This window comes from Salvelinus alpinus, chromosome 10, assembly GCF_045679555.1.
Source record: "Salvelinus alpinus chromosome 10, SLU_Salpinus.1, whole genome shotgun sequence".
Lineage (NCBI taxonomy): Eukaryota > Metazoa > Chordata > Actinopteri > Salmoniformes > Salmonidae > Salvelinus > Salvelinus alpinus.
In genome coordinates, this window is record NC_092095.1 from 41,836,102 (window position 1) to 42,124,459 (window position 288,358).

Here is a 288,358-nt window from a genome sequence, read left to right on the forward strand (position 1 = left end):
TCTGGTTAGACTGTAAACTCTCCTTCCAGACTCACATCAAACATCTCCAATCCAAAGTTAAATCTAGAATTGGCTTCCTATTCCGCAACAAAGCATCCTTCACTCATGCTGCCAAACATACCCTTGTAAAACTGACCATCCTACCAATCCTCGACTTCGGTAATGTCATTTACAAAATAGCCTCCAATACCCTACTCAACTAATTGGATGCAGTCTATCACAGTGCCATCCGTTTTGTCACCAAAGCCCCATATACTACCCACCACTGCGACCCTGTACACTCTTGTTGGCTGGCCCTCGCTTCATACTCGTCGCCAAACCCACTGGCTCCAGGTCATCTACAAGACCCTGCTAGGTAAAGTCCCCCCTTATCTCAGCTCGCTGGTCAACATAGCAGCACCCACCTGTAGCACGCGCTCCAGCAGGTATATCTCTCTGGTCACCCCCAAAACCAATTCTTCCTTTGGCCGCCTCTCCTTCCAGTTCTCTGCTGCCAATGACTGGAACGAACTACAAAAATCTCTGAAACTGGAAACACTTATCTCCCTCATTAGCTTTAAGCACCAGCTGTCAGAGCAGCTCATAGATTACTACACCTGTACATAGCCCATCTATAATTTAGCCCAAACAACTACCTCTTTCCCAACTGTATTTATTTATTTATTTTGCTCCTTTGCACCCCATTATTTCTATCTCTACTTTGCACATTCTTCCACTGCAAATCAACCATTCCAGTGTTTACTTGCTATATTGTATTTACTTCGCCACCATGGCCTTTGTTTTGCCTTCTCCTCCCTTATCTCACCCCACTTGCTCACATTGTATATAGACTTATTTTTCTACTGTATTATTGACTGTATGTTTGTTTTACTCCATGTGTAACTCTGTGTTGTTGTATGTGTCAAACTGCTTTGCTTTATCTTGGCCAGGTCGCAATTGTAAATGAGAACGTGTTCTCAACTTGCCTACCTGGTTAAATAAAGGTGAAATAAATAAATAAATAAATATCTGGATCTAGTTCTCGATACTGTTCACAGACTATTTTTGTAAGACAAGATCCGCTCAAAAAATGTATCCTTCAGTTTTTTTTCTCATATTTGAGATACAGATAGTTATTTCATCATATTTTGTCTTGTTCCGTGACACATACTGTTGTCGCTGAGATTTACTCATTATGTATCTGAGTGTATGTGATAATCACTGAGACAGGAAGGTGCTGGCTGCAAAGTTCCATTTCGCATACACACAGACGATCTGCTGATGTACGCACACACACGCACGCACGCACACGCACACAGCCCAGCTTCCATCCATCTGTTTCTGCTTGTGAAAAAGAGCGATTGAAAACACATTTCTGTAATTTGGCGTGTTCTTTCAAATGGAAATAATCTGCAGTCCTGTTTTTCTTTCCAAAGGGAGGCACCCACCTCTATCGCCGGGCGGCTTTCAAGGTAAGATTAAGAGTACGTTTTTATTGCTCAGGTTTAGTTCTTTTCCTGAGGTAATTTTTCTTCCCCTCTTAACTTGATTTCGAAATGTTCGGGGCACAATGCATTTATAAACAGCACTTCTGGCTACTTAAGGAACATCCATCACACAAAGCAGAGAGGGAAAAGAGAAAGAGGAAGAAGGAAGTTGCAAAACACTTTCCTTTAACATCCAAATAACAACAGGATTACAATAGGGAGTGAGGAGCGAATCATGCAACAAAGAATGCATTTCTCTACTCCTCGTCATCCCTCCCTCCCTCCATCCTTCTCTCTGTTTAGCAGCCCTTCCCTTCTCCTCTTCTTCTCCTCTATAAATGTAGAGGACATTGTGTTCTAACCCCTGCTGTGTGGGGTTAATTAGAGGGAGAGAGAGAGATAGAGGGCAGATTGGCGCTCAGATACTTACTGGCCAACCACACACAGAGTGACTTACAGTTAAGTGTATTAATCTAAAGATAGCTAGGTGGGACAACCACATTTCTTAGTCATAGTAACTTAATTTCCCCTCAATAATGTAGCTATCAACAAAGTCAGTGCTAGTCGTGGGTGGGGGGCACCGTGGAGTTGTCAACCTTCTTGGAAAGGTCTTGGAGCGGGCAGGGCTTCCCTGGGAGGAAGAGCAGCTCCATCATGTCGAGGTTGAGGTGGTGTGACAGCATCCAAACTGAGATATCTGCCAGGCACGCAGAGATGCGTGTCACCACCTGGGTGTCAGAAGGGGGGAAGGAGAAAAGTAGTTGAGTGTCATCCGCATAGCAATGATAGGAGAGACTATGTGAGGGTATGATGGCGCAGAGTGACTTGGTGTATAGAGAGAAGAGGAGAGGGCTTTGAACCAAGCCCTGGGACACACCAGTAGTGAGAGTAGTGAGAGTACGTGCGGCCTGCCAGGTAGAATGCAATCCAAGAGTGTGCAGAGACGCCCAGACCTGAGAGGGTGGAGAGGAGGATCTGATGGTTTACAGTGTTGAAGGCAGCCAATAGATCTAGGAGGATGAGAAAAAGAAGAGAGAGCGTCAGCTTTGGCAGTCTGGAGAAGAACAGCCTCGGTTGATTGACCCGTCTTGAAGCCTGACTGGTTAGGGTCAAGAAGATTATTCTGAGAGAGATAGAGAAAGTTGGTCAGGGACAGAACGCTCAAGTGTTTTGGAAAGAAAAGAAAGAAGGGATACCGGTCTGTAGTTTTTGACGTCAGAGGAGTCGAGTGTTGGTTTCTTGAGAAAGGGAGCGACTATGGCCATTTTTGATGAGGGAAGTGAGTTGATGAGGGAAGTGAGAAGGTCTCCAGAGATGGTCTGGAGAGGAGGGGATGGGGTCGAGTGGGCAGGTTGTCGGGCATGGTCTCTGCATTTTCTGACCCATGTCACTGACAAATTGCAGAGGTGAGGTTTTCCCAGATGAGAACAAATTGATGTTACTGTTTCATGCGGTCTCTCCTCATTCAAAACTAAACATCTCTACTGAGCAAGGACACGGACGCCTTTTTCTCTAAATGTTTTGAAATGCAAGACATCTCATGCCACTATCTGCTCAGGCAGACGGCAGACCCAAAGACACAGACGGCCGAGGGAAAATATCAATGCCTTATATCCTCTATCACAACTGCAACACACACACACACACACACACACACACTGAACACATCATCATAAAAACACACAGCTCAGACTGTAGGTTCTGGCAGAACCGTCCAAACTCACACTAAAGTAGAGTTCCACTGAGGTCTGACTGGCAAGAGAGAGAAAACCCAGACTCCAGCCGGATCTAATCATGGTGGAACCAATGTGAAACAGATCTTAAAACCATGTTGCTTCTGCTCCATTCTCCATTCTCTCTCACCTAGGTGAGATGTGATGTCCACATCACACCGCCCTTCACGCTGACAAGTGTAAATCTTCCCATGTGTGTGTGTGTGGTTGTGCGTGTGTGTGAAGGCACTCCTGACACTTTTTGGGGATAGGTAGATAGATCTGACTGTGCTATCCCTGCCGGTTAGCTGGTTGTCTGAAGCCATCCCCCTCCTCTAAAGGGTAGATAGAAGATGGCAGCTTCAGTCGTGTGAGAGCAGAAGAGGAGAGAGGGGAGCGTGGCGTTTTTACAGCCACAGGGTTTTTCATTTGCAACCAGGGAAGACTGGGACAGAAATTGTCAAAAATAGTGCACTACATAGGAGATAGGTTGCCCCTGTTGTTAGCCTGGCGGCTAGTCAGCCACACAAATGGCCGACACAGCAGAATTATCATTCTCGTCTCTTCACATCATTTAGCCTGTAGCGCTGTCCGTGTCAGCTACCTGGGTTTTACAGCAAAACCCCTCATTTCTCCTGTTCTCTCTGAGGCTAAAGAAAGAGAGCATGTGTGTGTGTGTGTGGGGTGGATGTCAAATCAAATCACATTTCTTTGTTACATGCTTCGTAAACAACAGGTGTAGACTAACAGTGAAACGCTTACTTTCAGGCCCTTCCCAACAAACGCAGAGAGAAAAAAAGAAAAATAATTAAGAAAATAGCACAGGGAATAAATACACAATGTGTAACAATAACTTTGCTATACACGGGGTACCAGTACCGAGTCGATGTGCAGGGGTACGAGGTAATTGAGGTAGATATGTACATATAGTTAGGGATAACGTGACTAGGCAACAGGATAGACAATAAACAGTTACAGCAGTGCATGTGATGAGTCAAAAGAGTTAGTGTGTGTTTGTGTGCATGCCTGCAGTGTGTGTGTTCTTTGTGACACTAAAGAGGACAGGCGGAGTCTCCTGTGTTGTGCTGCTCTGTCGTCCCAGCATGCCAGCTAAGCACAGGTCACCCTGGCTGTGTGAGAGCGACTGTTTACTAGATACTGCAGGGCTCAGGCCCAGCACTGCCCTGTTGTGAGCACAGACGGGCCAACACTCTCTCTCATCACTCTCTTCTGCCTAGTGTGCGAGCGTGTGTGCCATGTGAGAACGAGAGAGAGAGAGGCAGAGCGGGAGAGAAGAGGGAGAGAAGAGAGGCAGAGCGGGAGAGAGAGAGCGGCAGAGAAAGAGAGAGAGGCAGAGAAGGAAAGGTAGAAAGCAAGAGAGAGATGGCTTGTTAGGGCTAGCTGGCGGCACCCGAGTTTCTGTACCATGACACCGGCAGCTTAAAAAAACAAAATTGGTAAGGAAATGGGAAACAACTGACACACCAGGTAACGTCCTGACTCACCTGAGATCTCTTACAGGGCAGTGCATGGAAGGAGTTTGTTTTCTTTGAGGTGTACCTAAATAGAGATGACATGCCGTAGTCCTGCACAGCACAAGAAAACGTTATACTACTCACTCCACTGCACCGGAGGCCCTCACCTAAAAAAAAGCTGAAGTATTTGTTTTCTTTCTTTTTTCTTTTCGCTAAAGATTCCTCGGCACACTATTTTCTATGCCAGAGAAAACTGAATCATTGTTGGTTTTAAAAGGTTATTCCATTCCATATGCCTGTTTTGATCTCCAAAATTGACAAAAAAATACTGCTAAAAAAGCGAGACATTTTCCCTAACATTTTTCACCGCTCAGTTTTGATAGAAATGGACATATTGTGGAAATGAATTCCCTTGACTAAATATTTTAATAGCATGATGCATGTACAGTACGTTGACTTATTCCACATTTTGTTGTTACAGCCTGAATTCAAAATTGATTCAATTGATGTTTTACACACAAAACCCCATAATGACGAAGTGAAAACAAGTTTAGAAATGTTTGCAAACTTATTGAAAATTAAATACATAAATGTCTAATTTCCATAAGTATTCATACCCCTTTGCTTTGACACACAAAATTGAGTTCAGCTGCATCCAATTTCCTTTGCTCATCCTTGAGATGTCACTACAACTTGGAGTCCACCTGTGGCCAATTCAATTGTTTGGACATGATTTAGAAAGAACCACACCGGTCTATATAAGGTCCCACAGTTGACAGTGCATGTTAGAGCAGAAGGAACTGTGTGTAGATCTCCGAGATGGAGGCATATATCTGAGGAAGGGTATAAAATAGAGTGTTGAACATTTCCAAGAGCACAGTTGTTTCCATCATTGGGAAATGGAAAAAAATATGGAACTACCCAGACTCCAACCAAACTGAGCAACCGGTTAAGGCAAATTATTCTGTGGTCTGATGAGATAAACATTTGACTCTTTGGCCTGAATGCAAAGCACTATGTCTGGAGAAAACCAGGCACAGCTCATCACCCATTTAAGACCATCCCTACTGTGAAGCACGGAGGTGGCAGCATAATGCTATGGGGATGCTTTTCAGTGGCAGGAACTGGATATGGGAACAATGAATGGAGCCAAATACAGGGAAATCGTTGATAAGTGCAAACAACCTTTGACTGGGGGGGCGAAGATTGACGTTCCAACAGGACAAACACCCCAAGCATACAGCCAAAGCAACGCCGGAATGGCTTCAGAACAAGAATGTGAAAGTCCTTGAGTGGCCCAGCCAAAGCCCAGACTTGAATACCATAAATAATCTGTGGAACGACTTGAAGATTCCCAATTTAATTTAAGAGAGTTTGAGAAATTCTGCAAAGAAGAGTGGGACAAAATCCCCAAATCCAGACGTGCAAAGCTGATACGGACATACCCAAGACAACTCAAAGCTGTAATCGCCGCCAAAGGTGCTTCTATAAAGTATAAAAAGGTGCTTCTATAAACTATAAAGACTCATGGGTGTGAATATTTACGTAAATGAGATATTTGTATTTAATTTTCTATACATTTGCAAACATGATGGGGTATTGTGTGTAGAGGGGGGTAATGATTTTTTTTTTATTTTATCCATTTTGAATTCAGGCTGTAAAACAACAAAATGTGGAATAAGTCAAGGGTTATGAATACTTTCTGAAAGCACTGTATTTGTAGTAAATATCACCCAAGAGTTTTCTCTTGGGTCAGGCATGATATATCTTTATAACATGTGTAATACATGGTGGCATTTTTTGATAACGGTCGCATTATAGCCTGAATAAACCATATTAAAGATATCTATTATTACGGGTGTTTTGAATTTCAAATGTCTGAGTGATATTAAAATAAGTTGACTGAGGACTGAAGACAATGTGCTCCACGTTACAATAATCTTGTATATCTTGTATCATCTTGGCAAGAGGTGAACAGCAAAAGCACATCTGAGCCCGCACCCTCCCCATTAACCATTCAGAACGCCCCCACCCCATTTTCCATCATGGTTTTAATTTCCTGAAACTCAGAAGAAAAGAGTCTGAAGGATCCATAGAACATCACGTGTTTTTGGTTTACACAGAAATCATATGCAGTTGTGGGGAGGGCACTGATTTAGCAACAACAGGTACTTTAATCATTTTTATGGGTAGTAGGAGTTTGCAGCCTTTCTATACACGTATACTCTCTGACCAGTTTTGTTGAGGATAAATCATATTGCTATCAGGCTGGAGGGAAAAGGTCGGAGAGAGCAGAGGGAAGGCGTAGAGGAGAGGGGAGAGGAGAGAGGCACAAGAAGAGAGGAGAGAGGGAAGATGGGAGAGGAGAGAGGGGAGAGGGCAGAAGAGTGGGAAGAGGTTCTGACAAAACAGAGGAAAGCCAGACTGCATAAGCACAATAAGGGTAGGTTACACAGTTGAGATACTGTTGGTAAAGTTTACTATTATCTTCAAATATTGACATTGAACGTTTTTCTCTCAGGTACAGGCGAATTATATTAGGAGGGGACAAGAATAGGTCATCATGATTTCCAATATGATCACGCTGCTAGGCCTCCCTCATCTTCTTCCTGGCAAATTTCATTGAAGCAACATGACCAGGCTGTTTTGAAAGAACATCCTAGTTACTCACCTTATTAGAGACTAATTAGGCATCAGACAGAGACCAGCTGTTTAGCACGCCACCATTTGTGTGTGTGTGTGTGTTGGACGGGAAAACAAGGCTTTTGTCACCTGCAGTGAACTAGGTCATAACAGAGATGTTAAATGTTGAGGGCTTTGCGCACCTGGATTGTAAGATATTTGCACATTATTATTTTAAAGAATATTCAAGCTCTGTCCAGTTGGTAGTTGATCATTGCTTAGACAGCCATTTTCAAGTCTTGCCATAGATTTTCAAGCTGATTTAAGTAAAAACTGCATTTTTATGTATTTAACCAGGTAAGTTGACTGAGAAAACATTCTCACAGAGAGGAGAGGGGATGAATAAGCCAATTGGAAGCTGGGGATGATTAGGTGCCCATGATTGTTTGAGGGTCAGATTGGGAATTTAGCCAGGAAACCCAGGTTAACACCCCTACTCTTATGATAAGTGCCATGAGATCTTTAGTGACCACAGAGAGTCAGGACACCCGTTTAATGTCCCATCTGAAAGACGGAACCCTATACGTTGGGATCTTTTTTTAACACCAGAGGAAATAGTGTCTCCTACTGGCCCTACAACACTTCCAGCAGCATCTGGTCTCCCATCCAGGGACCAACCCTGTTCATCTTCAGAGGCAAGCCAGTAGTGGGATGCAGGGTGTCAAAACTGTAACTAGGCCACTCAGGAACATTCAATGTCCAGTGTATATTTGTCCTTGTGTTTTTGGTTATTGTCCTGCCGAAAGGTGCATTTGTCTCCCAGTGTCTGTTGGACAGCAGACTGAACCAGGTTTTCCTCTAGGATTTCACCTGTACTTAGCTCTATTCCATTTATTTTTAATATTTAACACTTTGTATTCAAGAATTAAAGTTAATTTCTTTTCCACAGTTTTACTTTAGTACCTTATTGCACACAGGATGCATGCTTTGGAATATTTGTATTCTGTACAGGCTTCCTTGTTTTCACTCTGTCATTTAGATTAGTATTGTAGAGTAACTACAACGTCGTTAATCCATCCTCAGTTTTCTCCTATAACAGCCATTAAAATCTGTAACGGTTTTAAAGTCACCATTGGTGAATTACTTGAGCGGTTTCCTTCCTCTTCGGCAACTGAGTTAGGAAGGACGCTTGTATCTTTGTAGTGACCATCCAAAGTGTAATTAATAATTTCACCATGCTCAAAGGGATATTCAATGTCTGATTTTTTAAATTTTTTACCCTTCTACCACTAGGTGCCCTTCTTTGCGAGGCATTGGAAAACCTCTGTGGTCTTTGTGGTTGAATCTGTGTTTGAAATTCACTGCTCGACTAAGGGACAGATATTGTATGTGTGGGGTACAGAGATGAGGTAGTCATTCAAAATAATGTTAAACACTATTATTGCACACAGAATGAGTCCAAGCAATTTGTTAAGGGACTTGTTAGGCACATTTTTACTACTGACCTTTAGGCTTGCCATAACAAAGGGGTTGAATATTTATTGACTCAAGACATTTCACTTTGAAATGATGGGGTATTGTGTCTAGGCCAGTGACATAAAATCTCAATTTAATCCATTTTAAATTCAGGCTGTAACAACCAAATGTGGAAAAAGTCAAGGGGTGTGAATACTTTCTGAAGGCACTGTATTTTCTGTAGGAATGTACAGTAGTAGAGTAAAAGTAAAAGTTGTCCAAAATACAAATAGTTAAATAAATTGACAGATACCCCAAAACCGACTTATGTAGTACTTTAAAGTAGTTTTACTTAAGTACTTTACACCACTGCTGCCAATGAAACAGGATACCGGGCATCAGTTTGGACCTCAGGTTTTAAAATAAACAACAGCGGTCGGTCAGACCTTGGGATCTAAAGTTGGGATAATGTTTTTGTTTCCTTGGATCTGGGCTGTGAAAGAGAGGAGGGACAGTATGAGAGATAGAGAATGAGTGAGAGGAGGAGAGGGAAAGAGAGAGAGAGAGAGCGGGTGAGAGAAAGAAAGACTTTGGCTGAGTCACTCTCTCCATGGTAACACATCTTTGTGATTTAGTTTTTCTCCATGTGAGTCCCAAACCGCACCTGACTCCCTCTCTCCTTTCCTAAAAATACTCACCAAAAAATGTATATTGTCAAGTTAATGTATGTTGTCCACACTGGTGAAATTATAGAGATGTTATTTAAAAAGGATGGAGGGGTGGAGGAGAGGAGGATGGAGGTAGGACTCAGGAGGGAGGGACAGAGAGCAGAGAAGGTGGAAGGCAAGGAGGGAGGGGGGTGGAGGAGAGGAGGATGGAGGTAGGACTCAGGAGGGAGGGACGGAGAGCAGAGAAGGTGGAAGCCAAGGAGGGAGGAGGGATGGAGGAGAGGGGGGGTGGAGGGATGGAGGAGGAGGAGGATGGAGGTAGGACTCATGAGGGAGGGATGGAGAGCAGAGAAGGTGGAAGGCAAGGAGGGAGGAGGGATGGAGGAGAGGGGGATGGAGGAGAGGAAACGAGAGGAGAGGGGGTTGGAGGAGGAGTTCTGTTTGTTCTTGTTGATTAGAGAAGCAGGATCTGTAATGATGCCAGGTGGCAGTGGGAGGGCAAGCTCTTGCATCAGGTCCAACTACTGGGTTCGCATCTCTGTGTGGCACACGCACATATATGGGCACGCACGCACACACACACACAGTGATGGAAAGAGGTGATTGGGTAAATTATTAGATGGAGAGCACTGTTTGAGTTCTCCTTGTGCCTGAGATCTATGTTGACTGACCTGCTGTCACAATGTATTCCTGCTAATTAACAGTATTATTAAACAAAATGGCGGAGGTTGAGCTGAACTGGAAGACAAGGATGTTGTCCCAAAAACAGGGCCCGGGGTAAAAAAAAAAGTTGTTGACTACATAGGGGATAGGGTGTGCACTGTTAGTTACAAAATCTACAACAGGCAGGAGGCTATAGTCCACAATCAGACTCCATCCATGCAACATAGCTAAATCCAGTCAGGTTTAAATCTGGGGTAATAAGTACAGATCAACACAAGGACTGACTGAGAGGACTAAGCTTGGGCAGGAGTGAAAGGAAAGAAAACATTTATTTCCCATAAATAATTTCACTTGTTCAGCTCAGGGTCGTTCAGATGTGGCTTTCCCTAGGCTATGTCCCAAATAGCACCCCATTGCACTACTTTTAGTGCACTATATAGGGAATAGGGTGCCATTTGAGACAGTCGTATTCTTTGGATAGTAAACTCTCTGGCTCCAGGGGGCTTTTCCTTTCCAACCATAAAATGAGGGAACGAGTTGGAGGAAGAGAGGAGAGAACGCAGGAGGAGAGAAGGAGTAGAGACAAGCAAGAAACATAGCTCTTTTGTGATGCATGGAGGATCTCTGTGATGCTCCCAACATAAATAGAAACTCAAACAACAAAACCAAAACAGAAGCAATGAAGAATACCTGCTCAACCTTATTACGCCTGTCATTGTTATGGGCTTGTGATCTTCTATGGATTCTGGAAAGAGGGGTGAGATGAAGCGAGGGAGGAGAGGCGAGGATTGTTAGAGGGAAGAGAGGAAGAAGAGTGGGATTAGAGATGGAGGAGAGCGGCACCAGGCCAAATGCAAATATTGTGAAAAAAAGGTGCTAAAACTCAACTGTGCCACTTCGCACCTCAAGCCAGCGTGTTGAATTAACACTTATCATAAACATTATGTTCTCGTGGAAAGGGCCTAAGTAACGACAGATGGTTAAGAGTATTATGGAGATAGCTGCCAAACGCTGTGTCCCAAATGGCACCCTATTCCCTTTATAGTACACTACTTTTACATTTACATTACATTTAAGTCATTTAGCAGACGCTCTTATAACCAGGGCCTGTAGGCCCATAGTGCATTATATAGCGAATAGGGTTCCATTTGCTTCCCCCTACATTTAGTCTATTAGTAGTGTATAGATGAGCTAGGCTAAATATTTACTGATATGTTAATTATACTTTGCATAAACTAATAATTCATCACAAACAGTGCTGGAGATTTTTTTTAAAGTGGTGGAATTCCCCTTTAAGAGAGTAGGCAAAATAGAGGAATCATGTCTATTTGATAAGAAACTTGAGGTAATGATAATGTGCGTGGCTGGCAGTTGCTTGGATTTGTTCCATTCTACTGTTGGATAATTTACTCTAATGCTGTTAACCCGGAGACAGGCTCTTAACCGGAGACAGGCTCTTAACCGGAGACAGGCTCTTACCCTGAGCAGCTTGACATGATGTGAATGTGATGCCAAGACGGACTCCTGGCTGTGATACAGAGTCACTCATGCATAGGAGTAACACACAAACACATAAGAGACCTGCTTTAAGACGGACTGGATGTGCAACAATTCTACCCACACCTGGGACTACCTACAGTTCTTTTATGTGTGTCTCTTTCTGCACGGTATTATGGATTATGGATGGTACACAGAAGAGAGGGGGAGGGAGGAGGGTTGCAAGAGAGGGATGAAGAGTGAGGAGGGAGAGAGCGAGAGTTGAAGAGGGAGAGAGAGAAACAGAGGAAGAGAAAGGAGAGAGAGGGAGAGTCAGAGCATCTTCCAGTGAGTGGGTGGTAGAGTGGGAGGAATCACATGTCGCGTATCAAAGCCCTCAGAGGGTAGACTGGGACGAGCTCAGAAGAGACTTCACAAACAGACTGGAAGTTTGGAGCTGCTGCAGTGCATCAGGAAATGTGGCACGCTAGTACACGCACAAATAAACACACAGTAGATCTGACATTGTTGTGTTCAGCACTGCGTGTGTGTTTGTGTTGGTGCGTGTGTGAAGAGACAGAAAACTGTGCCATCCTGCGCGCAGGGAGGAGACGTTAGTTTCAAAGTGTGCGCTGCCTGTCAGACAGAGACCCTGTGAACTTTGTGTAATGTTGAAGCAAACAAACGCCCTGCCCTTCCAATGAATACAACAGAACAGTGATGGATCCACAATGAGCAGAACAGAGACAGCTACAGTAACAGGTTGTGGTGTATACTGTATTGTTCTGTGATTTGCACCAAACTTGATCAAATTGGCCCTCATTCCTCTTTCGTCACAATCTCAAAGACATGCACGCGCTCAGACACGATCATGAATACGACATGAAAGCTCAGATCTTGACATTTCTCACCCCCCCCCCCCCACCTAAAAATACAAAAATAAGATCTGTAATATTATCATCTTCCACTTTACGAACTTCTACTGCATTGCAACATTTACCTGGAGCCAACTCCGCAAATAGCACTGCTGGGTGACCTGAAAAGCCATAGTCAATCGATCAATAATATAATACTCTTAGCAAAAAAAGTTCATCTTTAATTTACAAATCTGTAGAAACTATGAGAATAGAACGGTTCAGAACTTTTGCGAAACATCACAGCACAGTTGAAAAATATGGCGATTAGAAATGAAAACCGGATGGTTTTCAGAGACAGATGGGAGGGGTTGAAGGTAGCTGAATGGTGGGACTAAAAACAACAACAAAAAAGATAACTAATGTAAAACATCCTGTGTCCGTAAAATGTATGTAGTATGTATAAGCTGGAAGTAGAAACCCAAGTATTGTTGTCCATTAGTTTAGTCCAATTACGGGAGGGGTGGTAGGGTTTGGGGAAAATAAAGGAAAATATATTATAAAAAAAGATATATTCACAAAAAGAATATATGGGGGATTGGAAATTATGCAGACAATACAGTATATGTGCAATATTAAACCTGATCTACCCCCTCTCAAAAAAATATTTGGGGCTGATAATGAAAAAAAGTCTATGTGATGACATTCTAAAGCACGGTCTAGTCTGGTCTGTATGCCCGACACTGAGCTACAGAGACCACCAGTCAATGCCAAATTTCAGATGTCCATTTTACATGAGACAATCATGATGTATGTAGTCTGGAATAACAACATTTAATACAGGACCTCAAACTACAAATTGTGGGTGTACTATTCAATCAGACTGCACTTTACGCAGTGACACCATTAGTTATGTTGGCAAGCAAACAAGCCTGCAATTTACAGCAACCTGACTTGACTCAAGCAACACCCTGAAATGACCCCTATGACTCAACAGCAACCAAGAGGAGAATCTCAATTGAATTTTCTTCATTCACTGAGTGTTCGTGCCTCCTTCTCAAAACCCATCCAACGTGATTTGAGAAGCTGAGGAAAGGAAATGGAATTGAGATTCTCCCATAGTATCTATCTGTGTTTAAGCATCATCCTCTCCACTGTAGAGGTGACAAGAACATACTTTATAAGCAGTCTTTCAGCGCACTCTGTTGGAGAAACTGTGCAACAACATACCCTTGGAACAAAATACTTAAGCTACATACTAAATACAAAATCAATTGACACATATGCATAAACCTCTGTTTTTAATCTGAGAGAACATACCAGACTTACCAGTTTTCTGTGTCATTGAGGGTTTAGGCATTATATGGAAACTGAAAGCCTAGGGATTAAAGAAACAATGCGTATGTCCCAAATGGTACCCTATTCCCTATATAGTAAACTACTTTTGACCATGGCCCATAGGGTTCTGTTCAAAAGCTGTGCATTATGAAGGGAATAGGTTGCCATTTGTGACATATCCATTTAGATCATTTCAGGTGATAAAGATGTAAAACAACATCCTTGGATTTCATTTCAATGTTTATTTCTCTAATATCCTTTATATCACAAAGAGAGTCTTTAAAACACAGACTAATATTGTTCTGTATATAAACTGTACATAAAAGCAAGGCACTATACAATGTTGAATTTATAAGATTCTGTAAATTCATGCCTGTAAAATACAACAATTCTCTTCAATCTGAGCACCTGAATGATGCAGGACAGCCTAGCAATGACAAGACACTTCAGAACGTGGTAGATACATGATTTGTTCAATAAAATGGCAACATGCACAGTCTCTTGGGAAAGGAGCATTATTGTCCAACTACTTATCAACATATGACAACCTCAACATGAATATCAATACAATGTATTTCATTTCTTATCTCACAGACAATACTCAAAAGGCTTTTTATTCCTAATATGGAGTAAATATAAATAATTTATTCTAATGCACAAATGCACAAAGAACAGCTTGCAGAGAGTCTGTTTAGGGTGTGTCAAACAGAGTGGTTCTCCTGCTCCCAGACAAACTGACAGACTGCTGTCGATACTGTAAAAGCATGGTCACACCCACACACACACACACACACACACACACACACACACACACACACACACACACACACACACACACACACACACACACACACACACACACACACACACAGACATACGAGCACGCAAGCACACACACACACACAAACAGACATACGAGCACGCAAGCACACACACACACAAACAGACATACGAGCACGCAAGCACACACACACACACACAAACAGACATACGAGCATGCAAGCACACACACACACACCGTGTGGATTTTAAAAAAACGGGTGCCGACACATTACGTAAACATCCACTCAACATTCACTCACACGCACCTCTGAACTACCTACATTGAGAATTACAAAACAAAACTGGTAACACATACAAATAAAATAAAGAAAAGAAGAAAACTATACACGAGGCTGGCACAAATCTGTTGATCCTCACTCCTTCCACCACTGCATCTCTCCTCCTCTTCCCTCCCTCCAACCAGGGTAGGGTTCTCAGAAGTGTGTGTGTGTCCCAAGCCCTCTCCAGTCCGGAGATGAAGGGGTATAATGTTCAATTAAAAAGTTCTCAGTGGCGGGTTCCTGTTACAACTGAACCACGATGCACTGACCGTCGCTTGCTGATGATGTCATCCGCTGGTCAAGCCTTCTGTCCAAAGTACTAAAACAATCCTTTGGCTTTCTTCACGTTCACCTGCTTCCAACCTGGCAACACCTCATACTCATCCCTCGACATCTCCAGAGCGTTCTACAGGGGGGCCAAATACACATTGTTACCACACAATAAACACAAAATCTGTCAACCGCTATGTCAACTCTTGTGAAATTACTTTAACGCATGAACTGCAAAAAACAATATCCATAAGTAAATTCAAGGTCACAACATGGTCAGTGGTCCAGCTCATCACTCCAGGAGCATCTAGTACAGAAAATTCACACAGCTATTACTTAGTGAGTGGAAACAGACCAAACCATGCAAGAGAGGTTTCAGAGTGAGAGTGTGTTGATCCAGACACAGAGTGAGGAGGGTGGTGAGACAGAAAGCAACACACACCGGATTATGGGTGATGTAGTTAATCAGTCAAAGTGAGGATGCTGTGTACATATCTGGGGCCACCTGTGCTCTCAATTTAAAGAACTCACCTTCCCATAAGCCCCTACACCCTGGCAGAGTTAAACACATGATGAGTCATAGAGAGAAAATGAGGACAGAAGGGGATGAAGGGATGGAGAACATATTATTTACATAAAAACACAGACAACAAAAAGTTCAAGGAGACTGAAGGACACGTCAGTGTGACTACTGTATGGATTTTAGAAAGAAGGACTGTTTTAGACTCGTTTGCCTTGACTACCAGTGTACAATGTTCCAGTATGATCCCTGGTCACACCACTGGAGAGAGTCTCATTATTGTAGGCAAACATAGCTCAACCACAGACTGAGTAGACATACCTGTAATAATATGGTTTGAGCCAAGGCAAACCTAGACAAAAAAGTCATAATTCACCAGGGAGCTGATGGTACCGTAGGTGTGGGCGTGGCCTCACCTCAAAGTCATCATTGTCTAGGTAGATCTCCAGGCGTAGGGGGTCGACTCCGTCGGGTAGGGGCCGTGCCAGCAGGTCTGCCAGGGGGTAGGTGGTCTTACACAGCCGTGCCAACACATCCTCTACCAGAATTATCTGGTTACAAACCTCTGCCTCCTGGGACACACAAGGATATAAATACAACGTCATGGTCAGTACACACACTTTCAAAATCAATCCCATCCCTATCCTCAGTACCCTGAGGGTTGCCAATTCGAAACCTCGGGCTGGCCAGGAGGAAATCAGTCTGGAATAAGTCGGCAACAGGAGGAGTTGGTTACAATATAGATCTAATGGATATTTAGGTGGATGATAGGGATGTGTTTGGTGTAATGGGTATGGGATGGGAAACAGCTGATGGATAGGTGACCCACCCTCTCAGTGATCTCAGCTATGTCCTCTCTGTGTTCCCAGCATGGAAACATGTTGGTGAAGGTTAGAGGTTCAAGTCCCGCATGGATCAGATACGCCTTGGGTGGCTTCTTCTCATTCTTTTCTGTGGGGGGGGGGCAACATTTTTTATGTTTAGTATAAATCAAACAGTTCCACATTGCCTCTCTCTTTTGATGATATACCTAGAACAAGGTATACCATCCTTGGCATGGTGTATGGCCATTACTGACTGGTACGCCACTGATGAGGTGGAGAGCGTTCATGTGAAGGTGGTGACGTTCAACTCCTGCATTCAAACTGCACTTGAACGCATGCATGCCAATCATAAATAAGAAAAACAACAACACTGGAGAAGCTCTGGATGACCGAACAAATAAAAGGCTACCATCAGGAAAAGACAGAAAACGTTCAACAGATGGGGAAAACCATGAAATGGAGAAAATACAGAAACACAGTGCAAATGCTTATCAAGGAAACAAACGAAAATTACTACAAAACTGAAATCCAGGACCAAAAGAAGAAAAATCCCAAGGAATGGTGGGACTTCATTAACAAAAGGACTGGGACCAAAGAAAACATCAGGAGAGAGCATACAGGTCGAGGGAGTTGAAGACGACGTGGCTGATGTTTTAAATGGCATCTTTGCTGAGGCATGGACAAGCACCACACCTCTCGCCACCATCCCCCTGCCCATGCCTACCAGGCAGGTTGAGCTGTGCAGCAATGGCCAGATAAAGCAAGCTCTGATCAGACTCAGCCCAAGGAATGCATGTGGGCCTGATGCCATTCCAGCCTGGCTACTAAAAGAGCATGCCCTTGTCATCACACACATTGTTAACACCTCCTACCGATAGGGGACTGTTCCTGCTGCCTGGAAGACTGCCAATGTGTGTCTCATACCTAAAGTGTCAAACCCATGTACAATGAGATGAGTGTCTGGAGGCCCATCTCTAACTTCATGCCTTGGAAAAATCCAGAAGAGCTTCATCATGAAAAAACTCATGCCAACAGTCCTCTCTGAGTCCACGAACCAGTATGCCTACCTCCCAAAGCCAAGCATTACTATCCCTTGTGAAAGCCAAACACTCCTGGCTGACATCTTCAGACTCCAGAAAACCAAACAATGGTGAGGGTGTTACTTTTTGTCCAAAGCCTTTGATAGAGTAGATTACGCAAAGCTCCTGACATTGAACTGTCCAGGTTACTAGTCTGGCTCCACAGCTACACCACCGGAAGAAGGCAGAGGGTGATGGCGAATGGCACATTCAGCCCTTGATCAGAGGTGGCCTCTGGTGTGCCACAAGGGGGCATGGTCTCACCATATCGGTTTCTCCTTCACATGTCCACCCGAAAAGCTGTCTTCAGTGACACTCTGGACACTGGGTATGCAGATAATGTAGGGTTGTCCCGAGCCATACCACTAAACAGCATCCAGGAGGACACATCCATGGGCTTGGAGGCAAACCAGCTAGAAGTGTGGGACACATCCAACAACATGCTCTTGAATGGGGAAAAAGTCTGGAAATCCAGATATGATTTTTAAGAGACCCTCCACAACCTTCACCACTCGTCCTAGGGGGACAGGAAGTACCAGTGACAACAACGTCCAAGTATCTTGGTTTTCATCTAGACTCTAACCTCAGTGGTGAGACACATGTGGAGCAGTCAGTGAGGAAGGACTCAAAATGCCTGCACTTTTTTGACTGTTCTTGCCAGAAATGGCCTACCCACTGAAGATCTGGCCACATAATACACAACACTGGTCAGGCCTTGTCTGGAATACGGTGGAGTGTTAGTTGGATGCAACAAAAAGCAGCAGGCCCAACTTGACAGGGTGCAGAGGAGGGCCCTGTGGATCATCTCCAGAGGTGAAGCAGTCTAACCACAGCTCCCGTCACTGCAGAGCAGGCTGCAGTGCACCTGGTGAAGGAAATGTACACTCTTGAACACCCTCTGCATGACCTGCTCCCTCCAAAAAGAGGCAACTACACTACCAGGCTCCTGAAAATAATCACAAACTGTCCTGTGTAAGTGCACTTACGAACCGCCTGAAAAACTCTAACCACTGTTGTCAGACTGTACAACAACTCTAGCTCATAAATGTTTTCCCTAAAATTATATTTTTAACTATCACATTTCAACATTTGTTTCCACCATGAAAACATTTCCTGTGATGTTTTAAGTGTCTAGTATTCTATCTATGCCGTGTAATATGTATTTGAAGTGATTGCTTAGCAATTTTTTTATTATGTAAATTCTGCATTTCTTCAGTTTTATCTGTGAGCAAGATTCATTAAACTCAAACTCAACTAAGTCAATAGTAACACTTAATATCTTATAAGGGTTTATTTTGTTTGGTTTTGTTTCTCTTTTTTGACATTTTCAGTGGTATTGTTAACAAACACGCCCCCATAAAGAAAATGAGAATTAAAAAAACAGGTTCAGCCCCTGGTTCGACCGTGATCTTGCTGAGTTAGTCCACCTCAACAATTGCATTTGGCGAAAGGCTCGGCACACGCATACTCAGGGTGACTGGCTCTCGTTCAGGCAAATGAGAAATAAGTTCACTCAGGTTATCCAGAAGGCCAAAGTTAGTTACTTTAAGGGGGACGGCAGCCAAAGTTAGTTACTTTAAGGAGCAGATCTCTCTCTGTGGGTCTAACGGCAAGAAGTTATAGAAAACGGTTACTAAAGGAGAATAAAGGTCCTAAATGATGTCACCATTGCCCTCGATTCTCAGCAATGTTGTGCTGCTATTTTTATTTTCTTGGCCAAAACTTTTGATACGGTAGACCATTCCATTCTTGTGGGCTGGCTAAGGAGTATTGGTGTCTCTGAGGAGTCTTTGGCCTGGTAAGCTAACTACCTCTCTCAAAGAGTGCAGTGTATAAAGTCAGAACATCTGCTGTCTTAGCCACTGCCTGTCACCAAGGGAGTACCCCAAGGCTCGATCCTAGGTCCCACACTCTTCTCCATTTACATCAACAACATAGCTCAGGCAGTAGGAAGCTCTCTCATCCATTTATATGCAGATGAGAGAGTCATGCTCAGCTGGCCCCTCCCCGGATTTTGTGTTAATCGCTCTACACCAAAGCTTTCTTAGTGCCCAACAAGCTTTCTCTACCCTTGACCTTGTTCCGAACACCTCCAAAACAAAGGTCATGTGGTTTGGTAAGAAGAATGCCCCTCTCCCCACAGGTGTGATTACTACCTCTAAGAGTTTAGGTACAAGTACTTGAGGTACAAGTAGTACAAGTAGTATGGCTAGATGGTACACTGTCCTTCTCTCAGCACATATCAAAGCTGCAGGCTAAAGTTAAATCTAGACTTGGTTCCTCTATCGTAATCGCTCCTCTTTCACCCCAACTGACAAACTAACCCTGATTCAGATGACCATCCTACCCATGCTAGATTATGGAAATATCAGTTATAGATCGGCAGGAAAGGGTGCTCTCGAGCGGCTAGATGTGCTTTACCATTCGGCCATCAGATTTGCCACCAATGCTCCTTATAGGACACATCACTGCACTCTATAGTCCTCTGTAATCTGGTCATCTCTGTATACCTGTCGCAAGACCCACTGGTTGGTGCTTATTTATAAAACCCACTCCCCCCTATCTGAGATATCTACTACATCCCTCATCCTCCACATAAAAAACCCATTCTGCCAGTCACATTGTGTTAAAGGTCCCCAAAGCACACACATCCCTGGGTCGCTCGTCTTTTCAGTTCGCTGCAGCTAGCGACTGGAACGAGCTGCAACAAAACACTCAAACTGGACAGTTTAATCTCTTCATTCAAAGACTCAGTCATGGACACTCTTACTGACAGTTGTTGCTGCTTTACGTGATATATTGTTGTCTCTACCTTCTTGCCCTTTGTGCTGTTGTCTGTGCCCAATAAAGTTTGTACCATGTTTTGTGCTGCTACGTTGTTGTCATGTTGTGTTGCTATCATGCTGTGTTATGTGTTGTTGCCTTGCTATGTTGTTGTCTTAGGTCTCTCTTTATGTAGTGTTGTCTCTTGTCGTGATGTGTGTTATGTCCTATATTTAGATATATTTTTTGTAAATAAGAAATTGTTCTTAACTGACTTGCCTAGTTAAATAAAGGTTAAATATAAAAATAAAATAGTGTTCAAGTACCTGTGCAGTACTGCAGCACCGTCTCCATGGCACACTTCCTGTCTGCGTCCCAGCGGATACGGGCAGAGCCGGGGCTCTCGCTGTCCTGGGGCCACCAGCCTTGCCACAGGTAGACCTCGTGGTGGTTGTCGATCAGGAAGAGGGCTACAGGAAGTAATGTCATGATAGACATACACAATGAGAGCTCCAATCTATGTGACATGTTGTAGTGTAGTCTTTAGCCATGTTGTAAGATTTTCTGGTGTATGTGTATTAGGGTTGGGCAGTATCCCGATTTTCATACCGTCATACCGTGTCTGTACTACACTGGGGTATACGGTATTACTGAATGTGCACACAAGGGGCGCTACTTAAAAAATGTAATAATAATAAATACATAAAAAAATTAGGCCGGTTGGACTGCCAAATTCTCTAAAACGACATTCGAGGCTGCTTGGTGTAGAAAACATTATATTAAATTCTCTGGCAACAGCTCTGGTGGACATTCCTGCAGTCAGCATGCCAATTGCACCCTCCCTCAAAACATCTGTGGTATTGTGTTGTGTGACAAAACTGTACATTTTAAAGTTGGCTTTTATTATCCCCAGCACAAGGTTAATCTGTGAAATGATCATGCTGTTTAATCAGTTTCTTGATATGTCACACATGTCAGGTGTATGGATTATCTTGGCAAAGGAGAAATGCTAACTAAGAGGAATATTAACACACTTGGGCACAAAATTTGAGCATAATAAGCTTTCTGTGCGAATGGAACATTACTGTTATTTTTTTATTTCAGCTCATGAAACCAACACTTTACATGTTGCGTTTACATTTATGTTCAGTGTAGGTTTTCTCCATTTGCTGCAAATCAACCTGCAATAGCCACGGTAGCTAGTGTATCTCTATGGAGTTATATTATTGGGGTCATCGCTATAGGACTAGCTTTCTGTTAAGATTAGGTCTCCATGAAATATACTGTCATTTCTAGAACTAGCTATATCTCTGAAATATACAGAATAATTTCCATTAACTGCAGTTTTGCAGAAAAGCACACAGCAATTGCAAGCTGTACGTACGTACATTCATACATCCGTACGTACGTACGTACATGCATACATACAGTTGAAGTCGGAAGTTTACATACACCTTAGCCAAATACATTTAAACTCAGTTTTTCACACTTCCTGACATTCAATCCTAGTAAAAATTCATTGTCATAGGTCAGTTAGGATCACCACTTTATTTAAAGAATGTGAAATGTCAGAATAATAGTAGAGAGAATTATTTATTTTAGCTTTTATTTCTTTCATCACATTCCCAGTGGATCAGAAGTTTACATACACTCAATTAGTATTTGGTAGCATTGCCTTTGAACTGTTTAACTTGGGTCAAACGTTTCGGGTAGCCTTCCATGGGCATCCCACAATAAGTTGGGTGAATTTTGACCCATTCCTCCTGACAGAGCTGGTGTAACGGAGTCAGGTTTGTAGGCCTACTTGCTCGCACACAACTTTTCAGTTCTGGCCACATATTTTCTATAGGCTTTGTGATGACCACTCCAATACCTTGACTTTGTTGTCCTTCAGCCATTTTGCCACAACTTTGGAAGTATGCTTGGGGTCATTGTCCATTTGGAAGACCCATTTGCGACCAAGCTTTAACTTCCTGACTGAATGTTGCTTCAATATATCTACGTAATTTTCATTCCTCATGAAGCCATCTTTTTTTGTGAAGTGCACCAGTCCCTCCAGCAGCAAAGCACCCCCAAAACATGATGCTGCCACCCCCGTGCTTCACGGTTGGGATGGTGTTCTTCGGCTTGCAAGCCTACACCTTTTTCCTCCAAACATAACGATGGTCATTATGGACAAACAGTTATTTTTTTGTTTCATCAGACCAGAGGACATTTCTCCAAAAAGTACGATCTTTGTCCCCATGTGCAGTTGCAAACCGTAGTCTGGCTTTTTTATGGCGGTTTTGGAGCAGTGGCTTCTTCCTTGCTGAGCGGCCTTTCAGGTTATGTCAATATAGGACTCGTTTTATGTCAATATAGGACTCGTTTAGATACTTTTGTACCAGTTTCCTCCAGCATCTTCACAAGGTCCTTTGCTGTTGTTCTGGGATTGATTTGCACTTTTCACACCAAAATACGTTCATCTCTAGGAGACAGAATGCGTCTCCTTCCTGAGCGGTATGATGGCTGAGCGGTCCCATGGTGCTTATACTTGCATACTATTGTTTGTACAGATGAACGTGGTACCTTCAGGCATTTGGAAATTGCTTCCAAGCATGAACCAGACTAGTGGAGGTCTACAAATATTTTTCTGAGGTCTTGGCTGATTTCCTTTGATTTTCCCATGATGTCAAGCAAAGAGGCACTGAGTTTGAAGGTAGGCCTTGAAATGCATCCACAGGTACACCACCAATTGATTCAAATGATGTCAATTAGCCTATCAGAAGCTTCTAAAGCCATGAAACCATTTTCTGGAATTTTCCAAGCTGTTTAAAGGCACAGTCAACTTAGTGTATGTAAACTTCTGACCCACTGGAATTGTGATACAGTAAATTATAAGTGAAATAATCTGTCTGTAAACAATTGTTGGAAAAATTACTTGTGTCATGCACAAAGTAGATGTCCCAACCGACTTGCCAAAACTATAGTTTGTTAACAAGAAATTTGTGGAGAGGTTGAAAAACAAGATTTAATGACTCCAACCTATATGTATGTAATCTTCTGACTTTAACTGTGCATACATACATCCGTACACACACACACACACACACACACACACACACACACACACACACACACACACACACACACACACACACACACACACACACACACACACACACACACACACACACACACACACACACACACACACACACACACACACACACACACACACACACACACACACACACAACCGTTCAAAAGTTTGGGGTCACTTAGAAATGTCCTTGTTTTATAAACAAAAGCACATTTTTTCTCCATTAAATAACATCAAATTGATCAGAAATACAGTTTAGACATTCTTAATGTTGTAACTGACTACTGTAGCTGGAAATGGCAGATTTTTTATGGAATATCTACATAGGCGTATAGAGGCCCATTATCAGCAACCATCATTCCTGTGTTCCAATGGCACATTGTGTTAGCTAATCCAAGTTTCAGACGCCTCACAAGTCCTCAACTGGCAGCTTCATTAAATAGTACCCGCAAAGCATCAGTCTCAACGTCAACAGTGAAGAGGCGACTCCGGGATGCTGGCCTTCTAGGCAGAGTTCCGCAGTCCAGTGTCTGTGTTCTTTTGCCCATCTTAATCTTTTCTTTTTATTGGCCGGCCAGCATCCCGGAGCTGCCTCTTCACTGTTGACGTTGAGACTGGTGTTTTGCGGGTAGTATTTAATATATTTTAGATTAATCAAAGTAGCCACCCTTTGCCTTGATGACAACTTTGCATATATATATTCTTTTTTTTTTGGGGGGGGGGGGGGGGGGTTGAGTATAAGCAACTGCTTAAAATGTAATTAGAAGTATGACTATAAGAAATCCAAGATGTGTCAAATTATATCCAGCTCAGGGCTCAAGCGATGCATTTGGTTTGCTAACTTGCTAGCTAAGTGGCTAGATGTCAAGCTTCCTGGTTACAGAAGAGACAATCAATCCCTCTTGGATAATAATCCCTTTTTTTTGTTGCACAAAACAATTTAGGCAACAGGGATCTTGATCCAAGAAGGGATTGAATGTCTCTGCTGTAACCAAGAAGCTTGGTTGGTTAGCAAGTTAGCAAACCAAATGCATAGCTGAAGCACTGAGCTGGATATAATTACAGTTGACATCTTAGATCTAAAAAACATTTATGGTATTGAAAATTATACCATCTGTATTTCGAAATACACCATTATATCATACACCAGGGTATCGCCCAAGCCTAGGTTGTATGTGTGTGTGTGTGTGTGTGTGTGTGTGTATATCCTGTACAGTACCTGGTTGAGAGGCAGTGTAGAGGTCCTCCTGTAGGAAGGGCAGTGAGTTGACCTCCTCCGTTATTCTGGCTGGGTAGAAGAACTCCATTGCAATAAACTCTCCAGACGTACTGCTCAGCTGGTAGAGACGAGGGGTGAAGTTGAACTTCCCTGGATCTGTGGATCAAAGGTTGAAGGTCATCACATCAACCAACCAGGAGGATCATGGACTACCAGAAATCGACCCTTAATTAAAGAAAAGGACTCGAACCTTGGAGCATGCAGTCGTAGGCCTTCCTATCTCTCCTTCCCAGAGCTTCCCAGAATCCCGTAGGCTCCGCCCCCTCGTCACACTCATGGATGGTCACCTTACTGCTGCTGTGGAGCCCCGCCTCCAACGGACACCTGCATAAAAACAACTGGATAAACACCTGTGGAACGGAACCATCGACTACACCAACTGTGACATCAATCCCGTTGACTTTGGCGCGTTCAACTAACTCATACCCAGGTACTGTATGGCTCACACACTCATAAAGTACTTATGCCTGACCCAGGCTTATTGAACACAGTTATACTAATGAGATCAATTTATTCAATTGGATTGGAGACATTAACATTATTTAGACTTCAAACAAGTCATATCAGAGAGTGCTCAACATCAGTCTTCATGATGAGCCCTTTGACCTCTCACAGTGGCACGGTAGGCCACTACCCAAACCCCAACTGGACAATAACACGTCAGGGAGATTAAATGTGCCGTCTTCTGCCTGCCATGTCAGAATACTAGGAAAGAAATCGTTGTAAAGTGTTGTGAATGTTGGTACTCACTGTTCTTTGATCTTGTCGGCGGCAGTGCGCCCCACCACGCGGGTGTGGAGCTGGGCCTTGCAGCCGTGCCACACGTACATGGTTGCTTTAGAGACGCTGAGAAGCACCATAGAGGTCCGGGAGCGCAGACTGCTGCAGTGGCATGCTAACTCCAGCAGGTGGCCCTCCACCGGGACCTCCCCCCGCACACAGTACAACCGCCAGTCATCTGATTGGGAGAGAGGAGTTAGAGGTCAGAAAGATGAAGCCCTGGGATTGTAATAACCTATATAACAATGTAATTACATAGCAGTTTCTATGTAACGAAACATTGTTACTACAGTTAATACTATGCAGTTACTATGCAGTTACGTGCAAATATAACAAACACGAACATACACACAACGTACAGACACCCCCACCGATGACAGGTGAAAGACCATACATAAATCACACCTGTGGAGAAAAATATATTTTTTAATGGGTTTCCATTGGAGTTCTACACCCCTATCCAGTTTCAAACATGTCATATCTAATAGACAAGAGCGGAAAGATAAGGCAAGCGTATCATCCATCTCTCTCTGACACACACTCACAGAAAGAAAGAGAAAAAACAGTGGGCTGATCGCAGGAGAAAAGAGGATAGTAATAATGAGAGGGAAAGGTGTGGATGGTAACTTACTCTGTGAGTTCTCCTCCTCCTCTTCTCTCTTCCCTGCATGGACCACCATCCCTCCGTTGAAACACTGAAGGAAACATGGAGGCTCCTTCCCCTGCTGCACCTGGACCTGTAAGAGCAGAGGAGAGAGTGGTTACATACACACACAGACAAGGAGGCACGCGCACGCACACACACCGATGACTGTATATATGAATGGACAAAGCCATCGATGACATGACACCATTCATTCCTATGTGAAGACTCAACAGCGCATTGAAGGCAAATGGTTGTTAAGATGGCGTGCGTCTCATGGAGACATAACATGAAAAGTTTGAGCTACTCCAGGAAGTGACATTGTAGGCTAAATCAGTGCCGCTGATTTATTGAGTAATTATTGAGTAACTTATTGAGTAATTCAAGTTGAAGGCCGACCGGGGTACTGCAGGCTGCAATTAGTAACTAAATTATCCATATAACTTATTCTGAATGCATTTTTAAATGTTTTTTATAAATCGGTTCAATGACATACATCTGGGGTAATAGAAGCAATTATTGGTACCATGATTGTCTTAAAGAAAATATTGACATTTTTACATTAACTATAATGGGGATCCTGTTTTCTGCTAACAATGCCTGCAGTACAGCCTTTAACTTCAATGAGAGGGGGCAGTCATTTTCCCCTGGCGCGTGCATGAAATGCACACACACACACACACACACTACCTGTGCTCCTCTCTCCTCGTCCAGTTCAACAGTCATTAGCGCTGACGTTCCCTTCTCACTGACGGTAGAATTCCGGCCCTGCCAGAAGAAATAGGAACACTTCTCCTTCCCAGCTCCTGCGCTCCTCACCGCGTCCGGATTCTGCCTCTTCCCAACTAGGATCAACAGACAGAGACATGGACTCACAAACAACTCGAATGAGCAACTATAAATAGTTGTGACACACTGTTATGAGACTCGAAATTGAGCTCAGGTGCATCCTGTTTCCATTGACCATCCTTGAGATGTTTCTACAACTTGATTGTAGTCCACCTGTGGTAAAGTCAATTGATTGGACATGATTTAGAAAGGCACACACCTGTCTATACAGTGGGGCAAAAAAGTATTTACTCAGCCACCAATTGTGCAAGTTCTCCCACTTAAAAAGATGAGAGAGGCCTGTAATTTTCGTCATAGGTACACTTCAACTATGACAGACAAAATGAGAAAAAGAAATCCAGAGAATCACATTGTAGGATTTTTTATGAATTTATTTGCAAATTATGGTGGAAAATAAGTATTTGGTCACCTACAAACAAACAAGATTTCTGGCTCTCACAGACCTGTAAGACCTTCTTTAAGAGGATCCTCTGTCCTCCACTCGTTACCTGTATTAATGGCACCTGTTTGAACTTGTTATCAGTATAAAAGACACCTGTCCACAACCTCAAACAGTCACACTCCAAACTCCACTATGGCCAAGACCAAAGAGCTGTCAAAGGACACCAGAAACAAAATTGTAGACCTGCACCAGTCTGGGAAGACTGAATCTGCAATAGGTAAGCAGCTTGGTTTGAAGAAATCAACTGTGTGAGCAATTATTAGGAAATGGAAGACATACAAGACCACTGATAATCTCCCTCGATCTGGGGCTCCACGCAAGATCTCACCCTGTGGGGTCAAAATGATCACAAGAATGGTGAGCAAAAATCCCAGAACCACACGGGGGGACCTAGTGAATGACCTGCAGAGAGCTGGGACCAAAGTAACAAAGCCTACCATCAGCAAGGGCATTGAAGATGAAACGTGGCTGGGTCTTTCAGCATGACAATGATCCCAAACACACCGCCCGGGCAACGAAGGAGTGGCTTCGTAAGAAGCATTTCAAGGTCCTGGAGTGGCCTAGCCAGTCTCCAGATCTCAACCCCATAGAAAATCTTTGGAGGGAGTTGAAAGTCTGTGTTGCCCAGCAACAGCCCCAAACATCACTGCTCTAGAGGAGATCTGCATGGAGGAATGGGCCAAAATACCAGCAACAGTGTGTGAAAACCTTGTGAAGACTTACAGAAAACATTTGACCTCTGTCATTGCCAACAAAGGGTATATAACAAAGTATTGAGATAAACTTTTGTTATTGACCAAATACTTATTTTCCACCATAATTTGCAAATAAATTCATTAAAAATCCTACAATGTGATTTTCTGGATTTTTTTTTCTCATTTTGTCTTTCATAGTTGAAGTGTACCTATGATGAAAATTACAGGCCTCTCTCATCTTTTTAAGTGGGAGAACTTGCACAATTGGTGGCTGACTAAATACCTTTTTGCCCCACTGTATTCCCACAGTTGACAGTGCATGTCAGAACAAAAACCAAGCCATGAGGTCGAAGGAATTGTCCATAGAGCTCCAAGTCTGGAGGAAACCTGGCACCATCCTTACGGTGAAACATAACCAAGAAAAATCTAGGCTGTAATCACTGCTTCAACAAAGTACTGAGTAAAGGGTCAAAATACTTATGTAAAAGTCATATTTCCATTTTTAATACATTTGCAAAAATGTCTCCAGGTGACTGTCACAGGGAAGGAAGACCCAGAGTTACCTCTGCTGCAGAGGATTGGTTCATTAGAGTTACCAGCCTCAGAAATTGCAGCCCAAATAAATGCTTCACAGAGTTCAAGTAACAGACATCAACTGTTCAGTGGAGACTGCGTGAATCAGGCCTTCATGGTCAAATTGCTGCAATAAAACCACTACTAAAGGACACCAATAAGAAGAAGAGATTTGCTTGGGCTAAGAAACACGAGCAATGGACATTAGACTGTTGGACATCTGTCCTTTGGTCTGATGAGTCCAAATTGGAGATTTTTGGTTCCAACCTCTGTGTCTTTGTGAGACGCAGAGTAGGTGAACAGATGATCTCCGCATGTATGGTTCCCACCGTGAAGCATGGAAGAGGAGGTGTGATGGTGCTATGCTGTGACACTGTCTGTGATTTATTTAGAATTCAAGGCACACTTAACCAGTAAGGCTACCACAGCATTCTGCAGCGATACGCCATCCCATTTGTTTTGCGCTTAGTGGACTATAATTTGTTTTTCAACAGGATAATGACCCAACACACCTCCAGGCTGTGTAAGGGCTATTTGACTAAGAAGGAGAGTGATGGAGTGCTGCATCAGATGACCTGGCCTCCACAATCACCCGACCTCAACCCAATTGAGACAGTTTGGGATGAGTTGGAAAAGCATTCCAAGTGAAACTGGTTGAGAGAATGCCAAGAGTGTGCCACGCTGTCATCAAGGAAAAGGCTGGCTACCTTGAAGAACCTAAAATATTTTTTGATTTGTTTAACACTTTTTTGGTTACTACATGATTCCATATGTGTTATTTCATAGTTTTAATGTCTTCACTATTATTCTACAATGTAGAAAATAGTAAAAATAAAGAAAAACCCTGGAATGAGTAGGTGTGTCCAAACTTTTGACTGGAACTGTATATATTTTTTTATTATTATTATTTTTCTTTTTTGAATAGCACCCCTTGTGTGCACATTCGGTGTATCTGTGAAATCATGTGCACGACAATGGTACATCAGTGTGCCTGTATCTGTGTACTATGTAAGATAGATGAAACATAATACTCTATTACTGTAATCGGCTGGCATGTTTAGCAGCCCATACATTGACAGGTCCTATGGTCTCTCTCTCTCTCTGTGCGGAAGAGAACTAGCCGTACTACTGCTAACCACTAAAACTAATCACAGCCACTTCCCAGCGCCCCTTTCGAACTCTCTTCCCACTAGTAGTGATATGAATTACTGTTTGGTTGCACTGGGCTGGCCCTGCCATGACAAATTATAGAACATGGATTCCTACAGGGAGCTAGGCTTTTGAACAGCACGGTCGGTATCCATGAGTTTATGTGATGGTTAATTATTACCCTAACATAGCGAGGGAGAGGAGGGGGGAGGGTGACAGGGGGCAATCTTTATATGGTCTTTACATGGAGAAGAAAAGTGTATAAATCAAGGAGGATATGTTCAAGCTTACTCAAAGGTCAGTTGCGCTCAGTCTAAGAGAGGAAACACAGGGTGTCTTTCCGTTAAATAACCAAGGTAAAAATCCAGATTTCAAACACCTGCACTGGTTTAGGGTGTGTCATCAGCGACAGTAGCAAAAGAGACAAAAAATAAATAAATAAAATAAAAAGAGAGCGCGAGAGAGAACGAGAAAGAGAGATAACTTTGTGGTGTGTGATGGTGTAGAGATGTGGGCAACGGTGGGTCGATACTAACCTGCTGTGCTCACCATGTACTTCCATTTCACCACATAGGTGTCTCCCTCATGGAACTGTCCGATGCTCTGCCTGGGCAGCCGGCTGTAGGATATGAGATATACTCTGTCAATTGTCCTTTAACCCAACCGCACAGCGTCACACACATAGTACGCATCCCAAATGGCACCCTATTCCTTATACAGTGCCCTATGGGCCCTGCTCAGAACTTACATGTAGAGCATTATGTAGGGAATATGGTGCCATTTGCTACACAGCCATACACACCCACCTGTAGTCAAACTCTAGTATGTGCCAGATGTCCACGGCGGTGGTGCTGATCTCAAAGTGCCTGCGGTCATCCCCCGCCACCGGGCCATAGCCCCGGCCCAGGTCCACCCCATCCAACACCGTACGAACCGGGGTCTGGAGCAGCGGCAGCATCAGGGAGGCATCATAGGCCCGCATCATGTTCTGTTCTGGGCTCTGCTGCTCCTGGGGGGAGGGGAAAGCAACAAAAAGGGTTTAGAAAGAGAAGGGTGAGTAGGGAGGTTAAGATGCGTGTGATGGTTGTTGTGAGGGAGGAGAGGTGGAAATGGGCGATAGGTTGTTGGAACAGAATTAGGTTTTGTTGTCTTGTCTAATCTTGTATGATTTGGCCAGTATTATGGCTTACATTCTAATAAGGAATGTTTGAGAAGCTACAGGACAATTGGTTGTAAGGAGGTGAACGAAATAAAATATGTTAAAAACTATTTGGAGCTGTACCTTGTTGTTTTCGTTGAGGTGCTCATGGCCGTTCTTGATGGTACCTTTCTTCTTGGAGTCTGTCCAGTCCAGGAACTTCTCCTTGAACAGGGTGGTCTCGTTGTGTTGCGTCAACCTTCCAAACATAGCCCAGTCTGGACGGCCCTGGCCTTTCCTGCACTCGACAGAGGGAGATAGAGGACAGATGGAAAGGTACCAGTTGAAATGGGAGAGGAGGGGTAGAGAGGTAAAAGAGTTTATAATGGGAGAGGTAGAGGTGGAGAGGACAGAGGCTATTTGTAGCTTATAATTTGATATTTTATTTAAAGGCCCAATGCAGAAGTTTTATATCAATAACATGTCTGTAAAAGATATCCATTTAAATGGCTAACTTTTTTTACGCAAAACACTATTTCTCAAGCAATAATTTTGCTAGAACTTTCAGAGTGGTCTGAGTGGGGAGGGGAAAACTAGCTGTTATTGGCAGAAAGGAACTCTCTTTCTTATTGGTCTATTAACCAATTTACCGCATGATGATGTCACTACAGAGAGCCAAAACACCTGCACATTCAAACCTGCTGATTAGAAGGTCCTGTGTAGATTGTATTTTTAACCAGCAACTATCAGGAAATAACACTGACAAAATGTTTTCATAGTTTTACAGTGTTAGTTTTCACAGCTGTTGTACAATATGATATAAAACACAGGAAAAAAATATTTTAACCTTTATTTTTCCAGGAAAATAAGTTCAGAACTATTTAATATTTCCAATGACAACCTGGCAAGTGGGATTAAAGAAGCCTACCAACTTGTCCATGGGCATAATTTTGCAGACGTGTTGCTGTGCGTTTTGTTGCTGTGCGTTTTGTTGCCAACTTTACTTTGCTAGCTTTGCTTTGCTAGCTGACAACTTTACGTTTTTTTTTTCTTTTTAATTACCGTTTATATTTTTAGTTTTTCCATCACAACTTTTTTCCCTCATTCAACTTTTTCACTCCGGACGCTTTATCTGGACATGGTTCGTCAGCACCTTCAACAGCCGAAGCTAAGTAGTAACATTAACATGATGTGTTCTAATTGCATTCGCTGTATTCATAATATACAGGAGAATGATCGCCTTACGGCGAGGATAGCTGTGCTGCAAGCCCAGCTTCAGACGCAATCGTTAGGCAAGGGTAATTTCAGTGTAGGAAAGGGTGAAACAGCGTCTGTGCCACCAGTAAGTACAGATAGTAACGTTAGTATAAATCCCCCCGCACTGTCCCCGCAGCCGGACAATTTTCTCATGGCTTCTAGAGGGAAATGCTGTTGGAATGCTCAACCGGTGTCGCTCATTCAGCCGACAGAAACTTTCAACCGGTTTTCCCCATTGAGTAGCGAGTCGGAGTCTGAGGCCGAGTCTTCTCTTGTCTCTACTCCTCCCGTTACGGGGTCTGAGACGCCGAAGGCTCCCACCATTAGCTCTGACAAATTGAAAACCCTAGTCATTGGCGACTCCATTACCCGCAGTATTAGACTTAAAACGAATCACCCAGCGATCATACACTGTTTACCAGGGGGCAGGGCTACCGACGTTAAGGCTAATCTGAAGATGGTGCTGGCTAAAGCTAAAACTGGTGAGTGTAGAGAGTATAGAGATATTGTTATCCACGTCGGCACCAACTATGTTAGGATGAAACAGTCAGAGGTCACCAAGCACAACATAGCTTCAGCCTGTAAATCAGCTAGAAAGATGTGTTGGCATCGAGTAATTGTCTCTGGCCCCCTTCCAGTTAGGGGGAGTGATGAGCTCTACAGCAGTCTCACAACTCAATCGCTGGTTGAAAACTGTTTTCTGCCCCTCCCAAAAGATAGAATTTGTAGATAATTGGCCCTCTTTCTGGAACTCACCCACAAACAGGACCAAGCCTGACCTGCTGAGGAGTGACGGACTCCATCCTAGCTGGAGGGGTGCTCTCATCTTATCTACTAACATAGATAGGGCTCTAACTCCTCTAGCTCCACAATGAAATAGGGTGCAGGCCAGGCAGCAGGCTGTTAGCCAACCTGCCAGCTTAGTGGAGTCTGCCAATAGCACAGTCAGTGTAGTCAGCTCAGCCATACCCATTGAGACTGTGTCTGTGCCTCGACCTAGGTTGGGCAAAACTAAACATGGCGGTGTTCGCCTTAGCAATCTCACTAGGATAAAGACCTCCTCCATTCCTGCCATTATTGAAAGAGATCGTGATACCTCACATCTCAAAATAGGGTTACTTAATGTTAGATCCCTCACTTCAAAGGCAGTTATAGTCAATGAACTATTCACTGATCATAATCTTGATGTGATTGGCCTGACTGAAACATGGCTTAAGCCTGATGAATTTACTGTGTTAAATGAGGCCTCACCTCCTGGTTACACTAGTGACCATATCCCCCGTGCATCCCGCAAAGGCGGAGGTGTTGCTAACATTTACGATAGCAAACTTCAATTTACAAAAAAAAAAATGACGTTTTCGTCTTTTGAGCTTCTAGTCATGAAATCTATGCAGCCTACTCAATCACTTTTTATAGCTACTGTTTATAGGCCTCCTGGGCCATATACAGCGTTCCTCTCTGAGTTCCCTGAATTCCTGATTTTAATATTCATATGGAGAAGTCCACAGACCCACTCCAAAAGTCTTTCGGAGCCATCATCGACTCAGTGGGTTTTGTCCAACATGTCTCTGGACCTACTCACTGCCACAGTCATACTCTGGACCTTGTTTTGTCCCATGGAATAAATGTTGTAGATCTTAATGTTTTTCCTCATAATCCTGGACTGTCGGACCACCATTTTATTACGTTTGCAATCGCAACAAATAATCTGCTCAGACCCCAACCAAGGAGCATCAAAAGTCGTGCTATAAATTCTCAGACAACACAAAAATTCCTTGACGCCCTTCCAGACTCCTTCTGCCTACCCAAGGACGTCAGAGGACAAAAATCAGTTAACCACCTAACTGAGGAACTCAATTTAACCTTGCGCAATACCCTAGATGCAGTTGCACCCCTAAAAACGAAAAACATTTGTCATAAGAAACTAGCTCCCTGGTATACAGAAAATACCCGAGCTTTGAAGCAAGCTTCCAGAAAATTGGAACGGAAATGGCGCCACACCAAACTGGGAGTCTTCCGACTAGCTTGGAAAGACAGTACCGTGCAGTACCGAAGAGCCCTCACTGCTGCTCGATCATCCTATTTTTCAAACTTAATTGAGGAAAATAAGAACAATCCAAAATTTCTTTTTGATACTGTTGCAAAGCTAACTAAAAAGCAGCATTCCCCAAGAGAGGATGGCTTTCACTTCAGCAGTAATAAATTCATGAACTTCTTTGAGGAAAAAATCATGATCATTAGAAAGCAAATTACGGACTCCTCTTTAAATCTGCATATTCCTCCAGGGCTTAGCTGTCCTGGATCTGCACAGCTCTGCCAGGGCCTGGGATCGGGAGAGACACTTAAGTGTTTTAGTACTATACCTCTTGACACAATGATGAAAATAATCATGGCCTCTAAACCTTCAAGCTGCATACTGGATCCTATTCCTACTAAACTACTGAAAGAGCTGCTTCCTATGCTTGGCCCTCCTATGTTGAACATAATAAACGGCTCTCTATCCACCGGATGTGTACCAAACTCACTAAAAGTGGCAGTAATAAAGCCTCTCTTGAAAAAGCCAAACCTTGACCCGGAAAATATAAAAAACTATCGGCCTATATTGAATCTTCCATTCCTCTCAAAAATTTTAGAAAAAGCTGTTGCGCAGCAACTCACTGCCTTCCTGAAGACAAACAATGTATACGAAATGCTTCAGTCTGGTTTTAGACACCATCATAGCACTGAGACTGCACTTGTGAAGGTGGTAAATGACCTTTTAATGGCGTCAGACCGAGGCTCTGCATCTGTCCTCGTGCTACTAGACCTTAGTGCTGCCTTTGACACCATCGATCACCACATTCTTTTGGAGAGACTGGAAACCCAAATTGGTCTACACGGACAAGTTCTGGCCTGGTTTAGATCTTACCTGTCGGAAAGATATCAGTTTGTCTCTGTGAATGGTTTGTCCTCTGACAAATCAACTGTACATTTCGGTGTTCCACAAGGTTCCGTTTTAGGACCACTATTGTTTTCACTATATATTTTACCTCTTGGGGATGTTATTCGAAAACATAATGTTAACTTTCACTGCTATGCGGATGACACACAGCTGTACATTTCAATGAAACATGGTGAAGCCCCAAAATTGCCCTCGCTAGAAGCCTGTGTTTCAGACATAAGGAAGTGGATGGCTGCAAACTTTCTACTTTTAAACTCGGACAAAACAGAGATGTTTGTTCTAGGTCCCAAGAAACAAAGAGATCTTCTGTTAAATCTGACAATTAATCTTGATGGTTGTAAAGTCGTCTCAAATAAAACTGTGAAGGACCTCGGCGTTACTCTTGACCCTGATCTCTCTTTTGACGAACATATCAAGACTGTTTCAAGGACAGCTTTTTTCCATCTACGTAACATTGCAAAAATCAGAAATGTTCTGTCCAAAAATGATGCAGAAAAATTAATCCATGCATTTGTTACTTCTAGGTTAGACTACTGCAATGCTCTACTTTCCGGCTACCCGGATAAAGCACTAAATAAACTTCAGTTAGTGCTAAATACGGCTGCTAGAATCCTGACTAGAACCAGGAAATTTGATCATATTACTCCAGTGCTAGCTTCCCTACACTGTCTTCCTGTTAAGGCAAGGGCTGATTTCAAGGTTTTACTGTTAACCTATAAAGCGTTACATGGGCTTGCTCCTACCTATCTTTCCGAGTTGGTCCTGCCGTACATACCTATACGTACGCTACGGTCACAAGACGCAGGCCTCCTAATTGTCCCTAGAATTTCTAAGCAAACAGCGGGAGGCAGGGCTTTCTCCTATAGATCTCCATTTTTATGGAATGGTCTGCCTACCCATGTGAGAGATGCAGACTCGGTCTCAACCTTTAAGTCTTTACTGAAGACTTATCTCTTCAGTAGGTCATATGATTGAGTGTAGTCTGGCCCAGGAGTGTGAAGGTGAACGGAAAGGCTCTGGAGCAACGAACCGCCCTTGCTGTCTCTGCCTGGCCGGTTCCCCTCTCTCTACTGGGATTCTCTGCCTCTAACCCTATTACAGGGGCTGAGTCACTGGCTTACTGGTGCTCTTTCATGCCGTCCCTGGGAGGGGTGCGTCACTTGAGTGGGTTGAGTTACTGACGTGATCTTCCTGTCTGGGTTGGCGCCCCCCCTTGGTTTGTGCTGTGGTGGAGATCTTTGTTGGCTATACTCGGTCTCAGGATTGTAAGTTGGTGGTTGAAGATATCCCTCTAGTGGTGTGGGGGCTGTGCTTTGGCAAAGTGGGTGGGGTTATATCCTTCCTGTTTGGCCCTGTCCGGGGGCTTCTTCTGATGGGGCCACAGTGTCTCCTGACCCCTCCTGTCTCAGCCTCCAGTATTTATGCTGCAGTAGTTTATGTGTCGGCGGGCTAGGGTCAGTTGGTTATACCTGGAGTACTTCTCCTATCTTATCCAGTGTCCTGTGTGAATTTAAGTATGCTCTCTCTAATTCTCTCGTTCTCTCTTTCTTTCTCTCTCTCGGAGGACCTGAGCCCTAGGACCATACGTCACGGCAAACCGGGCATGATGACTCCTTGCTGTCCCCAGTCCGCCTGGCCTTGCTGCTATTCCAGTTTCAGCTGTTCTGCCTGCGGTTATGGAACCCCTACCTGTCCCAGACCTGCTGTTTTCAACTCTTAATGATCGGCTATGAAAAGCCAACTGATATTTATTCCTGATTATTATTTGACCATGCTTGTCATTTATGAACATTTTGAACATCTTGGCATAGTTCTGTTATAATCTCCACCCGGCACAGCCAGAAGAGGACTGGCCACCCCTCATAGCCTGGTTCCTCTCTAGGTTTCTTCCTAGGTTTTGGCCTTTCTAGGGAGTTTTTCCTAGCCACCGTGCTTCTACACCTGCATTGCTTGCTGTTTGGGGTTTTAGGCTGGGTTTCTGTACAGCACTTCGAGATATTAGCTGATGTACGAAGGGCTATATAAAATAAACTTGATTTGATTTGATTTGATAGAGGCAGAGACAGGTTGTTTTGTGCAGAGCGGAGCGATGACACTCCTGCCCATTTATAGGAGTCTCCCCTAGCCTCTTAGCTGTTTACACATAGTGGAATACTTGGCTAGGGTACCTATTGGAGGGGGGCATGTTTAAAAAAAAAAATTGTTGTTGTAATTTTACCCCCTTTTTCTCCCCAATTTCGTGGTATCCAACTGTTAGTAATTACTATCTGGTCTCATCGCTACAACTCCCGTATGGGCTCGGGAGAGACGAAGGTCGAAAGCCATGCGTCCTCCGAAACACAACCCAACCAAGCCACACTGCTTCTTATGTCGGAGGAAACACCGTGCACCTGGCGACCTTGGCTAGCGCGCACTGCGCCCGGCCCGCCATAGGAGTCGCTGGTGCGTGATGAGACAAGGATATCCCTACCGGCCAAACCCTCCCTAACCCGGACGACGCTAGGCCAATTGTGCGTCGCCCCACAGAGGGGGGCATGTTGTACAACCTGTACTCACCTGGGTGGTTTTAAGAAGGCAGCTCAAAGTTATTTGTAAACGCAAATTAACTGAAAGTGGTGGACTTTAATGAGAAATGTTTTCATGGTAATTATTATACTTGTGTGTTGCGTGTTTGTGTGGGAGACAGAATATGAGTGGATATATAGCTGGGTATGAGTGTCTGAAACATACCTGAGTATAAGTGTCTGTGAGCCATACCTGGGTATGAGTGAGTTGCACTCTCCAGGGTCCAGGGGGTTAATGTCACAGTTTGTGTAGTCGAAGGTTCCGTTCCACAGGTGTTTAGCCAGCTGGAAGGCAACTTTTCTCTGGGCCAGAGTCACCTCCTTACCGTGCCACACATACACCTCACTGCCAAAGTCAAACACCAACACCTATAGGAGAGCAGAGCAGAGAGGCAGCAATCAGTACCAGTACAATGCTATTATGCACTTCAGCTCAAAATGGTCATTTGGAAGTGAGGAACTGTAGCAGGTCAGGTCAGAGTAGTGTACCTGTCAGTGTCTAACAATCTCTATTAAGGAGTTACAGCAGTGTCTGATCAGCCAGGATCCAGTCAGAATGGAAATCTAAATCCAGCCCAAACAATGTTAGTAGAAGTAATGTCTGACCTGTTTGGGGCTGAGCAGCGTGCATCGGGGAACCTTCCCCCAGAAGTCATCATCGGGGACCAGTTTGTCGTCCACTAGGCGGTAGATGCAATTGGTTTCTACGACGGCGCTCTCATACAGCTCATCCTCGTCTGGTGTCCCCGCGGCTACAGGAAGAACACAGGAAGTTAGAAACTGTCACGAAATTTCATAAAACTATCATCAATGTCAGAAACTGACGATACCGGGAAAACAGGGAAGCCTTTCTGGGTACCACTTCAGTTGGAAGGGTACCTACATAAGGACTTCAGAACACATTCATAACCCCTACATATCACATTCATAAGAAGTTTCTACTAATTTGGGATTGCTCCTACATAGCAAAGACAAAAGATGGGGCGTCCCCCAAACTGATTAAAATATGAACAGACAGTTAGCCTTACACTGGTAGCTGGTCTGTCCGCCCAGAATCTTCCAGAACTCCTTAGCAGCGTAGCTGTGTGTGTTGATACCCTCCTCGATCAGCTCTACATAGTTGGCACGGCAGCCCAGATCTCTCTTGGTCTGGATGAACTGGGCCAGCTCAGCAGCCTGAGAAAGAAAGACACAGACAATAAGAAAACAGTTCATTCGAGGACTAAAATAAGTAATTCACCACTGATGTTTTGATGTCTCATTGTTCCACAGTTAGATATTTAGCTATTGGTAAATAGATATGTTCTTAAGAAGCATATCCTGAGATGGGCCTCCTATGCAAGAGTTTTGAACAAACCCCCAGGGGTTTTTGCAGGTTGACAAAGTGTAGTCAACTTTGTTCTAAGGGCTGAAAGAATCTGTTTGGTTTAGGGCAGATCAAATCTGATTGGTTTCTAAAAGGTCAATGGGCGTCTAGCAGAAGCACAACTTTTAAAAACATGGTAAAGGTTTTAATTGAGAATCTTGTAAATAAAACTAGTTGTAACATTTGTAATGCTACTTGCTCCTAACAATGCAGTAAATAAAACATTTTAATAAAAAAAATACAACAAATCAAGAAATCTCGAAATCCAACTTCTTGTCAATAGGGGGGGCCATTTCGACTTTGTAAAAAATTTGTTCCCAAATTAAACTGCCTCGTACTCAATTCTTGCTCGTACAATATGCATATTATTATTACTATTGGATAGAAAACACTCTAGTTTCTAAAACCGTTTGAATTATATCTGTGAGTAAAACAGAACTCGAGTTGGAGCAATCTTCCTGTCAGGAAGTGAGAAATCTGAACTCTGTTCCTGGGTCAGTTAAATAATTTGCAATTATTCTATTGGTCGACAAGCACTGCATGCGATTTCCCCTAGATGTCAGCAAGCGTTGAGAATTGGAATGGTGTTGCTAGGTAGATCTGAGGCAGTATAAATAGGCTTGGCACGAGGGGTGCACCCTTTTCAACGTTCGTCATGGCGCAAAGCAGACCTCAGGATGGCATTCTGAGAAGCTCATGTTATCGGCGTTAGATATATCCGGCTCTGATTTTATTCGATATAGGTGTTAGAAACATCATAACGTAGTTATTTTAAACCGAGTTATATCAGTTTATATGAGTATATTGCGATTTTCGGAATTTTCTTTGTCCTGCGTTTTGAAGAGTTGGGCATGTCTGGGCCACATAGCTAATGTTTTCTGCTAATTACACGGTTGAAGACAACATTCTACAGCCGAGCAACGATTATTATGGACAAAGGACAACTTGCCCAAGATTCTGATGGAAGCTCATCAAAAAGTAAGAACTATTTATGATGTTAATTCGTTGTTCTGTTGAAAAATGTAAAACTACTATTCCGCCATTAATTTCGGTGCGGTCTCGCTTTAACGCAAGCTGTATGTCGTAGTAACGTTAATTTTAAAAATCTAACACAGCGGTTGCATTAAGAACTAATGTATCTTTCATTTGCTGTCCAACCTGTATTTTGTAGTCAAGTTTATGATTAGTTATTGATTAGATTAGGTGCCTCTCCAAGATGGCGCCGGACAGATTGCTTGAAGTTTGGCTACTAATCACATTGTATAACGACGATTTGTGCCGCTACATATGCACATTTTCGAACAAACCCTATATGCATTGTGTAATATGATGTTACAGGACTGTCATCTGATGAAGTTTATGAAGGTTAGTCAAAAATTATATATCTTTTGCTGGTTTGTTACGATCCCTAACCTTTGCTGCTGGTAAATGGCTTGTGTTTCTGGCTATTGTGGTAAGCTAATATAATGCTATATTGTGTTTTCGCTGTAAAACACTTAAAAAATTGGAAATATTCACAAGATCTTTGTCTTTCATTTGCTGTACACCATATATTTTTCAGAAATGTTTTATGATGAGTATTTAGGTATTTGACGTTGGTCTCTGTAATTATTCTGGCTGCTTCGGCGCTATTTCAGATTGCAGCTGCAATGTAGAACTGTGATTTGTACCTGAAATATGCAAATCTTTCAGACTGTCATCTGATGAAGTTGTTTCTTGGTTAGTGACTATTTATATCTTTATTTGGTCGAATTTGTGATAGCTACCTATATGCAGGAAAAGAATGGTGGAGAAAAAAAGTTGTGTCTTTTGCTATGGTGGTTAGCTAATAGAAATACATAGTGTCTTCCCTGTAAGACATTTTAAAAATCAGAAATGATGGCTGGATTCACAAGATGTGTATCTTTCATTTGGTGTCTTGGACTTGTGATTTCATGAACATTTTATTATATGATATCCCTGTGGCTTTAGGCTAGGCTATGCTAGTCAGCTTTTTTGATGGGGGGGGATCCCGGATCCGGGTTTGTGACTCGTTAACAACCCAAATAGCACTAACAGTAATCCAAATTCAATCTATTGTGGAAGGACCACCAGAGGGCAGGCTGGGCTCACAGATGGTAGCCCAACAAGGCATGGGAGACAAGGTAACCAGAGGCAATTAAGCACAGCTGACACTACTAATGAGATATTCTCCTTCCCCTATAAGAGAGAGTATGGAACCAGCAGAGAAGGGGGAAGAACTAGCTCTGGAAGATGGCCACCGAGAGAGAGGAGCTATCTATGAAGAACCATTAAGACGGTGACAATCCGGTGACTTTTGTTGTAGTTTAAAGACAATCGTATTGTGTTCCTGTTTGATCTGGAGAAGAAGATTTTCATTGATTATGTTGGAGTGTTTGTGTTGACCAAATGCCCTCAATATAGAACTGTGTTCAATCAAGAAACCTACTCCTGACTCGTTTGTTCCACCTTCCCACTTTAGAGTGACGCCCAACACTGGACGAATTTACACAACATGAATGATATGTACAGCAGTAGATATTAGAGTGGGCTATGTCAAGAATCCAGTATATAAATACATATACGGTGTATATAAACAGTAACTAAAATGCAATGTACAGTAGTAGAAATATTAGTGAGCCATGTCGAGAATACAGTATTTACTGTAAATACACAGTACACAACCCCATGGCAAAATGGATAGAATTGCAGGAAATTAGCTTCCTAACCCGAGTCAAGAATATAAATACGCTACATGAGTCATGACCAAAAGTATGCGGACACCTGCTCGTCGAACATCTCCTTCCAAATCCATGGGCATTAATATGGAGTTGGTCCCCCTTTGCTGCTATAACATCCTCCACTGGAAGGCTTTCCACTAGATGTTAGAACATTGCTGAGGGGACTTCCTTCCATTCAGCCACAAGAGCATTAGTGAGGTCGGGCACAGATGTAGGGCGATTAGGCCAGACTCCCCGTCGGCGTTCCAATTCATCCCAATGGTGTTCGATGGGCTGAGGTCAGGGCTCTGTCAAGTTCTTCCACACCGATCTCGACAAACCATTTCTGTATGGACCTCGCTTTGTGCATGGTGGCATTGTCATGCTGAAACCGGAAAGGGCGTTTCCCCAAACTGTTGCCACAAAGTTGGAAGCACAGAATCGTCTATGGGGTATGTTACTGAGTATGTTACAGTCCCTTATGTCTCTCTGAAAGGAGATCCTCGCCCTGAGCTAGTCTACTTTATTGTCCAGGGACTGAACGTCAGCAAGAAATATACTCAGAAGCGAGGGATGGTTTGCTCGCCGCCTGAGCCTGACAAACACCCCTCCATCTTCTCCAGCATCAAAGTTTTGGTGTAGCACCCGGGATGAATGGGGCTGCCTCAGGAAGTCTAGACAAAGAAGCCAGGTCAGGAAAGTCGAATTTCTGGTGAGTGACCGCAATCTAACATCCCAAAAGTTATTTTCAAAAAGTAGGTAATAATACTAAAAACATTCACAAAAATAATGTAAGAAATAACACAGACACAAATTTTTGCAAAGTTAGCTAGTAGCTAAAAACAGGGTGACCATGTTTGTCAGCACCATCATTTCTAAAGAGCATAAGAGTCAAATGTAGCACGCTAGCAGCAACCAATCGAATTTGTTCTGCCCTAAACCAATCAAATTATTTCTGCAATTAGAACAAAGTGGTCTACACTTTATGTCAATCTGCTTGGGGTTTTATAGTCTGAATTATAGTTTTTTTTTATAGAATTTTAGAATGAAGTCTGTGTTCCTCCTGGCCATACAGAGTTTAGAGTTCAGTTGAGCAGAGTATGTCTAAAACAATGGCTCTAGGTCTGGGTTGATGTGTCACTGTGTGGCTTCCTGTTACTGCAGCTCCCCACACACATGTGTTGCTAGCTCCCACTACAATGCAGTACATTAATCAAAAATAACAAGCAAAATAGTATTTACTTCCTACACGTGATGTAGCACACGCCTAATAATAACAAAGTCCCTTTAAACCTCACTGACAGATGGTTACTCGCGTTCATCTATGGAGTATAGAAACATACCTAATGTAACTACACTGAACAAAAATATAAACGCAACATGTTTATGTTTCATTAGCTGAAATAAAAGATCGCAGAAATTTTCCATATGCATAAAAGGCGTATTTCTCTAAAATGTTGTGCTCAAATTTGTTTGCATTCCACAGGCCACAACCAACAGCCTGATCAACTCTATGCGAAGGATTTGTGTCGCTGCATGAGGCAAATATTGGTCACACCAGATACCGACTGGTTTTCTGATCCTCGTCCCTACCTTTTTAAAAAGTTATTTGTGACCAACAGATGCATATCTGTATTCCCAGACATGTGCAATCCATAGATTAGGGCCTAATGAATTTATTTAAATTGAGCTACTTCCTTATATAACTCAGTAAAATCTTTGAAATTGTTGCGTTTATATTTTTGTTCAGTATAAATAAGACAACACTGAGCAGCAATCCTTACAATATATGTATGACAACATTGGTGCATGTGTTTTGATCAGTGTGTCTGATAAGCCTGTACTTTTATCATGTTACCCCTGCTCATGAACCGAATTTCCCTCTAGGGACAATAAGTTACATATAACACCAAGAGCAAGAAGACTGAATGAAAATTAACATGGCAGACTCACCTTGGCCTTCTCGATGACGTTGGCAAACTCTCCGGTCCAGACATAGCAGTGATGGGGAGTGATGAGCAGAAAGCAATCCCCGCTGTTTAGAGAGGACGCTCTGGGCTCCACTAGTCTGGTCTGGACGTGCCGTCGGCCTGGTTATTATAAACCAGACAGAAACAAACAAAGACAGACAGACACAGATAGGCATATATTATCAAATGTTTTGATCTTGATCTTAACGGCATTTAAGAAGAAATCATTAAGAGTCATTAACAGGGCTCGGGTCAAAATAGTGCACTATATACAGTGAGGGAAAAAAGTATTTGATCCCCTGCTGATTTTTTTCGTTTGCCCACTGACAATGAAATGATCAGTCTGTAATTTTAATGGTAGGTTTATTTGAACAGTGAGAGACAGAATATCAACAAAAAAATCCAGAAAAACGCATGTCAAAAATGTTATAAATTGATTTGCATTTTAATGAGGGAAATAAGTATTTGACCCCTCTGCAAAACATGACTTAGTACTTGGTGGCAAAACCCTTGTTGGCAATCACAGAGGTCAGATGTTTCTTGTAGTTGGCCACCAGGTTTGCACACATCTCAGGAGGGATTTTGTCCCACTCCTCTTTGCAGATCTTCTTCAAGTCATTAAGGTTTCGAGGCTGACGTTTGGCAACTCGAACCTTCAGCTCCCTCCACAGATTTTCTATGGGATTAAGGTCTGGAGACTGGCTAGGCCACTCCAGGACCTTAATGTGCTTTTTCTTGAGCCACTCCTTTGTTGCCTTGGCCGTGTGTTTTGGGTCATTGTCATGCTGGAATACCCATCCACGACCCATTTTCAATACCCTGGCTGAGGGAAGGAGGTTTTCACCCAAGATTTGACGGTACATGGCCCCGTCCATCGTCCCTTTGATGCTGTGAAGTTGTCCTGTCCCCTTAGCAGAAAAACACCCCCAAAGCATAATGTTTCCACCTCCATGTTTGACGGTGGGGATGGTTTCTTGGGGTCATAGGCAGCATTCCTCCTCCTCCAAACACGGCAAGTTGAGTTGATGCCAAAGAACTCCATTTTGGTCTCATCTGACCACAACACGTTCACCCAGTTGTCCTCTGAATCATTCAGATGTTCATTGGCAAACTTCAGACGGGCATGTATATGTGCTTTCTTGAGCAGGGGGACCTTGCGGGCGCTGCAGGATTTCAGTCCTTCACGGCGTAGTGTGTTACCAATTGTTTTCTTGGTGACTATGGTCCCAGCTGCCTTGAGATCATTGACAAGATGCTCCTGTGTAGTTCTGGGCTGATTCCTCACCATTCTCATGATCATTGCAACTCCACGAGGTGAGATCTTACATGGAGCCCCAGGCCAAGGGAGTTTGACAGTTCTTTTGTGTTTCTTCCAATTGCGAATAATCGCACCAACTGTTGTCACCTACTCACCAAACTGCTTGGCAATGGTCTTGTAGCCCATTCCAGCCTTGTGTAGATCTACAATCTTGTCCCTGACATCCTTGGAGAGCTCTTTGGTCTTGGCCATGGTGGAGAGTTTGGAATCTGATTGATTGATTGCTTCTGTGGATAGGTGTCTTTTATACAGGTAAGAAACTGAGATTAGGAGCACTCCCTTTAAGAGTGTGCTCCTAATCTCAGCTCGTTACCTGTATGAAAGACACCTGGGAGCCAGAAATCTTTCTGATTGAGAGGGGGTCAAATACTTATTTCCCTCATTAAAATGCAAATCAATTTATAACATTTTTGACATGCGTTTTTCTGGATATTTTTGTTGTTATTCTGTCTCTCACTGTTCAAATAAACCTACCATTAAAATTATAGACTGATCATTTCTTTGTCAGTGGGCAAACGTACAAAATCAGCAGGGGATCAAATACTTTTTTCCCTCACTGTATGGAATATGGGTGCCATTTTGGACATACCCTAAGGGTGTTTTTAAGATTAGAATAGGTCTGGTTGGTTTAGGTCTGGTTGGTTTTATTGGATTTGGGCTGGATTAGGGAGGGGGGGGATTGGCAGGACAGGCTAGCCCAGGGTAGAGTGAGGTGACCTGGGTAACATGATTAAGCACCACAGCTGCATGGAAGAGGTGTAGAGAAGGAACCAAAACAACCACAAAAAAACACAAAAACATCCTCTGGAAAAGAAAGGACACCCTTCAAGAGCATCCTTCGTTGCTTTGGGTAAAAATGGCCAATTAGGCCATTTTTCTCTGTGGACCCAAGCACAGCAGCACTAGGAAATGGGTTACTACTGTGACAGATGTGGCTGCAATAAGCAGTGCAAACAGGCACAACTTACACGATCCTTTCTTATTTCCCCAAACTAAAAGACAACAAGGGCAAAACAATAATATAATTCAGCCAATTAGCATGCAGCAGCAGACAGCCATCTGCATCCCAAATGGCACCCCATTCCCTTTATTCCCAAAGGGCTCTGGTCAAAAATAGTGCGCTATATAGGGAATAGGGTGCCATTGAGGATGTAGCCAACGTTTTGCTGCTCACTGTTCTGGATGGTTTGCCTTAGCATGCTTGTTATAGGCTACAGTCTCCTTGATACATGGAAGAGGAAGATGTGCTTCCTGCCCTCAATATCTGTCTAATCTAGGCGAATGACCTCTCTGATGACTGAGGCTGCATCCCAAATCCCCTACATAGTGCACTACATAATGAATAGGGAGCCATTTGAGACACAGCCTGAGATATTTTTCTCCTCAATGTGATGCGACAGTCAAAGAAAACACTGCCTTCCTTCTTTGTGAGGATGAAACCATTATCAGAATACTACACATAAAGTATTACTCCAGTCCCTTTCTTGTCATTGTAAGATGATATACTATGAGACTGTCTGTTACTTTGTGTGAAATGTGTTTGGGATTCCAGCTCAGATTTATCCTCTAAACTGTTGCGTTTACTGTAGCATTGTTGACCTGCATGTCTCTCCAAAGAACTACGAGCATATGTCAATGGAGAGAGCGCGTTGTTGATTTCAAGGCCGTTTCTTTATTTAACCTTGACTTTGATAGGGAGTCATGCTGAGACCAAGGATTATTTTACAGATGAGCCATGTAATTACAGAAATACAAATTAATAAATATAAAAAGCAAAACAGATACAAAGCAATCATAGAAAACAAATACTCTTTATTCAAAATATCCTCAACAAGAAAAATTCTCTAGAGCAGTGGTTCCCAAACTTTTTATAGTCCCGTACCCCTTCAAAGATTCAACCTCCAGCTGAGTACCCCCTCTAGCACCAGGGTCAGAACACTCTCAAATGTTGTTTTTTGCCATCATTGTAAGCCTGCCACACACAATACAGTTATTAAACATAAGAATGAGTGTGAGTTTGTCACAACCCGGCTTGTGGGAAGTGACAAAGACCTCTTATAGAACCAGGGCACAAATAATAATATAATAATAATAAATAATTTTGCTCTTTATTTAACCATCTTACATATAAAACCTTACTTGTTCATCAAAAATTGTGAATAACTCACCACAAGTTAATGAGAAGGATGTGCTTGAAAGGATGCACATAAATCTGCAATGGATTGTATTGGAGAGTCTCAGTCTTAAATCATTTTCCACATGCAGTCTGTGCCTGTATTTAGATTTCATACCAGTGATGGCCGGGAATCCACCCTCACATTGGTACTTGGTTGCAAAGGACATGGCGATTTGCCAAGGCAGGATACTCTGAGCGCAGCCCAATCCAGAAATTTGTCAGTGGCTTCTGATTAAATAAAATTTTCACAGAACCGATTGTTGCAATTTCAATGAGTCTCTCTTGTTCAGATATCGGTAATTGGACTGGGAGCAGGGCATGAAAAGGATAACGAATCGAGTTGTTTGTGTCATCCGTTTCAAGAAAGTGCCTGCGTAATTGCTCCCCCAACTCACTCAGGTGCTTCGCTATATCACATTTGACATTGTCCGTAAGCTTGAGTTCATTTGCACACAACAAAATCATACAATATTGGAAAGACCTGTGTGTTGTCTTTGTTAATGCAGACAGAAGAGCTCCAACTTCTTAATCATAGCCTCAATTTTGTCCCGCACATTGAATATAGTTACGGAGAGTCCCTGTAATCCTAGATTCAGATCATTCAGGTGAGAAAAAACATCACCCAGATAGGCCAGTCATGTGAGAAACTCGTCATCAGACAACTGGAAATTATGGTCAGTAATGAAAACTTTAAGCTCATCTCTCAATTAAAAAAAACGTGTCAATACTTTGCCCCTTGACAACATACAATTCTGTATGTTGTAAAAGCGTTACATGGTCGCTGCCCATGCAAGATGGCGCTGACAGAGATGGTCGCCTCGCTTCGAGTCCTAAGGAAACTATGCAGTATTTTTTTTTAAATGTATTATTTCTTACATTGTTACCCCAGGAAATCTTAAGTCGTATTACATACAGCTGGGAAGAACTATTGGATATAAGAGTGACGTCAACCAATATTACGACCAGGAATACGACTTTCCCGAAGTGGATCCTCGGGGGTAATACACTTGATCACTACTACTCTAACTTCCGTGATGCATACAAATCCCTCCCCCGCCCTATCTCCATTGACTAGAACCATTCAACGCTGGTCTGACCAATTGGAATCCACGCTTCAATGTTGGTTTGACTCGGTGAGTGAGTTTATAAAGAAGTACATTGGAGATGTACCCACTGTGACTATTAAAACCTACCCTAACCAGAAACCGTGGACGGATGGCAGCATTTGCGCAAAACTGAAAGTGCAAACCACCGCATTTAACCATGGAAAGAGGTCTGGGAATATGCCTGAATATAAACAGTTTAGTTATTCCCTCTGCAAGGCAATCAAACAGGAGAAATGCCGGAACAGGGACAAAGTGGAGTCACAATTCAACAGCTCAGCCACGAGACCTATGTGGCAGGGTATACAGGAAATCACGGACTACAAAAAGAAAACCAACCACGTCACGAACACCAACGTCACGCTTCCAGACAAACTAAACACCTTCTTTGTCCGCTTTGAGGATAATACAGTGCCACCGTTGCGGCCTGCTAACAAGGACTGCCCCCCCCCCCCCCCTCTCCTTCTCCGTGGCCGATGTGAGTGAAACATTTAAACGTGTTAACCCTCGCAAGGCTGCTGGCCCAGACGGCATCCCAAGCCACGTCCTCAGAGCATGTGCAGACCAGCTGGCTGGTGTGTTTACAGACATATTAAATCGCTACCTATCCCAGTCTGCTGTCCCCACATGCTTCAAGATGGCCACCATTGTTCCTGTACCCAAGGCAAAGATAACTGAATGAAATGACTACCGCCCCGTACCACTCACTTCTGTCATCATTAAGTGCTTTGAGAGACCAGTCCAGAATCTTATCACCTCCATGTTACCCGGCCACCCTAGACCCACTTCAGTTTGCATATCACCCCAACAGGTCCACAGACGATGCAATCGCCATCACACTGCCCTATTTTAATTATTATTTTTTGTTTAACCTTCATTTAACTAGGCAAGTCAGTTAAGAACAAATTATTATTTACAATGATGGCCTAGGAACGGTGGGTTAAATGCCTTGTTCGGGGAAGAATTACAGATTTTACCCTGTCAACTCGGGGATTCATCCAACCAACCTTTCGGTTACTGGTCCAATGCTCTAACCACTAGGCTACCTGCCGCCCCGATCCCATCTGGACAAGATGAATACCTATGTAAGAATGATATTCATTGACTACAGCTCAGCATTCAACAGCATAGTACCCTCCAAGCTCATCATCAAGCTGGAGGCCCTGGGTCTCAACGCCACCCTATGCAATTGGGTCCTGGACCTTCTGAAGGGCCGCCACCAGGTGGTAAAGGCAGGAAGCAACATCTCCACCCCGCTGACCCTCAACACTAGGGCCCCACAAGGGTGCGTGCTCAGCCCCATCCTGTACTCCCTGTTCACCCACGAACGCATGGCTATGCACGCCTCCAACTCAATCATCAAGTTTGCAGATGACACAACAATAGTGGGCTTGATTACCAACAACGACGAGACAGCCTAAAGGGAGGAGGTGAGGGCACTAGGACTGTGGTGTCAGGAAAACATCCTCTCACTCAACGTCAATAAAACAAAGGAGATGATCGTGGACTTCAGGAAACAGCAGAGGGAGCACCCCCCTATCCACATCGAAGTGACAGCAGTGGAGAGGGTGGAAAGATTAAATCCCTCGGCGTACACATCACAGAAACTGAAATGGTCCACCCACACAGCTAGTGTGGTGAAGAATGTTCAACAGCGCCTCTTCAACCTCAGGAGTCTGAAGAAATGTGGCTTATCACCCAAAACCCTCACAAACTTACAGATGCACAATCGAGAGCATCCTGTCGGGCTGTATCACAGCCTGGTACGGCAACTGCACCACCCTCAACCACAAGGCCCACGAGAGCCACTGCCTGTTCACACCGCTACCATCCAGAAGGCGAGGTCAGTGCAGGTGCATCAAAGCTGGGACCTAGAGACAGAAAAACAGCTTCTATCTCGAAGCCATTGGACTGCTAAACAGCAATAACTAACTCATAGAGGCTGCTGCCTACATTGAGACCCAATCACTGGTCACTTTAATAAATTGATCACTAGTCACTTTAAACAATGCCACTTTAATAATGTTCACATTACTCATATTATTACATTACTCATATCATAAACTCAGCAAAAAAAGAAATGCCCCATTCAAAGATAATTCGTAAAAATACAAATAACTTCACAGATCTTCATTGTAAAGGGTTTAAACACTGTTTCTTAACGGTTGTTAAGACACTAACAGCTTACAGACGGTAGGCAATTAAGGTCACAGTTATGAAAAGCTAGGACACTAAAGAGGCCTTTCTACTGACTCTGAAAAACACCAAAAGAAAGATGCCCAGGGTCCCTGCTCATCTGTGTGAACGTGCCTTAGGCATGCTGCAAGGAGGCATGAGGACTGCAGATTTTCTTTCTACCTCTGTTTCCACTCCTTTCCTCTTTTGACCTTACCCTTCCCAGTCACCTCCCACCCACAAGGTAAGCAATACACTTGACCTCATCTTCACTATAGGCTGTTCTCACCTACTAACCTCACTGCAACCCCATCCATGTCTCTAATCACTACTTTGTTTCTTTTTCTCACCATATTTACTCCAACCGTACCCACTCAGCCTCGACCCAGATGGTCATGTGCCGCCGCAATCTTTGCTCTTGCTCTCCCACTACTCTCTCCTCTTCTATCCTTTTGCCTCTTTTGCTAAATTCTTCTCCCTCCTGTCTCCTTAATATGCCTCTTCATCCTACTCTCCTCCCTTTCCGCATCCTTTGTCTCACTGTCCCCTTTCCTCTCCTCCCTTTCCTCCTAGCTGATTTTATTGATTTATTTGGATCCCCATTAGCCGACCCCAATGGCGACAGCTAGTCTTACTGGGTGCTGACACATAACGAAAAAGACATTACAGACAAAATACTTTATAATTTACATACCTTTAAAAATGTTAACATTTAGTGTGTGTGTGCATCTATCAGTTACACATACGTCAGCACATACAATGAGTAGGTCACATGGGGGAGAGGCGCTGTGCCGCCAAAAATGTATTGTATGCTGCTGCTTAAATTATGTAATATGCCAGGAAAGTAATACTAAGTGTATGTTGTGTATGTTGTGTAGTAAGCTGTTAATAGCCCAATAGCCCACCCTAATAATTGTCTCATTTCCCCCTCTTTCGCCTTCCTGTTCTGACTTGGTGGTGCACTTGTAGCCTACAGCCTGTTTTAGAGAAATGTGATCTTTGAATATTGTAAGAGCTTTCATTGCCTGCTTATATGCCCCCTTATCCTACGGTTCTGACTTGGTGTACAGGGAGAACACTGTCAAAACGGTCCATGTTCTGAATTCTGTCACTGTACATTTCAAAAGTGCTGAACAAATAGTTATATTGACTACGTCTGACCTAGCTTGCTCATTAATGTCTTAATCGAAATCATGGATATCCACTCGTCGTCCCCTTTTGCCATTGTTTGTACATCTCAATTGTCAGTAGAAACCACATTTGTTTAAGCAAGTCAACCATTTGTGCGCGTGTCAGTGTTGTGTGTAAATTGACTATGCAAACAATTTGGAATTTCCAACACATTAATGTTTCTTATAAAAACAAGAAGTGACGCAGTCAGTCTTTCCTTAACTCTTAGCCAAGAGAGACTTGCATGCATAGTATTAATATTAGCCCTCTGATTACAATGAAGAGCAAGACTTGCGGCTCTGTTCTGGGCCAGGTGCAGTTTAACTAAGTCTTTCTTTGCAGCCTTGACCATATGACTGGACAATAATCCCCGTAAGATAAAACTAGATCCAGCAGGACTTGAATATATATGTTTTGACCACGACAATTTACAATCTAAGGTAACACCAAGTAATCTCCTAAACGTGTTCAACAGTCACACCATTCATTACTAGATTCAGCTGAGGACTTGAACTTAGGGAATGATTTGTACCAAATACAATGCTCTTAGCTTTAGATATGTTCAGGACCAGTTTTTTACTGGCCACCCATTCCAAAACAGACTGCAACTCTTTGGTAAGGGCAGTGACTCCATTAGCTGTGGTTGCTGATGTGTATATGGTTGAATCATCAGCATACATGGACAAACATGCTTTGTTTAATGCCAGTGGTAGGTCACTGGTAAAAGAGTAGAGGGCCTAGAGAGCTGCCCTGTGGTACACCACACTTTACGTGTTTTACATTAGAGAAGCTTCCATTAAAGAAAACCCTCTGAGATATATAAGATAGACAGGTCTGAATCCATGATATGACAGAGGTTGAAAAGCCATAACACATACGTTTTCTCAACAACAGGTTATGGTCAATCATATTAAAGGCTGCACTGAAACCTAAAAGTACAGATCCCACAATTTTCTTATTATCAATTTCTTTCAGCCAACCATCAGTCATTTGTGTCAGTGCAGTACAAGTTGAGTGCCCTTCTCTATAAGCATGCGGAAAGTATGTTGTTAATTTGTTTACAGAGTAATAGCATTGTATTTGGTCAAACAGGCTAATGCTAAGATCTGGCAGCAAGCTGATAGGTCTGCTGTTAGAACCAGTAAAGGCCGCTTTACCACTTTTGCGTAGCGGAAGTCTTTGGGCTCCCACCAGGCTTGAGGACAAAGACTTTCCTCTAGGCTCAGATTAAAGATATGGCAGATAGGAGTCAGCTACCATCCTCAGTAGTTTTCCATCTAAGTTGTCAAAAAATAAATATATATTTTACCTTCATTTAACTAGGCAAGTCAGTTAAGAACAAATTGTTATTTACATTGACGGCCTACCATGGAACAGTGGGTTAACTGCCTTGTTCAGGGGCAGAACAACAGATTTTTACCTTGTCAGCTCGGGGATTCAATCCAGCAACCTTTCGGTTACTGGCCCAATGCTCTAACCACTAGGCTACCTGCCGCCCTGTTAATGCCAGGAGGTTTATCATTATTAACAAATAACAATAATTTGTTTTTTGTTGTTCCGTTCTGGGGCTGAGTGATTCACTGCGTGCTAACAGAACAGGGCTGCGGACCGCTGAGCGGAATACGAAACTTCCGGAGGACTTATCATCCTCCCACTCCCTCCTCTCTACCTTCCTTTCCTCTGTATCGCCTATTTCTGTCACTCTACATTCAAGCTTCTGCCTCCAACCCTGAGAAACTTCTCCAAACTTCTCTTAATCCTCCACCTCCTCTCCTCCCCTCCCTCTAAGCGGACCACTGAAAAAAAGTTGACGACATCCGCTCCTCATTCACTCAGCCTACTGAGCCCACTCACACAGAACTACCTTTCCCTTATTCTCCCTTCTCTCTCCAGATGAAATCCTGCAACTAGTGATGTCCGGCCGCACAACAACCTGCCCACTTAACCCCGTCCCCTCCTGTCTTCTCCAGACCATCTCTGGAGACCTTATCCCATTCCGCACTTCCCTCATCAACTCATCCCTGACTACTGGCTGCATCCTCTCTGACATTAAGATGGCCAGAATCTCTCCCCTCCTCAAGAAACCAACACTCGACCACTCTAATGTCAAAAACAAGAGACTGGTATCCCTTATTTAATTTCTTTCTGAAACACTTGAGTGCATGGTCTCTGACCAACGCTCTCATTATCTCTCTCAGAATGATCTTCTTGACCCTAACCAGTCAGGCTTCAAGGCGGCTCACTAAGACCACTGTCCTTTGTGTCACAAATGCTCTCCGCTCTGCCAAAGCTGACTCGCTCCTCTGTCCCTCTCAGGGTTGGGCGTCTCAGGCTCTCCCCCAACCTGGCAGGTCACTCCTACCAGGTGGTGTGGAGAGTATCTGTGTCTGTATCACGTGCCCTCACTACATGTGTCCCCCAAGCTCGGTTCTAGGCCCTCTCCTCTTTACACCAAGTCACTCGGCTCCGTCATATCCTCACATGGTCTCTCCTATTATTGCTGTACGGATGACACTCAACCACTTTTCTCCTTCCCCCCCTTCCGACACCCAGTTGGCGACAGGCCTCTCTGTGTGCCTGGCAGACATCTCAGCTCGACAAAACAGAGCTCCTCTTCTCTAAAATGCTAATTAAAAGCGTCACTGATAGAAATAAATCTCAGTAGTCTGACAACTTGCTTAAGCAGGGAAGGAGAGGAATTTCCACGCTTCAGTGCATTAACTGTTTTCCAGCATTTTGACAGAGCACAAGCAGAGTCGGATAAAAAAAAGTAACTTGATTTGGCTTTCTTAATTGCGGAGGTGCATCTATTTCGCAGCTGCCTGAAAAGCTGCCAATCAGCTACAGAGTTTCTAGCTTTAGCACAGGCCTGATTTCTCATAATAAACAGATCTGTAAATTCTACAGAGAACCAAGGATTTGTTCTATTTTTGACTCCAAGGCATTTAAAAAAGGGGGCGTGTGTCTGCTAAAAATATAAAAATAGATGAAAAAAATGCAGGGTCAGGCATAGAGAGTAATACATATCATAAAGAAACCTTTGGGCAGAAAATATGTTATATCCCCATGAAAGGTGAGAGTAACATACCTGTCAGTATCTAAACATTTCTGCTTAGAGGGTTGTGTGTGTGGGGCTAACATGTAACGATGTACGCTGAGAGTCGGGAAGCAAGTTCAGGGAGTGAATCATTTAATAAATAAATTAAAACATAACACAAAACAAGAAACAAACAACGCGCAGACATGAAACAGAAACAATGACGACTGGGGAAGAAACCAAAAGGGAGTGACATATAAAGGGCAGGTAACGAAGGAGGTGATGGAGTCCAGGTGAGTGTCATAATGTGTTGTTGCGCGTAACGGTGGTGACAGGTGTGCGGCATAATGAGCGGACTGGTGACCTAGAGGCCGGAGAGGGAGCACACGTGACATAACCACATTCTTTCCCTGTTTTTGTTTTTATCTGGGCATGACTGACTGATGACCTTGTACCTTTTGGGGGGGGGGGGGGGGGGGTTGAGTGGTCATCTGTCCATCTCACCTTTGACTTGCAAGAGCATGAGTTTCTTGTAGGGCACGGCGCTGTTGTTGGACATCTGGTCGGAGATGTTGACACTACGCAGGTTGACACTGCTGAAGTTCTCCTTACTGGCCAAACCCGCCAGAGCCACCTCAGAGAATCCACTATTTTTATTCACTGGAACAAAGAGATGGAGCCATAAGTTAGAGGAGTTATAAAGAAACACAATATACCATATAATTAGGAATCGGAACACTTGAATGGAAATTAACCTTCTTACGATGGCATAGATGTGGTAAGGGAGTCAATGGAACGCAGACGTTCTTAACTGTAAACACAGTTGATTTGTAACGATGACATGAACATATGTTGGGTTTGACATCCATACAAGCATCATACGCAGATTTTTTACCTCAAAACAATATGAAATACACATTAAAACAATAGCCTAAATGTATACATTTTGCTGGGGGGCAATGAGGTGACTCGGGATCTTTCCCCCACGTGTTTCCATGGCAATTCCACTGTTTTGGTTGATTTCGATTGACCTCTTTACCGCATCTATAAAATGTCAGCCATTATGGTATGGGAGTTGGTCAACCATGGTTTGCTGGTGCAATGAATTTGAAGAATGTTTGTTAACTATCCAGAGAGTTTTAGTGGAACGATTCCATTGTTTTCTAATTAACTGCCAATATGCCAACATTTCATTCAAACAATGCAGTCAATCCACAGCCAGATACTGGCTGAAATCAGTTGACTTACAGACAAGTTGTATAAATGCAACAAGTACTGATATTGTAGTGTAATAACACACAGCTTTCCAAGACAACAAGAATTGAGACATTTATGGCCTGTTTTCATCAAGGCCATTTATCAAGGCCATTTATACAGAAAATTGGTTTTGGCATGAAAAGAGTGTTTCGCAACACAGCCCACAGCACGTTACCCAACCAATAATAGTAGAAAAACAACAGTGAACATTTGAATGATTGCTCTGCACAATACCAGGAAATTAAGGCAAGGTTGTATCCATAATGCGCTCTAATTCCCTATGAAGTGCACTACTTTTGACCAGAGCCCCATGGGCCCTGGTTAAAAGTAGTGAACTACATACGGGAATACTGTGCCAGTTTGGGACTCAGACAAGGCATTTAAATGTAGGTCACTTTTACAGCGTTTACGTCTGCTATCCCAGAATGCAATGTGTGAATGTATTTATAGAATAGAACTACAGTACAAGGCCTGAGTACCAGCTCCTCCTTGACCTACTGAAGCTGCCAACCGCACTCAAACTCACCCATTCAGCCTGATTTCAATCAGTTAAAGTACTGTAGTGTAGGGAGGAAGAGAGTTATTAATATACGATTGAAAGTGTGCTCTGGAAAGTTTTCTGTCGTGGGAAGTGTTAGAGAATATTTTCTCATAGAGCTGTTGTGGTTCTGTTAATGTGTGTGTCTCAACCACAGTCTCACATACTGTAAAGCAAGCAATTTAAAGCACAGCACACAGCATCCACCTCTGCCTAGACTGACAATGCATTTACAACTGAATACAAGCACAATCAGATCAAAAGCTTATTGCCCCCATATTCCTAGTCATCTAAACTCCCCCAACCACAAGCACTTTTGTAGATCTGAAGGGATGGATAGGTATAAGTTAAGCAATATGGCAAAAACATATTGTGGACTAACCATAACCCTTCTAAGCCTTCATCCTCTTGCTCTAGATCAGGCCTATGTTGAGTCTCTGCTCTATGTACTCCCTCTCGTGTACTCACTCTTCTCTTGCTTCATCCTCTTGCTCTCCAGCAGGCCGATGTTGAGTCTCTGCTCTGTGTACTCGTGTCGGATGTCCTCTCTGGCCGCCAGCATCTTCAGAGGGTTCCTGGACGACTGGACGTTGCGCACTGGACGCACCGACCGCTTGTGCTCCACCATGGCTGAGGTCAGCCTAGGTCAGAAGTTAGGGTTCAACAGAAAGCAGGTGACGGATTTTTACAGTGTTGACTCACCCCTGACCTGTGCACTGTGTATGTGTGTGTGTGAGTGTATGTGTGCGCACATGCTTACTTGGGCATCTGGGTACCGCCGAAGATGTCGTCAAAGTCGTCATTGATGTCCACCTTGCTGTTCATGTTGAGGGGCATCTCGGCCATGTGGCGGTAAAACTTGTCGAACATCTCATCATCCAGATTCATGACATCTTTGACCGTCTTCTTCGTCACTGTGATGGTGGATTCCTGCAGGCCGCCCACTGATGGGAGAAGCATGGAAGACAAGATGAGTCTTGACATGACCCAGTCACTAAGGCCTCAATAGACAGAGACCGTCGGTCACAATTCGCTCCCAACCCCTCCCCCTTGGCTTTAAATCTTCAATTTTTGCAGATCTGTAGGTTCTGGACAGGAATAAGCAGTGTAGTGGTGGAGCTTCCACCCTATTCCTTCCACCTTACAGATCTGCAAACATCCCAGAGTTAGTGCCAAAGCGGAGGGGTTGGGAGTGAATTGGGAAAGACGGAGACAGTGTACTAGAACAAGACACTTACCTTTACTGTTCAACCTGCCCAGGAAAGACTCCAGCTTATCGAGTTTCCTGTCCGACTCCAGGTTCATGTCCGGTTTGGCCTCGATCTCTGCAAAGCAACACACAAGAGTTACTCTATGAATGGAGAGAGACTGACATCTACACTTAGTCAGCACGGGAATAGGGTGCCATTTGGGACTCACTTTTCAATGAAATCAGAAGACATGTCAATCACAATAGCAATGAAGGTGACATCTGTCTCATGCATCAACACAGCGTTTAAGTTTGAGGGCAACCAAACACTATCCCGGGGATCATATTCTATCAGACATTGGTTGCCAGATAACAATGACCACAATGATTAATGTCACAGGGATTACACATGACAAGTACAGGCGATATGATGCACACAATACAACAGCAAAAGGAATTTTAAAACACCTTCAGTATCAGATAAATCCTCCATTTCTTAAAGAATAAAAACAAAGACAATTGATTATAACCAAATGTTAGCATTGGCAAAATAAGTATTGCACTGTAGTTTGATCGTGAGTCAAACCGCACAGAGGCTACAATAGCTACGCAGTGATTGGATTACGTTGAGGTGATTCTTGACATATCAGTGTTAGTGTATTTTATATTGAATGGCTATTGATACACACATTTTATGATGAAGATGAGTAATATAACATTATTCACAAGAACTCCTCAGTAGCGTTTACATTTGGGTCAGCATGCGTCTAATGACAGTAAAGGACATAACCCAGTCACAACCTTTTACCCCAAACAACATAATGCAGTCACAACCAGGGGTTGGAACTGAAATAATTTCCCAATCGTTCTGAACAGAACAGCGCATTAATTTACTCGACACATTAGCATGGATAGAGAAGCTTGCTAGTTATTTACGTACATGTTTGATTGGTCAGATAAATGCATGCGTGAGATGCGACTGAAATCTCACCAGAGAGGAGAGATCGACGTCAGGAAGCCTAGTTGTTAAGAGCACTGGGCCAGTAACTGAAAGGTCTCGTTTGAATCCCAGAGCGGACTAGGTGAAAAATCTGTCAACATGCCCTTGAGCAAGGCACTTAAGTGTAATTGCCCCTTTAAGTTGCTCTAGATAGGAGCGTCTGCTAAATGACTAAAATGTAAAATGAGGGGTGGACAAGGAGGGGGCTCGGCTTGAACATCATGACATGACGTGAACTGGAATGTGTTATAACGTTACAGAATTATATACTAGACATTAGGCATATTTTTGGAACAAAAAAATTACATTAACCGGTTCTCAAGATCTTAAAATAACAGTTCTATTCTGGAACACTAGAGATCACTTTCGTGCCAGGTTCTGTTTCTGTTCCTAAAATGTTTGTGTTCTTTTTCAGTTATGTTCCCTGAACCGGTTCCAACCCCTGGTCAAAACTATTTACTGTAAATAATATTAAAGGAAAATTCCACCAAAAACAATCTTTTGGTATTTGTTTCAATAATCCATTGTTGACATAGTCCCAAACTGTTTTGCTTGCCAGCAATCAAGTTTTCAAGATATGTAACTTTCAAAATAGAGAAATTATCCCCTTATGATACATTTTGCATCATATGATGCTGCGTTTTGTATCATATGATGCAAAATACATCATACAGAGATGATTCCTGTATTTTGAAAGATAGTTTTTGGGTAGAGTTTCCCTTTAAGGTGACTCATAGACCAGAGAGGAGAGAGAGGTTGTTGTCCAATTATGATTTGTCCCTTTCTCACAAAAACGAGAACTCGTTCAATCCCACTCAAAAGTTTAAAGCTTTGGATTGGTATAATAAACATGGTAGACAATCTGTCCAATGCTTTTGAATCCTTGAGGGTGAGGGAGAAAGGGGAAAAACTGAATTGGGACTACTGACCTTCCAGGGGCTTGGAGATGGCAGGAGTGGTGTTCTTGGGTTTGGAAGGGAGAGACGTCACAGGGTTCAAGAGAGCAGAAGGAGAAGCCAGACCTGAAACACACACAGACAGACATTAACAATATAATTGGATGTTCCACCACATGGAACAACAGAAGAGACCTGAAAAGTTAGGGCATAATGTAAATGAACTACTGTAATGTAGATCATGCTGCAGCTCCTTCTATTTTACAGACTTATATATATATATAGTGTTTGAGCTACTGTAGCGATACGCTAGCCACCCACCTAGCAGCAACAGTAGTACTGTAACAGTATGTCAGTGTTTGTGTTCTCCCCCCCTCCATTTCTTACAGTAATGCACCGTGCTTCACTCAATCTCACTTGGCAGTAAACCTGACTGAACCAGGAACCGACAAGACCCTCTGTAGTACTGCTAACTGGACAATAGGAGACCAACTATATAGTTTTCGGCCCGAGTGAAATACACACTGACTGCTGCTACTCTATGGGAGCTGGGAAGGCTGTAGGGAGAATTGTAGTCACTGGCTGCCAAAACAAACTGCAGGGTTATATGGAATGAGTGTAACTGAATTGCGAATTGACACTGAAGACCACTATCCACTGACTGACACAAACCCTAGCTCCGTGTGCGCTCAGATGCGTGTGCAAATACATGTGTTTTTGTGCAAGTGTGCCCATGCATGTGTCTGTGCATTAGATGACCCGACCTTTCTTGACCATGCGTGCGGCCACAGTGAACTGTGTGGAGTCGTTAGCGGCCCCGTGGCCCTTGGACTTCCAGGCCTCTTCTCGGGCCACGATCAGCTGCTTCCTCTCATGGATAGACATCTCTATACGCTGGTTCTGGTTTTCCGTACTCTCCTCTCCCCCTCCCATCCTCTGCTTGGAGAACACAGAGACATGGGGATAGGGAGACTCTGGGTGTATTCAGTGATGTGAAATATTGTCTGTTTCCCAAATGGCAGCCTATTACCTACAGTGTATTCGGGAAAGTATTCAGACCCCTTGACTTTTTCCACATTTTGTTACATTACAGCCTTGTTCTAAAATTGATTAAATACATTTTTTTCTCCATCAATCTACACACAATACCCCACAATGGCAAAGCGAAAACAGGTTAATAATTTTTAGCAAATGTATTAAATTAAAAACAGTAATACCTTATTTACTTAAGTATTCAGACCATTTACTATGAGACTCGAAATTGAGCTCAGGTGCATCCTCTTTCCATTGATCATCCTTGACATGTTCCTACAACTTGGAGTCCACCTGTGGTAAATTCAATTGATTGGACATGATTTATAAAGGCACACACCTGCCTATATAAGGTCCTACAGTTGACAGTGCACGTCTGAGCAAAACCAAGCCATGAGGTCGAAAGAATTGTCCGTAGAGCTCCAAGACACGAATGTGTCGAGGCACAGATCTGGGGAAGGGTACCAAAAAATGTCTGCAGCATTGAAGGTCCCCAAGAACACAGTAGCCTCCATCATTCTTAAATGGACGAAGTTTGGAACCACCAAGACTCTTCCTAGAGCTGGCCACCAGGCCAAATTGAGCAATAGGGGGAGAAGGGCCTTGGTCAGGGAGGTGACCAAGAACCCGATGGTCACTGACACAGCTCCAGAGTTCCTCTGTGGAGATGGGAGAATCTTCCAGAAGGACAACCATCAAAACCAGCAGTCCATCAATCAGGCCTTTATGGTAGAGAGGCCAGACGGAAGCCACTCCTCAGTAAAAGCACATGACAGCCCGCTTTGAGTATGCCAAAAGGCACCTAAAGACTCTCAGACCATGACAAACAAAATTCTCTGGTCTGATGAAACCAAGATTGAGTTTCACGTCTGGAGGAAACCTGGCACCATCCCTACAGTGTTGCATGGTGGTGCCAGAATCATGCTGTGGGGAAGTTTTTCAGCGGCAGGGACTGGGAGACTAGTCAGGATAGAGGGAAAGATGAATGGAGCTAAGTACAGAGAGATCCTTGATCCTGCTCCAGAGCGCTAAGGACCTCAGACTGGGGCAAAGGTTCTTATTCCAATAGGACAACGACCCTAAGCACACAGCCAAGACAATGCAGCAGTGGCATCAGAACAAGTCTCTGAATGTCCTTGAGTGTCACAGCCAAAGTCTGAACTTGAACCCGATCAAACATTTCTGGAGAGACCTGAAAATAACTGTGCAGCAACACTCCCCAGCAAACCTGACAAAGCTTGAGAGGATCTGCAGAGAAGAAGGAAAGAAACGCCCCAAATACAGCTGTGCCAAGCCGGTAGCGTCATACCCGAGAAGAATCGAGGCTGTAATTGCTTCCAAAGGTGTTTCAACAAAGTACTGAGGATCCAAGGGTCCAAATACTTATGTAACTGTAATATAACTTTTTTTATACACTGCTCAAAAAAATAAAGGGAACACTTAAACACAATGTAACTCCAAGTCAATCACACTTCTATGAAATCAAACTGTCCACTTAGGATGCAACACTGATTGACAATAAATTTCACATGCTGTTGTGCAAATGGAATAGACAAAAGGTGGAAATTATAGGCAATTAGCAAGACACCCCCAAAAAAGGAGTGATTCTGCAGGTGGTGACCACAGACCACTTCTCAGTTCCTATGCTTCCTGGCTGATGTTTTGGTCACTTTTGAATGCTGGCGGTGCTCTCACTCTAGTGGTAGCATGAGACGGAGTCTACAACCCACACAAGTGGCTCAGGTAGTGCAGTTCATCCAGGATGGCACATCAATGCGAGCTGTGGCAAAAAGGTTTGCTGTGTCTGTCAGCGTAGTGTCCAGAGCATGGAGGCGCTACCAGGAGACAGGCCAGTACATCAGGAGACGTGGAGGAGGCCGTAGGAGGGCAACAACCCAGCAGCAGGACCGCTACCTCCGCCTTTGTGCCAGGAGGTGCACTGCCAGAGCCCTGCAAAATGACCTCCAGCAGGCCACAAATGTGCATGTGTCTGCTCAAACGGTCAGAAACAGACTCTATGAGGGTGGTATGAGGGCCCGACGTCCACAGGTGGGGGTTGTGCTTACAGCCCAACACCGTGCAGGACGTTTGGCATTTGCCAGAGAACACCAAGATTGGCAAATTCGCCACTGGCGCCCTGTGCTCTTCACAGATGAAAGCAGGTTCACACTGAGCACATGTGACAGATGTGACAGAGTCTGGAGACGCCGTGGAGAACGTTCTGCTGCCTGCAACATCCTCCAGCATGACCGGTTTGGCGGTGGGTCAGTCATGGTGTGGGGTGGCATTTCTTTGGGGGGGGCCGCACAGCCCTCCATGTGCTCGCCAGAGGTAGCCTGACTGCCATTAGGTACCGAGATGAGATCCTCAGACCCTTTGTCAGACCATATGCTGGTGCGGTTGGCCCTGGGTTCCTCCTAATGCAAGACAATGCTAGACCTCATGTGGCTGGAGTGTGTCAGCAGTTCCTGCAAGAGGAAGGCATTGATGCTATGGACTGGCCTGCCCGTTCCCCAGACCTGAATCCAATTGAGCACATCTGGGACATCATGTCTCGCTCCATCCACCAACGCCACGTTGCACCACAGACTGTCCAGGAGTTAGCGGATGCTTTAGTCCAGGTCTGGGAGGAGATCCCTCAGGAGACCATCCGCCACCTCATCAGGAGCATGCCCAGGCGTTGTAGGGAGGTCATACAGGCACGTGGAGGCCACACACACACTACTGAGCCTCATTTTGACTTGTTTTAAGTACATTACATCAAAGTTGGATCAGCCTGTAGTGTGGTTTTCCACTTTAATTTTGAGTGTGACTCCAAATCCAGACCTCCATAGGTTGATAAATTTGATTTCCATTGATAATTTTTGTGTGATTTTGTTGTCAGCACATTCAACTATGTAAAGAAAAAACTATTTAATAAGAATATTTCATTCATTCAGATCTAGGATGTGTTATTTTAGTGTTCCCTTTATTTTTTTGAGCAGTGTATATATAAAAATCTGCAAAAATGTATAAAAACCTCTTTTTGCTTTGTCATTATGGGGTATTGTGTGTAGATTGGATTTTTAAAAATCCATTTTAGAATAAGGCTGTAACGTTACAAAACATGGAAAAAGTCAAGGGGTCTGAATACTTTCCGAATGCAATGTATAGTGCACTACTTTTGATGGACCCTGGTCAAAAGTAGTACACCACATATGGAATAGGCTGCAATATGGGACACACCCCTTAGGTGTATTCAGTGCAAGAAGAGGGGCGGGGGTGTATGCCTTATGATTAACGAGACGTGGTGTGATCATAACAACATACAGGAACTCAAGTCATTCTGTTCACCTGATCTAGAACTCCTCACAATCAAATGTCGACCGCATTATCTACCAAGGGAATTCTCTTCGATTATAATCACAGCCGTATATATTCCCCCCCAAGCAGACACATCGATGGCCCTGAACGAACTTATTCTGACTCTTTGTAAACTGGAAACCACACACCCTGAGGCTGCATTCATCGTAGCTGGGGATTTTAACAAGGCTAATCTAAAAACAAAACTCCCTAAATTCTATCAGCATATCGATTGTGCTACCAGGGCTGGTAAAACCTTGGATCATTGTTATACTAACTTCCGCGACGCATATACGGCCCTCCCCCGCCCTCCTTTCGGAAAAGCTGACCACGACTCTATTTTGTTGCTTCCAGCCTACAAACAGAAACTAAAACAACAAGCTCCCGCGCTCAGGTCTGTTCAACGCTGGTCCGACCAATCTGATTCCACGCTTTAAGACTGCTTCGATCACGCGGATTGGAATATGTTCCGCATTGCGTCCAACAACAACATTGACGAATATGCTGATTCGGTGAGCGAGTTCATTAGAAAGTGCATTGACGATGTCGTACCCACAGCAACGATTAAAACATTCCCAAACCAGAAACCGTGGATTGACGGCAGCATTCGCGTGAAACTGAAAGCGCGAACCACTGCTTTTAACCAGGGCAAGGTGACCGGAAACATGACCGAATACAAACAGTGTAGCTATTCTCTCCGCAAGGCAATCAAACAAGCTAAGTCCCAGTACAGAGACAAAATAGAGTCGCAATTCAACAGCTCAGACACAAGAGGTATGTGGCAGGGTCTACAGTCAATCACGGATTACAAAAAGAAAACCAGCCCCGTCGCGGACCAGGATGTCTTGCTCCCAGACAGGCTAAATCACTTTTTTGCTCGCTTTGAGGACAATACAGTGCCACTGACACGGCCCGCTACCAAAACCTGCGGGCTCTCCTTCACTGCAGCCGAGGTGAGTAAAACATTTAAACGTGTTAACCCTCGCAAGGCTGCAGGCCCAGACAGCATTCCCAGCCGTGTCCTCAGAGCATGCGCAGACCAGCTGGCTGGTGTGTTTACGGACATATTCAATCAATCCTTATCCCATTCTGTTGTTCCCACATGCTTCAAGAGGGCCACCATTGTTCCTGTTACCAAGAAAGCTAAGGTAACTGAGCTAAACGACTACCGCCCCGTAGCACTCACTTCCGTCATCATGAAGTGCTTTGAGAGACTAGTCAAGGACCATATCACCTCCACCCTACCGGACACCCTAGACCCACTCCAATTTGCTTACCGACCCAATAGGTCCACAGACGACGCAATCGCAACCACACTGCACACTGCCCTAACCCATCTGGACAAGAGGAATAACTATGTAAGAATGCTGTTCATCGATTACAGCTCAGCATTTAACACCATAGTACCCTCCAAACTCGTCATCAAGCTCGAGACCCTGGGTCTCGACCCCGCCCTGTGCAACTGGGTCCTGGACTTCCTGACGGGCCGCCCCCAGGTGGTGGGGGTAGGTAACAACATCTCCACCCCGCTGATCCTCAACACTGGGGCCCCACAAGGGTACGTTCTGAGCCCTCTCCTGTACTCCCTGTTCACCCACGACTGCGTGGCCATGCACGCCTCCAACTCAATCATCAAGTTTGCAGATGACACTACAGTGGTAGGCTTGATTACCAACAACAACGAGACGGCCTACAGGGAGGAGGTGAGGGCCCTCGGAGTGTGGTGTCAGGAAAATAACCTCACATTCAACGTCAACAAAACAAAGGAAATGATTGTGGACTTCAGGAAACAGCAGAGGGAGCACCCCCCCTATCCACATCGACGGGACAGTAGTGGAGAAGGTGGAAAGTTTTAAGTTCCTCGGTGTACACATCACGGACAAACTGAATTGGTCCACCCACACAGACAGCGTTGTGAAGAAGGCGCAGCAGCGCCTCTTCAACCTCAGGAAGCTGAAGAAATTCGGCTTGTCACCAAAAGCACTCACAAACTTCTACAGATGCACAATTGAGAGCATCCTGTCGGGCTGTATCACCGCCTGGTACGGCAACTGCTCCGCCCACAACCGTAAGGCTCTCCAGAGGGTAGTGAGGTCTGCAGAACGCATCACCGGGGGCAAACTACCTGCCCTCCAGGACACCTACACCACCCGATGTCACAGGAAGGCCATAAAGATCATCAAGGACAACTACCACCCGAGCCACTGATCATCCAGAAGGCAAGGTCAGTACAGGTGCATCAAAGCAGGGACCGAGAGACTGAAAAACAGCTTCTATCTCAAGGCCATCAGACTGTTAAACAGCCACCACTAACATTTAGCGGCCGCTGCCAACATACTGACTCAACTCCAGCCACTTTAATAATGGGAATTGATGGAAATTGTGTAAAAATGTACCACTAGCCACTTTAAACAATGCCACTGAATATAATGTTTACATACCCTACATTACCCATCTCATATGTATATACTGTACTCTATATCATCTACTGCATCTTGCCATCTTTATGTAATACATGTATCACTAGCCACTTTAAACTATGCCACTATGTTTACATACCCTACATTACTCATCTCATATGTATATACTGTACTCTATACCATCTACTGCATCTTGCCTATGCCGTTCTGTACCATCACTCATTCATATATCTTTATGTACATATTCTTTATCCCTTTACACTTGTGTGTATAAGGTAGTAGTTGTGGAATTGTTAGGTTAGATTACTTGTTGGTTATTACTGCATTGTCGGAACTAGAAGCACAAGCATTTCGCTACACTCGCATTAACATCTGCTAACCATGTGTATGTGACAAATAAAAATTTGATTTGATTTGTGAGGTGAAACGTTCAGAACATTGAAGGTGGAAATATTTGTGCGGTTGTGGTGTGGTACTAACTATAATCACCATTCACTTAATGTAGCACTCCATTGAACAACATTAAAATCATACCCGACATGCCCTTAGATTTCCCTATTACAAAAATGCCTTGTGTCTACTATAGCATATCTACAGACTACCCTTTACAAAAGTGCCTTCAATTCATATGAATTGACTGGTTCGACAGAGAGAAGTGAAAAAATGTACAGTGTATGGGATGAAATGGCATGAATGCACAATATTCGTTTACAGTTCATTTAATGAGAGAGAACCCAATCACATGACAGAATGAAGCAGAGCATGGGAGTTGGACGACCATGTCAGGACGAGCACAATACGAAAGCAACCACACAAATATAAACATCGAGAACAAGTTAATTCACATGAGTACACACACAGACACACTCGAATTCTGTAGCCAACATCAAAGCTGTACCGTCTGCACCTTAAGCCCATGATTAGCGCTGAAGTAGGCCTATATATCTGTGAGTGAGTGACTGTTGGACTATTGGAGCGGATGAATGGTTCACCTTCCTTCTCCAAGGGTGCCTCTCATCGCTAACAATAGAGGGACTGGTCACTCTGGACAAGTGGGGGCTGAAGATTCCAGACAAGTGGGGGCTGTTGACTCTGGACATAAAGGGACTGGTAGCTTTCACATGACCGGGAAGATGTGTAATGGGCGGAGAAAGGAAAGAAGAGAGAGGGTGAAATGAGAGGAATGACTGAAGGACAGGAGGGGAGGATGCAGCCTAGCTAGAAGCCTAGCCAGAAGATGTGACATTTCATCTCACCATCACCATAGAGTGTCAAAGCTATGTAGCGTCACATCTATTTACCATCATGGGCTACAGTACCAGTCAAAAGTTTGGACACACCTACTCATTCAAGGGTTTTTATTTATTAGAATAATAGTTTAGACATCAAAACTGGAATCATGTAGTAGCCAAAAAATAGTTAAACAAATCTAAACATATTTTAGATTCTTCAAAGTAGCCACCCTTTGACTTGATGCCAGCTTGGCACACTCTTGGCATTTCTCAACCAGCTTCATGAGGAATGCTTTTCCAAAAGTCTTGAAGGAGTTCCCACATATGCTGAGCACTTGTTGGCTGCTTTTCCTTCAATGCGGTCTAACTCATCCCAAACCATCTCAATTGTGTTTAGGTCAGGTGATTTTGGAGGCCAGGTCATCTGATGCAGCACTCCATCACTCTCCTTCTTGGTCAAATAGCCCTTACACAGCATGGAGGTGTGTTTTGGGTCATTGTCTTGTTGAAAAACAAATGATAGCCCCACTAAGCGCAAACCGTATAGGATGGTGTATCGCTGCAGAATGCTGTAGTAGCCATGCTGGGTAAGTGTGCCTTGAATTCTAAATAAATCACTGACAGTGTGACTACCACAGCACCCCCACACCATCACACCTCCTCCATGCTTTACGGTGGGAACCACACATGCGGAGATTATCCGTTCACCTACTCTGCGTCTCACAAAGACACGCCGGTTGGAACCAAAAATCAAAAATTTTGACTCATCAGACCATTTCCACCGGGCTAATGTCCATTGCTCATGTTTCTTGCCCCAAGTAAGGCTCTCCTTCGTATTGGTGTCCTTTAGTAGTAGTTTCTTTGCAGAAATTCTGTAGCAATAGAAGTAATGGTGCATGAGGAGATGTCTGCCGTTTTACAATCTCCTAACCAATTGTGCTAATGTGTGTTTTTTTGCGTTACTTGTAACTTATTTTGTACATAATGTTTCTGCCACCGTGTCTTATGCCCGAAAAGTCCTTCTAGATCTCAGGACAGCGATTACTCACCCAATACTGGAGAAATACTTTTTCTTTAACAAGTCGGACGGGAAGGATTTACTTCAGACGCCCGACAAGGCCCTCATCCCCGTCATTCGCAGAAGAAAGAGACGCAGATATCGGAGATGAAGGTCTGGGTGCCTTGTAAGGATCCGACGTCGAGCGGGTAATCTCCCCTTACCATCGATCCTATTAGCCAACGTACAATCAATGGAAAATTAACAGACAAACTACGATCACGTATATCCTACCAACGGAACATTAAAAACTGTAATATATTATGTTTCACCGAGTCGTGGCTGAATGACGACATAAGACACAGCTTGGCGGGTTTTAAGCTTTTTCGGCTGGATAGGAGCACCGCCACCCCTTGGTAAGTCTATGTATATTTGTAAACAACAGCTGGTGCACGAAATCTAAGGAAGTCTCGAGGCTTTGCTCGCCTGAGGTAGAGTATCTCATGATAAGCTGTATACCAAACTATTTACCAAGAGAGTTTATCTATATTCTTCGTAGCTGTCAATTTACCACCACAAACCGATGCTGGCACTAAGACCGCACTCTGTATACGGCCATAAGCAAACAAGAAAACGCTCATCCAGAGGCAGTGCTCCTAGCGGCCAGGGACTTTAATACAGGGAAACTTAAATCCGTTTAACCTAATTTCTACCAGCATGTTAAATGTGCAACCAGAGGGAAAAAACTCTAGACAAGCTTTACGCCACACACAGAGATGCGTACAAAGTTCTCCCTCGCCCTCCATTTGGCAAATCTGACCGTAATTCTATCCTCCTGCTTTCAAGCAAAAACTAAAGCAGGATGCACCAGTGACTCAGTCAATAAGAAAGTGGTCAGATGAAGCAGATGCTAAGCTACAGGACTGTTTTGCTAGCACAGACTGGAATATGTTCTGGGATTCTTCCAATGGCATTGAGGAGTACACCACATCAGTCACTGACTTCATCAATAAGTGCATCAATGACATCATCCCCACAGTGACACTACGTACATACCCCAACCAGAAGCCAGGAATTATAGGCAACATCCACATTGAGCTAAAGGGTAGAGCTGCCGCTTTCAAAGAACGGGACTCTAACCCGGAAGCTTATAAGTAATCCTGCTATGCTCTCCAACAAACCATCAAACAGGCAAAGCATCAATACAGGACTAAGATTGAGTTGTATTTTTTTTTAAATTTAACCTTTATTTACCTAGGCAAGTCAGTTAACTTCTCTAGGATAGGGGGCAGCATTTTCACTTTGGATGAATAGCGTGCCCAGAGTGAACTGCCTCCTACTCTGTCCCAGATGCTAATATATGCATATTATTATTACTATTGGATATAAAACACTCTGAAGTTTCTAAAACTGTTTGAATGATGTCTGAGTATAACAGAACTCATATGGCAGGCAAAAACCGGAGAAAAAATCCAAACAGGAAGTGAGAATTCTGAGGCTGGTTGATTTTCAACTCATCGCCTATTCAAATCCCAGTAAAATATGGATCTGCTTGCACTTCCTACGCCTTCCACTAGATGTCAACAGTCTGTAGAACGTTGAATGAAGCCTCTACTGGGATGTAGGGCCGGATGGGAGCTGTTTCAGTCAGTGGTCTGGCAGATTGCCAGTTCCTGGTCATGCGCATTCCACATGATATTGCCTTGCGTTCCATTACTTCTGTAGACACAAAGGAATTCTCCGGTTGGAATGTTATTGAATATTTATGATAACAACATCCTGAAGATTGATTCTCTACTTAGTTTGACAAGTTTATTCGACCTGTAATATAACTTTTTGAAGTTTTCGTCCAACGTTCGCCTGGACCTGCGCGAGCGTTTGGACATGTGTACTAAACGTGCTAGCAAAAGTAGCTACTTGGACATAATTAATGGACATTATCGAACAAAACAACAATTTATTGTGGAACTAGGATTCCTGGGAGTGCATTCTGATGAAGATAATCAAAGGTAAGGGAATATTTATGATGTAATTTCATATTTCTGTTGACTCCAACATGGCGGAGAAATGTTGTTCATATCTGAGCGCCGTCTCAGATTATTGCATGGTTTGCTTTTTCCATAAAGTTTTTTTGAAATCTGACACAGCGGTTGCATTAAGAACAAGTGTATCTTTAATTACATGTAAAACATGTATCTTTCATCAAAGTTTACGATGAGTATTTCTGTTATTTGATGTGGCTCTCTGCAATTTCTCCGGATATTTTGGAGGCATTTCTGAACATGGCGCCAATGTAAACTGAGATTTGTGGATATAAATATGCACATTATCGAACAAAACATACATGTATTGTGTAACGATGTCCTATGAGTGTCATCTGATGAGGATGCCATGTACAGTATTATAGTCTCTAAAAGGAAAAAATATTACCACCGTCTCTTGCGCATGTTGTTTTCCTTTCATAATGCATCCTTATTTACAAAGCTATTATTATTATTAGATATTCTCACAGCACATATTTGTAAATCCCAAACTCTACCTACATGTACATATTACCTCGACTAACCGGTGCCCCCGCACATTGACTCTGTACCGGTACCCCCTGTATATAGCCTCACTATTGTTGTTTTACTGCTGCTGTTTAATTATTTATAACTTTAATTAAAAAAAATACTTATCTATTTTTAACTTAACACGTATTTTTCTTAACTTCTTAAATCATTGTTGGTTAAGGGCTTGTAAGTAAGCATTTCACTGTAAGGTGAAATGTCCCCTGTTGTGACAAATACAATTTGATTTGATTTCGACCATGAAGGCCTGAATCACTCAGTCTCCTCTGAACAGTTGATGTTGAGATGGGTCTGTTACTTGAACTCAGTGTAACAATTATTTGGGCTGCAATTTCTGAGGCTGGTAACTTATCCTGAACTTATCCTCTGCAGCAGAGGTAACTCTTGCTCTTCCTTTCCTGTGGCGGTCTTCATGAGAGCCAGTTTCATCATAGCGCTTGATGGTTTTTGCGACCGCACTTGAAGAAACTTTAAAACTTCTTGACATTTTCCAGATTGACTGATATTCATGTCTTAAAGTAATAACGGACTGTCATTTCTCTTTTCTTATTTGAGGTGTTCTTGCCATAATATGGACTTGGTCATTTACCAAATAGGGCTATCTTCTGTATACCTCCCATACCATGTCACAACAAAACTGATTGGCCCAAACGCATTAAGAAGGAAAGAAATTCCACAAATTAACAAGGCACACCTGTTGATTGAAATGCATTCCAGGTGACCACCTCATGAAGCTGGTTGAGAGAATGCCAAGAGTGTGCAAAGCTGTCATCAAGGCAAAGGGTAGCTACTTTGAAGAATCTAAAATATATTTAGATTTGTTTAACACTTTTTTTGGTTACTACATGATTCCAAATGTGTTATTTCATAGTTTTGATGTCTTCACTATTATTCTACAATGTAGAAAATAGTAAAAATAAAAACCCTGGAATGACCAAAATGGTACTGTATGTAGCGTCACAGCTATCACGCAACAAAGCTATGTACCGTCAAAGCTACAGATGCATAGAACCAAAGCTCTAGAAGCACTGACCGTCAAATCTATAGTAGCTTATAAATAACCATGCTCTTCATTGGCAGAACTAGGCGTTTGGAAGAGTAGGCATGTTTTTAAATAGGCCATGAAAAAAAGTTGCCTCAGAATTGTGCTGTGGCGGTAGGACAGGGAGAGCAGCAGCCGAGTAACATCATTACAATGACTGCAGACATATGGATAGCACTTTAGGAGTAAGGACAACTATAGAGACCTTATAGAACTGCAGGGTAGCGGATTTAACACACAAGCTCACAGCAAAAAAACAGGCCTGGGCTTTTTTTTGAGAGAGTATACAGTAATGGATATAGTGAATAATATGCATCCATATAGATGAGCTTGCCATGCAAAGCCTACAGATGCATGCATGATCTTTGGTGTAGATACTAAGCACAGTATTACTCAATAACACTAACTGCATAAAGCAGGTAGGTAAGCTATGCAGGCTGGCTATAGTATGCAGGTCATCAAACTGGATGCATGATCTCACCTGGCGGTACTGATCAAGACACTGACTAATATCATTGTCAGGGTGATCAGGAGGAGAGAAAGTGACGGTAAAGACGGGCTCCTACGGAGGGAGGGCCATGGAAGACAGACAGAAAGGTCAAATGGAAAGAATCAATGACAGAGGGGAATAAACATTAGATGGGATACCGTCAACCAAATATTTTATAGAGCTGCATATGCAACTGTACTTTGACAGAGGTTTGTAAATGTGGATTGTTGTCATTGCCTCCCGCACAACTTCATCCAACACAAACAATGTCATGCAGTTTATGAGTCTGGATTTAAATGGCTGTATAGACAGGGACTACGAGCTGGTGAATTGGTTGGTCTGAAACCAAGGCTGCCACCCAAATGGCACCCTATTCTCTACATAGTGCACTACCTTTGTAATAAATTAAAACATTGATAGGGTCGCACATTTCTGGACACTTCACCCAAATTCCCAGGTTTTTCAAGAAATCCAAGTTGGAAGATTCCCAAAATCAGGTGGGAATAAGCAGGAAATACAGGAATCAGGAATCCTCCAAACAGGATTTCTGGAAAAGTTACCGGAATTTTGCGACCCTATGTAAAACAGAGACCACACCCCTGTCATTAGTGCCTTATACCCTCAAGCATCAATACTACTGTGTATAAAACACCATACCACCAACACACCAGGGTATGTGTTGGGTTCCCCGCTAACACACTGGTCTTACCCAGAGCTGATCAGACACAGCCAACTCATTAAATCAGCATACCTTCTTCCTAAAGAAGCACAACCAGGAGAAAAAAGACAAGTGTTGTCTGTAGACTAAGTTGTCATCCGATTGGCTGAGGCTAAGCTAAAACATCAACCTCTACCTCAGCACCCTATAAAACTCAACTGACTATTGAGATGTTGACTTTGAAATACAAGCTATATTCTTGTCAGGTGTCATTTAAACCAGAGGTTCCCAACCCCCCCCCCCCCCCCCATGTCCCCCTTCCCTCCCCCTATATTAAATACAAACACCAGCTTTATTTTTGTTTAATTTAAGGGACCTAGGAAAATTAAGCTAATTTCCTGCAATTTTACGTGGTTTAACAAGTTTAATTACATCTTTTAGGTACGAAGACAAAGAAAATAAAGTCTAGAGCTGGTTTCCCCAAATGTTATTACACTACCAAATGTTTTATGATCACTTATATGAACACTTAATTAAATTACACATACTCTTTTAGAGAAAGTGATTAGATCAATTGATAGTGACAGAGTCACACATTCTCAATCTATCAAATCAAGACGCATACACATACACCATATGGGGGGCGATGCCCCTTAGGTTGGGAACCCCTGATTTAAACAACGTTTTTTGGATCACCACACAACTTTTCTTCACTTTCGGTTGAGTCCCTGAAGTTGCTGTGAGCTGTACCTTTAACATTTTAAGCAATGATTCAGTGCAGTTCAAGCTCTTAATAAGCACGGACAATGACATCCTAGAAAATAATCTCATAAAGGGGTTTCCTGATTTCTAATTGCTACTGTACTGTAGGCTACAGTATATCTCCTTTGACGTCAGAAGGACATGGTTTTGATTGAGCTTCCTGGCCAGGCTGAATGGGAGGTAAAAAAAAAGAGACTGAAAACAAAAACATCGATCCTCGACCTCATTTGAAGCCCCTAAGACTGGCTTATTTCAGTTGATTCACTGCTCTTCTCTTTTATGCTTTGATCCTAACTTTATACATTTTGTTTCCTCACCGTTCTTATCTTACTCTACAGAGTTAAAAGATCAGGGCCCATATTCATAAAGCGTCTCAGAGATGGAACGTCGACCTAGGATCAGACCCACCCCTGTGTAATCTTATTCATTATGATTTAAAGGAAAAACGTACTCTAAAAGAGCACTCCTACTCTAAGACGCATGATGAATACAGACGACTCAGGCCTGACAACAGCCTCCTTTTGGTTTCGTGAGGGGGAAAGAAAATCAAGTTTATCGCAAAATCTTCAGAGGCTATCATAACTTGACAAATGGCAGCTGTCATCGCATGTGTAATCTATCATAAAACGAATTCCCCTATATACTGGTCTTGACGAGAACATTTTTTACTGTCGGGGGAAGTTCTCTTCTGTACTGTTCCACCAATCCGGTAAATGTGGAGGAGGAGTTAAGATGGAGTGTCGCCGAGAGCGGAAGTCGAGTCACAGGCTCTCTTTTCATTTCCCCTGAAACCGGAACGTCCAGTTGTTGGAGACTCGGCAGAGGTTACCATGTGGAACACAGGAATGTTTTCATTCAGTTAGGTCAATTACAGCCGTACTGTAAAAAAATAAAAACTGACAAAGCAACGAAAAAAATAGGATTGGTGAGCCAAAACAAAACATGGTATTTCTGCTTCGGTGGAAGGGCAGAGAATAGGCGAGGTTGTGAATAGTTCTAAACAGAGAGGTAAGTGTAAAAATCTCCCCACTCCACTTAAAAAACCTCACGCAACATAACTACAGTGCGCATGCAGAGATTGAAATACAGTTTTATTTTGAATGAAAAAATACATGCAAATCGAAGGAAGACAAATAGATGGAATAGGAGAAATTACATAGAACATCCATTGGTTATTGTAGGCTAAAGACAAGATACAGAAATGACAACAAACATGCATTAGATTCATATCCTACACTTCATGTTTGCCAAATAAATGTGCACACATTTATCAATTAATACAATTCCTGATACTGCTCAGGAAGTTATCTTGACCAGAATACCGGATTTAAGGAAATGATGCCAACCTTAATCTGGTCTTCTTAGTATTACATTTACTTGGAAACTACTGTACAATGTCTTCAGAATAGACACATGGTGAGATAGCCATTTAGACAACGAACTTAGGTTTACAGAGTATGGTAAAACAGTGTAAATACAGTACTACTGATATAGGCCTACTACTCGTTTCCAAAATCAAAACAACCACCAATGACTATCATATTTGAGAGTAAGTGCAGTTTACTCTCAAATAAACTGCACTCAATAAGCTTATAAGCATGATAAGAAGCATGCTATATAAGTGATTCTAACATGACTGAGATGAAAAGGAAAAGACATACAGACACACACACACACAATATCGATGACAATACACAACCCCTCTGTTTAGAGATATCCACAACTGTGTATTGATATGAATTTACAACGAGTTCATATTAAACCAACAATTTGACTTTATTCATGGTTCAGTGATACAAGTTAAAGGTGTCTAAAGGCGATAACTGAATGAAGCGACAACATCAGCACATGGCAAAAGCATGAATTAATTTAGGCAAGTGTTCTTACAATTTCCCCCTTTGGGATTACTTGATTAGAAAAGTAGGAAGCAAATGAAGGTGTTTGTGACTTCCCCCAAAATATGCCTTAAAAACGGCCTGATTGACTTTTTCATCACATAAAAGTGTCAGTCAAAATACTTTAACCATGTGCTTGTGAAGAGTCTTTAGTAGGGGTATAGTTTTCTGTTGATAAAGGAGCGTACCGTAGAGTATATACAGTAGTGAGTCAGGTTACCTTCTTGAAGCTCTGCTCCACCTCCCATAGCTGAGCGTGACGTTCTGACACGGCCACCTTCACCACATCCTGCTTCCTATTAATCCTGTTCCTCCAGTCCTCCTCTCCACTCTTCTTCAACAGGGCCAGCCTGGGGGGGGGGGGGGGGAGAGAGATGTCAGTCTCGGTTCTGCCAAGGGGCCATGATTGTATAACACAAAGACACACGTAATACAGCACGCACAGTGGATTGTTTGCGCCACCTGTCCAATAAAGGTCAATTGGATCAATGACAACAAGCTGTGAGAGAGCTGGAGAGATGGATGATAAAGCGTTCCCCCTATGGTCTCAGCTCAGTCATAAAGTCAGAACCTAGACTCTACAAGCTACGTCCCTTATTTAGAATTTGGAATCTTGCTCCTATTCTACAAGGAGCCAATCAGAGCGCCGGGATAGTCTGGATGCTTAAAACGACTCCGGGTTTAGTGCGTATCCTCCAAAAGTGTGAAATGGCAACCCATTCCCTGTATAGTGAACTACTTTGACCAGTAACACAATCAAAAGTAGAGCGCTATATATGGAATAGAGTGCCATTTGGGACACAGGCGCACAGAACAGAGCTGAGAATAAACAGAGCAGACTAGAGCAGGTCAGCCATGGATCTGGACCATAGCTACACACTGATGGTGACGGTCAGTCGTGATGAAACCCGAGTTGAGAGTCTGCTGCCAATGTTTGATTTAGCTTCATTTCAAATCTCTACCAGAGGAAGAGCTGTAGGAGTTTGTTCTTATACTCATCATCAAAATAGTAAATTGTACCATTGGCAATGGAGATATTAAATAGACTTCATACACTACATGGCCAAAAGTATATAGACAAACCTTCAAATTAGTGGATTCGGCTATTTCAGCCACGCCCGTTGCTGACAGGTGTATAACATCGAGCACACAGCCATGTAATTTCCATAGACAAACATTGGCAGTGGAATGGGCCTTACTGAAGAGCTTAGTGACTTCCAATGTGGCACCGTCATAGGATGCCACCTATCCAACAAGTCAGTTTGTCAAATGTCTGCCCTGTTAGAGCTGCCCTGGTCAACTTCAAGTGCTGTTATTGTGAAGTGGAAGCGTCTAAGCGGAAAAGTGGAAGGCCACACGAGCTCACAGAATGGGACTGCAGAGTGCTGTCATGGGTTGCAACACTCTACCGAGTTCCAAACTGCCTCTGGAAGCAACATCAGCACAGGGACTGTTCGTCGGGAGCTTCATGAAATGGGTTTCCACGGCCAAGCAGTTGCGCACAAGCCTAAGATCACCATGTGCAATGCCAAGCGTTGGCTGGAGTTGTGTAAAGCTCGCCGCCATTGGACTCAAACAGTGATAAATCACGCTTTGCCATCTTGGTAGTCCGACGGCTGAATCTGGGTTTGGCGGATGCCACCTTTGGGATGAATTGGAATGCCACCTGGGAGACAGACCTAATCGCCCAACATCAGTGCCCGACCTCACGAATGCTCTTGCCTAAATGGAAGCAAGTCCCCGCAGCAATGTTCTAACATCTAGTGGAAAGCCTTCCCAGTGGAGGATGTTATAGCAGCAAAGGAGGGACCAACTCCATATTAATGCCCATGATTTTGGAATGAGATGAGCAGGTGTTCACATACATTTGGCCATGCAGTGTAGGTAGAAATACTGTATTCAGCAAATTCAATCAAGCCACAAATAGGCAGATACTGTAACTTTTAAATATACTACAGAGTGCTGACAAGTAAAAGCAAAGATACAATCCCCTAAGACTGTTAAATGGATAACTCATACTGTTCACCCTCACACCTACGCTGCTACTAAAATTATTATTGATTTTTACCACTACGATTTTGTTCATTGACTGCCATTATCATTAGTATCTATTTATCCTGGTACTGCTCACTATTAATCCTGTTCACATGTATAAATCGACACCTCAGTACCCCATAATGATAAAGTGAAAACGTGTTGAATATGAAATACAGAAATATCTCATTTACATAAGTATTCACACCCCTGAATCAATACTTTTTAGAAGCACCTTTGGCAGCGATAACAGCCGTGAGTATTTCTGGGTAAGTCTCCAAGTGCTTTCCAGATATTATTTTTTTAATTCTTCAAGCACTGTCAAATTGATCATTGCTAGACAACCATTTTCAGGTCTTGCCACAGATTTTCAAGTAGATTTAAGTCAAAACGGTAACTCGGCCACTCAGGAACATTCACTGTTTTCTTTGTAAGCAACTCCAGTGTAGATTCGGCCTTTTGTTAAAGGTTATTGTCCAGCTGAAAGGTGAATTCATCTCCCAGTGTCTGGTGGAAAGTAAACTGAGCCAGGTTTTCCTCTAGGATTTTGCCTGTGCTTAGCTACATTCCGTACATTTTTTATCCTGAAAAACTCCCCAGTCCTTAACGATTACAAGCATACCCATAGCATGATGCTGCCACCACTGTGCATGAAAATATGGAGAGTGGTACTCAGTAATGGGTTGTATTGGATTTGCCCCAAACATTAAACTTTGTAATCAGGACAAAAAGTGAATTGCTTTGCCACATTACTTTAGTGCCTTGTTGCAAACAGGATGCATGTTTTGGAATATTTTTATGCTGTTCAAGCTTCCTTCTTTTCACTCTGTCAATTAGGTTAGTACTGTGGAGTAACTACAATGTTGTTGATCCATCCTCAGCTTTCTCCTATCACAGCCATTAAACTCTAACTGTTTTAAAGTCACCATTGGCCTCATGGTGAAATCCCTGAGCAGTTTCCTTCCTCTCCAGCAACTTAGGAAGGACGCCTGTATCTTTTGGGTGTGTTGATACACCATCCAAAGTGTAATTAATAACTTCAACATGCTTTTTTTTTTAAACTTTTTTTTTTTTAACTAGTGAACTTTTTTAGCCTTGCCATAAACAAAGGGGTTGAATACTTATTGAGCCAAGACATTTCAGCTTTTCATTTTTAATTACATTGTAAAAATTTCAAAAAGCATAATTCCACTTTGACATTATGGGGTATTGTGTGTAAGCCAGTGACAGAATCTCAATGTAATCCATTTGTTATTCAGGCTGTATCACAACAAAATGTGGAGAAAGACAAGTGGTGTGTATACTTTCTGAAGGCACTGTATATATTATAATTCTTTATATACTCCTTTTACCAGTCACTTTTCAGCCCTGTGTACATGTATATCCGCCTGTCACGCCTACACTGGCACTCTGCACACACACTAACACCCTCACACACCAACCCACCACTTATGCTGTTGCCATACTGTTTACTATTATTTTTTATCCTGCTACCAGTCACTTTCTCCTAATCGCCCGCCTAAATACTGTATATAGCTTCCCGTCTTATTTCTCATGTTTTCTGTATTATATATTTATGTAAATTATTTATTATACTATATTAATATTGATTACTGCACTGTTACAAGTTAAGCATTTCACTGTATTTGTGCATGTGTAACAGGGTTATATTGGTGATTCCCCTTGCCACTTTATTGTTAAGCCAATGGGTTTTTGGTTTTAGTTTTGTCTTGCCTTCACCTACTCAACATGGCATCTTATTGGCTGGTTTGCGTAGCTTGCTTACGAGGGGGGATGTTTCAGTTAGAATCGTCCCAGTGAACAAGCACCAAACCAGCGGTAAGTTGTTGGTTGCAAAGCACTGTACGTCAAAAGTGATTTTTATACTCTCAAGTGATGATTTAAATGTACAATTTATATCAATTTGTTTGTAAATGTTATTCGAACATCACACATAAGATGCAGTGTTTTTTGGAGAATATTTGTTGTGCATTTTGTTGTAAAGAATTCCCGCCAGTACTAGCTAGCAACTTACTGTGTCTGGTGGGGGGGTTCGAATATTTTGTACAGTGCGTGAGTGCAGAGTTGGATGGTGAGCCGTGCATTGCATGACGTGCAATTTTGTGCTGTTCCTATCAGGTACATTGTTAAAGATATTATATTGTATATTGTAATTGTATTATTTTGGTAACTATGTTTTATTTTTTTATTTATTTAACCAGGTAGGCTAGTTGAGAACAAGTTCTCATTTGCAACTGCGACCTGGCCAAGATAAAGCATAGCAGTGTGAACAGACAACAACAGAGTTACACATGGAGTAAACAATAAACAAGTCAATAACATGGTAGAAAAAAAGAAAAAAAGAGAATCTATATACAATGTGTGCAAAAGGCATGAGGAGGTAGGCAATAAATCAGATAATTACAATTTAGCAGATTAACACTGGAGTGGTAAATCATCAGATGATCATGTGCAAGTAGAGATACTGGTGTGCAAAAAAAGCAGAAAAGGAAATAAAAGCAGTATGGGGAGGGTGAGGTAGGTAAATTGGGTGGGCTATATACCGATGGACTATGTACAGCTGCAGCAATCGGTTAGCTGCTCGGATAGCAGATGTTTAAAGTTGTTGAGGGAGATAAAAGTCTCCAATTTCAGAGATGTGCCCAGTGAACAAGCACCAAACCTGCGTGCGTGAGTGCAGAGTTGGATGGTGAGCCGTGCATTCCATGACGTGCAATTTTGTGCTGTTCCTATCAGAATAAATCTCCATGACTGGTGCTACACGTTGGAGTTCGTATCGATGATTGATTGTACACAACGCAAGCAGAGTACTGTTACACGTGTGACCAAACTTTAACTTGAAGGCAGACATTCTACTGTAAGCAGAATCACATAAATCCAGATCATAGTCAAAGTCACAATGGGACGGTTTCACGGACACAGATTAAGCCTGGCCCATAGGGCTCTGGTCAAAATGTGTCCACTATATAGGGGATGGGGTGCCATTTGGGACACATCCCTAGTAGGAGACAGGACATAGTGGTCATAAAGCCTGGGCCAGTGGTGCCCTCTGCTCCTCTCAAAAACACCCCTATGTCCCAAATGAGTGGGCGTCCAATGATGGATGCATCATGCACTTCATGGATGATTCAAGAGGACAAACTAAATTTTGCACACACACACAGACAGAGTTTTGAAAGGACGAGGTGGATCTACACTCAGACACACACAGCTTTTGCTAGTCGTTGGAAGCAAATGTTGTTCCATTATGTCATCAATCAATTTAAAAGCCAATCAATGGCCAGCTTGTTGACATGGAGAACTGATAGGAACATGCTTATGTAATTGATTGGATGTGTGCGAAACCATCACCGGTCTGCAATACTGATGGATCGGAAACATTCCCATTCCTTGAACTAGATTTAAAAATCACAACTCCACATATTCTGCATTCCCCATTTGCTACAGAACAACACGGACTACAATTGACAGCTAGTTACAGTAGTTCATAGAGACTAGCTACAGTTGAAGTCAGAAGTTTACACAGATTTAGGTTGGAGTCATTAAAACTCGTTTTTCAACCACTCCACAAATGTCTTGTTAACAAACTATAGTTTTGGCAAGTCGGTTATGACATCTACTTTGTGCATGACACAAGTCATTCTTCCAACAATTGTTTACAGGCAGATTATTTCACTGTATCACAATTCCAGTTGGTCAGAAGTTTACAAACACTGTGCCTTTAAACAGCTTGGAAAATCCCAGAAAATTATGTCATGGCTTTAGAAGCTTCTGATAGGCTAATTGATATCATTTGAGTCAATTGGAGGTGTACCTGGGGATGTATTTCAAGGCCTACCTTCAAACTCAGTGCCTCTTTGCTTGACATCATGGGAAAATCAAAAGAAATCAGCCAAGACCTCAGAAATGTCCTCTGATCTGATGAAACAAAAATAGAGCTGTTTGGCCATAAAGACCATCGTTATGTTTGGAGGAAAACGGGGAGGCTTGCAAGTCGAAGAACACCATCCCAACCGTGAAGCACGGGCAGCATCATGTTGTGGGGGTGCTTTGCTGCAGGAGGACCTGGTGCACTTCACAAAATAGTTGCCATCATGAGGGGGGACAATTATGTGGATATTGAAGCAACATCTCAAGACATCAGTCAGGAAGTTAAAGCTTGGTCGCAAATGGGTCTTCCAAATGGAAAATGACCCCAAGCATACTTCCAAAGTTGTGGCAAAATGGCTTAAGGACAACAAAGTCAAGGTATTGGAGTGGCCATCACAAAGCCCTGACCTCAATCCTAAAGAACATTTGTGGGCAGAACTGAAAAAGCATGTGCGAGCAAGGAGGCCTACAAATCTGACTCCGTTACACCAGCTCTGTCAGGAAGAATTGGCCAAAATTCACCCAACTTATTGTGGGAAGCTTGTGGAAGGCTACCCGAACCATTTGACCCAAGTTAAACAATTTAAAGGCAATGGTACCAAATACTAATTGAGTGTATTCTGTCCCACTTCTGTCCCACTGGGAATGTGATGAAAGAAATAAAAGCTGAAATATATCATTCTCTCAACTATTATTCTGACATTTCACATTCTTAAAATAAAGTGTTGATCCAAACTGACCTAAGACAGGGAATTCTTACTCGGATTAAAATGTCAGGAACTCCAAAGTTCCTCTATGGAAATGGGAGAAACTTCCAGAAGGACAACCATCTCTGCAGCACTCAACCAGTTAGGCCTTCATGATAGAGTGGCCAGATGGAAGCCACTCCTCGGTAAAAGGCACAACAGCCGCTTGGAATTTTCCAAAAGGCACCTAAAGACTCTCAGACCATGAGGAACATGATTCTTTGGTCTGATGAAACCAAGATTGAACTTTTTGGCCTGAATGCCAAGCATCACGTCTGGAGGAAACCTGGCACCATCCTTACGGTGAAGCATGGTGGTGGTGGCAGCATCATGCTGTGGGGAGAGTTTTCAGCGGCAGGGACTGGGAGGGCAGTCACGATAGAGGCAAAGATGAATGGAATAAAGTACAGAGAGATCCTTGATGAAAACCTGCTCCAGAGCGTTCAGGACCTCAGACTGAGGTGACGGTTCACCTTCCAACAGGACAATAACCCTAAAAACACAGCAAAGACAACACAGGAGTGGCATCGGGACAAGTGTCTGAATGTTCTTGAGATGCCCAGGCAGAGCCCGGACTTGAACCCGATCGAACATCTCTGGAGAGACCTGGAAATAGCTGTGCAGCAATGCTCCCCATCCAACCTGACAGAGCTTAAGATGATCTGCAGAGACGAATGGGAAGAAATCCCTAAATACAGGTGTGCCAAGCTTGTAGAGTCATACCCAAGAAGACTTGATGCTGTAATCGCTGCCAAAGGTGCTTCAACAAAGTACTGAGTAAAGGGTCTGAATACTTATGTAACATTTTTTTATTTGTTTATAAATTCGCAAACATTTCTAAAAACCTATTTTTGCTTTGTCATTACGGGGTATTGTGTTAGCTTTCTGAGAGAAAAACAATAATTTAATACATTTTAGAATAAGGCTGTAACCTAACAAAATGTGGAAAAAGTCAAGGGGTCTGAATTCTTTCCGAAGGCATTGTACTTAAAATATATGAAATGTAACAATATATAAAACAAACGTCCTTTTTCAGGCCCCTGTCTTTCAAAAGATAATTTGTAAAAATCCATATAACTTCACAGATCTTCATTGTAAAGGGTTTAAACACTGTTTCCCATGCTTATTCAATGAACCATAAACAATTAATGAACATGCACCTGTGGAACGGTCGTTAAGACACTAACAGCTTACAGATGGTAGGCGATTAAGGTCACAGTTATGAAAACTTAGGACACTAAAGAGGCATTCTACTGACTCTGAAAAACACCAAAAGAAAGATGCTTAGGGTCCCTCAACTGCGTGAACGTGCCTTAGGCATGCTGCAAGGAGGCATGAGGACTGCAGATGTTGCCAGGGCAATAAATTGCAATGTCCGTACTGTGAGACACCTAAGACAGTGCTACAGGGAGACAGGACGGATAGCTGATCGTCCTCGCAGTGGCAGACCACGTGTAACAACACCTGCACAGGATCGGTACATCTAAACATCACAACTGCGGGACAGGTACAGGATGGCAACAACAACTGCCCGAGTTACACCAGGAAGGCACAATCCCTCCATCAGTGCTCAGACTGTCTGCAATAGGCTGAGAGAGGCTGGACTGAGGGCTTGTAGGCCTGTTGTAAGGCAGGTCCTTACCAGACGTCACCGGCAACAACGTCGCCTATGGGTACAAACCCACCGTCGCTGGACCAGACAAGACTGGCAAAAAGTTATCTTCACTGACTAGTCGCGGTTTTGTCTCATCTGGGCTGAATGTCAGATTCGCGTTAATCGTCGAAGGAATGAGCGTTACACCGAGGCCCTTAGTCTGGAGCTGGATCGATTTGGAGGTGAAGGGTCCGTCATGGTCTGGAGCAGTGTGTCACAGCATCATCGGACTGAGCTTGTTGTCATTGCAGGCAATCTCAATGCTGTGCGTTACAGGGAATACATCCTCCTCCATCATGAGGTACTCTTCCTGCAGGCTCATCCTGACATGACCCTCCAGCATGACAATGCCACCAGCCATACTGCTCGTTCTGTGCGTGATTTCCTGAAAGACAGTGTCAGTGTTCTGCCATGGCCAGCGAAGAGCCCGGATCTCAATCCCATTGAGCACCCCTGGGACCTGTTGGATCGGAGGGTGAGGGCTAGGGCCATTCCCCCCAGAAATGTCCGGGAACTTGCAGGTGCCTTGGTGGAAGAGTGGGGTAACAACTCACAGCAAGAACTGCAGTACTTAGTATCTTTTGTGGCCACCAGCTGCATTGACTTACTTTTGATTTTGACCCCCCCTTTGTTCAGGGAAACATTATTCAATTTCTGTTAGTCACATGTCTGTGGAACTTGTTCAGTTTAAGTCTCAGTTGTTGAATCTTGATATGTTCATACAAATATTTACACATGTTAAGTTTGCTTTAAAAAAATTAAGTTGACAGTGAGAGGACGTTGCTTTTTTTTCTTAGTTTATATACATTACACTGCCGTTCAAAAGTTTGGGTTCACTTAGAAATGTCCTTGTTTTTTAAAGAAAAACACATTTTCTGTCCATTAAAATAACATCAAATTTATAAGAAATACAGTGTAGACATTGCTAATGTTGTATATTTTTATGGAATATCTACATAGGCGTACAGAGGCCCATTATCAGCAACCATCACTCCTGTGTTCCAATGGAACGTTGTGTTAGCTAATCCAAGTTTATAATTTAAAAGGCTAATTCATCATTAGAAAACCCTTTTGCAATTATGTTAGCACAGCTGAAAACTGTGGTGCTGATTAAAGAAGCAATACAACTGGCCTTCTTTAGACTAGTTGAGTATCTGGAGCATCAGCATTTGTGTGTTCGATTACAGGCTCAAAATGTCCAGAAACAAAGAACTTGCTTCTGAAACTCATCAGTCTATTCTGATGAAGGCTATTCCATGCGAGAAATTGCCAAGAAACTGAAGATCTCATTCAACTCGGTGTACAACTTCCTTCACAGAACGGCGCAAACTGGCTCTAACCAGAGTAGAAAGAGTGGGAGGCTCTGGTGCACAACTGAGCAAGAGGACAAGTACATTACAGTGTCTAGTTTGAGAAACAGACGTCTCACAAGTCCTCAACTGGCAGCTTCATTAAATAGTACCCGCAAAATACCAGTCTCAACGTGAACAATGAAGAGGCGACTCCGGGATGCTGGCCTTCTAGGCTGAGTTCCTCTGTCCAGTGTCTGTGTTCTTTTGCCCATCTTAATCTTTTATTTTTATTGGCCAGTCTGAGATATTGCTTTTTCTTTGCAACTCTGCCTAGAAGGCCAGCATCCCGGAGTCGCCTGTTCACTGTTGACGTTGAGGCTGGTGTTTCGCGAGTACTATTTAATGAAGCTGCCAGTTGAGGACTTGTGAGGTGTCTGTTTCTCAGACTAGACACTAATGTACTTGTCCTCTTGCTCAGTTGTGCACTGGGGCCTCCCACTCCGCTTTCTATGGAATAGCATTCATTTCTCAGAACAAGAATAGACTGACGAGTTTCCGAAGAAGGTTATTTGTTTCTGGCCACTTCAAGCCTGTAATCGAACCCATAAATGCTGATGCTCCAGATACTCAACTAGTCTAAATTAGTCCAGTTGTATTGCTTCTTTAATCAACACAACAGTTTTCAGCTGTGCTAACATAATTGCAAAAGGGTTTTCTAACAACATTAACAATGTCTAAACTGTATTTCTGATGAATTTGATGTTATTTTAAATGGACAAGAAATGTGCTTTTCTTTAAAAAGAACAAGGACATTTCTAAGTGACCCTAAACCTTTGAACGGTAGTGTATATATATATATATATATATATGGGGGATTGGAAATGATGCAGACAATTACAATCTATTTTCAATATTAAATATTAAAGCGGATCTATCCCCGCCCCCCAAAAAAGCAATAATAATAAAGTGTCCCAGTTCTTCCATGGTCTGCATACTCAGACATGTCACACATTGAGCATGTTTGGAATGCTCTGGATCGACATGTACGACAGCATGTTCCATTTCCCACCCGTGTACGACAGCATGTTCCAGTTCCCGCTAATATCCAGCAACATTGCACAGACATTGAAGAGAAGTGGGACAACATTCCACAATCCACAATCAACAACCTGATCAACTCTGTGCGAAAGAGGTGTCGCGCTGCATGAGGCAAATGTTGGTTACTCCAGATACTGACTGTCTTTCTGATGCACGCTCCTACCTTTTTGTTTTAAAGACATCTGTGGCCAATAGATCTAGGTCTGTTTTCCAATTCATGTGAAATTCGTAGATTAGGTCCTAATGTATTTATTTCAGTTGACTGATTTCCTAATATGAACTGCAACTCAGTAAAATCTAGGAATGTATTGCATGTTGCGTTTAGATTTTTGTTCAGTATAATTTCCTCCTTATCAGAGAGATGAGGAATGGGGTTAGAGCTGAGCAGCTCTCTCTCCCTCTCGCTCTTCTGCCGACCATCACTGCTGTCTTCCTCCTTGGGTGCTCACAGCTCTAACCAACCAACCTACCTACCGCCCAAAACAAATCCCTTTAACTCACGTCAAAACGCACCCAGTGCTACCTCGCTTTCTCTCTCGCTTTCTCTCTCGCTCTTTCCTTCCATCTCTCTTGCAACCTACATTCCACAATGAGAGTCAAGGTGAGTCTAACTCTCTCCCATCTCTCTCGAACATACTAACATAAGAACAAGAAAATAAAACACTACATCTTATCATTTTGACCTCATACAGATCAAAAAGTCCACAAGCATAAACATACTGACCGAGTCAGTGTCAATATCCAACAACAATTAAAATAATGCATGTGTCTGTTGCTGTCCTGTCTGACAGACTGAAACAAACAGGACTACACTGCATTCAAACACACAGCCCAATCAGACAATGATTCGGAGAATGTCATATGCTCACACACATACTGTACAAAGAATGACCAAAACTGCCTTGCCAAAAATTATTAATTACACTTAGGATCATGTATCAATACACCCAGTCACTACAAAGATACAGGCGCCCTTCCTAACTTAGTTGCCGGAGAGGAAGGAAACCGCTCAGGGATTTCACAATGAGGCCAATGGTGACTTTAAAGCAGAGTTTAATGCCTGTGAAATGGGAAACCGGGGGATGGTGAGCAAAAACAAGCTGTCTAGAGACAAAAGGCTTTCCCTAATCAACCAGGGTTTCTTTGAGAAAAAGAAAAGGAACTCACCTGTCTTTGATGGACATCTGTCTCGCCGACATGGCTTCTGAGAGCTCTATGTCCTCTTGCTCCGACTGGACGAGGCTGTGTGTGTGTCCCAGACCACTGCTGCCGTCCGTGTGTGTGTCCGCACCGCCCAGCTCCCGAGCCTGAGGCAGCAGTGTGTGTGGAGAGAGAGATGCACTCCTTAGCTGCTCTGCTGCTCTCGATGATGACACACTAGTGTCTGGCAGCTCTGCACACACACAGGAAGGCGTTAGGAGAGCTCCCCTAGCACAATCATGTTTGCAAACACACTTATCAAAAATCTCTAAAACAGCTGTAGAAAAGCGTAACACTCTCAATGTTAAAACCCTCCGCCCTGTTGCTCCTCTAGATGTGTACAGCGAACCTCCCTCTACAGAAGCCACACCATAAAGGAGTCTCTCGCTCTCGACTGGTCCGTGCCCTAACAGGCTGCGGGAAAAGCCAAACGCTGATACAGAGTGACAAGACAAAACAGGGGAGAGCTTGCTAGAGTCTGCACCCACAGTGAATTGTCAAATAAGGGAAAGCTTGAAAACCACAGACACTGCGTGTAAACATAATTCATAGACACACAACACAGGCAGTTTTTTTTGTTGATGAGATACAGCATCTCACTTAAGTGTTACAGCTTAACACTTAAGTTTACGCCGTGTCGTAGCATTGGCTATGTTGATGTTTTTTTGCGAGTAGTCTACATGGATTTACTTTACAACAGGAGCCATAGTGGGTGTACCAAGGGGGAAATAAATGAATTTGATTGAGCTAATGTGATCTGTCAGATGGTCGGCATAGGAAATAACTTCATAACTCTCTCCCACAAACACACAGCCAAGCGATGATCAGAATTATTGGCACCATTAATAAAGAGGAGCAAAAAAGACTGTATAAAATAAATAAACACAAATACTGAGGTAAATTGTATGCTGAAAAAAATTGAAATTATACTAATACAATTGCTCAGAGAAATAGATTGTTTAAGTAATAAAAACGAATCTAAAAAACTTTGGGGTTAAAATGATTGACACCGCTGTTTTCAATACTCTATCACCCTCCCGTTACGAGGATAAAGACACCGAGCCTCTTTCACAATATAATGAGATTGGAGAGACGTCAGACCATTACTCTATACAGAATCTTTCCAGATCCTTGATATCCTTCGTTTGTGCTTATGGATTGCCCTCTTCAATTCAAACCACAGGTTTTCAATGGGGTTTAAGTCCAGAGACAGAAACAACCCTTCCTCCCACACTCTTTGACCTTTTGAAGTTTTGTTGTGTTACAGTCTGAATTTAAAACAGATTACATTTAGATTTTGTAGCTGGCCTATACACAATACCCCATAATGTCAAAGTGGAATTAATATTATGATTTATTTTTTTTTACAAATGAAGGTAAAATGTATTGAGTCAATAAGTATTCAACCCCTGTGTTATGGGAAGCCTAACTATGTTAAGGAGTAAACATTTGCTTAACAAGTCACAAAATAAGTTGAATGGACTCTGTGTGCAATAATAGTGTTTAACATGATTTCTTTTATGACTACCTCATCTCTGTACCACACAAATTATCTGTAAGGTCCCTAAATCGAGCAGTGAATTTCAAACACAGATTCAACCACAAAGACCAGGGAGGTTTTCGCAAAGGGCACCTATTGGTAAATGGGTTAAAATAAAATAAAAAGCAGACATAGAATATCCCTTTGAGCATGGTGAAGTTAGATTTTACACATCAATACACCCAGTCACTACACAGATACAGGCGCTCTTTCCTAACTCGGAGAGGAAGGAAACCGCTCAGGGATTTCACCAAGAGGTCAATGGTGACTTTAACAGTTAGAGTTTTAATGGCTGTGATAAGAGAAAAGCTGAGGATGCATCATCAACATTGTAGTTACTCCACAATACTAACCTAATTGACAGAGTGAAAAGGAAGCCTGTACAGATAAACAATATTCCAAAACATACATCCTGTTGCAACAAGGCACTCGAGTAATACTGCAAAAATAATGTGGCAAAGGAATTCACTTTTTGTCCGGAATACAAAGTGTTATTGGATTTGCCCCAAACATACAACACATTACCGAGTACCACTCTTCATATTTTCAAGAATAGTGGCGGCTGCATCATGTTATGGGTACGCTTGTAATAGTTAAGGACTGGGAGTTTTTTCTGATAAAAAATAAAGAGTGGAGGTAAACACAGGCTGGACAATAACTTAAAACAAAAAGGCAGAATCTACACAGGAGTTGCTTACAAAGACAGTGAATGTTCCCGAGTGCCCGTGTTACAGTTTTAACTTAGATCTGCTTGACAAATTAAATCTATGGCAAGACCTAAAAATGGTTGTCTAGCAATGATCAACAACCAACTTGACAGATTTGCAGAATTTTTTCAATAATAAAAATGGGCAAATGTTGCAGAATCCAGGTATGGAAAGCTCTTGAAAGGGACTTACCCAGAAAGCCTCACAGCTGTAATCACTGCCAAAGATGATTCAAACATGTATTCTCAGGGCGTTGAATACTTTTTTAATCAAGATATATTTGTTTACAAATGTTATAATTATTCTTCCACTTTGATCATTTAATACCACGTTTTAATACAACAAAATGGAAAAAGTTAAAGGGTTTAAATACTTTCTGAAGGCACTGTATGTATGCATGTACAGTTGAAGTCGGAAGTTTACATACACTTAGGTTGGAGTCATTAAAACTCATTTTTCAACCACTCCACAAATGTCTTGTTAACAAACTGTAGTTTTGGCAAGTCGGTTAGGACATCTACTTTGTGCATGACAGAAGTAATTCCTCCAACAATTGTTTACAGAAAAATGATTTCACTTATAATTCACTGTATCACAATTCCAGTGGGTCAGAAGTTTACATGCACTAAGTTGCCTGAGCCTTTAAACAGCTTGGAAAATTCCAGAAAATTATGTAATGGCTTTAGAAGCTTCTGATAAATGATGTCAATTAGCCTGAGTCAATTGGAGGTGTACCTGTGGATGTATTTCTAGGCCTACCTTCAAACTCAGTGCCGCTTTGCGTGACATCATGGGAAAATCAAAAGAAATCAGCCAAGACCTCAGAAAAAACAATTGTAGACCTCCACTAGTCTGGTTCATCCTTGGAAACAATTTCCAAATACCTGAAGGTACCACGTTCATCTGTACAAACAATAGTACGCAAGTATAAACACCATGGGACCACGCAGCCGTCATACCGCTCAGGAAGGAGACACGTTCTGTCTCCTAGAGATGAGTGTACTTTGGTGCGAAAAGTGCAAATCAATCCCAGAACAACAGCAAAAGGACCTTGTGAAGATGCTGGAAACCAGGTACAAAAGTATCGATATCCACAGTAAAACGAGTCCTATATTGACATAACCTGAAATGCTGCTCAGCAAGGAAGAAGCCACTGCTCCAAAACCGCCATAAAAAAGCCAGACTACGGTTTGCAACTGAACATGGGGACAAAGATAGTACTTTTTGGACAAATGTCCTCTGGTCTGATGAAACAAAAATATAACTGTTTGGCCATAATGACCATTGTTATGTTTGGAGGAAAAAGGGGGAGGCTTGCAAGCCGAAGAACCCCATCCCAACCGTGAAGCACGGGGGTGGCAGCACCATGTTGTGGGGGTGCTTTGCTGCAGGAGGGACTGGTGCACTTCACAAAATAGATGGCATCGTGAGGAAGGAGAATTATGTGGATATATTGAAGCAACATCTCAAGACATCAGTCAGGAAGTTAAAGCTTGGTCGCAAATGGGTCTTCCAAATGGACAATGACCCCAAGCAGACTTCCAAAGTTGTGGCAAAATGGCTTAAGGACAACAAAGTCAAGGTATTGGAGTGGCCATCACAAAGCCCTGACCTCAATCCCATAGAAAATTTGTGGGCAGAACTGAAAAAGCGTGTGCGAGCAAGGAGGCCTACAAATCTGACTCCGTTACACCAGCTAGCTCTGTCAGGAGGAATGGGCCAAAATTCACCCAACTTATTGTGGGAAGCTTGTGGAAGGCTACCCGAACCATTTGACCCAAGTTAAACAATTTAAAGGCAATGCTACCAAATACTAATTGAGTGTATGTAAACTTCTGACCAACTGGGAATGTGATGAAAGAAATAAAAGCTGAAATATATCATTCTCTCTACTATTACTCTGACATTTCACATTCTTATAATAAAGTGGTGATCCTAACTGACCTAAAACAGGGAATTTTGACTCTGATTAAATGTCAGGAATTGTGAAAAACTGAGTTGAAATGTATTTGGCTAAGGTCTATGTAAACGTCCGACTTCAACTGTATGTGTGTGTGTGAGCAAGCGTGAGAGAGAGAGTGGAGATTTTCTGAGAATTTTATGTGGATTTTTTAAAGCATGAGCGAAAGAGAGGTAGAGTGAGAGAAAGTGAAAGACTAACAGAAAAGACAACCCTTCCTCCCTCTTTCCCCCTGTCAGACCACAGCCCCTGGAAGCTTGTCTTACCAGCATTGCTGGGGAGTAGTGAACTATATGTCATTTAACTACATTTTTGTTGGTAGTTGAACTTAAATCTTGTTAGTGTTTTCAGTAGTTAATTACTTTTTTGCTATGTAGCGATGTAGCCAACTACTGGAACTACACACACAAACGATAATATGGGTGTGCAAGACTTTCCTTTCTTTGTCGGCACCAGACCTACCAGAATTCTCACTTGAAACATTGTTTTTTTTCTGTTAACATCTGACTGCAGAGTGATCTGTACTTGCAATTTGTACTCCATGACATTTCGATATGATAATTGATCACTATATTTTTCTTAAGGGTAGCTTCAGTGTAGCTTACTTATTCCAGTGTGAAGTAATTGGTAGCTTGGTAAACTATATTTTCAGAATAGCTTCTGCTTACCAGTGCTGATGACCTTTGACCTGTGTCTGTCTGGGTCCTGGAGGTCTAATGATGACTCAGATATCTGATGTCTCAGATAGCCCCTCTGCTCCTGGTGCTGCCTGTGGTCCTGGTGGAGACCACCACCACCACTCTCTGACCCCTTCAACACACGCTGGGGCTCCACACCCTCACCCATCCTGGCCAAATGCTGATCCTCCTCCCACTCCCTCCCACCATACCGGGCCTGAGGCTGGGGCATGGGGGCCTTTCTGACACCTCCCTCCGGAGAGGGCAGCTCTCTCTTCCCTCCGCACAGATCGCCCTCTTCTCCCTGGGGGAGGATGGTGATTGTGTCAGCCTGGTGCGCCTGGAGATCCAGAGAGGCTTGGTGGTGGGGGCCAGGCACAGACCTCCAGACGGCATTGGAGGGTTCTGTGATCTGGGTGGGAGGGCTAGGGTGGTGGGGGATGGACCTTTCGTAGTACCCAGGGTTGGGTGCCTCGGCTGGGCTACCCCCGCCCCCAGTGGCTAAGTGGATGTCCCCTGCGTGGTCTGTGGAGACCGTGGCCCCAGGTCTGAGGGCAGATGAGGATAGCTGGCCCAACTTGGCCCCGTTATGGATCTGGGTCGAGGGAAAAGAGGGAGAGTGAGAGAGAGAGAGAAGAGAGAGACAAGAGAGCGGGATGAGAGAGGAGAGAGAAAACAAAGTCAGCTAGAGTGGACAAGAAGCTCCCTCAGCAGATGAGTGCGTCTGCCCAGCAATAGTGAGGCAGCAGGCTAACCAACAGACAATGGAACTCTAGATAAAGCTGACTAATCACAGGCTGACCCACTGCACTTCCTGTGAGGATCAAAAGGACTGCAGTTTGCCTAGCCAATCACGGCCCACGTCACAAAGCCATGCCCAACCAATCATGTCCACCCACCCCCTGACAACCACAGAGCACAATGAGTCCAGGGTCATATTCACTGGGCACCAAACATAAGCAAAGGTAGTGACGTTTATGTTTTTGGTTACAAAACGTTTTGCTACGATGTGCACTTATGAATGCGATGCAGCTGCAGCAACAGTCTGTGAAGCAAAGGATGAGTTCAGCCACACAAACACACACTCTCCCTCCCGCTCTATTCACAGAATCATGCTCTAATAATAACACTGAATCAGTAGACATCGACACAATCGTCCATTCATTTAGGATTGACCCTCAAACGTCAATTTTCAACGGAGAAAAAAACGACAATTTCTCTGATGTTTATCAAGAACGCTAACATCTAAAGTCATTCACTTTTATGAATCATCTCGTCTTTGTTGTTACATCATTTCCATATCCTGTTGTGGTATAAACAGAATTCCTCATCGTCTAAGTCGAAGGACAAACCTAGAAATCACTTTTACATGACACATAACAGAAAACTAACTAATGTATTTCCTCTGAGGTAATCTGCTCAGATTACAACAATGTACTGTACATTTACAGTGTTGTACTCTTTATGAGAGGAAAGTAGGCAGACCTCAATGCTGTCTGAACAAGCTGTTCTCAAACTTTGATACCATTTAGGAGTGAATAATGTTAAGACTCTACTGTCTGTGTCAACCCTACACTGTATGGCTCACTAACGACAGTCTCAAGAAGCCCATTCCTTTATTCGTCCCTCTTTTTCAGTCACAACAAGCTTGTTTCTAACAGTGACTGGTGAGAGATCAACATCGGCTGATAAACTGCATTCAGTCCATCCCTCCATTCAGAGAATGAACAAGGGGGCAGCTTTTTATTCTCTTCCCTTTTCCTCTCCCACAGAGGGTCTGTTTATGCCTCAGTGAAATAGCATCTGCACCCCAAATGGCACCCTATTCCCCATTTAGTGCACTACTTTGGACAGGGCCCAAAAGTAGTGCAACAGTGGAGGCTGCTGAGGAGAGGACGGCTCAAAAATGATGGAATGGCATCAAATACATGTAAACTATAAATGTGATGCCATTCCACTAATTCCGCTCCAGCCATTACCACCAGCCCGTCCTCCCCAATTAAGGTGCCACCATCCTCCTAGTGTAGTGCACTATATTGGGAATAGAGTGCCATTTGGGAGAAACCATGCCCAGCCTTCGTCCGCGCATCATCACACAACAATCTCTTAATTGACATCTGTTAGGTGAAAATTATCTGTTAATTGAATGATAAGAATATTCCGCCCTGAAACATATAATTGTATGGAATTGATTGGAATGTATAAAATCATAATCAATAAATGTGTAGTCCTAGTCAGAATTAGGGTAAAGACAATATGTCTTTATGGTATTTTAAACACAGACTGTCTGAGCTTGGTGCCGACCTGACTAGAGATTTGGGAGAGAACGGGGAGTACGGCTCAAGGACAAGGTCACTAATCTCTGTCGGCTGGGTAGCAGGACATGTGTGTGCGTATGGTTGTGTGTGTGTGTATGTGTGTGCGTATGGTTGTGTGTGTGTGTGTGTATGTGTGTGCGTATGGTTGTGTGTGTGTGTGTATGTGTGTGTGTGTGTGCGTATGGTTGTGTGTGTGTGTGTATGTGTGTGCGTATGGTTGTGTGTGTGTGTGTATGTGTGTGCGTATGGTTGTGTGAATGTGTGGGCGTGAGAAGTCAGTATAAAATGTATTGTTTTGTATTCTTGACTTTAGAACGTTCCCGTGAATAAACCTTTGACTATTTTAGCTGGGCCTCCGTCTGTTTCATTCGACCAGGATCTTACAAATTCTGGTTTTCAGACTGAGGAATATAATTCAATTGGGTTAAATACCTTGAGAACTAAATTATCTTATCAACATCACAGGCCAATCAGGGAGATAGCACTTGTGTCTTGTGCTCTAATTAAAATCGTGCTTTCGTCAAAAGCTGCTACGGCATGCGATGATACTGCATTTCACTTTCAAATGAAGCAGCCTCAGATTCATTAGAAGAGCATCAGCAAATGATCCATAGATTTTCTAAGTAATTGTATGCTATTGCTATTTTATTCACAGAACTAACAAAAGCAAAAAAATAATGTTTACTAATGAATCTGATCTTTTAATTTTGGTCACGCACATAACGGACAAAGCTGGTGTTGCCAAGAGCCAAGCATAGCTCCAGTTGCATCAGCCTCCACTCCCTGGCCACCATGCCGTGGGTTGAGCCTTACTTGTGTGATGTCACACTGGCCCCCGTCACCTAGCTCCTGCTCATCACAGGGGTCAGTGTCTGAGTGCTCCTGGACCAGAGAATACACACACAGTCTCACACACTTAGGAAAACGGTGTGTGTTTGTTTTTTCTATTAAATGGTATTAAACACACAATGGGTGATGTTGAGAGTCAATAAGGGGATAAGAGGCTTGAATCAATGTTGAAATAGATAAGGGACAACACTATGTAAGAAGGGTTATAGAAGTATATGATTACAGCAACAATCACTACGACCACGTCACACACCGAATACAGCCAGAACCCCTCCTATAATATCTGCTCCATTGTCTCCCTACCTGCTCCAGGTCTCCGAGGGTGATGGGCTGGGTCTGGTAACGGGCGTTGGCCCTGCGCCCCCTGCTATCAGGCCTGGTGCGGATCACCCTGGTGGCTGGCTGGGCCAGTCTGTTGAACAGAGCCATCTTCTCTGCCAAGCTTAAGGTGGACAGATCCGGCTCTGCGTCCCCCTGGCCCTGCTGGGTTTTTGGATTTGATTTACTTGACACATGTCGATACAATGCATTTAAAACCATCGAAGAGAAAACACAAACTTTTAAAAATGTATGTTCTGGCTGGAAGGCAGGAGAGGGTGGCATACTGATGATGATACATACACCAGATTATAAATATATTAAAACAATATACATCATTCATGAATACATACATGATTCTGGGCCTGGGGCTGGTTCTCCTCAGGAGAAGAAGTCTGGAGGAGCTTGGAGGAGGTCCGCTGCGCCTCCCTCTGGACCTCTAGGGCATTATGGGCCTGCCTGGCCTGCTCCCTGGCTGCAGCACTCTCCTGTGAGGACGCATGCAGGCTGGGAGGAGGAATTACACACAGATAGGGAGATATGGGGGGGGGGGGGGGAGAAAATGAACAGGAAGGCAGGCTAGTTCACGCAGGCCAGGGCCATGCTACACAGATAGAAAGGGGGTACAGTCCAGTACATAGCCTACAGTGTGGACAAATACAGTATCATTGTATTGGCCGGTTGACAAAGCACAATTTCTATGCTCCATCTTTTGAGAGGTTGCAGGAGATTCTGGATACCAAATTGAGTAATATATGCAACAGACTTTACATGCAAGTTGTTCCCTCAAAATACACAAGGGGGTGCCAAACATCCAAACACCCCTCCTGACCTTGTGAGAACAGATTGATGGTTGAAATTTCCGCAAAGGTTAATATAATTACACACAGACAAATACTCTGTTCGGACCAAATGCTAGTCAGCTTCCATGAACAATATCTCCGTCATGATGATGGAGCCAGCAAACAACCAACGATACATTCAACCAGTGTACTGTAGCTGTTGTGGTTAGGTTATAGCCTAGGTACCAGATCCGTTTGTGCCGTCTTGCCAACTATGACCACAGGAGTTAGCAAGACAGCACATACAGATTTGGGAGCAGGCTAATTAGGTTCGTTCCTGGGTTAGGATAACCCCTGAACTCCCATAGGCTGCTAATGCCACACGGGTGTGCTCACTTCCATGCCTGTGTACCTGTATGGTGTCAGTTTGCTGCTGGACTAGAGTGGGGCTAGGGATGAGTGCTCCCACCGTATACACTTTACAGTGACAGTCGAGAGAGTCGCAGAGACATAGGGTGACACAGAGGGGACAGAGACCGAGTCGTACAGAGACAGAGGTGACAGCGGGAAGAGAGATGGGAGACGGAGGAGAAGAGGAGGTCCAGATGATTCTTTTGAATGGAATTCCCTTTTAAAGCGGAGATCTGTGAAAGGCGAAACAGAGCCACTGGGCGACTCAGGCGCATTTGTTTTTGTTTAGTTTTTGAAACAGAGAATTTTAGCATTCAGCATTGATATTAGAATCTAGCATCCAAAGTGTAGTACATACTCTGTTCTATTGCGCGTGCAATGATGAGCAAATGATGTCAGATGGGGTAAAAAAAAAAAAAAAAAAGAGTTGTTTGAAGAAACGTAATTGTTGTTGTAATATCGCAAATGGCTGTGAAAGTTTGACCGCTAAGGATTACAGCTTTACATTAAGGTAGTTCATTTCACAATAGAATAGTGAGTATAATGTAAACAGAGTGTTAATAAGCTCCTATAAACTGTTTATACTGTGTTAAGTGTTTATCAGCTTCAGTGGATCCTTACTATGTTTCAGTGTCAAGCCCTTGGAGAGTCAAACCTGTGTGACCGTTTTAGGGCAACGTGACGCAAGTTAGAAAGGTAACAGCCGCTTTCTCCACCCTCTTTGTATTAATCAACTGACCGGAACCCGCAGGCAAATCACAGAGCATGTTCTAAATCAAAACACATGACCCTGCCTTACTGGAGTGGGAATTACGGACTGTGGCTTTCAATCAACAAAACAACAGTTGTTTCACAAATGGGGGGCGGTGAGGGGAGCATGGAGAGGCAGGTATAGTTGGGACTTACGTGGCAGCAATGACCACCTCCTCAGTAGTGACTGGCTGGGTATGGGAGCGGTCCTGGGTGCGTCTCAGTCGCCTCTCCATGGCCACGTTCCGTGATGGGGGTTTTGGGGAGCCCCCATCCGTGTTCCTCTCCAACTCCTAGGGAGGCCATGCATGGAGACCAGAGTCATCTTCCGTGTTTTCAAACCAATTCAAAGCTCAAACTCTGTTTTAAGGGAATAGATTGATACTTCAATAGAAAAGAGAAAGAGAATAGAGAAATCCGTTGGTTTTAGATAATCCAATAGAAGATAAATTAATTCAAATATAATTCAAATACATCGACTAGAGAAATATGTTCAGTTAACCAGAGACTCTGGAGTTACCCAAGTACCCAACCAAAATAGGGTAAGAAATGGCTGTTGCAAGGTTTGATATTGTAAACCTTAACAAAGAGGCATTTGCATAGAGAGTGGACTTTGTCTTACGATATGAGGAAAGAGTTAATCACGATGTAGCACAAGACGTTAGCATGAGACAGATTGATACAAGAAAGCACATGATCGCCGTGCTTGACCTAGCCTGAGTGGCAGTCTGTTTCCGCTCTCTTGCCAACTCCTAATGGAATTATCATGCCAATGACAGCAATGGAGTTATTACTTGAAATGCTATGTCATTACTATGACTGCATTAGCTAATACCTTGACAGTATATTCCACATGCGAGTTGGCCAATAGAAGATTCTGTATGGAAAATCAGTCTCAATGCTTAAGTAAATCATTAGAATATTTCTCTCTGTCTGTCTGTGTCATGCCCAACACCAGCTTAGAGTCAGCTCACATCAATGTGTGGAGTAACTGAGTCAGAGGAGGAATGCTGCGTGTATTTGTGTGCATGCGTACGGGCATGCGTGCGTACGTTGCTGCTTGTGTGTACATGCGCGTGTGTGCATGTGCATACATCTAAAAGGCCATGTCCACTCATTGCTACCTCCAAGGAAGGTAAACACAGGTGAGAGAAAACACCAAAGCAACATCGTGTCCTTTCGTACCCTGAAGAGAGAACGCTTGGCTGCAACACTCAGCTTGGCTCGCTCATCCAATTTCTCTTCATCGGCTAGAGAGAGAGACAAAATAAGGGAGAAAGAGGGGAAGGAAGAGAGAGAGAGAGAGCGAGATAAATATCACAAGGAAAATTCCAAGTGTCTCAAATAGAGCAAGAGTCTGAGAATCTTGAAAACCAATTCCCATAATAAAACAGCATGCTTGAATCCTTTAAAACCTACTTAGTGTGTTCCACCGGTAGTGAAGTAAGTACTAAATGCCAGTCCAATGGCTGCAAATTGAGTTAGATCTCACAGCTTGTGCTGTGAAGTACTACAAGCCAAAGGTTTATAATCATCATGATGGTCACCATCTGTAATGTCTATAGAACAAAGACAAGCGAGACTTCCATGTGGTGTGAGTGACTGCAGTGTGTCTGGGAGACAGAGCCAGACATACAGTGTTTCCGCTATATTAATTTAGCAGCAGTTGCCCACCTTTTTTTTTTTTTTTTTTTTTTTTTTATAAATATAAAGTGCCTTCAGAAAGTATTCACACCCCTTGACTTTTTTCACATTTTGTTGTGTTACATCCTGAATTTAAAGTTGATTACATAGATTTTTTGTGAATACTTTCTGAAGGCACTATATATATATATATATATATATTTCTGCAGAGACACACTTTTAAATGGATAGTTGTTGGCTCAATAACTGGAAGTATGAGAACAACTAGCACCACCAGACCCCGCCCCCCCCAGCCCCACCGCTACCCCTGCCGAAAACATTCCTAGGGGAAACACTGCATACAGGTGTGATCTGAGAGGGTTACGGGGAATGGCACCCTATTCCCTGTGTAGTGCACTACTTTTGACCAGGGCCAACAGGGCTTTGGTCAAAAGTAGTGCACTACAAAAGGGAATAGGGTGCAATTTTGGACACAAAAGAGAAACACCACAGAACATCACTTTGAAAGCATCCCCTTTGGCTGACGCTGCGCTACACTGCTGACTGACTGAGGGTGGGTATTAAACCATGTGTGTGAGTGTGTGTGTGTGTGTGTGTGTAATTATAGGAACCAGATGGATGTATAGTGCTCTGCTCTGTAGAACCGTAGCTGTGTTATGTACAGTTGAGAATGACACAAATATACATTTTCACAAAGTCTGCTGCCTCAATTTGTATGATGGCAATTTGCATATACTCCAGAATGTTATGAAGAGTGATCAGATTAATTGCAATTAATTTCAAAGTCCCCCTCTGCCATGCAAATGAACTGAATCCTCAAAAAACATTTCCACTGCATTTCAGCCCTGCCACAAAAGGACCAGCTGTCATCATGTCAGTGATTCTCCTGTTAACTTCTTGTGGATAGGGGGCAGCATTTTCACATTTGGATGAAAAGCGTGCCCAGAGTAAACTGCCTCCTACTCAGTCCCAGATGCTAATTTATGCATATTAATATTGGTATTGGATAGAAAACACTCAGAAGTTTATAAAACTGTTTGAATCATGTCTGTGACTATAACAGAACTTATTTGGCAGGCAAAACCTGCAGATTTTCAGTTTTTTTTTTTTTGGTCACTTTCTATTCATTGATTTTCATTGGGAATCGAGATTTCTAAGGGACCTTCCTGCAGTTCCTATCGCTTCCACTGGATGTCAACAGTTGAGGTTTTTCCTTTGAGAAATGAAGAAGTAGCCATGTTCAGACTGAGGCTCCAGTGAAGTGTACTGTTTGTTAGAGGTGCGTGACCAGAAAGCATGCTACACATTGTTTTCCTCCGGTATTGAACACAGATCATCCCGTCTTCAATTTTATCGATTATTTACGTTAAAAAATACCTACAGTTGTATTACAAAAGTAGTTTGAAATGTTTGGACAAAGCTTACAGGAAACTTTTGAGATATTTTGTAGTCACGTTATGCAAGTTGGAACTGGTGTTTTTCTGGATCAAACGCGCCAAATAAATGGACATTTTGGATATATATCGACGGAATTAATCGAACAAAAGGACCATTTGTGATGTTTATGGGAATTATTGGAGTGCCAACAGAAGAAGCTCGTCAAAGGTAAGGCATGAATTATATCTTTATTTCTGCATTTTGTGTCGCGCCGGGAGGGTTGAAATATGATGGTCTGTGATTGTTTGCTTGGTTGCTATCCTCAGATAATAGCATTGTTTGCTTTCGTCATAAAGCATTTTTTAAATCTGACACGTTAGCTGGATTCACAACAAGTGTAGCTTTAATTTGGTATATTGAATGTGTGATTTCATGAAAGTGTATTTTTTATAGTAATTTATTTGAATTTGGCGCTCTGCATTTTCACTGGATGTTACCATCCCACATATCCCAGAGAGGTTAACACAGGTGTGAGTGTTGACGAGGACAAGGCTGGAGATCACTCTGTCATGCTGATTGAGTTCGAATAACAGACTGGAAGCGTCAAAAGGAGGGTGGTGCTTGGAATCATTGTTCTTCCTCTGTCAACCATGGTTACCTACAAAGGGAACACGTGCCGTCATCATTGCTTTGCACAAAAAGGGCTTCACAGGCAAGGATATTGCTGCCAGTAAGAATGCACCTAAATCAACCATTTATCGGATCATCAAGAACTTCAAGGAGAACGGTTCAAATGTTGTGAAGAAGGCTTCAGGGCGCCCAAGAAAGTCCAGCAAGCGCCAGGACCGTCCCCTAAAGTTGATTCAGCTGCGGGATCGGGGCACCACCAGTACAGAGCTTGCTCGGGAATGGCAGCAGGCAAAAACAAAACATCGATATTTTGGGTCCATGGCCAGGAAACTCCCTAGACCTTAATCCCATTGAGAACTTGTGGTCAATCCTCAAGAGGCCGGTGGACAAACAAAAACCCACAAATTCTGACAAACTCCAAGCATTTATTATGCAAGAATGGGCTGCCATCAGTCAGGATGTGGCCCAGAAGTTAATTGACAGCATGCCAGGGCGGATTGCAGAGGTCTTGAAAAAGAAGGGTCAACACTGCAAATATTGACTCTGCATCAACTTCATGTAATTGTCAATAAAAGCCTTTGACACTTATGAAATGCTTGTAACTATACTTCAGTATTCCATAGTAACATCTGACAAAAATATCTAAAAAGACACTGAAGCAGCAAACTTTGTGGAAATTAATATTTGTGTCATTCTCAAAACTTTTGGCCACGACTGTACTGTGAGCACCAATAATAACTAAAATGTTTTTCTTTCTCCTTTATGAATCATACACTATATACACAAAAGTATGTGGACACACCTTCAAATTAGTGGATTCTGCTATTTCCGCCACACCAGTTGCTGACCAGTGTATAACGTCAAGCACACAGCCATGCAATCTCCATAGACAAACATTGGCAGTAGAATGGCCCGAACTGAAGATCTCAGTGACTTCAACGTGGCATTGTCATAGGATGCCACGTTTCCAACAAGTCAAATTTCTGCCCTGCTAGAGCTGCCCCGGTCAACTAAGTGTTGTTATTGTGAAGTGAAAATGTCTAAGAGCAACAACGTCTCAGCCGCGAAGCGGTAGGCCACACAAGCTCACAGAATGGGACCACCGAGTACTGAAGTGCGTAAAAATCCTCTTCCTCAGTTGCAACTCACTACCGAGTTCCAAACTGCCTTGTTAAGCAACATCAGCACAACAACTGTTTGTCAGGTGCTTAATGAAATGGGTTTCCAATGCCAAACAGCCTAAGATCACCATGCACAATGCCAAGCGTCAGCTGGAGTGGTATAAAGCTTGCCGCCATTGCACTCTGGAGCAGTTGAAACGCATTCTCTGGAGTGATGAATCTCACTATCACCACCTGGCAGTTTTACAGACGTCAGGAGAATGCTACCTTCCTGAATGCATAGCGCCAACTTTAAAGTTTGGTGGAGGAGTAATAATGGTCTGGGACTGTTTTTCATGGTTCGGGCTAGGCCCCTTAGTTTCAGAAGGGAAATCTTAATGCTACAGCATACAATGACATTCTAGATGATTCTGTGCTTCCAACTTTGTGGCAAGTTTGGGGAAGAACCTTTCCTGTTTCAGCTTGACAATAACCCCGTGCACAAAGTGAGGTCCATACAGAATTGGTTTGTCGAGATTGGTGTTGAACTTGACTGGCCTACACAGAGACCTGACCTCAAACACATCTAATTGCACAATATCAGTGTCCGCCCTCACCAACGCTTGTGGCTAAATTAAACCAAGTCCCTGCAGCAATGTTCCAACATCTAGTGGAAAGCCTTCAAAGAGTAGAGGCTGTTATATTAGGAAAAGGGGGAACAACTCCATATTAATTCCCATGATTTTGGAATGAAATTTTCGATGAGCACATTTCCACATACTTCTGGTCATGTAGTTTAAGTTTAATGATAAGCCTTGCATCATTAAGCTTATATGATTAATGGGAATCATTAAAACAAAAATGACAGACATGTTCTTTAGCGGAACGCAAACATATTACATTTATTCGATGGCATGTACCTGTTCAAAGTTATCTACAAATGATCTACAAATCTACAAAAAGTTCAAAAATAACTTACCTTCAGTGCTTGGTAGATCTGGGCTCAAACAAGACCTTCAGGAGAAAAGGCAAGAAGAAAGAAAAAAAAAAAACATTATTAATAGACAATCAAATCAAGTTGTTGGAAATCGATGGCAAATGACTGCTACTGTGAGTATAGCTACCCAGAGATGAGAGATTGAGAGCAGAAAGAAAGCAGTAGATTTTCCCAGCAGTAGAAACAGAGGTAACGTGATAGGTGGTGTTTAGGATATTAGGATATTAAACAGAATGTGTCCCTAACGGCACCCTATTCCCTACTTATGTACAACTTTTGACCAAGGAACAAATAGCTCAATTCAAATATAGTGCACTACATAGGGAATCGGGTGCCAGGTGCCATAACCACAGAAATCAGAGTTTCTAACAGAGAGAGTTGCCCAATCTAAGGCATTAAAGACTGTTAGACCGTACGAGTAAACAACAACAATAGGAGTGATTCATTCGCCCTGGCGAGCGTAGAGAGGCGAGCGCTGGTCACATGGAGTGTCCACTGCTAGGATACACTCAGCAACCACAAAGTAGACCTTTGGGTTCTAATCTCCTGTCACGCTCTGCTGCCCGGCCAGAGAGCTTTAGAGTCTGTGCTTAGGCCATCAGAGATTGGAGGACTAGAAGGGAGGGAGGGTGAATCGATAGGTTTCTGGATGAGCCTGTGTGCGTGTTACAGTTGAATTCGGAAGTTTACATACACTTACGTTAGGGTCATTAAAGCTAGTTTTTCAACCACTCCACAAATTTCTTGTTAACAAACTGTAGTTTTGGCAAGTCAGTTAGGACATCTACTTTGTGCATGACACAAGTCATTTTTCCAACAATTGTTTACAGACAGATTATTTCACTTAAAATTCACTGTATCACAATTCCAGTTGGTCAGAAGTTTCCCACTGAGTTGATTGTGCCTTTAAACAGCTTGGAAAATTCCAGAAAATGATGTCATGGCTTTAGAAGCTTCTGAAAGGCTCATTGACATCATTTGAGTCAATTGGAGGTGTACCTGTGGATGTATTTCAAGGCCTACCTTCAAACTCAGTGCCTCTTCGCTTGACATCATGGGAAAATCTAAAGAAATCAGCCAAGACCTCAGAAAAAAAGTTGTAGACCACCACAAGTCTGGTTCAGCCTTGGGAGCAATTTCCAAACGCCTGACGATACCACGTTCATCTGTACGAACAATAGTACGCAAGTACAAACACTATGGGACCACGCAGCCGTCATACCGTTCTGTCTCCTAGAGATGAACGTACTTTGGTGCGAAAACTGCAAATCAATCCCAGAACAACAGCAAAGGTCCTTGTGAAGATGCTGGAGGAAACAGGTACAAACGTATCTATATCCACAGTAAAAACAAGTCCTATATCGACATAACCTGAAAGGCTGCTCAGCAAGGAAGAAGCCACTGCTCAAAACGGCCATAAAAAAGCCAGACTTCTGTTTGTAACTGCACATGGGGACAAAGATTGTACTTTTTGGACAAATGTCCTCTGATCTGATGAAACAAAAATAGAACTGTTTGGCCATAATGACCATCTTTATGTTTGGAGGAAAAAGGGGGAGGCTTGCAAGCCAAAGAACACCATCCCAACCGTGAAGCACGGGGGTGGCAGCATCATGTTGTGGGGGTGCTTTGCTGCAGGAGGGACTGGTGCACTTCACAAAATAGATGGCATCGTGAGGAAGGAGAATTATGTGGATATATTGAAGCAACATCTCAAGACATCAGTCAGGAAGTTAAAGCTTGGTCGCAAATGGGTCTTCCAAATGGAAAATGACCCCAAGCAGACTTCCAAAGTTGTGGCAAAATGGCTTAAGGACAACAAAGTCAAGGTATTGGAGTGGCCATCACAAAGCCCTGACCTCAATCCCATAGAAAATTTGTGGGCAGAACTGAAAAAGCGTGTGCGAGCAAGGAGGCCTACAAACCTGACTCAGTTACACCAGCTCTGTCAGGAGGAACGGGCCAAAATTCAAAATTATTCTGGGAAGCTTGTGGAAGGCTACCCGAAACATTTGACCCAAATTAAACAATTTAAAAGGCAATGCTACCAAATACTAATTGAGTGTATGTAAACTTCTGACCCACTGGGAATGTGATGAAAGAAATAAAAGCTGAAATAAATCATTCTCTCTACTATTACTCTAACATTTCACAGTCTTAAATATAAAGTGGTCATCCTAACTGACCTAAGACAGGGAATTTTTACTAGGATTAAATGTCAGGAATATTGAAAAACTGAATTTGAATGTATTTGGCTAAGGTGTATGTAAACTTCCAACTGTATTTGAACACATGCTGTTGATTTAGAAGAACTCACGTCAGCCTAAACGAACACTTCCTGCACGCTAAACCCAATATGATCTATATACTGTAGTCTTTTCCCATGGGGAGTGATGAGGGAGGACACTTCATTCTGCATACTTTCCTTTGCTGGCCAGGCAATGAGTCGAGCGAGAGGGATTTACTCCAGACACCCGAACAGGCCTTCATCCCCGTCATTCGCAGTAGAAAGAGACGGAGGATTCGCGGAAGGAGATCGGGGTGCCATGTGAGAATCTGGCGACGAGTGGCTAATCTGCCTTTGCCATCGGTACTATTGGCCAACGTAAAATCATTGGATAATAAAGTGGACGAACTACAAGCACGTATATCCTACCAACGGGCATTAAAATCTGTAATATCTTATGTTTCGTCGAGTCGTGACTGAACGACAAAGTGAATAACATACAGCTGGTGGGTTGTACACTGTATCGGCAGGATAGAACAGCAACCTCAGAGTATCTCATGATAAGCTGTAGGCCACACTATCTACCTAGAGAGTTTATCTATATTCTAATTACCACCACAAACCGATGCTGGCACTAAGACCGCACACAATGAGCTGTATATGGCCATAAGCAAACAGCTCATCCAGAGGTGGTGCTCCTCGTACCCGGAGACTTTAAATCCGTTTTACCAGATTTCTACCAGCATGTTAAATGTGCAACCAGAGAGAAAAAAAACTCTATACCACCTTTACTCCACACACAGAGACGTATACAAAGCTATCCCTCGCCCCCCATTTGGCAAATCTGACCATAATTATATCCTCCTGATTCCTGCTTACAAGCCAACATTAAAGCAGGAAGCACCAGTGACTCGGTCTATAAAAAAAGTGGTCAGATGAAGCAGAGGCTAAACTACAGGACTGTTTTGCTAGCACAGACTGGAATATGTTCTGGGATTCTTCCGATAGCATTGAGGAGTACACCACATCAGTCACTGGCTTCATCAATAAGTGCATTGAGGACGTCATCCCCACATAGACTGTACGTACATACCCCAACCAGAAGCCATGGATTACAGGCAACATCCATAGTGAGCTAAAGGGTAGAGCTTCCGCTTTCAAGGAGCGGGACTCTAACACGGAAGCTTTTAAGAAATCCCACTATGCCCTCCGACAAAACTTCAAACAGGCAAAGGGCCAATACAGGACTAAGATCGAATAGTACTACACCGGCTCCGATGCTCGTCGGATGTGGCAGGGCTTGCAAACTATTACAGACTACAAAAGGGAAGCACAGCCAAGAGCTACCCAGTGACACAAGCCTACCAGACGAGCTAAATTACTTCTATGTTCATTTCTAGGCAAGTAACACTGAAACATGCATGAGAACATCAGCTGTTCCGGATGACTGTGTGATCATGCTCTCTGCAGCCGATGTGAGTAAGACCTTTAAACAGGTCAACATTCACAAGGACGCAGGGCCAGACGGATTACCAGGACATGTATTCCGAGCAGTCTTCACTGACATTTTCAACATCTCCCTGTCTGAGTCTGTAATACCAACATGTTTCAAGCAGACCACCATAGTATAGTCCCTGTGCCCAAGAAAACTAAGGTAACCTGCCTAAACAACTACAGACTCATAGCACTCACGCCTGTAGCCATGAAGTGCTTTGAAAGGCTGGTCATGGCTCGCATCAACACCATTATCCCAGAAACCCTAGACCCACTCCAATTTGCATATTGCCCCCGCAGATCCACAGATGACGCAATCTCTATTGCACTCCACACTGCCCTTTCACGCCTGGACAAAAGGAACACCTATGTAAGAATGCTATTCGTTGACTACAGCTTAGCGTTCAACACCATAGTGCCCTCAAAGCTCATCACTAAGCTAAGGACCCTGGGACTAAACACATACCTCTGCAACTGGATCCTGGACTTCCTGATGGGCAGTCCCCAGGTGGTGAGGGTAGGTAACAACACATCTGCCACGCTGATCCTCAACACGCCCCTCAGGGGTGCGTGCTCAGTCCCCTGCTGTACTCCCTGTTCGCTCATGACTGCACGGCCAGGCACGACTCCAACACCATCATTAAGTTTGCCGATGACACAACAGTGGTAAGCATGATGACCGACAACAACGAGAGCCTAAACGGAGGAGGTCAGAGACCTGACCTTGTGGTGCCAGGACAACAACTTCTCCCTCAACGTGATCAAGACAAAGGAGATGATAGTGGACTACAGGAAAAGGAGGACCGAGCACGCCCCCATTCTCATTGACGGGGCTGTAGTAGAGCAGGTTGAGAGCTTCAAGTTCCTTGGTGTCCACATCATCAACAACCTAACATGGTCCAAGCACACCAAGACAGTCGTGAAGAAGGCACGACAAAACCTATTCCCCCTCAGGAGACTGAAAAGATTTGGCATGGGTCCTCAGATCTACAAAATGTTCTACAGCTGCACCATCGAGAGCATCCTGACTGGTTGCATCACTGCCTGGTATGGCAACTGTTTGGCCTCTGACCGCAAGGCACTACAGAGGGTAGTGCGAATTGCCCAGTACATCGCTGGGGCCAAGCTTCCTGCCATCCAGGACCTCTATACCAGGCAGTGTCAGAGAAAGGCCTTAAAATTGTCACTCCAGCCACCCTATTCATCGACTGTTCTCTCTGTCAAATGGCTACCCAGACTATTTGCATTGCCCCCCCCCCCCCCCCTATTTTACACCGCTGCTACTCTCAGTTATTATCTATGCATAGTCACTTTAATAACTCTACCTACATGTACATATTACCTCAACTAACCGGTGCCCCCGCAGATTGTATCGGTACCCCCTGTATATAGCCTCGCTATTGTTATTTTACTGCTGCTCTGTAATTATTTGTTACTTTTTTAGGTATTTTTCTTAAAACTGCATTGTTGTTTAAGGGCTTGTAAGTAAGCATTTCACTGTAAGTTCTACACCTGTTGTATTCGCTGCATGTGACAAATACAATTTGATTTGAATAAAAAGGCAACACATCTTACTGTACTTCAGGAACAGTACATGCGGCCGGAGAGAGAAAGCATAGGTTTCTGGATGAGCCTGTGTGAATGTGTGTGTGTATGTTCCTTCAGAGCAGACTAGACCCTCTATACGTCTTTACCCCTGGCCATGCATTAGCCACAGCACACACAACCCACAGTACCTATCAGACCGGTGTCTCTCAGCGGTGGTGATAGGCTGGGTCCTAAACCTCTTTGAGGTCTTTCTACTCTCTCCAGGCGAGATGTAGAGTCTGGGCCTGCGCCCCGTCCCCCCCTCCATGGGACCACTGTATTGTCCCGCACCCCTCTCCAAGGGACCTCCGTCCCCCCCCTGGGTACACCCACTTTATTTCCTCCTCTCTTTGGAGCACAACAAAGAGATGGAGAAGGGTCGGGGCGATGAAGAAAGGAAAGTGAGAGGACAAAAGTAAGAGCAGGAAAATAGTAATTTAAGAATTGAAGCATAGTGTTGTTTGTTTCACCACACAGAATCCCAACCCCTGGTTGGAGGAGCATGAAGGCCACACTCATGCAGAAGTTTGATTGATTGGCCACTACGTTGTGTTAGACACACACACAATACTGTCCATCAGGTAAGCCCCAAGAGAAAGCAACAAGTCAAACCTCCTGCTGCGAAACACACTACTGCTAGCGTTAGTGATTGGATGAGAGTTTCTATAAGTAGAAGAAACAGTTAAGAATAATCAAAAGGATTATTTCAGTCAGTCAGGAGGTTGGTGTTAGCTAGGTAGTGCATGGCAGTGAGTGAGTTCTAGATAGAAGCCAGCAGCAGTTCCCAGCAGTATGCATTGAAGAAACTATACTGTATCAGCTTTTAGATGAGTGTTTCTACATGTTAAAAACAGTGAAAACAATCACACTGATTATCATTGTGTTAGGCAGCGGATGACTGAGTTCCGAACAGAGAAGCCAGCCGCAGCTCTTAGCAGAACGCATTGTAGAGCAGCACTGTATTAGAGAACTACCTACAGCTCAGGTTTCCTGACGACTGGGGCAGTAGCAGTCGTAGCACTTTCCAGGTAGGAGTGACGAAGCTTGGCCACAGAGATACGAGCGTCCCTGGTCTCTAGTGGGCTCTGGTCTCTATTTCTGATCCCATCTTCGATGGCTTCCCTCCGCAGGCCTGCTGCCTCTTTGACCGACCATGGCTCCTGGTCTCTGGGGATGGAGCCTCTAGGGGCCCCATGGGGCCCAGTGTCGGATGAGGAGCGGATGGAGGAGATGAAGGCGTCAGTGGTCATGGTGGTGGTGGTTGGGCCTCCTCCCCTGTTCTGGATGTGGGTAGAGGCGGGGACAACGCCTCTCTGGATGTAGATGGCGTTATCACTCCACGGTTGTTGGCCCTTCTCCCTGGAGGCTCTGAGCTCTGCTCTGACCTCGGCGGCCTGCAGGCGGGTCATGGGTTGTTCCGTAGGTCTGATTGGTTCGGGGTCTGTGTCCGACTCCCCCCATCTCATCCTGGTTCTCTCTCCCCCTCTTCCCATGTACCCTCCTCTGGGCTCAGCCTCCCTCCCCTGTCCCACTCCCTGGACTCCTCTGATCTCTGACGGCAGCACAGCTTTCCTGCTCTTCAGTAGTCCCTCAGTCTTCACCTCCTGTCTGCCCTCCCTAGGGGCTCCCCTCTTCTCCTCTTCTTCCACTTCTCCCTCCATCTCCTCTTCCTCCTCTGGCGGAGCCTGTTGGGGCTGCTGTGCCCCGGAACCGGGGCCAGTAGTCATGGACAGATAGCTGGGGTCATCACTCTGCCCAGAACGGGTGAGCTGAGGCTGGTGGTGAGAGTAGGACTTGGGGCCTGGAGGGTCAGTGGTGGTATACGGCGGAGCCTGGGGGTCATGGTGGTAAGCTGTGGAGTGGGTGTTGATCTGGGGGTGTCTCCTGTACAGGGGGGCCTCGGAGACATGGTGGCCCAGCTCTGGACTCCTCTTTCGAACTCCCTCATCCCTGGCCAGTCTTTCCCTAACTCTGATTCTTTAGGGAGAGACAGAGGGTTTACAACACGCTCCAGTTTATACTGAAACTCAGAGTGCAGAGAGATAAATTATGGTAAATGCCCAACACATCCCCTTCCCTCAGCCACAAACATACCCTTGCCCCCATCCCTCCCTCGCCTCCTCCCTTCCTCGCCTCCTTCCCCTCTTATTCAAGCGTGGCTCCATTTAGAGAAAACGGTCAAAATGTCATCAACGATATAACCCAGAAATATGAATGTAATACCATCTGACCAGTGAGATACTAATGAGAAACACATGATGAACACCAAGTCACCAAACTTACACAAACAGGGAATCAATTGGATGCAGAGCGTAGACAGATCACATGCTGGATGATGGTGGGGGTCGGTTGGTTGACAACACGCTAGGCTACAGCTGTTGTCAGGTGGTGGCTAATGCTTTTTCAACAGTAGTTAAATATAAAACAGTAGCTCTTTCCCATAAGACTTGATTTTGTGGTTCTGGGAGAGTTAAAGCCAGCAATATTGTACAGGTTAATCTCTCTGGAAGGCGGCTAGCATATGGCATAAAAACACTCAGCTCTTGAGCATATTCCTATAGTACATCTAAGATGTTCATGGAACAGTTGACAGAGTGCCCTCTCCTTATTTCCCTTTCTTTCGTCACTGGCCTCTACTACTCAAGGTCCGGGAAGACTCTTCCACAGCAGTCTTCCACAGCTGAGCAGGCCTGGGCCTGGATTCACATAGCATATCTTCAGAAGAAATCTCTTCTTAACTGCCATTGTTCCCTTAAAAGGCCCAGTGCAGTCAGCAACGTGATTTTCCTGTGTTTTATATATATATTTCCACACTATCAAGTTGGAATAATACTGTGAAATTGTGAAAATTATGATAATGCCTTTAGTGTAAGACTTGTTTGAAAAGAATGCCTGAAATTTCAGCCTGTGTTGGTAGGGTGGGAGCTTTGGCCTGCCTGGGGACATCACCAGCAGTAAATTAGTTTGACCAATAAGAGAGTTCCAAACCGCTCTGCCAATAACAGCTAGTTTTCAGTTTTCTCCTCCCCACTCATACAATCCTAACAAATATCTTGCTTGAGAAATTTCACTTTGCTAAGAAGCTATTTTGTTTCTTTTTTACCATTTCAATCGAAAACAATCACAGTAAGGTACTTAAATGTTACCCAGAAATTATTTGATATCGAGATGAAAACGGCTGCATTGGACCTTTAAACTATAGACTTATGAGGAAAGTTAAGCAAAGTTACTATTCCTCGTTTTGTGAATATGGTGGGCTGTGAATAAGGCCTGGCTGTGGAAGGTTAGCTCAGTCTGCTTTTCTCCTCATCTCTGAACGACACATTCCTTTATGACTAAATCCAGTAATCAGGTTTAGTGGGTCAGAAATGGTCTACTATGATGTCAATGTCTTGAATATGGAAATTTAGTCAGCGTAACTCTACTGGACTCCATTGTCTGTCTGTAATCACAAGGTTACTACTGCTGTGAGCCCAGATCCAATGATCTGATTGTTGAAATCTAGAAAAAGGAAATGAAGAGGAGCTAACGGCGCTAACAGCAATACCTTTCCCAGCTCTAATTTCACATTTTCTCTGACTGTGTGTGTGGGCCTGAGGGAGAGAGGATACATTACTGGATATATCTGCTGAGTCAAGACAGAGAGGAGTGGGGGATGAGTCGTGACTAAAATGTTTTTCCCCCCACTGTCTGACTCCCAGCATCATCCTCCCCTCTCCCTCAGTCTGGCCTAGTCAGCAGAGAAACAGGGAGAAACAGAGAGAGTACCTCAATAGAGCACTTACTGTAAGTAACTCTACAAATCTATAAGTAAGTCATTGAGATAGAAACATCTGCAGTCATTGGACAACCTGAATGGAGGTGGGGAGGGGGAAAATTTGGTCAATGAAATGAAACCACAGCAACACCCATTAATGTTGATGGGGGGTGAGGTCAGATGCGACAATGCCATGATGTGATAGGTTAAGAGATGGGAATGTGGAGGGGAGGGAGGGAAGGTCAGACACACCCTGTACCTGGAGGGCCAGTTGATAAGGGACTGGGTGTTGCCTGCCGAATCAGTCTGGAGGAACCAATCACTGGGTGGTTTCACTTCCGGGCTGTACCAATGGGACGGGAGATGCAGTGAGTCAGCGACACACTTGGGCTATGTCCAAAATGGCACCCTATTATTCCCATGTAGTGCATTACATTTGACCAGAGCCCTGTGGAGCTCTGGTCAAAATTTTTGGACGCACCCTGGGTGAGTGAGTGGTTAAAGGCTAGACTGCCCAGTGTCTCACTTGTAGCACACACAATTGACTTCGTATTGAACTTGACCAAAAAAGACCATCCATCTGCCTGGTACTTCAATGGATATCCCATTCTCTAGTAGTCTAGTGCAAGCTGTTATGATACTGGTATTTGGAGAAATGTCAACAAAATGAAATATGAAACAAATCCTCTCCAGGAACGTTAATCAAAATGAAAAAACTGTACATCAATTGGGGCTTATGAAAAATAATAGGACCATACAGACCAGTGGAGGCTGCTGAGGGGAGAACGGCTCATAATAATGGCTGGAACGGAGCCAATGGAATGGCATCAAACCATGTGCTTGATGTATTGGATACCATTCCACCGATTCCTCTCCAGCCATTACCATGAGCCCGTCCTCCCCAATTAATTTCCCACCAACCTCCTGTAATACAGACATAACACAAAACAGCAGCATGTATTGCAATGCACACAGTGTACTGTACATGTTCAGTGCCTTCATAATAAGTTACATGGACTCACTGTGTGAAATAATATTGGTTAACATGATTTTTGAATAACTACCCCTCAGTCAGGTAGTGAATTTCAAGCACATATTCAACCAGTCCAGGAAGGTTTTCCAATGCCTCGCAAAGACGGGCACCACTTGGAAGATATATGTATATATAAAAAAAAAGAAGAATGAATATCCCTTTGAGCATGGTGAAGTTATTAATAAGGCTTTGGATGGTGTATTTATACACTGAGGCACTACAAAGATAGAGGCGTCCTTCCCAACTCAGTTGCCGTAGAGTAAGGAAACTGCTTAATGGCATTAATGCAACAAAACGAGGAACAAGTAAAGGGGGTTGAATACTTTATAAAAAGGCAATGTATATGGGAAAGAATAGGTATACAGTCAACTGATGTAGCCTATTGTAAACACTGCACGTGCATGATTTGGTCCTAAAAAAGGAAGGCAAAAATCCCAGTGTAGTCCTGTCCCATGTGGCTACATAGTATATGTCCTTCCTTATCTGTCTTACCGATATCCAGAGCCATAACTTCCTAGTATAGAGGGCTGTACTGGATTGAGAATAGGCATTTGACTTATATCTATTCTATGCACAAAGGAGAGATATTTAAATAAATAGTCATGGGTCTTTCTGTAGAGGAGAATAAAAGGAAGGAAGCAGGGTGTCGTGGGACGATATGTGACCGACCGGCTTGAAATTTGATTTTTTATTTTTTTTTACATTGGATAAAAGTAGAGACTCAGAGCTAGAAAATTGTATATCATCGCAGTGCTAGCTGTGTTACTAAAGATCCTGGTTTGATACCGGGCTGTGTTGCAGCCGGCCACGACCGGGAGACCCATGAGGCGACGCACAATTGGCCCAGCGTCGTCCGGGTTAGGGGAGGGTTTGGCCGGCCGGGATGTCCTTGTCCCATCGCACTCTAGCGACTCCTGTGGTGGGCCGAGTGCATGCATGCTGACACGGTTGCCAGGTGTATGGTGTTTCCTCCGACACATTGGTGCGGATGGCTTCCGGGTTAAGCGTGCATTGTGCCAAGAAGCAGTGCAGCTTGGTAGGGTTGTGTTTCGGAGGATGCACGGCTCTCAACCTTGGCCTCTCCCAAGTCCATACGGGAGTTGCAGCGATGCGACAAGACTGTAACTACCAATTGGATATGACGAAATTGGGGAGAATTTAAAAAAACATTTTTTTTTTAAAGAAAAGAAATGACAGAGCGAAAGAGAGAGGATGAGAAAAAAGAGAGCTAGTGAGTGATAGACAGCTATCCCTCTGCTCCCATGACCTAAACCCTAAACTCTTTCTCGAAGCAGGCGGTTTGGCATAGTGTTGCTGGCCTTCATCAGTCCCAGCTGTGTCTCTGTATGCTGTCATAGTTCTGACCGAGGAGTCACACAGTGCGCCCCGTAACCCAACACCCTTCTGATGGTTAACGCAACACAGCTGCTGCTAAGATTTGAAACCCGAGAGTGAGAGACAGAGACAGCGAGAGAAAGTGAGAGAGAGCGACAGACACAGAGAGAGACAGAGGAGGGAAAGAGTAATGCCTGGTGGGATGTGGAATATAAATGTCCCCCTTAGTGAGTCAACATTTGCTACCAGCAGGGTACAGCTAGGACAAGAGCTGGCTGTTAAAATAAGACTGATGGACTGAGGGGAGGAGTATGAAGAGCACTGGAAAAAACATTGGAAAATGCAATGTCTCCAGACACCGAACTGCATTGGCCAGGACTGTGAATGCCAAATTAAGAATTCCTTAACTATTTGGTGAGGATATCTAACATTGACAGTGCCATTTTTTAGAACATGACACCATTAGTTTCACATCCTGAAATAAAGGGCTTTGGGTGACTGGCTCAGTCACAAGCTGTGTTCTAAAACCCATACTAACATACTGTATACTATATACTTAATGAGTATATACTGCATACTATTGGTTCATTTTAGTATACTGTAAACGAACAGTATCCTTTCAGTTGAGCGTACTAGCTCTTCGCTGTCTACCGGAACTTGATGCTGTTGCTATGCAACCTTTTGCTAGCTTGTTAGCATGACAAATTACTAGTTAGACATTTAACGACTTCAGGTGTGTTATTAAACACAATCTGGAGTGCCAGAGTGCGCGTGTTGTCAGATTGTAAATTCTGAGCATCTCGCTCTGGGAGCTCACACTGGACCCTCGGGCTGAGGAGTAGGGTTGATTTGAGCATTCTGACCATACAACTGCAGTCAAGCACCTTGGCTAGCTAGCTAGTTACTTCCAGACACAAATGAGACCACTCTGATCATTTTACTCGCCCTAGCAGAGCCGGTTAGGCATTCATGTGCTGCTGGCAACAATTTAATAACTTTTTTTAGCCGACATTTACAGACACCGGCCATATTCAACGGGTGTTGAGCGCTAGTAAATTAATTGCGCTCTGGTACACTCAGAGGAGAGTGCTCTGAAATAGATTAGATAGCCAGAGCGAATTTACGAAAGCACCCGAATGTCCATTGAGAACGCACAATGACGATACCATTTAGCTAAGAACGACAAGAATAATCAAGTCAATAAACATGGATAGTTAGCAATTAGACAGCCTATAGTTAATATATACTGGCAAGCTTGATGCATTATTAGCCAGCTAACGTTAGGTAGCTAGCTAACATACCGGTACATACTGCTGTAATGATATGCTATGTGGTTCGTAAGGACAGCGTAGCTAACAAATTGTCAGCAAACATAACATGTAAGGTAACTTATTTGAAAAGTCATTACTTAATTACATTGTTCAACATTTTCTTAACATTTGTTATAATTAGTTAAAGCAATGATTTTGTATCTGCTCTCGTCGTACTTGGCTGCATATTTTCCGCCATTTTCTTCAAATCTGAAAACGATATGAAGAGCCACGCCCATTTCCTGAAGAATTGCATTATGGGCCCTAAAGTACCGAAATAGTGTTCTCTGCGTGTATACTTCATATTTTGGCAAATTTAGTACGACATCCGGGAACTTTTGGCATACTAACTATATCCATGCTATGACCAATAAGCATACTACATACTTAATTCACGTCACAAATAGTATGGTTACTGCGGTTAGTATGAGGATTCGAACACAGCTCTAGTCTGATAACTGAGCAATTATAGTAGATTCTTAATATCATTTTGACTTCAACTATATCCCCAAAGCAACTCCTTTTATCTAGTCAACTTATCATCTTAACAGTACAGGTTGTTGTTAAACATGAAAGACATGCAGCAGCAACATCAATGCCTGATCTGAGGTCAGTTCAGATTTAAGTTCTCTCAGTCCCAGCTGCGTGTCTGTTTGAACCCTTTTGGACTGACTGAGCCTGCCTGCGCTGCACTTTAATTCCACTCCAGACAACTGCTCTGGGTTCAGATTGCTGTTTGAAATAATGTGTGCGTCCCAGTAGTAGTGCACTATATAGGGAATAGGGTGCCATTTGGGACACAGTCAATGTTCCTGCCAAGAGCACGACTTTGTGAGGGGGCGAGCGATGAGTGTGCTGCAAGCCTAATGGATGATGTGTCATCTTCCAGTCCCAAACGCAGCCCACCCATCCTTCCATAGGAGTACATTATGTGTGTGTGTGTGAGGGAGATACAGAGACTCTCGAGGCAGATCTAGACATAGTGTAGGAGGTAGGGACACTCACCCCTGTCTGCTGAGGATGTTGTGGGCCTGTTGCTCTATGAACAGGTCCCCAGGTGGCACCTCCTGTTTGGGGGAGGGCAGCAAGGACTTCGTCTTGGGTGAGCTGGGGGGCAACCCCATGATGATGTTGTGCTTAGCAACGGGCACTTTGGCAGAGGTCAACGACGTCACATCCATGTAGGTGGAGGAAGATGGCGGCTGCGGCTCGGGGGCTTTGATGTTCCTCTCCTGCTGAGCTGCCCTGCGCTGGTTCTCCAGGTTCTCCACCCTCTCCCTCTCTGTGAACGAGTCGACCCTGGGTCGCCCCTGGCCAGGCTTGCCGTAGCCCTGTGGTGGGGGGGCCACTCTACCCACCCTGGATCTAATGGATGTGTAGGAGTGTTCGTCCCCCACAGACTCTGCCCTGCAGCGTGTTTCTGGGTGTGTGTAGCCCTGTTGCCTCTCAGAGGAAGAAGCCAACTCCTTGCGTCCACAGGAGGCACCGTATCGGGAAGAGAAGTGGTCGGTGACAGTGGTGTCTGGCTCTTGGTCCAGCGAGATACCATAGCGCTCGGCCAACTGGCGACGCCTTTCTGCCTTGTAGCGGGCGATCCGCTCCACCTTGGAGTCCAGGTCGGTACCAGCGAGGTCTGTGGGTTCAGTGAGGACGGTCTGGGTCTGTTCCTCGGGTCTGCACCGGGCTCTGGACTGCCTCTCTGGAGCAGTGACCTGCTGATGGGTCATCATCTCTGGACTCTCCATGTCCTCCTTACTGTAACGTTGTACTGTGACTGGGGATAGAGGGAGAGACCATTACTGCTTCAGACTATTACATTATGTATGGACTAAAACACTACGCAAGTAGTATATAATGCATGATGTCAATGTATATCTTGCAAATGATTTAATACTGTAAGCAAATATTGATCAAATTCATAATAAAAAGCATTGGTCAGGTCTCTTTATTGATATGCTATATGGAGCTCTAACTATGCTCTAGGTCTGTCATTCTGTGGGTTGCGTAAGTAGCTGATGCAGCCATGTAGAAACTCCAGGTACAAGTTTAGTGAGTAGGTGACTGTATTCTGGTGTGCCTAGGTGTCCCTGTCCTCACTGACACAGGGTACTCTGTGTAGTATGTGTGTGTGTGTCCTCACCGACACAGGGGTCACAGGTGTCCGAGGCGCGTGTGTAACGGGGCGTGTCTTCCTCTACCAGCCGATTGGTCACCAGGCCTGGGCAGCTGGGTAATATGGCGGGATGCACCTCGCTCTCTATGCCCTCCAACCGCCGGGCAATCCTCTCCTTCCTACACAATCAGACACAGAGTCAAATACGCACACAGTGACACACGCACACACAGTGACACGCGCACGTTCTCATCCATCACGAATGTCTCGGTTGTACCTGTTCATTTTCCAGTCACAGCTAGTGCTTGGGCTGATACCTTCAAAACGCTTCCTCAATTCTGAAACTGGACAGATGAAAAGACAGGTAGGTTAAACAGGATAAAACTGGAAAGTAGAGAATAAAGTTTATTCAATTCAGTAGTCATTATAAGAGAGAGACACACTTCACAGCAGATGAGGATGGACAGTTTAAGCTCACATTAGCCAACAGAGTTTACTGTAAATTCAAACCGATCTGGTACAGGCTACTGTCACATCTAGAGCAAGAATAGATCTCGGTTTGTTTGTGGGTCTTGTTATAAGGAGGTGACGATTCCTCCAGTAGCAGACTCTGTTCTCTACGACACAGTGACAAATCGCTGAGAGACACATTCACAAGGAACTGACAAAATCTGCATCCCGCTTCGATAATAGAAAGAGTCCAATCTGCTACTGACTAATTGACTTAGCGAAAGAAGTGGTTACACTCTGAATCTTTCATGTGATTGATCGAGCCCTACATAGAGACCGAGAGATCACACAAACCCATAGGCTGTGTTTACACAGGCAACCCAATTCTAATCTTTTGGGCAAATATTAGCGAAAGATCTAATCCGGTTGTTCAAAATACTAATTACAGGCAAAAAGAACAGAATTGGTCTGCCTGTGTAAACACAGCCAGAGCAGGGCAGTCAGGTAATGGCCTATTGGGTTGGACTGAACCAGACTGCCCCTCTAGGAGGACAGACAGAGTCCTAACCATGAGCTAGTAGGAAAGGAGCTGCACTGTAGTCAGGATAAACAGAACAGTACAGTCTAGAGCTTGTTATGCGTGTTACTGCTGGACACCACATGTAATAAAGCAACTTTTCAATCTTTTCTACAACAGCCGAAGATGTAACATGTGTTTCCCACAACATCACACGGAGAGAATAGTCGCTAAGTGCATCGTTGGAGCATGTGTCGATACTGATAGGATCGAAAGAAAGGGAGAGCTGCTCTTGGATCAGCTTTCTTCATTCAAATCTTTCCTTAACATTACAATTATTTCACAATACCGACAACATAGAGCCAACATAGAAATATTACGACCTACAGCTGCAAATATTAAGGCAGCTTATTCTATACTCACCCAATAAATTGCACTAAAATCACAGATTTGGCACATCATTGTGCACATGTCAGGCTACTCAAGAAATATATTGAGACAAATTACAGACACGAGCCTACAATTATCAAAATATAACAATTGATGGAACATTAAATGTATTTCAATATGATTGAAATAGGCCTAAAGCCTACTGATTATATTTTAATGCACTCATCTCAGTTTTCATTTGAAACATATTTTTATTCATTGCTTCTTTGTAACACTTGCAAAGAGAACTTTGTATTTGTAGTCAACTTTGTTCTGAAGTTAATCAGATGCGTAACCTTTATTTAACTAGGCAAGTCAGTTAAGAATAAATTCTTATTTACAATGACGGCCTATACCGGCCAAACCCAGATGACGCCGGGCCAATTGTGCACCGCCCTATGGGACTTCCAATCACAGCCGGTTGTGATACAGATTCGAACCAGGGTGTCTGTAGTGACGCCTCTAGCACTGAGATGCAGTGCCTTAGACCGCTGCGACACTCGGGAGCCTGAGAGATGGATAATCCATGTGATTCTACGTTTAGCGGAGAGCAAAAAGCATCTAACGACGCACTTAGCTGTTCTACGAGTGGTCTGGTAATCGTCTTCCTCTGAGGATTGCCATTATACAGTCAAACAATAGACACCACTTCCCTCAACCCCATAACTCTGGGAAAGTATCCTTTGTCCGAGAATATGTTCCAAATGGCACACTATTCCCTATATAGTGCACAACTTTAGACCGGAGCTAAAAGGGCTCTGGTCAAAAGTAGTGCACTATATAGAGAATAGGGTGCTATTTGAGATGCAAGCATTGTCAGATAGAGTCATGTGTTTCATGCAGCACAGCATGCTGAAACAGAAAGCCCTAAGTCACCTTTAGGGAGGCTTGCCAAGAGATGTACATCTATATCCTTGGTGTTCTTGGCCAGGTTGTTTTTCTCTTCGGACAAGAACACTTTCCGGAAGCTGCAGAGGGGCACAAATAAAAACAGAACAGCTCAGTCAGTCATAACCAATTATGTATATAAACACTAGATTGCTGATGCTATGTAGAGTCGTGGCCAAAAGTTTTGAGAATGACACAAATATTCATTTCTCACAAAGTTTGCAGCTTCAGTGTCTTTAGATATTTTTGTCAGATGTTACTATGGAATACTGAAGTATAATTACAAGCATTTCATAAGTGTCAAAGGCTTCTATTGAAAATTACATGAAGTTGATGCAAAGAGTCAATATTTGCAGTGTTGACCCTTCTTTTTCAAGACCTCTGCAATCTGCCTGGGGAGGCTGTCAATTAACTTCTGGGCCACATCCTGACTGATGGCAGCCCATTCTTGCATAATCAATGCTTGGAGTTTGTCAGAATTTGTGGGTTTTTGTTTGTCCACCCGCCTCTTGAGGATTGACCACAAGTTCTCAATGGGATTAAGGTCGGGGGAGTTTCCTGGCCATGGACCCAAAATATCGATGTTTTGTTCCCCGAGCCACTTAGTTATCACTTTTTCCTTATGACAAGGTGCTCCATCATGCTGGAAAAGGCATTGTTCGACACCAAACTGTTGCTGGATGGTTAGGAGAAGTTGCTCTCGGAGGATGTGTTGGCACCCTTCTTTATTCATGGCTGTGTTCTTAGACAAAATTGTGAGTTAGCCCACTCCCTTGGCTGAGAAGCAACCCCACACATGAATGGTCTCCGGATGCTTTACTGTTGGCGTAACACAGGACTGACCTTGTCTTCTCCAGACAAGCTTTTTGCCGGTAAAACTAAAATAAGTCATTATCAAAACTATTTGCAAGTATTTTCAGTAATAGGCTTTTTTCGTAGATCCTGTTGATCTATTCACACTGACTCAAATCTACGGCACTAACATACTGTAAGACCTGTTATGTCTATTGGTGTTACTTCTATCCATTACCATTGTCTAGCCATTGTCTACATGTTACGTCTATCCATTACGATGGGAAGAGAATACCGTTGAAAAATATCCAGAGGGCCGTTGGCAATAGAGTGGGTTGGACTTCAATGCAAAACAGTTGTGGCGTGAAATATACAACGAGACTATCTGAGGGAAGGGGCCTTCGAAAAGAGGAAATCATCCTTTTGGGTTTTAGCAGATGAACATTACATTGCAAAGAACACGACACACCCATTTTGTTGAAGTATTTCATCATTTGCGTAAAGGATGACAAAGATCATGGACAAACAATAACTCAAACGGATACTGTAAACGTAAAGAACTGGTTGGATACTAGATGTGCAATATGTGTATGCGGAGCTGTGGAGTCATGGGTGGCAGAAGGGTGGAATATTTGACACTAGGACAAAACGTTGACACGATGCAATCACACCAATGTTGCAGTGGCGTTCGCTCTACAGTGACCTTACCCTTCACTTTCTCACTTCGCTTGGACACTTTCCCATTGGGAATGCTGTATAATGTACACACAGACAACCACGGGCAGCATACACAGGCTGAAGAGAGACTATTAGATGTGCAATGATACTGTATACAGAACCGAAACAATACACAAATATTGATATTATCCATGAAAATAGCATCTTACCTAAGAGCCCTCTTCTGTAAAAGTCTTGCCTTCCCAAGTTTGACGGGGGTCTCACTCCCAAGTTCTAGAGAGGAGAGAGAAAACATCCTTTAGACTTTAAGACCATACTCAGTTCTTCATCACTTGAGTGAGAGGAGACAGGGCCATTGTGAATAGTCCAACTTTACACTTTTTACTGACCAAACATTAAAACGAGTGTATTAAAGGCATCTTAAGCTCATTCGACAACATTTCTCGATGCATGACATTAGTCAAGTGGACTTGCAGCACTGCAGAGGAATTAAACACATTAGAAAACTAAAACATATTTTATTGAATCATGTTGAACAATAAGAGATGTGTGCAGCCTTCGGGTTGTAATAATGAGAACAATGTCACTGTGAACGCATCCAAAATTGCACCTATTCCCTATATACTGCAGTACTATTCAACAGAGCCGCAGACCATTGTTCATTTGGAAATGAAACCAGGTGAGACTTGAGACAGCTAACTCACAAAGACACACGCAGGCACACAGTAAATTGCGGTACAGCTCTTTCTAAAGTGGCTTGTCTCTATGATGTCACGGCTCAAGGCGTTAGAGGTTTGATTGCTTTTCATTGAGACGGATTGGATTCTTTAAAGTCTGATCACATGTAGGGCTGGCACAATTACGTATAACCATGTAACCAACGGTCACGGCCGGATGTGATGTAGCCTGGATTCGAATCAGGTACTGCAGTGACGCCTGTTGTACTGAGATGCAGTGTCTTAGACCACTGTATCACTCGGGAGCCCTTTGTGCGGTTAAGTCCGTTTCTGTGGAAACATGGATTCTTTACAAAGTGAAACTGCTGAAACAAGCAAGGTGCTGTAGCAAAAAAGTATTCAGTTGCCTAGGGAACGCATCCCAGATTGCCTGCACCGGCACACAGAAATAGAATGAATAAAACTGTCTTGGAACCTCTAACCCTGGCACTTTGACTGAGTACATGTGTACACTCGCAATGGCTGCCGGGTATTGTGATGCAATCATTTCCATGGTAATGTAGAATGTTCATTCAAGTGATGTTAACTGATGTGGCTCATGCAATGGAAGGTTATTTTTTCAATGTCAGTTGAGTTGAATCAACAAATCACAGCACATATTGATGGGGACACTTCCTGATTTTCTCCTATGGGTATATTCGCAATGGCCGCCAGTCCACCCATTAATTATGCCATCGTGGACTTAAATGGGGACGGCCGTTATATTCATTCAATAACTATTCAACACCTTTGTTATGGCAAGCCTAAATACACTACATGACCAAAATTAAGTACACCTGCTCGTCAAATATATAATTCCAAAATCATGAGCATTAATAGGGAGTTGGTCCCCCCTTTTCTGCTATAACTTTCTGCTATAACTTTCTGCTATAACAGCCTCCACTCTTCTAGGAAGGATTTCCACTAGATGTTGGAACATTGCTGCGGGTACTTGCTTTCATTCTGCAACAAGAGCATTAGTGGGGGTCAGGCACTGATGTTGGTCAAATAGGCCTGGATCACAGTCGGCGTTACAATTCATCCCAAAAGCTGTTCGCTGAGGTTGAAGTCAGTGCTCTGTGGAGGCCATTCAAGTTCTTCCACACCCATCTCGACAAAACATTTCTGTATGGATGTCGCTTTGTGCACGGGGGCATTGTCATGATAAAACAGGAAAGGGCCTTCCCCAAACTGTTGCCACAAAGTTGGAAGCACGGAATCGTCTAGAATATCATTGTACGCTGTACATTTTCCTTTGCTGGAACCAAGGGGCCTAGCCCTAAACATGAAAAACAGCCCCAGACCATTATTCTTCATCCACCAAACTTTACAGTTTGCACTATGCAATCGGGCAGGTAGCGTTCTCCTGGAATCTGCCAAACCCAGATTCGTCCGTCAGACTGCCAGATGAAGCGTGATTCATCACTCAAGAGAACGCATTTCCACTGCTCCAGAGTCCAATACCGGCGAGCTTCACACCACTCCAGCAAATGCTTGGCATTACTGATAGTGATCTTACGCTTCTGTGCGGCTGCTCGGCCATGGAAGCCCATTTCATGAGGCTACCGACGAACACTTCTTGTGTTGATGTTGCTTCCAGAGGCAGTTTGGAACTTTGTAGTGAGTTTTGCAACCGATGACAGACGATTTTTATGCGTTATGCACTTCAGAACTCGGCGGCACGGTCTTTGAGCCGGTGTGGCTTACAACTTCATGGCTGAGCCGTTGTTGGTCATAGACGTTTCCACTTCACAATAACAGCACATAGTTAACCCGGGCAGCTCTAGCAGGGCATAAATTTGACAAACTGACTTGTTGGAAAGGTTAGAAGGGATGTCCACATACTTTTGTGTGTGTGTATATATATATATATATATATATATATATATATGTCAAAAATTGCATAAAAAGTCGCAAAATAAGTTGCATGGATTCACTGTGTGCAATAATAATGTTTAACATGATTTTAGAACGACTACCTCATCTCTGTACCACACACATACAATTATCTGTAAGGTCCCTCAGTACAGCATTGACACAGATTCAACCACAAAGACCAGGGAGGTTTTCCAATGCCTCGCAAAGGGCACTTATTGGTAGATCATATAAAAAAAGCAAACATTGAATACAGTGACGATTTTAGCATGTAAATCTTGGTGGGGCAAACTCAAACTGCCAGCAAAGCCACAACACAACACTAAACAATACATTAATTGCACTATAAAGGTGACAAACGGTGCTCACAAACTGTTAGGGCCTACATAAAGCTGTCCCAACAGCAGAGCTTTCTTTTCAGCACCGTGGAGTGAATCATTACAACTGCTACACCTGGATATCAGCGGAGCCTTGTCTGGCAGCGAAACACTTATTTCAGTCAATATGGCTGACTTGCTTAAACAAATGTGGTTTCTACTGACAATTGAGATATACAAACTATGGCATAAGGGGACGACGAACGGAAAAAAGACAAACCGTAATTTCAATTAAGACAAACTATTTGTTCAGCACTTTTGAAATGTACAGCGACAGTATTATCCCTGTACACCAAGTCAGAACTGTAGGATTAATAAAGAGGACATATAAGCAGACAATGAAAGCTCTTACAATATTTGATGGCATTTCTCTAAAACAGGCTATAAACTACATGTGCATCACCAAATCAGAGAAGTAGGCTAAGTTATTAGGGTGAGGCACACGGGCTACAAACAGCTTACTACACAACATACACTTAGTATTACTTTCTTAGCTACAGTATACATGTCTCCCTGGCATATTACATCATTTATGCAACAGTATACAATACATTTTTGGACTCACCTTGTTGTGATGTGCTCACTTGAAAAGGAAGTTGGCGCAGCAGTCCTTGCGGGCAAATTTTGTCATCAAACTTTGTCAAAGTCTTTCATTCTCTGGAGATTAAAGTGCTTTCAAAACAACAGGGAACTAAGGAGGAAAAACAAGGTCGAATCATGACGTCAGTGATCTTCAGGTCGAAGCTCTAGAAAGAGGCCTGAGTTCCCGACTTGGAATTCCGAATTGGATGACTGTTCAAACATCAGTGCAAACCGTAGTCTGGCTTTTTTATGGCGGTTTTGGAGCAGTGGCTTCTTCCTTGCTGAGTGGCCTTTCAGGTTATGTCGATATAGGACTTGTTTTACTGTGGATATAGATAAGTTTGTACCTGTTTCCTCCAGCATCTTCACAGTGTCCTTTGCTGTTATTCTGGGATTGATTTGCACTCTTCGCACCAAAGTACGTTCATCTCTAGGAGACAGAACGCGTCTCCTTCCTGAGCGGTATGACGGCTGCGTGATCCCATGGTGTTTATACTTGCGTATTATTGTTTGTACAGATGAATGTGGTACCTTCAGGCGTTTGGAAATTGCTCCCAAGGATGATCCAGACTTGTGGAGGACTACAATAGTTTTTCTGAGGTCTTGGCTTTTGATTTTCCCATGATGTCAAGCAAAGAGGCACTGAGTTTGAAGGTAGGCCTAGAAATACATCCACAGGCACACCTCCAATTGACTCAAATTATGTCAATTAGCCTATCAGAAGCTTCTAAAGCCATGACAATTTTCTGGAATTTTCCAAGCTGTTTAAAGGCACAGTCAACTTAGTCTATTTAAACTTCTGACCCACTGGAATTGTGATAGTGAATTATAAGTGAAATAATCAGACTGTAAACAATTGTTGGAAAAATTACTTGTGTCGTGCACAAAATAGATGTGTAGGTGTTCCTTTTGTCCAGGTGGGAAAGTGCAGTGTGGAGTGAAATATAGATTGCATCATCTGTGGATCTGTTTGGGCAGTACGTAAATTGGAGTGGGTCTAGGGTTTCTGGGATAATGGTGTTGATGTGAGCCATTATCAGCCTTTCAAAGCACTTCATGGCTACGGACGTGAGTGCTACGGGTCTGTAGTCATTTAGGCAGGTTTCCTTAGTGTTTTTGGGCACACCATAGTCTGTTTTAAACATGTTGGTATTGTTGGTATTACGACTCAATCAGGGAAATGTTGAAAATGTCAGTGAAGACACCTGCCAATTGTTCAGCACATGCCTGGAGCACACGTCCTGGTAATCCGTCCGGCCTTGTGAATGTTTATCACGTCAGCTATGGAGAGCGTGATCACACAGTTGTCCGGAACAGCTGATGCCCTCATGCATGCCTCAGTGTTGCTTGCCTTGAAGCGAGCATGGAAGTGATTTGGCTCGTTTGGTAGGCTTGTGTCACTGGGTAGCTCGCGGCTGTGCTTCCCTTTGTAGTCTGTAATAGTTAGCAAGCCCTGCCACATAAGACGAGCATCGGAGCCGGTGTAGTATGATTCAATCCTAGCCCTGTATTGGCACTTTGCCTGTTTGATGGTTCGTCGGAGGGCATAGAAGGATTTCTTATAAGCTTCCGGGTTAGAGTCCCGCACCTTAAAAGCGGCAGCTCTATCCTTTAGCTCAGTGCGAATGTTGCCTGTAATCCATGGCTTCTGGTTGGGGTATGTACTAGAGGTCGACCGATTAATCGGCGCCGATTTCAAGTTTTCGTAACAATCGGAAATCTTTTTTGGGCGCCGATTTGCCGAGATATATATATATTTTTTTTTTACACCTTTATTTAAATCTTTATTTAACTAGGCAAGTCAGTTAAGAGCACATTTTTATTTTCAAAGACGGCCTAGGAACGTTCAGGGGCAGAACGACAGATGTTTAACATTGTCAGCTCGGGGGTCCAATCTTGCAACCTTACAGTTAACTAGTCCAATGCTCTAACACCTGATTACATTGCACTCCACGAGGAGCCTGCCTAAATCTCACTAGGATAAGGTAACGTTTGTCAACATATTTTCATAAATCCACTCTACAATTTTTTTTTTTATCTTCGCTTATATTTAGCCGATATTGATCAGAGTTACCTTGTCCTATGGATATCTACACAGTTATAAAATTGGCACGGTGATGTAAGCCTACACAAAACACAGACCTTATTTTAAGTGAATCTAAAAATATTCTATGGAATAAATGAAGGAACCGCTTTTCAGATTTTGCTAAAAGGTGTCATGGGAATTATGACTCGCACTTTGGTTGTCAATTCTTACCATGCCCATTATTAAAATAGGATTTCCTGCATATAGAAATTAAAGTTTTTGTTTTCAACATTCATCACAGGTTACTTAAACTCTATTTTTATTCAAACAGTTGAGAGTATTTGTCTCCTAAGCAGACTCTTCAGTATCATTGTCACTTCAGAGCTGTGTGCGTGTGTGTATTTATGCATTATATTAAGTTCAAATAAAAGTGTTCATTGTTCATTCAGTATTGTTGCAATTGTCATTATTACAAAAATGTGTGTGTGTGTATGATATATATATATATATATTATTATTTTTTTTATTTTTTTTATAAAATCGGCCGATTAATCGGTATCGGCTTTTTTTGTCTTCCAATAATCGGTATCGGCATTGAAAAATCATAATCAGTCGACCTCGACTGATTATGATGACGACCTCGATTCACTTATTGATAAAGCCAGTAACTGATGTGGTGTACTCCTCAATGCCATCGGAAGAATCCCGGAACATGTTCCAGTCTGTGATAGAAAAACAGTCCTGTAGTTTAGCATCTGCTTCATCTGACCACTTTTTTTATAGTCCGAGTCACTATAGCTTGTAAGCAGGAATCAGGAGGATAGAATTGTGGTCAGATTTACAAAATAGAGGGCGAGCTTTGTATGCGTCTCTGTGTGTTGAGTACAGGTGATCTAGAATTTTTTTTCCCCCTCTGGTTGCGCATATAACATGTTGATAGAATTTAGGTAAAACTGATTTAAGTTTACCTGCATTAAAGTCTCTGGCCACTAGGAGCGCCGGCCTCTGGGTGAGCAGTTTCCTGTTTTCTTATTTCCTTTTACAGCTGACTGAGTGCAGTCAGTGCCAGCGTTCATCTATGGTGGTAAATAAACAGCCATGAAAAGTATAGATGAAAACTATTGGCAAATAGTGTGGTCTACAGTTTATCATAAGATAATCTACTTTAGTCAAGCAAAATCTAGAGACTTCCTTAGATTTTGTGCACCAGCTGTTTACAAATATGCACAGACCGCCCCCCCCCCCTCGTGCTGTTCTATCTAGCCGGTGCAGCGTATATCCTGATAGCTGAATATCCATGACATCATTCAGCCACGATTCCGTGAAACTTAAGATGTTACAGTTTTTTATGTCCCGTTGGTAGGATATTCGCGATCGTACCTCGTCTAATTTATTGTCCAATGATTGTACGTTGGCAAGTAATATTGACGGTAACGGCAGCTTTCCCACTCGCCTTCTCTGGATCCTTACGAGGCACCCCGCTCTGTGTGCTCTGTACCTGCTTCTATTTCTCTTGCCAATAACGGGGATGTCGGCCTTGTCGGGTGTTCGCAGTATATCCTGTGCTTCCTGCTGGTTGAAGAAAAAATATTTGTCTAATCCGAGGTGAGTGATCGCTGTCCTGATATCCAGAAGCTCTTTTTGCCGTAAGATATGGTGGCAGAAACATTATGTACCAATTAAGTTTCAATTAATGCGAAAAACCCCACATAATAGCGCAATTGGTTAGGCGCCCATAAAACTGCTGCCATTTCTTCCAGGGCCATTTTAATCAATAAAAAAAAACACTTGTTTTCTTTCTCCAGGTACTAGGGCTGGACAAGGTAGTTAACCCACTGTTCCTCGGTAGGCCTTCATTGTAAATAAGAATTTGTTCTTAACTGACTTGTCTAGTTAAATAAAGGTTAAATAAAAATACACATACATATATGAACGTTCCCACAACATTGTGTCGTAGGTCTTATTCATTGGGTACCAAACGGTAGAAAACAGATTGAAACAAGGAAGGACTACCTGAACTTACTCAATACTTGTTTTCCTTTTCCGGGTACTAGGGCTGGACTAACTGACCGAGTCTCTCAGGGAAACAGAGAGACAAAACATGTTTCCACTTTGCCCCCCCGCCTTTGAGTTCAGCCCTATCAAAACCCCCAAATCCCCTTAAACCCCCCGAAACCATCCATTCCAGATCTGTTAGTCCATATTAAGGATGTTTGAATTGATGTTTCAAATCCCCCTACTTTGGGAAAACATCATTTGAGATCAAAGAAAAGAACAGAAAGAGGGGGATTATTTAGAACAGTCCCTATGCCAGGATGTGTTTTGGTATGAGATGTTAGTATTATTTCAACTAGGGAAAGTTTTCGGTAAAAACATACTAGGTCAGGCCTTAAACATCCCCCTCATTATGTAGCCTACAGGTAATTTTACTAGCCGATAAAGTGACAGGGATAGATTAATATCAGAGAACGAAAACAACAATGTATTAATGTACACTTCTATTAATCTTCTCCATCAGTTGCTAGGTTTCCATTCAAATAGCGTCAGATTTTTATGCAAGTATTCTAGAATCCACGTATCCATAAGCCAAAATATGCGCAATTTCCACCAAACAGACTTGTTGCATATAAAAATCAGTGTGTGATGACAGTGCACACAAAATGTATTTTTTGCTTAAGTTTTCATGAATCAAATAAAAATTGAAAGTTGAATGTGTTTCCATTGCATTTTCAACTCTACTGATAGTTTTGTCACACAAACTGTGATGTTAAATAGCAAATGTGCCTGCTCTGGTTTTGGCACATGCGCTCCAGCCAACTGCTTGCAGATAGCCTACTGTAGTCTAGTCTACATGAAATTATTACTGAAAACAGCGAGAATATATTTATTTGTCAAACAGCAGTCAAGCAACGATCATCATGTCGCCAGAATAAGACAGACAATATTTATTGGAAAGGAGCATCAAGATCCCCATGCACTTTCACCACCCTGTGAAGTTCATCGTAACTTATTTAATCTGTAGCCTAATAAACTGCAAGGACCACACACACACACCATATTGTCACGTGACTTCAAGTTTACTTCGATGTAATGGTTATTATATAAATTTTTGCACATAAAGACATTTCCACCACCATTTCTAGCGTAATTAATTTTACAGACACAAAAATATCCTACCATGTCGAACGAACAAATTACCTGTCGGCATTTAAAAAAATATTACGAAACTTCCCGTTTCCATTATAGCTGTCATTATTATTTTTCATACGGTATGACTTTACGCACATAAAAACTGGATGGAAACACGGTTAATTATGTAGGCAAAACATTTTAACTTAATGGGACTGTATACTCCATTTTAAGAATATACAGTACTTATTGGTTCTTTACTGCACACCAGATCCACTGATGACGCAATCGCAATTGCACTCCACACTGCCCTTTCCCACCTGGACAAAAGGAACACCTATGTGAGAATACTGTTTGTTTACTACAGCTCAGCGTTCAACACCATATTTCCCACAAAGCTCATCACTAAGCTAAGAACCCCGGGACTAAACACCTCCCTCTGCAACTGGATCCTAGACTTCCTGTTGGACCACCTGGGGGCGGCAAGGGTAGGCAGCAATACATCTGCCACGCTGATCCTCAACATGGGGGCCTGCTTAGTCCCCTCTTGTACTCCCTGTTCACCCATGACTGTGTGGCCAAGCACGACTCCAACACCATCATTAAGTTTGCTGACGACAACGGTGGTAGGCTTGATCACAGACAACGATGAGAAAGCCTATAGTGAGGTGGTCAGAGACAACAACCTCTCCCTCAACGTGAGCAAGACACAGAAGCTGATTGTGGACTTCAGGAAAACGAAGGCCTAACCCCCCCCCCCCCATATTCACATAAACAGGCTGTAGTGGAGCGGGTCGAGCCCTTTAAATTCCTTGGTGTCCACATCAACAACAAAAATATCATGGTCCAAATGCACCAAGATGTGAAGAGGGCACAACAATGCCTATTCCCCCTCAGGAGACTGAAAAGATTTGTCATGGGTCCCCAGATCCTCAAAAACGTCTACAGCTGCACTGTCGAGAGCATCCTGACCAGTTGCATCACCGCCTGGTATGGCAACTGCTCGGCATCCGACTATGGCGCAACAGAGGGTAATGCATACGGCCCAGTACATCACTGGGGCCAAGCTCCTGCCATCCAAGACCTCTATACTAGGCGGTATGAGAGGAAGGCCACAGAAATTGACAGACTCCAGCCACCCAAGTCATAGACTGTTCTCTCTGCTACTGCAGGGCAAGCGGTGCCAGAGTGCACAGTCTAGGTCCACCCCCCGTTTTTTAACACTGCTGCTACTCGGTGTTTATTATCTATGCATAAATACTAATACTAAATAAACATTTTCTTCAAACTGCATTGTTGATTAAGGGCTTGTAAGTAAGCATTTCATGGTAAGGTCTACACCCGTTGTGCTCGGCGCATGTGACAAATTACATTTGATTTGACCACAGTTAACCTGGTCACTAATCTGCTTGTGCTGAAGCCAACTCCTATGGTCATTATCATGGCATGATAACGACCATAGGAATTGGCAAGACAGCGCACACAGGCTATAACACACTATCACTGCAGTGTAAAACCACATTTAGCTGTTGACATCCTAGTGTTAATATGGTGCTGGATGAGTCAACATGTTGTAGCCTACAGGGGGCATAGAAGGCCATCAGATACATGCCTGTGTTACTTTAAACAGCCTCAATGACAGCATGCAGGTTTAGAGCAGAGGAAACTTTAGCGAAATAATAGGAGGGTGCTTCAATACACTACACATTCCATACACACAGGCATAAAACCACTAAGATGATCACAGACGTCCCAAACCCTTTGATGTTAAAGATGTAATCTACAGGCCACTAGGGATGCTATACTGTTAAAAGAACACTATATGCACGTAGACAGAGCTATTAAAGTTGCCCTGCACTAGTAAAACATGGGGACGAACTGATTTCATGATTCAATGGAGTCTCATTGGCATACGCGCCCCCCCCCCCCCAGGTCTAAGCTGAGATATCAAAAGATCATAGCATAGACTTCTCATACCACTTTATGGGGCGGCAGGTAGCTTAGGGGTTAGAGCGTTAGGCCAGTAACCGAAAGGTTGCTGGATCGAATCCCTGAGCTGACAAGGTACAAATCTGTCGTTCTGCCCTTGAACAAGGCAGTTAACCCACTGTTCCCCGGTAGGCTGTCATTGTAAATAAGAATTTGTTCTTAACTGACTTGACTAGTTAAATATAAGGTTCAATTAAAAAAAATTTTTTTTTTTAATCAAATGTATGTGCTCAACTTCAATAGGTACAGTGCCTTCAGAAACTATTCACACCCCTTTACTTTCTCCACATTTTGTTGTCGTACAACCTGAAAATAAAATGTATTAAATTGAGATTATTTGGTCAAATGGTCTGTCTACACACACACCCTATAATGTCAAAGTGGAATTACATGTTTTATGAAATTTTTGCAAAGTCATAAAAAATGAAAAGCTGAAATGTCTCGAGGCAATAAGTATTCAACACGTTGTTATTGCAAGCCTAAATGAGTTCAGGAATACAAATCATTGTAAGGTCCATAAATCAAGCAGTACATTTCAAAAACAGATGCAATCACAAAGACCAGGGAGGTTTTCCAATGCCTCTCGAAGAAGGGCATCTATTGGATATAAAAATTAGACATTAATATCCCTTTGAGCATGGTGAAGTTATTAATTACACTTTGGGTGGTGTATCAATACACAGTCACTACAAAGACACAGGTGTCCTTCCTAACTCAGTTGCTGGAGAGGAATGAAACTGCTCATTGATTTAGCCATATTTCATTTTCAAAAAATTTGCTAAACATTTCTAAATACATGCTTCACTTTGTCATTATGGGGCAGTGTTTGTAGATGGGTAAAAACATTTTAATAAATGTTGAATTCAGGTTGCAATAAAATGTGGAATAAGTCAAGAGGTTTGAATACTTTCTGAAGGCACAGTAGATCTGATCCTGAATGCCGATTGGTTGAAACCGCATTAGACGTCATTTATTTCATGATAAACCTACTGTGTTTGACGGCGAAATGCCCGTTTACTGTTCTATAAGTAAGTTCTTTCTTGCTACAGGCTCTATACACTAATGCTAATACTTGAAGGCAATAATCCCACATTGGGCTTATTAAGTAAGTGTGTGCAGAAAATACTCACTCCATTCAAGAGCATATGTCCCTGCTGAGATGGGATTACCCTGAGCAGAACAGCCCGCGATTAGAGAGCGCCCAAAAGGAAATGTCACTAAAATAACAGCAGGATCACTTACATTACAACTCCGACTACCCCCCCTTCTACCACAGTTTGTGTGTTGAAAATGCCTAACCACTTGTATAATCTCTCGCATGCACTTCAAACATGCACACATACCCCACCAGACACGCCACTATGGGTTTCATCACGGAACCCAACACAAAAACTGATTCAATGCATCGCTCAGTTATGTATAGAGCCATGTCATCGTGAAATGCTCTGCCACAAGAGGTTACTCAGATAAAAAGCAAGTCTAGCTTAAATTTTTTTTTTTTTTTTTAAACATTGCATCAGTGCCTCTCCTCCTAAAGATCTAATTTAACTGTACTGTATATAATAATATGAATATATATCTATGAATTGTGTGTAAACAGTATTGTTGTTGTCTCTTGGTGTCTTTCCAATATACATTACCAATCAAAATTTCAAGGGTTTTTCTTTATTTTTACTATTTTCTAAAGTGTAGAATAATAGTGAAGACATCAAAACTATGGAATCATGTACTAACCAAAACAAAGTGTTAAACAAATCAAAATATATTTTATATTTGAGATTCTTCAAAGTAGTCACCCTTTGCCTCAATGACAGCTTTGCACACTCTTAGCATTCTCTTAACCAGCTTCATGAGGTAGTCACTTGGAAAGCATTTCAATTAACAGGTGTGCCTTGTTAAAAGATCACTTGTGGAATTTTGTTCCTTCTTAATGCATTTCAGCCAATCAGCTGTGTTGAGACAAGGTAGGGTTGGTCTACAGAAGATAGCCCTATTTGGCAAAAGACAAAGTCCATATTATGGCAAAAACATGCCAATTAAGGAAAGAGAAACGAGAATCCATCATTACTTTAAGATATGAATGTCAGTCAATACGGAAAATGTCAAGAACTTTGAAAGTTTCTTTAAGTGCAGTCGTAAAAACCTCCACAGGAAAGGAAGACCCAGAGTTACCTCTGCTGCAGAGGACAAGTTTATTAGAGTTAACTGTACCTCAGATTGCAGCCCAAATAAATGCTTCAGAGTTCAAGTAAATGACACATCTCAACATCAACTGTTCAGACGAGACTGTGCGAATCAGGACTTCATGGTTGAATTGCTGCAAAGGAACCACTTCTAAAAAGATACCAAAAATAAGAAGAGACCTGTTTGGGCCAAGAAACACAAGCAATGGACATTAGACTGGTGGAAATCTGTCCTTTGGTCTGATGAATCCAAATGTGAGATTTTTGGTTCCAACCGCCATGTTTTTGAGACGCAGTGTAGTGGAACGGATGATCTCCGCAAGTGTGGTTCCCACTGTGAAGTATGGAGGAGGTGGTGTGATGGTGTGTGGGTGTGTGGGTGCTTTGCTGGTGACACTGTCGGTGATTTATTTACAATTCAAGGCACACTTAACCAGCATCGCTACCATAGATCGCTACCATACATTCTTTATTACCCCTTTCCTCCCCAATTTTGTGGTATCCAATTTGGTAGTTAAAGTGTTGTCTCATCGCTGCAACTCCCGTACGGACTCGGGAGAGGCGAAGGTCAAGAGACAAAACACACATCCAGGCTGTGTAAGGGCTATTTGACCAAGGAGATTGATGGAGTGCTGCATTAGACGACCTGGCCTCCACAAATCACCCGACCTCAACCCAATTGAGATGGTTTGGGATGAGTTGGACCGCAGAGCGAAGGAAAAGCAGCCAGCAAGTGCCCAGCATATGTGGGAACTCCTTCATGAACGTTGGAAAAGCATTCTAGGTGAAGCTGGTTGAGAGAATGCCAAGCATGTGCAAAGCAGGACATTCATAAAGTATTCAGAACCCTGGCTTTTTCCACATTTTCTTATGTTACAGCCCTGTTCTAAAATGGATTGGGGAAGAAAAAAAATTCCCTCAATCTACACACAATACCCCATAATGTCAACGCAAAAACAGGTTAAGAATTTTTTGCACATTTCTTAAAAACAGAAAACTGAAATATTACATTTACATTCAGACCCTTTACATCACTACTTTGTTTTAGCACCTTTTGGCAGTGACTACAGCCTCGAGTCTTCTTGGATATGACACTACGAGCTTGGCACACCTATATATGGGGAGTTTGTCCCATTCTTCTATGCAGATCCTCTCAAGCTATGTCAGGTTGGATGGGGTGCGTGGCTGCACAGCTATTTTCAGGTCTCTCCAGAGATGTTCGATCGGGTTCAAGTCCGGGCTCTGGCTGGGCCACTCAAGGACATTCAGAGACTTGTCTCGAAGTCACCCCTGCGTTGTCTTGGCTGTGTGCATAGGGTCCTTGTCCTGTTGGAATGTGAACCCTCATCCCAGTCTGAGGTCCTGAGCGCTCTGGAGCAGGTTTTTACTTATGTAAATAAGGTCTATGTTTTTATTTGTATAAATTTGCTACATTTTCTAAAAACCTGTTTTGCTTTGTCATTATGGGGTATTGTATGTAGACTGATGAGGGGGAGAATTATTTACAAAAGTTAAAATAAAGACATGAGTAGGTATCCAAACTTTTGACTGGTACTGTAGAACATTTATTTAGAATTTAATGTAATATCTTATATTGCTCGTCTACTAATGTTCTGTACATTGTCATGTATTTGTACGTTATTTGTGGACTCGAGGAAGAGTATCTGTTGCATGTGCAGTAGCTCATGGGGTTCCTAATAAAATAAAAACCCACACCCAAACCCACAGGCACCCACCTGCCCTGACCTCCCTCAGGTTCTGCTACAAGAGACAAGGTAGTCAAAGGAGGATGTGACATGAGACTTATAGAGTAAAGAGATAAAATGAGGGAGAGGTTTAGTTTATTCAGAAAACCAAGGAGGGGTAAGTCAGGTGAGACTGAGCCAACTAAAGACTTAAACCCCTCCCTACAAACAGAGGACTACTATAAGCCAATAATAGACAATCAATCAAGACAACGAACAGCTAACAAAGCCTAGTCTTATTCCATTAGCAAGAGCATTGCATGTGTAGCCATTGTGGAATCGTTAGTTGTGTGCCAGTAGTAAACGGCTGATCAAATGACTGATGGCTAAGTACATGGAGTGTACTGGAGACTCTGGGCACAGTTATGTGTGGTCAATGTGCTGTAACAACCTGAACCACAAACACAAAATCACCCACCAGACCAAAATGGCATGCTATTTCCTACATAGTGTATTAATTTTGACCAGAGTCCTATGGGCCGGGTCAAAAGTAGTGCACTAGGTAAGGAAAAAAGTGTGCCATTTGGGATGCAACCCCTCCTACTGGGTTTGAATGGCTGGGAACCCATCCTGGGATACCACCAGGAACATATGTTGTGAATTCTCAGCCAGTTAACCAAGCAGAACCCCCATTCAACACTCTGGAAGCATTATTGAGAGGGTGAGAATGGTATACAGCTATGAGAATGAGAAACGTCGGCTACACAAGCACACACACACAAACAGTGTCTGTCACACACACACATAATATGCCTTAACATAACTCTCCAAAATAAACCTCAGACAAAGTAGAGCCCAGAAATAGCTCTCCCTCCTCCTGCAATCGGTGAGTCCCTCATCTCGGCTGCTACGTCCTTGGAGGCTACAGCTGCAGACAGCGCAAGGAAAGCTGGAAACTAGGGCAGTTAAAAGAGCCAGTGTTGCCTCACTATCCTCAGCCCCAGCCCACAATCCCAACCCTATCTTCAGCCCTATCCTCAGTCCCAGCCTCTCTCTTACCTTGGCCGCAGAACTTGACATGGCTCAGGTAGTTTGAGATCCATGGGTTTGCGCTCCGATACATTTTTGCAAGACCAGGTAGGTACAGCGGACAGATTGAAATAAAAAGAGAGCTGGAGAGAAAAAGTGAGAAGTGCTGAGGTCCAACCCACAGGCAGGCAACTGACTGCAAGGTGATGCAGAGAAACAAACGCAGGCAGTAAGTGCCCCGGGACGAGCAGAGAGAGAGAGAGAGAAGGGAGGGAGTCAGGTAGCATACGAGAGAGGGACAGAAAGACAGGAGAGGGAGGGAGATGAGCAGGAGTAGTAGTACGTAGTAGCGTCGGCAGTGTAGCGTTTGAGTGGAGCTTTGAGGCTGTGGCTACGACGCTAGGCTGAGTCTCTTGACAGCTCCCCTCTAGTCTCCTCCAGCACTAACGCTAATAGCTAACTGGCTAACTAGACAGGTTGCAGGCATGCAGGGAGACAGGGGCTAACTAAAGCTGCTCAGTGCCTGCTAATCTGATTACAGCCAAGAAATTAGCTAGTCTAGGCCCCATCGCTACACTACAGATTGGACCTGAGAGGCTGGACATCCCTCTCCTACAGAAACTCAGAGATAGAGGTGAAAATATAGGGAGAGAGGAAGGAGAGCGAGAGAGAGAAAGGTGTAGTCAGGAAGTACGAAGAGTGTGCTGCTGTGTTCCCTTGGCCTAGTGACAAGACAGCAGTGGGATGCTACAGAGCGAGAGAAGAGAGAGAAAGAGAACGGGAAATGAGCTGCGATGGAGCTCAGATCATGTGATTGTCTGTCTGACTAATCGTATCATTATGGTAAATACTCTAGCAATCCATCCCCAGAGCAGGCAAAAGAGGAGCAGTGTGGGAGGGAAAATGTTGATTTCTAGTCTGACAGCTTCTCACACACACACACACTCACATAGGGAGACCACATAAAGTGAATGAGATTGAGAAGGGTACATGTTCAGACGTGCAGAATCACACAATAACTGATAGTGTACACACACAGAGAGACAAAAACAATTACTTTGATTTCTCAGCCAAGAAATTAATGTGATGTGTCCAAACACATCCTACTTGAACCCAGGTGTGATGTGGAGTGTTCTTAAGGAGAGGATGAAAGACATTTAATCAGTTTATTAGAGGTGGCAGGTTTGCTAACTGCCTGCTACTCAGCACACTGTCCCTCTAATCACTCTGACATCAATGCAAATGTATTCGAAAATCTAATCAAATACTTCATGAGAGCCCATGAGCTCATGTTGCGCAACATTTCAATAGGCTGTGCAATTGCGCGAGAAAAACAGTGATGGCATCTACTGAAAAGAGGAAGATCAGCTTTCTCTATAGGCTAGGCCTACTATATAACATTTTTTACTTTCCTAATATTAAGCACATTGCTTATATTTACAACAGGAGTATAGCCTACCTGGCTGGCGTGAAAATAAACCAAGGGAAAAAGCGTCCTCCATTCGCTATTTAAGAGCAAACTGTTGATGACATTTTCCCAGCTGCCCCTGTTGTTTCGATACAGGTGCATAATAATGGTCTTTTTTAAATCGAAACAAATTTCACACATATATTATTTAGTATATGGAAAGACAAGATGAAATCAACAATATTATGATGGGTGGCAATATTAGCCTGTCACTTGTGAATGATGCCCGGCATAAGAAACAACGCCTTTTTTGTTAACTTTTTTGAATCATAGTCGCACACCTCATGTAGCCTAGCCCATATGCCTATAGTGGCCAAATAATGTCTTAAAATGAAGCACATGAATCCGCTTTACAAGGGGTGTAGAGCCTAACTGGCATACATAAGCAGCGTGTGAGTTAAGTTTGGGGAAGATCATTTTTCACCATAAAAAAAGCACCTTTATAATAAAAGCATTACATGCATATTTGCATTTGCAGTCACTTTTGATAAATGGTGTTTTCCGCTAATGGAGCCTACTACCATGGGCGCATTGCTGTGTTTATAATGTGAAGAAATAGCCTAATAGTTTAACAACATTTTAACTTAAAACGTTCTGATCTGTTGCATCAGCCACATTGCGTAAAACGTTTTTTTGATGCTAGTGGTTGTATTAATTTGGGATCTATCGCATCCCACAACTGTCCCAGATTATGTTTGGAATTTTTATTTCTCGCACAGAATAGGTCGACCTTTGTACTATGGGGGATAGTAAATTGACATAGGCTAGTGCTTTTGCTGTTCGTTAGGCCTACTCATCTTGTTGGCTGACGAAAAGTAAATATGGACAGTTACGATATCTTCAATGTGCACCTCGGAATTGGATAAGGACGTACGCAGTTGCGTCCCCCGATGTGTCTCTCTTCACTTGTAGCCTGTGAGAAAGACCCAATCAGGTGATGGAGCGCGCAGCACTCAGCGAGAAGGGCACACCGGCCATTGGCCGCAAAAGGCATGGATTTTTTAGGGTGCATTACGGCCACACAAAGGGGATGCCGGCTTGAAATTCTAGGCATTGTCAAGTGCTTGTCAAATTGTGAATGAGAGACTGATGTGTACACCCTGCGCAAAAAAACAAAGCAAATTTCACGCCTTTCAAGCGACTTTTTTCAAATCATCATTAGTTGCATCATGCAGCCTTTCAATGTATTAAAAATCAAAAAACATATAGCCCAACAGTAATAACTCTAAAGTAAACATATAGGAATACCTATTTCTTTGTTAACCGCTCAAAACAGAATAGCCGTATGTGCAAATCTTGTCTGCTAAATGAACTAGTGTAACCCACAGTCATATGGCATAGCCAGATGAGGACCTAACATAAGGACAACTCAGAGTATGCTATTCTGTTCTTCTGAAATATACTACATTTTCTTCTTATCATGCTTCTTTAGCCTAAAATAAATAATGGATTTATTGTGAAGATGAAGGCTATATTACATGGACTTAGACTTCTTAAAATGTAGACGTACCAAAGGCCAGCATCAGTGGAAGCCAGGAGATGCTAAATGTGTTTATGCTAATTAACAGTCAATTACCGTGAGACCGACAGTTATTTGCTTGACAATCACCGGCTGATGAAATGTTGTGATCGCCACAGCCCTAGGCCGCATGCACACCAGACACACTTCAGACCTCGCAAGTCACACCGTGGGTGAGACAGACAGCTATACGTTTGTCTGTAGTCTACATGCTAGGCTAGTAACCATATCAACCTCAGTAAAAGTTGCCAGCTGACCCGACCTGCTTAACTTGTACTGTAAACCCATTTATTTTCAAGTATGTAGCTAGGTGAATTGCATACCAATGAGACATGGAAATGGCTAAAGAGAAACATCTACTGTAGCCTACACCATACCAAAGCAGAGAGAAACTACACATTTTCTTGAAAAGGGAAACATTTCAGCTCTACTGTCTCTAGTGGCAGCAGGACGCCGCAGCAGCTCAGCCATAAAATAACCATAAGCACCCCAGGCCGAAACAGCAGTGTTCTCACTGACACTTAACATTCATCCCATATAGACTGACGAGGAGTTGAAGAGGACTGGGGTCTGTCACTGGAGAAATGCAGTATGGAGTCTGTGGAGAGGCCTGGGAAGAAACAGACATTGGCCATGCTCTGGTGTTCATGCCTCTACTGCTGGCTCCAGACCTGGGTTCTAATAGTACTGTTTATTTTCCGATATTTGAGTGTTTGATTGAGCCGGTCTAGTGTCCCAAATGGGGCCGGGTTTGTACTTCTGAAACTATTCCATCGGTCCCATTCTCCCAGATAACCTCATTCAAGTGCAGCCAAATCATTTTAACGAAAACAAAATACTACTTGAACCCAGGTGTGGTTGGGTCACACAGAGGGACTTGGTGGGGCTAACAGCCTAACAGAGAACAGGAGAACAGAGCCTTCTGAACCACCTTTATCGTGGAAAACTATCACCATCTGACGCATACCAGACCTGCAGACTAACGTCCTTATTATTATCATCAGTCCCAGCTTCCACCCCCCATCCCCAGCCCCATCTGCTCGATGGGCACAGTCAAAGCCTTGGGAAAAAAATGCATCTGTACATGATTTACTCACCTCGTTTTAGGATGACATCAGGACTTGAAATGACTTGGTGGTGAAGCCCATCATTAAATATGACGACCCTACCGTGCCAAAGGATGGGCAGGTAGATTCAGGCTCTGCTAGAACACATGCTAGAACACAAAGTCTGAGCCCTGTTCATGTACTGTAGCTAGCTCTGTGATTACCAATGTAGTTCAGAATCACAGAGAGAGTTAACTAGCCCAGTCCCAGATCTGTTTGTGCTGTGTAGCCAACATAACAATGACTGACCATACGAATTGGCAAGACAGCACAAAACAGATCAAGCTTATAAGTTCAAAATGCGGACACGCGCATGTTCATGTGTAATTACACGCCTTACAGTCAAACCTTGATGCTCCGCATTAGGAGGGATTACAGGTCATTCAAGCCAAAAGGTTACCCAATATGGCAACCGCATCCCAAAACAAATCTTCAAGGTAAACCACTAGAACACAATGTTAGTCTATGTAGGCCTAACTTCAGTACCTGTACTGACAAAGATCAAAATGCCATGTTTTAAAAAATATATGATTGACTCGATTCCAGTACTAAGAGTATGCTGCTCTGTTCCCTTGGCCCAGTGACAAGGCAGCAGTGGGATGCTACACACACACACAGAGAGAGAGATAGAGATTGTAATACTAAACAAATGTCAGTAATTTGACATGTACACAGAAGTTCGCTCTTAGGCAATCCAAGCAAATCGCTTTTTGTGGGGGATCTTGAAGAGAAACAGGCCATCGATGAGACATCAGCGCCCCGTATCCACAAAGCATCTCAGAAAAGGTCATAGGAATCCTGTTCTAACCTGTTTTAAGACAACAACAAAATCCCAGATCAGAGTAGGTTTTAGGATGATGTTACGACACTGACCAGACAAAGTCTGAGCCAGGAGTAAAATCAACTGAAAAAAAGTGGACCTATGCGAGTAATCACAACGGTTGGAGGTACCGCAAAGGAAAGCGATGGCGCTCATTGACATGGTTGAAAATGGGGAATAATCCAACCGCAAGCTGTGCACGCTTCAGAGAACCACAATGAATGTAACTGTACATCAAATGTTGCAATGGTAAACCGTTTTATAATCATTTTCACCTGGAAATCACTTTGCCTACTCTTAACTCTTGGCTAATATGATGGCATGCATTACCTTTTTTTTTTACCAATTCGGATGGTTGTTAAAAGTGGAATTGGTACAATTAAAAGGATACAATACAAAAGGGATAACTTGAAATAACACGTAGGTTAACTAAATAACCGAAAGGAAAAATGTGATTATTTACCAGCCTGTGGTTATAAGTATTTAGGCATATCTATTTATGGATTGATCATATAGAAACATTCCTGCAACAATTCCAAAGCAATTGTATGTGGCGCAGCGACCACCGACTCACTGCCTTTTTTTCTATTATCAAGACACCTGCTGGTAAACTCCTAACTGGTTAGAACAGCTCATGAGTTGTCTTACATATCTGTCAACAAGGTGGGACTCACGACTAAAGAGAGTAAGCGTAAAATGTCTATTCTCAGCACTTTTTCTACAATTTTCTACTCTGAGATGTTTTATGGATACAGACCCAGGTCATCATAACAGCACATGTACGCCTGTCCACGCCTCCCCGCCAACCATGCACAATACTGATGACTCGGTATCACATTAATTCAACATAGAAGACTTGTATTATTGCATACGGTGAAACCGGTGATTTGTATACAAACACTTCAAAAGAGATCCAGCGACAGTGTGCCACTTTAAATGACCCCTGCCGTTTCAAGCCCGGTGATGAAGTGTGTGCATGCTTGGGTGTGTGTGAAATCCTGGAAGTTTACACGGTTCGTTAAATCATTTGTAGTGTAGAAGGAAAACTTTAGCAGGTTTGTCTCAAACTCTGGACCCAGGCCTCTCAGAAATAGTCCAGCTATACTGGTTTCTCCCACAGGAAAAATATCCCTCTCTTCTGGCAAGTTAGCAAATGGAGGGGACCAGCACGTGTGGCCCTACAGACCGATAGCAGGGCTCAGGCCTTAAATTAATACAGGGGGTAGAAAATGAAAGGTAAAGATATTCAGATAATCACACTCATGCTTGTACAGAACTGGGATGGAGGGAGGCCATTGTTTTATAGAGGACATACGGTAGAGATAAGGTACAAGGCAACACTGATGACTTCAAAGTACACCTTCAACCCGACAGTTGAGACTGTGTCCCAAATGGCACCCTATTCCCCATGTACAGTAGGTAACTACTTTTGAGCAGGACCCATATGTCTCTGTTCAAAATCTATGCACTACATGGGGAATAGAGCGCCATTTGGGACACACACACAATGGGGAAGTATTTGGGACTGATACATTTCCTCAGACAGCTCTGAAAGGACCACGGGTCCACGTTTACTTTATCGTTTTCCTGTTATAAACGGTCCTTTGACAGTTAGAGAGTTGCACAAGGTCAGACATGCTCCCTTCATAATACACACTCAGACGCATGCATGCTGACACAGCGTGGATGGTAGGTTGACCTTGTTTGTAGCCTGCTCACTGTTCTATCTACACTAATAAGGCGAGGTGTTGCCCAAGTGGCTGGGCATGTACCTTCACTGTTTACTGGCTGGTACCCAGGCGTGGTCTGGCCTTACCCAGACCATCTCTATAGGGTCCATGGCCAGTCACAATACCCAGGTATCAGTCCAAAAGACCAGACCATGGCAATGTCCAAGACAGTGCACGCGAACGTAAACATTTCCAAAAAGACCACGGCCTCTACTTACTGTACCCAAGCCTGGTCTTCAACATAACTGACACAAATAGGAGGACCAAGATAACGTCGTCCCAACACCATCATTGGAACACACACAGCTAGCCATGCCCTGTTGCCTCCCCCCTGACAGGCTAACTCAAAATAAACCAGATAAAAGTGTGCCTAATGGGCTCAATGGCTCAAGGCGGAACGCTCTCTGAAGAGCACCATCGACTACTACCCCCACAGTGGTGGTCAATAGCATGCAGCTTGAGAGTTGAAACCTGACATGAGATTTTAATTTGCTGTACACCCTGAGAGAAATGTGCACACAGGTACACAGACATTTCCACAGAGAAAAACACAGAACACACAAACAGAAGTCCACTTGTGATATTGGCAGCTCTATCAAGTGAGATACAACAGTCAGTACCAGAATACTTCACTGATCCAATTTGCCAAAGTATTCCATGTGTTATTCCCATTATGTTCCATTCTCACCACACCATCTTCCCGGGAACTGTCATCCCGTTGTTTAGTGTATTGGAAGAGCTGGGACTAGGAGAGATGTCGATACTGGAAACACTTAGTATCTCTTTTCCATCCACTGAAGGGCCAGAACAGTCAACAGAACACAAGGTAAGCCAGCGGGTAGGAGACTGTTCCCTTGGCATACCAAACCAACTGTAGCACCAGAAGATGCTGCTGTTAAAGATAGAACACCTATTCCCAGAGACTGGAAACTCAATTAACAAAAAGGAGTGGACCAAGGGTGGATGCCAAAGGTAAACAGTAATACAGTCTTGCTACCAGTAACTGACCACGTTTAATGAACCTTTGACAGGTTATTTTGGCACTATTTACTCAGCTCTCTTCCTACACGGGGAAAAGGACATGGCCATAACCAGCCTAATTCAATAGGAGGTATGGCACAAACAGTCAAGACCAGTTTAAATGGAACACTCAAATGAAAAATGTTCCCAAATTCCAGTCCCCTTGTGTCCTGACCATTGTCTTCATGTACCACTGTGAATCTGACCTGTCAACAGGTTCCATACCCAACACCTGGCAGATAGGCCTTATTGCTTAACTATCAGCTGAGGGGGTGTGGTATATGGCCAATATACCATAGCTAAGGTCTGGTCTTTTAGCACGACGCAACGCGGAGTGCTTGGATACAGCCCTTAGCAGTGGTATATTGGTCATATACCACAAACCCCAGAGGTGCTTATTGCTATTATAAACAGTTTACCAACTAAATAAGAGCAGTAAAAATACATGTTTTGTCATACCTGTGGTATATTGTCTGATATGCCACAGCTGTCAGCCAATCAGCATTGAGGGCTCGAACCATCCAGTTTCTAATCTACAATATACCCAGCTTTCTGCCGAACAGCCCACCAAGACCAATAGTCCTGGCCCCGGTTTCTCGATAGCGATGGAACGTAGGCTTACGAGTGTTTTAACGATGCATCTTTACTACAACGGCTGAAGATGTAACATGTGTTTCTCAAAACAACACAGAGAGAACGTTTGCTAAGTGCGTCGTTGAGGCACGTGTCGATACTGATAGGATCGAAAGAAAAGCGGCGCTGCTCTCGGATCAGCGTTCTCGCTTTCAAAAATGACCCTTAACGTTAGAATTATACCACAATACTGACAACAGATCAGCTCCTAGAGAGATTAAATCGCACATGCTTACAAATATTGAGATGGCTTATAATACTTACCCTATAATAAATGTACTAAATTAAGATTTGGCACATCATTGCACCCATTACACATTGTGAAATATATTGAGGCAAAAATTAGACCAGCGTACAGCTAAATAAAACTCAATTGAATAAACATGAAATTGATTTCAAATCATTGAAATATAGGTCTATGTAGCATGCACTCTATTTTTCTTTTAATAGTCATCTCTGTTTTCATATGAAGCATCTTTACATCCTTCACTTGTTCGTAACAATTGCAGACATTGGCAACTTTGTATTTGTAGTCACATTCTTTCTGAAGTTATAGGCGGTCACAGAAAGACCGATAAAGATCTTGAATTTGTGTTTAGCGGAGATCTTCTGTGTATTAACATGTGACGGAAGGGCAAAAAAGCATCTAACATGCGTTTTCTAGTACAACTTTAATAACAACGGTTTTGGGAAACAGCTCGTTGATTTAACGATGCTACTATGAAGGTTCTAACGATGAACCTTAAGATGCTTTGGGAAACTGGGCCCTGGACCTCTCCCTCCTCATCCTCTCCAGAATGAATCCTTTCCCAAACCTGAGCAGCTGGTGGAACTAAGAAAAAAAACTCAAGTTGAGACAAACCTACTCATTCAAGGGTTTTTCTTTGTTTTTACTATTTTCTACATTGTAGAATAATAGTGAAGACATCAAAACTGTGAAATAACACATATTGAATAATGTAGTAACCAAAAGTGTTAAACAAATCAAAATATATTTATAATTTGAGATTCTTCAAAGTCGTCGCCCTTTGCCTTGATGACAGCTTTGCACACACTTGGCATTCTCGCAAGAATGGTCAACCACCGAAAGGACATCCAGCCAACTTGACAACCGTGGGAAGCATTGGAGTCAAAATTGACCAGCATCCCTGTGGAACGCTTTCTACACCTCGTAGAGTCCATTCCCTGACAAATAGAGACTATTCCGCAAAAGGGGGTGCAACTCAATATTAGGAAGGTGTTCCTAATGTTTTGTCCACTCAATGTACATACACATACAGGTTCTTGGAGGCGCGCCACCCTGGGCGCCCGGGGAGCTGTTGTTGTAGGGGGCTAAGGTGCCTTGCTCAAGGGCACAACGGCAGGCAATGGAATCTAGGATTTGACATCAGCAACCCTACGGTTGCCAGCTCACCTCCCGCCAGATGTTTCCTGTCGGACCCGGGATTGGAACTGGTAAACCTCCGGTTGCTGGCTCGCATCTCTAAACTCTAGGCTCTCTATTGGAATGTGTGATGACAAAGATATCCCCAAGCTAAAATGAAAAGATGGTCAACAACATGAGACATGTGAAGTTGAAGTACTTCTGTCTACAGCGTGGTGATAAAGCTTGTTTATCCTGCATTATCAGATTGTATGGACTCCTTAATATGGGAGAGGTATGTGTTTCTCTGGGTAGCATTGAGATGTTATGGAGAGTGTCATGTCAGCACTTACTGCAGTGAAAGAAGGGCTTTATTGCAATCTTGCTAGCAAAACATATCACACACACATAAATACACACACACATACACACACACATATATATAAATACAGACACACACATACAGTTGAAGTCGGAAGTTTACATACACTTAGGTTGGAGTCATTAAAACTCGTTTTTCAACCACTCCACAAATTTCTTGTTAACAAACTATAGTTTTGGCAAATCTACTTTGTGAATGACACATTTTTACAACAATCGTTTACAGACAGATTATTTCACTTAATCACAATTCCAGTGGGTCAGAAGTTTACATACACTAAGTTGACTGTGCCTTTAAACAGCTTGGAAAATTCCAGAAAATTATGTCATGGCTTTAAGAGCTTCTGATAGGCTAATTGACATCATTTGAGTCAATTGGAGGTGTACCTGTACCTTAAGGACAACAAAGTCAAGGTATTGGAGTGACCATCACAAAGCCCTGACCTCAATCCTAAAGAAAATGTGTGGACAGAACTGAAAAAGCGTGTGCGAGCAAGGAGGCCTACAAACCTGACTCAGTTACACCAGCACTGTCAGGAGGAATGGGCCAAAATTCACCCAACTTATTGTGGGAAGCTTGTGGAAGGCTACCCGAAACATTTTATCCAAGTTCAACAATTTAAAGGCAATGATACCAAATACTAATTGAGTGTATGTAAACTTCTGACTTGCTGGGAATGTGATGAAAGAAATAAAAGCTCAAATAAATCAGTCTCTCTACTATTATTCTAAAATAAAGTGGTGATCCTACCTGACCTAAGAAAGGGAATATCAGGAATTGTGAAAAACTGAGTTTACATGTATTTGGCTAAGGTGTATGTAAACTTCCGACTTCAACTGTATGTATGTATGTAGTCGTGGCCAAAAGTTTTGAGAATGACACAAATATTAATTTCCGCAAAGTTTGCTGCTTCAGTGTCTTTATATATTTTTGTCAGATGTTACTATGGAATACTGAAGTATAATTACAAGCATTTCATAAGTGTAAAAAGCTTTTATTGACAATTACATGAAGTTGATGCAAAGAGTCAATATTTGCAGTGTTGACCCTTCTTTTTCAAGACCTCTGCAATCCGCCCTGGCATGCTGTCAATTAACTTCTGGGCCACATCCTGACTGATGGCAGCCCATTCTTGCATAATCAATGCTTGGAGTGTCAGAATTTGTGGGTTTTTGTTTGTCCACCCGCCTCTTGAGGATTGACCACAAGTTCTCAATGGGATTAAGGTCTGGGGAGTTTCCTGGCCATGGACCCAAAATATCGATGTTTTGTTCCCCGAGCCACTTAGTTATACGCTACCGTCCCACCTGCCCATAAGAAGTTAATGAAGCTGCCAGTTGAGGACTTGTGAGGCATCGGTTTCTCAAATTAGACACTAATGTACTTGTCCTCTTGCTCAGTTGTGCACCGGGGCCTCCCACTCTTTCTATTCTAGTTAGAGCCAGTGTGCGCTGTTCTGTGAAGAGAGTACTACACAGAGTTGTAAGAAATTTTTAGTTTCTTGGCAATTTCTCGCATGAAATAGCCTTCATTTCTCAGAACAAGAGAAGACTGACGAGTTTCAGAATAAAGTCCTTTGTTTCTGGCCATTTTGAGCCTGTAATCGAACCCACAAATGCTGATGCTCCAAATACTCAACTTGTCTAAAGAAGGACAGTTTTATTACTTCTTTAAATCAGGACAACAGTTTTCAGCTGTGCTAACATAATTGCAAAAGGGTTTTCTAATGATCAATTAGCCTTTTAAAATTATAAACTTGAATTAGCTAACAACGTGCCATTGGAATACAGGAGTGATGGTTGCTGATAATGTACGCCCATGTAGATATTCCTTTAAAAAATCTGCCCTTTCCAGCTACAATAGTCATTTACAAATTTAATAATGTCTACACTATTTCTGATCAATTTGATGTCACTTTAATGGGCAATGTTTTTTGCTTCTCTTTCAAAAACAAGGACATCTAAGTGACCCCAAAAATTTTAACAGTAGTGTATATATATACACACAGTGGCTTGCAAAAGTATTCACCCCCTTGGCATTTTTCCTATTTTCTTGCCTTACAACCTGGAATTAAAATAGATTTTTGGGGGGTTTGTATCATTTGATTTACACAACATGCCTACCACTTTGAAGATGCAAAATATTTTTTTATTGTGACACAAACAAGAAATAGGACAAAAAAAAACAGAAAACTTGAGCGTACATAACTATACACCCCCCCCCCCCCCCTCAAAGTCAATACTTTGTAGAGCCACCTTTTGCATCAATTACAGCTGCAATTCTAGCAGCTTCGCACATCTAGCCACTGGGATTTTTGCCCATTCTTCAAGTTGGATGGGTTCCGCTAGTGTACAGCAATCTTTAAGTCATACCATAGATTCTGGGCTTTGACTAGGCCATTCCAAGAGATTTAAATGTTTCCCCTTAAACCACTTGAGTGTTGCTTTAGCAGTATTCTTAGGGCCATTGTCCTGCTGGAAGGTGAACCTCTGTCCCAGTCTCAAATCTCTGGAAGACTGAAACAGGTTTCCCCTCAAGAATTTCCCTGTATTTAGTACCATCCAACATTACTTCAATTCTGACCAGTTTCCCAGTCCCTGCCGACGAAAAACAACCCCACAGCATGATGCTGCCACCACCATGATGCCAACACCACCATACACACCATGGTGTTCTCGGGTGATGAGAGGTGTTGTGTTTGCTCCAGACATAGCGTTTTCCTTGATGCCCAAATAGCTAAATTTTAATCTCATCTGACCAGAGTACCTTCTTCCATATGTTTGGGGAGTCTCCCACATGCCTTTAGGCGAACACCAAACGTATTTGCAAATTTTTTTCTTTAAGCAATGGCTTTTTCTGGCCACTCTTCTGTAAAGCCCAGCTCTGTGGCTTAAAGTGGTCCTATGAACAGATATTCCAATCTCCACTATGGAGCTTTGCAGCTTCTTCAGGGTCAACTTTGGTCTCTTTGTTGCCTCTATGATTAATGCTCTCCTTGCCTGGTCCGTGAGTTTTGGAGGGCGGCCCTCTCTTGGCAGGTTTGTTGTGGTGCAATAATCTTTCCATTTTTTAATAATAGATTTAATGGTGCTCCGTGGGATGTTCAAAGTTACGGATATGTTTTTTATAACCCAACCCAGATCTGTACTTCTCCACAACTTTGTCCCCGGCCTGTTTGGAGAGATCCTTGGTCTTCATGGTGCCGTTTGCTTAGTGGTGTTGCAGACTCTGGGGCCTTTCAGAACAAGTGTGTGTATATACATTTAGTGGCTTCATAGCAAAGGGGATGAATACATATGCATGCACCACTTTTCCATTAAATGTTTTTTTAAACAATTTTTTTTTTTTTCATTTCACTTCACCAATTTGGACAATTTTATGTATGTCCAATTTAAATTACAGGTTGTAATGCAACAAAATAGGAAAAATGCCAAGGGGGATGAATACTTTTGCAAGGCGCTGTACACACAGTATCAGTCAAAAGTTTGGACACACCTACTCATTCAAGGGTTTTTCTTTATTTTTACTATTTTCTACATTGTAGAATAATAGTGAAGACATCAAAACTATGAAATAACACATGGAATAATGTAGTAACCCCGATTTTAAATGAAATATTTAATATTTGAGATTCTTCAAAGTAGCCACCCTTTGCCTTGACAGCTTTGCACACTCTTGGCATTCTCTCAATCAGCTTCATGAGGTAGTCATCTGGAATGCATTTCAATTAACAGGTGTGTTGTCTTAAAAGTTAATTTGTGGAATTTCTTTCCTTCTTAATGCGTTTGAGCCAGTCAGTCAGTTGTGTTGTGACAAGGTAGGGGTGGTATACAGAAGATGGTCTTTTGCCAAATAAGGCTGAGTCCATATTATGGCAAGAACAGCTCAAATAAGCAGATAAACGACAGTCCATCATTACTTTAAGACATTAAGGTCAGTCAATACTTTTCAAGTTTCTTCAAGTGCAGTCGCAAAAACCATCAAGCGCTATGATGAAACTGGCTCTTATGAGGACCGCCACAGGAAAGGAAGACCCAGAGTTGCCTCTGCTGCAGAGGATATCAGGGCGCTTTGCTGGTGACACTATCAGGGATTTATTTAGAATTCAAGGCACACTTAACCAGCATGGCTACCATAGCATTCGGAAGCAATACGGCATCCCATCTGGCTTGTGCTTAGTGGGACTATCAATAGTTTTTCAACAGGACAATGACTCAAAACACACCTTCAGACTGTGTAAGGGCTATTTCACTAAGAAAGAGAGTGATGAGTGCTTCACATTCCAGCTTCACCTGGAATGCTTTTCCAACAGTCTTGAAAGAGTTCCCACATATGCGAAGCACTTGTTGGCTGCTTTTCCTTCACTCTTCGGTCCGACTCGTCCCAAACAATCTCAATTTGATTGAGGTCGGGGGATTGTGGAGGCCAGGTCATCTGATGCAGCACTCCATCACTGTCCTTCTTGATAAAATAGCCCTTACACAGCCTGGAGGTGTGTTGGGTTATTGTCCTGTTGAAAAACCAATGATAGTGGGACTAAGCCCAAACCAAATGGGATGGCGTATCACTACAGAATGCTGTGGTAGCCATGATTCCATATGTGTTATTTCATAGTTTTGAGGTCTTCACTATTATTCTACAATGTAGAAAATCGTCAAATAAAGAAAAACCCTGAGGTGTTCTAAAACTTTTGACCGGTAGTTTATATATAAAATACTGTATAAATAAAGAGCTATACTGGTCAACAGAAAGTGCACAACTTTCCTTTTAAATCAGACAATAGAGTTTTCCCAATTCAAAGCTCAACTATATCTGTGCATATCATCTATTACTAAGAGGTGCTCAGACTGTCACAGAGGAATCAAGGTCCTGGGCTGGGTTAGGTTAGTTGCTGATCAGCTCCAAGTCAAACAGGCAGGTTCTGGTAGGGAATTGGGAATGTTCAGCATGAACCGGAATGGGTACTATAAACCAGTTCACTTCCAATAGATAAAGATTGGGCCTGCTAGCGATCAAATTGATAAGAGCTATCCAGCCAACTATCAACTCAATTCACCTGTGTACTCTAAACACTGCATTCTTTTTGACTTTGGGCAAAGGGTAAAGTCCACAAAATGCAGTCCACTGTTTGCCGCAGATTATAGTTTTGGAAACAGAAAACTGTATGGAGATCAAATGTTTAATAGATGAGATTATTAGCAGAATTACAGCCAAAATCCATGTCTTTCCATCTTCTCCCACTGACGGCCACTGGGCTTGCTCTCATTTCCATACTTGTTAGTGAATGGAAACACCAACCGGATGCTTCACATTTATACATCCGATTAAATATCTGGCTCATTGTTCTGTGTCCATGCCTTGCGCATGACGTTCACATTACAGTACATCAAGAGCAGCCAAACACCTTGTCACCTCACTAACAGAGGAGAAGAGGCGTAAAATGATCATCCCACTGTCATCGTGTCTATATTTACTCTATGAGAACTAAGTGTGAGTGGACGGTTCAAACAAAGAATGGGATGAAACTGACCGAGAGCAACTGACCACGACTAAAACTCAATGAGGACGGCTGTTCTGTCTTCTCTGGACTCACGCTAGGACAATACACCCATTAAATGAATGTTGACCGTTATAGGTTCAAATCCCTGGAAAAGTACTCAATAAGTCAGCAAGCAACACAGAGCCTAAATAGTCACCAGGACACACAAAGCTGAACTGACCCCATCACCTGCCACTCAGACGTTCTCATCAAACAGTACCCTCTGGTGTTCACCGACAGGTACTGACTGAGAATCCCCCTTTATTTAGCCAACGGCTGGCTCAACAATAAAATGAATTAACTGTATTTCAAAAAAAAATATGTTTTTATTGATTTGTTTATCTTTGTGCTACAAACGTAAACCCTGAAGCTGATTTATGTTCTGTCAGTTGGTTGGGAAATGGGGTCCTGGGCATGAGGCCAGAGCTTTGAGGTTGTTCAGCACAGAGGCAAGACGCATCGCTTTGTGCTTTCTCTCAGTGGGTTAGCAACGGTTAGCTTAGAAGACAGAGGAGACTTACTCACAGGCTAATTAGCTGAGGGGAAACATTAGCACTTTCGTAGCCAACCAAAACGTATGCCCGGTGTACACTACACGACTTTCAAAATCGTAACGTCGCTGAGCGCCTCACATTAAACTAACACTCTTTCCTGTGGTTATTTTTGACAACGTAAATGGTGCGCACACTAAACGTTCTGGCACAGGCAGGGTGTCACTAGGGTTGAATAATTTGGTCACTTTCCCCCCCCATAACTTAGCCTACTGTTCTGACTTGTTGGTGCACGTGTAGCCTATAGCCTGTTTTAGAGAAATGTAATTGAATATTGTAAGAGCTTTCATTGACTGCTTATATAACCCCTTTATTTATCCTATGCTTCTAACTTGGTGTACAGGGAGAATACTGTAAGAACGGCCCATGTTCTGAATTCTGTCAATGTACATTTCAAAAGTGTTGAACAAGTAGTTATATTGACTACGTCCGTCCTACAGTAGCTCGCTCATTAAGGTCTTAATTGAAATAACGGATTGCCTCTTTGCGCTTGTAGTTCCCTTATGCCATAGTTTGTACATCTCAGTTGTCAGTAGAAACCATATTTGCCTAAGCAAGTCAGCCATATCAGCTATGTTACTTTAAATAAAGCAGTACATGAGGCTGAGAACTGTTTTGCTGCCAGACAAGGCTCCGCTGATAGCCATGTGTAGCGATGGTAAGAATTCACTCATGGTGCTGAAAAGACAGCTCTGCTGTAGGGACAGCTTTATGTAGGCCCTAACAGTATGTGGGCACCGTTATAGTGCAATTAATGTATTTTTTAGTGGTATTGCCGGCAAGTATCTAAAAAGTAGATTTTTTTTGCCCCACCAAGATTTACATGCTAAAATCACCACTGTGGGTCTGAATAGGTCTGCCTGCCCGCTCTCTTGGCTGCTGTATTTAACATTAGGCAAACAAGAACTTGCATCCCTCTTGGAATAGTCTATTGGTATAAGAAATGCAAGAGCCAAAAATGTCTACCTAACTACTCTAGTCTAGCTTTGCATGCATGGGACTCCAATAGCTAAGGAGCATGTTTTAAGGAGAGGCCAGCAGACCACAGGTGCATGCGTACTGTGCAAGAGACAGAGTCTATCAATTATAAGCTTATTATGAATAACCCATCATTCATTAGCTAAATATAAGGCTAATACTGCATTGATTGTATTACCCGAAAGAGGTAGGCTAGGATACATAGAGATGTATATACACTGAACAAAAATAAAACGCAACACGGAACAATTTAAACGATTTTACTGAGGTACAGTTCATAAGGAAATCATTCAAATTAAGTATTCATTAGGCCCTAATCTATGGATTTCACATGACTGGACAGGGGCGCAGCCATGGGTTGGCATAGGCCCACCCAATGAGAATGAGTTTATCCCCACAAAAGGGCTTTATTACAGACAGAAATACTCCTCAGTTTCATCATCACCTGTCCGGGTGGCTGGTCTTTGGAGATTCACGCAGGTGAAGAAGCCGGCTGTGGAGGTCCTGCGCTGGCGTGGTTACACGTGGTCTGCTTGTGTAAGGCCGATTGGACGTACTGCCAAATTCTCTAAAATGACGGCGGTGGCTTATGGTAGAGAAATTAACATTCAATTATCTGGCAACAGCTCTGGTGGACATTCCTGCCATCAGCATGCCAATTGCAGGCTCCCTCAAAAGATGAAACATCTGTGGCATTGTGTTGTGTGACAAAACTGCCTATTTTAGAGAGGCCTTTTATTGTCCCCATGACAAGGTGAACCTGTGTAATGATCATGCTGTTTAATCAGCTTCTTGATATGCCACACCTGTTATGTGGACAGATGATCTTGGCAAAGGAGAAATGCTCACTAACAGGCATGTAAACAAATGAGCACAAAATCAGATAAGCTTTTTGTGCACATGGAACATTTCTGGGTCTTTTATTTCAGCTCATGAAACCAACACTTTACATGTTACGTTTATATTTTTGTTCTATATACAGTACCTGTCAAAAGTTTGGACAAACCTACTCATTCATGGGTTTTTCTTTATTTTGACCATGTTCTACATTGTAGAATAATATTGAAGACATCAAAACTATGAAATAACACATATGGAATCATGTAGTAACCAAAGTGTTAAATCAAAATACATTTTATATTTGAGATTCTTCAAAGTAGCTACCCTTTGCCTTGATGACAGCTTTGCACACCCTTGGCATTTATTGAAGCAGCTTCATGAGGCAGTCACCTAGAATGCATTTCAATTAACAGGTGTGCCTTGTTAAAAGTTAATTTGTGGAATTTATTTCCTTCTTAATGCATTTGATCCAATCAGTTGTGTTGTGACAAGGTAGGGGTGGTATACAGAAGATAGCCCTATTTGGTAAAAGACCAAGTCCATATTATGGCAAGAAAAGCTCAAATACGCAAAGAGAAACAAGAGCCCATCATTACTTTAAGACATGAAGGTCAGTCAATCTGGAAAATTAAGAACTTAAAGTTTCTCCAAGTGCAGTCGCAAAAACCATCAAGCGCTATGATCAAACTGGCTCTCATGAGGACCGCCACAGGAAAGGATGACCCAGAGTTGCCTCTGCTGCAGAGGATAAGTTCATGAGAGTTAACTGCACCTCAGATTGCAGCCCAAATAAAAGCTTCAGAGGTCAAGTAACAGACACATCAACATCAACTGTTCAGAGGAGACTGCGTGAAATCAGGCCTTCATGGTCAAATTGCTGCAAAGAAACCACTACTAAAAGGACACCAATAAGAAGAAGAGACTTGCTTGGACGGAGAAACACGAGCAATAGACATTAGACCGGTGGAAAAAATTCCTTTGATCTGATGAGTCAAAATTTGAGACTTTTGGTTCAAACCTCCGTGTCTTTGTGAAACAGAGTAGGTGAACGGATGATCTCCGCATGTGTTGTTCCCACGTGAAGCATGGAAGAGTAGGTGTGGTGGTTCTTTGCTGGTGACACTGTCTGATTTATGTAGAATTCAAGACACACTTTTCCAGCATGGTTACCACAGCATTCTGCAGCGATACACCATCCTATCTGGTTTGTGCTTAGTGGGACCATCATTTGTTTTTGTTCAACAAGACAATGACACAAAACACCTCCAGGGTGGGTAAGGGCTATTTGACCAAGAAAGAGAGTGATGGAGTGCTGCATCAGATGACCTGACCTCCACAATCACTTGACCTCAACCCAATTGAGATGATTTTGGATGAGTTGGTCCACAGAGTGAAGGAAAAACAACCAACAAGTGCTCAGCATATATGGGTACTCCGTAATATATGGGTACTCGGTCACCTAATAATCCCCAGTTTACAATTGGCTCATTCATCCCCCTCTCCCCTGTAACTATTCCCCAGGTCGTTGCTGTAAATGAGAACGTGTTCTCAGTCAACTTACCTGGTAAAATAACGGATAAATAAATAAATAAAAAAAGACTGTTGTAAAAGCATTGCTCATAAAGCTGGTTGAGAGAATGGCAAGAATGTGCAAATCTGTCATCAAGGCAAAGGGTGGCTACTTTGAGGAATATCAAATATATTTTTATTGGTTTACTACTTGTTTGGTTACTACATGATTCCATATGTGTTATTTCATAGTTTTGATGTCTTCACTATTATTCTACAATGTAGAAAATAGTAAAAATATAGAAAAACCCTTGAATGAGTAGGTGTCCAAACTTTTGACTGGTACTGTATCTATCTATCTATCTATCTATATCAATCTTCCACAGGATTATCTATTTTGGATGCAATTTGAACGGAATTGCTGTAGAAAAAGACTGCGTGAAAGTGCTCGCACGTGCACTGATTTCAATTAATGATATTCGAGTGATAAGCTGTTTTAAAACTCTGCACCTACAATTTAAAAAATATAGTCTTTACAATAAAATAAAAAATAAGGTGACCTCCGAAAGCCAGATGGAGATGTGTAAATTCGACGTGCATTCGGTCCTTATATTACTGTAGAATAGGCTATGCTGCAGCAAATGTAGGCCTACCTGTCACAAGAAAAAAAGTTAGCATGATGAGATGATAAGCCTACATGCATACCGAGATGGGCTGTCTGTCTCCACCCTGAGCGTTGATGATTGATCATGCGGAGAGCAGAGAGAAGGCACATTTAGACATTGCATAGAATTTAACAGTTCCATTTCACATCACGCTGTTTATATAAATCATTTATTTATAATTTCCTGGTTTCCTCGCAGTTATTTATCCCGGGAAAGGGGAGTGGTTTTGGGCAGTAAATCTCGGTAACCGGGTTCCCGCCATTCAACCCTAGGTATCACGCACTACAAGATTTTTCACTCGGTCGTGAAGATTCTCGATACCACTACGCTGTCTCGTGAAAACGATGTGATGATGTGGATAGATTGTTAACATACGTAGAACGAGTTGTAGCTCAAAGCAGCCTAATAAACGTTTTCAGTCAGACATTAATGCTTGCCAGACTAAAAAAAATCGAACCAATTGAATAACATTTCTTGTGAACTTCAGAGCTGTAATGATTTGACACTTTGGCTTTGGTTAAAGGCAAGTACAAACGCATTGGCCTACAAGTAGTAGCCTGGTCATCGATCCTGCTCGAGAGTACACATTCTGGGTGATGCGAAACATCGTCTCACTGGCTTCTTCTCTGGCGAGCTCTCATTAGCTGCTGCTGATCACCGCTCTCAAAACCTTGGTTTGATTTTATCAGAACATGTTTGAAAATATCGGTACATCTGGCATCGCTCAAAGACGGGATCAGTAGACACAGTGGAGAGAGTTGCGAATGAGATTTCAATTTAGCTTTGTTGTGTTGTGAGGCAGGGCAGAATGCTAATTACAAAAATGCCCAGAGTTGATCACATGGGAACAGTCAGCACAACAGAGACTGAGACAAATTGTCCAGTCACAGGAAATAGCTAGCCAACTACCCTTCTGTTTTTCCATAACACCAGCAAATGTACCACAACAATGCCCGAGACGATGGTGACAAAGTGGAAATATTTGCACTTATAAAACTAGCACTCCTCTGCTGTGTGATACACACACTACTCTAAAGACAACCATGTCAGAGTGTACTCAAAAGCAATTGTGTGGAATACAAAGTCTATAGCATTTAGCACAACAAAAACTCCTGCAAAGAGGAATGTTTTAAATTGAGAACCTTCTTCAGACCATCGTCCCTGGACTCTTCGAGCACAGGGCCAAGCAGACTGGATCCTCTCTCCTCTCCTCCCCCTCTGTCGGCACAACCAGGTTCCCCATTCACACAGCGCACTGAGCATGAGCACCAGGGCCCCATTGAAGTGAGACACAATGAGAACACGGTTTAATTTGTGTCCTCAAAACAAAGACGAAAACAGATAAACACGGCACGTCCTCATGCCAAATATCAATTCAACTTTAGGGATGGGTTGGACAATACCAAGCCTTGCACAGTTTCTTTTCAAAGTGTACTTTAAGTGGCAATTACACAGACCACATCTTGGCTCTGGCCAAAATGAAATCGCAGCAGCTCCTTTCAGATTTCAAATAGGCTCTTTCTCGCACTCCCCCCACGATTATTATGACACATCAACATTTCCACCATGACCCAGAAGCGCACTTAGACACTGCTTACTCAGCAACCAGGGGAGCCAAAGCACTCTGATAAAGAAAAGAGTATCCCTTTACAAATACTATCCAGATATACTCCCATCTCAACCCCAGTAACCCACCACGCTTCAGACAGACTGCCTGGGTGTATGTGTGTGTAAGTTCACCAGTTACTGCACAAGACGCTGTGGATTGCACAATTCCAACAAAATACAGCAACCCCAAATGGAAGCAGACACAGAGAGACAAAGCTGCAGAAGACATAAGCCTTCAAAGAACTGGTGCATAGAGGGAGAGAGAAAAGGAGATGTTTTTGGGAGCCATGTGTGTCAGAGCCTCTTATCTGAGCAGGCTTTCAGTGCCGACAGGAGGCTCTCCCTGCTCTCATATCATTTTTCTCTCCCCCCTCCCCAAAAACACCCACCCCTCTCTGACCTAAATGCTTACTCAACAGACACCAAATCAGTTACACAAACCAGACCCCTTCCTATCCCACCACAGCCTGCCACTTTGCTCGGCAGCCCCAGGCCCGCCACAGCAAATAAATTACATTTAACAATGCATTAACAAGCAGAGATATGTCAGCTCAAAATATGGATGAACAGTAGTAACACAAGACACAGAGACAAGGAGAGAATGAGAGGAGGAGGCCCAAAAAGGCTGCTGCGTCTGGTAACCCTAAAGAGCCATGGAAGCCTACCTTTCATGATGCCCTTGTCTCAGTGAACGCTGTAGATCTATCCTCTGACAAACAGCCTCCGATGCCAGATTGGTCCAGAGTGGGAAGAGAAAGAAAGAGAGAGAGGGAGGCAGGGCAGGACTAAGTCACATGACAACCAGACTGGGGGAGAAACTAACTGGCGGTTCCCAGTTCCTGTGTGCGTCCCAAATGTCCCCTTATTCCCTATATACTGCACTACTTTTGACCAGAGCATTATGAGCCCTGGTCAAAAGTAGAGCACTATAAACAGAATAGGGGGCCATTTGGAACACACACATCTATGCCAGCCAGGCCAGGGCTCCCCACCAGTAACCACAGCCAACACGACCCACAAAGCCACGGGGCGGTGACAGGGTTTGGCGGTGACAGGAAAAGGTTGGCCTGCTGTCACCTGTCTATTCGGACGGCCATTAGACAGCTAGTCTGCATCCGAAATGGCACCCTATTCCCTATATATTGCACTACTTTTGACCAAAACTCTGTAAGAAATAGGGTGCTATTGGGACACACCCTTAAGTCTGCTTTGTGTTTCTCTCTGGCCCTATAGGATTCTGCCCAGAGAAGAGTTAACCAATCAACAGGCTGAACTGTCGTTGGCGCAACGGAACTCGTTATCGTTGAGAGAAAAGGAGAGCAAAAGGAGTCATTGGCTAGAACAATCTCCATGGAAGGAGGGATGGATGTGGGTCAACTGTAAGAGATGATGAGCCAAACAGAGGGACAGTAAAAAGAGAAGGAAAAAACTATAACAAAAGAGAAAACAACTTTCCCACATGGATGGATGCCAACACACAAACAGTCTACGCTCACTGTCCTGCAGTAGACTGTTCCTGTCAGATGTGAACAAAGCTTCTCATCCAGGTCGAAGGTCAAAGGTTAAGTGGGGTCTATGTCGCCCAGGTTACTGATATTAATGTGCCGACACACAGATAGGCATTCAAACCAGAGTTTTTTTTTTCTTATAAGATAATTCACCATTTGCAGAAGGGGTCAGGTTTGCAAACAGTCAATTGTGTAGAAAACTAAAATGTCAGCAAGGCAGTTTGTTGAATATGACAATCAGCCTAAAGCTCACAAAAAAAATTAAAAGATCTGGCAGCACTGAAGATAAGGACGGAGTAAGAGGTTCTGAAGGGGCCTACTACTGGAATGGTCTTTAGATAAGGGAGCGGAGCAGAGACTGAAGGACAGGCAGGCAGGCTCTCTATCAGCTTTACAGTGTAAAAATACCAGCTCTCTCCGTTTCACAAGCTGTCGTTGTCCTAAAGGGCATCCTTTTCCCTTTAACGTGCACTACTTTTAACCAGAGTCAAATGGGCCCTGGTCAAAAGTAGAGCACTAAATAGGGAATCGGGTGCTATTTGGGATATCTGCTTGGGGCAATGTAGAAATACCAGTGCTCCCTCTGTCTCTCTGCAGTAACAGTGTGGATAAGCAAGCAAGGCGACTGCATAAGCAACTAACACTTCACAAGACTTAGCCTTCTTCGGGCAACAGTTTGTCAATGACAAAGTCTAAGTTGGAAGAAACAGTTTACCAAAACATACCATTGTTTCTATGTTTGGTTCTGTAAAAATTGGTGAAAAACAACAGAAGTTTGGATGTGTTATGGTAATGACCATTGGATAGGACTGTCCTACAGCAACTTTTCATTCCCAAATGAACAGGAGGAATGTATCATAAACATCTGGTATCCTGAGTATTCGGTCTGTGCGAACACAAGGAGTGAGAGATGGGTGCTAAAGCACGAATTCGGGGATGTGTGATAGACAGCCTAGCCTTTGCAAGTCTAATCTGCAATTATTTGTTATTATAATGTCTATACTTGTCACATTAAATGTACAGAACTTATGCTCAATAACATTTCAAAAAGTTATTGAGCATAAGCTCTGTACATTAAGGAAATAGACGCTTGGTTCAAATAGAATCCCGTCTCTAATAAGCGGCGGTTGTGTTCAGTGATTGAAAATAAACACCCAAGCTATTAATTGAAGTTTTACGATAGTCATGCATTGATGTCAATGGGAGACTAAGTGAAAATTAAACTTAAGTGGAAGTTAGGATTTGCCCCTAAACTCTCAGATCAGTGGGATTGACGGAAACTAGATAAGGAGGACTGGATCCATTTAATATCCCCCACACATTAACGGCTAAAACAAAACAAAAAGACACATCCAGGTCTTCGTCAGGAAGCACTGCAACTCCTATTATCTTCAAATCAAAATTGTATTTGTCACATACATGTGATTATTTGAAAATTGTGCACCCAACATAGGCAGCTACTGCCACTTTCAGACCTAGAATGAATTTGGTCACATGTTGTGTTTCTCACCAAATATGTTGTTCTTACACTATTCAAACACCATAATCAAATAAACAGCGTATGAAGCACTTAAGTCTATAGATCACATATTTCAAACAAATAAATAGTAACTACATAAGAAGTCCACACATTTTGGAATTTCTCTGCATCCTTGACAATCGCTAAACAATATCCAAAAACGGTACACGTTTTTTCCCACAAATCTGCACATCATCATCTTCTCTCTTTTGTGGCACCAATGTGAGTGGTCATTTCGGGGGAAACAGCGTTGCAGTATAGTGTGTGGTGAGGGAATTGCGAACTTAGGGAGCTTTGTGTTCACATTGCCCTAAAAAAAGGGAAACAGACCCTGGAATTCAAGCGAAACGAACTCAGACCACCTCTCGAAATGTTCTCCGTTCATTACGGGGGCACTTTTGAGGGGTCTTATTTCCTTTGGAGTGTTCACAATGCACAAAAAAATTAAGCGAACCACAATGAGTTCACAAAACTAGGGTGAAAGAGACCAAATGTGAAAACACCCTTAGTGTCTTTGCTTATGTCCTGTACACTAATATCTCCCAGTCTCTTCATCTCACACTGACAGACACAATTAGGCTAGTAACAGATGCCAGAGTATCTGTGTGCACGAAGTACAAACTAGTGCGTTCAGGACTACAATAGAACAAATACAGCATATTTCCATATGGTTTTGTGCTATGAGATTATGCACAACGGATTCAGAATAGGGACAGTTTGGGAATGATGACAAGGCAATGTGACATAACATGTCAACCAGTGGAGGGTCCTCAGAGGTAGAAGGGAAGGAACATCCTCCTCAGTAAATGTCATAAAAATAGTGAAACATGAAAAAGTTACACTTTTTAGATAAAACTATACTAAATATTTTCACATAACCAAATAATTGATTAAAACACACTGTTATGCAATGTAGGTTTACAGTAGCCTCAACAGCACTCTGTATGGTAGCACAATGGTGTAGCCGGAGGACAGCTAGTTTCCGTCCTCCTACAGTGGTTCTTCCTTTAAAAGTTACGAGCTTATGCCGCAACTGTTAGTGGTAGATTCTGTGATTGCACCACACTATCAAAAGGGGGAGTTAGAACGCTGACCTATCAGTAGTGTAAAATGCGGCACAAATGTACTATCTTTTCGCAAATTAATGGAGTTATCAGTCTGAGAGTCTCTTTTCTCTGGCACTAGAGTCCTGCATCAGGCAACAACAACAAAAAACTGTCGGTGGTCCTGGAGTTAAGAGAGAACTTGGGTAAATACAAAATGGGGGAATTACACTTTTCTCTCCCTCTAAAAACAGAAATAAATCGTCAAATAACAAACGGGCTTTACTTACAAATTAGTAAGAATGTCTTACCCCATGTTCAAGAATGGGCTTTATCCAGATTACAACCGCTCACTTTGAAAATGAAATGTCCAAAATATCGTTATTTTTTTTAAACAAAACATAGAAAGTTGGTTGCAATTTCAGTTTAATGCACCAGAAAATACAGAACAAATAATACAAATATTGTGTTTAAACTCAAATATACTAATTGATTTAAAAAAAAAAAAGGTTATCAATTGGAAGGGGGGGAAAGTAAGGAACTTGTCTGTCAGCCCTGCATTAAAGACCAACATTTGTTCAAGAAAATTGTGATAAATAAAAATATATACCAATGTCTTGACTCTCCTGTGAGGATCTGAAGGATTAGGTTACAGTGGGTGCACTCTACTTCGCCCTCTCTCTCCCATAGAGGGGGAGAGGGGTGAAGTAGGCCGTTTTATGACAGTCGTAAATACCTGCAGGCACTCTCTCTCCCACTCTGCAGAAATTGAAGTTAAAATCCCTTTGTAGTACTGCGACATCCAAGATAAGAAAATGAAACAATATTTCTGAAATCCAAACATTTGGAATGGTGCATGGGTATTTAAAGAGCAATCCTGTCAAATTCATTATGATTTGGTGATATCATTAAAGACGGTAGAACAACATAACTGTATCTCTGAAAGTGTACATTTCCCAGTTGTCAGGTTTACATCTAAATGGTGTGGAACTTATGATTAAATATGAAAGTATTTGTGAGAAGATGAAATGTGATGTTAGCCTTCTAAATGAGAATTGTTTTTCATATTAAAGTTTTATCCAGTCTGTAACCACACAGACATTATGCCAAATGTAATGGAACCGCCCTTTTGCCGCCCTTTATAAATAGGACTCGTGACGACTTACAGAAAACGTTTGACCTCTGTCATTGCCAACAAAGGGTCTATAACAAAATATTGAGATAAACTTTTGTTATTGACCAAATACTTATTTTCCACCATAATTTGCAAATAAATTCATTGAAAATCCTACAATGTGATTTTCTGGATTTTTTTTCTCTCATTTTGTCTGTCATAGTTGAAGTGTACCTATGATGAACATTACAGGCCTCTCTCATCTTTTTAAGAGGGAGAACTTGCACAATTGGTGGCTGACTAAATACTTTTTTGCCCCACTGTATATCTTTAGAGTTTAGTCGGGAGATAGTAACTCGTTAAATAACTTTTCCCGTGGTGCCCCAGATTACTATTTAATTAATTGTTATATGATTAATTTAATTGCGTTATAATTGAACGTAGTATGTAATTATTTTATAAAATATCAGTCAAACACATTAATGATAGTCACAACAACTGTTTCATTTAAGGACAAAAAAAATTGACAGCTGTATAGATTGCAAAACAGTTTGAAAATCTCTTCCCATACCGATTCCATGGCACACGGTTTATGAATTGACACGCAATTTTCCGTTGTTCCTGAAGGCCCTAATCTGCTCACTTAATAAATGAATAGAGATCCTGGTCATGGTGCTACAGTATGTTGTTACATCATAATCAAAGTGAGGACAATCACCGATCTGCTGTATACTTATGACCTATTATAAACTGGAGTCACACCTTTCCAGTACTCCTCACCCCGCCCCAAATGATATTGTGACCAAAGAGAACAGACAAAATGGACATAATTTTCATCAAGCCAGCTTGTTTCTATGGTGCTACCCATTCCAGGGACTGTAACCACCAGAGGACTTGAAAACAATGTTTCCATAACCTACTGCAGGCCTAAAACCTAAGGGTTTAATTTTTTGAATGAACTTCTCTAGGGTAGGAGGCAGCATTCAGAATTTTGGATGAAATGCATGCCCAAATTAAACTGCCTGCTTCTCGGGCCCAGAAGATATGATATGCATATAACTGGTAGATTTGGATAGAAAACACAAAGGTTTCCAAAACTGTTAAAATAGTGTCTGGGAGTATAACAGAACTGATTTGGCAGGCGAAAACCTGAGAAAAATCCATTCAGGAAGTAGTTTATTTTTTGGTTTTGTAGTTTTCTATTCAATGCCATTACAGTATCCATTGACCTAGGACTCAAATTGCAGTTTCTATGCCTTCCACTAGATGTCAACAGTCTTTAGAAATTGTTTCAGGCTTGTATCCTGAAAAATGAGGAAGTAAGAGCAGTCTGAATGAGTGGACCCTAAAGTGTCACAGAGCTTTTTCATGCGCGCAACCGAGAGAGTGCCTTTCTTGTTTACCTTTTAAATTGACGACGCTATTGTCCGGTTGAAATATTATCGATTATTTAGGCTAAAAACAACCTGAGGATTGAATATAAACATCGTTTGACATGTTTCTATGAACTTTACGGATACAATTTGGATTTTTTTGTCTTCCTGTTTTGACTGCGTTCTGAGCCTGTGGATTACTGAAGAAAACGCGCAAACAAAACAGAGGTTTTTGGATATAAAGAGACTTTATCGAACAAAAGGAACATTTATTGAGTAAATGAATGTCTGCTGAGTGCTACCATATGAAGATCATTAAAGGGATTAATTTTCTCTCTATTTCTGACATGTGTAACTGTTCTACTTGGCTGGTTACTGTTTGTAATGATTTGTCTAGTGGGCTATGTTCTCAAATAATCGTAAGGTATGCTTTCGCCATAAAGCATTTTTTTTTTTATCTGACACCGTGGTTGGATTCACAAGAAGTTAATCTTTAAACCTATGTAAAATATGTTTTGTTTTCTGAATTTTTATAATGAGTATTTCTGTATTTGAATTTGGCACCCAGCAGTTTCACTGGCTGTTGAAGAGGTGGGACGCTAACGTCTCACATACCCAAGAGAGATTAATGATTATATTGAAGATATTAAGAAGTGGCTTCTTAATGAGTTCCGAGAGCCGATTTGTTATCCAATGATAATAATAATAATAATAATTATTATTATTATTATTATCCCTGCATTATAATTATGAAAAGCCACTTGGATATTAGATATGTTTTCAAACACGTATTTTTCACAAGGGCTATTAGCAGAACAACAGACACGATGTGGTCCCAAAAACACCTTTCTGACATAGGGTCCAGCATCTCTCTTGATGATGTCACTGAATGTCTCGCCAGCTTTGATTCATGCCTGGGCCTGCAGCACGCAAAGGTCTTTGTTTGTCAAACGAATCATTGGGTAGAAACTATAGAACAGTACAAAACAAGAGAACACACATGGTTAATGTTCTGGAGAAAAAAACAAAACAAAAAAAACAAAAGTTTGGGGTCAATAAGAAATTACCTTGTTTTTGAACGAAAAGCATTTTTTTGGTCCATTAAAATAACATCAAATTGATCAGAAAAACAGTGTAGACATTGTTAATGTTGTAAATGACTATTGTAGCTGGAAACGGCAGATTTTTTATTGAATATCAACATAGGCGTACAGAGGCCCATTATCAGCAACCATCACTCCTGTGTTCCAATGGCACGTTGTGCTAGCTAATCCAAGTTAATCGTTTTAAAAAGGCTAATTGATCATTAGAAAACCCTTTTGCAATTATGTTAGCACAGCTGAAAACTGTTGTCCTGATTAAAGAAGCAATAAAACTGGCCTTCTTTAGACTTGTTGAGTATCTGGAGCGTCAGCATTTGTGGGTTCGATTACAGGCTCAAAATGGCCAGAAACAAAGGACTTTCTTCTGAAACTCGTCAGTCTATTCTTGTTCTGAGAAATTAAGGCTATTCCATGCGAGAAATTGCCAAGAAACTGAAGAACTCGTACAAAAACACCAGTCTCAACCTCAACAGTGAAGAGGCAACTCCGGGATGCTGGCCTTCATTTCTCAGAACAAGAATAGACTGACGAGTTTCAGAAGAAAGTCCTTTGTTTCTGGCCATTTGTTTCTGTGCCCTGTTAGTGGTAGATGGTAGCATAACCAGTGCCTGTAACCTGGTTCAGGTTATCAGTCAATCTACCAGGGTAGTTACAAACAGCACAGGAATGAAATCATCAACATGTATTGATCACATCTTTACTAATGCTGCAGAAATTTGCTTGAAAGCAGTATCCAGATCCATCACATGTAGTGATCACAATATAGTAGCCATATCTAGGAAATCCAAAGCTACAAAGGCTGGGCCTAATATAGAGTATACGTTTTATAGTGATTACTATGACGTCAAGAATATCTGGTTGGTCCGTGGTGTGTAATGAGGAGCAAACAGACACTGCACTTGACACATTTATGAAATTGCTTGTTCCAGTTGCTAATAAACATGCACCCATTAAGAAAATGACTAAAAACGGTTAAATCCTTTTGATGAGGAATTTAAAAATTGTATGGTTGAGAGGGATGAGGCAAAAGGAATGGCAAATAATTCTGGCTGCACAAACATATTGCAAATTGAGAAATCATGTGACTAAACTGAATAAAAAGAAGAAACTACACTATAAAACCAAGATAAATGAAATAAAGAATGATAGTAAAAGCACCTTATATTAAATTCTGGGAAAAAAGGCAAACTCAGCACCATCATTCATTGAAACAGATGGCTCATTCGTCACAAAACTCACTGATATTGCCAACTACTTTAATTATTTTTTAAATTGGCAAGATTAGCAAACTTAGGCAAAACATGCCAGCAACAAATGCTGACACTACACATCCAAGTATATCTGACCAAATTATGGAAGACTAACATTGTAATTTTAAATCCCATAAAGTTAGTGTGGAAGAGGTGAAAAAAATCTTGTTGTCTATGAACAATCACAAGCCACCGGGGTCTGACAACTTGGATGGAAAATTACTGAGGATAATAGCGGAAGATATTGCCATTCCCATTTGCCACATCTTCAATTTAAGCCAACTAGAAAGTGTGTGCCCTCAGCCTTGGAGGGAAGCTAAAGTCATTCCGCTACCTAAGAACAGTAAAGCCCCTTTTACTGGCTCACATTGCCGACCAATGAGCCTGTTACCAACCCTTAGTAAACTTTTGTAAAAAATGTGTTTGACCAGATACAATGCTATTTTACAGTAAACAAATTGGACAACAAACTTTCAGCATGCTTATAGAGAATGATATTCAACGAGCACAGCACTTACACAAATGACTGATGATTGGCTGAGAGAAATTGATGATAAAAAGATTGTGGGGGCTGTTTTGTTAGACTTCAGTGCAGCTTTTGACATTATCGATCATAGTCTGCTGCTGGCAAAACGTATGTGTTATGGCTTTACACCCCCTGCTATATTGTGGATAAAGAGTTACCTTTCTAGCAGAACACAGAGTGTGTTCTTTAATGGAAGCCTTTCCAACAAAATCCAGGTAGAATCAGGAATTCCCTAGGGCAGCTGTCTAGGCCCATAACTTTTTTCAATCTTTACTAATGAATTGTATGTGGATGACTCACTGTACATGTCAGCTATTACAGCGACTGAAATGGACTGCAACACTTGGTTTCATAGTGGGTGGCAAGGAATAAGTTAGTCCTAAATATTTCTAAAACTAAAAGCATTACAATTTGGGACAAATCATTCACTAAACCCTAAATCTCAACTACGTCTCGTAATGAATAATGTGGAAATTGAACAAGTTGAGATGACTAAACTGCTTGGAGTAACACTAGATTGTAAACTGTCATGGTCAAAACATATTGATACAACAGTAGCTAAGATTGGGATAAGTCTGTCCATAATGAAGCGCTGCTCTACCTTCTTGCCAGCACTGTCAACAAGGCAGGTCCTACAGGCCCTAGTTTTGTCGCACCTGGACTACTGTTCAGTTGTGTGATCAGGTGCCACAAAAAAAGGACTTAGGAAAATTGCATTTGGTTCATAACAGGGCAGCACGGCTGGCCCTTGGATGTACACAAAGAGCTAATATTAATAATATGCATGTCAATCTCTCCTGGCTCAAAGTGGAGGAGAGATTGACTTCATAATTACTTGTATTTATGAGAGGCATTGACATGTTGAACGCACTGAGCTGTCCGTTTAAACTACTGGCACACAGCTCAGACACCCATGCATACCCCACAAGACATGCCACAAGAGGTCTCTTCACAGTTCCCAAGTCCAGAACAGACTACGGAAGGTGCACAGTACTAAATAGAGCCATGACTACATGGAACTCCATTCCACATCAAGTAACTCATACAAGCAGTAAAATTTGATTTAAAAAAATAATAATCACCTTATGGAACAGCGGGGACTGTGAAGCAACACAAACATAGGCACAGACACATGCATACACACACGTACATATGGTTTTGTACTGTATCTACACTGCTCAAAAAAATAAAGGGAACACTTAAACAACACAATGTAACTCCAAGTCAATCACACTTCTGTGAAATCAAACTGTCCACTTAGGAAGCAACACTGATTGACAATAAATTTCACATGCTGTTGTGCAAATGGAATAGACAAAAGGTGGAAATTATAGGCAATTAGCAAGACACCCCCAATAAAGGAGTGGTTCTGCAGGTGGTGACCACAGACCACTTCTCAGTTCCTATGCTTCCTGGCTGATGTTTTGGTCACTTTTGAATGCTGGCGGTGCTTTCACTCTAGTGGTAGCATGAGACGGAGTCTACAACCCACACAAGTGGCTCAGGTAGCGCAGCTCATCCAGGATGGCACATCAATGCGAGCTGTGGCAAGAAGGTTTGCTGTGTCTGTCAGCGTAGTGTCCAGCATTTCACAGAAGTGTGATTTTTTTGAGCAGTGTATGTGGTAGTGGTGGTGTAGGGGCCTGAGGGCACACAGTCTGAACATATTGTAAATTTGTAAAATTGCATAAACTGCCTTAATTCTGTTGGACCCCAGGAAGAGTAGCTGCTGGCAGCAGCTTAATATAAATACACACAGTTAAATGGTGAGCTGGGTGGGGTGGGGGGTAAAGAGAGAACAAGAGAGGAGACAGTCTAGGGGAAGGAGGGAGAATGATTAAGGACGGACCGATTGAAGTAGCTGAGGACAGAGTAGGAATGAGTGCATAGGTTACCTGCAAAAGCAAATTTAACCCCGTTCCTAAGAGAGAATGTAGAAAACAAGAACATGGACAGAGAGAAAACAGGGAATTCCCTAAACTCCCTCCCCTCCTTGTTCCTAAATCAGATTAGGATGTGTCCAGAATGCCACTACGCCCTATATAAAGGCTGACCAAACTGACAACGTTTGGTTTGGCCCGCCAGGACCACTAGGGGGCCCCCAACCAAAATAAAGTCAGTCAGTCGGGGTCTTAACTCACTGTTTAAAGATAGCATAGTAGAATAAACAACCTGCAATTTCTACATTTGATCAGTTTTCCTCTTGTAATGTCAGTCACTGAAAATCAATTAGCCCATGACAGCTAACATTGTATAGATTGCTAGGTAAGTTAGCTGGCTACTAGACTATCTAAACCACGTAGTATTCATGTGGCCAAATTACTGACTGGGCAACAATGACTGTGTGGCCGTGCATGACTCCAACCCCATCATTAAGTTTGCTGACGACACAAGGGTGGTAGACCTGATCACCGACGATGAGACAGCCTATAGGGAGGAGGTAAGTGACCTGACAGTGTGGTGCCAGGACAACCACCTTTCCCTCAAGGTTAGCAAAACAAAGGTAGTGCGTACGGCCCAGTACATCACATCACTGGGGCCCGAGCTCCCTGCTATCCAGGACCTCTATACCAGGCGGTGTCAGAGGAAGGCCCCAAAAAATTGTCAGACTCCAACCACCCATGTTATAGACTGTTCCTCTCTGCTACCGCACGGCAAGTAGTATCGATGCATCAAGTCTGCAACCAACAGGATCCTGAACAGCTTCTACTCCCAAGCCATATTACTGCTAAATAGTTCAAATATCTACCCGGACTATCTGCATTGAGCCCCCTTTGCACTAAATATTTTGACTCATGACATATGCTGCTGCTACTGCTTATAATCTATACTGTTGCCTAGTCACTTTACCCCTACCAAAATGCACATACCTACCTCAATGACTTTGTACCCCTGCACATCGACTCTGTACTGGTACCCCGTGTATGATACAAAGTTATCGTTAATCTTGTGTATTTATTTGACGTGGTATCTTTCTATTTTTCTTTGTATTGTTGGGAAAGGCTCATAAGTAAGCATTTTAATGTTAGTTTACCAAACTTGAAACAAATAAAATGTTATTTGAAGTCACTCACTCAGACATCATATGAACATGGCATTTCATAGCAAACTGTGTAGAACTACAGGGAATTACCATTAAAAACGGCAACATTTTCTCCATCCAATGGCTAAATGAGTATAATCACATTACATTTGTTTTAAAACTGCTAAATTTGATCCAGCCACATGGTAAAACATGTAGAATTGCAGGACTTGAACTTTAAAGCAGAAAATGGGGGGGGGGGGGTCACTAAAATGTTTTGCCTGCGAGGTGGATATTTTATGGTACAATGGTAATACTGGTAATCAGAATGTGTTGCTTGGTGTCAAGTAATATGGCCACGAATTGATTGTTTGTGTAATTTTATGCTAACTTTTGTAAAAATTATTGTTTCAAGACCCTAAAAATTACACTGAACTAAAATATAAATGTAACATGTAAAGTGTTGGTCTCATGTTTCATGAGCTGAAATAAAAGATCGCATACACACAAAAAGCGTATTTCGCTCAACTTCTGTGCACAAATTTGTTTACATCCCTGTTAGTGAGCATTTCTCTTTTGCCAAGATAATCCATCCACCTGACAGGTGGGGCATATCAAGAAGCTGATTAAATGGCATGATCATTACACAGGTGCACCTTGTGCTGGGGACGATAAAAGAACACTAAAATGTGCAGTTGTCACAGCACAATGCCACAGATGTCTCAAGTTGAGGGAGCGTGCAATTGGAATGCTGACGGCAGGAATGTCCACCAGAGCTGTTGCCAGATAATTTATCTACCATAAGCCACCTCCAACGTCGTTTTAGAGAATTTGCAGCATGTCCAACCGGCCTCACAACTGCAGACCACGTGTAACAACGCCAGCCCAGGACCTCCACATCCGGCTTCTTCACCTGCGGGATTGTCAGAGACCAGTCAACCCGGAAAGCTGATGAAACTGTGGGTTTGCACAACCAAAGATCAAAAATCGTCTCAGGGAAGCTCATTTGCATCCTCACCAGGGTCTTGACTTGACAGCAGTTCGTCATCGTAACCGACCTCGATGGCCACTGGCACGCTGGAGAAGTTCTCTTCACGGATGAATCCCGGTTTCAACTGTATGGCAGTTGTGTGAGCAAGCGGTTTGCTTGTCAATGTTGTGAACAGAGTGCCCCATGGTGGGGGTGAGGTTATGGTATGGGCAGACATAAGCTACAGACAATGAACACAATTGCAATTTGAATGCACAGAGATACCGTGACGAGATCCTGAGGCCCAATGTCGTGCCATTCATCCGCCGCCATCACCTCCTGTTTTGGCATGATAATGCACGGCCCCATGTCGCAAGGATCTGTACACAATTCCTGGAAGCTAAACATTTCCCAATTTGTCCATGGCCTGCATACTCAGACATGTCACCCATTGAGCATGTTTGGGATGCTCTGGATCGACGTGTAAGACAGCGTGTTCCAGTTCCCGCCAATATCCAGCAACTTCGCACAGCCATTAGAGGTGTGGGACAAAATTCCACAGGCACAATCAACAGCCTGATCAACTCTATGTGAAGGAGATGTGTCGTGCTGCATGAGGCAAATGGTGGTCACACCAGATACAGACTGGTTTTCTGATCCATGCATTCATGTGAACTACTGTATATAGATTAGGCCCTAATTAATTAATTTCAATTGACAGATTTCCTTGTATGAACTGTAACTCTGTTAAAATGTGTTGCATGTTTGCTGTATTTATATTTTTGTTCAGTGTAAGAAGCTATTGTTCACCTTTTATTTTTCTATATAAATTATGTCGATTTGTTCTGCTAGCTGCCCACCACTCTGAATATATTTTGTCCCCTCCAAGCACCCCTGATTTATAAAGTGCACTACATTTGACCAGAGCCTACAGTTGTGGTGGGTCTAACATTTGAAGTTCATATACCTGTCATGACGTTGGGGTACCTGGGGGTTTATGACAGTCATAAATACCTATTTTCCTCTACTGCAGTCCAGTAGATAAACTCAGCAAAAAAAGAAACTTTCCTTTTTCAGGACCCTGTCTCTCAAAGATATTTTGTAAAAATCCAAATAACTTCACAGATCTCCATTGTAAAGGGTTTAAACACTGTTTCCCATGCTTGTTCAATGAACAATTAATGAACATGCACCTGTGAAACAGCTTACAGACGGTAGGCAATTAAGGACACTAAAGAGGCCGTTCTACTAAATCTAAAAAACACCAAAAGAAAGATGCCCATGGTCCCTGCTCATCTGCGTGAACGTGCCTTATGCCTTCTTGCAGCATGCTCGAGGACTGCAGATGTGGCCAGGGAAATAAAATGCAATGTCCATACTGTGAGACACCTAAGACAGCGCTACAGGGAGACAGGACGGACAGCTGTTCGTCCACGCAGTGGCAGAACACGTGTAACAACACCTGCAGACGATCGGTACAGCCGAACATCACACCTGCGGAACAGGTACAGGATGGCAACAACAACTGCCCAAGTTACACCAGGAATGCACAATCGCTCCATCAGTGCTCAGACTGTCCGCAATAGGATGAGAGAGGCTGGACTGAGGGCTTGTAGGCCTGTTGTAAGGCAGGTCCTCACCAGACGTCACCGGCAACAACGTTGCCTATAGGCACAAACCCACCGTCGCTGGACCAGACAGGACTGCCAAAAAGTGCTCTTCACTGACGAGTCGCGGTTTTGTCTCACCAGGGGTGATGGTCGGATTTGCCTTAATCGTCGAAGTTACTGAATGTTACTTTTAATTTTGACCCCCCCTTTGTTCAGGGACACATTATTTAATTTCTGTTAGCCACATGTCTGTGGAACTTGTTCAGTTTATGTCTCAGTTGTTGAATCTTATGTTCATACAAATATTTACACATGTTAAGTTTGCTGAAAATAAACACAGTTGACAGTGAGAGGACTTTTCTTTTTTTGCTGAGTTTAGGTCTGACATGCTCATCTGACTATAGGATATGGGTTCAAACGGAGTCCAGAACTATTTTAGTAAAGATTTAACATAATATCTCCACCGCATCCCCATACATACATGACCAGTTCCAGTTAGAACTGCTGGGGGAAAAAGGATACATTAAAAAGGGGGCTAGTGAGTTACGTCTTTGTTTGTGGATAGTGGGGGTGTTTGGTCATGGCCCAAAAAGACCGTCAGACTTGGGAGGACACGGTAATTGAAAAATCATGTGGAGATTCTATGCTGCATGGGCTGGGCTGAGGCTCGTACACACACACAGCTCGGATAACCCTTCTGAACAAACAGAGAACCCCCTCACATCCCTCCCCCCACCCTTGACATCCAGCAGCAGTGGTTGCCATGGTGCCAGGGTAATGTTTAGAACCCCTACTCCACATGGCTGAGGTCTGTTGTTGATCCACCAACTGCATCACCGTGGAGACATGCCACGAATGATGTCATTGACAAATGTAGCGATTGACTGACATACCTGAAACAGCGAAAGAGAGCTACATAGAGAAAGGCTTTCTAGAGTTGAAGACAGCCATGACCCCAGCAACATGATTTAGCCAACTTCCTACTGTGAGAACTAGAGCCAACACGCTATACAGTCAACCTCAGTGAAGCATATAGGCCTAGTACTCCACCCTGGCAAGAGGTGCTTTCTTAGCAGGTGGTGATTTTCTGACTTAGTCCTATGTCATCCCAGGTTCAGAGCATAGGGGAAAGCTGACATAACAAACCTACTATGAACACCGGAGCCTGCTATTACAGTCCCTCTTTCAGTGTTTTGATGCTTTAGTCTAATCTAAGATCTCAATGTGATTTATGGCAGAGGCAGACACTAGCAACCGTTTATGCAGTGATCATTAGTCATTACAACCCAAACATCTGAGTGCCTGCCAGCCTGAAACCCAGGAACTGTTTAATTGCCTTTGTCCCTCGCATTAGTGAACACTTAAAGTAGACAATGTGTGTGCAAACACCAGATTGTTTGGGCTTGGGGTAGGGAGGGAAATAATATGGCTTGCAAATAGCATTTAGTCCCATAAATGTGAATACCACACAAATGGGCCTGGAATTATGGCACTCAGGATTTTCCTGGATTTATGAATGTCTCCAATGAGATACACCGTTTTCATTATCTTTTACAAAAAGTTTGGTTACCGTGCACTAATGAACATGACCCTGCTGTTTTCCCAGGACTGGTCAAGCACCAGGCCCTCTACTGCACTTCCCCTGCAATGCTGCTGTTGTTCAGTAGTTTCAAAGCAGATCAGGAATGCCCATCTTACCTCTTGGACAAGTCATCTACTCTAGCTAACTCCATCCAGTTCCTCAATGTACTCACAGCAAACCAATTGGGTTCATTTGGTTGGTTTTATGTGATAACTTGGGTGGAACTGAGAATAATTATTTCTGTACATAGTTGTAAATTGCTTGGGGAGATTTCAGGATTAACAGCCGACCTGCTGTAGCATTATTCATACATTGTATTTTGGATATCGTTGGACTTGGAGAACACACAGAGAGGTGCTGTTGTTTGAGGGATTTTATACAACGGGTGGGTCTAATCCTGAACGCTGATTGGTTAAAAGCGCATTCCAGCTGGTGTCTATTCCACAAGTTACCACCAGCTAAATCTACGAAGGCAAAATACCCATTTACTCCGTTCCAGCTGATCCACTGTCTCAACAGCCCAGCCAGGCAATTTAGAAACTTGCTCTCCACTCATAAAAAGCATCTAGACATTCTCACATTTCTTTTTAACTACCATTTAGTTTATAACAGTGGAGATTTGTATAAACCTTGCTGTCTGTCTCTCCGACATTTGCAACATTGTTTCAATATTCAAATTAGATCTCCAGCTGTCCCATAGTAATGAACGTGTCGGGAGTCAGGATGAGACAGGCAGGCAGCTGGCAGGCAGCTTTTCTCAGCCAGTCGAAATAATGAATCAGTAGCATTTTTATGTATGTATATATATATATATATATATATATATACACACACACAAAGACCTATCAATAGAAGACAGGTAGAACAAAACGAAGTGCAACTAGTTTGCAGTCTTTCCAGCTTCAGTTTGAAGTAATTGTGTTAAATGTGTTGTTGGCTAGTTCCTCTGAACAACAGTGTCCTGATGAGAGCACATTTTCTATGCCAGGCAAAATCGCGCCTCATTAGCTCATTGTTATGGATGTATCCAAATATATGTCACTAGAAAACAGCTTAAACAAACACAAATGCAGCTCCTTTGATGTTATTCTGGCTGCATTACTTTGACATGACTAAGTTAGCCATAGTTGGCTAGATAGCAAGCAAGGGATAAGTGGCTGGCAATGGAACATTTAGAACGAACGACTGGGTCGCGTCAATACAGTAGATGCAGAACAAAACACTGAACTGGGTCACATCTCTGACAACTAAATGACCAGCCGGCTTGGGTAGGACCTCTAGGTTTGTGTCAGGACTATATCTTGTGGAAGGATGAAATGGTATGAATAAATTCATCAAAATAATGTTTAATGAAAATGTGTAAATCATTATTTGAATATGTTGGGAACCCATTGTATCAAAGTGATAATGCCCTCGAAGCCGGTGTTTGGAGGATATATTGGCACTTGACTTTGTCTCGGGCCTAACACATCCTCCAAATACCAGCTTGTCAGGCATTATCACTTAAACATTCTGTACGTATCAATCAACATTAACGTCCAACATCAGGGCACTCAATGTGCTTCCAATCCCACCAACGAGAGGGTCTGTGTTAGAGGAGGAGAGGAGGCTGAGGGCCTGTGAACCCCAACAGACTATGTAACCACGGCTACAGCAGAGCAGTTCCTCACTGACACAGAGGTTGAAACTCTGGATAGACATACTGGGCTGACAGGCAAACACAAAGGGTGCATCCCAAATGGCACCCTCTTCCCTATACAGTGCACTAGTTATGACCAGAGCCCTATGGGCCCTTATCAAAAGTAGTGCACTATATAGGGAAAAGGCTGCCATTTGGGACAGCCATTAGGCTCTCCTGTTTCTACCACCGCACCACAGACAATTAGGGAGTCATCCAAAACAGTGCTCACCATGCAGTCATACTATGGCCTAGCTCCAGTCATCACTTTCATCTGACGCCATATTACTAATCCTCTGTTAGTCTTCAGTTCAACAGACAGCGCTAAAGATGTCGGGGCGGCAGGTAGGCTATCGGTTAAGAGAGTTGAGCCAGTAACCGAAAGGTCGCTGGTTCGAATCCCTGAGCTGACTAAGCACGTTATTCCAATTGCTTCTGTAAGTCGCTCTGGATAAGAGTGTTTGCGAGACGTCAGCAATCTTGGACTACAGGAAATGGAGGGCCGAGCACGTCCCCATTCACAATCAACGTGGCTGTATTGGAGCATGTCGAGAGCTTCAAGTTCCTTGGTGTCCACATCACTAAGGATCTATCATGGTCCAAACACAACACTGGGGCTGTCCTTGACTTACACTCCTCTTCCCCTCATGCCAAAAGGTTTGGTATGGGCCCGCAGAACCTCAAAAAGTTATACAGCTGCACCGTGGAGAGCATCTTAACTGGCTGCATCACCGCTTGGTATAGAAACTGCTTGGCATCGGACCTCAAGGCGCAACACAGGGTAGTGCATAAGGCCCAGTATATCACTGGGCCGAGCTCCCTGCCACCCATACCAGCCAGTGTCAGAGGAAGGCCCTAAAAATGTTCAAAGACTCCAGCCACCCAAGTCATAGACTGTTCTCTCTGCTACCACACAGCAAGTGATACAGATGCCACAACCAACAGGACCCTGAACAGCTTCTACCCCAAAACTAAATGAGACTGCCAAATAGTTGTTATCCAAATAGCTATCTGCATTGACCCTTTTTGCACTAACTTTGACTCATCACTTACGCTGCTGCTACTTTTTATTATCTATCCTGTCGCATAGTCACTTTATTCCTAGTTATATGTAAACATGTACATATATATCTACCTCAATTACCTTGTAGCCCTGCACATCTACTCAGTACTGGTACCCCATGTATATATCCAAAGTTATCATAACTTGTGTATTTATTATTACTTTTCTATTTTCTTTCTCTGCATTGTTGGGAAGTGCCCGTAAATAAGCATTTCACGGTTAGTCGACACCTGTTGTAATTGTATTTGAAATGACTAAAATGTAAGTCAAGGACAGCCCCAGTGGCTGATTTCAGTGGTGAAATATGGTGCCAATGAACTTGTATGGAGTAGAGAGGAAGATAAAGGAATAACAGTTCAAATGTTAATGGAAGAACATCTCTGGGAAAAACATGTGAATCATCCTCAACTGACTCATCCTGTTTTATTCAAGTTATTATCCTGATAACTTTACATTCATCTTTGAGAGAGAAAAAAAGTTATATCTAGCAATCATTTATTCCATACGGTTGTCAGATCAATTCTGACAGTAAACAAACCAAGGATACATTTTGTAATAGTCCAGAAAATAAAAAGCAAATAATTTGCAGACATCATAACATGGATATTCAGCGAGACAGATTGACATCACTTCTTGACTGTTAAAGAGCAAAAAATATATAAATATATATATTTACTGCTACTTCACTGCATGCGTGTGGTGCTTTCCTAACCTGACAGTACAGTTGCTTGGGGTACAAACATAGAAATACAATCTCATTCTAGTTCAGTGGTAGAATCATCATCGTTATCAGCATCATATTGTTTGCAAAACTGCACCATAGGATGGTGCCCTGGTCAAAATGTATGCACTATATAGAGAATAGGGTGCCATTTGGGACGTAGCCACAATTTTCTCCAGTTACGATGGAGAGTCAAGGCTGGGTAAGTAGTGACTGCACCACCCATTCCTTAGTAATAAGATCATATCACAAAGGAAGGTAAATACTAGTAATAATATGGCCCTCATCACCCCAGCCCAGCCATCCATCCCATTCCCCTATACTGATCAAGAATGATGTTCTCATCTCTGACTGAGGTCGAGCTACTGACACACACGAGAGGAAAGTATTAGCCTTCAAGACCACTTCCAAGTGTGAAGTAGTACAACATAAATCTCAAATATAATAGGAGGGAGTCTTTGTAATTAGGCTACGGAGTAGTTCTTTATTTTGGCAGGTACTGTTATACCTACACTACAGTACCTGCCAAATAAGGAGGAATAACATAGCACTCTAGTTTATTGGTCTTGGTATTCTATCTTGAACTTGGGCCGACAACAACGGCGTCTGAAATTAGTTTGTGAAAACAGGCCTAATGAGCATTGAGTCCTACATATGCAGCAGTCAGTCAGTCAGCAACATGCTCAAGAGCAAGACAGGAAGAGGACATGAGATCAGAGAGACTTACAGTAGAATGGAGTAGCGTCCCAAATGGCAGTATTGCCTACAGTGCCTTCAGAAAGTATTCACACCCTTTGACTTATTCCACATGTTGTTGTGTTACAGCCGGAATCCTCACCCATCTACACACAACACCAAAGTGAAAACATGCTTTTCAAAATGTTTGCAAATTTATTGAAAATTAAATACAGAAAAGTATGTACACACACCTGAGTCAATACTTTGTTGAAATACCTTGGCAGCAATTACAGCTGTGAGTCTTTCTGGGTAAGTCTAAGAGCTTTCCACACCTGGATTGTGAAAAACTTGCCCATTAAGCTCTCAAATTGGTTGTTGATCATTGCTAGACAACCATTTTCAGGTCTTGCCATAGATTTTCAAGTAGATTTGTGTGAAAACTAACTCATCCACTCAGGAAAATTCACTGTCTTCTTGGTATGCAACTCCATTGTAGATTTGGCCTTGTGTTTTAGGTTATTGTCCTGCTGAAAGGTGAATCCATCTCCCAGTGTCTGGTGGAAAGCAGACTGAATCAGGTTTTCCTTTGGGATTTTGCCTGTGCTTAACTCCATTCAGTTTCTTTTTTATCCTGAAAAACTCCCCAGTCCTTAACGATTACAAGCATACCAATAACATGAGGCAGCCACCATCCTGAACATATTTAGGCTTGCAATAACTAAGGTTATTGAATACGGTTGAATAAGGTTGTTGAAAACTTATTGAATCAAGACATTTCAACTTTTAATTTTGCATTAATTTGTAAACAACTTCAAAAAACATAATTCCACTTTGACATTATGGGGTATATTTTGTATAGGCCAGTGACAAATCTCAATTGAATCCATTTTAAGTTCAGGCTGTAACAACAAATTTACTCTGGTAACTGATGGGCATTAAACCTAGGTAAACCCCATCCATAGGCCTATATACACAAAAATATGTGGACAACACTTCAAATTAGTGCATTCAGCTACTCCAGCCCACACCCGTTGCTGACAGGTGTAGAAAACCTAGCAAACAGCCATGCAATCTCCATAGACAAACATTGGCAGTAGAATGGCCCGTACCGAAGAGCTCAGTGACTTTCAACATGGCACCGTCATAGGATGCCACCTTTCCAACAAGTCAGTTCGTCAAATTTATGCTGTGCTAGAGCTGCCCTGGCGAACTGTATGTGCTGTTATTGTGTGTTCATGTTTTTATCACAAAGCCTCAAAAGAAGAGGCTGCTAAGTACAGAATGAGGTCCTGCTTGTGTGTATGCCTTTAGGTGTAGACCATAGCAAAGAACATCAACGTATAACATGCAGTCTTTTCTCCCAAGAGATATAGGCTACCCACCTATTGTTAGGCCCATTCCCTTGGACTCCAGTCCTGGATGCTGAGGTATTAGGTGACATGTTGTTCGGGTCATGTTCAAAAATGTTCTACAAACAAAATTTCACTTTCATTATGGGGTATTGTGTGTATAGCAGTGACACAAAATCTCATTATAAATCAATGTTAAATTTCAGCTGTAACAACAAGATTTGGAAAAAGTAAAGGGGGTGTATATTTTTATGGAAAAGAGATGTATGTTTCTGGACGATGCAGCATCCTGCCTTGTTGACAACATGACCCGAACAGCGCAGATTACAGTTCGATTCAAATTTGCCGATTCACTTGCCATAGATCCGTGCATCGCGGCTCAGGTTAATTGAACAATCAGCGCATGGTCCAAATGTGACGTGTTTAGACAGCGTACAGAGCGCAATCAAAGGGGAGCGCTGCATGTTTTTGTTGCAATGTTAATTGATTAGTTGATTGATTGCACTTATGAACAAAACTAAACAGCCCAACAATGAATGCGTTGAAACATTAACATTTTCAAATATTTAAATTAGTCATTTGGTGAGAGGAAAAACAAGCCGTTAAATGAACTTACCATGCCACTTTGTTGAATTTTAAACGATATGACAGGTTATGGCTGATGTCCCCAAATATTCTGATGTGAAAGTTATTTGTCCACTGCTATTTCTAACAAACGCTAATGTTTGCGAGAGAAATCTCATCAGGCGTTACTATACATTTGAACATCAATTTCCCAAAGTATTTAGAATGTCAACTCTCCACACGCTCTAATTTATTATTCAAAGTCATCTTCAATCACCTAAGATCGCCTACTGTTTCTTTTAGAAAAATAAATACGAACGCTGTCCCGAGAGAAACTGACGATGCCGAGTAGTCTTGCTCAATCGCAAACTCTCGCAAGTACGACTGTAATTTACTTTCGCCTGCTTCGCAGACTTCTCCACTGTTGCCTTGTGCTCGTAGCTTCCGGGCAACATTAACCATTTCTTAAAGGAGCAGACCTATCAGGACATGGTTCAAAGCTGTGGCGCCTTTGCAAAGCCACTCAAAGTCACCTGTATAGAGTAGACACACCTCTTGAACCAACGAACATAATCATTCAGATTAGCCAGGTTGAAAAGGAAACTCACACACACACACACACACACACACACACACACACACACACACACACACACACACACACACACACACACACACACACACACACACACACACACACACACACACACACACACACACACACACACACACACACACACACACAGACCAGCAGGGGAGAGGCAAAGTGCCTTGGCCTGAAATGACTGATGGGGTCAATATGATTGCAATGGACAATCAATGGTCAGTCTTAGTTAATGTAATGCAGTAGATCAGACCAGAGGTCCTCTTTCCATTACAACGTCCATAAATAAACCAGAACAATCACACTGCGGTATACTCAGACACTGCCAGTCTGTCACACACTTTATGTTGCTGTCTCTGTGGTATGTACTGTATTATTGGCCTGGGAAACATTGACACATTAGGACATACAGCAACACCTTCCAACATAATGACTGTGTATGGAAACAAATAAACAACAATCAATATATTTGACTTTACTCATGCCTTTACTATTTGTCTATATTTTCCCATCAGTGGGATTTGAATCCCTGTCCATCCCTGTCCACTCCACTCCACTGGGCAGAGAGTCTCATCTTGGCCAGGGACAGGTCAACAGGGGAGGGGGGTGTTGCTAGGAGCAACCGGCTGGTTGCAAACAAATGGAGTCTTCAGTCATGTCTTTGGACGGGGCCCTTGTTAGTCAGAGGGTAACACTTTACATTAAGGTATACACTTTAAAGGGATTTCTAAGTACATATATATGGTGAATAAACAGAATATACAGACTAATAAATATAATATAGAAGAATTTACACATAATCTACATACAGTATAATACAGCTATCATGGCTGTACACTACTTTAAATATTATTGTTATTTGTACCTTTATTTAACTAGGCAAGTCAGTTAAGAACAAATTCTTATTTACAATGACGGCCTACCAAAAGGCAATAGGCCTCCTGCGGGGACGGGGGCTGGGATAAAAAAATACAACAACAAAAAAAATCTGACAAAACACACATCACGACAAGAGAGATACCACAACACTACATACAGAGAGACCCAAGGCAACAACATAGCATGGCAGTAACACACGAAAACACAGCATGGTAGCAACACAACATGACAACAACATGGTAGCAACACAACATGGTAGCTGGACAAAACATGGTGCAAGCATTATTGGGCACAGACAACAGCACAAAGGACAAGAAGGTAGAGACAACAATACATTATGCAAAGCAGCCACAACTATCAGTAAGAGTGTCCATGATGGAGTCTTTGAATGAAGAGATGGAGATAAAGTAGTTTTTATCTCAATATCAAATCATTTCTGGGTAACAATGAATTACCTTACTGGGATTACTTTCAATTAAAATGGTCAAAAATAAACAAAAATAGCTTCTTAGCTAAAAGCAATTTCTCAAGTAAGTGTCACGACTCCCACCGAAGGTGGCTCCTCTGCCTGTTCGGGCGGTGCTCGGCGGTCGTCGTCGCCGGTCTACTAGCCGCCACCGATCCCTTTTTCCTTTTCGGTTCGTTTGGTCTTATTAGTTGCACCTGTTCCTTATTGTGTTTCTTGATTTTTGTCTATTTAAGCCTGTTAGGCCCGCCTAGGTTTGTGCGGGATTGTTGTTCTGTTAGTTTGTGGATGTTCGATTGTATTTAATTTTTCCGGACATTTTGGGTCCTGTGTATGGGCCGGTCAGTTGATGCGCCTTGTGTTTGTGGCGTGACCGTTTTTCACGGTAATAAAATATACATTCCCTATGCTCTCTGCGCCTGACTCCAACCCACTGTTCTTAAAGGACTCTGACAGTAAGAATTTTGCTAGGACTGTCTGGGAGTGGTCTGAGTGAGGGACATAATTGTAGCAGCCTAATGGAAGGGATATGTGACCTGAAAACTAGCTGTTATTGGCAGAGATGTTTGAAACTCTCTTTGTTATTGGTCTATTAACTTTTTTTTTTTTTTTTATAATATGTTTATTATTTTCCAATAAAAATAAAGTAAAAAAGACAGCAATACAAACAATGACATTCATTGTACTGTTGAATGGGATGGCCAGTTTAGAGGACAAAACAAAAGTTAACTCACACATACACAAAATAAAACAAAATCCTATTAGGTGGTACATGTATAAGAAGACAGCATATAGTCATTACAAGCAGTGTAGTTCAGCCAAAAATAAATATTGAGTGGAGTACAGCACAGAGTAGCAGCAGATCATCAGCCCAGTTATGAAGCGGGGCTAGACCATTTATCCAGTATCGGCTGCCATATTTTGTAAAACAATGGACTTCTATTGGAGGTGTTGTATCGAATCTTTTCCATATGTATTACATTCCCTAAATCCCGTAACCACATTTCAAAGGTAGGTACAGTCTCCAATTTCCAAAATTGCAATATGAGCCTTTTGGCTAATAGAGTACACAGAGAGACAGCTTTCCCTTCCTGGTTATTCCCATCAACTGTACCAAACAGAGCGATCAATGGGTCTGGGGCTAGAACTCTATCAAAGGCCTTAGATAAGTAATCAAAAATGAGAGCCCAGTAAGCATGTAATTTAGGGCATGTCCAGAATAAGTGGGTCAACGTCCCCTCATCCTGCTTGCACCTCTCACACAGTGGTGAGGTGTCCGGGAATATTTTATGCAGTTTTACTTTTGAGTAGTGTAACCTGTGTATCACCTTAAACTGTACAAGGTTGTGTCTGGCATTCACTGAACTGTGGTTTATATTCCTGAGAGCTTCTATCCAGTCCTCATTTGAGATTTCTGAACCAAGTTCTTGTTCCCAAGCCCTTTTAATGGTGTCTGTGGATACCTCTATGTGGGCCTGTAGCACATCATACAGTCTAGAGACCGACCCTTTTGAATGGGGTTTGACAAGTATCAAGCTATCTAATGTAGGACTATTGGGCTTAATGCCATACTGTGGGATATGTGTCCTTAAGAAATTCCTGATTTGGAGGTATCTGAAAAAATGTGTTGTTGGCATGTTGAACTTTGCCTGTAATTGTTGAAATGAAGCTAACTGACCATCTATGTATAAATTACCAATTGTTGTGAGCCCCTTCTCCCTCCACTGTGAAAACACCACATCATCCAATGCAGGGTGGAAAGCATGATTCAGGCTAATCGGGCTGTCTATGTAAACAGTGGGTATGTTAAGAAAATCCCTAATCTGTTTCCAGATCCTAAGCGTATGACAAATGACTGGATTGGAGTCATAAGTGGGTTTTTTCACATATGATGGGCTATTAACAAGTGCAGGGAGTGAGGAACATTGACAGGAGGCCTGCTCGATCAAAAGCCATGAAGGCATATCCTTCTGTCTCATCGCAGGTAAACTTTCCCTCCAGAAAGACACAATGTTCAGATTAGCAGCCCAATAATACAGTTTGAAGTGAGGAAGGCCAAAGCCCCCCTCTATCTTGTACTTGCATAAATGCTTCTTTGAAATTCTGGCTGCCTTGTTATCCCATAAAAATGGAGTTACTATTGAATCCAGTTTCTTAAAATAGCTTTGTGGTATGAAATTGGGTAGACATTGGAAGAGGTAAAGAAACCTGGGTAGGACAACCATTTTAATAGCGTTTATACGACCAACCAAGGAAATAGGCAGAGTTTTCCAGAAATCTATATTTTGTTTAAGCTGATATATTTTCATGTCCCAATTCACTTTCAATAGCTGGTCAAGGTCTCTTGTCACTACAATGCCAAGGCTTGTGAACTTGTCCCTCACTGTTCTAAACGGGGTAGATTGCAGAAATTGCATATCCACAGGCCGTGATATTGGCATCAACTCACTTTTTTGCCAGTTTATCTTGTAGCCAGAGAAGGAGCCGAATGTGTTTATCAAGTTAAGTAATGGTGGAATAGAAGTTTTAGGCTTAGACAAAAACAAAAGAACATCGTCTGCATATAGGGAAATTTTGTGCTGTGTGTCTTTTATTTTAACAGAAGCTATATCGGCACATGCCCGAATGCGAGTAGCAAGGGGTTCCATGGCTATAGCGAAGAGAGCAGGCGAAATAGGGCACCCCTGTCGGCACCCCTTGAACAGGCGGAATGACTGCGACATTTCCTGATTGGTCACAACGGACGCCATTGGGTGTGCATAAATAATTCTTATCCAATTAATAAATTCCTTTCCAAATCCGAAATGCTCCAGAACCGACATCATATACTTCCACTCAATCTGATCAAACGCCTTCTCTGCATCAAGAGCTATTACCACTGCCTCAACTTTATGATCATGATACATTACGTTGAAAAGGCGTCTCAAATTGTAGTATATATGTCGGCCCGGGATAAAACCTGTCTGGTCAGGGTGTATGATGTCGGAAATATATTTTTTCAATCGGTTTGCCAATATCTTTGTCAACACCTTGTTTTCTATGGGGAGTAACGACACGGGGCGATACGACGACATCTCCATGGAATCTCTATCTTTTTTCAAGATCAGGGCTATTGTAGCCTCATACAGTGTTTGCGGGAGTTTGGTATTTTCTTTGGATTGTTGAAACATTCGCAGCATAAGTGGAGATAGACTAGCGCAGTACTTCTTATAGAATTCTATTACATATCCATCGGGCCCAGGGGCCTTGCTGTTTGGAAATTGTGCTATCGCTGTGTTAATTTCATCTAAGGTTATCCCTGCATCGAGTGCGGCAGCTGCCCCCCTGTCTAGTTTAGGAAGTTCACATTCAGCGAGAAAGCGTTCCATAGTTTGTGGATCAGTAGCATCGCATTTTGATTGGTATAGCTCTGAGTAAAACTGCGCAAAGCATTTATTAATGTCCTGCGGATCTGTTACTATTTTACCCTTCTTGTCTTTTATTTTGTGAATAGCTCTAGATGCTTGTACATGCCTTAGCTGTCTTGCTAATAATTTATGTGGTTTGTCCCCCAGTTCAAAATAACTTTGTTGCGTTCTAGCAAGTAAAGAGCCCACCCGTTTCGAAAGGATGGTATTGTATTCATACTTTAACTTTGTGATCTTCTCAAGGACTGTATACGAGGAATTTGTCCTAAAAACGTTCTCCTGTTCCCCTAACTCTCTTTCAATTTCTCTCAGCCTAGTATTGGCACGTTTCTTCCTCTCTGATGTATAAGAAATAATGTAACCTCTAATCACAGCCTTTAGAGATTCCCAAAGGGTGGAGTCGTCAACATCCCCCGTGTCGTTAGTACTGAGGAAAAAGGCAATCTGCTCCTTCAAATACTGACAAAAAGCCTCATCTTTCAACAGGTATGCGTCTAAGCGCCACGGTCGCCGACCTGTCGACATATTGTCGAGTTTCAGCACCATGGACAGAGGAGAGTGGTCCGTAATTAGAATGGGGTGATAGGTAACCGACTCAGCTGCTGAAATTAGTTTGGAGTCCAACAAAAAATAGTCAATTCTGGAATATGATTTATGAACTGATGAAAAGAAAGAATAATCCCTGTCTGTTGGGTGCGTCAGTCTCCAAATATCGACAATGTTAAGGTTTGTCATTAATGTATTTAGACAGACACTGGCATTTGATTGTTGAAGTGACCTTGATAGCTGTTTATCTAAAAGAGGATCTAACGTACAGTTAAAGTCACCTCCAACAATAACACTTGTATCCGAGATATTTGGTATGGCCTTAAATACCCTTTGAAAAAATAATGGATCATCGAAGTTGGGTCCATATAAATTGACCAAGGTTATTGGTTTTGAATTCAGTGTACCAGCCACAATAATATACCGACCATTAGGATCTGAAATCGAGGTTGAGTAAACAAAAGGAATGTTTTTCCTTATCAGGATTGCTACCCCTCTCGCTTTTGCATCAAAGTTAGACTGGTATATCTGACCGATCCAGCCGACTCGTAGCTTGGCCTGCGCGGAGCGTTTAATATGAGTTTCTTGAAGAAGCACTATGTCAGCACCCAGTGATTTAAGATGAGAAAAAACCTTAGCTCGTTTCACGACATGCCCTAATCCATTACAGTTCCAGCTGACTATCTTTATTCCACCTGGTCTACTCTGTGCTCGGTCACTATGTGGCATTTCTTATTTTAAAGCAAATTGCTGCTGTCAAACAAAACCCTGAAGAAAAACGTCCCGCCGTGCGGGAGCTTGTCATGCCACCTGTACTAATAAACGTGAACATAAAACACAGACCCCATCCCCCCTCCCGTCCCTCCACCCGTCCCTTTACTGAGTGACTTCCCCAAACGAAGCGCTCCTTGACTAACACACAAACCTTAGGGTGTCTAGACATAAAGCTTGAACTAACTCGTCGTCTATAGATGCTCCGCATATAAACTAATATTAAATAACACTTAACTTAACTCTCACGTTAGGGGGTGAGTGGCGTTAAAACATGACATGCCAAACAATGCTATATTAGCCACAACATCTCACCTATCATATAAGTCCCAATTTCTGATCTTCTGATCGAAAAGACATAGGCCGGAAATTCAATTCACACACATTCCTGGCCTGTATTTGGCCATTTAGCCTGCTGGCACAGCCGTTCTGTATCCTCAGCCGGGGAGCTTGCTTGTCAAGAACAGATCGGCCTCTTTTGCGTTGTCAAACGTACGTGTTGATCCCTCGACTGTCACCTTAAACCGGGCTGGGAAGAGGAATCCATATCGGATGTTGGCCGCCCTGCATTTGTTGCGTACCTCATCATACTCTTTCCGTTGGTTCCTCACCTCCAAGGTAAGATCTGGGTAGAAAGACACCCTGGCTCCGTTGTAGTTAAGGGGGAACTTTTGACTAGCCAGCTTGAGGATGAGATCCCTGGTGTGGGGATAGTGCAGCCTTACAATGAATGGCCTTGGTGGCCCGCCCTTGGCCGGCTTCGTTGCCTGTGCTCTGTGTGCGCGGTCGATCAGGATGGCCGTTTTGAAGTGTTCACTCCCCAGCAATGCCGGTATCAGCTCCGAGACAAATTCAGTGGGTTTCCCTTTCTCAGTGTCCTCCTGGATCCCACATATTCGGATGTTCTGGCGTCTTGAATGCGACTCGAGCATTTCCAGTCGGGCCTTCAGGGTTTTGTTGTCATTTTTGAACGTTGCGCACTGTTTCTCTATGTCCTGTAGCCTGGCCTCGTGATCGATTGTCGTCTGCTCAACCTCGTGCACCCTTCCCTTAGTTGCCTTCACAGTTTCGGCCAAAGTCCCAATACTCTTTGAGATATCAGCCAACCTTGTGTCCACCTTCTTGCTTAGTGCGTTTATGGCAGCCAGTATGTCACTTTGAGTAGGATCTGTGGGGAACTCTTGGAAGCTAGCCTCTTCAGCTAGCTCCTCGTGGGTCGGCGACGTTGAAATTGGTTCGTTGTCTATCTCATTCCAATTATCTTGTTTAGCGCCCCCTTTTTTGTTGCCTTTTCCTTTTGTCATATTTGTTTGAAGTTATAGGTTGTGAGAGGTTAAGATAAATATTAATTTGTTTCAAAATTGAGCGGAGCTCTAGCAATGCACGTCTACTCCATAGCACGCTCTCTAGCGCCCCCCTTGGTCTATTAACTTAAAGCAACTGTCCAGTGTTTCCAGATTTCTACGAAATATGACCTATAATTAATTACAATATGAGTTCAAATGTGTAACTAAGTATGTTAAACAGCTTTTCTTTGTTGGAATGGTGTGGGCGTACCCCAACAACAGAACGGTGTAGGCGTATATACCAGTCATTAAATTTTTTTATGTAAGTAGACCTTTGATTGGCCAGCTCATCTTCCTCAGGAGAATGAAATACTCTTCTTTGAAGAAATGGCAAGCATTTTTAAAAAGGTCTGTTTGAGGTTGTGTTTTTGAGGTGTTTTTATGCTTTGGCCACAAATATGAGTATAGGATGAGTTAACAACATTATTTGGGTATGAGTTAACAGAATATGAACTTTTACTTTAAACTGCCTGGTGATGACACCAGGCAGGCCAAAACTCCACCCATTCAAAACAAGCTGAATTTTCAGGCGGTCTTTTCAAACAGCTCTTACACTAAAAGGTCATTATTGTAATTTTCACAACTTCACAGGATTATTCCAACCTCATAGTGTGAAAATATCATATAAAACCCAGGAAAATCACATTTCTGACTGTGCAGGACCTTTAAGAATGATTGTATAAGTCCTTATACCAAAGGATATCAAAGTGTATCCTTATATCAAAGTGTTACCAGTAGGGGTACTTAACAAAAGTATTCAGTTAATCCATATACTGTAGTTGGGGAAATTATATTACAAAGTTATGCATTGCTGTGGTTTTGATGTTATTACTCATTCTGGGAATTACATTATGCAGATGACATGGTGGCATAGATAGAGGACCCTTTGTTTGCAGGGAATTATAATTCCTAAGAAAATGGGTATTTGTGTTACATAGCGAGCGCTATCAAAATGGCATGACAATAAACAATAACAAGAGATCACAGGGAAGTTATACATAATAGAGTCAAGGCATGGAATAAATACATATGAAAGATTACAAGTTACAGTAAATCTGAGACCGACGTGTCTCAGCTATCAAAGGATGGAGAGACAGACAGACGTTGTAATTTCCTTCATGTCACTGTGACTTTCTTATGTTGCAGTGCTGATATCAAAGAATTCTTGGAGCCTGACGGTGTGTGTGTGTGTGTGTGTGTGTGTGTGTGTATGTGTGTGTGTGTGTGTGTGTGTGTGTGTGTGTGTGTGTGTGTGTGTGTGTGTGTGTGTGTGTGTGTGTGTGTGTGTGTGTGTGTGTGTGTGTGTGTGTGTGTGTGTGTGTGTGTGTGTGTGTGTGTGTGTGTGTGCGTGTGTGTGAATGCGTCCCAAATGGCATCCTATTCCTTAAAAAATGTACTACTTTTGACCACAGCCCTATGAGCCCTGTTTAAAAGTTGTGCACTATAAAGGGAACAGGGTGCCATTTTGGACTCATCCTGTGTTTCTAAATCCACCCTAAATCTAAAAGAAATATAGCCAGTTAGATGCCGTAAATAATGTCCGCCTTCAAAGCTATGGCTCTCATGCGGATAAGGAGCAGTTTGACAACAATTCCATTTGGCATTTAATACATAAGAAACATGCCACAAGCAAAGGATTTGAAGTTTTCAGCTGTGTAGGATGACATTGCACGGATGGATTTTGCATCAGTACCCAAGGTGCCTGAGCCTGAAGAGCAAAGGGAACCAGAACAGTTGAGACACTACAAGTTGCTGTGAATGTTGGATGTATGGCCAATAACATTTGAAGTGGTTCAATGGCACATGAAAGCAGCTGTCACGAATATCACCGAAGGTGGCTCCCCTTCCCGTTCGGGTGGCGCTCAGCGGTGTCGTCGCCGGTCTACTAGCTGCTACCGATCACTTTTTCCCTTTTCGTTTTGTTGGGTCTAATTGGTTTCACCTGTTCCTTGTTTGGGGTTTTGGGTTGGGGTTATTTAGTTCAGTTAGCCCACCTGTGTTCGTGCGGGATTGTTTTGCTGTTTTTGGTCAAGGAGTGTTCCTGTTTTTTTGGATTGTACGCTGTACAGCGTATGTGCCTGTGTAGTACATTATTGGAGTGTTGTACGCCTGTGTTCGCCGTCACCCTCTTTGTGCGCGGTGATTGTACAGAAATAAAGGGTTTTTTCCGAATCCTCTGCTCTCTGCGCCTGACTCCACACCCATCACTCTACGCACCATTACAGCAGCTGAATTATTAGTCAAAACTGGTATAAATAATTTCAACATGGGTCCTTAGTTCCCCTCTCCATGCCTGTATAAGGTGAAAAGATGATCATGATGACATGATGTACCCAGCTTGGGTTGGAATCTCTCTGTCTCTCTATCTGAGTCACAGACACATGCTGTATCTCAATGACAAAGAACAACACATATCCCAACATATATTACTAGTCTGACTGTCTGTCACCCTGACGCTTGTCTGATAACCTGTGTGTGTGTGTGTGTGTGTGTGTGTGTGTGTGTGTGTGTGTGTGTGTGTGTGTGTGTGTGTGTGTGTGTGCGTGTGCGTGTGCGTGTGCGTGTGCGCGTGCGTGTGTGTGCGTGTGTGACTTATTAAAGACAAGACTGGAATAGCCCGGAGCCTGAGATTCACACTCCCAGACAGACAACAGCAGACGTCATGTACTGCAAATTACGTCTGCCAGGCTCCTTGGAACGCGACGTGTAGGTGTGTGTGTGTGTGTTAAATATGCCAGACTCCTTTGAAGCGATGACTGTTTTCAGCATGTAGAAACCACTTCGGGGGTAACACAACAGACACATTACAGTATGACTGTGTCCTTGTAAAGGTTTCAAAAAATTATATCTGAACAAGTCAACAATGCAGCTTTTAAAAATATTGAGTATGCTGTCTTTGAAGAGGTCTTGTTGAATCCCTTGCTATATTATAGTGTCTTGACCAAAATATCTGACCCCTAGCAATAGTTCATATTCAACTTTTCTTGCCCTCCCTCTTTTGTGTAAACTCGTCATCACACATTTTTACCATATCGTGTAAGATTTGGTAGAACTGTGTCATTTTAACTTGCCCTAGTTAAATAAAGGTTAAATTAAATAAAAAATTAAGGAACCACAGAGTTTCAGAGAATTCCGGCCCTTTCTCTCTCTCTCTCTCTCTCTTTGTCTCTGTCTCTGTCTTGGTCTCTGTCTCTGGGTCTGTGTACATGCATGTGTGCGTGCTCTCCCTCCCCATTCTGTTTCTCTCCGACTGACTGGTAAGCTCCAGTAATGAGGTCAAGCTAGCAGTAGTGGCTACACTACAAGACCTCTTTCATTACAGCATTTCTACTACAGTATGTCATGCAGTGGGCACTGTTATTATGTACCTCATATGACAGTCTCTTACATGAATAGTACAAATCTTATTTAGAGTCCTAAATAGAGATATATCGCTCTGATCTTTTGTTATCTCATCAAAAATTTGAAAGAAGAAGCCAACAAAGAGCACCCTATTCCCCATTTAGTGCACTACTTTTGACTAGGATCAACAGTATAGCAGTATAGGGAATAGGGTCATAGAGCTCTGGTCAAAAGTAGTGCACTATTTACTTACTTACTTAGTCCCCTTCGTTCCTATGTGGAACATAAGGCTTCCACGATAGAGTGCCACTGCTGCCGATCTTCTGTCTTTTTGGGGATGGTTTTCCATGACTGGCCACTGTCCTTTTCCCATCTGCTGTTCAGTGAAGGGCTGTCTTTGGGAATGCAGGCTCATTCATTCGGCATACATGCCCTAACCATCTCCATATTTAGATTTTTGGGGTAATCGTGATGCTGTTTGTCTTTTATATTGTGTGTGGCCAGTAAATGCCCAGTACCTTCCAGAGACATTTGTTTTGGAAAGTCTCTAGTTTTCTAGACAGTCTGGATGTTACCTTCCAACATTCAGAGACGTACAGAAACACACAGAACATTACTATTGAACAGGCAAAGTTTGGTTTTGATATGAGTTGTTTTGAATTTCCATATTCCACATATTTCCACATGCCAAAAGTGTAGAGATCTTAATTTGAGCCAGTTTGCTGCAGCAGGAAAATAATTATTTGAATTACTATGTATAGTATAATTAATGGACAATTTTGGAAGGGTTGATACATTTTTTGTTCGGGCAAATCAAGTCTGAAATACCAAAGTGGAAATTATAAACTTTAGAAGCCTTTTTAAAACTCAAATACACTCTAAGTTTGCATTTCCTGCCGTTCAGGAAAATTCTCAACAACAAAAGAGTGATCAAATTGAGATCCTACATCTGTATGTTGCTTTAATGATCCGAGTGTTGACATCCTTCTCTGAATCTCCATCATCAGTGACATTGCTGCCTAGGTAGAAGAATTCTTGAACTTCCTCCACCACTTCTCCATTTATGTTAATGTCCGTGTCTGTCTTGTGGTTTTTCTTCATTTGCTTGGTTTTCTTTTAACTGATTTTCAAACCAATTTGGAGGGATGGGTTTGTGAGCTTGTCAACCTTTCCTTTCATGTCAGATAGTCTGCCGGAGAACAGGGTGATGTCATCTGCATAATCCAGGGCTTCCAGAGTTGAGTGTCCATCTGATACACCTCTTTCTGTTTTTTCAGGGTCTGTGTCATACACCAATCAATGGCTATTATGAACTGGGTGGGGGAGAGAATACATCCTTGTTTACCACAAGTGTTTACTCCAAAACTGCTGGTTACGTGTCCATTACAGACAACCTGGCAGCGAAATCAGTGTACAAGGTCTTGATGATGTTGAGGGAGGGATTCCATAGTGGCAAAGTATTTTCCATATTCGGTTGGAGACTGTCGAAGGCCATTTCAAAATCAATAAAGGTGGTGTATGTGGGGCTGTTCCGTTCAATACTTTGATCCAGTATTTGGCAGAGTGTGAAGATGTGATCTGTGCAGGACCTCTCTTCTCTAAAAGCGGCTTGTACTTGTCTCATACAGTGCATTATGTACTGTAGGGAATAGAGTGCCACTTGGGACATAACCATTGACTTGAAACATTACTTTACTAAATCATGCTTAAACAAAGTTGCGAAACAATAGATATTCGTACCCAATTTGTATTTTTTTCCCCCTTCGTGGACAAAGCCAGAACCCACACAAGTTATGAGGCCATTCTGAACAATACTGTATTTCCTTTCACATGACAGGTGAGAGGAGTGGCGAAGCGGAACAGATCGTGCGAAGCAAAGACAATGCTTCTGTGGAGAAAAGACAGTTTTAGGACACTCACCTCATCATTTGAAAGGCTAATCAAACACTCACATTTTTTTTCGAACCTTGAGAGGTGACATTTCTTTGAACAAAACTTTGAGAAAATTGCTGTGGTCGACATACACTGGCCACTCATGAGCCAAAGTGTCATCCGTCTACATCTTTTGTTTCAATTCAACGAGCCTAAGACAGCAAAATTAGACATTGTTTGGGGCCAACAAGGTTCTCTAATGAGTATAATTCGGAATAAATCTGAGCGGTGATTATACAGTAATTAAGTTTGAACTTTATCCTTCCATTGTGGTGTTCTTCTGTCAGCTAGCTGCTGTTCTTTTATTTCTGTGACAGGATCAAGCAGGATTTGAGAGTTTACATCTCTGGTAACAATCACGTTCGCTCTCTCTCTCTGTGTAGCTCTATCCCAGGAGGTGCAAAAAAATTGTTTGGCACTGAAACGCCATATTACAGTATATCACTGTGAACTTTGCCTCACTTTTTTTATGTTTTCACAAACCAAAGCACAGTGAATGTGAGATTTTCTGAGGTAGTGTGGTTTAGCTCATGTGGTTCCCTTTGAACTGTAATGGCAACAATGTGTTTTAAAGGTGTAGTATCTAACTGAGGCTTACAAGTGCCTAAAATGGTCTTCACTATGTTCTGCTCACTAACTTCAAGTTCTAAAGCTCCTGTACTCATCAGAACCATGACAATGCTGGCGATAGTTGTCACTCCTTGGAGATTACATACACCATCTCTTATGTCAAATCAAATTGTATTGGTCACAAGAGACACATTTATCAGATGTTATTGCGGGTATAGCGAAATGCTTGTCTTCCTAGCTCCAACAGTGCAGTAGTATCTAACAATCCACAACAATACACATGAATCTAAAAGTAAAAGAATGTCTCTTTTTTTGTTCTGCTGGTGCCCCTACCGGTTGATGGATCTGGGCCTTGAGTGGATCTGACCTGAGCTGAGCGATCTGGCAGACAGGCAGTGGAATGGGAAAGGGCACATTTGGGCACATATATGTGAGTCCCAAATGGCACCCTAATCACTGAAGCCCTATGAGCCCTGGTCTAAAGTAGTACTCTATTTAGGGCATAGAGTGTCATTTGGTATGCACTTATTGAGTAGGGAGGCTGTTGGGATGAATGAGACGCGCTGTGTGTATGTTTGCGTTGACCTATTACAGGATGGATGGATGTGGGGCCTAAGGGGCAATTAATGTCCAGACTGCCTCTGTAAATGTCTCCTGTGTATTATAGAAAACTCCAGCTCGTTACTGGGCAGAACAAGCCTTTAATAGCTTTGGTAAGGTGCTTAGCTGGCAGGGGAGCAAGAATATTCAGGATAATATAAAGGGCTGCAGTAACACAGTATATACCTAGTGTCTTGATTTGAAAGAAACCCTATAAAACACATATGATTTACGTTTATAACTTGATATCAGAGCAATACTTTTTTGCTTGGTACTGTGCAGTATAGGGTCAGTATGTCAGCTGATTATGTTATACTGTAAGACAATCTTCAAAGACGAAATATTCTAATGCCATTTTTTTACCCAGAAATGTTCATTGTAAAACGTATGAAACAAATAGGTTTTTAGGTTGTTGTTTTCTTAAACTAAAAAGATGTGAAAACTCCTGGTTTGTGATTTTTATGAATGCTGGTATTTCATGGTAATGTTCAAGATCTTGGGGAATAACTTTGATAAAAAAAGACTTTGGGAAGAAAAGTTTTAGAATACTTGCATGTGACCTTAACAATTATATATATATATTTTTTCTCCATTTAAACTAGCTGTGGAAATTTTGGAAGACTTCTGCACTGTATAACTGAGGATTTTCTTTTGTAAAAGGTTAATTTTAAAAATAAAATTACAAAGAACAATGATACGAACTTACCAATAAATGTTTACAGCTGATAGTACAAAATAGTCAATAAATATTGTTCAATAAAAAGCAATTGTTCTGGTGAACAATGTCATAAACGAAAATAGGAACGACAATGTTAACTAATTACAAATTCAACTACATTGTGGGTACAGTCATATGTATTACCATTTACTAAGATATTAACATGGCCCTTGGCATCGTCATATCAACTGTTACAACTTAATACATTTACATTGAACATTTTAGTCATTTAGCAGATACTCTTATCCAGAGTGTCTTAGTTAGTGCATTCATCTTAAGATAGCTAGGTGAGACAACCACATATCACAGTCATAGTAAGTGGATCTGGGCCTTGAGTCAGTGCTAGTAGGAAAAGTCAAGTGCAATTTTGATATCTTTTTTTACAATAACAAGTCTAACTTCCAACCCGAGACCCTGTTAATTGCATACATTCTTACTGTATGTATCCACGTAACAAAAACATTATAGAAACCTTCACAGTGTTGCCAGACAAACCTATTTCATAATCATTCATGGTTGGGTCTGACGTGTGAAGCCTATAGCCAGCGACAACATATACAGTGCCTTCAGAAAGTATTCACACGCCTTGGTTTTCCACATTTTGTTGTGTGACAAAGTGGGATTAAAATTTATTTTAGCCATTTTTTTCAACGATCTACACAAAATACTCTGTAATGTCAAAGTGGAAGAAAAATTCAAACATTTGTGAAAGAAAAAAATATTTATGAAAAATATAACACTGATATATCTTGATTACATAAGTATTCAACCCCCTGAGTCAATAAATGTTCAAATCACCTTTGGCAGCGATAACAGCCGTGAGTCTTTCTGAGTAAGTCTCTAAGAGCTTTCCACACATAGATTGTGCAACATTTGCCCATTATTATTTTTAAATTCTTCAAGCTCTGTCAAAAAGGGTTGTTGATCATTGCTAGACAACCATTTTCAGGTCTTGCCATAGATTTTCAAGCAGATTTAAGTCAAAACTGTAACTCGGCCACTCAAGAACATTCGCTATCTTCTTGGTAAGCAACTCCAGTGTAGATTTAGCATTGTGTTTTAGGTTATTGTCCTGCTGAAAGGTGAATTCATCTCCCAGTGTCTGTTGGAAAGCAGACTGAACCAGGTTTTCCTCTAGGGTTTTGCCTGTGCTTAGCTCCATTCTGTTTCTTTTTATCCTGAAAAACTCCCCAGTCCATAGCGATTACAAGCATACCCTTAACATGATACACCACTTTTCTTGAAAATATGAAGAGTGGTACTCACTAATGTGTTGTATTGGATTTGCCACAAACATAACACTTTGTATTCTGGGAAAAAAAGGGAATTGCTTTGCCACATTTTTTGCAGTATTACTTTAGTACATTGTTGCAAACAGGATGCATGTTTTGGAATATTTTTTATTCTGTACAGGCTTCCTTCTTTTCACTCTGCCATTTAGGTTAGTACTGTGGAGTAACAACAACGTTGTTGAGCCATCATCAGTTTTCTCCTATTACAGCCATTAATCTCTGTAACGGTTTAAAGTCCCCATTGTCCTCATGGTGAAATCTCTGAGCTCTTTCCTTCCTCTCCGGCAAGTGAGTTAGGAAGGACGCCTGTATCTTTGTAGTGACTGGGTGTATTAATACACCATCCAAAGTGTAATTCATAACATCACCATGTGCAAAGGGATATTAAATGTCTGCCTTTTTTAGTATTACCCATCTACCAATAGGTGCTTATCTTTGTGAGGCATTGGAAAATATCCCTGGTCTTTGTGGTTTAATCTGTGTTCGAAATTCACTGCTTGACTGATAGACCTTACAGACAATTGTATGTGTGGGGTACAGAGATGAGGAAGTCATTCAAAAATCATGTTAAACACTATTATTGCACAAAAAGAGTCCAATGCAACTTATTATGTGACTTGTTAAGCACATTTTTTACTCCTGAACTTATTTAGGCTCAGCATATCAAAGGGGTTGAATACTTATTGACTCAAGAGATATCAGCTTTTCATTTTTTTATTAAGTAGTAAGAATTTTGGAAAACATAATTCCACGTTGACTTTATGGCCAGTGAAAAAAAATCTAAATGTTATCCATTTTAAATTCAGGCGGTAACATAACAAAATGTGGAAAAAGTCAAGGGGTGTGAATACTTTCTGAAGGCACTCTAGATGACACAGAGTTTTCCCATTGAGTCACTTACAGCCTAGACTGATTGTGTCATCACCACAAACAGTGTTACTGTATTCTTCTCTATAGAGGAAAGGTAATAGATTAGGTGAGTGGTTCAATCCTGGGCAGGTGAGCAAGCATTGTCTTATTAGATCATGATGATGGACTATGGTACAACTATCTATCACATGGCCTCTAACACAAGAAAAATCTATTGCTTTGTGTAATTCTTCCCCTAAAGCCACAGTGTTTGAGGTAAGCCTAATAAACTACTGTCTCAGAATGTGTTCTCTTGTAAATTAGTGGGTGTGATTGATAGATGAGAAATAACAAATGTATTACAAATGTTCTTCATCATACTTATTGTGTGTTTGTGGCCACACACAGACAGTGTGGTCCATTACATAACTGCAATTGATGTCCCTTTTCAACCGAAATATTTAGTTCGAAATAAACCCAACCAAACACAATGGAAAAGTTGAATAATGTCTTGGAAAACTTAAACTGCGCAAAATGAACGATAATGACAAATATGATGAATAATGCAAAGGGTTCTGAGAGGCAGTGAGGCTCTCCCATAGAACAATACAGTTCCAGAGAACAATGTACTCAGTCCAGACAACTTAGGCTGTCTGGAAGCAAAACGGATTGGGCTTAAGGGAAAGGGAGAGAGAGAATGAAACAATGCTTTTGGATTGTTCAGAACAGGAAATAGCATGTGTGTATTTATTGACAAGGATGCACGTATGTACAGTATGTAATAATATACCCATGTTTCATGAGCTGAAATAAAAGATCCTGGAAATTTCCCATACGCACAAAAAGCTTATTTCTTTCAAATCTTTGCGCACAAATTTGTGTACATCCCTGTTAGTGAGCATTTCTCCTTTGCCAAGATAATCCATCCACCTGACAGGTGTGGCATATCAAGAAACAGCATGATTAGACAGCATGATCATTACACAGGTGCACCTTGTGCTGGGGACAATAAAAGGCCATTCTAAAATGTGCAATTTTGTCACAGCACAATGCCACAGATGTCTCAACCTGAGGGAGTGTGCAATTGGCATGCTGACTGCAGGAATGTCCACCAGAATTTAATGTTAATTTCTTTACCATAAGTCGCCTCCAATATTGTTTTAGAGAATTTGGCAATACCTCCAACTGACTGCAGTTCGTCATCGTAACTGACTTCAGTGGGCAAATGCTCACCTTTGATGGCCACTGGCGTGCTGGAGAGGTGTGGTCTTCAAAGATGATTCCCAGTTTTAACTGTAGACAGCGTGTATGGCGTTGTGTGTTAGTGGTTTGCTGATGTCAACGTTTTGAACAGAGTGCCCCATGTTGACTGTGAGGTTATGTATGGGCAGGAATACGCTAAGGACAACGAACACAATTGCATTTTATCGATGGCAGTTTGAATGCACAGAGATACTGTGAAGAGACCCTGAGGTCCATTGTCATGTCATTCATCCGCCGTCATCACTTTATATTTCAGCATGGCCCCATTTTGCAAGGATCTGTACACAATTCCTGGAAGCTGAAAATATCCCAGTTCATCCATGGCTTGCATACTCACCAGACATGTCGCCCATTGGACATGTTTGAGATGCTCTGGATCGACGTGTACAACAGTGTGTTCCAGTTCCCGATAATATCCTACAACTTTGCACAGCCATTGAAGAGGAGTGGGACAACATTCCACAGGCCACAATCAACATCCTGATCAACTGTATGCGAAGGAGATGTGTTGCGTTGCATGAGGCAAATGGTGGTTACACCAGATACTGACTGGCTTTCTGATCCACGGCCCTACCTTTTCTTAAAGGTATCTGTGACCAACAGATGGATATCTGTATTCTCAGTCATGTGAAATCCATGGATTAGGGCCTAATACATTTTTTTCAATTGACTGATTTCCATTAGGAACTGTAACTCAGTAAAATCTTTGAAATTGTTGCATGTTGCGTACATATTTTTGTTTAGTGTATATAGTGTATATAGTGTGTGTGTGTGTGTGTGTGTGTGTGTGTGTGTGTGTGTGTGTGTGTGTGTGTGTGTGTGTGTGTGTGTGTGTGTGTGTGTGTGTGTGTGTGTGTGTGCGTGCGGGCACACACATGCATGTATGTGTGGAGGGGGATAAAATGGGGTGTAAATGGTGTTGAAGAGATTGAGTCTGGCTCCACACTGGGGCTGTAAGTGTCACATCGTGTCTGCTGCTTTGCCCTTCTCTTCTCTTCTCTTCTCTTCTCTTCTCTTCGTAGCGTCATGAGGTGCCAGTTCCAGGGTGGTCCAGATGCTTACACTCATCTCTCCGTCAGCACTTTACTGTTGTCAGGGGGATTAGGCAGATTTAGGGCCACGTCAGGCACTCTCCTCCTCCTCCTCCTCCTTTCCCTCCTCTTCCTCCTCCTCCTTCTTCTCCTCCTCCTCCTCGTTCATCTCGCATTTTCTCTTCTTTCCTCTCTCTCCTCTCTTCTTCCTCCTCGTCCTCCTCCATACCTTCTTCTTCCTCCTCCTCTCCTCTCCATTGCTTATGGTTTTCCCCTCGTCTCCTTTCTTCCTCATCCCTTCTTTTGGCTACGGTATGCTGATTGCTTCCAGGAATACTCCAGTCTTGTGTCTCTACTTTAATGCCACTGATATAAATGCCCTTTCCAGTCAAGTTTGAAGGACAAGCAATTCACAGTGGAGGAGTATGGTCCTCATCTGTCTCTCAACCTCAAACAAACAATTTGATTCCTGTGATGATTGATATTCAACTGGAAAGTGTTTGGGAAAATACGTTATTATGAGCAATCATTATCATTATTTCTATCAGTATGGTGGATTCTAGAAAAATATCAACCAATAGATAATGTCGCAAGATGTCCTCTATAATTACAGTCTCCTCTGATTGTTGGCATGGTATGGCATTTACTGGTACGTATTTCGATATTGGATGTTTTGTGTAGCCTGGTCCCAGATCTGTTTGCACTGTCTTGCCAACTCCTAAAGACATGATGTGGCAATGACCATATAAGTTGGCAAGAAAGCACACACAGATCTGGGACCAAGCTATGATCAAAGTAAGTGGCCTCTTTGATGTGGACATAGGGCCAACCTGGCTACTCCATTGGCTGTTGGGGTTCCATCCTGTCACAGAATCAGCTGCTTGTGGGCGGAGCCATCCCCACTAGGGAGAGCGGTGGCGCCATGGTGACTTAAACGGTTCATGTGGCCAGACTTTGGATGACAGCTGACCAATTGGCTCACTGAAAAGACTAACGAGCCCCTTCTGCCGTTGACTGTCTTTACCATGGTAACATGGGCTGATCAGTTCATCTCAGTGCAAGGTGTGGTCTTTTTGGAAAACATAGGCAGCTTTCACAAACAGTACAGACTGATGACATCCAGTACCAATTTTCAAAGTGACTTGAGTGTTTCTGTGCTCACTTTTTTTGCAATGGGAAGTCTTTGCAATGGACAATTTCCTGATGTACATGCTGGTGTGAATTAAGAGAGATTTTGACACCATGGTCTGATACTTTCTGTGACTTCAGACTGGATCAGAGGAACGCAGGTCACATGATCAACCTGCAAAGGGGTAACAGTCTAACAGAGGTCACTGTGTTAACATGGTCATTGGGCAATTATGTGGAGTGGAAAACCCCCAAAACAGCCAACTTAAATAACATTCTCTGTGTCTCAAATGCCACCGTATTCCCTACATGGTTCCCTACTTTTGACAAGGGCCCATATGGAATAGGGTGCCATTTGGAATGCAGAACAAAAACCCTGAAACAGTGGACATAAACAACATTATTTGCTGGCAGAGGATGAAGCAGCGAGTCAGATCATATAAATGACACTTACAGTAATAAAATGTTAAAAGGGTGGAAAGAGTGTCTATTCCTGTTCCAAAGCAAATTGCTCTGGATAATTAACCTACAGTATATGGGTTGCTGAAGAAAGATGGGCATAATACAAGGAAGAGGAAAATCTGTTTGTTCCAAAACCTTTGCCGCTTGGTTTAAGAAAAATAATGTGGTTTCAACAAGTACTGGGCTGTAATGGTTTAAGGTTCTGACATTTTATGGCATATCTACTTAGCGTACATGCACAACAGAAACCATGCAGTTATAGCAACAAACCTGGATTGTATAGTCCAACTAGAAACTAAGCCAAAACATATAACAGGTACTGGGACCATTTCCAGACTTAATTTGGTAAAGTTGTTAGTCAGTCTCCAAAGGATTCACCTTTTCACCAATGAACCAGTTCCCCCTGAATTTTATTCATCATAGTATAAGTAAGTATGTAACTTGTTATCGAAGGTGACTTACAGTACATTGAGTGCATACACTTTTAGTACGTATGTATGTGGGGATAATGACTCATAATAATGGCCGGTTACGGAGCAAATGGAATGGCAACAAAACCTGGAAACCATGTGTTTGATGTATTTGATACCATTCCGCCTACTCCTCTCCAGTCATTACCATAAGCCCGTTCTCCCCAATTAAGATGCCACCAACTTCCTGTGGTTTGTGATCTCTTCTGGAATTGAACCCACAACCTTGGTGTTTTTTAAATTATTAAAAAAATAAAAATATTTAACTAGGCAAGTAATTTAAGAACAAATTCTTATTTACTGTCACGTTCCTGACCTGTTTTCCCTTGTTTTGTATTTATTTAGTTGGTCAGGGCGTGAGTTGGGTGGGTTGTCTATGTGTGATTTTCTATGTTGGGATTTTGTGTTCGGCCTGGTATGATTCTCAATCAGAGGCAGCTGTCAATCGTTGTCCCTGATTGAGAATCATACTTAGGCAGCCTGGGTTTCACGTGTGTTTTGTGGGTGTTTGTATTTCGTGTCAGTGTTCGTGCCACACGGGACTGTTTTTCGGTTAGATTCTCTTTGTTATTTTGTTTCGTGTAGTGTTCAGTTTATTTCATAATAAAACAGACGAAGAGGAGGAAATCAGCCGTTACATTTACAATGACGGCCTACCAGGGAACAGTGGGTTAACTGGGGGCAGAACAACAGATTTTTACAGTATCTGTCTGCATATTTAATCACATAAAGAGAGTTAGAATTTGGAAGATATTCAACACAAAATATACCAAAAAAATTTACATAATAAACAAGCTAAACTAAACACATTCATAAGCAGTGTGTGCCAATAAAGGAGTGGAATGTAACATAGCCATTGGCTACTTTCATTACTAGGCTTATACAAGATTGTTCAATAAAATGTTTAGTTCAATTGTTTTGTGAACTATTTTCCAAAGATGTCCACCTAAAAACCCAAACAACCCTGTCCCTTTCTTTTATTCTTCAGAATCAGAACCAGATGTAGTTCTCTGTCCATTTGATAAACCCTATTCTGTTTATTATTCTCCATTACCACTTTACCAGAGAAAAGCAGCACGTTTCGTTCAGCGGAGAATCAAGGCTCTCTCAGGCCGGAGAAACAACAAAAATATGTTGGTTGAAGAAAGTGTTTGTGAAGCTGGCATGACTCAGACCAGAGAGGAAAACAAAGACATGTCAGAGAGAGAGAGAGAGAGAGAGAGAGAGAGAGGCTGGTTATGTCACTAATGGATATTAAATGGCCCCCATTCAAGCCCTTGACCTTGGCTTCACCGCACTTGAAAACTCTGCAACATTCCCTCTGCGGAATGATGTGTGAGTGTGGAACAAAAACAGCTGTTTTATAGCAGCCAGCACAACACAGGAACCAAACTTGTGCAAGGACTTTTTTTTTACATTGAGGCAAAACATTAGATCGTGATGTGATAACAGTTTCAGTGAACCGGGGCCACATCTTGACAGACAGCCATGATTCAGCTGTAAAAACACAGAAGGGATGAGATTTGGTGTGTGAACTACTGACAGCTCATCATTTGCAGATAGTTGTTGACCCATCAACCAGGATCAAGGGGCAGGACAATTTGTGACTTGTTTTGGTAATCAGTGGCTGTATTGGAGGAGGAGTGGTTTCACCTCTGCAAACAGCAATTAGTGTTAGTTCTTTAGTCTCCCCTGGTTTCTCAGCAGCAACTGTAAGCGGTTTTGTGGCAAAGCTAAGACCGTAGCCGAAATAAAGACTGTTCTGAAAAGTTATTTGAGGAAGGAAAGAGAGGAAGGCTCCACATCACTCTCTCACTTGAGTATCTTACCTAGTTATTTACAGATTATCTCATTTTGCTCTTTTGTAGATCTGTCAACTACGTGTGTGTTTTCTATACCTGTTGGCACCTCTGGATGCAAACCTTCTAATTTATTGTACCCTGCGCGCACAACCTATGAGGAATTCCAGGTCTCTGGCAGTGTTCGGAACCAACGATCTGTGGTCAAGAACGCCGAGATCATCTCAGCCTATGCTGCCCTTCAGTCCCTTGACTTTTTGACCCTGACGGAGACATGGCCCACCCCAGAGAACACTGCTACTCCAGCTGTTCTTTCTTCATCGGATTATGTTTTCTCTCACAGTCCGAGAACATCTGGTCGTCGCGGTGGTGGCACAGGTCTACTCATTTCTCCTAAGTGGAGATTTTCTCTCGACTGTCCATCTCCTCATTTGAACTCCATGCTGTCACTTTCACTTGTCCACCCAAGCTTGACATTATTGTCATCTATCGCCCACCAGGTGCCCTTGGAGAGTTCCTGAATGAGCTTGACACCTGGATAAGCTCATTTCCTGATGATGGCTCACCGCTCTTCGCACTTGGCAACTTCAACTTCCCGACGTCTGCTTCAATTAATTTCTTTCCAACTCTATCTTGCAACACCTTGCCTCTTTTGATCTTACCCTTTCCCAATCCCCTCCAACTCACAAGGCAGTCAATATGCTTGACCCCATCTTTACTAGAGGCTGCTCGCCTACTAATCTCACTGCAATCCGTCTCCAGGTCTCTGATCACTACTTTGTTTTCTTTTCTGTCTCCCTTTCCTCCAACCCTAACCACTTAACCCATACACAGATGGTTGTTGGAATCTTCACTCTCTCTCCCACTATTCTCTTCTGTCCTATCATCTCTCCCTTCTGCTAAATCCTTCTCCCTCCTGTCTCCTGATTCTCCCTCTTCAACCCTACTCTCCTCCTATGACTCGCACTTTCCCCTTTCCTCCCGTCCGGCTCGGCCCTCCCCTTCTGCTCCGTGGCTGAGTGACTCATTGCGAGATTACAGAACAGGGCTTCGGGCAGCTGAGAGAAAATTGGGGAAAACTGAACTTTCGGAGGACTTATCCTTTCACTCCCTCCTCTTTACCTTCTCTTTCTCTGTATCCTCTGCTAAAGCCACTTTCTACCACTCTAAATGTAAACCTTCTGCATATAACCCTAGGAAACTATTTTCCACCTTCTCCTTCCTCCTTAAAAAATAGCAAATCAGAATGATCTAAGCTCAACTGTGAATGGTCCTGTCTAAAAAAAAATGTGTCAAGCCAGCATACGTCATTAACAGAAACAACTTGAATTGTTCCATCTCGTTGTGTTGTTGTCCTCCAGTGGCTAGCTAATTTAGGCCCTTTCCTAAATTAGCCATGGATGGAGATAGGGATTCGGCCTTGTAGTTTTACTTAATTCTCCGTATTGGCCAATGATTTTAACGGCGATTCTGATCCAACCATTAATTCATACATTGTTGTGCCCCTGGTCTGAGAGGATGGAGGTTTGAATATGTACAGTAGCTAGGTGTAGAAGGCTAATGTTAATTCGCTAACGTTGCCCATGAATGGAAGTTAGGCTAATGAGCAAGCATTTTAGCCAGGTAGCCTAGGACAACAAAAAATGTAAGTGTATGACTGTATGACTCTTTCATCAACATGAAAGAGAGGAGGATTGCATTAGCATTTCTCTACAAGTAGGATGAATCAACATGTTTTTCTACTTGCACGAATGTGCACGCACACGCACACACACACGCCCGTGCAAAAATAAATCAGAACCATGGACTGCCACATCATATTCATCTTATGTCGATTGGACTAAATTGTTTTTGGTATCTTTTAGTTGTCACTGTATTAGACTAAGCAGGGGTGAATTGACATTGTTAAAGTTGAAATGGTGCTGGAATAGTGGAGGCAGCTCAGTGTAGGTTGTAATATGGCTTTTTTTGGGGGGGGGGGTTTGGCTTCCCCAGTGATTTCACCCATGCACCGCTACTGCCTCACACAGAAAGCGGCGCAGGTCCTAATCCAGGCACTTGTCCTCTCCTGTCTGGACTACTGCAGCTCGCTGTTGGCTGGGCTCCCCGCTTGTGCCATCAAACCCCTGCAACTTATCTAGAATGCTGCAGCCCGCCTGGTTTTCAACCTTCCCAAGTTCTCTCACGTCACCGTGCTCCTCCGCAGACTTCACTGGCTTCCAGTGTAAGCTCGCTTCCACTACAAGACATGGTGCTTACCTACTGTATGGAACAGCAAGAGGAATTGCCCCTCCCTACCTTCAGGCTATGCTCAAACCCTACACCCCAACCCCAAGCACTCCGTTCTGCCACCTCAGGTCTCTTGGGCAACCTCAGGTCTCTGCGATTTACTGTCAGACCTGGGCCCTGACAGTAAATCGCAGTAAGACAAAATAATGGTCTTCCAAAAAAGGTCCAGTTGCCAGGACCACAAATACAAAATCCATCTAGACACCGTTGCCCTAGAGCAGGTATTCCCAAACTGGGGTACCCCCAGGGGTACACACAATGCCGCCGGGCGTACGCCAAATAACTAATAACTAATTTTCAAACAGTACATTTATATTTTCCAACGGGGCTATACATTTGGGTGAGTTTCTTTTCTCGCCTGAGTAGCCTCGTTTCCCTGCCAAAAATAAAATTAAACCATCTAGTGTTCAGCGAAATAACAACACAATGTCAAATACAGGTAGCCTAGTCAAATATTTAACATCCAATCACATTAACCGTTACTCTCTTGCGGGAAACCTTCACTCTTGGGCAGACATTTAGTAACGAAACATGACAATTTGAAAAGAAAAGCCACGGGAGTTTTTGGAGTGAGAATAAAGACCACTTTCGAGTAGTAAGACATGTATAAAAGCAACAGATACCATTAATAAGAAGGGGCTAAAAGCATCTTATATGGTGAGCTACTGAGGGGCTAGGACAGGCAAGCCCCATACTATTGTGGAGGACTTAATTCCTCTTGCTGCCGTGAAAATGGCTGGGACAATGCTGAGGGAAAAGGCCCAAAAAACTATACAGACAATTCCTTCATCAAACAAAACTGTTTTACGACGCATCAGTGACATGGCAGGAGATGTTTTGAAACAATTACTGCTTCGCATACAAGCCAGTAAATTATATGAATTACAGCTGGATGAGTCAACAGACATGGCAGGCCTGGCACAGCTCCTGGTATATGTCTGTTAAGTTTATGGGGGGTCAATTAAGGAGATATCCTCTTCTGCAAACCACTGGAAACCAGGACAACATGAGAGGATATTTTTTAAGTACTGGACAGCTTTGTGACATCAAATGGAGTTTGGTGGTCAAGATGTGTTGTTGTCTGTACTGATGGCGCAAAAGCCATGACAGGGAGACATAGTGGAGTGGTAATGCACGTGCAAGCAGTTGCTCCCGATGCTACTTGGGTACACTGCAGCATCCACCGAGAAGCTCTTGCTGCCAAGGGAATGCCTGACAGCTTGAATGACGTTTTGGACACTACAGTGAAAATGGTTAACTTTGTTAAGCAAGGCCCCTGCACTCTCGTGTATTTTCTGCATTATGCAATGATATGGGCAGCGACCATGTAACGCTTTTACAACATATAGAAGTGCGCAGGTTATCAAGGGGCAAAGTATTGACACGTTTTTTTAAATTGAGAGACAAGCTTGAAGTTTTCTTCACTGACCATAATTTTCACTTGTCTGACCGTTTGCATGATGACGAGTTTCTTACACAACTAGCCTATCTGGTTGATGTTTTTTCTCGTTTGAATGATCTCAATCTAGGATTACAGGGACTCTCCGCAACTATATTCAATGTGTGGGACAAAATTGAGGCTATGATTAAGAAGTTGGAGCTCTTCTCTGTCTGCATTAACAAGGACAGCACACAGGTTTCCATCATTGTATGATTTTTTTGTCTGCAAATGAACTCAAGCTTACGGACAATGTCAAATGTGATATAGCGAAGCACCTGAGTTGGGTGCGCAATTACGCAGGCACTTTCCCGAAACAGATGACACAAACAACGTGATTCATTGTCCCTTTCATGCCCTACCTCCAGTCCACTTATCGATATCTGAACAAGAGAGCCTCATCGAAATTGCAACAAGCGGTGAAAATTGAATTGAATCAGAAGCCACTGCCAGATTTCTGTATTGGGCTGCGCTCAGAGTATCCTGCCTTGGCAAATCACACTGTTAAGGCACTGGTGTCCTTTGCAACCATGTACCTATGTGAGAGTGGATTCTTGGCCCTCACTAGCATGAAATCTAAATACAGGCACAGACTGTGTGTGGAAAATAATTTAAGACTGAGACTCTCCAATACAATCCAACATTGCAGACGTATGTGCATCCCTTCAAGCACATCCTTCTCATTAACCCGTGGTGAGTTATTCACAATTTTCGATGAACTAATACGGTTTTATATGTAAGATGGTTAAATAAAGAGAAAAATTATTGATTATTATAATATTATTATTTGTGCCCTGGTCCTATAAGAGCTGTTTGTCACTTCCCACGAGCCGGGTAGTGACAAAAACTCACACTCATTCATATGTCTAATAAATGTACCGTATAGGGTGTGTGTGGCAGGCTTACCATGATGATAAAAAACAATGTTTGAGAGTGCGCTGACACTGGTGCTAGAGGGGTACGCAGCTGGAGGTTGAATGTTTGAAGGGGCACGGGACTATAAAAAGTTTGGGACTCACTGCCCTAGAGCACACAAAAAACTATACATACCTTGGCCTGAACATCAGCGCCACAGGTAACTTCCACAAAGCTGTGAACGAGCTGAGGGACAAGGCAAGAAGGGCCTTCTATGCCATCAAAAGGAACATAAAATTTGACATACCAATTAGGATCTGGCAAAAAATACTAGAATCAGTTAAAGAACCCATTGCCCTTTATGGTTGTGAGGTCTGGGGTCCGCTCAACAACCAAGAATTCACTAAATGGGAAAACACCAAATTGAGACTCTGCATGCAGAATTCTCTAAAAATATCCTGTGTGTACAAAGTAAAACACCAAATAATGCATGCAGAGCAGAATTAGGTTGATACCCGCTAATTATCAAAATCCAGAAAAGAGCCATTAAATTCTACAGCCACCTAAAAGGAAGCGATTCCAAACCTTTCATAACAAAGCCATCGCCTACAGAGAGATGAACCTGGGGCAAGCAAGCTTGTGAAAAGCTTGGGCTCTTTTCACAAACACAAACAGACCCCACAGAGCCCCAGAACAGCAACACAATTAGACACAACCAAATCATGAGAAAACAACAAGATAATTACTTGACACATTGGAAAGAATTAACAAAAAAACAGAGCAAACTAGAATGCTATTTGGCCATAAACAGAGAGTACACAGTGGAAGAATACAAGACAGGCTATGTGCACACTGCCCACAAAATGAGGTGAAAACTGAGCTGCACTTTTTAACCTCCTGCCAAATATATGACCATATTAGAGACACACATTTCCCTCAGATTACACAGATCCACAAAGAATTTTGAAACAAACCCAATTTTGATAAACTCCCATATCTACTGGGTGAAATACCACAGTGTGCCATCACAGCAGCAAGATGTGTGACCTGTTGCCATAAGAAAAGGGGAACCAGTGAAGAACAAACAACATTGCAAATACAACCCATATTTATGTTAATTTATTTTCCCTTTTGTACTTGAACTATTTGCACATACTATGACAATGGTGATGTCTGTATTCTTTTGGAACTTTTGTGACTGTAATGTTTACTGTACATTTTAATTGTTTATTTCACTTTTGTTTATCATCTACTTCATTTGCTTTGGCAATATTAACATATAAGAGAGATATACAGTTGAAGTTGGAAGTTTACATACACTTAGGTTGGAGTCATTAAAACTCATTTGTCAACCACTCCACACATTTTTTGTTAACAAACTATAGTTTTGGCAAGTTGGTTAGGACATCTACTTTGTGCATGGCACAAGTCATTTTTCCAACAATTGTTTACAGACAGATTATTTCACTTAGAATTCACTGTATCACAATTCCAGTGGGTCAGAAGTTTACATACACTAAGTTGACTGTGCCTTTAAACAGCTTGGAAAATTCCAGAAAATGATGTCAAGGCTTTAGGAGCTTCTGATAGGCTAATTGACATAATTTGAGTCAATTTAGTTTAGTTTAGTTTATTAATTCGACCATTTAAAAAAACAAGCACACATAAAACTTAAAAGCCATACATGCATATTAATAAAATCATCAAGGATAACACACAATAAAGTCTGGGACTTATTTCCATTGTGGTCCTTGAGACAAGATGGCTATACAAGATCGAACACAGTATGGCAGTGAAATAATAAAACAAAAACATAAAAGAAGAACATCTATCTCATCATTCCAGTTACATCATAGGGGTTATTCATATGGGCACAGAGGACATCAAACATATTTTTACTTTATTTTTAAAGCTGTCCAGAGAGGACGTTGTTTTTATAGGCAGAGGCAACTCATTCCATTCTGAGGCTCCAGTATACAAGAAAGTACCTTTCCCAGCATTAATCCTGAACCTGTATAAGCACACATCAGCAACACCTGATCTGGTGCTGTGATTGTGTGCATCCCTAACACGGGGAAAGTAATCACTTAAATATCTGGGCACAGGACCATAAATACTCCTGTAAACCAAACCTAGTCTCATCTGGGACACCCTAGCCTCAACAGGCAGCCAGTTTAGTTCCTGAAAGCAGCTCCTGCCTATGTGAGTACGTGGACTCACCTTCAATACTACCCTGATCAACTTATTCTGGCCTATCTGGAGCTTCCCCTTCATAAGTTTAGATAAGCCCCCAAACCAGGAAGTACTAGCATAGTCAAAATGGCATTGAATGAGGGCAGTAGCTAGCACTTTCATGGAGTCCTTATCAAGCAGCTTGGACTTTCTAGCCAAAAACTTAATACTGGCATTAACCTTCCCTAGCACCTTATTGGCCATGCTCACACCTCCCAAGCTTCCATCAAGGATACATCCCAAGTAGCTACATCCCAAGTAGCTAACAGCACCTCACCCCCTAAATCCACTCTGATTTCAGACAACCTACACAATTTAGGTCTGGATCCAAAAATAATTGCTTCAGTTTTCCCTAAGTGCAGAGATAGCTTATTATCTCCAAGCCATTTGCTAATGTTAGTAAGCTCTGTGCTAAGTATGCTCTCCAACATAGTTTTACTTTTGTGAGACACCAGAAGTGTAGAGTTATCCGCATAAAGAAAAAGACGGCAAGAACAAGCATCTTTCATATCATTAATATACAATAAAAACAGCAGAGGCCCAAGCACGCTCCCATGCGGAACGCCACAACTCATTGGTTTTGCCTGAGACAGTGAACCATTAACCTCTACTACTTGCTCCCTTCCTGATAAATAGGACTTTACCCAGCCTAGAGGGATACTGCTTAACCCCAGTGCCTCCAGTTTGGAGATTAGGAGACAGTGGTTAACTGTATCAAAGGCCTTCTGTAGGTCAAGCAGTACAATTCCACACAGATTTCCCTTATCAATCTCTTTCCTGATGAAGTCAGTCAAATAAAGTCGACATGAATCAGTGGAGTATGTTTTTCTAAAACTCGACTGAAAATCATACATTAGACCCTGTTTGTTAACATATTCATACATTTGCTCATGTACAATTCTCTCCAGGATCTTTGATGTTACACAGAGGATAGATGCAGGCCTATAATTCCCAGGGTCAGACTTTATCCCCTTCTTATACAGAGGTATAACTTTAGCTTGTTTCATGTCCCTGGGAAAGGTGCCTTGTTCAAGAGAGAGATTAACAATATGCGTAATACAAGGGCCAATTTGCTCAGGAGAATCTATTAGAAACCTTGCAGGAATATTATCCAGGCCTGTGGCATTGGAGTATTTTAGCCCTGCCAGCATACTGACTATTTTGGCTGTTGCTGAAACCCCTAACTCTACATAATACTTCTTGACTTGGTTGCTTCCATAAAAACCAAAACTGGTGGGCAGCTTGCTAACCAGCTTGCTGGCAACAGAAGTAAAAAAAATAGTTGAATTCATTGGCAACCTCTGCCTTTTCATATACCATCTCCCCTTTGATGTTCAGTCCAATACTGTTTAGTTTGTTTTTGGTAGTACTACTACAGCCTAGTTCCTTAAATGATTTCCAAAGCTTTTTAGGGTAATTTTTGTTTTCAATTCTTTTCTCAGCAAAGTAACCCCTCTTAGCTTCATCCATCTTGCTCTGTGTTTCATTTCTGTGACGTTTATATAGGACAAAATCATGCTGCTTTTGAGAGTTCTTAAATTTCTTAAAGGCCTTAAGAAATTTGGATAGATTCTAGAATCTCATGATTAAACCAAGGGCTAGATCTCTGCTTTACCCTGACCCATCTAATGTGAGCCATCACATTCACCACATCAAGGAATCTACATTTAAAGGCTTCCCAGGCACTGTCTACCCCTACACTATCTAGCACAGGTGACCAGTCAATTTTACCCACTTCCCCCTAAACTTTTCTACACAGTATTTTTTGAGTCCTCTGATTCTAACGGTTTTGTGACACTTAAATATATCTTTAAAAATCCTCCTTGGGCAAAATGTAATAAAATGATCACTGATTCCATAGACTATTACTCCACTCTGCAATATTTTAGATTTATCAGACACCAATATTAAGTCAATTGTACTTTGCACTGTTTCACATATCCTGGTGGGATCTTTTATAATTTGGGTCAGAGCAAGTGATCTACAAAAGTGCATAAATACATTGTGGGTTGGACTATTCTTTTTGCAGACATCAGTATTGAAATCCCCTAACAAAATGATTTCCGTCAACAGCGAATCATTACAGTTTGACAACACAATTTCAAGACTCTTCATAGAATGCATTCTGCTTGGGCGGCCTATAACAAAATCGGCTTGGTTTTGGGAAGGCAGATATCCAGCCAGACAATCTCCAGATCAGCGTTTAAATCTGACGTTAAAAGCAATGTCTGATCTTACAAACGCACATATTCCCCCACCGTTCCGATTCTGATCCTTCCTGACAACAGAGTAATTACTTATCTCAATTTCTGAGTCACAAACAGATTAATCCAACCATGTCGGAGTAAAACATAAGACACCCACCTCTGACTTGCAAACCAACAGACGTATCTCATCGATCTTCGGTAGTAGGCTTCAGACGTTTAAGTGCACAAAATGTAAGCCCTTCTTCCCAAAGGCCTCATTGAATTCCCGATCCACTTGTAACTCGCCTCCCACTGCGCTGCCATCTTCCCACTGCCCTGCCTCCGGTGGCCTCTCCGTCACCATGGAGCACCCCTCCTCAGGTGGGAATTGGAGGTGTACCTGTGGATGTATTTCAAGGCCTACCTTCAAACTCAGTGCCTCTTTGCTTGACATCATGGGAAAATCAAAAGAAATCAGCCAAGACCTCAGAAATGTCCTCTGATCTGATGAAACAAAAATAGAACTGTTTGGCCATAATGACCATCGTTATGATTGGAGGAAAAAGGGGGAGGCTTGCAAGCCGAAGAACACCATCCCACCCATGAAGCACGGGCAGCATCATGTTGTGGGGGTGCTTTGCTGCAGGAGGGACTGGCGCACTTCACAAAATAGATGGCATCATGAGGTAGGAAAATGATGTGGATATATTGAAGCAAAGACATCAGTCAGGAAGTTAAAGCTTGCTCGCAAATGGGTCTTCCAAATGGACAATGACCACAAGCATACTTCCAAAGTTGTGGCAAAATGGCTTAAGGACAGCAAAGTCAAGGTATTGGAGTTGTCACGCCCTGACCTTAGAGATCCTTATTATTCTCTATGTTTGGTTAGGTCAGGGTGTGACTCGGGTGGGAAAGTCAATGTTTTCTATTTCTTTGTGTTTGGCCGAGTGTGGTTCCCAATCAGGGGCAGCTGTCTATCGTTGTCTCTGATTGGGGATCATATATAAGTTGTCATTTGCCTTTTGGGTTTTGTAGGATCTTGTTTTCTGTTTAGTTTCTTAGCCTTACAGAACTGTGCACTTTCGTATTTTTATACTTTGTTATTTTGTTTGGTGTCATTAAATAAAAAGACGATGTATGCCTACCACGCTGCGCCTTGGTCCACTCTTCATTCTACCACCAACGAGAGCCATTACAGGAGTGGCCATCACAAAGCCCTGACCTCAATCCCATAGAAAATTTGTGGGCAGAACTGAAAAAGCGTGTGCGATCAAGGAGGCCTACAAACCTGACTCAGTTACACCAGCTCTGTCAGGAGGAATGGGACAAAATTCACCCAATTAATTGTGGGAAGCTTGTGGAAGGCTACCCGAAACGTTTGACCCAAGTTCAACAATTTAAAGGCAATGCTACCAAATACTAATTGAGTGTATGTGAACTTCTGACCCACTGGCAATGTGATGAAAGAAATAAAAGCTGAAATAAATCATTATCTCTACTATTATTCTGACATTTCACATTCTTAAAATAAAGTGGTGATCCTAACTGACCTAAGACAGGGAATTTTTACTAGGATTAAATGTCAGGAATTATGAAAAACTGAGTTTAAATGTATTTGGCTAAGGTGTATGTAAACTTCCGACTTAAACAGAGAGAGAGAGAAATGGCTGAGCTAACATCTACTGGTGTGGGGATATTTGGCACATTGACCTGCTGCCCAATCTATAAAGCTGGAGTAAATGTTAATGATGCTGGGCCAATTAACCCACAAGACAAAAGGACTCCATTTCAAATGGCACCCTATTCCCTACACAGTGCACTACTTTTTACAAGTGTGTATGCTATTTGGGACAAAGGGATGTAAGGCCACACCCTCCTAACGTAATTTTTGTCCCTTAATCATATCACAATCAACTACTTTTTTCTAATAAAAAGTGTCTGAAATGAGGTGATATCATTAAATACGTGTTTATTGCAATATTACATTTTTCTGGACACTGGATGAAGTCAGTCTAAATTTAAGTTTCTTTGTTAAGACACTCCAGGCCCTGTAACAGCTTTCTTCTTTCTCCTCTTATGAGGAGTAGAAGGAAGGATCGGAAGACCAAAATGCAGCGTGGTACGTATCCATAATGACTTTTAATGAGAATGAATACGACAAAATACAAACTGACAAAGTGAGACAAAATGAAAACCGAAACAGTCCCGTAATGTGAACCACACAAACACTAAACAGGAAATAACCACCCACGAAACCCAGGTGGAAAAGGCTACCTAAGTATGATTCTCAATCAGAGACAACTAACGATACCTGCCTCTGATTGAGAATCATACCAGGCCAAACGAAAAAAACAACATAGACAAACGAACATAGATTACCCACCCAACTCACGCCCTGACCACACTAAAACAAAGAAATAACAAAAGAACTAGGGTCAGAACGTGACAGACTTGTCCAGAGCAGATTGTGGATAAATACTTTTTTTCATATTTTATCTGTAAAATACTAAAGATGTACGTAAAATGCAGGTTTGACGTATTTTTACAAATAACGTTTTATCTATGATAAAAAAGGTACAATTCCCTCTGGGCAAGTCTGGAGAATATATCTAAAGATAACCACACAAAATGTGGTGAAAGCAGATGCTTCTGAAGCTAATAAAAATAAGTTTTATCTGTAAAATACTAAAGATGTACGTAAAATGCATGTTTGACGTATTTTTACAAATAACGTTTTATCTATGATAAAAAAGGTACAATTCCCTCTGGGCAAGTCTGGAGAATATATCTAAAGATAACCACACAAAATGTGGTGAAAGCAGATGCTTCTGAAGCTAATAAAAATAAGTTGGCGTGTGGGAAGAGTCTGACTTTCTGGAAATTGCAATTAAGTACAAGTACACTGAATTTAGACTACCAAACGCCAAAGCCTATTTAGACCAAATCACCATATCTTTAAATTAGGTTACTAAATATAGCCCAGTTTGTAACATTCTCTATGAAATGGGCTTTGAAATTATGTCTAAAATATTGTAGTGGGATTGGAAATGGATCTATGTCCATTTTAAAGTGGTTCAAGTTCATACAAATTTTCATTAAGCTTTTTACAGTTTTATGTTTACTTTTTGAAAATACAAATGTTAATGGACAAAAATACCAACATATCTCAAAATTGATAGGTAGATGCAAAAATGTATTTTCGCCTGTGGTGCCTGGCTTTAAACGTCAATGGGTTGGCTCCAGCCAAGTCAGAGTAATCGCTTCAATTTGGAACCAAGAGGTCTACATCTTTCGACAAGGGGAGACTTATGAGGACAATACTGATGACTTAGATAGAAACATGTAATTATTAAGCTATTGCATATCTTGCTGGTAGTCATATCAAACGCCAAATGAGATGTCACCACCAGGTCTTATTAACCATATCAGATGGCCTCAATAACTCTGAGGAAGTTCCATCCGCCCCCTCCCCTATAAACCCCCACAGCTGTCTGGCAACAGCCCTCAGATCTGCCAGTCCCCTGAGACTGGAGAACAGCAGAACGGACTTCCTCTCTGTGCCAAACACCTGGACGTCAACTGGCTCTGGCGCCATGTCTTATTTTCAGTTGTCAGAAAGTGAAAACAGCCACCGCTCTGTTCGCTCTAGGCCTTGTGTTTATGCTGTCTTTCCCAGATAAAATAAAATATGGTGATTACATGAATCAGATATGCCAGGCCAAGCAGTAATCACCCTTTTACATTGAAGTGAGAATCTTTTTTCTGAATGTAATTTTTTTAATGCACAAGTGGAGATGTTTTAATCAGTTGGTGACAACTGGGTCTGATAGTCAGAGTGGGGAAAGTGGGCAGGTTCCATGACTGGGAACAGGGCATCTCTAATCTTGTGATCTGTAGCATACTTACTCCACATAGATAGGCACATCGAGTGCATTCCAAATTGCACTTTTAACCAGGACTTTTAACCAGGACATTCCAAATTGCACTTTTAACCAGGACTTTTAACCAGGTGCAATTTGGGACTCGACCGTCCTGTAGGCTACAACTACGGCTACCCACAATGCAGCAGGCAGGCAGGACCTACACACAATGGCACTTGATTCCATGTGACCAATCACAACAAAAGACAAAATACCCATTGAGCTAAAAACCAGGGAGGGAAAGGTGTAACTGTGGTCAGTTCGCCTATTAGGCTGTGAAACCTACTGTAGATTACAGGCATACAATACGACTCATACATACTGCTAATATGTTTGCCTATTTAATGACTCTCAATCTGACGATGGATGGGGCCCAGGCAATCTGTTTCCTATCAGTCCCTAACACGGTCCGATTGTGGTGCTGGTCCTGGTTCTGATCTTTAACCCCTTTTACTATGGAAAGTGTGAGGTTCAGTAGTACAACTGAGACAGAAAGGCAAGATACAATAGGGCAGGATACAATAACAAACAACCATGTGTGGTACCACCAAGGCCCGGGTAGCGACTTTAGACTAGAAAATGAACAAAACACAACATTCTCACTGATGTTATGAACTTAGCTAAACCCGATTCTGAGATAACCTATTATTGCATTGTCATTTCACGAGCAGGAACTGATCAATTAATGTGTTTGCGTGTGTGTACTGTATATGAAGAGTTTATTTCCAAAACACAATATCCACACATTTTTCACATTTGTGTTTTTCACTAGAAATGATTGCTTATGTGTACCTTCATGTGTATGTAAAATATTCCTGTTCTCAGATTTTTTATTCATAGATTTTAGATGTGTATTAACATGTGTTTTCTTTGCAAAACGCTATATATCCATTGTTTAGCTGTAATGGAATGTTCTCATCCTGTGTAATTGACAGTGATATGTGGTCGCTCTGGATAAGAGCATCTGCTAAATGACTAAAATGTAAAATGTAAATGTTTTACATTTAAAGCTCAAATTACTGTATGGAATTAGATAAATATATATATATATATACAGTGTATTCGGAAAGTATTCATACTCTTTCACTTTTTTCATATTTTGTTACGTTAGTCTTATTCTAAAATTGATTACATTGTTTTTCCCCCCCCCTCATTAATCTACACACAATAGTCCATAATGACAAAGCAAAAACAGGTTTTTAGAAATGTTTGCTAATTTATAAAAAATTTCAAACTGAAATATCACATTTACATAAGTATTCAGACCCTTTATTCAGTACTTTGTTGAAGCACCATTGGGAGCATTTACAGCTTTGAGTCTTCTTGGGTATGACGCTACAAGCTTGGCACACCTTTATTTGGAGAGTTTGTCTCTGCAGATCCTCTCAAGCTCTGTCAGGTTGGATGGGAGCGTCACTAAACAGCTATTTTCAGGTCTCTCTAGAGATGTTCGATCAGGTTCAAGTCCGGGCTCTGGCTGGGCCACTCAAGGACATTCAGAAACTTGTCCCGAAGCCACTCCTGTGTTGTCTTGGCTGTGTGCTTCGGGTCATTGTCCTGTTGGAAGATGAACATTCGCCCCAGTCTGAGATCCTGAGCGCTTGGAGCAGGTTTTCATCAAGGATCTTTTCCTCGATCCTGACTAGTCTCCCAGTCCCTGCCGCTGAAAAACATTCCCACAGCATGATGCTGCGACCACCATGCTTCACCGTAGGAATGGTGCAAGGTTACCTCTAGACGTGGCACTTGTTATTCAGGCCAAAGGGTTCAATCTTGGTTTCATCAGTCCAGAAAATCTTGTTTCTCATGCTCTGAGAGTACTTTAGGTGCCTTTTGGAAAACTCCAAGTCATGTGCCTTTTACTGAGGGGCTCCGTCTGGCCACTCTACCATAAAGGCCTGATTGGTGGAGTGCTGCAGAGATGAATGTCCTTCTGGAAGGTTCTCCCATCTCTACAGAGGAACTTTGGAGCTTTATCAGTGTGACCATCGGGTTCTTAGTCACCTCCCTGACCAATGCCCTTCTCCCCCGATTGCTCAGTTTGTTCGGGCGGCCAGCTCTAGGAAGAGTCTTGGTGGTTCCAAACTTTTTCCATTTAAGAATGATGGAGGCCACTGTGTTCTTGGGGACCTTCAATGCTGCAGACATGTTTTGGTATCCTTCTCCAGATTTGTGCCTCGACACAATCCTGTGTCGGAGCTCTACGGACAATTCGTTTGACCTCATGGCTTTTTTTTGCTCTGACATGCACTGTCAACTGTGGGACCTGATATAGACAGGTGTGTGCCTTTCCAAATCCTGTCCAATCAATTGAATTTACCACAGGTGCACTCCAAACAAGTTGTAGAAACTTCTCAAGGATGATCAATGGAAACAGGATGCACCTGAGCTCAATTTCGAGTTTCATTGCAAAGGGTCTGAATGCTTTTTCAGTTTTTTATTTGTAATAAAATTGCAAACATTTCTAAAAACCAATTTTCGCTTTACCATTATGGGGTATTGTGTGTGGATTGATTATAATTTTTATTTATTTATTTATTACATTCTTATCGGCAGACTAAACAGCCTTGGTTTCTCAAATGACTGCCTCGCATGGTTCACCAACTACTTCTCTGATAGAGTTCAGTGTGTCAAATCGGAAGGCCTGTTGTCTGGACCTCTGACAAGTCTCTATGGGGGTGCCACAGGGTTCAATTCTCGGGGCGACTCTCTTCTCTGTATACATCAATGATGTCGCTCTTGCCTCTGGTGATTCTCTGATCCACCTCTACGCAAACGACACCATTCTGTATACATCTGGCCCTTCTTTGGACACTGTGTTAACTAACCTCCAGACAAGCTTCAATGCCATACAACTCTCCTCCCGTTGCCTCCAACTGCTCTTAAATGCAAGTAAAACTAAATGCATGCTCTTCAACCGATCGCTGCCCGCACCTGCCCGCCCGTCCAGCATCACTACTCTGGACGGTTCTGACTTAGAATATGTGGACAACTACAAATACCTAGGTGTCTGGTTAGACTGTAAACTCTCCTTCCAGACTCATATTAAGCATCTCCAATCCAAAATTAAATCTAGAATCGGCTTCCTATTTCGCAACAAAGCATCCTTCACTCATGCTGCCAAACATACCCTCGTAAAACTGACCATCCTACCGATCCTCGACTTTGGCGATGTCATTTACAAAATAGCCTCCAACACTCTACTCAACAAATTGGATGCAGTCTATCACAGTGCCATCCGTTTTGTCACCAAAGCTCCATATAATACCCACCATAGCGACCTGTACGTTCTCGTTGGCTGGCCCTCGCTTCATACTCGCCGCCAAACCCACTGGTTCCAGGTCATCTACAAGTCTCTGCTAGGTAAAGCCCTGCCTTATCTCAGCTCACTGGTCACCAGAGCAGCACCCACCGTAGCACGCGCTCCAGCAGGTATATCTCACTAGTCACCCCCAAAGCCAATTCCTCCTTTGGTCGCCTTTCCTTCCAGTTCTCTGCTGCCAATGACTGGAACGAACTGCAAAAATCAATGAAGCTGGAGACTCATATCTCCCTCACTAGCTTAAAGGACCAGCTGTCAGAGCAGCACTGCACCTGTACATAGCTCATCTGTAAATAGCCCATCCAACTACCTCATCCCCATACTGTATTTATCTTGCTCCTTTGCACCCCAGTATCTCTACTTGCACATTCATCTTCTGGTCATTAATCACTCCAGTGTTTAATTGGTATATTGTGATTACTTCGCCACCATGGCCTATTTATTGCCTTACCTCCCTTATCTTACCTCATTTGCACACACTGTATATAGACTTTTTTCTACTGTATTATTGACTGTATGTTTGTTTATTCCATGTGTAACTCTGTGTTGTTGTATGTGTCAAACTGCTTTGCTTTATTCTTGGCCAGGTTGCAGTTGTAAATGAGAACTTGTTCTCAACTAGCCTACCTGGTTAAATAAGGTGAACTAAAAAAAACATTTCATCAATTTTAGAATAAGGCTATAACGTAACAAAATATGGAAAAAGTGAAAGGGTTTGAATACTTTCCGAATGCACTGTATATTGACGTCATAAATGTAGTTATTTGTTACATTTGACCGTATAAAACCTATCAGTATTACTTACTTATCTAATGGTGAGGCAGAAATATAGCATTTTGCCAAAAAAGTATTATTCAAATCAAAGGCCCTCTAATCTTTTCTATTTTTACCAACGATCTGCCACTGGCATTAAACAAAGCATGTGTGTCCATGTATGCTGATGATGCAACCATATACGCATCAGCAACCACAGCTTATGAAGTCACTGAAACCTTTAACAAAGAGTTGCAGTCTGTTTTGGAATGGGTGGCCAGTAATAAACTGGTCCTGAACATCTCTAAAACTAAGAGCATCTGGTACAAATCATTCCTTAAGTGCTAGACCTCAGCTAAATCTGGTAATGAATGGTGTGGCTGTTGAACAAGTTGAGGAGACTAAATTACTTGGCGTTACCTTAGATTGTACCTTAGATTGTAATCTGTCATGGTCAAAACATATAGATTCAATGGTTGCAAAGATGGGGAGAAGTCTAGTCGTAATAAAGAGATGCTCTGCTTTTTTGACACTACACTCCAAAAAGCAAGTTCTGCAGGCTCTAGTTTTGTCTAATCATGATTTTTGACCAGTCGTGTGGTCCAATGCTGCAAGGAAAAACCTAGTTAAGCTGCAGCTGGCCCAGAACAGAGCGACACGTTTTGCTCTTAATTATATCAGAGGGCTGATATAAATACTATACATGCCAGTCTCTCTTGGCTAAGAGTTGAGGAGAGACGGACTGCATCACTTCTTCTTTTTATAAGGAACATTAATGTGTTGAAAATCCCAAATTGTTTGCATAGTCAACTTACACACAACTCTGACACAGACACTTATCCCACCAGGCATGCCACCAGGGGTCTTTTCATAGTCCTCAAATCCAGAACAAATTCAAGAAAACGTACAGTATTATATAGAGCCTTTATTGCATGGAACTTCCTTCCATCTCATATTGCTCAAATAAACAGCAAACCTTGTTTCAAAAAACAGATAAAGCAACATCTCTTGGCGCAACGCCTCTCCCCTATTTGACCTAGATAGTTTGCATTTATATGTAGGCTACGTGTGCCTTTTTAAACATGTATGTAGTTCTGTCCTTGAGCTGTTCTTGTCTAATGATGTTCTGTGTTATGTAATTCTGTATTATGTTTCATGCTTTGTGTGGACCCCAGGAAGAGTAGCTGCTGCTTTTGCAACAGCTAATGGGGATCCTAATAAAATACCAAAATACCAAATGAAATGTTATTGTTCACATACACTATATGACCAAAAGTAGGTGGACATCTGCTCATTGAACATCTCATTCCAAAATCATGGCCATTAATATGGAGTTGCCCCCACTTTGCTGCTATAACAGCTTCCACTCTTCTCAGAAGGCTTTCCACTAGATGTTGGAACATTGCTGCAGGGACTTCCATTCAGCCACAAGAGCATTAACATCGTCAGAAACTGATGTTGGGCGATTAGGCCAGCTCGTAGTTGCCGTTCCAATTAATCCCAAAGATGTTTGATGTTGTTGAGGTCAGGGCTCTGTGCAGGGCAGTCAAGTTCTTCCACACACCGATCTCGCCCGAACCATGAAAAAGAGCCCCAGACCATTATTCTTCCTCCACCAAACTTTACAGTTGGCACTATGCATTGGGGCTGGTAGTCTTCTCCTGTCATCTGCCAAACCCAGATTTGTTTGTCGGACTGCCAGATGGTAAAGCTTGATTCATCATTCCAGACAACGCACTTCCACTGCTCAAGAGTCCAATGGCGGCGAGCTTTACACCACTCCAGCCGACCCATGGCATTGTGCCTGGTGATTTTAGGCTTGTGTGCAACTGCTCGGCAATGGAACCCCATTTCATGAAGCTCCCAACGAACAGTTATTGTGCTGACGTTGCTTCTAGAGGCAGTTTGGAACTCTGTAGTGAGTGTTGCATCCGAGGACATACGATTTTTACACGCTACGTGCTTCAGCACTCGGCGGTCCCGTTCCGCGAGTTTGTGTGGCCTACTACTTCTCGTTGTTGCTCCTAGATGTTTCCATTTCACAATAACAGCACTTACAGTTGACCGGGACAACTCTAGCAGGGCAGAAATCTTACGAACTGACTTGTTGGAAAGGTGGCATCCTATGATGTTGCCACGTTGAAAGTCACTGAGCTATTCAGTAAGGCCATTATATTGCCGATGTTTGTCTATGGAGATTGCATGGCTGTGTGCTCGAATTGATACACCTGTCAGCATCCTGTATGGCTGAAATAGCCAAATCCACAAATTTGAAGAGGTGTCCACATTCCTTTGTGCATATAGTGTATTTAGCAGATGTTATTGCGGGTGTAGCTAAATGCTTGTTTTGTCTCTCTGAAATGAAACCATCAAGTGATATATTTTAAATAAATATGTCTGTCATTGAACATGCCATGATTAGGTAGTGAACAAAAACACACTAATCACTTTCATAAATTCTTTAAACAATAAAAGCAAATTTACCAACATTTCTGAAAATGTATATTTTATTGAACCTTTATTTAACTAGGCAAGTCAGTTAAGAACAAATTCTTATTTACAATGACGGCCTACCAAAAGGATTCTTGCAGGGACGGGGGCTGGGATAAAATAAATAAATAATTATAATTATATATATATATATATAGGACAAAACACACATCACAACAAGAGAGACACCACAACACTACATAAAGAGAGACATAGCATGGCAGCAACACATGAAAACACAGCATGGTAGCAACACAACCTGACAACAACATGGTAGCAACATAACACGGCAGCAGCACAACATGGTAGCAGCACAAAACATCGTACAAACATTATTGGGCACAGACAACAGCACAAAGGGCAAGAAGAGATGGAGATAAAACAGTCCAGTTTGAGTGTTTATATATGGCGTTTTGGAATGAAACTCTTCATATATATATTTCCTGGTATATGGGATTACTCAATGAAGTACCAGATGTACTACTGGTTTTCCATTAAGCCTCTATTGATTTCCATTTGTCTGTGTGAACGCACACTGCACTCAGTTTACTCATCCTATTGCCCCATAACATGACAACTTTACTATCCTGTAACTAGCTTGGTTTTTATGAAGTCACACTGTAAAGCTGACACTATAGATAGAATATGGTAAGAATTGGTACGTCAACATGAATGGAAGATACACAACAGTTCATTATTTGTTAACCTTTTGAAGACAGGACAATCCGTTCATGGTAAGATGAGTCAATCCCAGGGAGGGAAGGACACCACATGAGAATGCCTGAACAAGAGGAAATAACAAACATCATTGTTATATTTGGACGTTCAAATGCTGTTCATATGCCAACGAGGCTAGCTTTGATCATGTGCGCATCCCAAATGGCACCCTATTACCTAATGTGCACTACTACTTTGGGCCCTTGTCAAAAAGTACTTATGGGTTCTAAAATGGTAGAGTACAGGCAGGCCTACGTCGCTGACCCTGTTTGAATAGACCTGTTGTTCTTCTATAGCTGAAGTACAGCACCATGCAGAGCTACTAGACCAGTTATATACCTTGTCCAGCACCATGGACAGATTCAATCACGGCCTACCTTCAAGGAACCATGTGCGGTGTAGGGTAGGTTCTTTAGGTTCTCTCCTTGCTTGAAATGTGTCAGCCAAATATCTCACTATTTTCACCTGCTGTACTTTTATTATACTGTCCAAGTCATTTTCATCACTATATGTTGGCTAAACATTGAAATGATTGACATGTCACTATTGCTGTTACTTGCTAGGCATATTAGGTTTTGTCATGGCTGGTGGGTTGGGGGCAATTGTAACGCGTTGTTAAAATGACCCTGAGCCAAGCAGCCAAGTTATGATTTGTATTTTATTTCAACTTTAGGATTTTATGTATTCTACATGAATTATACAAAAACGAACTTTAAATAGCCGTGGGTTCCTGTGGAGTGCTAAATAACTTGTAAACTAATATAATTTGGTCACCATCAGACTATTCAGATGTTTTGAGAGGAACCAAATGACCATGCAAAAACAGGGCTGTTACTGTAAATGTTTGTTACATACATAAAAATAATTATATTTTAGGCTAAAACCATTCCATATGTCTTTGATAATATGATCATTCATAAACATGAATGCTTCTGAAGTTAAGTGAATGTATCGGTTTCTTTTTTAGTTGTTACCTTTGACCTCAGCTACATTTACAATTGTCCCTGGCACATACAGGGGCAAATGTAATGTCCAGACTTTTTGGATTAAAATCAGTATTGTGATCCAAATGTCAGACATATAAATGGTTAGGAGACAGATGTAAGTTACTTACATAAAACAATGACTGGTCTAGTAAAAGTGGTCTCTGAGCAATAGAGTAAAATACAATTGCCCCGTCTCCCCTAGTTTGCACTGCCAGAATAGTGTAGTTTAGAATATTTGAGATAAAACAGATAAAAATGTATCTTGAATTCATCATGAATACATCTGTAGGATTCACTGACTGTCTCTTTGTACTGAAACCAAATAGACTGTACATATACATATTTCTCCAGTGATATTAGCACTAGAAGTGCCAAGGCCTTCATTTTGACTGCCTTCTGTTCTAGACTAAATGCCAAAACGCTACTTTTTCAAATCCTCCTGCAGAGTCACTTGCAGGTAAGATATTTGGATTTCTATAGTATCAGAAAGAGCAGATTTGGAGGTTTTCAAAACACTTACTGTACTGTAACTGTACTGTACACTTACTGTAAGATATGAGCTCTATTTCAAAATATCACATTTTCCAAGAATAACCTTGCAGCAGATCACCCACAGTAATATAAACTAATGAAAATGCTATTGTGTTCTTTGAAATATATATTTTTTTCGTATTCTAATGTTACCCAATACCTTCATTAACACAACCAAAAGATAATTTTCCCGATAGCATATATTAAATCTATTTATTATACTGTTAAAATGTTACAGTCAAAATGGCTGCTCATTGGCGTAGTAAGGGGCTAGCGAGGCCCAGAAGTGTTAATACAAAACAGAGGCATAGCTTACGTGCAAAGTTTATTTAATAATCTGCAATGTTATACAACAGAAGCACACTATGACTGTATGTATGCTCATTTTTAACGATCATACCATGAATACAGACAAACATGTGCCTTTAAACACAGAGATCCCTTTTTAGAATAATAAAAACAATACCTTGCTTTCATTTTAAATACTTGCCGTAAAAATTTGAAAATAAAATATGCATTATATGAAATATGTAACGGCTGCTTATCAGGTATACTATAGTACCAAATGCAATTATATGCAAATACCTTTCTCTCCATAACATCTGACGCATCACATGCAAGAACAAACAAAAAAATGGATGCCTGTATGCGTCTACAAAAAAAGATGTAAAGACGGTATGAAATTAGAAAATATCACAGCAAGATGTGCAACAATAGTCTATGCTATAAATACCTTGCAGTACAAAATGTCTATTACAATGTCCACATAACTATAGTCCACCTGGAACCTAGCCTAGAGTTACAGGGAAGGACAGAGTGTTGGTAGTGTAAACCATAGAACTAGAATAAATTTGAAGTAAAATAATTCTTAGAATTAGAATCATTCTAATTCTAGGGTATCAACATTATCCTGTGCTTGATATCAGGACTCCAGTATCACAAACTTAAGCTCAAACTGACTTCCTGCTTATGCATGTCTTGAACCAGATCAAGTAACATTCATCCATACCATGTAACTTCAAACAAGGGGTAAAGAAAATAGCAGTATGTTTGTAGCAAGCAGACAAAAATGTTTTTTTTAATGTTAAGTCTTTATACACAGAAAACTGTTTTGGTTCAGAACTAGATCTTTCAACCAGTACTGGTTGACTTGCATTTAGGCTTATGTAATATGCAAGTCAGTTATTTTAACAAAAACATCAAGGTGTATAACAATTAGAAGTAAATTCAAAAGTGAAGAATTCTTTGCCAGCTTACAAGGCGTTGGATATGTTCAACGCTTACATTTATCAGGTTCATGAATTTACGTTTTACAGTTTATATCAGAAAAGTTATTTCAAAAATATATATTTTTGATTTCCAAAATACCTAAAAATGGTCTTATCCATATACAATTAACAATGAATTACAACATGTCCAGTTGAAATGAAGAAATTAGCTTAGTTACAGTAGATAAATTGTACGTGTTGAACACAAATAAACATTGGGTACATCCCAAATGGTACCCTATATCCTAAATAGTGCACTAATATTGACTTTTTCCACAGAAACAGAAATGTGTACAAGGCACACTGAGATGTTACGTCTGTCTATCATTCATTGCAACACCAAATTCATTAGTTACAAAAAAATATATATTCACATTGACTTATGTGAGCAAATGAAATTGCAAGGTTAATTATAAACCTTTAACATTTGAAAATATATTTAAAATATACTTTTTTATTTTGTACAGTATGAGGTGTGATTAACAAACATAAATACATTTGTGAAATGAAATGCTGCTACGATTGCTGATGCTGAAAAAACAAACTCTAACCTGTCACACCACCCTGACACAGTTTAGACGCACCCTGACACAGTCTTGACACACTTTGGCACAGTCATGTTGGGGGTGTGGCACTGTAAATATAATGTAACGGTCCTCACATTCACCCCTGAGGGATACCACCAATGCAAAACCACCAGCAAGACAGGTGACCAATAACATTACTAAGCAGTGCAACCCCTGGTACTCTTAGTACCAAATGGTACAGATTTAACACATGGATGTGTAATGAGATCAATTTCTTAGGCCCCATCCCAAATGGACCCCTAGACCGTAGTGCATCTAAGGGTCGTTCTGGGATTGGGCCTTTAATACACAGGCTCTCGGCTGCTCACCCAAAGCAGCCCCAAGAGAAGCCCTGTGCAACAACAGTATTGCTCTGAGTGACAAACACCACAGTGTTATATACAGTTGAAGTTAGAAGTTTACATACACTTAGGTTGGAGTCATTAAAACTCATTTTTCAACCACTCCACAAATTTCTTGTTAACAAACTATAGTTTTGGCAAGTTGGTTAGGACATCTACTTTGTGCATGACAAGTCATTTTTCCAACAATTTTTACAAATTATTTCGCTTAGAATTTACTGTATTACAATTCCAGTGTGTCATAAGTGTACATACACAATGTTGACTGTGCCTTTAAACAGCTTGGAAAATTGCCGAAAATGATGTCATGGCTTTAGAAGCTTCTGATAGGCTAATTGACATCATTTGAGTCAATTGGAGGTGTACCTGTGGATGTATTTCAAGGGCTACCTTCAAACTCAGTGCCTCCTTATGTGACATGATGGAAAAATCAAAAGAAATCAGCCAGGACCTCAGAAAAATAATTGGAGACCTCCACAAATCTGGTTCATCCTTGGGAGAAATTTCCAAACACCTGAAGGCACCACGTTCATCTGTACAAACAATAGTACGCAAGTATAAACACCATGGGACCACGCAGCCGTCATATCGCTCAGGAAGGAGACGCGTTCTGTCTCCTAGAGATGAACGTACTTTGGTGCGAAAAGTGCAAATCAATCCCAGAACAACAGTAAAGGACCTTGTGAAGATGCTGGAGGAAACAGGTACAAAACTATCTATATCCACAGTAAAACAAGTCTTATAATCGACATAACCTGAAAGGCTGCTCAGCAAAGAAGAAGCCACTGCTCCAAAACTGCCATAAAAAAGCCAGACTACGGTTTGCAACTGCACATGGGGACAAATATCATACTTTTTGGAGAAATGTCCTCTGGTCTGATGAAACAAAAATAGAACTGTTTGGCCATAATGACCATTGTTACGTTTGGAGGAAAAAGGGGAGGCTTGCAAGCCGAAGAACACCATCCCAACTGTGAAGCACGGGGGTGGCAGCATCATGTTGTGGGGGTGCTTTTCTGCAGGAGGGTCTGGTGCACTTCACAAAATATATGGCATCATGAGGCAGGAAAATTATATGGATATATTGAAGCAACATCTCAAGACAGGAAGGTCATGATGTTACAGCTTGGTCGCAAATAGGTCTTCCAAATGGACAATGACCCCAAGCATACTTCCAAAGTTGTGGCAAGATGGCTTAAGGACAACAAAGTCAAGGTATTGGAGTGGCCATCACAAACCCCTGACCCTCTACAAACCTGACTCAGTTACACCAGCTGTGAGGAGGAATGGGCCAAAATTCACCCAACTAATTGTGGGAAGCTTGTGGAAGGCTACCTGAAACGTTTGACCCAAGTTCAACAATTTAAAGGCAATGCTACCAAATACTAATTGAGTGTATGTAAACTTCTGACCCACTGGGAATGTGATGAAAGAAATAAAAGCTGAAATAAATCATTATCTCTACTATTATTTTGACATTTCACATTCTTAAAATAAAGTGGTGATCCTAACTGACCTAAAACAGGGAATTCTTACTCGGATTAAATATCAGGAATTGTGAAAAACTGAGTTTAAATGCATTTGGCTAAGGTGTATGTAAACTTCCGACTTCAACTGTAAACATTTACCCTGGCCCCAGATCTGTTTTGCTGTCACGCCAACGGTCACGGCAATTTCCATATAGGAGTTGGCAAAAACAAGTCTGGGACCAGGCTATTCTCAATCTGATCCAGCCTGACATATAAGTACATTCTCAGGCCTCACAGCCAAGCCACAAACACACAAGTGTAGAGAACAGGAGAGATGTATCAATTGGTAATTACATCTCAAGAGTATAGCTTCAAAATCAGATTCTTCTTTGACATATACACAGAGTATACCAAGCATTAGGAACACCTTCCTAATATTGAGTTGCACCCCCTTTTGCCCTCAGAACAGACTCAATTCGTCGGGGCATGGACTATATAAGGTGTTGAAAGTGTTCCAAAGGGATGCTGGCCCATGTTGACTCCAATGCTTCCCACAGTTGTGTCAAGTTGGCTGGATCTCCACTGGGTGGTGAATTGTTCTTGACACACATGGGAAACTGTTGCGTGTGAAAAACCCAGCAGTGTTGCAGTTCTTGACGCAAACTGGTGCGCCTGGCACATACTGCCATACCCCCGTTCAAAGGCACTTAAATGTTTTGTCTTGCCCATTCACCTTCTGAATGGTATACATTCCATGTCTCAATTGTCTCAAGGCTTAAACATCCTTCTTTAACCATTCTCCTCCCCTTCATCTACTCTAATTGAAGTGGATTTAACAAGTGCCATCAATAAGGGATCATAACCTTCACCTGGATTCACCTGGTCAGTCTATGTCATGGAAAGTGCAATTGTTCTTAATGTTTTGTATACTCAGTGTAAGTTCCAACACAGGTAAGAAAATATACAGTTTTTCAGCAACAAACATCACAAAAGTCTGTTGGAACAAAACCTTAAGCCTCAATTATTATTTACATTTGGTGTACGTAGGTAACACTGATTGTAACACGAGACTGTTGTCTTATTGTGGTTTCGTCTTAAAGTATTTGTTTGTGATTGAAAAGCATAAGCACTTCTTTACATTCATAGGAACCACAGTGCTGTTGTATTGGGAGACAGTCGATGGCAGACATGTAATTCCAAGAAAACCAAAGCCGCATTCCAAATGGCACCCTATTCCCTATACAGTGTACTACATTTGACCGGGACCCTAGTCAAAAGTAGTACACTATAAAGGTAATAGGCTGCCATTTGGGATGCAAAAAAACAACACAAAAACAAAATACCAGACAGGACAGGGTAGGAGAATCACCCCGTTAAGCAACAGTGGTTGGCTCATGACTGGAAGCGTCTGGAAAGAGAGGAAGATGGTGAAGAGGAGGATGTGGAGTGTGAGTAGAAGGATGAAGGCCAGAGGACAGATGGGTCCCAGTAATTGTCTTGTTTGGCAGTCGGGAGGCCATTGGAGCACCAGGTCAGAGTCAGGCAGGCATATTATGGACTGTTGCTGTTGCTTTAACAATGCTTGTATTGGTGAAAAGGGGGCACAGTGGTTGGGGGGGGGGGGGGGGTCATTGAGTGAGATTAAGTTTCGTCCTTATTCCCTATATAGTGCAGTACTTTTAACCAGTCCCCATAGAGCTCTGTTCAAAATAACTATATAGGCATTAACCAAGGCATTGACTGGAAAGTTGACGGACGGATGGGCGGACGGACGGAGCGGTGATCAAAGCCGATTCCCCCCAGATGTCGAAGGTATTCGTAGAGGTCAGAGGTTACACTCTCTCCACTCGACTAGGATCATAGGAGTCTGAGGAGAAACAAATGACATCAATCACAATCCAGTCAGACATTCATGATGATATTCCATATACAGTAATGAGGGAAATCCTTACTGCCAGTCTGTCTGTGCGATCAAGCCAATTCTTGGTCACTCGTTATCATGCCAAACTGGCCGAGCACAAACAGATCTGGGACCAGACTAGGGAAATCCATCTTATCTCTAAAACAATGTTTCAGTAAGTCCCAGTGTCTGTGGATTCCCAGCTCACACAATGGCTTGGCTTGTCCTTCCCTCCCTTCTTCCATCCACACCCGCTAAACCAACCCCATGAAAAGCTCTATCGTACAGCTGGGATAACTGCTAGGTTCTGGAGTGGTTTACCCCCCCCCTCTATAAAAACACCTAAATTGTCCATTTGGGTCAAAATGTCACAGACCCAACAAGAGCAGAGTTTGCATCCCTACTTGTTAATCTGACAATGTTCTTAGTGCATTTTCCAGTAGTATGTATATCAATTTTTTTTCTAAATTCCATCCTGATCCTTCATGTTACGCTAGGATGATAGCTCCCTCTTGTGATAAACATGATCAAATGAAGCTTTAAATAAAACAGGAGATAAAGAGTTTTACACAAAGATGAAGTATACAAAGTACTAAACATACATGTGTATATTGTAGATTTTGTGATTATTTTCCCCCAGTGTATGAAAAGTCCTATATAAATATGTAACAGTTACATGTATTATTGTTAAAGGCTTGTGTGTGTGTGTCCATGTTCCTACCTGAGAGCAGCTCGTCCTCCTCTAGGGTTGTAGAGGAGCCACAGGAAGAGACACTGAAGCTCAGGGGAAAGGTGATCTCTCTTTTGGCCACCGTGCCGCTGCGAGGCATGGGGACAGGCTTGGGGAGGAGAGGAGGTTTCACTGACCTGGACACCGGCTCTGGCCGAACCTCCTGTTGCTGTTTTTTATCTGACTTTTCACTCCTCTCCTCCTCTCTTTCCACCTCTGGCTCTTTCTCTTCCTCCTCCACTTGCCTCTCTGTTTTCTCCTCCTCCTCTGGTTCTTTCTCCCCCTCCTGCACTTCTCTTTCCTCTTCCTCCTGACTCCGTCTTTTCTCCTCCTCCATTCTCACCTTTAGCTCTTTCCCCACCTCGATTGTCAACTCTTGCTCTTTCTCCTCTATTTTCAACTCCTCCTCCAGTTCTTTCTCCTCTCCCGACACTATCCTCTCATCTTCTCGCTTGTCTGCCCTGTCTATCTCTTTCCCCTCCGGCTCCGGCTCTGACTCTATCCTCAACTCTTCCTCTTCCATCTCTTCTCTCTCTCCCTGGCTCATCCCCTCATCTTTGTCCTGCTCAGCCTCTACCTGTACTACTCCCACTACCTCTGTCTCTGTCTCCTGCGCTGGCTCTCCTGAGTCTAAACTCCTGATAAGCACGCAGGAGACTGAGAACACCTCATCCAAGTGGACCATACCCTTTGTGCAGCCTGGCGACATCGAGGATGAGAGCCTGGGGGAGGCACCACCAACGTGCCCCTTCCTCTCCCCTCCTCCACCCACACTCAGCAAGCTAAGGGCCAGCTCCTCGTCTGGGGTCACAGGCAGAGACAAGGGGAGGCTGCTAGGGGGAAACTCTGGCAGGTCCAGCATCATGGAGGGGTGGCATAATCTCTCTCTGTCTCCTCCATCATGTTTGTCCTTACATACTGATAAGCTGTCATCCTTACTGGGTCCTCCTCTTGTCTCCTCCTCTTGTTCTATCGTCTCCTCTTCCAAGGTAACCACGGATACCCGTACCTTCATCACTTGCTCGTACCCTCTTCTCACATGCTTTGTATCTCTGTCTTCGTCTGGACTGTGCTTCAGTGTTTCTCCTATTAGAGTTTCATTCTCTGGGTTGTCTCTGTGCTCCTCTGCTTTCTGTTCGACCCCGCCTAGTGATTCCACAGCATGTGCTCCTTCTGGACTGAGTTCCTGGGTCTCTATCTCAGTCTCTGTGTTGTCTCTGCGCTCCTGTGTTTCACCTATGACAGTTTTTCCCTCATCCTCTCTGTACTCCTGCCTGTCCTCCTCTCTCTCCTCTACAACCCCCTGCAGTGACACCTCCTCTCTCTGCTCCTCCTCAACCCCTGGCAGTGACTCCTCCTCCTCTCTCTGCTCCTCCTCTCTCACCTGGACCATCCCCCGCAGTGAATCCGGGGCTACGTCTATCCCCAATATCCTGGCTGCTCTCTGCTCCATTGTCTCGTTCTCAGGGATCCCCTTGGCACACTTCACCTCATATAGATTACTCAGGTCCTCTGTGGGCATGGTGTTTGCCTTCTCCTTGATCAACAGGGTCTCCAGGTGTATATCTGCCAACGTAGCCTCGTTACGCCAACTCAGAGGATCGGAGCTGACGCTGTATCTGTAGTCGTCATCCTCAAATGCAAGCGCTGCCTCCCTAGTCAATCTGCCGATGTGTGGTGTCCCCTGCGACCCTTCACCTCTGGGCGACCTGCTGTTCTCACTCCGGGCCCTGCGGATGTTCAGATTGGGCTCATGCCCCCTAAATCTGGGTGGCACGATGGGCACGTTATCCTTCTTTACCTTCCTCCCCCCCTCCACTACTTTAGTGGAGCCAAGCTCTTCCTTATTATTGCCATCACTGATGTGCACAACCTCAACCTGGTTGTTCTTGGCAAAAAAGTATCCGTCTCGGTTCTCCCTTGATAGCTGTACATTCGGACATAGTTCATTGTGGTCTAATGGTGTGATCAGTGTGAATGGGCGGCCACAATGCTGGCCCCGCTCTACGGTGCCTCCAGGGACCTCAGTGGAGACGGTGAGCCCCACGTCCCTCAGTAGAGACTCCTTGGCGACGGAAATGTCCTGCTCCTGCCTGTAAGTCAGTCTGGAGTCATAGGTTACCCTGGGGTCATTGTGGGAGTTGTAATCTTTGAAGCCAGTGGACTCTGTTAGGGTGGCAGTGGGAACCATGTCCTCTCTCTTCAGTCTGAGGATGCTAGTTCTGCTCTGGGGCTGGGGCCTGGAGAAAGCACTCCTCACCTCCCTGTAGTCGTGGTCAATGGTAGAGCCAGGGCCCCAGCTGTCTAGCCTTGGCATGATGGTAGGGATGTTGTTGTTGGGTTTGTTATTCAGGCGCTGGTCTGGAAGGCTAACTGTCTCCCTCTCAGGGTCCAGATGTGGAGGGGCTATGTGCTGATGTTGTTGTTGTTGTTGTTGTTGCGTGTCTTCCCCGCTCAGCTCCATGATGGTCCTATAGACCTCGTCCAGGTCGTCTATACACTGGTCGACACTGGGTCTCCTGGGCTGGACCTTCATTTTCTTCTGGACCTGGTCTACATCTACGCCTGCAGCCTTGTTGAAACTCTCCAGCTCCTCAATGGCGTCCCACGGCCGCCGGCTCACCGGCTTCAGCAGGAACTGGCCGAACGCCACCTGGCCCTGGATGTTAGCGTTGGCACTGACTGGGGGTTTGGTGGTGTTGGAGGTGGTAGTACCAGTCTTCCTGGATGTGGAGGTCTGTTGGTTTCTCCACTCCCCAGGCACAGGGGGTGGAGGCTGGGGCGGGAGTGACAGGGGCTGGGCCGGGCTGATACTGAGACAGGAGAAGGCGCTGTTGCTGGACGGGTGGAGGTTCTTCTGGCCCTTCATGGGATAGTCCACACCGTACGAGCCGGAGCTGCAGTCGGTACCTGCACCGCTGTCCATGGTGGTATCGGAGGCTGGGTGGCCTGTCTCCTGCCCCTCCTGTCCTCCCTGACCCTGTCCTCCAGGGGAACTCTGAAGCTGACCTGTCCCCCCAGTACCCCCAGGACCCTTCACTGCTACGGGTGAGCTGGTCTGGGTCTCTTGGTTCCTGTACTGGTCCCCGGGCCAGGAGCCGGCGTAGCACAGCTCCTTGTCAGCACTGGCCTGGAGTGACCAGGCGTCTACTATCTCCTTCCTCAGAGGACCCTTCCTGGTGCTTCTCATTGAGGTGAAGCTGCTGGTGTGGGAGGGGGGTTTGAGACCCATGTCTGATAACGACTTGCTACAGAGGCTTTGGCTGTTCTCTGATTTGGATTGGACCACAGTGTTTTGGTTGTCTACTGTGGCGATGACGCTCACGATTGGCAGAATACTTGGCAGACTGGCAGGCATATTCTCGTTATTGTTCTGGTCTGCTGCTGAGATTGAGTCTTTATTGGTTTGTTGCATGTGGATGGGGATGGGGACAGACACCAGGCAGAATATGGTCTCACTGTGAGCCTTCCTCTTAGAGTTCCTGTTGAGGTTGTCTACTCCTGAGTCTCCTGGAACTATCTTCTTCACCTGTGTGATGGTTGTTTCCGAGAAGCCCTGATCTGAGCTGGAGCTGTGACACACTGGCGGAGCAGGAGCCGGTGGCTGGAAGGCAGAGGGACCACCTTGGTTTGGTTTAGGATTATACCTGTTACAGTTTTGGGAAGTTGCTGCTGGGAAGTCATCTAGTGAGCCAGTCTCTTTGTGCAAATCACAGTGCTGTTGCTGTTGCCGCCACCTGTTATTGTTATTGTCATAGTCGCTAGGAGACCTCAGCGGCATGGGACTGGCCGGGTCTGGCGTGCTGGCAAGTGGCGGCGGGGCCCCCGTGGAAGCGGACGACAAAAAGGCACTGTCATCAGACGAGTGGTCTGACACGGTGACACCGGGAAGCTCGGAGGACGTGGAGTTACGGATGTGGCGGATCTTGTCAGCGTCCGTCGTGGAGTCGCCTCCGTCGCATGGAGACGAGTTTCCTCCCCCGGACACATGTCGGAGGCGTGGGTCGTCGAAGGGGATGTACTGGATGTCAGGACCCAGGACCGGCTGGTGCTGCTGCTCACTGTAGCCAGTGTAGTGCTGCTTTCTGTGGGGTGCACTCCTCTCTCTGTGAGGCTCCGGCCAGGACCCTCCTCCACCGGTGTGTCTGCTACCAAACCAGGGGTCTGGGGTCCCACGCATCTGCTGCTTCTGCTGCTGCTGGTACATCTGGTGGTACCTGATAATAACACATGATCATTTATTTAACTTCTAAATTGTACATCGCATTTACATTCATTTGGTCATTTAGCAAATGTGTCTCTATAGCGCTATTCATTACAGAGCATAATGTCAAAGTGCTTCAATAGCAAATGAAAAAAAGCTATATAAAATCATGAGTAGGTAAGCTACATAATTTGTTACCTGTAGTTGACAGGGACCTCTCCATAGCCTCTGTGACCTCCATGGCTTCCTCTCATAGGTCGAGGAGCTCTCTTGGGGGGATACGATGGGGGAGGGATATACCCCGGAGGCTCCGTGCCAGACCCTCCATCCTGTGTATAATAGTCCAGCCTGGGGTCACCTATACTGGGGTGAGGAAGGGGGGTTCTGTCCCTGTCCTGGGGCTGGGGGGTTGATGCTGCTTCTGGGTCTCCTGAGAGCGTTTCGGCGCTCCCCCGGGTCTGCTGGTGAACCTCGTAGGACGGAGGTCGCAGGGGACGGCTGTACCTGACCTTTGGTACTTGAGAAGCCTGACTCACCTGGCTGACCTGGCTAGTCATACTCATCTGACTGGAGGGTCTGTTGTCATTCTCAGGCCACCTGTCGCTGTCCCCTACCCTGGCCTGGTTGTGGTTATATATGCTGTAAGGGTCATAATGAAACCCTGGGTGGCCGTTGACCCTCCTGTGCACGTCCTGCCCAGGCCCGGACCCAATAGACCCAGACATTTCTACGTACTGCAGGCTGTCCGGTTGCAGCATCTTGGGCAGAGACTGGGACTTCCCTTTGTTCCTGGGACCTATTACAACCATAGCACCATCCGGTGTGCGGAGGTGCCGCTGCTGCAGATACTGCTCCTGAGCCTGCGACCACCTCTCGCCCTCGCTGTCCGAAAGCTGGCAGGAGAAGCTCACCACGGCGGGCCGCCACTCGTCCGTGCCCAGGCTCTGACACTTCCTGTCCACGGCGGTCATCCTCCACTGCTGCAGTGCTGCCTCTCTCTGCCTGGAGCGGGCCTGGGCCTGAGCTTGGGACTGGGCTGCCCGGCTCTGCTTCTCACGCTGCTGGCAGTCCTCTGGGGGCACCTAGACAGAGGACAGAACCACGATGGTCTTTGGCTCGTTCCCAAATGGCAACATAATCCCAATATAGTGCACTACTTTTTAGTGCACCCATGGGCTCTGGTCAAAGGTGGTATACTATAGAGGACTATTTCATTTTGAATTGTTAAACAATCAAATCAAAGAATCAAATCACCTCCTGTCTCTGCTGCTGCTGCACCCCCTCTGTCCTCCTACAGGTAACACCTCCTCGGGGCTCTCTGAAGTCAGCGTAGTCCAGGAGAATGCTGAAGTCCTGGCCCCTCCTCCTCCAGTAGGACAAGTCTCTGGGGCCCCTGTGATGGTACACGCCTCTGGGCCCCTCACAGAACCTAGAACACAGAACGCACAGTATCAGAACCTAGAACACACAGTATAACCTAGAACACAGAACAGACACAGGATTAGAACTTAGAACCAATGGTTCGCTCACGGACCATAGAACACACACAGGACACATCAGGAATAGTTCTCCAGTAGATGAATGTAATGACGTGTCTGTCGTTGAGCCCCTCTACCACTAGGGGGAGGTAGACCACCACAGACAGGCCACCACTAGACTACTAAAGTCAGTCTGCTACTGATGGTGCACTGTATCTGAAGACTTCATAACAGCATATCCGATTTGCAGAACAATACACTGCGTTTAATCATCATCATCTCTCTCTGCAAGCTCAAAATCTCAGTTTCTGGATATTCCCACTGAACATGTCAACGAATGTGGACTGAGGGAGGCTGATTTTCCATCCATGATCTGATCTGCCCTTTTCATGTAATGTCAGTACAGGCAGGCGTGACCATCAGGTAAGTTCCACTGCATCCCATAATATATAGCCTAGTTAGCCAATCATCAGCGGATATTATCTGCACCTCCTAGTGGAAAGATTAGGAATGTTCCATATGTACATTCTAAAACTAAGCTAAAAACACCCCAGCAACAACAATTTCAAAAAGAGGCACATTTGATTATCTTACATTTTCAAATCAAATGCACTGTTTGGACTTGAGGCGAGGGTAGGGGATATGCAGGTTGTATTATGTTGCCTAAAATCATCAACGTATCCGTGGATTGTATTCCAGGTCAAATGACTGTTCTATAAGCAAATAGTACATACTTGAGTGGCATATAGAATGAATGAAGCTATGGGATCTCTATGACTGATGTATGCTATTAACCATCCTGTATCTACAGAGCTATACAATACACAGGACTGGTACTGCAACTAGGCTACTCGAGCTGACAAGAAGAAAGGCAGAGATGAAAGAGAAAGTGTCTCTGTAAAAATCCGACATTTTAACACTCAGGGACATTCCCCGGGAAAGGTTTCCATTGCATAACCCGTGAACTAAATTAAATATAGTAGCCAGCATCTCTTCCTCGCATAGCCTACATATTTAAATGCTGTGTGCATAAGGGAGGTTCTCTGTGTGGTGACTAAGAGTGAGGCTATCGATACGACGGGCAGACATCCCTATCTGTCTGGATGCGTCCAAAATGGCACCCCATTCCCTATACAGTGCACTAATTTTGAACAGAGCTCAATGGATCCCCTTTACGTCCTGGTGAAAGGTAATGTACTATATAGGGATTTAAGGTGCCATTTGGGATGCTGATTCTGTCTGTAGAACTGGGCATGCTCAGACGGTGGTGCTGGGGTCTATCAGCAGTAGCAGCGGCTCAAGTCTGTTTACAACACAACTGTCCCATGTGGCAGATTAAGACTCCAGAACACATTACCCCAACTCCCTGTCTACTGGCTTTATAGAGAAGAGGAGGGAGGGAGGCTAGAGCATAACCCCAACTCCCTGTCTACTGGCTTTATAGAGAAGAGGAGGGAGGGAGGCAAGAGCATAACCCCAACTTCCTGTCTACTGGCTTTATAGAGAAGAGGATGGAGGGAGGCAAGAGCATAACCCCAACTCCCTGTCTACTGGCTTTATAGAGAAGAGGAGGCAGGGAGGCAAGAGCATTACCCCAACTCCCTGTCTACTGGCTTTATAGAGAAGAGGAGGGAGGCAAGAGCATAACCCCAACTCCCTGTCTACTGGCTTTATAGAGAAGAGGAGGGAGGGAGGCAAGAGCATAACCCCAACTCCCTGTCTACTGGCTTTATAGAGAAGAGGAGGGAGGGAGGCAAGAGCATTACCCCAACTCCCTGTCTACTGGCTTTGGAGAGAAGAGGAGGGAGGGAAGCAAGAGCATTACCCCAACTCCCTGTCTACTGGCTTTATAAAGAAGAGGAGGGAGGGAGGCTAGAGCATAACCCCAACTCCCTGTCTACTGGCTTTATAGAGAAGAGGAGGGAGGGAGGCAAGAGCATTACCCCAACTTCCTGTTTACTGGCTTTATAGAGAAGAGGAGGGAGGGAGGCAAGAGCATAACCCCAACTCCCTGTCTACTGGCTTTATAGAGAAGAGGAGGGAGGCAAGAGCATAACCCCAACTTCCTGTCTACTGACTTTATAGTGAAGAGGAGGGAGGCAAGAGCATAACCCCAACTCCCTGTCTACTGGCTTTATAGAGAAGAGGAGGGAGGGAGGCTAGAGCATAACCCCAACTCCCTGTCTACTGGCTTTATAGAGAAGAGGAGGGAGGCAAGAGCATAACCCCAACTCCCTGTCTACTGGCTTTATAGAGAAGAGGAGGGAGGGAGGCAAGAGCATTACCCCAACTCCCTGTCTACTGGCTTTATAGAGAAGAGGAGGGAGGCAAGAGCATAGCCCCAACTCCCTGTCTACTGGCTTTATAGAGAAGAGGAGGGAGGCAAGAGCATAACCCCAACTCCCTGTCTACTGGCTTTATAGAGAAGAGGAGGGAGGGAGGCAAGAGCATAACCCCAACTCCCTGTCTACTGGCTTTATAGAGGGAGGGAGGGAGTTGGGGGGAAGAGTGGAACATTAGCCAAACTCCCTGTCTACTAGAGGGATAGGAATAGGGAGGAGGGAGGAGCATTACCAACTCCCTATCTACTGGCTTTATAGAGAAGAGGAGGGAGGGAGTTAGGGGAGGAGAAAAGCATTACCCAAACTCCCTGTTTACTGGCTTTATAAAGGTAGGTAGGTAGGGAGTTGGGGGGAGGAAATTACACCAACTCCCTGTCTATTAGAAGGAGAGGAAAAGGGAGTGTGGGAGGGAGGGAGAGTGGGGAAAGGGAAGTAAGAGAGAAAGGGAGCAACCTCCCAATGCAGAACTTCTTGACTGACGGAGTCTACCTTTTCATGAATCTATTTGTTCCAAACAAGCTCTGTGCAGCAGACTCACCCGCTATCTGTCGTGAGAGAATCGCCCAAGGAGTGCGCGTCACCTTGGTTACCGCTGTCGGCTTCCCTCCTCTGTGGTTGGCTATTCCTGTCCCTCCCACCTTTGGTTGGGGCCGGTGGCTGGGGCCGCCTGCTGGTGCTGATGCTGTTGCTATACACATAGAGCCCTGGCCCAGACTGTATCTCATACCCGTTCACTGTTCCATGACCACTACCGGACCGGCTCTCTAAGATCTCCTGGCGACAGGAGGACGGGTCGCCGTAACGCTTGTTATCGTAAGAGGACGGGGGTGTGGGGGAGGCAGCAGGAGGGGAGGTAGAGGTTTTTTGGGGCAGTTTGTATCCATGCGAGATGAGCAGGTCATCCACGCTGTACATGGTCGCATTTGTTTTGCTGGTGTTGTTTTTGGGATGAGGTTGTAGGGGACTGGTAGAGGGGGGCGTCACTCAGACCTGGTTCCTAGACGCAGCGACAGGAGCCTGAGCACAGCTGCGCAGCTGATGAGGCCATCACTGGGAAAACAGGAGAGAAAGAGAGAGGGGGGAGAGTTAGAAAGAGTGAAAGGGAAGGTGCCATTAAAATAATTATCCCTCTGTCTCCGTGTCCTTCTCTTCAGAGAACTGCCTGACTGGACGGAGGCGAGGAGAGAAGAGAGGGGAGAGAACGAACCAACCACTTTGTCTGCCTCCCTCTCCACGTCCCTCCACTCCTCTCCTCTCTGCCCGACAACAGGACTCCCGTCCCCTCTCCCCATTATTTTTCTGTCCTCTCTTCTCCCCATCCTTCCTTTCCTCCCTTTCCCTTCTCTCCTCTCTGCCCCACAACAGGACTCTCTCCATCTCAGTCCGAGACAGAGCTCTGATACTAAGCCCGCCACATGCAGACAGTGGGAGAGGAAAATCGACGACACTAGTCAGAGCAACCCAAAATATAATTATTATCATTACTAATGACTAATGATAATAGTAATAACGGTGCTAGTGATAAATATAACGTAATAACTATGCAATAATAACTGAAGTAATAAGGACAGTGTTCCCTTTAGACCTGAGGCAGCGGTTGGTTGGCGAGCCCATGTTTGGTAAATCAGCAGTGGGGATTGGGAGAGTAGTCAGCGTTGCAGTGGCTCTTGATGTAACAGTCTTAGCGGTGCTCCCCTCATCTTGCGTGCTTCAGCTTGCTTGCACCACCAGGACTGTGTGTGTGTGTGTGTGTGTGTGTGTGTGTGTGTGTGTGTGTGTGTGTGTGTGTGTGTGTGTGTGTGTGTGTGTGTGTGTGTCTCGGCCTCTATCCACATCCTAATCTGGGGCGTAGCTTTAATAATTACCCACCCAGCTAGCCAGCCATGCAGCTCCAGAAAGCCCTGAGGGTATTCCTGAATCATGCGGAATATGCCTGAAAGCCTGGGTAATATGAGTGGATTACGCTCTGCCTGTATTGTACTGATCTCTGTAAGTGATGTTTACAACAGCGTACTACTGGACAGATATTAATGACAGTCTTCGTGTCACTCTATCCCAAACAAGAGTTAGCCTAGTTTATACCAACACATTCTGGGATTAGCCCCATGAGTACAGATAGGAGGAAGAGCCTGTAGTAGTCTACTACTGTAGAGTAAGTTAAAACATGTTTATAAAGTATTCCTACATTACAACATACTACACATTGAAAAATGTACATGTAGCCTAGGCCTACAGTATGCAGCTTTTGCAAAATCTTGAAGACCAGGCTCCGCATAGTTTTAGATCATAATTACAGTGGGGAGAACAAGTATTTGATAGACTGCCGATTTTGCAGGTTTTCCTACTTACAAAGCATGTAGAGGTCTGTAATTTTTTATCATAGGTACACTTCAACTGTGAGAGACGGAATCTAAAACAAAAATCCAGAAAATCACATTGTATGATTTTTAAGTAATTAATTAGCATTTTATTGCATGACATAAGTATTTGATCACCTACCAACCAGTAAGAATTCCGGCTCTCACAGACCTGTTAGTTTTTATTTAAGAAGCCCTCCTGTTCTCCACTCATTACCTGTATTAACTGCACCTGTTTGAACTCGTTACCTGTATAAAAGACACCTGTCCACACACTCAATCAAACAGACTCCAACCTCTCCACAATGGCCAAGACCAGAGAGCTGTGTAAGGACATCAGGGATATAATTGTAGACCTGCACAAGGCTGGGATGGGCTACAGGACAATAGGCAAGCAGCTTGGTGAGAAGGCAACAACTGTTGGTGCAATTATTAGAAAATGGAAGAAGTTCAAGATGACGGTCAATCACCCTCGGTTTGGGGCTCCATGCAAGATCTCACCTCGTGGGGCATCAATGATCATGAGGAAGGTGAGGGATCAGCCCAGAACTACACAGCAGGACCTGGTCAATGACTTGAAGAGAGCTGGGACCACAGTCTCAAAGAAAACCATTAGTAACACACTACGCCGTCATGGATTAAAACCCTGCAGCGCACGCAAGGTCCCCCTGCTCAAGCCAGCGCATGTCCAGGCCCGTCTGAAGTTTGCCAATGACCATCTGGATGATCCAGAGGAGGAATGGGAGAAGGTCATATGGTCTGATGAGACAAAAATAGAGCTTTTTGGTCTAAACTCCACTCGCCGTGTTTGGAGGAAGAAGAAGGATGAGTACAACCCCAAGAACACCATCCCAACTGTGAAGCATGGAGGTGGAAACATCATTCTTTGGGGATGCTTTTCTGGACAGGACGACTGCACCATATTGAGGGGAGGGGGCCATGTATCGCGAGATATTGGCCAACAACCTCCTTCCCTCAGTAAGAGCATTGAAGATGGGTCGTGGCTGGGTCTTCCAGCATGACAACGACCCAAAACACACAGCCAGGGCAACTAAGGAGTAAGAAGCATCTCAAGGTCCTGGAGTGGATATGAACCCAATAGAAAATCTTCGCAGGGAGCTGAAAGTCCGTATTGCCCAGCGACAGCCCCGAAACCTGAAGGATCTGGAGAAGGTCTGTATGGAGGAGTGGGCCAAAATCCCTGCTGCAGTGTGTGCAAACCTGGTCAAGAACTACAGGAAACGTATGATCTATGTAATTGCAAACAAAGGTTTCTGTACCAAATATTAAGTTCTGCTTTTCTGATGTATCAAATACTTATGTCATGCAATAAAATGCAAATGAATTACTTGAAAATCAAACAATGTGATTTTCTGGATTTTTGTTTTAGATTCCGTCTCTCACAGTTGAAGTGTACCTATGATCAAAATTACAGACCTCTACATGCTTTGTAAGTAGGAAAACCTGCAAAATCGGCAGTGTATCAAATACTTGTTCTCCCCACTGTATATGGATGTGGGACGTGATCCTAAATCAGAACTCATACTTTGAGACACTTGATAGCCCCTGATTGGAGACATTCTGTAGCTGTGTTGCCCCGTCTTCCACCTGAGCATTAGAGTCTGTAGTGATACTAGCTAGGTTATTACGTGTCTCTCTACTCTAGGTGTGTGAAATGCTGCTCTCTCTCTTTGTCTGATCAGCCCTCTAATGCGATTATCTTTCTCATTTAAAACTTTAAACCTGTTAGTATTAGGGGATTAACTCTTGGCTCTGGTTCAGTGATACTTTCTCATGTTTAAATGTTGAGTATTTTACATGGACAGGCACATTTCTCTAAGTGAGTATGGTAGTTTCCAACATTGCAGAAACGAAATACTGGATTTGATTACTGATGACTTAGCTCACTGTCAAATTCAGCTTAAACTGCAAACTTGTTTTCACAATCTTAAATCCCAAATGATGCAAAGTCTCTATTAAATAGGCCTAAACAACACATGTATCCAAGCCTTGCCAGATATGACACTATGTGCAAACCACATTTGAATTGCAAACCACATTCCATCTGTACGAATGCTATATTCTAACTGCTAGGCCTAAAACGTGAGAGAGTTCAATAGTTCAACCAGCCTAGCCGTAGAGTTGTCTGTGATACTCCCTCCATGTATTGCAGGAAACAAGTGAAGTGATAAACCACCCTGGCCATTAGCAAAGAGACTTTGTCCTAAACGGCACCCTATTCACAGTGCAGTACTTTTTTACCAGATCCCTATGGTCAAGGAGATCATGATGTAGGAAACTGTGTGCGAATTGGGAAAGAGATCAGATCAGATACCTCTTGATAAAATCAGTGTTACACACCCTTTACTCCCTTCCTGCACATTAATAACCCCTTCAGCCTCTGGTTTATCAGCTGTTTACTTCAGACACACACACACACACAGTGTAATTCAGAAATGTCATAATATGATCAAAACTGAGTATGATCCATAACATATGCTGCCTGCTGCCCTATCTAAGACCTATTTAAAGTCCTAAACCCAGAATCGTAATTCCTGTCAGTCAGTTAGCATCTCTAAATGGGGCTTATCTTCACCATCATAAGTCAACATCGAGATCAGGATTTCCTCTCCGTTCGTGACACTCCTTCCCTCATGTCCCATGTCGAGCTCAGTTTAAATACCAGGGCAATTACATAGGAAAGTCAGCCTGAGCATCCACAAATAACTTTTGTCATTCCCGAATGAAACTACATTCACAATTGTCCTTAACATCTATATGCTGGAGTACAGGCTTTATTTGAAACGTTTAAGTTGGAAATTTTATGAATTTTGACCATTACAGAGTAGGATGCCAAGTCTCCAGTAGAGGTCGACCGATTATGATTTTTCAACGCCGATACCGATTATTGAAGGATCAAAAAAAGCCGATACCGATTAATCGGACGATTTATATATAATGACAATTACAACAATACTGAATGAACAATGAACACTTTTAACTTAATGTAATGCATCAATAACATCTATTTAGTCTCAAATAAATAATGAAACATGTTCAATTTGGTTTAAATAATGCAAAAACAAAGTGTTGGAGAAGAAAGTAAAAGTGCAATATGTGCCATGTAAAAAAGCTAACGTTTAAGTTCCTTGCTCAGAACATGAGAACATATGAAAGCTTGTGGTTCCTTTTATAACATGAATCTTCAATATTCCCAGGTAAGACGTTTTAGGTTGTAGTTATTATAGGACTATTTCTCTCTATACCATTTGTATTTCATATACCTTTGTCTATTGGACGTTCTAATAGGTACTTTAGTATTGCCAGCCTAATCTCGGGAGTTGATAGGCTTGAAGTCATGCTGGCAAACGCAGGAAAGTGCTGTTTGAATGAATGCTTACGAGCCTGCTGCTGCCTACCACCGCTCAGTCAGACTGCTCTATCAAATCATAGATTTAATTATAATACAATAACACACAGAAATACGAGCCGTAGGTCATTAATATGGTATAATTTCGAAAACAAAACGTTTATTCTTTCAGTGAAATACGGAACCGTTCCATATTTTATCTAACGGGTGGCATCCATAAGTCTAAATATTGCTGTTACATTGCACATCCTTCAATGTTATGTCATAATTACGTAAAATTCGGGCAAATTAGTTTGCAACGAGCCAGGCGGCCCAAACTGTTGCATAAACCCTGACTCTGTTGCACAGAATGCAAGAGAAGTGACACAATTTCCCTAGTTAATATTGCCTGCTAACATGAATTTCTTTTAACTAAATATGCAGGTTTAAAAATATATACTTGTGTATTGATTTTAAGAAAGGCGTAGATGTTTATGGTTAGGTAGACATTGGTGCAACGACAGTGCTTTTTTCGCGAATGCGCTTGTTAAATTGTTATGGATAGGGGGCAGCATTTTCACGTTTGCCCAGAGTAAACTGCCTGCTACTCAGTCCCAGTTGCTAATATATACATAGTATTAGTAGATTTGAATAGAAAAAACTCTGAAGTTTCTAAAACTGTTTGAATGATGTCTGTGAGTATAACAGAACTCATATGGCAGGCAAAAACCTGAGAGAAAGAAATCCAACCAGGAGGTGGGAAATCTGAGGTTGGTCGTTTTTCAACTCATTCCCTATTGAAGATACAGTCGGATATGGGTCATGTTGCACTTTCTAAGGCTTCCACTACATGTCACCAGTCTTTAGAACCTTGTCTGATGCTTTTACTGTGAAGTGGGGCCGAATGAGAGGGGAATGAGTCAGAGGTCTGGCAGAGTGCCACAGGCTCGTGACGCTCGTTCACGTGAGAGGTATCTCGCATTCCATAGCATTTCTACAGACAAAGGAATTCTCCAGTTGGAACATTATTGAAGATTTATGTTAAAAACATCCTAAAGATTGATTCTATACTTCGTTTGACATGTTTCTACGGACTGTACTATGACTTTTTACCTGAACTTTTGCCTGGACCTGCCCGCGCGTCGTGAGCATTTGGATTGTGTACTGAATGCGCGAACAACAAGGAGGAATTTGGACATAAATGATGGACTTTATGGAACAAATCAAACATTTATTGTGGAGCTGGGATTCCTGGGAGTGCATTCTGATGAAGACCATCAAAGGTAAGTGAATATTTATAATGCTATTTCTGACTTCTGTTGACTCCAACATGGCGGATATCTTCTTGGGTTGTGTTGGTCTCTGAGCTCCGTACTCAGATTATTGCATGGTTTGCTTTTTCCGTAAAGTATTTTTGAAATCTGACACAGCGGTTGCATTAAGGAGAAGTATATCTTTAAATCTGTGAATAACACTTGTATCTTTTATTAATGTTTAATATGAGTATTTCTGTGATTTGATGTGGCTCTGTGCAAACTCACAGGATGTTTTGGAGGCAAAGCCAAATGTAAACTGAGCTTTTTGGATATAAATATGAACTTGATCGAACAAAACATACATGTATTGTGTAACATGTTGTCCCGGGAGTGTCATCTGATGAAGAATATCAAAGGTTAGTGATTAATTTTATCAATATTTCTGCTTTTTGTGACTTTTGTGACTGCTTTCGCCTAAAAGCTTTTTTGAAATCGGACACTGGTTAGATTAACGAGAATTTTATCTTTAAAATGGTGTCTATGTTTGAGAAAATTGAATTTCTGTTGATTGAATTTGGCGCCCTGCAATTTCATTGGCTGTTGGCGAGGGGTTCAGTGGAACCGCAGTCCTAGACAGGTTAACTCACCCGTTTGGCGAAGTAGGCTGTGATTCAATGATAAATTAACAGGCACCGCATCGATTATATGCAACGCAGGACAAGCTAGATAAACTAGTAATATCATCAACCATAGTGATTACATAGTGATTATGTTAAGATTGATTGTTTTTTATAAGATATGTTTAATGCTAGCTAGCACCTTACCTTGGCTCCTTGCTGCACTCGCATAACAGGTAGTCAGCCTGCCACGCAGTCTACTCGTGGAGTGCAATGTAATCGTTCATAATCGGTGTCCAAAAATGCTGATTACCGATTGTTATGAGAACTTGAAATCGGCCTTAATTAAATCGGCCATTCCGATTAATCGGTCGACCTCTAGTCTCTATGGCCAGTTGTTCTGGCTGGGTTTGGCTGTTTTATTTTAAAAACAATTTACCGGTATTTTCAGCATTATCCACTAGGTTTGCTGCAAGTAGGAAAATACCAGGAAATGTTCTTTAATTGACACAAGCTGTCTCCAATGAATGAATGAATCAATCAATGTCTAGTGGTGCGTGATTGTTTGGTGGAGGGATCCCCTATGCCAGGGAAGGCGTAGCTCTAAGAATCTTGATTGCACAAAACCTATTATTTGGCAGGGGATACTATTTGTAGATCAGTTATTCTACACCTCACTTTTCTCAAGCAGAGTAGTAGTTAAAAATGGGTCAATAAGGGGTGGTTTAAGGGGAGAGTAATTGAAACCAACCATGGAAGTACATTGTTGCGAATTCGGGAGGCAGCCCCGACCAGGACTCAAACCCGGGTCTAGTGACTGTCAACGCCTTAACCATTACGCCAAGAGGTCTGAAAAAAACACAAACCAACTGGCCCTACTCATGGCTAACAGAACTTGTTTTCCCAGTGTTATTTATTTATTTAACTAGGCAAGTCAGTTAAGAACAAATTCTTATTTACAATGACAATCTACCCTGGCCAAAGCCTAACCCGGACGATACTGGGACAATCAGTATCCTTTTTTTAGCGTTATGATTTCCGTAACATCTGATTGTGGATGTGATGGATATTGATGTATAATATCTTAGCTTTAGAAGCTTGTGCTTTCACCACATTGTGTGTGCTTGTTCTAAGATGTATTCTATATGAATCCTTTACAGAGGCAATTGTTGATATCTTTGAAATGATGTGTTCTAGCAAGGATTCTCTTTGAAAAGTTATACTGAAATGCATTTCTGATACATGGTAGTAGTATTGTTTACATAGAAAGATGAGAAGATTGTTTTCAACAATCTGTGAATAGTCCTGGAGTGTTTTTTTATAAATGAAAGCCCCCCAAAATATACTGACTTCATCAAGTGTTCAGAAAAGTGGATTGGCAGTATAGGCACATGCATATTGTCTAATTTGCAAATTTTGATATAATATTTCAGAACAATTGTAATTCAACAAAATCTTATATTTGTGTCTACATTCAACTGGTAAATGTCCATTTGTATATATACAGTGCCTTCAGAAAGTATTCAGACCCCTTAACCTTTTCCATATTTTGTTACCTTACAGCCTTATTCTAAAATGGATTAAAGTTTTTAAAAATCATAAAAATAAAGCGAAAACATGTTTTTTTTTTTTACATTTTTGCAAATGTATTACAAATAAAAAAACAGAAATACCTTACATAGGTATTCAGACCCTTTGCTAGGAGACTTGAAATTGAGCTCAGGTGCATCCTCTTTCCATTGATCATCCTTGAGCTGTTTCTACAACTTGGAGTCCAACTGTGGTAAATTCAATTGATTGGACAGGATTTGGAAAGGCACATACCTGTCTATATAAGGTCCCACCTTTGACAGTGCATGTCAGAGCAAAAACCAAGCCATGAGGTCGAAGGAATTGTCCGTAGAGCTCCGAGACAGGATTGTGTCAAGGCATAGATCTGGGGAAGGGTACCAAAACATTTCTGCAGCATTGAAGGTCCCAAAGAACACAGTGGCATCCATTCTTCCATAAATTGAAGAAGTTTGGGGCCACCAAGACTCTTCCTAGAGCTGGTCGCCCGAACAAACTGAGCAATCGGGAAGAAGGGACTTGGTCAGGGACATGACCAAGAACCCAATGGTCTCTTTGACAGAGCTCCAGAGTTCCTCTGTGGAGATGGGAGAACCTTCCAGAAGGACAACCATCTCTGCAGCACTCCACCAATCAGGCCTTTATGGTAGAGTGGCCAGACGGAAGCCACTCCTCAGTAAAAGACACATGCCCGCTTGGACTTTGCCAAAAGGCACCTAAAGACTAAAGACAAGATTATCTGGTCTGATGAAACCAAGATTGAACTCTTTGGCCTGAATGCCAAGCGTCATGTCTGGAGGAAACCTGGCACCATCCCTACTGTGAAGCATGGTGGTGGCAGCATCATGCTGTAGGGGTGTTTTTCAGTGACAGGGACTGGGAGACTAGTCAGGATCGAGGCAAAGATGAACGGAGCAAAGTACAGAGAGGTCCTTGATGAAAATCTGTTCCAGAGCGCTCAGGACCTCAGACTGGAACGAAGGTTCACCTTCCAACCTGACAACGAACCTAAGCACACATCCAAGACAACGCAGGAGTGGTTTCGAGACAAGTCTCTTCCAAACAATAGAGAGAGAAAGAAAATAGACAAATGATAGAAAAGTAAAACATGTGATAATACAAATTGATACACAATGAGTAACGATAACTTGGCTATATACAAGCGGTACCAGTATCAAGTCGATGTGCAGGGGTACAAGGTAACTGAGATAGATATGTACATATAACTACGAATAAAGTGACAGATAGTAAACAGTAGTAGAAGCGTGTGTGATGAGTCACAAAAAGTGCAAAAAGGGTGAATGTCTGGGTAGGTATTTGGTTAACTATTTAACTAACTATTTAGCAGTCTTATGGCGTGGGGGTAGAAGCTGTTCAGGGTCCTGACAATTGACAATTTTTTGGGCCTTCCTCTGACACCGCCTGGTATAGAGGTCCTGGATGGCAGAGAGCTCGGCCTCAGTGATGTACTGGGCCGTCCGCACTACCCTCTGTAGCACCTTGCGGTCGGATGCCAAGCAGTTGACATACCAAGCGATGATGCAGCCAGTCAAGATGCTCTCAATGGTGCAGCTATATAACATTTTGAAGATCTGAAGTCCCATGCCAAATCTTTTCAGCCTCCTGAGGGGGAAGAGGTGTTGTTGTGCCCTCTTCATGACTATGTTGGTGTGTTTGGACCATGATAGATCCTTAGTGATGTGAACACTGAGGAACTTGAAGTTCTCAGCCCCGTAGATGTGAATGGAGGTGTCCTCGGCCCTCTGTTTCCTGTAGTCCACGATCAGCTATTTTGTTTGTCCATTCTGTGAGCCGAAGTTGGGATTTTGCGTGCAAATGTAACATCATAACGCTGGAATCACCCACTAGTAATTCTCTTATGCAATGGAATTTGATATCAAACAAAAACCACGACAGCAGAAGCTAGCCCACAACAATGGCCCACTTTGATTCCCTCTTTCCCTAACAACAACAACATTGTGTTTTGTTAACAATGCGTACATTGTGTTAGTGTGTGAGTTAGATGGCGTTAGAGATTGTTCAAGATCCTGGCAATAAAGCAACACTTTGTTACTTCTGCTGCTGATTCTTGAATAGTGCAGATCTGGTACTTTTTAATAATTTTTACTCTTTCAAAACTAAATGAATTATCTTCTTTATGGATAACATATGTAGACTAGCTGCTCAGTAAGCTAAAAAATTATCTAAACCATATGCAGACCAGACCAGACCTGGCATTACACAGAACTGTACTCTCATTCTATGTAGCCTAGTAGGTGAAATGTGAAATGAATGTAGCCAAATCCCAACTACTTGTTATATTACTAGATAGCTTACAAATACTAGTGTCCAATTAATAAAGTAGGTATGGGGGTAAAACATTTTTTAAATTGTATATCGATACTATGACTCCAAGTATTGATTTGTTAAAAATGATTTACTTCTTGCTAGGTAGTTAACGTTAGCTTGCACAAGTCGGCTGTACCTGCACCAAAACTCTGGTAATTCTCATCCTTTAGCTTGTTCTCAATATTCTTTAAAAATGTTTTAAATGGTGTGCCAACATGTTTGGAGTACTTTTATCTCCAAAACAAATGTTCTCATGGCTCTCACTTGTTCCACTGCAGGAGACATATAGTGAGCAAAACATTTGGAACATCAAATCACTATAAATCACAATCTCGAATCACAACACATACAGAATCAGAACCTAAGTATCGTGATAACATCATATTGTGAGGTCCGTGGCAATTCCCACCCTATAATAAAGCAGGGTGTTTTCTTTTAGAGTAAAGTGTGCTTCTGGCAAGGGCAAGACTTGTTTGTAATGAAATAAATAATAGGCATTTTTAGATCATCTCGGAGAAGAGAAGAAGGCATCTGCCCTGACTGGTGGCTAGTGGCTACAATACCATGGATGCATCCCAATTGGCACCCTATTCCCTATATAGTGCACTACTTTTGTTGAAAACCCAATGGGACCTGGTCAAAAGTAGTGCACTACATAGGGAATATGGTGCCATTTGGGATGCACCCCAGAAGGTTGGAGGAGGATGATGACAGTTTCCAGGTTGACAGTTTGGTGTCAGATCCTTATTCATGGCCTCAGTAGGAGGGAGGAAGAGATGGAGAGAGGAGAGAGAGCGAGATGAATTGAATTGAGAGAGAGAGGGAGATATAAGAGAGACCTGGATTAGGGATGAAAGGACACAGATGAAGAGCCCTAATCAGGAAATTAAGGTTAGGTCTACAGCTACTTTAAATAACAAAAACATAACAAAAACAAGCAACAACAGTGCAGTCTAGATTGATGGTATCCAACAGATAGCTTAAGCAGAAAGGATAGTGGACTGTAGGCCTGTATAAAGAATGTGTTAAGCTGTTTCTACTTGATAGCCCTCGATTAAAAAAAGTTTCCCGTTCAAAATATCTGCAGGCAGACATACGCTCACATCAAAACAATTTTGTTGAGATGACAACATCTGACATTATCATTATAGCTCTGGGCGTTAGTAAGTTTCTGGAACTGAACCCTGACAAGGAATGAATGAAGAACAAATTGGTCTTGGTTACTCATTCCTAAATAATCCTTAGTGAATAACTATTAATGTTTCTTCAAGTTATAGCCTATCTACCTGACTACTTACAGAGGCTTGCGAAAGTATTCACCCCCCTTGGCATTTTTCCTATTTTGCTGCCTTACCACCTGGAACTAAAATGGATTTTTGGGGGGGGTTGTTTCATTTGATTTACACAACATGCCTACCACTTTGAAGATGCAAAATATGTTTCATTGTGAAACAAACAAGAAATAAGACAAAAAAAACGGAAAACTTAACATACATAACTATTCACCCCCCCAAAGTCAATACTTTGTAGAGCCACCTTTTGCAGCAATTACAGCTGCAAGTCTCTTGGGGTATGTCTCTATAAGCTTGGCACATTCTTCAAGGCAAAACTGCTCCAGCTCCTTCAAGTTGGATGGTTTCCGCTCGTGTACAGCAATCTTTAAGTCATACCACAGATTCTCAATTGGATTAGGCCATTCCAAGACATTTAAATGTTTCCCCTTAAACCACTCGAGTGTTGCTTTAGCAGTATGCTTAGTGCCATTGTCCTGCTGGAAGATGAACCTCCATCCCAGTCTCAAATCTCTGGAAGAATAAAACAGGTTTCCCTCAAGAATTTTCCTGTATATAGCGCCAACCATCATTCCTTAAATTCTGACCAGTTTCCCAGTCCCTGCCGATGAAAAACATCCCCATAGCATGATGCCACCACCATGCTTCACTGTGGGGATGGTGCTCTTGGGGTGATGAGAGGTGTTGGGTTTGCACCAGACATAGCATTTTCCTTGATGGCTACAAATATAGATTTTAGTCTCATCTGACAAAAGTACCTTCTTCCATATGTTTGGGGAGTCTCCCACATGCCTTTTGGTGAACACCAAACGTGTTTGCTTATTGTTTTCTTTAAGCAATGGCTTTTTTCTGGCCACTCTTCTGTAAATCCCAGCTCTGTGGAGTATATGGCTTGTTGTGGTCCTATGGACAGATACCCCAATCGCCGCTGTGGAGCTTATCTTTGGTCTCTTTGTTGCCTCTCTGATTAATGCCCTCCTTGCCTGGTCTGTGAGTTTTGATGGGCGGCCCTCTCTTGGCAGGTTTGTTGTGGTGCCATATTCTTTCCATTTTTTAATAATGGATTTAAATGGTGCTCCGTGGGATGTTCAAAGTTTCGGATATTTTTTTTATAACCCAACCCTGATCTGTACTTCTCCACAACTTTGTTCCTGAGCTGTTTGGACAGCTCCTTGGTCTTCATGGTGCCGCTTACTTGGAGGTGCCCCTTGCAGACTCTTTCAGAACAGGTGTGTATGTATACTGAGATCATGTGACAGAACATGTGACACTTAAATAAAGTCCACCTGTGTGCAATCTAACTAATTATGTGACTTCTGAAGGTAATTGGTTGCACCAGATCTTATATAGGGGCTTCATAGCAAAGGGGGTGAATACATACAGTTGAAGTCGAAAGTTTACATACACTTTTCCGTTTTTTTGGGAACATTATTTTTTTCCCATTTCACTTCACCAATTTGGACTATTTTGTGTATGTCCATTACATGAAATCCAAATAAAAATCTATTTTAATTACAGGTTGTAATGCAACAAAATAGGAAAAACGCCATGGAGGATGAATACTTTTGCAAGGCACTGTATAAGCCTAAGAGACAGTTCGAAATTTACTGGGGGGGGGGTCCAAAATGGGGGAGGGCGTTGTAACTTTTTTTGCCTTGGGGAGGGTTGTGTTTTTTTATTGAGCACATGGGAGGGTAGTACGTTTCTTTCCTGGTTTACATTTTTGCAGGTTTTCCTATATCATTTATTCCATCCTAACCAACTTTCTCCATCAGCTTTCATGCACCTTATACACTAGCCTACGTCACAGTACCCACATGGTTTGCTGCTATCGGCTCCGAGCTCATATTCGTCACACTCGCACCTTTGATATTTGCCTATCCAAAGGCCACGAAACAACATGTTTCATTGCCCATGGTGAGGCTTTTTATCAGAGTTGTTGACCTCACAACAAGCCAGATTCCAGTAACTTCCATGACAGCTTTGTGGTGCTGAAATGTGGCTAATTCAAGTAATTAATTTACTAATCAACAGTCTTAATTTTAATTCGAATTAACTAACAACAAGAGGGCTTTGTGTTGGAGCTTATTTCTGTCTATTTAAGAAATAAGGAGGTAAGCCTACCTGTTTGACAAATGAAATTATAGGCCATCTATTGATTTGTCGGCCAATTCCTCCAATAGTGTCTCCACTCCTTAAATACCTCTTTGTCCGTGAAGGGCTTAGTCTGTTATAGTTAGTTCGGTATTGCGAATTTGGTTGTTCTTAAATATGGGTGACATAGCTGTTGTTGTCACGTTCCTGACCTGTTTTCTGTTGTTTTTGTATGTGTTAGTCGGTCAGGGCGTGAGTGTGGGTGGGCATTTCTATGTTATGTGTTTCTATGTTGGTAAATGGGTGACCTGATATGGTTATCAATTAGAGGCAGGTGGTTTTCATCTCCTCTGATTGAGAACCATATTAAGGTAGGTGGTTTCACATTGTTTGTTGTGGGTGGTTGTCTCCTGTGTCTGTGTATGTTGCGCCACACGGGACTGTTTCGGTTTGTTTGTTCGTTCGTTCGTTTGTGTAGTCATTTTTCCTGTTCGTGCGTTCTTCGTTGTATTGTAAGTTCTTACGTCCAGGTCTGTCTACATCGTTTTGTTATTTTGTTTATTATCAAGTATAGTTCGTTTTTCGTCTTGTTTAAATAAAAATCATGTCATTTCACAACGCTGCGTTTTGGTCAAATCCCTGCTCCTCCTCTTCAGACGAAGAGGAGGAGAACACCCGTTACAGTTGTCTGTTTCTTGTTGATTAGTTACGGAATTCATATGTGGCTGTAAAATAGTTTTTGAAGACGAGGTTAATAAGTGATTTAAAGTGCCGTAAAGAAATTGAGCAAATTGAAAATACATTTTATAAACATTTTATAAATATTCAAGAGTCCTAATTTTTGAAAAAGTGTTGCTGAATGGTCTCTAAAACCGGCAGATGATTTTATTCTTACTGAGTGTTTCTGCATGCGATAGATTGATAGTAGTTTGGTATGGTGTGGGCTGGCCGATATAATGTTGAATGGGAAGATCATTGTGTGATAGAGACTGAGAGCAGTGATTCTGTTTATGGGATATCTAATTTTGCCAAGTATCCCCGTATTTCGGCGAACTTAGAGGTTATTGTCTTTTTGTGTGGTTTCCATGACAATTCATAATCAATCAGAACACCAAGAAAGTGGGTTGTACAGGCCTGATCAACAGGTACGTACGGATATTATCAATATCAGCGTTTTCAACAACCATCAACAAAAAAACGAATTATGGAATTTCTCGTGGAAGAATGGTGCTGCATCCCTACAATCGACTTCCAGACACTTGTAGAATCTACAGTGCCTTCGGAAAGTATTCAGACCCCTTGACTTTTTCCACATTACAACCTTATTCTAAAATGGATTAAATAAAACAATTTCCTCACACATAAAACTGAATTTTGACAAAGTGAAAACGGATTTTTAGAAATTATTGCACATTTAAATTAAATAAAAAACAGAAATACCTTAAGTATTCAGACCCTTTGCTATGAGACTCGAAATTGAGCTCAGATGCATCCTGTTTCCATTGATCATCCTTGACATGTTTTTACAACTTGATTGGAGTACACCTGTGGTAAATTCAATTGATTGGCCATGATTTTGAAAAGGTACACAAGTGTCTATATAAGGTCCCACCATTGACAGTGCATGTCAGAGCGAAAACAAAGCCATGAGGTCAAATGAATTGTCCGTAGAGCTCAGAGACAGGATTGTGTCGAGGGACAGATCTGGGGAAGGGTACCAAAAAAATTCTGCAGCATTGAAGGTCCCCAAGAGCACAGTGGCCTCCGTCACTCTTAAATGGAAGAAGTTTGGAACCACCAAGACTCTTCCTAGAGCTGGCCGCCCGAACAAACTGAGCAATCGGGGTAGAAGGGCCTTGGGTTGGTGACCAAGAACCCGATGGTCACTCTGACAGAACTCCAGAGTTCCTCTGTGGAGATGGGAGAACCTTCCAGAAGAACAACCATCTATGCAGCACTCCACCAATCTGGCCTTTATGGTAGAGTGGCCAGACGGAGCCCCTCCTCAGTAAAAGGCACATGACAGCCCGCTTGGAGTTTGCCAAAAAGCACCTAAAGACTCTCATGAGAAACAAGATTCTCTGGTCTGATGAAACCAAGATTGAACTATTTGACCTGAATGCCAACCGTCACGTCTGGAGGAAACCTGGCACCATCCCTACGTTGACGCATGGTGGTGGCAGCATCAGGCTGTGGGGATGTTTTTCAGCGGTAGGGTCTGGGAGACTAGTCAGGATCAAGGCAAAGATGAACGGAGCAAAGTACAGAGAGGTCCTTGATGAAAACCTTTTCTAGAGCGCTCAGGACCTTAGACTGGGGTGAAGGTTCACCTTTCAACAGGACAACAACCCTAAGCACTGAGCCAAGACAACGCAAGAGTGTCTTTGGGGAAAAGTCTCTGAATTTCCTTGAGTGGCCCAGCCAGAGCCTGGACTTGAACCCGATCGAACATCTCTGGAGAGACCTGAAAATAGCTGTGCAGCAATGCTCCCCATCCAACCTGACAGCGCTTGAGAGGATCTACAGAGAGAAATGGGAGAAACTCCCCAACTATAGGTGTGCCAAGCTTGTAGCATTCTACCCAACAACACTCAAGGCTGTAATCGCTGCCAAATGTGCTAAAACAAAGTACTGAGTGAAGGGTCTGAATTCTTATGTAAATGTAAAATTTACATTTTTTTTTATACACTACCGGTCAAAAGTTTTAGAACACCTATTCATTCAAGGGTTATTCTTTATTTTTAATATTTTGCACATTTTAGAATAATAGTGAAGACATCAAAACCATGAAATAACACATATGGAATCATGTAGAATCAAGTTCTCAATGGGATTAAGGTCTGGGGAGTTTCCTGGCCATGGACCCAAAATATCGATATTTTGTTCCCCGAGCCACTTAGTTATCACTTTTGCCTTATGGCAAGGTGCTCCATCATGCTGGAAAAGGCATTGTTCGTCACCAAACTGTTCCTGGATGGTTGGGAGAAGTTGCTCTCGTAGGATGTGTTTCATTCTTTATTCATGGCTGTGTTCTTAGGCAAAATTGTGATTGAGCCCACTCCCTTGGCTGAGAAGCAAACCCACACATGAATGGTCTCAGAATGCTTTAATGTTGGCATGACACAGGACTGATGGTAGCGCTCACCTTGTCTTCTCCAGACAAGCTTTTTTCCGGATGCCCCAAACAATCGGAAAGGGGATTCATCAGAGAAAATGACTTTACCCCAGTCCTCAGCAGTCCAATCCCTGTACCTTTTGCAGAATATCAGTCTGTCCCTGATGTTTTTCCTGGAGAGAAGTGGCTTCTTTGCTACCCTTCTTGACACCAGGCCATCCTCCAAAAGTCTTCGCCTCACTGTGCGTGCAGATGCACTCACACCTGCCTGCTGCCATTCCCGAGCAAGCTCTGTACTGGTGGTGCCCGGATCCCACAGCTGAATCAACTTTAGGAGACGGTCCTGGCGCTTGCTGGACTTTCTTCGGCGCCCTGAAGCCTTCTTCACAACAATTGAACCGCTCTCCTTGAAGTTATTGATGATCCGATAAATGGTTGATTTAGGTGCAATCTTACTGGCAGCAATATCTTTGTCTGTGAAGCCCTTTTTGTGCAAAGCAATGATGACGGCACGTGTTTCCTTGCAGGTAACCATGGTTGACAGAGGAAGAACAATGATTCCAAGCACCACCCTCCTTTTGAAGCTTCCAGTCTGTTATTTGAACTCAATCAGCATGACAGAGTGATCTCCAGCCTTGTCCTCATCAACACTCACACCTGTGTTAACAAGAGAATCACTGACATGATGTCAGCTGGTCCTTTTGTGGCAGGGCTGAAATGCAGTGGACATGTTTTTTGGAGATTCAATTCATTTGCATGGCAATTCATCTGATCACTTTTCATAACATTCTGGAGTATATGCAAATTACCATCATACAAACTGAGGCAGCAGACTTTGTGAAAATTTTATATTTGTGTCATTCTCAAAAACTTTTGGCCACGGCTGTAGGCCTATTCACTTTCTGTAAAAGAGAACATGTTTAAACCCAGGCAGTGTTTAGGGACGAACTTGTGACCATCTCTTGTTAGGGTAAAGCCACCGAAGAGTAACCAGGAGTTAAAGTTGACATTTTTTCTGCATCTGGCCTCTGTCTGGGGTGTAAAGGTAACTTTTGAAAATAAGCTACAATTCATGACGTCTCCGATGTAATTATATGCAAACAGTGAAAGTTTCATTGCAAACAAGACACTGGTTTGGTAGCGGAGAAATCTGGTATGATGAAAGCATCGCTCTGTCCATCCTTCCGTATATTTTCTAAGTCTGTATTTTGGGATTTCTTTTGTGTGTGACATTTTCTCCTGCAAGCAAGCTGATTGTTTTGAGCTAATAAAAAGTAGGGTAGGCTACCATCAATGCTACTATCAGCGCACAGAGAAATAGACATAGGCAACAGAACTAATTTACTAGAGACATTGGTTATTTTATCTAAATTATGTTATTGAATTGTTACTCAGCAGATGTGTTAAAAATGGAGTTCAACATTTTTTTTCTCCCCCCCCCCACCTTTATTTAACCAGGTAGGCTAGTTGAGTACAAGTTCTCATTTGCAACTGCAACCTGGCCAAGATAAAGCAAAGCAGTTCAACACATACAACACAGAGTTACACATGGAATAAACAAACATACAATCAATAATAATACAGTAGAAAAATCTATATACTGCATGTGCAAAAGAGGTAGGATAAGAGAGGTAAGGCAATAAATAGGCCATGGTGGCAAAGTAATTACAATATAGCAATTAAACACTGGAATGGTAGGATGTGCAGAAGATGAATGTGCAAGTTGAGATACTGGGGTGCAAAGGAGCAAGATAAATAAATAAATACAGTATGGGGATGAGGAATATCGGATGGGCTGTTTACAGATGAGCTATGTACAGGTGCAGTGATCTGTGAGCTGCTCTGACAGCTGGTGCTTAAAGCTAGTGAGGGAGATATGAGTCTCCAGCTTCAGAGATTTTTGCAGTTCGTTCCAGTCATTGGCAGCAGAGAACTGGAAGGAGAGGCGGCCAAAGGAAGAATTGGCTTAGGGGGTGACCAGTGAGATATACCTGCTGGAGCACGTGCTACGGGTGGGTGCTGCTATGGTGACCAGCGAGCTGAGATAAGGCAGGGCTTTACCTAGCAGAGACTTGTAGATGACCTGGAGCCAGTGGGTTTGGCGACGAGTATGAAGCGAGGGCCAGCCAACGAAATAATACAGGTCGCAGTGGTGGGTAGTATATGGTTATTTGGTGATAAAACGGATGGCACTGTGATAGACCGCGTCCAATTTGTTGAGTAGAGTGTTGGAGGCTATTTTGTAAATGACATGGCCGGAGTCGAGGATCGGTAGGATGGTCAGTTTTACGAGGGTATGTTTGGCAGCATGAGTGAAGGATGCTATGTTGCGAAATAGGAAGCCGATTCTAGATTTAATTTTGGAAATGTTTAATGTGAGTCTGGAAGGAGAGTTTACAGTCTAACCAGACACCTAGGTATTTGTGTCCTCGGTAAAATAGTGTCGGTCTATGAATTGGGCTGCTATTATATTATGATAGTGTTTCACAGTATTACTTACCTGCCAGTGTTGTGATTGGCTGTAAAATTTGCCTATTGACTTCTCCCGAAAGAGCGACATCGATTGTCAAAATGGGAAAGCGGTTCTGACTTTGTGGCTGTGGTATATAGCTGAAATCTCTCTGTAATTTCCTGGTTGCTAAATTTCAGTTTATGTGAGAAAACAAGCACTGAATTGTGTGGGGAATCATTGTACCATCTAAATCATTGTGAAATATATTTTCAATAACAAAATGTATCGTTTTTACCGCTGTTTGAAGCAGGTGGACCAAAACTGAAAGGCTCAACTCGCGCTTGACAACAGATGCCGCTCCGCTGGGAGAAAGCAATAGGCCAATATCACAACACTGGTGGGTAAGTAATACTGTGAAACACTATCATTACACTATTACCGGAGATATATTATAGACATTTTCTGAAATTACAATGCAAAATTCAAAAATATACTACGTCCTTTAAGGTAGGCTTGATTGAGCTATCCTGTTACAATGGAACTAATAGAATATTTGCAAAAGGGCAAACCCCATCCATCTGGCATGGTAAAGAAAACTGTAAAAGTATTTGAAAGATTTGAAATAGTATTTGAACCCAGGTCAAGCAGAGACCCAGAGGAGGACATCCCATCTGCTCCCTGCCTCAAATATTCCTTCAGAGGAGCCACAATTCTGTATTGATCCAAACATCATTGGAAACCTGACCAGACCACTAGGGGAGGGGCCAAAAACATTCGCTAACAGCCTCCTTATTGTTTGGCTTTGTGACATCATCGTCCAGCGGACCCCGCTCGGCGCTTCCTGAGGATGTGCGTCGATGGCTTGAGGGAACAGTGGCAGTGTCGCAAGTGTTTTCCAATCAGCTTTCTCTACAGGATAAGCCTGTAAGTTTCTCTGAGACGCTGTGGCGAAGGCTGAGAAGGAGTGCTTCTCAAATGGCACCCTATTCCCTATATAGTGCACTACTTTTGACCAGGGCCATGGACCTGAGCCCAAGTGGAACAAATGGCCAAACACAGGGCCATATTTCATCCACACCGTTACCCCAGCACAGAATAATGTGGGGCTCCCTCCGCTATAACTCAGAGAGGGCCGGGTGGTGTGGTAGTGTGACAGGGAAACTATCCAGTCCCCTCTGTCACGAGCCCAGCCCACTGTGTCCGCTCTCTCTGTCTCAATCCTCTCTTTGCCTGTCTGTCTGTTTCTCAGCCTAGTACAGTGGGGAGAACAAGTATTTGATACACTGCCGATTTTGCAGGTTTTCCTACTTACAAAGCATGTAGAGGTCTGTAATTTTTATCATAGGTACACTTCAACTGTGAGAGACGGAATCTAAAACAAAAATCCCGAAAATCACATTGTATGATTTTTAAGTAATTAATTAGCATTTTATTGCAAGACATAAGTATTTGATACATCAGAAAAGCAGAACTTAATATTTGGTACTGAATCCTTTGTTTGCAATTACAGAGATCATACGTTTCCTGTAGTTCTTGACCAGGTTTGCACACACTGCAGCAGGGATTTTGGCCCACTCCTCCATACAGACCTTCTCCAGATCCTTCAGGTTTCGGGGCTGTCGCTGGGCAATACGGACTTTCAGCTCCCTCCAAAGATTTTCTATTGGGTTCAGGTCTGGAGACTGGCTAGGCCACTCCAGGACCTTGAGATACTTCTTACGGAGCCACTCCTTAGTTGCCCTGGCTGTGTGTTTCGGGTCGTTGTCATGCTGGAAGACCCAGCCACGACCCATCATCAATGCTCTTACTGAGGGAAGGAGGTTGTTGGCTAAGATCTCGCAATACATGGCCCCATCCATCCTCCCCTCAATACGGTGCAGTCGTCCTGTCCCCTTTGCAGAAAAGCATCCCCAAAGAATGATGTTTCCACCTCCATGCTTCACGGTTGGGATGGTGTTCTTGGGGTTGTACTCATCCTTCTTCTTCCTCCAAACACGGCGAGTGGAGTTTAGACCAAAAAGCTCTATTTTTGAATCATCAGACCACATGACCTTCTCCCATTCCTCCTCTGGATCATCCAGATGGTCATTGGCAAACTTCAGACGGGCCTGGACATGCGCCTGCTTGAGCAGGGGGACCTTGTGTGCGCTGCAGGATTTTAATCCATGACGGCGTAGTGTGTTACTAATGGTTTTCTTTGAGACTGTGGTCCCAGCTCTCTTCAGGTCATTGACCAGGTCCTGCCGTGTAGTTCTGGGCTGATCCCTCACCTTCCTCATGATCATTGATGCCCCACGAGGTGAGATCTTGCATGGAGCCCCAGACCGAGGGTGATTGACCATCATCTTGAACTTCTTCTATTTTCTTCTATTTTCTAATAATTGCGCCAACAGTTGTTTCCTTCTCACCAAGCTGCTTGCCTATTGTCCTGTAGCCCATCCCAGCCTTGTGCAGGTCTACAATTTTATCCCTGATGTCCTTACACAGCTCTCTGGTCTTGGCCATTGTGGAGAGGTTGGAATCTGTTTGATTGAGTGTGTGGACAGGTGTCTTTTATACAGGTAACGAGTTCAAACAGGTGCAGTTAATACAGGTAATGAGTGGAGAACAGGAGGGCTTCTTAAAGAAAAACTAACAGGTCTGTGAGAGCCGGAATTCTTACTGGTTGGTAGGTGATCAAATACTTATGTCATGCAATAAAATGCAAATTAATTATTTAAAAATCATACAATGTGATTTTCTGGATTTTTGTTTTAGATTCCGTCTCTCACAGTTGAAGTGTACCTATGATAAAAATGACAGACCTCTACATGCTTTGTAAGTAGGAAAACCTGCAAAATCGGCAGTGTATCAAATACTTGTTCTCCCCACTGTATTAAACAACTGAGAGGTGAGGGACCCTGGCTGGAAAATGTGTACTACGTCCATCAAATCAAACTTTATTTGTCACATGCGCTGAATACAACAAGTGTAGACCTTGCCGTGAAATGCTTACTTACAAGCCCTTAACCAACAGTGCAGTTCAAGAAGAGTTAAGAAAATATTTACCAAATAAACTAAAGTAAAAAATAATAAAAAGTAACACAATAACAAGGCTATATACAGGGGGTACCGGTACCGAGTCAGTGTGCAGGGGTACAGGTTATTTTGTACATGTAGGTAGGGGTGAAGTGACTATGCATAGATAATAAACAGTGAGTAGCAGCAGTGTACAAAACAAATGGAGGGGGGGGGGGGGGGGGGGGGCTGAATGTAATAGTCCGGTGATTAATTGTTTAGCAGTCTTATGGCTTGGGGGTAGAAGATGTTAAGGAACCTTTTGGTCCAAGACTTGGCGCTCCAGTACTGCTTGCCGTGCGGTAGCAGAGAAAACAGTCTATGACCTGGGTGACCGGAGTCTCTGCCAATTCTATGGTCTTTCCTCTGACACCGCCTATTATATAGGTCCTGGATTGCAGGAAGCTCGGCCCCAGTGATGTACTGGGCTGTACGCACTACCCTCTGTAGCGTCTTACGGTCATATGCCAAGCAGTTGCCATACCTGGCGGTGATACAAATGGTCAGGATGCTCTCGATGGTGCAGCTGTATAACTTTTTGAGGATCTGGGGACTCATGCCAAATCTTTCCAGTCTCCTGAGGGGGAAAAGATTTTGTCGTGCCCTCTTCACGACTGTCTTGGTGTGTCTGGACAATGATAGATCGTTGGTGGTGTAGACACCAAGGAACTTGAAACTCTCGACCCGCTCCACTACAGCCCCGTTGATGTTAATGGGGGCCTGTTCGTCCTGCCTTTTCCTGTAGTCCACGATCAGCTCCTTTGTCTTGCTCACATTGAGGGAGAGGTTTTACCACACTGCCAGTTCTCTGACCTCCTCCCTATAGGCTGTCTCATCGTTGTCGGTGATCAGGTCTACCACTGTGTCGTCAGAAAACTTAAATGGTGGTGTTGGAGTTGTGTTTGGCCACGCAGTAGTGGGCGTACAGGAGGGGACTAAGTACACACCCCTGAGGGGCCCCAGTGTTGAGGAGCAGCATGGGAGACGTGTTTGTTGCCTACCCTTACCACCTGGGGGCAGCCCGTCAGGAAGTCCAGGATCCAGTTTCAGAGGGAGGTGTTTCGTCCAAGGGTCCTTAGCTTAGTGATGAGCTTTGTGGGAATTATGGTGTTGAATGCTGTGCTGTAGTCAATGAACACCATTCTCACATAGGTGTTCCTTTTGTCCAGGTGGGAAAGGGCAGTGTGGAGTGGGATTGATATTGCATCATCTGTGGATCTGTTGGGGCGGTATGCGAACTGGAGTGGGTCTAGGGTATCTGGGAGGATTCTGTTGATGTGAGCCATGACCAGCCTTTCAAATCACTTCATGGCTACCGACGTGAGTGCTACGGGGCGGTAATCATTTAGGCAGGTTACCTTTGCTTCCTTGGTCACAGGGACTATGGTGGTCTGCTTGAAACATGTAGGTATTACAGACTCAGTCAGTGAAGACACTTGCCAGTTGGTCCGCACATGCTTTGATTACGCGTCCTGGTAATCCATCTTGCCCTGAGGCTTTGTGAATGTTGACCTGTTTAAAGTAGAGGTCGACCGATTATGATTTTTCAATGCCGATACCGATTATTGGAGGACCAAAAAAAAGCTGTTACCGATTATATCGGCCGATTTTTATATACACTGCTCAAAAAAATAAAGGGAACACTTAAACAACACAATGTAACTCCAAGTCAATCACACTTCTGTGAAATCAAACTGTCCACTTAGGAAGCAACACTGATTGACAATAAATTTCACATGCTGTTGTGCAAATGGAATACACAACAGGTGGACATTATAGGCAATTAGCAAGACACCCCCAATAAAGGAGTGGTTCTGCAGGTGGTGACCACAGACCACTTCTCAGTTCCTATGCTTCCTGGCTGATGTTTTGGTCACTTTTGAATGCTGGCGGTGCTCTCACTCTAGTGGTAGCATGAGACGGAGTCTACAACCCACACAAGTGGCTCAGGTAGTGCAGCTCATCCAGGATGGCACATCAATGCGAGCTGTGGCAAGAAGGTTTGCTGTGTCTGTCAGCGTAGTGTCCAGAGCATGGAGGCGCTACCAGGAGACAGGCCAGTACATCAGGAGACGTGGAGGAGGCCGTAGGAGGGCAACAACCCAGCAGCAGGACCGCTACCTCCGCCTTTGTGCAAGGAGGAGCACTGCCAGAGCCCTGCAAAATGACCTCCAGCAGGCCACAAATGTGCATGTGTCTGCTCAAACGGTCAGAAACAGACTCCATGAGGGTGGTATGAGGGCCCGACGTCCACAGGTGGGGGTTGTGCTTACAGCCCAACACCGTGCAGGACGTTTGGCATTTGCCAGAGAACACCAAGATTGGCAAATTCGCCACTGGCGCCCTGTGCTCTTCACAGATGAAAGCAGGTTCACACTGAGCACGTGACAGACGTGACAGAGTCTGGAGACGCCGTGGAGAACGTTCTGCTGCCTGCAACATCCTCCAGCATGACCGGTTTGGCGGTGGGTCAGTCATGGTGTGGGGTGGCATTTCTTTGGGGGGCCGCACAGCCCTCCATGTGCTCGCCAGAGGTAGCCTGACTGCCATTAGGTACCGAAATGAGATCCTCAGACCCCTTGTGAGACCATATGCTGGTGCGGTTGGCCCTGGGTTCCTCCTAATGCAAGACAATGCTAGACCTCATGTGGCTGGAGTGTGTCAGCAGTTCCTGCAAGAGGAAGGCATTGATGCTATGGACTGGCCCGCCCGTTCCCCAGACCTGAATCCAATTGAGCACATCTGGGACATCATGTCTCGCTCCATCCACCAACGCCACGTTGCACCACAGACTGTCCAGGAGTTGGCGGATGCTTTAGCCACCTCATCAGGAGCATGCCCAGGCGTTGTAGGGAGGTCATACAGGCACGTGGAGGCCGCACACACTACTGAGCCTCATTTTGACTTGGTTTAAGGACATTACATCAAAGTTGGATCAGCCTGTAGTGTGGTTTTCCACTTTAATTTTGAGTGTGACTCCAAATCCAGACCTCCATGGGTTGATAAATTTGATTTCCATAGAAAATTTTTGTGTGATTTTGTTGTCAGCACATTCAACTATGTAAAGAAAAAAGTATTTAATAAGAATATTTCATTCATTCAGATCTAGGATGTGTTATTTTAGTGTTCCCTTTATTTTTTTGAGCAGTGTATATTTGTAATAATGACAATAACAACAATACTAAATGAACACTCTTATTTTAACTTAATATAATACATAGATAAAATCAATTTAGTCTCAAATAAATAATGAAACCTGTTCAATTTGGTTTAAATAATGCAAAAACACAGTGTTGGAGAAGAAAGTAAAAGTGCAATATGTGCCAAGTAAAAAAGCTAGCTCGTTGCGAAATGTGTGAAGACCATTTCTTCCTAACAAAGAGTAATTAATTTGCCAGAATTTTACATAATTATGACATAACATTGAAGGATGTCCAATGTAACAGCAATATTTAGACTTATGGGTGCCACCCGTTCGATAAAATACGGAACGGTTTGGTATTTCACTGAAAGAATAAACGTTTTGTTTTCGAAATTATAGTTTCCGGATTTGACCATATTAATGACCTAAGGCTCATATTTCTGTGTGTTTATTATAATTAAGTCTATGATTTGATATTTGATAGAGCAGTCTGACTGAGCGGTGGTAGGCAGCAGCTTGCTCGTAAGCATTCATTCAACAGCACTTTCCTGCGTTTGCCAGCAGCTCTTCGCAATGCTTGAAGTACAGCTCTGTTTATGACTTCAAGCCTATCAACTCCTGAGATTAGGCTGGCAATATTTGACTTGATTTTATTTGGATCTCTTTTAGTCCCCATTTGGACTAATCTTCCAAGAGTCCTTAAATATTAAAATACAATTTATAATACAAACACATTTTCACATATAACACACTATTACAAACATACATAATATACTAACATAATGACCCAATAAATACTCAATCTACATCATCTACATCATCTTCATCTACTATAGTCCCACAACATTTCTATGTTTTAAAATAATGTTTAAATGTATATATTGAAAGGTTTCTAGTTTGCTCAGTTAATTTATTCAATTTCTTTATTGCTCTAAATCAAAATGTTCTTTTGCCTATTTCTGTCACGCCCTGACCGTAGATTGCTTTGTATGTTTCTATTTTTGTTTGGTCAGGGTGTGATGTGGGTGGGCATTCTATGTTTGTATGTCTAGGTTTTGTATTTCTATGTTTTGGCCTGGTATGGTTCCCAATCAGAGGCAGCTGTCTATCGTTGTCTCTGATTGAGAACCATACTTAGGTAGCCTGTTTTCACACTTTTAGTTGTGGTTATTTTCTGTTTAGTGTTTGTATCACCTGTCAGAACTGTTTCGGTTATTCCTTTTGTTATTTTGTAGTTAGTGTTCAGTCTCGAATAAATAGTATGAACATGTATCACGCTGCACCTTGGTCCTCACCTTCTTCTTCTGAATGCCGTTACAATTACTCTATTTTTCTTTGCCTATTATAGTGCCTATAAGAACATCCAATAGTCAAAGGTATATGAAATACAAATGGTATAGAGTGAAATAGTCCTATAATTCCTATAATAACTACAACCTAAAACTTCTTAACTGGGAATATTGAAGACTCATGTTAAAAGGAACCACCAGCTTTCATATGTTCTGAGCAAGGAACTTTTAAACATTAGCTTTTTTACATGGCACATATTGCACTTTTACTTTCTTCTCTAACACTGTGTTTTTGCATGTTTCATTATTTATGAGACTAAATTGACTTTTATTAATGTATTAATTTAAAATAAGCGTTCATTCAGTATTGTTGTAATTGTCATTATTACAAATATATATAAAAATCGGCATCTGCTTTTTTTGGTCCTCCAATAATCGGTATCGGCGTTGAAAAATCATAAATGGTTGACCTCTAGTCCACTCCCCACTTCAGTTTTAAAACGAAACATGTAAAAGCATTGGCAGAATCTCGTTGTTCCAAAAGACATTGCCAACGCAAGCATATGATAACATTTACAGTGTAAAATACTTCTTGGAACGTATTGAAAAGCCTCTGTCTGAAACATTAGCAGGTTTAAGCCCCTGATATACAGTTCTCTGCAGTTCCCAAAATAATTGCATCAAGTATGACTAGCTCTCCAGCACTATATCCAAGGAGATGTTGTTTTGTTTTTTGACACATAGAAATAGTATTATGGAACGTTGACTTGAATGGAGATGTTCCATTCTAGTAATTATATTTCTGTTTTTGACCCTGTCCACTGCTCAGCTTGTCTTTACATGGTCATTAGTTCTCATCAATGTTCTGGGGCAACCTTGAGATGACAGAGGCATGGTTTATCAGACAGAACCACTGTGATCAAAGGATTAACACACTACAGTACACGAACCCGCTGCTAATCAGGTATGGACAGACTTGGCAGGCAGCTGAACACTGAAAGAAGAAAGAATCAAAACAACTTCTGAGGCAAAATGTCCAGAACTCAAAATGAATGACTGATATCACGACATGACTGATGTCATTCTCTTTGATAAGGCACAATCTGTGTCAGCTGCTATCTTATGACCTACTCAATAACATCCTACAGAACGAGTGCAGATCAACAGACCAAAAAGTGGTGGGGGGGGGGGGGGGGGGGGGTCTCTCTGGCTAACTGACTTACTGCTGTATGGCTCTTTGAGATAAGTGATGGAAACTGAATTGGTACAGTATGAGTCACTTAGCCAGGCTACATCCATGCAACGCCTTTGGAACGCTGTGGTTGTGCTGACCAGACGTTTCCTTTCCTCTCCGCTAGTACTGCCGGAATGAATGAGCCACTTCCCTCTTTACCCCCGTCTCCCGGGGGCATCCAACGGGGGCATTACTTTCTCACACCAACCCTGCCAAAGGAGGGTATGTGTCAAAGCGCACACTCACACTCTCTCGCTCAAGCACACGCACACACACACACACACTGAAACTCAAACCCCAGAGACAAACTTGTTTAGGTGCATCTCAAGGAGTTTCTCCCTCTCTATTTACATGGTGAGTGTCTGTTCTGTTCTCTTTCAAAAACTTCAGTGACGTTACCAAAAGACAACAACGTGTCAATCTAAGAATGCCAGAGAAATAAGATTGTAATAACATTATTACAAACGTAACTGAAGAAGTTACAGCTAACATTAACCTCTTACACTGCCTGTTGTTTGAGTATCTGTTCTCTGTCTAGACAATGCATTTTAGTCTACTGCTTCATTTTAGGCGGCAGATAGCCTAGTGGTTAGAGCGTTGGGCCAGTAACCAAAAGGTTGCTGGATTGAGTCCCTGAGCTGACAAGGTAAAAATCTGTCATTCTGCCCCTGAACAAGGAAGTTAACCCACTGTTCCCCGGTAGGTTGTCATAGTAAATAAGAATTTGTTCTTAACTGACTTGCCTAGTTAAATAAAAATCTAACTGTTGTGAATCAATTATCACTTATAATGTCGCCGGACGGGATGGCTGCAGTTTTATGGGCTCCTAACCAAGTGTGCTATTTTGTTAGTTTTTTCGCATTGTTTGTAACTTATTTTGTACATAAAGTTGCTGCTACCGTGTCTTATGACCGAAAATAACTTCTGGACATAAGAACAGCGATTACTCACCTTAATGAGTCCGACACAAAGGATAGACTTGCTTTCCGGAGACAAGGCCGAAATCCCCGCCATTTGCGTGAGAAAAAGGCGGAGACACAGAGGGAGAAGGTCAAGGGTGCCTTGTGAGGATTCGGAGGCGAGTGAGTAAATCGCCACTAACATTGGTTCTATTGGCCAACGTGCAATCACTGGAAAACAAACGCGATGCTCTAAGGTCGAGACTATCCTACCAACGGGACATAAAAAACTGTAAGATCTTATGTTTCACAGAGCCGTGGCTGAACGACAACACGGATAATATAGAGCTGGTACAGTTTTCAGTTGACCGTGGACTTTAATGCAGGCAAACTTAAATCTGTTTCACCTAAGTTTTACCACCATGTCACATGTGCAACCATAGGAAGAAAAAAAACTTTACTCCACACACAGAGACACATACACAGCTCTTCCTCGCCCTCCATTTGGTAAATCTGACCATAATTATATCCTCCTGATTCCTGCTTACAAGCAAAAACTAAACTAAAGCAGGAAGTAACAGTGACTGGCTCAATATGGAAGTGGTTAGATGACGCGGATGCTACGCAACAGGACTGCGCTCCCGAGTGGAGCAGCGGTCTAAGGCACTGCATCTCAGTGCTAGAGGCGTCACTACAGACACCCTGGTTTGATTCCAGACGGTATCACAACCGGCTGTGTTTGGGAGTCCCATAGGGTGGTGCACAATTGGCCCAGCATCGTCCGGGTTTGGCCGGTGTAGGTCGTCATTGTAACTACGAATTTGTTATTAACTGACAAAAATTAAATACATTTTGCAAGCACAGATCGGAATATGTTCTGTGATTCAGCCAATGGCATTGATGAGTATACCACCTCAGTCACCGGCTTCATCAATAAGTGCATCTACGACGTCGTCCCCGTACAGTTGAAGTCGGAAGTTTACATACACTTAGGTTGGAGTCATTAAAACTAGTTTTTCAACCACTCCACAAATTTCTTGTTAACAAACTATAGTTTTGGCAAGTCAGTTAGGACATCTACTTTGTGCATGACAAGTAATTTTTCCAACAATTGTTTACAGACAGATTATTTCACTAATTTACTGTATCACAATTCCAGTGGGTCAGAAGTTTACATACACAAAGTTGACTGTGCCTTTAAACAGCTTGGAAAATTACATAAAAGGATGTCATGGCTTTAGAAGCTTCTGATAGGCTAATTGACATCATTTGAGTCAATTGGAGGTGTGCCTGTGGATGTATTTCAAGGCCTACCTTCGAACTCAGTGCTTCTTTGCTTGACATCATGGGAAAATCAAAAGAAATCAGCCAAGACCTCAGAAAAAGAATTGGAGACCTCCACAAGTCTGGTTCATCCTTAGGAGCAATTTCCAAACACCTGAAGGTACCACGTTCATCTGTACAAACAATAGTACGCAAGTATGAACACCATGGGACCACGCAGCCGTCATACCGCTCAGGAAGGAGACGTATTCTGTCTCCTAGAGATGAACGTACTTTGGTGCGGAAAGTGCAAATCAATCCCAGAACAACAGCAAAGGACTTTGTGAAGATGCTGGAGGAAACGTGTCTATACACAAAAGTGTCTATATCCACAGTAAAATGAGTCATATATCAACATAACCTGAAAAGCTGCTCAGCAAGGAAGAAGCCACTGCTTCAAAACCGCCATAAAAAAGCCAGACTACGGTTTGCAACTGCACACGGGGACAAAGATTGTACTTTTTGTCCTCTGGTCTGATGAAACAAAAATCTAAATGTTTGGCCATAATGACCATTGTTATGTTTGGAGGAAAAAGGGTGAGGCAAGCCGAAGAACACCATCCCAACCGTGAAGCACAGCATCATGTTGTGGGGGTGCTTTGCTGCAGGAGGGACTGGTGCACTTCACAAAATAGATGGCATCATGAGGCAGGAAAATTATGTGGATATATTGAAGCAACATCTCAAGACATCAGTCAGGAAGTTAAATCTTGGTCGCAAATGGGTCTTCCAAATGGACAATGACCCCAAGCATACTTCCAAAGTTGTGGAAAAGTGGCTTAAGGACAACAAAGTCAAGGTATTGGAGTGGCCATCACAAAGCCCTGACCTCAATCCTATGAAAATTTGTGGGCAGAACTTAAAAAGCGTGTGCTTTTTTCTTCTTCTTTCAGTTAAAAAAGTCACCACCGCCAGCATATTTCAATGATGAGGAATGGGTCACAAACCTTGCTTACCTGTGCGACATATTCAACCTGTTCCACGAACTCAATCTGTCACTTCAGGGGAGAATGACAACGGTCTGTAAGTTTGCAGATAAAGTGGCTGCATTCAAAGCCAAACGGGAACTGTGGGGACGGCGAGTGGACAGGGGCATATAATTTGACATGTTCCAAACATTAGCAGGGATTTTGGGGGGCGACTGAGACGTCTTTCTCCCAGGTGGTGCGCAATCACCTAGCTTCACTGTCAACGGAGCTTGAGCGTTACTTCCCAACCGCTAAAGACTCACGAAGTGCGAAGGAATGGATCTGCGACCCATTTGTGAATGTCCCAGGTGAATCGTCCATGTCCATGCAGGAAGAAGATCAACTCCTTGTGGTTGGAAATGACGGTGGCCTTAAAAGTATGTTTGAGATAACTTAATCTCTACCGACCTTCTGGTTTTCAATCAAGGCTGAATATCCTGAGAGAGCCACAAAAGCACTTAAAATGTTGCTTCCATTTCCAACATCCTATGTCTGCGAAGCTGGGATTTCCGCAATGACGGCAACAAACGAAATTAGAGAGTAGACTGGACACAAGGAACATGTCACTGTCTAACAATCAACCATCTTGTTGCTGGGAAACAAACAATGACATGGTGAGTTGCAATGTTTTTATTATATGGTCATTAGATAAAAATATGCACGTTATGTTTTTATAATATATATATTTTATAATATCACGTTAGGCCTACAAAATATTGTCTATATGAGACCTGTCCGTGGTGCAAAAAAGGTTGGGGACCGCTGCTCTAGAGGACACTAAGGGAAAGGTCAAGAGAAAGGTATTGGCTGGCTTTCAACACCCCCTATAATCCATTCGAATGCTTTTCGTTTCATATGGTCTGATACATCTGTATGCATAATTTTCCATTTATACACAATCACAATAGGGCTTTGGTTTTCTCATTGGTGATTTTACAAGCCGATCTTAAAACGTAATGTGTGGACTGGTCACCACTCAGTTATAGAGGTTATTATTACTAATATTATAAAATCACTAGACTCATTACATAGGCATAGTTACATTTGGCCTTCATTATCAGTGTTTTCCAGGAAGCAGACCTTACTTTTCTCCATGTAATCCAAGATAAGTGACGCCTGGCAAAACTCTCTTCCTCTTTCCTTTCCTTCAACCCCACTCCTCTCTCCCTAAAGGTTATATTGAGTTCTCCTCCTAGGTGACAAAAAACAGACCCAGTATGTGGGAATAAGTGGCAGAGTCAAGTTTTCATACAGCATCACAGAATGAGCCATGGGCTAGACAATCTGAAATGTCAGAATGAAGTTTAACAAGTCATTACCCTGTTCATTCTTTGTGCAATACTCATCATGGCCCTCAAGTTGCATATAGGTATCACCATCTTGCTATGTTTTTGTTTACTCACAAGAGGACAAGAAATACAAACGGACCTGATGGTCCTGATGCTGCAGTGGTAGACTGAACTAACAAGCAGTGTGGCCGACTAATATGAACGTATTAAAAATGGAGTAGCCTATGCTATCCTTGTTAGTTGACCATGAGCATCCATCCCATCAGTTGTTGACCTTGTCCCCTCGTGCCTGTTATCATCGCCATAGGTAATTTCCCTGGGATTTTACACTTCAGCACGCGCAGGTTCTCCCCCTGTCTGTCAACAGTCAGTGTCAGTCACATACAGTCAGTGTCAGTCACATGCACATCGCCTACAGCTCAAATCTGTAAGTAAATGTCTCTATTGTTGTTAAATTGTCACTATTAATCCACCAGCATAAATAACTCTATTGTAGAACGAAACGCTTTAAAGGTTAAACGTTTATAAAGTTCGACGAAATGGGACAAATGTGTAGTGATGATAATAGTGATGATTGGTTGTTGTTGTAAATGTGGACGCACATGTGAATGAGAAGACGTTGCAGGTGCGACAAACATCAAAGCTAGCCGCCTGCATTTGACATACCAACCACATCCCATTGCTGGGTCATTGCCATTCTCACTGCCATTTGTTGTTAGTTACAAATATTTCAAATATAACTGCCCTGTGAAGATAGCAAGATTGAAGGCGTTCGTGCTCACTGGATTAAACGCTGTAATGTTAAACTTTAGGAAAAACATATACCATTTGCTAGATAACTCTCTTGTACAGAGAGCCACAATGTTTGTTATTCTAATCTTCAGCAAGCTATTGATAGCTGGCTATATTGTAAACCCGTGAAATTTTGCTAAATGTTCAGTATAGTCTGAAGCGCCGTTGCAGGTAATGCTTCAGCGAGGCTAGCTAGCACTCAATATGGAAGTTGAAAAATAAATCTGTAAATGGTCATTCCGTTCGTGGTCCCCGTTGCTCAGTCATCCATTCCCCAATTGTATCCTATCTTTACATCCCGTTTTATTATCGGCATACAGTGAGCTAACTACAGATCAAATGCTAGCAAATGCAGCAGATATTAAGATCACCAGCCAGCCAGACTGAGGTTGCAAATTGAGGCATCCTTAGCAGAATGCCAAAAGCATTCTTCAACCTTCTCTCCCTCTGCTGAATATGTATCCAGCGGACACAGCTAAATATTACTCGATACCATATCAAATTCGTCGTTTTCTTGTATTACATTTCACACATAGGCTACGGCTATCATCACCCTGAAAATACGCATGTATAGACTTTTTTACCTTGGAGATGCGTAGGGTCGCGTTGCCGTCTCGTACTAGTTCCCTGCACTCAGCATCTACGGCTGAGAGACCTCTGTGCTGTAGGGAGTATTTGCAGCATGCCTATTCGGGGGCGGCACCTTGAGGGGCGCGGGAGTAGACAGTTCCCCAGCGCCCTATTAGCAGCAAGGAATATATTTTCACCAGTAGTGCTGCTGGATGATTTTGTGTTCTAGGGTTGGGACAGATTTTTTTCACTTTTCAATTAGCCTAGCTAACTAATTGAGATCATGATAGTAGCCTTAGCTAACAGTTAGGTAAGTAGTTACTAACTTTTATTTTGCCCTTATCTAACGAACTCCATGCCATTGGGAAACTAATTGGTAAAACACAAGGTAATAAAACCTTGCAATTAAAGGTGTACTATGCAGAAATCACCCTGCCATTTCCTGGTTGCTAAAGTTTGAACAGTTTGCCTAATTTCAGTTTGTGACAAAACAAGTGTAACAGTATAACTTTAAACCGTCCCCTCGCCCCGACACGGGCGCGAACCAGGGACCTTCTGCACACATCAACGGTCGCCCACGAAGCATCGTTACCCATCGCTCCACAAAGGCCACGGCCCTTGCAGAGCAAGGGGAAACCCTACTTAAGTCTCAGAGCAAGTGACGTAACTGATTGAAATGCTAGTAGCGCGTACCCGCTAACTAGCTAGCCATTTCACATCCGTTACACTCACCCCCCTTTCAACCTCCTCCTTTTCCGCAGCAACCAGTGATCTGGGTCACGGCACCAATGTAACAGTATAACTTTACGGCGTCCCCTCGCCCCGACACGGGCGCGAACCAGGGACCCTCTGCACACATCAACAACGGTCGCCCACGAAGCATCGTTACCCATCGCTCCACAAAGGCCACGGCCCTTGCAGAGCAAGGGGAAACCCTACTTAAGTCTCAGAGCAAGTGACGTAACTGATTGAAATGCTAGTAGCGCGTACCCGCTAACTAGTTAGCCATTTCACATCCGTTACACAAGCAAATATAGTGTCAAATGTAAACCGCTTAGAAATATATTTTGCATAACCACAAGTATTGTATTTTCAGCTGTTTGAAGCTGATGTAAAAAAAAAATAAGTAGAAGACTCAAAAACTAAATTTAAGAACAGGAAGCATAGAAATAATGCAGATATTCCACTTCTTAGACTGCTTTCAATGAGAATGACAGATCTATAACTCACGTGAATTTAACACACAAACACACACACACAGAGAAATACAGTAGGAGTACACCAGCAATCGCGCATCCATACACACACACCTGAGTGTTTTCATTGCTGAATGTTCACAGATGGAGAGTTGTTCTCTTTTTTCCACCACATAGAAGAACAGAGAAACCAAAAGACCCCCATAATATTGACACAGATGTTGCAAATAACTGAATCCCCAAAAACTGAGGGAGGGAACTGGCATTTTCTTTCTGCCTCAACCTGTGTATTTCCACAACAGAAAGAATTCCAGTAGTAGGCTATAACGTCTGTGATTCACCCATTCTAACGTTTCAATATAGGTCTATTGCCTAATTTATTTGTAATGGCCCTTCTGCCTGCTGTTACTATGCTCCCTTGGTGATTGACCCAACTATATGCTCATGTTTACAGAGCCAGCGTCCTAAATGGCACCCTATTAGAGCCCTATTGGCCCTGGTCAAAAGTAGTGCATTATATTTGGGACAGCCAGAGTCTGCCTTAAAGGGATACTTAAGGATTTTGGCAATGAGGCCCTTTATCTACTTCCCCAGAGTCAGATGGACTATGTGCAGTTTGAAGGAAGTTGCTGACTAAAGTTAGCGCAATTGCTAATTAGCACTAGCACAATGATGGGAAGTGTATGGTAACTGCTAGCATGCTAGTAGATACCATAGACTTTCAGTCATTGCGCTAACGCTAGTTAACATTGGCTTCAGGGACTACCTCTAACTTCCTTCATACTGGATGCAGACAAATAAAAATGGTATCCAAGAGTTCATCTGACTCTGGGGAAATAGATAAACTGCTTCATTAACAAAATCCCGAAGTATCCCTTTAACTTCAAATTACTTATCTGCTTCCTGTAACCTAGCCATTGTTTGAGCCTGTGGCGAGCGGCCCATAGTCATCTCCTGTGGGCCATTATATATGTAAGAACAACATTAATACGGCAAGTCATAGTGTGTGACAAGGGACCCACCATGGTCTCTATTGTATGTGTATGTATGTGCAATAAAACCCTTATAAATAATTACCGTAGGTCTATACCACAGCTGTATAGATAGAACCTTTGGCTGACATGTAGACTTTGCTGAGACCTGGCTCTCTGAATTGGAGGAGAGAAATTGGAGATACAAGCTGAACAGAGGAGAGGAGAGAGAGGCTAACCTCATCCACCACCCGGCTCTAGCAATTGAGCCTGGGGATGAGGTTATGGGATTTAAGATTATCAAATCATAATGTCCTCTATATTATCAATTCCAGTACATAAGCTTATATAATACAAAACAAGATATATAAATGATGAGTTTGACAGTGTCACTGAAGTTCATTGGTTTGTTTTGAACCAATCTGTTACTCATTGTTCAGGTTATGTCTTTGCCTTGCTGTCTTTATATCTGCACTCAATTTTCTTGCTCACTTTGTTTCATGTTGTAATAACTATATGTTCTTAAGATGTGATGCACTGTAATATGCAACAAGCTGGATTCAGATGGTGATATAATGCCTGGCCTTTCTTTGTGCTCGATGCTGAGTTCTGGTGTGCATCCCAAATGGCAGAGGAGAGGCATTTGAACCTCAAATTTTTTGGGGGGGCAGAAATGCCTTCTGGAACATGTGCATTTCATGTGCCTTAATAACAAACTTGTATGCAATCTGTAAATACGGATCAAATTGTTAAATTACGAGCCTAGTTGGTTCAGCCACGGAAAAAGACAGGAACCTTTCACGCTAGCCATGATTGACTGACATAATGGATGGGCTGGACATGCCGAGAGATGAGTTTGGATTGGTCTGCCATGTAGCACTCTTCTGTCTATAGCATGAGCTGGTCAGTATGTGTTGGTAATTATTTCTAACACAGCTTTTTTGAAAGATATCACGTAGTAGATCTACTAAAGTGTTACTCTCTTCTTTCTGGAGGACCGAGTTTTGAAATCAGTGGAATGCCCGATGGAATTAAAGTATGATAGAAAATCTGGCGTTTGATTGAAAATATGCAGAGGGCGTCAAAAACCGAACACACAGAAGGCTGTTGTATAAAACATCTGTCTCCTGATTGCACCTTCAAACGAAGGGCAACCATGGCATCCGTGACAGAGCGGGAGAAGCATCTATGTATATGGGTAAGATTGTCTAGCTAGCTACATTTTCAGATATTTTACGTTTCACATTTTGTCATGAAGTTGTTTTCATTTCTGTCACGCCCTGACCATAGAGAGCTTTTATTCTCTATGTTGGTTAGGTCGGGGTGTGATTAAGGGTGGGTCATCTAGGTGAATTAGATTTCTATGTTGGCCTAGTATGGTTCCGAATCAGAGGCAGCTGTTTATCGTTGTCTCTGATTGGGGATCATATTTAGGTAGCCATTTTCCCATTGTGCTTTGTGGGATCTTGTCTATGTATAATTGCCTGTGAGCATTATTTACAGCTTCACGTTTCGTTTGTTCGTTTTGTTGTTTTGTTCTTTTAGTCTCTCTTCCGAAATAAAGGATGGAAACATACCATGTGTCACGATCGTGTGGAGGAGAGACGGACCAAAACGCAGCATGAGGAAAATAAGCCATCTTCTTTTTATTATTGAAGAAGGCAAAACGAAACAAAAACACTTACAAACTACCAAAACAACAAACGATCGTGAAGCTAAATAACGTAGTGCACACACACAGGCTACAAACGTTGTACATAGACAATTCCCCACACCAAACTAAAGCCTATGGCTACCTTAAATATGGCTCCCAATCAGAGACAACAGAAACCAGCTGTCTCTAATTGGGAACCCATTCAGGCAACCATAGACTTTCCTAGACAACTACACACAACATAGACACAGCTAGACAACTATACTAAACATAAAGCCAACTACTCTAAATAAACCCCCTAAACCTTACAATCACCCTGGACACTACAAAACCCACATAAATACCCATGTCACACCCTGACCTAACTAAAATAATAAAGAAAACAAAGAACACTAAGGCCAGGGCGTGACATAGCCCCCCCCTTAAGGTGCGAACTCCGGGCGCACCAGCACAAAGTCTAGGGGAGGGCCTGGGTGGGCATCTGACCACGGTGGTGGCTCAGGCTCAGGGCGAGGTCCCCACCCCACCATAGTCAATCCCAGCTTCTGTAGCCTCCCCACAATGACCACCCTCCAAATAACCCTACCTAAATTAAGGGGCATCTCCAGGATAAGGAGCAGCACCGGAATGAGGGGCAACACCGGAATGAGGGGCAACACCGGAATGAGGGGCAACACCGGAATGAGGGGCAACACCAGAATGAGGGGCAACACCAGAATGACTGGCGGATCCTGGCTGGCTGGCTCTGGACGCTCTTGGCTGGTTGACGGCTCTGGACGGTCATGGCTGGCTGACGGCTCTGGACGGTCATGGCTCGCTGACGGCTCTGGACGGTCATGGCTCGCTGACGGCTCTGGACGGTCATGGCTCGCTGACGGCTCTGGACGGTCATGGCTCGCTGACGGCTCTGGACGGTCATGGCTCGCTGACGGCTCTGGACGGTCATGGCTCGCTGACGGCTCTGGACGGTCATGGCTCGCTGACGGCTCTGGACGGTCATGGCTCGCTGACGGCTCTGGACGGTCATGGCTCGCTGACGGCTCTGGACGGTCATGGCTGGCGGAAGGCTCTGGCTGATCCGGTCTGGCGGAAGGCTCTGGCTGATCCGGTCTGGCGGAAGGCTCTGGCTGATCCGGTCTGGCGGAAGGCTCTGGCTGATCCGGTCTGGCGGAAGGCTCTGGCTGATCCGGTCTGGCGGAAGGCTCTGGCTGATCCGGTCTGGCGGAAGGCTCTAGCGGCTCCTGTCTGGCGGACGGCTCTAGCGGCTCCTGTCTGGCGGACGGCTCTGTAGGCTCATGGCAGACGGGCGGCTTTGCAGGTTCATGGCAGACGGGCGGCTTTGCAGGCTCATGGCAGACGGACAGTTCAGACGGCGTATGGCAGACGGGCAGTTCAGGCGCTGCTGGGCAGACGGGCAGTTCAGGCGCCGCTGGGCAGACGGGCAGTTCAGGCGCCGCTGGGCAGACGGGCAGTTCAGGCGCCGCTGGGCAGACGGGCAGTTCAGGCGCCGCTGGGCAGACGGGCAGTTCAGGCGCCGCTGGGCAGACGGGCAGTTCAGGCGCCGCTGGGCAGACGGCAGACTCTGGCCGGCTGAGACGCACTATAGGCCTGGTGCGTGGTACCGGAACAGGAGGTACCGGGCTAAGGACACGCACCTTCAGGCTAGTGCGGGGAACAACAACAGGGCACACTGGACTCTCGTGGCGCACTCTAGGCCTGGTGCGTGGTACCGGAACTGGAGGTACCGGGCTGAGGGCACGCACCTCAGGGCGAGTGCGGGGAGAAGGAACAGTGCGTACAGGGCTCTGGAGACGCACAGGAGGCTTGGTGCGTGGTGCCGCAACTGGAGGCACTGGGCTGGAGACACGCACCATAGGGAGAGTGCGTGGAGGAGGAACAGGGCTCTGGAGATGCACTGGAAGCCTGGTGCGTGGTGTAGGCACTGGTGGTACTGAGCTGGGGTGGGAAGGTGGCGCCGGATATACCGGACCGTGAAGGAGGACACGTGCTCTTGAGCACCGAGCCTCCCCAACCTCACCAGGTTGAATGGTCCCCGTAGCCCTGCCAGTGCGGCGAGGTGGAATAGCCCGCACTGGGCTATGCAGGCGAACCGGGGACACCACCTGTAAGGCTGGTGCCATGTACGCCGGCCCGAGGAGACGTACTGGAGACCAGATACGTTGGGCCGGCTTCATGGCACTCGGCTCGATGCCCAACCTAGCCCTCCCAGTGCGGCAAGGTGGAATAGCCCGCACTGGGCTAAGCACGCGTACTGGGGACACCGTGCGCTTTACCGCATAACACGGTGTCTGACCAGTACGACGCCCTCTTACTCCACGGCAAGCCCGGGGAGTTGGCTCAGGTATCCAACCCGGCTTCGCCACACTCCCCTTTAGGCCCCCCCCAAGAAATTTTTGGGTGTTACTCACGGGCTTCCAGCCACTCTGCCTTGCCTTTGCCTCATAAAACCGCCTCTCCGCTTTCGCTGCCTCCAGCTCCGCTTTGGGACGGCGATATTCCCCTGGCTGAGTCCAGGGTCCTTTGCCGTCCAGGATCTCCTCCCATGTCCATGAGTCCTGTTTACTTTGCCGCTGTTGTTGGTTCCGATCATGCTGCTTGATCCTGTTGTGGTGGGGAATTCTGTCACGATCGTGTGGAGGAGAGACGGACCAAAACGCAGCATGAGGAAAATAAGCCATCTTCTTTTTATAAATGAACGAAGATGAACATGAAACAAAAACACTTACAAACTACCAAAACAACAAACGATCGTGAAGCTAAATAACGTAGTGCACACACACAGGCTACAAACGTTGTACATAGACAATTCCCCACACCAAACTAAAGCCTATGGCTACCTTAAATATGGCTCCCAATCAGAGACAACAGAAACCAGCTGTCTCTAATTGGGAACCCATTCAGGCAACCATAGACTTTCCTAGACAACTACACACAACATAGACACAGCTAGACAACTATACTAAACATAAAGCCAACTACTCTAAATAAACCCCCTAAACCTTACAATCACCCTGGACACTACAAAACCCACATAAATACCCATGTCACACCCTGACCTAACTAAAATAATAAAGAAAACAAAGAATACTAAGGCCAGGGCGTGACACCATGCTGCATCTTGGTCCGCTCATTTCAACGAACGTGACAATTTCAAGTTAGTGTATTGTTCGCTAGCTAGCTAATGTTAGCTGGCTGGCTCGCTAGCTAGCGTTACGTGTATGATCTGTGTAGGAATATTATTTATATCTCAGAGCCATTTGTATTGCTAGTTATAGCCTAATATTAGCTAGCTAGCTAACATTGAACCTGCTTGGTTAGCTACTTGCAGATTCATGCAGGATAGTAACATTATGAGTTGGGATTATGGTTCATTGTTTAGCTAGCTAGCTAGTTACATGTCTAAACAAAAGACGCCACTTTTCAAGTAACCATTTCACTACACCTTCTGTATCCTTTGCATGTGACAAATAAGCTTACAATTTATTTGACATATTATGTGTTTACCAGAGACGGTAATGTGAAGAACATGACATGCACCAAAGTCCAATTAGGATATAATGTTAGGCTAACTAGACCGTATCCAAGTTTTAAAAAATCTCTTGTAAAATGCCCTGCTTTTATTTCGTCACACAAAGCTATTTTCTGTAATTGGCTCACAATTGTTTGTAAACAATGATCTTGTAGTGAGGTTATTTTCCTGCAATAATGAAGACAAATGAGCTGAAGTGAAGACGTTGTCAGCTATATGATATGGTCATTATTTGAACAAGCTAGAAACGGACCAAAACATTGCTTAGAAAGTTGCTTTTAGTTGCCTGGTTTGCTAGATTGACATATACTAAATTCATTTTTAAACGTGTGGGTTTATTGGTGTTAAAATATACTAGTTATGCTATTTTTGGACTACCAGGCTGCTGATGCCATGCACCCTGTAGTTTTTGTGTTTATACTATTTCATAATGACAGCATCAGTCAAGTTTGATGTCAGACGACAATAGAATGTTCATGATGTCACTGCGACAACTGTCGATAAACGTAGAATAAACCAGCCTTTAGTCTTGAAATCTTTGGTTGTTTAGTATATGACCTCACATGTGAATCCTTAAACAGATGGGTGGGGCTAAGGCGTAAGAGGATGTGAACGATGTACACAAAGGAGAGCTCTCCAGTAGATGTACCAAACATTCAAGGGCCTCAAAATTGAGGTTAGAAGTTTATCAACTTTCAAAGAATAATTACTTTCCCATTGTTCCTCAACTGTAGTGTATGATATACCATTTTCTAACTCTGAGTCTCTACTTTTATCCAATGTAAAAAATAACATTTCAAATTTTGCTACATGAGACCAGATCGAGCCGGTCGATCACATATGATCTTTAACATAGCGTAGCTCAGTGCCACCTGGCAAGCATGTTTATCCTCTCTCCGTGATCTGCCTCGTTCAGTTCTAGACCAGTATTCATAAAGCATCTCATAGTAGCAGTGCTGATCTAGGATCAGGTCCCCCCTGCCCGTATAATCTTATTAGTTATGATCTCAAAGATCCTAGATCAGCTGTTATGATAGGGGGGAGGTTAATGTTAGGACATAGACAAACACACTATCCAGGTTACACTTCCACACTCCATTCCCCCAGGGTGCAACAGCAACCTTGTCCAAGTGCTGCCAATTAGGGTGATCAGTCAGAGTGCCAGCTTGGAGAGCCATGAGGCTGCTGGTTGATTTTGTGGTCTTAAGGCCTTTCGTTTGGTTTGAGTCTTTAGTCTTTAGTCTTTAGTCTCCATTTTGTATGTTTATTTTCGTCACCATCTGAACAACTAATAATCCGCTTGGGCTCGCCGACCCAAAGGCATCAAGACAGAGCTGGTCCTGGACCTAAGGTAAGGTTTCTGTCGCTCTGGGCACATGTGCATTCAACGCGGACCAAGATGACAGAAATCTGTAAGTCATTGAGAGAGGACATCAGTTCAGTCTGTGAATCCATGATAACAATGACAGAGAAATCAGATTATCTCGAGGGATAATCAAGGCAGAAAAAATGGTTGTGGACGGAATTTCAGAATATCCACATGAGACCTGGACGGAGTCTGAGGACAAAGTGAGGGAAATGATCTCGGAGAAACTGTAGATGGACCACAGGAAGATTGAGGTGGAGCGCGCCCACAGAACTGGAAAACAGTTGTTGTTGATAGAGCAGTAACAATACAAGGCTATAACATCTGTAGAAGAGACAGGAATGCTTATGGGGGAGGTGTTGCTGTATATATTCAGAGCCATACCTATGTAATGCTTAGAGAACATCTTATGTTAAGTGTTATTGAAGTGTTGTGGTTGCAGGTTCACTTGGCACATCTAAAGCCTTTTCTTTTGGGGTGTTGCTATAGGTCACCAAGTGCTAACAGTCAGTATTTAAATAATATGTGTGAAATGCTTGATAGTGTGTGTAAACAGATGTCTACTTTCTTGGGGACCTGAATATTGACTGTTTTTTTATCAAGCTGTCCGCTCAAGAGGAAGCTTCTCACTGTAACCAGTGCCTGCAATCTGGTTCAGGTTATTAATCAACCTACCAGGGTGTTTACAAACACTACAGGAACAATATCATCCACATGTATTGATAAAAATGTTACTAATACTGTAGAACTTTGTTCTAAAGCTGTATCCATACCGATTACTGTAAAATTTTGTTCTAAAGCTGTATCCATACCCATTGTATACAGTGATCACAATATAGTGGCTAAATCCAGGAAAGACAAAGTTTTACAAGCTGGGCCTAAAATAATGTATAAGAGGTCACACAAAAGATTTTGCTATGACTTTCACGTGGATGATGTTAAAAATATTTGTTGGTCTGATCTGATTAATAAGGAGCATTGAAACACTACACTTGATGAAATTGCTTCTTCCAATTATGACGAGGAATTGAAAACTGTATGTTTGAAGAGATGGGGTAAAAGGAGTGGCTAATAAGTCTGGCTGCACATCTGACTGGCTGACTTCCTGCTAATTGAGAAATTATGTGACCAAACTCAACAAAAGAAGAAGAAACTGTATTATGAAAACAAAACAAAACAAACAAAGACAAATTCAACTCCGTCTTTCATTGAATCAGATGGCTTATTTGTCACAAAACCATTTGATGTTGCCAATTATTAAAATTATTACTTCATTGGGCAGACTAATGCTAAAAATGAACACTGAGCCATCAAACTCATGAATATTTTTTTTATTTTTAAGTTTGAATATTTATAAAGTTAGTGTGGGAGATGTGATTTTAATTTTTTTTTTTTTATCATTTTAGCAGACACTCTTATCCAGAGCAACTTACAGCAGTGAGTGCATACATTTTCATACTGGTCCACTGTGGGAATCGAACCCACAACTCTGGCATTGCAAGTGCCATGCTCTACCAAGTCAACAATGACAAACCCAACGTAAACATGTCAGCACTTATTGTCCAGCATTTGGTTGGCATATCCTATAGGCTAGGTCTAGGGCAAGTTCTCAAAAATAACTCAATAAAAATCTAGCCTAGTTTGTAAGATAATTTATACATGTTTTGAGAGTGTACCACTTTTGACTAAGAATTCATTGCGAGGGTTCAGATTTCTCTTCTTGATTAAAGAAATGTGCTTAAATTGGCCGAGATATACAGATATTGGATCTTAATTTGATCACTGTCACATGAAATTTAAAACATGTAATGTATTTTAGGTTTGAAAATGCTTCTGAAGTTTGTAATTTCCACTTTGAAATTTCAGACTTGATTGTCCCTTATGAAAAATAGATCAACCCTACAAAAATGTCCATTAATTATAATCCACATAATAATTCACATATCCTGTTGCTTCAGGATAATTTTTTTGCTGTAGTAAACTTGCTCAAATTAAGGTCCTACATCTGTAATAACTAACCTCATGCAAGGCGTCCTCCGTGCACCAAAACGGTCCATTTCCCTTCAGAGGCCTTACTCCGGACCTATAATTTGAACAGACTATTTCAGGAACCCAAGACTATCCTGTGGCTACTCTATCCTCACAATCTATCACAAAGAACCACAAGACATCCCAAACCAACCCAAACAATCAGGCCATAGTACTAGTCCAGACACAAAACTGCATCCCAAATGGCACCCTATTCCCTATGAGCCTTTGTCAAAAGTAGTGCACTATATCAGGAATATGATGCCATTTGGGACACAAGCTGTTTTTCCCGGTACTTTCCAATGTTCATCACTTTTGATTGCCTTTGACACCAATGTCCGGTGAACCAACCAGCACCCTTTGAAATTACGCTCAACATTTCTGACATGGTCTAGCTGCAACACAACAATGTGCTACTGAGTTATTATCTAATACATGTGGTTGAAGTAAAA

At 42.8% G+C, this 288,358-nt stretch overlaps 2 protein-coding genes across 4 annotated transcripts; both read right to left on the reverse strand.

The window, feature by feature from the left end:
* Nucleotides 1–13,947: 13,947 nt before the first annotated feature.
* LOC139532060 (supervillin-like) lies at nt 13,948–138,845 on the reverse strand. 3 transcript variants are annotated; one of them, XM_071329181.1, is made up of 39 exons: nt 138,242–138,845; nt 122,830–122,893; nt 121,139–121,230; nt 119,144–119,210; nt 118,894–119,045; nt 117,759–118,527; nt 110,297–111,295; nt 103,993–104,027; nt 99,448–99,512; nt 98,419–98,555; nt 96,673–96,826; nt 96,305–96,484; nt 92,826–93,429; nt 87,918–88,143; nt 76,256–76,385; nt 60,360–60,534; nt 59,629–59,721; nt 58,168–58,194; nt 57,749–57,835; nt 57,271–57,454; nt 56,979–57,151; nt 55,220–55,375; nt 43,720–43,856; nt 38,709–38,856; nt 38,287–38,432; nt 37,874–38,049; nt 31,063–31,216; nt 30,587–30,789; nt 30,317–30,399; nt 26,763–26,917; nt 26,061–26,166; nt 25,400–25,607; nt 24,840–24,973; nt 24,590–24,745; nt 20,615–20,758; nt 16,452–16,573; nt 16,039–16,194; nt 15,634–15,654; nt 13,948–15,238 (listed from the first exon to the last, which is right to left on the reverse strand). In XM_071329181.1, exons 1-39 carry the CDS (start codon nt 138,303–138,305, stop codon nt 15,152–15,154), a joined length of 6,969 nt encoding a protein of 2,322 aa, XP_071185282.1. In that variant the 5' UTR covers nt 138,306–138,845; the 3' UTR covers nt 13,948–15,151. The 3 variants fall into 3 exon arrangements, with proteins under 3 accessions (XP_071185282.1, XP_071185283.1, XP_071185285.1); XM_071329182.1 differs by lacking the exon at nt 58,168–58,194 and having other exon boundaries at nt 138,242–138,843; XM_071329184.1 differs by lacking the exons at nt 15,634–15,654; nt 58,168–58,194 and having other exon boundaries at nt 138,242–138,841.
* Nucleotides 138,846–228,121: 89,276 nt separating this feature from the next.
* On the reverse strand, nt 228,122–277,231 carry LOC139532061 (uncharacterized). The gene is made up of 6 exons (XM_071329185.1): nt 277,156–277,231; nt 242,667–243,178; nt 239,563–239,737; nt 238,507–239,390; nt 234,096–238,321; nt 228,122–233,341 (listed from the first exon to the last, which is right to left on the reverse strand). Exons 2-6 carry the CDS (start codon nt 243,041–243,043, stop codon nt 233,307–233,309), a joined length of 5,697 nt encoding a protein of 1,898 aa, XP_071185286.1. The 5' UTR covers nt 243,044–243,178; nt 277,156–277,231; the 3' UTR covers nt 228,122–233,306.
* Between the last annotated feature and the right edge of the window lie 11,127 nt (nt 277,232–288,358).

Coding starts and splice junctions, on each gene's coding strand:
- LOC139532060 (XM_071329181.1), bottom strand. CDS start 138,305: ATGTATCGGAGCGCAAACCCATGGATCTCAAACTACCTGAGCCATGTC. Junction 59,722..60,359: donor CGCACGCATGGTCAAGAAAG/GTCGGGTCATCT, acceptor TGTGTGTTTCAG/GTCTGGCTTCTCCTTCTGCT. Junction 20,759..24,589: donor CTACACTGCCTCTCAACCAG/GTACTGTACAGG, acceptor TACTTCCTGTAG/CCCTCTTCCTGATCGACAAC.
- LOC139532061 (XM_071329185.1), bottom strand. CDS start 243,043: ATGTACAGCGTGGATGACCTGCTCATCTCGCATGGATACAAACTGCCC. Junction 239,391..239,562: donor AGCAGCAGCAGAGACAGGAG/GTGATTTGATTC, acceptor TCCTCTGTCTAG/GTGCCCCCAGAGGACTGCCA. Junction 238,322..238,506: donor GAGGTCCCTGTCAACTACAG/GTAACAAATTAT, acceptor TGTTATTATCAG/GTACCACCAGATGTACCAGC.